This window comes from Saimiri boliviensis, chromosome 2 (genome assembly GCF_048565385.1).
Source record: "Saimiri boliviensis isolate mSaiBol1 chromosome 2, mSaiBol1.pri, whole genome shotgun sequence".
In the NCBI taxonomy this organism is placed as follows: domain Eukaryota; kingdom Metazoa; phylum Chordata; class Mammalia; order Primates; family Cebidae; genus Saimiri; species Saimiri boliviensis.
In genome coordinates, this window is record NC_133450.1 from 9,078,100 (window position 1) to 9,282,058 (window position 203,959).

General features: G+C 46.4%; 3 protein-coding genes, 1 non-coding gene and 2 pseudogenes across 12 annotated transcripts; 3 read left to right on the forward strand and 3 right to left on the reverse strand.

Moving 5' to 3' along the window:
- The first annotated feature begins 57,760 nt into the window (after window positions 1–57,760).
- Window positions 57,761–57,960, forward strand: LOC120364230 (small nucleolar RNA U3; annotated as a pseudogene).
- A 1,945-nt stretch (window positions 57,961–59,905) lies between these two features.
- On the reverse strand, window positions 59,906–63,157 carry RPLP1 (ribosomal protein lateral stalk subunit P1). Its single transcript, XM_039469254.2, has 4 exons — window positions 62,936–63,157; window positions 62,220–62,294; window positions 60,813–60,930; window positions 59,906–60,626 (listed from the first exon to the last, which is right to left on the reverse strand). Exons 1-4 carry the CDS (start codon window positions 63,005–63,007, stop codon window positions 60,547–60,549), a joined length of 345 nt encoding a protein of 114 aa, XP_039325188.1. The 5' UTR covers window positions 63,008–63,157; the 3' UTR covers window positions 59,906–60,546.
- A 3,550-nt stretch (window positions 63,158–66,707) lies between these two features.
- Window positions 66,708–97,160, reverse strand: KIF23 (kinesin family member 23). Of its 4 annotated transcripts, XM_074392736.1 has the most exons (24): window positions 97,077–97,160; window positions 95,507–95,576; window positions 93,977–94,105; window positions 92,992–93,097; window positions 92,630–92,766; window positions 92,319–92,428; window positions 91,410–91,580; window positions 89,422–89,463; window positions 88,569–88,681; window positions 88,294–88,415; window positions 85,923–86,025; window positions 79,506–79,585; window positions 79,300–79,419; window positions 78,811–78,934; window positions 78,360–78,518; window positions 77,001–77,158; window positions 75,356–75,529; window positions 74,946–75,125; window positions 74,360–74,671; window positions 70,488–70,718; window positions 69,140–69,222; window positions 68,869–68,950; window positions 68,295–68,365; window positions 66,708–67,340 (listed from the first exon to the last, which is right to left on the reverse strand). In XM_074392736.1, exons 1-24 carry the CDS (start codon window positions 97,085–97,087, stop codon window positions 67,325–67,327), a joined length of 2,904 nt encoding a protein of 967 aa, XP_074248837.1. In that variant the 5' UTR covers window positions 97,088–97,160; the 3' UTR covers window positions 66,708–67,324. The 4 variants fall into 4 exon arrangements, with proteins under 4 accessions (XP_074248837.1, XP_074248839.1, XP_074248838.1 ...); XM_074392738.1 differs by lacking the exon at window positions 75,356–75,529; XM_074392737.1 differs by lacking the exon at window positions 89,422–89,463 and having other exon boundaries at window positions 66,709–67,340.
- On the forward strand, window positions 79,732–80,610 carry LOC104651671 (oxaloacetate tautomerase FAHD1, mitochondrial-like; annotated as a pseudogene).
- Window positions 97,161–104,934: 7,774 nt separating the features above from the next.
- PAQR5 (progestin and adipoQ receptor family member 5) lies at window positions 104,935–186,329 on the reverse strand. Of its 6 annotated transcripts, none has more exons than XM_039469246.2 (9): window positions 186,180–186,329; window positions 149,356–149,451; window positions 141,300–141,466; window positions 130,615–130,742; window positions 126,342–126,547; window positions 123,314–123,440; window positions 115,427–115,523; window positions 112,823–112,964; window positions 104,935–109,025 (listed from the first exon to the last, which is right to left on the reverse strand). In XM_039469246.2, exons 3-9 carry the CDS (start codon window positions 141,348–141,350, stop codon window positions 108,784–108,786), a joined length of 993 nt encoding a protein of 330 aa, XP_039325180.1. In that variant the 5' UTR covers window positions 141,351–141,466; window positions 149,356–149,451; window positions 186,180–186,329; the 3' UTR covers window positions 104,935–108,783. The 6 variants fall into 6 exon arrangements, with proteins under 6 accessions (XP_039325180.1, XP_039325184.1, XP_039325182.1 ...); XM_039469250.2 differs by lacking the exon at window positions 186,180–186,329 and adding an exon at window positions 181,101–182,168; XM_039469248.2 differs by lacking the exon at window positions 186,180–186,329 and adding an exon at window positions 180,756–182,168.
- On the forward strand, window positions 157,821–157,959 carry LOC120364178 (small nucleolar RNA SNORA77). The gene has a single exon (XR_005579520.2). It is a non-coding gene; the product is annotated as a small nucleolar RNA SNORA77 (small nucleolar RNA).
- Window positions 186,330–203,959: the final 17,630 nt, after the last annotated feature.

Genomic DNA, 203,959 nt, shown 5'->3' on the forward strand with positions numbered 1-203,959 from the left:
ACCCAATTTTTAAAAAACAAATGATTCAAATAGACATTTATCCAAAAAAGATATATGAAAAGCCAAAAGCACTTGAAAAAATTCTCAGCCAGGCATAGTGCTTCACACCTATAATCCCAGCACTTTGGGAGGCCAAGGTGGGCAGATCACTTGAGTCCAGGAGTTCAAGACCAGCCTGGCCAACATGGTGAAACCACATCTCTACTAAAAATACAAAAATTAGCCAGATATGGTGGCACCCACCTGTAATTTCAGCTACTCGGGAGGCTGAGGCACGGGAATCACTTGTGATGCAGATGTTGCAGTGAGCTGAGGTCACACCACTGAACTCCAGCCTGGGTAATAGAGCAAGACTCTGTCTCAAAAAAAAAAAAAAAAAAAAAGTAATAATAATAGTAAATAAAAGGAAGAAAAAATTATCAACATCATTGGTTACTATAGAAATGCAAATCAAAACCATAATAAAATACCACTTAACACCCAGCAGACTAACTACTTTTTTTTTTTTTCTTTTTGACACAGAGTCTCACTCTGTCACTCAGGCTGGAATGCAGTGGTGCAATCATGACTTACTGCAGCCTGGACCTCTCACGCTCAAGTAATCCTCCCAACTCCACCTCCCTCCCCAGCAGCTGGGATTACAGGCACACGCCACCACACCTAGCTAATTTTTCTATTTTTTTGTGGAGACAGGGTTTTGCCATGTTGCCTAGGCTGGTCTGAAACTCCTGGGCTCAAGCAATCTGCCCATTTCAGCCTCCCAAAGTGTTGGAATTACAGGCGTGAGCCACCGCACCCAGCCAACAATTTTTTAAAATGGAAAAAAACAAGTGTTGGTGAAGGTGTGGAGAAATAGGAACCCTCATAACATTGCTTGTGGGAACGTAAAATGGTTCAGCAGCTGCGGAAAACAGTATGGTGGTTCCTCAAAGTGCTAAGCATAGAGTTGCCACGTGACTCTGCAATTCCTCTTCTAGGGTATATACCCAAGAGAAACAAAAACATATGTCCACATAGGAACTTGTACATGAATGTTCATACCAGCATAATTCATAATAGCCCAAAGGTAGAGACAATTCAAGGATCCATCAGTAGATGAGAGGATCAAATATTGATATATCCATACAATGAAACATTATTCATCCATAAGAAGGAATTAAGTACTGATACATGCTACAACATGGATTAACCCCCAAAACATTATGCTAGATGAAATACACCAGACACAAAAGATCTTTCTGTTTTTTTTTTAATTGAAATGGCGTCTTGCTCTGAGGTGCAGTGGTGTGATCCCAGCTCACTGCAACCTCCGCCTCTCAGGTTCAAGCAATCCTTGTGCCTTCAGCCTCTGGAGTAGCTGGGATTACAGGCGCCCACTACCACATTGGGCTAATTTTTTAAAATTTTTATTGGAGATGGGTTTTAGTGAAACCCCTGTTGGTCGGTCTGATCTTGAACTCCTGGCCTCAGGTGATCCACTTGCCTCAGCCTCCCAAAGTGCTGGGATTACAGGTATGAGCCACGGTGCCTGGCTGTTTTCTTTTATATGAAATATCGTGAATAGGCAAATCCGTAGAGACAAAAAACAGATTAGTGATTGCCAGGGGATGGGAGGAGGAAGAATAGGGGAGTGGTTACTTAATGGGTATGGAGTGTTCTGCTGGGGTGATAAAAAAAGTTTTGAAACCAGGGAGAGGTATTGGTTGCACAACATTGTAAATGCACTAAATGCCACTGAATTGTACATCTTAAAATGGTTCATTATATGTTATATAAGTTTCACTTCAATTTCCTAAAAAGGTAACAGAGATAGCTAGGCCAAGACAAGTTTCACTTTGATTTCCAAAAGAAACGAACAGAGCGAGCCAGGCCAGGAGAGCAACAGGGACCTAGAGAGGGACTGAGAGGGAAGAGGGGAGTGATCAGGAAAAGCTGTGGCCCATTACCAGAAATTTATTAGTGCTGTTCAGTCAGTGGGTTGCCAGCTACATTTAATATGGATCTATATACAAAGAAAATGCTTCGTTCTACATAATGAATATTTAATCATGGATGGGTTGGGCAATTTCACAGAAGTAATTAAAAGTAGTCTTTTGTTTATTGCTCAAAAATGATAGCGACCTGCTGACCAGAGCTGCAGACACAGTGACATATTGAAAATGTTACCTACTGACATACGTTATTAAAGAGGAATTAAGGGTCACTCTCTTCCCTTTCCTTAGAAGCTAATTGGTCCTAAGGCCTCTTGTCTGCTCACTCCAGGGCATGGCTCTGAGGGGAAGCCACCTGCCAGCTGAGGCTGGAGAGACAGGCCAGCACCCCTTGGTCTAGAAGAGCAGTCTCCAACCTTTAAGCACCAGGGACCGGTTCCGTGGAAGACAATTTTTCCACGGACGGGAGTTTGTGGGGGATGGTTTCAAAATGAAACTGGTCCACTTCAGATCATCAGGCATAAGGAGCACACAGCCTAGATCCCTCCCGTGTGCAGTTCACGATAGGGTTCACGCTCCCATGAGAATCTCATGCTGCTGCTGATCTGACGGGAGGGGGAGTACAGGTGGTAATGCTCACTGGCCTGCCACTCACTCCTGCTGTGCAGCCTGCTTCCTAACAGGCCACAGACCTGTGCCAGTCCGTGGCCCAGGGGTTGGGGACCCCCGGTCTATAACCTCCCCCAAATCCATAGTTGAAGCAGATGAACCGATTACTTAGAAGACCACCGAGGAAACACGCTATGATGTGTGTTCTCTGTAAAAAGTTCTCCCCGCTGTCCTACTACATCCACCCACTACAAAATCCTGTTAGCCCTGGGCCCCTGGTCTGGGTGCCATTTCCTCCTTTGTCACTGTGACTTCCCTGGGTCAGCTTGCCCACCGCCCCCCACCCCCCACCCCCATGTCTTGCACCTCCCCATTTTATTCTACAGTGACTCTTCCTGGATCTGTGGATCAAGGCACTCCTTCACTCATGCACCTCCCATGGCTCCCCATTGTCTGCAAGCTTCCTCATGCCAGCATTAAAGTCTCTCATCATCTGGCTCCAACTGATCATCCTGCATCAGGGTTCTTGGTTGCCAGCAACAGAAAGGGACAATGACTAACTCAAGCCAGAAACTAGGAGAACATTGAGAAGCTCATAGAATCGGTGGGAAGGCCAGGGAGGCTGACCAACAAAGGGCAGAGATAAAAGTCATGCATGTCCAGATACTGTCCAGCCAGAATACCACTGCTGCTGCCTCCACCACTGGCCACTCTCCACCATTCAGCAGCCCCACAGCCTCCATGAATAATATCTAAATGTCCCCACACTCTCACATTAGTCTCCTCACCCCACATCCCGGGTGGGCGTGGCCAACCAACAGAGCCCAGCCTTTTTCTGCAGCCTCACCACTGTGGTCCAGGGAGAGGGACAGCTGGCTCTCTTTGCTTCCACAGGAAGAGACAAAGCCTTTGATTCCCAGACACACTGTCTGCACCACAGCTACAGAATTATTTCCTCCACACCCTACACCCACTCGGGGCTCTCCCATCACTCCAACTCTGCTCTCTCTCTCTCCCCCAGGAATGCCTTGCCCTCACTGCTTGTAACCAGTTGGATCATCCTTCCAAGGACCCAGTCAAATACCATGTCTTCTAGGAGCCCTTCCCTGACTGCCTCCACCACTCCCAATCTAGATATGACACCATCTGTTCTTCTCTGGTGGCACTGAGAGCTCCCTACCACATATTGAAGCTTGTCATGTTCCTTCTATGAGACCATGAGTTCCTAGAAAGCAGGACCCATGGCTTCTCTTATTTCGAGAGCTGAGCACAGGGCTGGCACAGTGTGTGCAAAGAAGTCTGGATGCACATGGATGAGGGCTGTAGAAGGAAGATTCACCCTGTGCCATATGCCTGTGTCCACCTCCTGGTCACATCAGAAGCCAACCCAAAATAGCAATGAAATCGTGGAGTGTCTTCACCCTTGCCCAGGGTACCCAATTTCCTTGGCTCATGCTTGGTTTAACATTCTGCTGACACAGTCATGAAATTCATGATTTCATTGTGAAACATGCAAGAATGCTGCCTGTTTATTATGCAGTGGGCCCTACAAATTATGTAGCCAGCCCTGGGTGGACAGCTTCTGGTACACTCACTCACACCTCTAAGTGGGGTTTCAGCATCTTGCCACTCCCTTCAAGAAGAGAAGACGGGGAAAAGGCAGGGCTTCACCCACCTGGCTTCAGACTCCAGTACGCAAAGGAATTTGGGATGGTTTGACTTCTGGTCACCACAAAATCAGCACATGGGTAACCACCCAAGACTAAGGCTAGACCTGAATGCAAGGCTTTTCAAGACAGAGCCATGTAAATTGCCTCCACTCACTAGGATCAAATTCATGACCCCATCAGCATCTCTCCTGGCTCCCTTAACAGCCTGTTATAAGTCAATGAGTTTTGTCACCCAAGATTTGTGTTGAAATCATGACAACAACAATACATTAGCCTCTGTAGGAGGAATGTTATATCTGATAATCAATTCTTTATAGATACGTGTTTTTACTGAGATATAACTTATATACAATAAAATGCATAGATTTTACATGTACGATTTGATGAATTCTGACATATGTACACACTCATGTAACCACCACCCAGTGAAGACATGGAATGCTCTAATACCCCTGAAAGTTTCCTCCTGTGCCTTGAAAGTCACACCCTACCCCCCGCCCCCCGTTACTCTCAGCAACCACTGTCTGATTTCTATCACTATGGGTTAATTATGTCTCTTCTAATACTGCATAAAATGAAAGCATTCAATATATTTGTGTCTAACTTCTTTCATTCATCAAAACTTCTGTGAGATTCATACATGTTACATACATCAGTATATATCAGTTAATTCCTTTTTGTTTCTGAGTAGTATTCTAGTTAATTGATTTGTAAAATCAAACAAAAAGGAATATATCCACTGTATGGATGTATCACAATTTGTTAATGCATCTTCTGGTTGATGGCAGTTTGTGTTGTTCTCAGTTTTAGCTATCGTGAGTACGCCTGTACAAGTCTTTTTGTAAACATATGTTTCTTTTCTCTTGGGTAAATAATACCTAGATGTAAAATTGCTGAATCGTGGGTGTATTACTCAGGGTTCTCCAGGATTTTATACAGATGTACAAGAGGAGCTGGTTCATGCGGTTACGGAGGCTGAGACATTCCATGATATGCCTCTGCAAGCTGGAGAACCAGAAAAGCCAATGGTGTAACTCCCAGTCCAAGGCTGAATTCCTGAGAAGGGGGAGTGGGTGGGGAGGGGTGCCCACTGGTATAAGTCCCAGATTTCTTTTTTTTTTTTTTTTTTGAGGCAGAGTCTCACTCTGTCACCCAGACTGGAATACAGTGGCACAATCTCAGCTCACTGCAACCTCCGCCTCCTGAGTTCAAGCAGTTCTCCTGCCTCAGCTTCCTGAGTAACTGGGATTACAGGCGCACACCACCACACCCGGCTAATTTTTGTATTTTTAGCAGAGACGGGGTTTCACCATGTTGGTCAGGCTGGTCTTGAACTTCTGATCTTGTGATCTGCCCGCCTCAGCCTCCAAAAATGCTAGGTTTACAGGCATGAGCCACCATGCCCGACAAGTCCCAGATTTCAAAGGCTGAGAACTAAGAGGTTCAAGACCTCAGGGCAGGAAAAGATGGATGTCTCTACTCAAGGAGAAAAAGAGAATTCACTCTTCCTCCACCCTTTTGTTCCATCCAGGCCCTCAGCCAACTATATGGTGCCCACCCACATTGAGGAAGGTTATCTTCTTTACCTAGTCCACTGATTCAAATGCCAATCTCTTCCAGAAACACCCTCACAGAGGCACCCAGAAATAGTTTTATCAGCTATCTGGGCATCCCTAATCCCAGTCAAGTTGCCACAAAAAATTAACCATCACAATAAGGTTGGCATATATTTCTCAGAAAATGCTCAACTGTTTCTAAAAATGGCTGTACCATTTTACTCTCATGCCAGCACAGTATTCAGTTGCTCCACATCCTCTGCAACACTTGGTATTGTTGGGCACATTAATTTTAACTATTCCAGTGGGTGTTAATTTGCATTTCTCTGATTAGCAATGATGTTGCACACTTTTTCATATGCTTCATGGCCATTCATCTGTCTTTCTTTGTGAAGTATCTGTTAGGACTTTTGCCCATTTTTTAATAAGATTGTTTGCCTTATTATTGAGTTCTTGTTGTTTTTTATAGACTCTAAATAGTGGTTATTTGTCAGATATATGTAGATTAATATCCCCTCCCCATCTGTAGCTTGCATATTCATTTTCTCAGGAAGGTCATATGAAGAGCAGAATCTTTTATTTTGATGGAGTCCAACATGTCCATATTTTTATTTTATAGTTAGTGAATTTTTGTCCTGTCTAAGTAGTCTTTACCTATCCCAAAGTTGTGAAGATATTTTTTCCCATATTCCCTTCTAGAAGCATTCTAGTTTTAGCTTTTATATTCAGTTATATGATCCATCTTCATTTTGTGTATGGTGTGAGGTAGGGGGTCAAGATTTATTATTTTTTCCCCTATGGATGTCCAATTATTCCAACATCTTTTGCTGAAAAGGCTATCATTGGTTATTTTGGTACTTTTACAAATCAATGAACTACATAAGTATGAGTCTGTTTCTGGACCTTCTATTCTGTTTGATGGATTGGTTTGTTGATCTACACACCAGTGTTACGTTGTTTTGATTCCTGTAGCTTTACTTATTGATGACTTTTGAGTCCAGGACTCTCTCCCACCTTTTGCTCTTCTCTCCTTCTCATTAGCTCATCGTTCTCCAGAGCTGAGGGGTAGGGGATTTGGGCTCTAGCCTTAGCTCTGCCTCTAAGTTACTGCAGTTACCACTCTTGCTTTCTTGGTCTCCTTTCCCTATCCATAAAATGGAGAGAAGTTGAACAGGATCCCTTCCCCTTCAAAAGACATGATTTTTAGGTTGATTTCCACGTTCGTAAGAGGGAAAACAAAAGTAGAGGACAGCTCTCTAAAAAATACTTTCCTGACATTCTAGAGCCCAAAATCAAAGCCAAAAGCAAAACAGAAAAGCAGTAACTTGACACTAGTCTGAGAAAATAACCTTGTTTTTCTCACTTATTCTTTATCATGCTCACTTTTGAAGACAGACCACTTCACGTTAAGTCCAGCCCAGTCCATACACTGTCTAGGAGGCAGAGAGTGTCAGTTCTTTCTCACCATGCCTCCATCTGCCCTGTCATTTTGTCTCAGCTCTGACTCTCCTCAACGTCTCCCCACCCACTCCACAATGGCCTGGTGGTTAAGTTCCTGAGTCAGACTGCCTGTGTTTAAATCTCAGCTCTGCTGTTTGACAAAGGAATGGGTTTGGGCAAGGTGCTTTATGACTTTGTGCTTTGGTTTCTTCAGTTGCAATAAAGGAAATAAGAACAGTACCCACTTCATGGGCTGTTGTGAAACATCGGTTAGACAATGCATATAAAATATTTAGCATAATATTAACAATTATAGTAAGTGTTCAAAAATGTTAACCACTGTGGTGGTTTTTTTGACAATGCTCCTTTCAAAAGATAGAGCCTAATTCCTCTTCCCTTAAATGTGGAACAGACTGAGTGCCTCACTTCTAACAAATAGTGTGCCGAAAGTTATGGTGTGTGACCCCTGACACCAGTTCATAAGGGACATTGCCACAGGAGCCTATGGAGAGACCCACGTGGGAAGGAACTGAGGCCTCCTGCCAATGACTGATGCCAACTTACGAGCTGTGTGAACAATCCATCTTGGAAGAGGATGCCCCAGTCCGAGCTAAACCTTGTGAGACAGCAGCCCTGGCTGACATCCTCACTACAACCTCATGAGACACCCTGAGCCAGACCACACAGCTCAGCCACGCCTGAGCTCTGAATTCTCAAACCACAGAAACTGTATGAGATAATAAATGTTCATTGCTGTTTTAAACCACTACATTTGGGAGTAATTTTTTATGCAGACCCATATGAATAATTCAGCCACCATTAGTAGTAGTAGTAGTGGTAACTGAATCCTATTATCCTTCAATCCCCAGTTCGTGTTCTACTGCCTCCAGAAAGCCTTTGTCAAGGAAAGAGAAGATGGCAAGGACTACCAGTGGTCTCTCAATATCCAATTCTCCCTGTTTCTAAAGTAACCACACCCCAAGTTTTAGCTGGGCCACCTTGGTTAGAAGTCGTGTTTTCCAGCCTCCTCTGCTTATCTTCCTTTTTCATAGATACCCACACGGACACACATGGCCTTGTTCCATCACCCTACTGCTTCCTCTGAGAAACATCTGCAATGAGCCCAAGATATTCTGGATGTTAACAGAAAACTGATTTAAGAAACAGTCAGATGATGATTTGGATCTAAGTAGCTTGAGGGGGGAGGGCAAAAGGTGGGTGTGAGGACTAGGACCCTGGGATTAGACTAAGGCTCAAATCTCAGCTCTCAATTAAACGGTGGGGACAAGAGCTGACCCTGTCATGACTTCAATCCTTCATCTTTAAAAGGGAGAAAATGGGGTTGCTGTGAAGAGACAATGGGTTAGATGAGGCCCTGTGATAGAAGTAGTATGTGCAACTTCCAGAATGTGTCCTTAGCAGGAAAAGGTGTGACTCTCTCCTTTCTACCCACTGCAATGCAGAGGTGCTGGGGCTGCCATCTTGGATTATTACATAATCTTGGAAATGGAGGCTGTGAACACAGAACAAAAAACTAGAGGGAGCTGGGGTTCCTGACACCACAGAGCAGCAGTCCTGCACTATGTACCTGCCGTCTTTCACCGAAGAGAGAAATACATTTCTGCCCATTTTGCTTAAGCCGTGGATATTTTGGGTTTTCTTACAGCAAAGTCTGATCATAGCTGATACAGGGAAGGATGGGAAAGAAACTTAAGTTTATTAAGTTGTGTGTACCAAACGATGTCGCATTCATAATTTCATGTAAATTCACATTACAACCCCCAGAGGCAGACATGATTATACATGAAATAGAAATAGATGAGAAAACTGAGACTCAGAGACCAGGCGTGGTGGCTCAGGCCTGTAATCCCAGCACTTTGGGAGGCCGAGGTGGGTGGATTACTTGAGGTCAGGAGCCTGGCCAACATGGTGAAACCCCATCTGTACTAAAAATACAAAAATTAGTCAGGCATGGTGGTACACACCTGTAATCCCAGCTACTCAGGAGACTGAGGTGTGAGAATTTCTTGAACACAGGAGGTGGAGGTTACAGTGGGCCAAGATTGCACCACTGTACTCCAACCTGGGAAGACAGAGCAAGACCCTGTCTCAAATTAAAAACAAAACAAATCGCTCAGAGAGGTTGAGGTTGAGTGATTTATTCACGGTCTCACAGCTAGCAAGAAATAGAGTTGGAATTCAAAACTAAAATTGAATAGATCAAAATACAAGCTCATTCCACGAGCCCTTCACATGTACTCAAGACCCTGGGCTAAGCCTTTTTTCGGCTATCACAGCCAGGCTGCTCCCTCGCCGCCCAACCCCCTCCACCCCACTTAGCACTTAACCTCATTGTCAATTGTTCTGCACCTGGTTTCCTCAAAGACCCAGAATATCAGCTTCTTGAGGCCAGGACCCATTTCAGGAGACTTAGTTTCCCAGGCTGTCACCGCTAAGCATTTAATAAACACTTTTTGAATAATTGGTAGACTTGAAGAATTGTGCTAAAGACAAGAAAAGATGAGAAGAGGCTGGGCATGGTGGCTCACACCTGTAATCTCAGCACTTTGGGGGGTCGAGGCAGACAGATCACCTGAGATCAAGAGTTCAAGACTAGCCTGGCCAACATGGTGAAACTCTGTCTCTACTAAAAATACAAAAATCACCCAGGCATGGGGCGTGTGCCTGTAGTCCCGGCTACTCGGGAGGCTAAGGTGGGAGGATCACTTGAGCCCAGAAGGTGGAGGCTGCAGTGAACCAGCCTGGATGACAGAGTGAGACCCCATCTCAAAACGAAACAAAAATATATATATGAGAAGAAGGCTGATGCTTTCTTACATACATACATACATGTTACGGGGGCTGGGGCTGGCCTGTAGTATACCTGCCCCAGGCACCCTGACAAAGCTTTCATCTCTTACGGGGGCTGGGGCTGGCCTGTAATATACCTGCCCCAGGCACCCTGACAAAGCTTTCATCTCACTGGCCACATGCTTTCTCTTTTTAATATATATTTTATTACATCAAGAAACAAAAGAGAAACACACAATTTATGTTGGCCTTTTATCAGTCAACATAAATGAGTACAGATTCCTAACTTCATTTCAGAGGTCTCCATGGCAATCTGTACTCATCAATATTGCCTGCTGACCAATTAAATCTAACAAGATGGCTTGGAGCCAGAGTGGGTCAGGCAAAGGTGAAAAACTAGGAGTCTGAGGACGGAGTTCTTTCAAAGGCGGTGGAAAGGAGACGTACTCTGACTGGGTCTTCAAGTTGTAAGCATAAATAGAAAGACGGAAATGGTGTTCAGGCTTCAGATGGGGGCTGAAACTGACATGTCTCAGCCAGAGGCCAAGATCACCACAGCACTCAGGGGCATCTGTCTGGCATCCCAGGACAGCTTCTAGGTCACATGGGGCTTAGCAACAAGGGGTCGTGCAGGAAAAAGCAAGATCTACGACTAACACTGACCACCTCAAGTTCAGGCTCGGACCAGCAGCCTCCACACTCTCCCCATTCAGTTGAACTATAGTGGCTGGGATAGGATTTCTCTGTGACTCAGTTTCCTCATGTGTAAAATCACCATCAAACAAAAAAATCAGATATAATATTATTCAAAAAGCAGATATTTAGACCACGTAACTAACCTTAAGAAAATTGCTTCACATCTCCATGCCTTAGTTTCTTTCACTGTGAAATGGGGATAATAACACCCACTTGGTCTTTCAAGGACCAAAGAGATTACGGGCATAAAAGCAGCTTCAGGCTGGACTCAGCGGTTTATGACTGTAATCCCATCACCTTGGGAGGCCAAGGCAGGCGAATCACCTGAGGTCAGGAGTTCAAGACCAGCATGATCAACATGGTGAAACCCAGCTTTAAAAATACAAAAATTAGCTGGGTGTGGTGGCAGGCACCTGTAATCCCAGCTACTCGGGAGGCTGAAGCATGAGAATCACTTGAACGCAAGAGGCGGAGGTTGCAGTGAGCTGAGATCATGAAACTGCACTCCAGCCTGGGCGACAAGAGTGAAACTCCCGTCTCCAAAAAAATAATAATAAAAGCAGCTTTCTTCTCTGGGCTTGTGGCCTTGCCAGTTCTCACCATAAACTCTCATTTTCTGCAGAAAGTTTCAGGGCCCTGTGTCCTTTATCACCAAAGAGACCGAATAACATAGAACCATTAAGCACTGTACAAATCCAACAGCTTGTGTCTTGCCATTGAAAGCAGATCTTCCATTTAGTTATTAACATTTACCGCCACACAAGCTTCAAGGCTGGGAGGTCAGGCAGAGCATTTCAGGAGCTAGTAGAGGGCCAGGAGCATGCTTCGAGGAGCTTGCCACGTCACAGGAGCTCATGTCCTGGGTGTTCGGGAGGCCATCACTCCACAGCACCAGGTTCCAAGCACGCATTCAGCTGCCCTCCATGACCTGCCATCTGGACCCTGTGTTTCTTAGGAGATAATGACACCAACTGCACCAAGCATTCCTGGGAGACACCTGCTTTTACACAGTGAGGGGTGATGTTTCCTACATTCTCTCCATTTTCCTTCCGGTGATATTTAACAGCTCACTGGCCTTTAGGGCCCACCAGCACATTGGCAGTGTACACAGCACCCTGTGATAAACAAGGCATGTGGTCATCTGTGACCTCATCCAAACCTCACCAAACATTCTGGGCAAGGACAATGAAATGGACTGTTCAGATGTTGAAACTGAGGCCCAAGAAAGACAAGTGGCTTATCCAAAGCTGAGCAGCTAGAAACGAACGGAATTGTCTTCCTCTTTCACAGACACCCACACACACACACAGAGCCTTGTACCGTTACCCAGCTGTATCCTCTAAGAAACATCTACAATGAGCCCGAGATACTAACAGAAAGTTAATTTAAGAAACAGGCACCGGGCGTGGTGGCTCATGCCTGTAACCCCAACATGTTGGGAGGCTGAGGCGGAGGGATCACAAAGTCAGAAATTCAAGACCAGCCTGACCAACATGGTGAAACCCTATCTCTACTAAAAATACAAAAATTAGCTTGGTGTGGTGGTGCAAGCCTGTAATTCCAGCTACTTGTGAAGCTAAGGCAGAAGAATTGCTTGAACCGGGGAGGCGGAGGTTGCAGTGAGCGGAGATCAAGCCATTGCACTCCAGCCTGGGCAACAAGAGCGAAACTCAGTTTCAAAAAAAAAAAGGAAAGAAACAGGAGATTTGGATCTAAATGGAGTGGGGAAAGGGAGGGTGAGGACTAGGACCCTGGGTTTAGACTGGGGTTTGAATCTCAGCTCCTCAATCAAGCTGTGGGGACAACAGTTTAGCCTGTCATGACTTCAATCCTTCATCTATAAAAGGAAGATGCAGGGGTTGCTGTGAAGATTAATTGAAATGACTTGTTAATGGCATACAGCAAGTACCCAACAGATGTTATTTCTCTCCTCCACCCCCATTCCACACTGAAACAACTTGCCCCTGATCTGTGCCATCTCGTTAATTCCCAGGATCCAACTCAAGAGCACCTTCCTTCCCTGACATCCCAGTCCATCTTGATGCTTTTCTCTTTAGAATTTCTACAGCATTCCTGGTCTTCAACACACAATTTCAGGGCTGTTTATTTGTCAACCGTGTTTTGGACTAATAACTAAACTTGAGGGATGACACCTTTTCCTAGATATTTGCTCAATCAATGGCACAGAGCTGAGCACAGTGCTGATAAACACAGAGTCATTCTTCCCTCTTTCTTGCCCTTATTGCATTTTTGGGGTTTCCTGGAGTATGTCACTATTGATCTGATATTGAATCAAATCAAACCTAGAAGAGCTTAAAGGCAACCACAACTCTACTAAAAATACATTTTTTGTGTGTATGCACACTTTTTAGCTTGTTGCAGAGAGTGCCAGCTGTCCACCAAAATCCTTTTCCTTTCTTCTAGAGTAATAATATTGTAATTGGCACACAGCTTCCTAGCTGTGGACCACATTTCCCAGACACCTTTGTACTTGGGTGTGACCACATGACCACATTCTTGCCAATGGAATGTGAGAATTGCAAGTCCAACAACCTGTCTACATTACCCCAACGGGTACCCATTTATCATTAATCACTTCACAGGGACTGACGTGGGAGAATGGCTTGAGCCCTGGAGGTTGAGACTGCAGTGAGCTGTGATCATGCCCCTGCACTCCAGCCTGGGTAACAGAGTGAGACTGTCTAAAAAAGAAAAAAAAAAAATCCTTCACATAACCACTTTATAAATAAGAACTCACATATAAAACCCAAATGAGCCTATAAAATAGGAAGCTACATGATGTGAAGCAAGCCACTTTGCCTTTTTGGGGCTCAGTTTGTCCACGTGTAAGTGAGATTCTTCCAACTCTAACATGGAATGGGTCTAGGCTGGACTTCCATTCTCTTTATCTCTCTCCTCTCACCTGCTCCCCACCGGCTGCTAGGCAGGCTGGGAAACAGCAGCTTCCCTGGATTCCCTTTAGAGCTTCAGGCCAGGCTCAGTGACTCATGCCTGTAATTCCAGTACTTTGGGAGGCCAAGGCAGGCAGATCACCTGAGGTCAGAAGTTCAAGACCAGCATGGCCAACATGGTGAAAGTCTGCCTCTACTAAAAATACAAAAAATTAGCTGGGCATGGTGGCGGGTGCCTGTAATCCCAGCCACTCGAATGAGTCTAGGCTCGACTTCATTCTCTTCATCTCTCTCCTTTTACCTGCACCCCACTAGCTACTAGGCAGGCTGGGAAACAGCAGGCCCCTAGATTTCCTTCTAATACAGCCAAGTCCCAGTCCTTTCTGACTTACAAAGAGCTTCCTGCCTCCCTTCATCATGTTTGCAATACAATTCTGTTCTGTTAATTTCCTGGAAAAAAAAAAAAAGTTATTTGTTTTTTCTCTCTGCTGCAGACCTACCTGCTCCTAGAATAAAAAACCTATAGGCTCGTCCCAGGCAGCTTCCATCTCCATCAGCTGCCATGGTGGCTGAAGCCGCCACGCCTGGCCCACACAGCCCCGCTGACCCACCTTAACCTGAGGACAAGTCAGCATGGGAATCACAGAGGAGCTCCCCTTACAGGGGGTGGCTTCGTTGAGTGCAGGGCGCTTTCATCATAGCACCCAGCATGGAGGTGCAGCTACCACGCATGTGTCAGTATAGCCACATCCAGCATTAACATCTTAAAACGCTTCCACACCAGACAGTAAATAGCCACTGCCCCTAAGGGCCCCTCCAAATCCCGCCAGAGCCCCAATCACCTTTCCCAGTAGGGGGACCAGCAAGGGGCAGCAGCAGCTTTACCACATTCCCTTTACACCTAAGTCTGTGTTCATAACTATGTATTTTTTCTTTTGTTCTTTTCCTGTTTTTTTTGTTTGTTTGTTTGTTTGTTTGTTTGTTTGTTTTTTTACATTTGCCCATACCTTACCCTATGTGTCTCTGTCACCAGGTTGGAGTGCAATGGCGCCATCTTGGCTCACTGCTACCTCCACCTCCCAGGTTCAAGCGATTCTACTGCCCAACGTAGCCAGCTAATTTTTGTACTTTTAGTAGAGACAGGGTTTCGCCGTGTGGACCAGGCTGATCTCAAACTCCTGGCCTCAAGAGATCCGACTGCCTCAGCCCCACAAAGTGCTACAGGTGTGAGCCACCATGCCCATCCGCATTTATTCATTTATTGAATATTATTCAACTATTATTGCTCCTTTTCCATATTTGTCAACTATTTTTACCCACACTTTTCCACCTTTGGAAGGGACATGAGATTCGGCCACTGTGCTGATTCAGATCGCTGGCAGCTGTATTCATTTTCTTAAAGAAAGTCCCCAAGCTGCCTGTGTCTGAAGCCCCACAAACCCTGGATGGCCCCGTCCCTTGGTGGTTATCAGCCATGGGAATGTGGATAACAAGGGGGTTCATAGGTGGAACATCCACCCATGCTCTCACCATCCACTCGGTGGCAATCTGCTTAGTCTGGGTTGAATGGTGTCTCCCAAAAAGATATGTTGAACCACTAATCCCCAGTACCCCAGAATGTGATCTTATTTGGAAGTAGGGCCTTTGTACATGCCACTGGTTAAGTTGAGATAAGGTCATGCTGGAGCAGGTGGGCCCTTCATCCAATAGGACTGGTGTCCTTATAAAAGGAGACTCAAAAGAACAGACCCCTGGCAGAAGATGGACAGAGGCCGAGATGGAAGTGCCGTGGCCACAAGCCAAGGAGCAGCAAAGACGACCAGCAAACCCCAGACGCTAAGAGAATGAATGCAACCGATTCTTCCCTAGATCCTTCCAAGATAGCCCCTGCCCACACCTCCATCTGGGGCTTCCAGCCTTCAGAACTGTGAGAGAATACATAGCTATTGTATTAACCCATCACAGCTAGCGGTACTTAGTTGCAAACAGCCCCAGGAAATTAATGCACCGCTGTAGGAAGCTGCTACCTCGATGATATTTGCTGAGACCTCATCTCTCCAGCTCCCGGAGAAACAGTGCCAGCACAGACGACAAAGCAGGCAGAACAAAAGGAAGATGACAGGCAGAACTAGGGCAGTGGGTTTTGGGAAGCAACAGGGGTGCGACAAGCTGCTTAGGCCCCCAGCTCAGAGCGTCAGATGCAAACGGTCAGCCAGTGTGTTTGACTACATCAGGAGAGGCAGGCCCTAAAAATAGCCCATTGTGCTCCAGAGAGCTCAGTGGGGCACTGAGCTCTCACTCCAGACCAGGCTCCACTCTGAAGGGTTCTGGGTCAAGCATCCCTGCCCCCGAGAACAAGCTGCTCCCCACGGCAATGGGACCCGCCTTTGTCCTAGAGGTTGAGTCATCTAAGCAACGAGAGCACAGTGACCCGGGCACCTAAAACCCAGGTAGAATTCCACGCGTCTGCTCATTCGGAGCCTAGGAGCCCAGGGAGCCTTCGGATGGAGCAGCAGGGCCATCAAGCCAGCATAGACAGGGGCGCCATATGACTGACCTTTCTGCTCACAGCTCTCCCTGCTGCCAGGCTAACAGTAATTGAGGTCTGTGAACAAAGGAAGATGCCAGCTACATGAGACAGCAAAGGACTTTAGCAAGTAACACCCAGAGTGCAGGGGCAAGAAAGGGCTTCTCACCCCTCACCAGCAGGGCTGGCCCTCAGCCCAGCTGTCTTCATGGTGAAAATGAAAGAGATCAACTCAATTATCTCCGAGGCCTTTTCTGCCTCAATTTTCTCTAACTCCAGGGACCCCACACCCTGCCAGGGGCCTTGCACTCTCATGCTGCCTCCTGATTTCCCAGTCCTTCTTCATGCATGCACTCCAGACCTCTCATCCCTGACCTGGTCCTTAGAACTTGCTAGGCCCCTGCCTACCCCACCCGCTCGCTGTCCCAGGCTCTGCTCTACTGAGCGGCAGCCTGAAGTCTGGTAAACGAATCAGGTTGTAACCCTCTCTTTAGGCTTTGCAATTAAAAAGGAGGAAAGCCGCTTGAGCATGGGGGCCATGGCATTTACTCAGCACCAGCTACAGGTCTGACACATTGCAGGGGCTCGGGAAGTGCTCGTTGAATGAATGAACATCAGTCTCAGTCACTGCAACAGGATGTGCAAGGTGGGACGGAAGGATCAGAGGACTTCTTAGGATGCTTTGATACAAACTCTTAAACACAGGGTCTGCTCTGTCCCCAGACCTTGATGTGAGCGTTACACCTGTTAATTCCCAAGCCTCTCTCTCATATCCCAAGGGGTCCCATTGCCTCAAGAGCAGGATGCTGACCCAGGGCCCAAAATCAACCCCAAACAAGCGATGAGACTTGCGCGGCTGCATGCATTGCATATTTTCTCAACTGTCTGGGACTAAATATAAAACAGTAAAACAATGAAAGGGGGTGGAGAAGGGAAGAGAGGACGTATCAGGGGACTTACTGAAAGAAGGAGTCCGAGAGAGATCCAAGATGGCTGATCACTAGCAGCTCGGGATTGTAGCTCCCAGTGAAAACGCAAAGAACGAGAGGACGCCACACCTTCACATGAATTCTTGTTGCTCACGCACCAGGAGATTCCCAGCGGAGGAGCCCCATGGGTCGCCAGCGCGACTCTTGTGACCGGCGAGGCGGTTTTGCCGGCGCCTCGGAGCATCGGTTCTTGGTGCAGAGTCAGAAAAGCACCATCAATCTTAACGCCGCTGATTTAGTCGGCACAGTGGGTTGCTCAGATTTCCGCGCTGAGAATCAGTAAGTTGGACGTCCACTCAGAAACCCAATTACAAAGACGGTAATTATAAAGACCACAGATGGATAAATCTACAACGAAGGGAAGAAAACAGTCAAAAAAGGCTGAGAATATCCAAGATCAGAATGCCTCTACCTTAACAGGGGATCCCAGTTCCTCATCAGCAACGAAACAAGGCTTGATGGAGAACGTGTGTGTTCCAATTACAGAAGCAGGCTTCATAATGTGGATAATAAGAAACTTTGGTGAATTAAAAGAACTTGTTCTAACACAATCTAAAGAAACTAAGAACTTTGAAAAAAGGTTTGACGAATTGTCAACAAGAATACAAAATTTAGAGAGGAAAATAAGTGAATTGATGGAGCTGAAAAACACAATACGAGAACTACGTGAAGTATGCACAAGTTTTAACAGCCGAATTGATCAAGCAGAAGAATTGAGGAATATCTCAGAGGTCGAAGACCAACTCAATGAAATAAAACTAGAAGACAAGATTAGAGAAAAAAAGATAAAAAGGAACGAGCAAAGTCTCCAAGAAATATGGGACTATGTGAAAAGACCTAATCTACGCTTGATAGGTGTACCTGAATGTGAGCATGAATCCAAGCTGGAAAATACGCTTCAGGATATTATTCAAGAAAATTTCCCAATTTAGTAAGGCAGGATAATATTCAACTCCAGGTAATACAGAGAACACCACAGAGATATTCCTCAAGAAGAGCAACTCCAAGGCACATAATCGTCAGATTCACCAGGATTGAAATGAAGGAGAAAATACTAAGGGCAGCCAGAGAGAAAGGTCAGGTTACCCACAAAGGGAAGCCTATCAGACTTACAGCAGATCTCTCAGCAGAAACCCTACAAGCCAGAAGAGAGTGGGGACCAATATTCAACATCCTTAAAGAAAAGAACTTTCAACCAAGAATTTCACATCCAGCCAAACTAAGCTTCATAAGTGAAGGAAAAATAAAGTTTTTTGTGAACAAGCAAACACTCAGAGATTTCATCACCACCAGGCCTGCTTTACAAGAGCTTCTGAAAGAACCACTACACATAGAAAGGAACAAACAGTATCAGCCTTTCTAAAAAATACCAAAAAGTAAAGAACATCAATATAATGAATAATTTACATAAACTAATGGGCAAAATAGCCAGCTAATATTAAATGGCAGTATTAAACTCACATATATCATTATTAATTCTAAATTTAAATTGACTAAATTCCCCAATTCAAAGACAGGCAATTTGGACAAAAAACTAAATCCCATCGGTATGCTGCATCCAGACCCATCTCACATTCAAGGATACACAAAGACTCAAAACAAGGGATGGAGAAAGATTTACCAACCAGAGAGCAAAAATAAATAAATAAAAAGCAGAAGTTACAATTTTTGCCTCTGATAAAATAGTCGTTAAAGCAACAAAGATCAAAAGAAGCAAAGAAGGACATTATATAAGGATAAAAGAATCAACGCAACAACAAGAGTTAAAGATCCTAAATATATACGCACCCAATACAGGAATACCCAGACATACAAGACTTATAAAGAGACTTAGACTCCCACACAATAGTAGTGGGAGACTTCAACATTAACACTAGATAGATCAATGAGACAGAAAATCAACAACGATATCCAGGACTTGAACTCAGATCTGGAACAAGTAAACGTAATTAACATTTATAGAACTCTCCACTTTAAATACACAAAATATACACTCTTATCAGTACCACATCATATCAACTTAGAAGTTTAAACGAAACGTTGGTTGGCTCCTTGTTTGTTATTCTCTCCCCTCATATTCTTTTATGTCTCCATTATTAAGGACAATTATAGGCATACCCATATTTAGATTGCATTCTAGCCTGGGCAATAAAGCAATACCCCCATTCTCTCTCCCTCTTCCTCTTTCTCTTTCTTCCTCTTCTTTATTATTTTTTTCTTTCTAAAAAAAAAAAAAAAAAAAAAAGAACCCATACACTTTCACCTAGAATTTACCATTAACATTTCACTTCTGTCCCTCTATCCCTCCATCCCTTTATTAACCTTCTGATTCTTCTAATGCATTTCAAAGTATATTGCATATATCAGTATACTTTTCACTAAATACTTCAACATACATATTATTAACTGGAATTTAATAGCTTGTTTACAGCTCTTAAGTAAAATTTATGGAAAGTGAAATTCATAAACCGTAAGTGTGCAAATTTGCTATTTTTTTGACAAATGTACGTGCTTATAAAACTCAGACTCCTTTCAAGATACAGGACATTGCCTTCACTCCAGAAAGTTATGTCTTACTTGTTCCGATTTACATGTACCACCATTTTCCCCCCACCAAAAAAAAAAAAAAAAAAGAAAGAAGGAATCCAAGGAGAGCCGGCCAGCAGCTTATGTTTGGCAATAAGCAGGATAATCACAAAGGAAATTAAAAGTGAGTTTCCTTGAAGGAGGAGAAGGAGGGGAAAAAAAAACTATGATTGGTTCCCTCTGCTCCAATGTCCTGGCACCTGCCCTCCATCTGCACCCAGAGAAGAAGTCATCAGAGGTCAAGGGACTGATCCACCAAAACTCTTCCAGGCAGTCTGGCAATGCAAACACACACACACACACACACAAATGTGCATACACACATACACATGGCTCATCCTATGTGATTTAAAATACACAGCCCTTCCATATGTGTAGACCAGAGCTGGGACCCAACCTCCCATCCTTCAGTCGTACTGAAGCTTTCAGACACATGGAAGGAGAATTCACAGGCGAGGTGCGGTGTGCAGGGATCAATTGTGAAATGTGGAGCAAATAATTCGCTACTGACAATAAAATGTCGAAGTCTGGGAGTGGCTTGTTGAATTGTATAAATCCAAGTGGATTCAAGGTTATATCTGTAATGATGTCATCTTAATGTCCTGTGCTCCCACCTCTTTCTCACAGGAAAGGCAGGGGTGGGGTCAGCCGTCAGGGCACTGAGAACCACACCTTACCCACAGGAATAAGCAGCCCTCGTTGATGGCCTCAGACTCAGGTTTGCAGTACAAGCATGTCTGTTGTCTCTGGTCTAGAATGTTGACTCCAGAAGGCAGAAAAGATGTAGAGACACATCTCTGAGACGGGATCTGTCCCCAGCAACCAGCAACATTTATTCAAGCTGTACCTGGGGCCTCGTGTCGATGGGGTCAGATGATCCAAATGTGAGAGAGAGAAAATCAGAGTCAGAGGGAGACAGAGACAGAAAAAGAAACAGAGACACAGAGACACAGTCACAGAGAGAGGCTGCCTGGGTTCGCTTGGCTCCACGCCTGGTAAAGTCCTTGTGTGCTGTAACCCACCACTCTGCTTTTCCAGTGAACTCCCCTTTTTTGCTGAAGCCAGTTTGAGTAGAATCCTCTTACCTATAGGCAACAAGGCCTTGGTCAAGGCCCATTTCTCAGTTGGCCATCTGCAGGGGGAAAGGACAGGAGGGCTTAGGGACTTCCTAGTGAGGCCGTGAAAAGGTAGGGAGAGTGCAAGGGGCCAGCCACAGTGGCCCTCGGACTGTGCTCCTTGGAGCTGCAAGCATTCTCTGGAGAGGACTCTAGGGGCCAAACTGATTTCTATTCCAGCTAGAGTTTGGTTTGAACAAAGGTGCCCATGGCTTTACTTCTTTTAAAACCCACCAGGCAACAGCACAAGGCACCGGCAGGAAGTGGAGATGGGATGGTTTCTGGTTATTCACATTCTCTCATTTATTCTACTTGAAGAAACAGGGACATTCCAACTGCATATTATTTCAAGCTGAGTAAGGGGACCAGGACAAGACACTCAAACTAAAGGTCAATTAGAGGGCTGCTGTGTCACACAACTCCTGCGGGACCATTTGGTACCACAGTCTGTGTGGAAGGTGCCTGGAGCTGCACAGTGCTGGGGCGCAGCCCAGGGGGCTGATTCTGCCTTGTCTCCTCACCAGGATGCCTGCTGGGGGCCCTTCTGTAGCCCCCACTCCAGTGAGACTAGGCTCCTTTTCCCCCGGGGAATGGGGTAGGGGAGAAGCAAGTGCTGGCTCTTCTGTGTCCCACTCGAGGGAATATGCCATACTAGACCCTTGCCAATAACGGGAAGAAATTAAGAGACTTTGCATGTGGAATCCCAGGGGGCAGCAGAAGACAGCATCATTGACACTGGAAATCACACCTGTAATCCTAGCACTTTTGGAGGCCAAGGCCAGAGGGTCACTTGAGGCCAGGAGTTTGAGATCAGCCTAAGTACCATAGTGAGACCCAATCTCTACTAAAAATAAAAAAAAATTAGCCAGGCATGATGGTACATACCTGTAGTCCCAGATGCTTGAGAAGCTGAGGCAGAAGGATTGCTTAAGCCCAGGAGTTTGCCTGGGCAACAGAGCAAGACTCTGTATCGAAAAAAAAGAGAAGAGAGAAGAGAAGAGAAGAGAAGAGAAAAGAAGTAAAGTGACTATATTTTTGACATTTTTGAGAAAAATATTTCTTAAACAAAACATCAAAATACATATTTTTTTTGAGACAGAGTCTTGTTTTGTTGCCCAGGCTAGAGTGCAGTGGTGGGATCTTGGCTCACTGCAGCCTCTGCCTCCCAGGTTCAAGCAATTCTCCTGCCTCAGCCTCCTGAGTAACTGGGATTACAGGTGTGTGTGACCATGCCTGGCTAATTTTGTATTTTTAGTAGAGACGGGGTGTCACCATGTTGTCCAGGATGGTCTTGATCTCCTGACCTCGTGATCTGCCCACCTTGGCCTCCCAAAGTGCTGGGATGACAGGGGTGAGCCACTGCACCCTGCCCAAAATACTTAAAAATATTGAGAATTATGTTAAAGTTAAGAACTTTTCTTTATCAAAATGTATTTTGAAAAATAAAAAGTACAAGTCACTGACTGGAAAAAGCTATTTGTGATACATACAAATGCCAAAATATTAGTATGAGCAAAATAGAAAGAACTCACAAGTTGTTAGGAAAAGCACAAACAATGCAAAAAAAAAAAAAAATGGACAAAGACATGAAAAAGTAAGTCACGGAAGAAAAAAACATGCAAAGCCAATAAACATATAAAAAGATGTTTAACATCAGAGAACTGCAAGTTGAGGCCATTAAGAGATGCTCTTCTATGTGCATTTGGCCAAATTTCAAGCTGTCACAGCCGAGTGTTGGTGAGGATGTGGACTCATGGTATCTCTTTCACATTGCAGGTGGGAGTGTAAATTGGTACAACCCACTTCGTAAAACCGTTTGACTTTATCTCCTAAAGCTGAACATTTAGATATCTGAAACTCAATGAAGAACACAGGCTCAGCAGTCGATACTACCAAAATGATCACAGCAGCACAGTTCACAAGAGTGAAACCCTGGAAACACCAATTATGGTTCATCAGCAGGAGAATAAATAAACTGTGGTGTGTTCTCACCATGTACGGCAGTCAACACACATTGATTGGAGCTTCTGTTGGAGAAGATGAAAAGAGTTCTGAAATGGATGTTGGTGACGGTAGTGAAAGAATGTGAATGTACTTAATACCACAGAATTGTATACTTAAAAATGGCCAAAATGGCCGATTCTATGTTAGGCATGTTTTGCTACCAAAAAAAAAGTTAATTATAGTAAACTTGACAATATGGATGTATCTTTGATAATATTAAGAAAAAAGAAATTTCCAAAGATGACATACAGCATATCTTAATACAGTTTAAAAAACTAAAATTTAAAAAATGCTATTTGTGGCTGGACCCAGTGGCTCACACTTATAATCCCAGCACATTGGGAGGCGGGTGGATCGCCTGACGTCAGAAGTTCAAGACCAGCCTGACTAATATGGTGAAACCCCATCTCTACTAAAAATACAAAAATTAGCTGGGTGTGGTGGCAGATGCCTGTAATCCCAACTACTCCAGAGGCTGAGATAGGAGAATCTCTTGAACTTGGGAGGTGGAGGTTGCAGTGAGCTATGATCACACCCATCCACTCCAGCCTGGGTGACAGAGCAACTCTGTCTCAAAAACAAAAAATGAGAACACATGGACACAGGGAGGGGAGCATCAAACACTGGGGTCTGTTGGGGGGGAGATAGGGGAGGGACAGCAGGAGATAGGGAGGTTGGGGAGGAGTAACATGGGGAGAAATGCCAGATATATGTGACGAGGGGATGGAGGCAGCAAACCACGTTGCCGTCTATGTACCTATACAATAATCCTTGATGATCTGCACATGTACCCAGAACCTAAAGCAAAATTAAAAATATATATATCCCAAAAAAATGGTTTTTGAGAAAATATATCATAGAATTCAGGATGATAGTTAGTCAGATTGAGAGTCATCTTATAGCTTAACATGTGCTATTATGAAGGGACTGGCTTTTGTTAGGTGCCAGATTCACAGGCGTTTATTGCATTAAAAGAAGGAATATGAAAGGGAACAAGAATGGATAGAAGAAAGGAGGGAAGGAAGGAGAGAGGAGGGGGTCCATTTATAGGTCAAATGTGAGATTATGCCATGAAGTAAAGATTTTGACTACTGGTACTTCAGTCACCTAGGGCTCTTTTTAAAAATGCTAAACTGGGCAAAATTGTGTTTAGCAATACATACGCAAGTGAAACACATTTCTAAAAAGTGAAGGTATGATTAGCACAGCAGACAGGACAGTGGTTGCACTGAGGTGAGAAGGGAGATGCATTTGGGCCTTCCAACGTCCTGGCTCTCAATTTCTTAAACTCAGCCATGGATACATGCTTGTTCGTTTTATTATTATTTGTAATGCACACACATACTTTGCATGCACTCTTTTGGATGTATGATTTATTTCACAGAGAGTAAAAAAGAAGAAAGAAGACTTAATTAATTAGAATACAAAGAAGCAAAAGAAAAATTTTAGTGTCCTCTGAAAACACTAACGATCAAAGCCCTGGCAAGTTTGATCAAAAAAGAAATAGAAAAGGCACATATTCAGAATGGTAAAGACAATATAACTACAGATACAGTAGATATTTTTTTAACTCCCAAGAGAATACTACACACAACTGTATGCCAATAAACCTGAAAACAGACAAAATAAGTAATGCTCTAGAAAAATGTGTAACAGGATATTAAAATGGGACTTTCTCCATCTCAGCTTTAGCTGAGGCTCTGGAGACCAAGAGCAAGTTGCCAAATGTTTCCCATTCCTAAACAAGATGCCAAACCACCTTGCCTCTGCAGGACAAGCTAAGGTTTTGGAAACCAGTTATGCCAGCACTGACCATCCCCAGGTCCACCTGCTGAAAGGGCACACATTGGAGAGGCCTGGAAGAAGGAAAGATACTTTGGAAGATAGGCGTGGTAGATAGGTGCTCAAACCAAGTGAGAGGAGCTTGAAGAGGCCCACTTAGGGAGCTTGATGAGTCCTCAGAACTGGGGAGTCTTTATGGCATTCCTGAAAAATCTAAAGGCAAATCACAGTGATGGGACCTGCCTCACAGTTGAATGGAGAGGAAGAAGAAAGCGCTGTCTTACTGATGGTGGAAAACGACATATGAGCTTATCAAAGGGCAAAAGGGAAGAGGAAAAGGAGTCTGCCCTCTGAGGAATGGGAGCAAACAGAGAGGGTCTGGCAGAGAAGACCAGTTGGCTAGTTGGAGTCATGACATCACCATGCCAGAGGCATTGCAGTTGGAAGTTTTCAATGGGGTAGGCAGAGCTCAGAGAAATCCATGAAATGCCAAGCGGAGAAAGCTGGCATTAGACATGCATTGAGTTTAGAGAGCACCAGACCCTTTAGAAACTTTTCTGTCTTTTAAGCTGTTTCCTTTCCTTTACAAGTCCCCTCTCCCCCAGACAGAAGTCTGCAGATTGAACATCGTGATCTATTCATGGTTCTATTTATCTATCTATCATCTAGCTAGCTAGCTAGCTAGCTAGCTATATATTATCTACGTATCCGAAAAACACCTCAGAAAGGCAAGGAGAGTCTAACTTCAGAAAAATGACTAAAATAATTTACCAAATTAACAGATTTTTTAAAACTATACTTTAAAAACATTTTGATAAAATTTAAATCTACATTTTAATTCAAAGCTTCATGTTAAAAACAAAAGTCAAAGAAAAAAAGAAAAAAGAGAAAAACCTCTTACAGAATTTGGGAAAGTGGGACCTTTTTTAACCTGATAAAAGGATATCTTTGAAAAATATGCAGAAAAGATTGCACTCAATGGTAAAACATTAGACATATTTTCTTTAAAATGAGAAATAATGTTTTTAGAATTAAATCTAACAAAAAACTCTCAAGATGTTTATTGCAAGAAAAACATAAAACTATATTGTAGGATATTAAAGAAGATGTAAATAATAGAGTGGTATACCATGTCCACAGATGGAAAGACTCCATATCCTAAAAACAGCAATTTCTGCAGCCAAGTATGGTGGCTCATGCCTGTAATCCCAATTTTGGGAGGCCGAGGCAGGTGGATCACCTGAGGTCGAGAGTTCAAGACCAGCCTGACCAACATGGAGAAACCCTGTCTCTACTAAAAATACAAAATTAGCCAGGTGTGGTGGTGCATGCCTGTAGTCCCAGCTACTTGGGAGGCTTAGGCAGTAGAATCGCTTGAATCCAGGAGGCGGAGGTTGCGGTGAGCTAAGATCGCACCACTGCACTCCAGCCTTGGCAACAAGAGCAAAACTCCATCAAAAAAACAAACAAACAAACAAACAACAACAACAACAACAACAACAACAAACAGCAATTTCCCCAAAATTATGGCTACAAATTCAATGTCATTCCCTCTTAAATCCCAAAGGATATTTTTCACAGGACTTGGTAAAATGATCTTAAAATTAATGGAAGTAAAGAGGGCAAAGAACAGCCAGGGCAACGTTGAAATAAAAGAATCAAAATTGAAAGACTTATGTTGCCAGATAAAATAAATCATTATAAAGCTATTGCAATTAAAACACTGTGATGTTGCTCTAAGAATAGACAAATAAACCATGGAATAAAACATACAGCCCAGAAATAAACACATAAACTTAACATAGGTAATACATAACAGACATGGAATTACAAATCAGTATAATGAATTATTCTGTAAATGATGAATGAAGAAACAAATCATTCTATAAATAGTACTGGAAAAATTGGCTAACTGAGAAAAAGGTAAAATTAGGCCTTTTTATCACATTGCACACACACACACATACACATACACATACACACACACACACACAATTCAAGGAGCTTAAACATACAAATATGAAAAATCAAAGCTTTTAAATTTTTAGAGAAAAAGTAGGAGAAACACAGAAGAATATTTCAGCATAGAAAAAAATTAATAAAAATACATTAAATACAAACTATAAAGGAAATTTTTGAAATGTTAGAACATATTAAAATTTAAAACTTCTGCCTAACACTTTTATAAATGAAATAGAAAAGTTACTGATTGAAAAAAGATATTTTACCAGCAAAGGATTAGTATTTAGACTATATAAAAAACCTCAACAAATCAGTAAGAAAAAGACAAACAAACCAACAGAGATTGGTGCAAAACATATGAACAGGCAATTCACAGAAGAAAATAGTGACACGTATTAAAATAGGCTTAATCTCACCAATAGTCAGGGAAACAAATTGAAACAGCAGAAAGATCCCATTTCACACCAATCAGATTGGCAAAATCTTGCAAGTCTGATAACAGACTTGAAAGTAACAGGGAAAGGGAGTGCCTATACTTGATGGGAGACCATATTGGTACAACCACCTTAAGGAGGAATTTGAGAATATCCTGTAGATTTAAAGATGTGCAAACCTCTCAACTCAGAAAAACCAGTTATAGATAACCACCCTAAAGACAGTTTCTCACATGTGCACAGTACAAAGGTGTTCATCCAAATCCTGTTTCTAATAGTGAGCAAGTGGGAATAACCATCACGGGAGAATGAAAATCTAAAATGTGGTTTATTCATACGATGGAATATTATGCATCAGTTAAAATGAACCAGATGTATAATATTACTTCTCACACTTAATCCACTACACTTTACAAATTCTACCTCCTTGATGTCTATTTGCTCCTTTCCATTCCCTCTATGCCAAGGCTCTGTCATAATTTTTGCTTAGATGATGTAACAGATGCATAACTGGCCTCCTTGTTCCCCATCAGCCCCTAGAGGCCACCCAGCAGCCAAAGGCATCTTTCCAAGGCATGCATCTGACAATGTCACTTGCCTACTTAGAACTCTCCCATGACTCTCTGAGACCTACAAGACAGAGTCCAAATGTCTCTGCAGAGCTTACAAAAGCCTCATTTTTCACCCAACAACCCTTCCAATCTAGCCTCACAAGACTGTCTGTGGTTCACCAGACATGCCAGCTGTTCAGCCTCCAGTCCTCGATTGTGTGACTTGCTCTCTTGACCTGGAGTGAGCTTTTCTCTCCGCACCCCTGTCCCACCCAGATTTATTCGCCTATCAAAGTGCATCAGCCTGGCAAATGTCCACACTCATCTTTCAAGGCTCAACTCAAGAATCTCAGTGAAGACATTTGCACACACCCATACCCCACTCCCCTCTTCTCTATTCTTTTGTTTTCTCCTGTGATCCACCAGCCACATCTCGAGGCACAAGACCAGGTTTTCTCCTGTGTGGGAACCAAGGCAAATCACTTCCCACTCAGAGCCAAAGTCCACCTTTGTGCAAAAGCACAGACCATTCTTTCCAGCTCTTCATGTAGAATGGCACACACTGGAGAGTTCTGGACATGGGTAGGAGGCTGCTTCTCTCTCTCAGGTGCCACCGCCCCTTCCCAGCCTTGTCAAACTGCATCACTTTCTGTGGCTGCTTCTTGATTTCCATTCTCTGCATCCCTCAACAAGTTCATGCTCTGGAACCAGCTCTAAAGACTCACCAGTTGAGCCTAAAGATCCATTATGTGAGAGCATCAGGAAGAGTGAACGGTGCCCAGCTCTACCTACCAGCAGAAGCCACCTGTATGGATGCTCAAAGCCGAACTCCTGAATTCTCCACTTCCACACAGGCAGCCCAGAAGTCCAAAGAGGAGGAAGCAGAGAAGGTACCATTCAGAGGAAAGGGGAGAACCAGGAGCCAGGGAGGAAAGAACCATGTCAAGTGCTGCAGGATGTCTCATAATGTAAGGCCAGATCTTTCGGACAACAAACCTGAGTAGCAAGTGGTTTTAGGGCTTTCTTGTGTAACTCTTTATTTTTAATCTGTATGATAACAAGTCCTTTCTGTGAAAGGCTGATCCTATTAAGTGGAAATCTTTTTGCCTGGTGAGCACATTGACAGGTGTGGGTGTGTGCACTTGCAGGTTGGAGCAGTGCTGAACTGCTCTGAAAAATAGAAGGAAATGTATTTGGAGAGAAGGAGAGGGCATCCAAGAACAAAAAGAAGAGAGAAAGAAACCAGGAAGGTCGGGGAAGTTTAGGTGGTGCATAGGGCAAAGAGCTGAGTCAACATTTTAAAACAAGGAAGGCCGCTGCATGATTCTAAGTTAGGTATGTGGCGATGCTCACTGTGGCTTGCTCCCAGAGGGAAGTTTGTCATGCTCCCAGATCTTCATGAATGTGGGTCTCTTGGGGGTGGAGCAGCAATGGACTGATTCTACTTCTGGGCCGTGTAAAGTGAAGAGAGAGAGAGAGGGTTACTGGATTTGTACCTTGAGAACATAGGGTCCCTTGGGGATTCATAGAAATCTTTGCAAGAGTGAAGAGGGCTTTGGAATGGGGATTCAGACCATTCTGGTGTAGATCTTACGTGCTCCCAGTTGACATCTGGCTCATTCTTGTCAAGTGCAGATCATCTAATAAACTCAGAGAAAATTGTTGACCTTTCTAAAGTATATCAAAGCCCTCTAGCATATCATTTCCTGGAAGAATAAATGAGCAAGTGCAGGTACACAGATCTACACATCTTGCATGGTGTTTAACACTCCTTCCTTGCACTTGGCCACAGACCACTGCCACCCAGAGTGGGAAGAATCCACAGAGAAGGCCCAGGTGAAAATCCGCTTACAGACGAGGCAATGGAGACTCAGAAAGGGAAAACAACTTTCTCAAGACCACACAGCTAATGGGTACAGAGCTGAGGCTCAAAGCCACATTTTCTGCCCCCCCCTGGTTTCTGCTTTTTCCCCAGAGTACTGTAGTTGCTGTGAGTTAGGCTGAAGCCAATTTGGATTTGAGGGCATTTCATTAAATTGTGTCCTGGGAGTCAGAATAGGAGACAAGGAGGCCTTGTTTTCTAAGTGAATCTCCAAGGGTTACGAGTTCCAAGCAAACACATTCCTGAATCTTTGCCACCACATTTAAAACCAGACCAGAAAAGTTATAAATGGGCTTTTTCTCTTTACAGATAAGAGAACCACAGAATGTTAGATCTTCAAGAGACGGACTAGTGGGGTGTTTCCCTGGCCAGGTTCCCTCTAGCCAAAGTATCTGAATTCTCTAGCATGCACCTTTAAAGTTACTGTAGACAGACAACAGGCATGTCTGCATTAGCTTCTCCAACAAACACTGTAAATATTTTTAAATCTTTTCTAGTTCTTTTCTCAGAGAAAAACAATAGGCATTACACAAATTACCTTCAATGTTTTGCAAAATATCTAAGGTATTTAACTAATCAAGAATCCATTTCTTCAAGAATGGCAAAATGTAGATAACTATTGAGCCAGATTCTGGGTACATAGGGTTCCTGATCTTATTCTATTTTATATATGTTTTTATTTTTAAATTCCATAGTGAGAAGTTTAAGCCATGTGTACATTTTTAACTCTGCTTCTCAAATTACTGTGTCAGAAGTCAGGACTTCCAGTTAAACATCTTGCCTATGGATTTGTAAAAATGCCAAATTGCCATCAACAAGTTCTAGTCTGTAGACCTATGCTTGTGTCCAAGCCTTCATTTTAAAGATGTGAAAACTGAGATTCAGGATAGAGGGAGATGGCTGGGGGCACTGCACAACCACAAGTTGAGGTAGCAACTATGTCCCATTGACCTTCATCCCCATCACTTTACACTTGCACGCACACACATAGGCATGCGAAGCACTGAGAGAATATTGATGGATCCCATTTGTAGGGCTCACATCCTAGGCTCCCTGCCGCCCTGACAGAAGCATGTGCCCCACAGCACTGCATTCCCCACTCATCTGCACTTGCCCCATTCTTTCAAACTCCTTACTATTTGTCTGTCTTCCTGCTACTCTCTGAGCTCCCTGAAGGCAGGAATGAGGCTGTCCTCTCCCTCTGTCTTGGGCTAGGAAGGACCCTGCCCCACACGGAGTAAGAGTTCCATAAATCAATATCATGAATCAATATTATAATGTGTAAAAGTGAAGCCATGTAGCGTTCTGGGCTTGGAGTGGATGGTGGAGAGGAAGACAGGAGAGGAAGGAAATGGCTTAAAGAATGGAGCAAGAGCTTTGATCCTGACCCCAGCTGCACTGCTTCCTACCTGTGGGGCCTCATTCTCTCCAACAGCAAAGAGGCTGAAGAAAAGAGGATGAGTGTCCAGTGCCTGGCACATAGTAGGTGCTAAATAAAAGGCTAGACTACAACGATGATGCTGGGATGAAGATGATACCCGACGCAGAACCTGGGGCAAAGGTGAGTGTTCCAAGCAGAGGCAGCAAAGGGCTACCAGGCTGACTTTAGCCAAAAATCTAAAGTTTAGGACTTTTAATAAAAGTGGGGAGGAGGGAGAATTCGCAGGCATTTAGTTCTTTCACGTGCATGACGTTAATTAATCCTCACGTCAACCTGGGAGGTGGATGGTTTTGTGCCCACGTCTACAAGAGAAAACATTAACACAAACAGGTTAAGTTGCTCACCCAGGTTCTCAGCGGTGTTATAACTGCTGGAATTTCTGGCATCTGATGCAGGAAGGGATTCTGGGCTCCCAGGTACTGTCCCTACCGTCTCTAAATCAAATCAAGTCCTGGAAGCTGCTCAAAGCTCACCTCCTTTGGAGGCCAGGCCCTTGTGCCTTTGTTTAACAATGAACATGGTTTCATTCCAGGCTGACCTAGTTCAAGCTGACCTGAGTGGGGATGTTGTTTGGGAGGTGGGTGAAAGAGCACAGAGCCTTCTTTTTCCCTCTCTGCTGCCCATCAGAAAACATGATCCAATGACTCTTCTCCATGACTTGTAACCCCAACTTCCCCAGGGTTCAGCTTTGACTATGGGACTCTCTTAAACCTCTACCATCCCCTTAGGAACCATGGAGTCAGTAGCTTCAAGGGCCATGCCAGGGCAAGAGAAAGGGAGAACCGGGGTGCAAACTTAACAGTGGTATGACGCTTGGCTGAGTGACTTCCCTTCCCTGAGCCTCTGTTTTCTGCAAAATGTGGATAGAGATATTCACCTCACAGGTTACTGTGAAAGTCTAAGATGACCGTGGATAGAAAATGCCCAGCCCCTAGCATGCACTCACCAAACGCCAGTTTCCTTCGCTGTCATCCGCAGCCCCCACGCTTCCTTCACTGTGACCTTGGCCATTTCTGTGCACCACCGCCATGCACCATGAGCTTTGTATTTTTCTATAACTTGACTCACTTTAAAAACTCAATCTCACTTCCACAAACAGAAAACCAGGAGCACTCGAAAGGCATTTATTCATGTTTAATCGATACTTATCCAGCACTCACCATGCACCAGGTACTGTTCTAGGGGCCAGGGGTGTAGCAGTGAACCAGTGACTCCTCACTCTCATAGAGCATGCTCTCCAGACAGACAGCAAATAGAACATGACATCAGTAGCCGTGCACACCATGACTATGAAGACGCCAGGGAACAGACCTGTACTAGAGGGAAGGGGGAGCAGAAACTCGTGTAGTGAGGTCAGCAGAAGTGAATTTACTATAATAAAGCTAAGCTTCAGGGCCTTTGCTCACTTGGGTCCCTGCTTGTTCCCATGATAGAAGCTTCCTGACCAAATTTTGTATTCACAATGGTGTACTCTTTTTTCCTAAAGACCGCTCTCAAAAATCACATGAGCCTCAGGCCCCACAAAGCCTGGCTCTGCTCCCAGCGGTCAGGAAAGGCCTCTCTGAAAAGGTGACATTTGAGCATGGACCTGAATACTTAGAAACAAACCATTAAAATGATCAAAGAAAGATTCTTGGCCCTGAGACAGGGAGCCAAGAGATTCTGAGAAGGTCCCAAGCTATCTGCTTTGTAGAGTTAAAAGGCTACATTTAGACTTACGTCTCAGATCAGATCTCAAATAAAGCTGACCTGAAGGTTTTTCTACAACTCCCTGGAGTTTCCACCCATGCTAAGGCTTCAGCCAGGCCTGAGAAGCCGGGGTGCGAGAGAGCAGGAGAGCTCAGAGGATAAGAAGCACTGATAGGCCTGGGGTCATGGGGTATGGCTGCGGATAGGGACAGGAGAGGAAGGCGGGACAGACAGGATCGAGTGCTGATGAGGAGGTGGAGCAACTAGAATGCTCATGCACTGCAGGTGGAAATGCAAAGTGGTACAGCCACTTTGGAAACCAGTTCAGCAATTTCTTATAAAATGAAACACACATTCAACCTATGACTCAGTCATTGCTCTCCCTGATTTTACCCTAGAGAAATGGAAACATGTTCACACAAAAATCTGTACGTGGCAGTTTCTAGGAGCTCTCTTTGCAATAGCCAAAAACTGGAAGAAAAGCCAAAAATAGCTCAGGTGTCCAACAACAGGTGAATGGATCAGCCAACTGTGGCCTATCCGTGCAATGCATTACTCCTCAGCATGACAGAGGCACGAACAACTGATCTACCCAACAACATAGATGAACCTCACAGACATCACGCTGAGTGAAACAGGCAGCCGTAAAAGAATCTACCTGTATGATTCCATCATCCGACACTCCAGCTATCCCAACTGAAAGCAGGTGGAGGGCAGGTACAAAGGGACATGAAAGGCCTTTTTGAGATCGAAATGTTCTATCCTTTGATTGTGACATATTATGCCCAGGTTACAGATGCATACACTGAGGCCCAAGGCCACATAGCCAGTTACACAATGACCTATCCTGCCTGGGCAAAGTGGGCAAGCCCAGGTCCTCTGCTCTGGATGCCCAGTTCCTTCCCTTCTCTTCTCCACATATCCTCCTCCATGTAGAAGTGGCACGAGCTGGGAGACCTTTCACTGAAGCCCAAGGGCCCAGAGCCTAGCACTGGGCTGGCAAAGCCAAAGAGAGAGAGAGCTCTGAGAAGTTGTGAGCTTGCAACTGTGGGGCTGTGCCTGGGTGCCACTGTGAGAAAGCGCTTCTCCCCTGGGCAAGGCACACCCAGGGTGTGAGGGAGTGGATGGGGACATAGCCCTGGCTTTGCCCAGAAAGATCCTGTTTCCCCTGGCACTTTTTTCCAGCGTGGCCTGCCAGGAGAGATTAAGATCGCAACACTGTGCTGCTGGGGAAGGAGATCAGTGGATTCTGGGGTGCTTGTCTCCCTGAGAAAGGCAGTTTGTTTGAGATCTGACTCCAATCCCCAGATGAAGCTATGCCAGGTCCCACTGGACCTGGCATGAAGAGGGAGAAGACCCCTGAGGCAGGGAGGCCTCTGGCCAAATCTCACAGGATGGAGCTTCCAGAATCCTGAGGAAAGCATGAGGAGGCTCTGGGGTCACCATGGGAGCCGTAGCTCCAGCACCTCCTGCTGACGGTGAACCTCTGTTGCAGATGAGACCCTTGGGTTGACTGAGGACACAGGTGGCCTTAGTCCTGCAGAGCTGGTCCAGAATGGAAAGACCCTAGCCGATTTGCTCCAGAGTGTGATGGCCTGGACCCAGAGGGGTTGGGGGAGGTTCGTCTCTCAAAAGGGAGGGGAAGGAATAGCCCGTTGGTATGGAGGCTGGCAGAACTTTTTCAAAGTAAAATGTAAAACATGAAAGGTTTTTGATGTTATCGCTGTTCAGAGCACAATGAGACACCTCCTGGTGACCCAAGAATCTTCTGTCACTTTTCTACTACCTACAGTGATTTTAGAATGGGAAGATTAAGGAGAAAGTTCCAGGCCCAACCATTGGGTCAACTGCAGGGAAGAGATAAAGAAACAGCTGAAACTCACAGTGAAAGAAAAATCAGACCCCACTGAGGCTGCAGTCTGAAGCCAAAGTGGATGGGGACAGTTTGCAGGAATTTGCGTCTTAGAGGGTCTTCCGTTCCCTCGAGGCATGACATGAGGATTTCAGTCAAGCTCTTTCAGATTTCAGAAGGGGCTGGGGCCACTAGCTGCCATCTGAGATAGATGTTCACAGGGGATGGGGGCAGACGGAGGAGCGGACATGGTGCGTCTCCTCCTCTCAAAGAGCATCCAGTGTAGTTCAGCAGGTGAGCCAAGCTCCCTGCAGGCTTAGGAGACTAGAGGGGGCATGAGGAAGGAACAGAGAGAGTGACGGAAGGAGACGGAGGGAGAGGGACAGAACAAAGAGTGAGGAGAGGGGCCATGCAACACCGTTGCTCTGAGAACTGAAAGCAGGAGGAGGGCAGGTCAAAAGGGACACAGAGAACTTTCTGGAGAGATTGAAATGTTCTCGCCTTTGATTGTGATATATTATACCTCTCCCTTTGCACTGTGCACAGGGCAAGAGGCACATGTTCTGGAATTGGGACTCTCGCCAACTGCTGATCTGCCCCTAGTTTCACCTCTTCCAGCCACTTGTACCAGAGCCCTCTTGACAGCACTTCAGACCCCCTTGGCCTTCCTTCTTATCCCAGTCAGCCCTGAGGCTACCAGCTCCACGCCGCTTTACTTGTTTTGTGAAGGTGCAAGCTGTCCCAGTCTCACCTCCGAATCCTCCCTACTGTATTTCATTCAGCCCAGTCTTTCCTGCCTTAGAAGCCCTGAACCCACCTGGCGCCCACCCAAATGCACTGTAGCTACGTGGGCTGCCCGGATCAAAGCAGGAATGAATAAATGGCACCCCTTCTTCCCCAGGCAGGCAGTTCTGGGACTCATTTTCAGGAGGCTTCTTATAAGGCCTCACAACAGTGAGCAGAAGCAAGCCCATCAGGCCTCCTTGTACCAGTTGCCCCCTTCCCAGCTTCCTGGGAATGTACTCAAAGCACTTATCCCACAAAAGCCTCTGACTTGGGCCCTGCTTGGGGGAAACCAGGCGAGGACACCCTCATCAGGATGCATCTGCAGTGCCCTCCTGGAAGAAGCACCTTGGGACTGTGGGCTTGGCTTTCTTGGAAGCCAGGACTGCCCCGACCTCGTCATCCCCAGTATCAGGTGCACAGACAGGCTTTGCAGACCATTGGATCCCACCTCCCAGCCTCTCTGCTTGGCTCTCACATCCTGACTTGACTGTGCTGAAAGGTCCAGTCTGGTCCTCAGGCTGAGTTCCGTAAATAGCTAGAAGGTGTTGACCAAGAGTCCACTAACCTTCCACCAGCAGGGGCAACACGCTACATGAGTGACTTGATGTCTGGAGGTTGCTTTGCTCAAGGCAAAGTGACTGAGCCACCAAACCTGTCTGGTGGCCTGTATTTCCACAGGCTGCTCCAATTTGTCAGCCTGAGATCCTGGTGTAATGTGTAAAACTGCTGCCCATCTGGATGCTAGGAGCCTGGGCTCCCGGCTCAGCTCTACACGGGCACTGGACGGCCCTGGAGGAACCCTCGGCCTCGTTGCCTTTTCCCTGTGAACTGAAGAAGAATGAGACCTTCCCCAAAATCCTTCAAGCTGCAGCAGGACTAGAGAATCATACTCCTTCCTGTGCTCAGAGAAACAAAGTTCAGGTCTCCTCTCAGAACTCCGCCCCGGTTAGCATTCCCCCTGCATAACCTCTCCTCGGTAGAACATACGTATCTTCGACACAGTGCTTTGTGGCTGGCATTTACATGGGGAAAAAAATGTCTCCAAAATTCAATATAACTTATTAAAGAAATAATGTGCAGGATGAGAATCATGGTACATTCTAAATACAATTAGTAGACTGTCTGAAGGAAGGCATGTTCTGAAGAACATGAAAGTGGTGTTGGGGGGCCGTGGCTTGGACCTGTAATTCTAGCACTTTGGGAGGCCAAGGTGGGCAGATCGCTTTAGGCCAAAAGTTTGAGGCCAGCCTGGCCAACATGGCAAAATCCTGTCTCTACTAAAAATATAAAAATTAGCACAGTGGTTCACACATGAATCCCAGCATATTGGGAGGCCGAGGCGGGTGGATCATGAGGTCAGGGGATCGAGAATATCCTGGCTAACATGGTGAAACCCCATCTCTACTAAGAATACAAAAAATTAGCTGGGCATAGTGGCACACCCCTGTAGTCCCAGCTACTCAAGAGGCTGAGGCAGGAGAATTGCTTGAACCTGGGAGGCAAAAGTTGCAGTGAGCCAAGATCATGCCACTACACTCCAGCCTGGGCCACAGAGTGGCCATCTCAAAAAATAATAATAATAATAATAATAATTAAATTAAATTAAAAATACAAAAATTAGCTGGGCGTGGTGGTGCACACCTGTAATCACAGCTACTCAGAGGCTAAGGCATGAGAATCACTCGAACCTGGGAGGCAGAGGTTGCAGTGAGCTAAGATTGAGTCACTGCTCCCCAGCCTGGGCAACAGAAAGAGACTGTCTCAAGATTTAAGAGAGAAAGAAAGAAAGAACATGACAGTGACAGTGAAGTGGGTGGTGCCTCTTGGCTGTTGCTGGCACTAAGAGAGGCCAGATTTTTGTTTACAGAGGAACTGCTTGTTAATGTCCATATTAATTATGTGGTGACCAAGAAGAAAAGCTCTAAGCATCTTACAACCTAGTATGGCTGTTTGTTACATATATAAGCATTTTACTGTATTTTAGTTAGATTTTAGGAAATTGGTTAAGGGACTGGGTTAACCAGTAACAGTATACGTTTTTTTCCCTTAAAGAATAATGGACGTGGGACGCAGTGGCTCACGTCTGTAATTCTAGCACATTGGGAGGCCGAGGCAGGCGGATCACCTGAGGTTGGGAGTTCGAGACCAGCCTGACCAACACGGTGAAACCCCATCTCTACTAAAAATACAAAATTAGCTGGGCATGGTGGCATGCATGTGCCTGTAATCCCAGCTACTCAGGAGGCCGAGGCAGGAGAACCACTTGAACCCAGGGAGTTGGAGGTTACAGCGAGCCGAGATTGTGCCATTGCACTCCAGCCTGGGCAACAAAAGCAAAACTTTGCCTCAAAAAAAAAAAAAAAAAAAAAAGAATAATAGAAAGACGATAAACAAAAAGAGATGAGAGGAAAGGAAATATGTTCCCAGAAGCATTTTCACACAGAACATCTCATGTTGGGGGCGAGATTACTGACACTGAACAGATGTGCAGTCTTCCAAACGGACAGGTCAGCTATATTCTTTGAAAATTTGGTGTACATTAAAGCCTTGCAAATATGCTTGATGTTTCTTATGTAAAGCAAAGTTGAGTTGTTAGATTAGATAATCATCTGATCTCCCTCAGTGTCCTGAGAGACACTTGGAAGTTACGTGGGATGCAAGCCAGTCCCTCACTGTGAGATGGCCCATGCATTGCAGAGTGTCTCAGAGCCTTGGTTTCTCACAGGCCACCCAATCGTGCCAGCAGTGGCCTCTTAACATCATGACCACCAGAAATACCCTACATACACATTTTTAAAGGGCCTCCCAGGGCATTCCCATCTTCATGGAAAATGTGCCCTACAGAAGAGTCACCACATACACTAGAGTAGCTGCGGGTAGGGTATGAGAATGGCGCATTTGTTATGTATCAAAGGTTTCAAGAACTTCCCTATTATTTCCATTAGCTTTGTTAGGTGTGTGTGTGTGTGTGTGTGTGTGTGTGTGTGTGTGTGTGTGACAGGGGTGCAGTTTGAGACAGGGTCTCACTCTGTCACCTAGGCTGGAATGCAGCGGCATTACAGCTCACTGCAGCCCCAACTTTCCAGGCTCCAGCAATCCTCTCACCTCAGTCTCCTGAGCAGCTGGAATTATAGGCACACACCACCACACCCAGCTAATTTTTTTCATTTTTAGTAGAGACAAGGTCTTGCTATGTTGCCCAGCCTGGTCTTGAATTCCTGAACTCAAGCAATCCTCCCATCTCGGCCTTCCAAAGTGTTGAGGTTACAGGTGTCAGCCATCACACCCAGCTTCTGTGAGCTGAAAAAAAAATGCAATGACAGTCTAATATCATAAAAATTCACCCTTTAAAGTGTACAGCTCAGTGGTTTTTAGTACATGCACAAAGTTGTACAACCGTCACCACGATCTAATTATAGAACATCTTCATTGCCCTAAAAGAAACCCTATACCTGTTCGTTGTCACGGCCCATCCCCCTCTCCTTCAAATCCCAGCAACCTCTAATCTACTTCCGTTCTGTCTCTATGGATTTGTGTATTCGGGACATCACCTAAACAGAATCATACAATATGTAGCCTTTTGTGTCTAAGGTTTTTCACTTAGCGTCATGTTTCCAAGGATCATCTCTATTGCAGCCTGCATACGTGCATTATTCACTTATTCAAGTCATTGTATGAATATATACTAATTTATCAGTTCATCATTTGATGGACAGTATTTCCTCTTGTTAGCTATTATGAGTAATGCTGCTATGAATATTCACATAGGAGGTTTTGTGTGGATCTGTTTTTGATTCTCTTGAGTATATACCTAGGAGGGCTGGGTCATGTGGCAACTCTGTTGAACTCTGAGTAACTGCCAAACTATTTTTCCAAAGTGGCTACAGTCCCACCAGCTATGTATAAGGGCTCCAATTTCTCCACATCCTCATCAACACCTATGGTTATCTGTCTTTTAAATAATTGCCATCCTAGTGAGTATAAAGTGATATCTCATTGTGGTTTTGATTTGCATTTTCCTAATGACTAACGACACCAAGCTCTTTTCATGTGCTTGTTGGCTATGAGTATATATCCTTTGGAGAAATGTCTTTTCAAGTCCATTGCCCCCCACCAACTTTTTTTTTTTTTTTTTTTTTTTTTTGAAATGGAGTCTCACTCTGTCACCCAGGCTGGAGTACAGTGGAGTAATCTCAGTTCACTGCAACCTCTTCCCGAGTTCAAGTGATTCTCTTGCCTCAGTCTCCCAAGTAGCTATGATACAGGCACGTGCCACCAGGCCCAGCTAATTTTTGTATTTTTAGTAGAGACAGGGTTTCACCATGTTGCCATTGCCCATTTTTAAATTGGGTATTTGTCTTTTGTTGTTAAGTCATAAGAGTTATTTATATATTCTGGATATAAGTTTATTGTCAGATACATAACTTGCAAATATTCTCTGCTATTCTGTGGGAGAATCTTTCACTTTCTTGACAGTGTCTTTCAAAGTGCAGAAGTTTGTGATTTTGATGATGTCCAGTATCTTCATTCTTCTTTGTTCTGTGTGCCACAGGCTTTGGAAACAGTTGTCCTGGCAGCTGCACTTCCCCGAGCAAAGCCAGGGCATGAGGCTGCTGGGACTCGAATGGAAGCAATATCCTTCCAGTTTCAAAGTCTCTTGCTGGGACGCCATAGACACAGTCTAATTTCTCTGGATAAAGAACTCTATTCCTGCCCAAGTTCGAATCTCCTCAGAATAGGCAGCTCCAGCCCTACCAGTCATTTTTGCCTTAGGGAAAACTACTCTCTCAGACTCTTTTTTCCAGCAGACCATGCTGGGTGCTGTAGAGAGAGGATAGGGACCCTGAGCCTGGAGACAATAAAACCCAGGAGGGATGGAGGGGGAGGGGAAGGTTGGACAGTGTGGAAGGCCCATGCCACCTCTTTACTGAAAGAAGTTGTCCACAAGCTATCTCTTCCATGGGCCTGAGCCAGAAGCCTGTTTTTTAACCTCAAACCACACTTTCACGTTTAGCCAGCAAAGGGCCCTGTTAAAATGCACATATGGGGCTGGGTGCAGTGGCTCACACCTATAATCCCAGTACTTCGGGAGACCGAGGTGGGCGGATCATGAGGTCAGGAGTTTGAGACCAGCCTGGTCAATATGGTAAAACCCATCTCTACTAAAAACACAGAAATTAGCAGGGCATGGTGGTGCACCCCTGTAGTCCCAGCTACTCAGGGGCTTGAGGCAGGAGAATCGCTTGAACCCGGGATGCAGAGGTTTCAGTGAACCAAGATCACGTCATTGCCTGGGAGACAGAGTAAGATTCTGTCACCAAAAAAAAAAAAAATGGACCTGTTTCCTGGATGCGTACACCACCCATAGGATGCTAAGGCTAGACTGAGAGGGATCTCAACACTTAATTCCTGCAGCTCGTCTAGACCTAAGTGAAGAAATCGAGGCCCAGGTAACCCAGGCCTCAGCAATTTCACAGCAGAGCAGGAACTACACTGCCCTCCTCCTCCCCGCTGACCTCCAGCAAGCCTGTTGGCCCGAATGGGATTCTTAGGCATCTGGAGACAAGCAGGGCTGTCGGGACGTGTGCAGTTTGCTTTGCAGAAAGAGGCTCAGATAGGCCAGTGTCCCAGAAAGTGAGCCCCACTAAAGAAGCAAAGCACTGTCCACAGCACCGCGGGGGCTCTAGATGCTGAAGGGCAGGGGCCTCGCCTCTTTGGGACGACCCTGTAAATCACATGATCCTTAAAAGCAACACTGGCTGCCATTCACTGAGTTCTCACAGATGCCAGACACTATGCTAAGAAATTAACATTCATCATTGCATTGATCCACCTGAGAGCCCTAGGAAACAGGTGTTAATTTTTGTTCAGTGAGGCCACTGAGGCTCCAAGAGGTACTGCCCAGGGTCCCATAACTAGAAAGTGCTGAGCAAGTTGTCAACTACAAGTCCACAAACTCCAAAGCCACTGCTTGGAATGCCCATACTGACCTTGGTTTTGGGAAACCCCTCTAGCTCTCAACTCTTGGGTCCAAGTTCCCCGAGTGGGTAAGGGGGCTGGGGTGCTGCTGCCTGTCTATTTCAGGCTGAGCCTTGTTCCCAAGCACTCAAAGCCCGGGATCTATTTCCCGAGAAAGCCGCGTCTCTCCGCCGAGGTCGTAGCGCCTCCTGCTGCTTACTCCCACGCTCTTCTGCAAGATCATTGAATGCCGCAGGGCCGCCGGTTACCAAAGACTCTAGGGGGCCCTCAAATGAGACCTCTACTTTCCCACTAACACCTTTATCCTCTTGAAAGCCCTCCTGGGTTTTCAGGCAAAACAGAGAGGAAAATAAATGTTTATTTCTGGCCTTCTAGGTCTATGCCTAAGGGACCCGCCCCCCCCCCCCCAAAAAAACCCACATCTTTTTATCCTTCCTTTACAAAACAGGCAAAGAGGAACTCTGGACTTTGTATCAGATGCTAACTATCAGATACTTCATATCAGGAACAACTCTGGTTTCTCCTGGTCCTGCAGACTCAACTCGTGTAACTGAGTCTGTCATGTGCAAAACAGAGACAAAAGTGCTAACGTTTCTTCCGGGAGGAAAAAATAAGATCGTGTATGTCTAGGGCCCTGCATTTGGTAAGTACTTAATAATCAAGCTCTTCTCCTTCCTGAGCCTCAGTGTTCTCATCTGCTGATGTGTGTGTGTGTGTGTGTGTGTGTGTGTGTGTGTGTGTGTATGTGTGTGTGTGATGGAGTCTCATTCTGTCAGCCAAGCTGGAGTGCAGAGGCACAATCTCGGCTCACTGCAACCTCTGCCCCCCGAGTTCAAGTGATTCTCCTGCCTCAGCCTTCCAGATAGCTGGGATTACAGGCACATGCCACCACACCAGCTAATTTTTTTAAATTAATTAATTAATTTTTTTTTTTTGTATTTTTAGTAGAGACAGCGGTTTTACCATATTGGCCAGGCTAGTCTCAAACTCCTGACCTCAAGTGATCCACTCACCTCAGCCTCCCAAAATGGGAGGCCAGATTAAAAGCATGAGACACCATGCCTGGCCTGATTTTTTTTTTTTTTTTTTTAATTTTCTTTCTTTGAGACAGACTCTCACTCTGTCACCCAGGCTGGAGTGCAGTGGTGCAATCTCGACTCACTGCAATCTCCACCTCCCAGGTTCAAGCAATTCTCATGCTTCAGCCTCCCAAGCTGGGATTACAGGTATGTGCCACCATGCCCAGCTAATTTTTGTATTTTTAGTAGTGATGAGGGAGTTTCACTATATTGGCCAGGCTGGTCTCAAGTGATCTTCCGGCCTTGGCCTCCCAAAGTGCTGGGATGATTGGGCACTTGCCTAGTGCAGGTACCCGGCCTTCACCTGCATTACTTCACTCATATCACAGTAATATACAAGATAGAATGGGGAAACTGAGGGCTGGGTGCCCAGAGAAGTCAAGCAACCTGCTGAAAGCCACACAGCTGGCCAGATGTGGCACCAGGAGTCCAACCCAGGCAGCCTGGCTCCTGGTGCCAGGCTTGCAAACAACACAACCCTCACAGTGTCTTCCAGCAGCAAGATAGACAGAACAATGCCTTGTACAGTATGGAACATGCAGAGTCTCCACAGGGTTGGGGAGACATGAAGGATGAAGAAATCAGAAAAATTAGGAATTAATCATTGAAGAAACGAGGCTATAAGCAGAAGGCTCCTAGGACTTGGGTCCATCTCAGCAGACCTCCTGGAGGAGGTGAGAACTGAGCCAAATCTCACTATGTCAAAGGGTCCCAACAGTCAGAGTGACTGATGGAAATGGCTGCCCTCAGGAAAAGTGCCTATCAGGGAAGAGTGACATTTCTCAACCTCACAGGAGATAAGAGAAAGCAAGCCAGGATGAGATTGTCACAATAACGAACACATTGCTTGGGCAGGTGTCTGTACAGTCCAGGCACATTTCTAAGTGCTCCGTAAGAATTATCTCCTTTAATTCCCCAATATCCCTGAAGGGCAGCTACCATTAGCACGCCCCTTTAACGCATGGGGAAGCTAGGCTTTGGCGTGATTGATTTTCCCAGGTCTCCCAGCAACGACAGAAGGAGCCAGTATTCGAACCCAGACAGCCTGACTCAGGCCTCTGCTATATACTCAACCCACAGAGCTATACCTCCTGGGAGGAGAGCCCCTGGCAGGGGGCCTGTTTTATGTCATCTCTGTGTAGATGGCCCTCCTGGAGACTCTCCCTGGTGGCTTCGCCCTGAACTGAAGCAAAACAGAAAGAAGGAGAAAGCCTCTCTTTCCCCCTGTGTCCCCAGCATCCAGAAGGTGCCAAATGGAGGATGCTTGGAGATTGAAGGAATCGGTCCTGCAGGAAAAGACGGATTACCCGTGTATCTGCCGCCCCCTCCTGCCTCAAAGGAGAACTGCAAGGCTCACTGCTCTTACCCCTCCTGGAAAGGGGGTCCCAAGCCTTCTTGAGGAAGGACCAGATTACCACTAGTCTTTTGTTCCTGTTTATAATTTTTTATTATTAATTGCATACATCTGTGGGGTCCGATGTGATGTTTGATATATGTTACAAGGTGGAATGATAAAGTCAAGCTAATTTTAGCACATCCATCATGTTGCCTACCATTTTTTGTGGTAAGAACATTTGAAGTTTACACTCTTAGCAATTTTGAAATATACAATACACTGTTATTAAAGATGGTAACGATGCTGTGTAACAGACCTCCAAAAAGGTATTCCTTCTATCTAACTGAAACTTTTACCCTTTGACCAATGTCTCCCCGGCTCCCCAGCCAGACCATCCTCCCACCTAAGCCTCCTGAGTAGCACTCACCACCACACCCGGCTAATTTTTGCATTTTTTGTAGAGATAGGATTTTGCCATGTTGCTCAGGCTGGTCTCATACTGCTGGCTTCATGTGATCCCCTCATCTTGGCCTGCCAAAGTGCTGGGATCACAGGCTTGAGCCCCCACACCCTGCCAAACATTTCTCCATGGTTACTCTTACATTCTCAGCAAGTACTTACTGCGCCTGTCTCCATATAGACAAGCAACAATATTTTGGGAGCCAGTATGGTCCACTGTGAGAAGCACTGGTCCAAAGAGGACAAATGACGGGCCAGAGGTCACACGGCCAGCACGAGGAATCCATTTCCTGGTGTGCCACCTCGGCAGACAGCCAGGACTCCTCTGCCGTTCTGATACTTGGGTCCCACTGCTGACTCAGGCTGCAGCTCTAGATCTGCAGCTGGAGCTGAGGGGTAGCTCAGGCCAAGGACAGAGCCCCAGGGACAGTGGCTCAGAGTCAGCCCTCCTCATCTGTGAGGGACGGGCAGAGAGCAGAAAGGCGGATACTGTCTGAGTCAAGGAGTCAAGACAGTCTCTGGAAATGCAGGCTGGGAGGGAGGGACAGGGTCTGAACCTGACACGGGGCTGAGGACGGTGAGCACCCTGGGTAGCTTTTTGTTTTGTTTTGTTTATAGAAAGGGTCTTGGTCTGTCACCCAGGCTGGAGTGCAGTGGTGCAATCACAGCTCACTGCAGCCTCCACATCCTGGGCTCAAGCAATCCTCCGGCCTTGGTCTTCCAAAGGGCTGGGACTACAGGTGTGCCCCACCGCATCCAGCCAAGCACCCTGAGTTTGAGGGCAAAATTGTCTGGGGATGACTTCCCTCAATTTATATTCTTATCTGAGGGCTCAGGACAATTCTGGGGCTCTCATGAGGAGTTGGATTCCTCCTGATGTCACATCTTCTCAGGAGGCTGAATCACAACTTCCTTGGAAGACAGTCATTGAAAACAATCCTCCTGGCTGGGCACAGTAGCTCACACTGTAATCCCAGCACTTTGGGAGGCCGAGGCGAGTGGATCATCTGAGGTCAGGAGTTCAAGACCAGTCTGGCCAGCATGGTGAAACCCCATCTTTACTAAAAATACAAAAATTAGCTGGGCTTGGTGGTGGGCGCCTGTAGTCCCAGCTACTCGGGAGGCTGATCTCCTGAGGCAGGAGAATCGCTTGAACCCGGAAGGCGGAGATTGCAGTGAGCCGACATCAAGCCACTGCACTCCAGGCTGGGTCACAAAGTGACACTGAATCTCAAAAAAAAAAAAAAAAAAATCCTTCATACTTGAGCTTTCCTCTCCGTCTCCTGCCTAGGGCAGTGCTTCCTGCACTGCCTCCCACGGGCCTCCCAGCCTCCATCTCTCAGGCACTTTCCCACTTAGGAGCTGGAGGATATTTCTTCAACACAAACCCACTGTGTCCCTCCCTCCTTGAGGCTTGAGGATAAACAGCATTCTAGAGAGGGCAGGCCTGGTGGCTCACACCTGTAATCTTAGCATTTTGAGAGGCCGAGATGGGTGGATCACTTGAGGTCAGGAATTTGAGACCAGCCTGACCAACATGGTGAAACCCTGTCTCTATTAAAAATACAAATTAAATTAGCCAGGCATGGTGGAGGGCACCTGTAATCCCAGCTTCTCGGGAGGCTGAGGCAGAAGAATCACTTGAACCCGGGAGGCAGAGGTTGCTGTGAGTCGAGATTGCACCATTGCACTCTATCCTGGGTGACAGAGTGAGACTCTGTCTCAAAAAATATAATAACAAAATAAAATTGATTTAGCTTGTGTCCTTTTCCTTGTCTGAATGTGGCCCTGGGAAGTTTGTAGTCGCCTGGGTGGCTCATTCCTATTTCTATTGGGCAGGGCTGCTCCAAGCTTGGCCCTCACCCCGTCTTCTCTCCCTCTGACGCCCTCCTTACACTCAGTTCCATCCACAGCACATTCCTGCAGTTCCATGGATGTTTATCCAGCTACTCCACGATATTTAAGAGCAGGTTTCTCTGCAGCCAAAACATCTCCTCCAGGAAGCCTCCCTAACACCTTCCCACAGGAGCCCACCCATTTGCCCTGCCCCTGCCTCCTGACAGCTGCTGCTCCTTACGCAGACCTCCTAAACACAGTATAACCCTTGACGGGTCTTTATTCCACCAGATAGGAGACTTTTAAGAGTTAGGACTTGACCTAATTAATCTCTGCGTCTCTGACATCTAAAGCAGTGTTCGCCTAGTAGATAATTAGTGGATACATGCTGAATAATTCAATGAGTGAATGAGTTAGTAGATGAATGAGTCCAGTCCATAGAAGGCAAGGAGAAATAAAGCAAACTCCTGTACCCGTGAAGGAGCAGATTGTCAGGCAAATTATCAAGACTGGATTCTGGGAACAAAACCAAGCCCAACATGGGTACTGAGAGCTGGGTGGCAGGTGGCAGGCTAGGCCCACTCACCAGCTATGTCAGTAGCTCACTCCATTCCACCAACCTGGTGGCACACCCACTTCAAAACCAGGCTGCAGGGACCACCAGGGCACCTAAACCATATCTACCAAATCGAGGACCACCAGGGATACGCAGTGACGCAGCTGGATGATCCCCGAGGCCCCCCACCTGAGAAGTGTTACACCATCTCCTCCAGGAATTGCAAACTCAAACGGGCAGGCATCAGTGCAGACGCGGTAGGGTAGAGACTACAGGAGGTGAGGCTGTGAGGAGGTCCAGAGGGGGCACATGCCCAACCCCAAAGGACAGCAGTAGCAGTGGCTGACTGCATCATCAGACACATGCCATCCAGATCCTCCAATGTTTAACGAGAAACCAGAAATCCACAACTTGGGGAATGTTTCCAAATTTACTTTTTTCGAGACAGTCTTGCCCTGTCACCCGGACTGGAATGCCATGGCATAACCATGGCTCACCGTAGCCTCCACCTCCTGGGTTCAGGGGATCCTTCTGACCCAGCCTCCCAAGTAGCTGGGACTACATGTGTGTACTACCACACCCAGCTAACTTTATTTTTATTTATTTATTTATTTATTTATTTTGTCGAGATGGGGTCTCAAATTCCTGGGCTCAGGCACTCTTCCCACCTTGGCCTCCCCAAGTGCTGAGATTACAGGCATCAGCGCCTTACCTGCTTCCCCATTTTTAAAATTCTAGACATCATGCTATGCTCCTTGGTATTCACCCAAAGGGGTTGAAAAATAAAACCTTATATCCACACAAAACCTGCACACAGGTGTTTATGGCAGCTTTATTCATAATTGCCAAAACTTAGAGCAACCAAGATGTTCTTTAGCAAGTGAGCGGATAAACCAGAGTGGAGTATTATTCAGCGCTAAAAAGAAATGAGCTACCAAGCCATGAAAAGACATGGAGGAGCCTTAAATGCACATTACTAAGTGAGAGAAGCCAATCTGAAAAGGCTACAGACGGCATGATTCCAACCATACAACATTCTGGAAAAGGCGAAATGATGGAGACAGTGAAAAGATCCATGGTTGCCAGGGTTGCGGGGAGGGAGGGATGAACAGGTGGGGCACAGGGGATTTTTAGGGGAGTGAGACTGCTCTGTTTGATGCCTCAATGATGGACGCATGCCATTCTACACTTCCCAAATCCCCAGAATCCACAGCACCTGCAGCAAACGCTCATGTAAACTACCATGGACTCTGGGTGGTGATGATGTTCCAGTGCAGGTTCAGGGACTGTAACACATGGACCACTCCCTGCAGGTTTCCAGTTGTGGGGGAGGCTGTGTACATGTAGGGGTAGGCGGTATATGGGAAATCTCTGCACCTTCTGCTCAATTGTGCTGTAAACCTAAAACTGTTCTAAAAAATAAAGCTTATTTTAAAAAGAAATAAAGACATAAAAACCTCTTTACCTGCCAGTGGTATACCTGGGGTCAGGGAGAGGGGCAGAGGGGCCCATCCCCCAGGGTCAGGCAGTGAATCTGTAGATAATTTAACAACAGTGATAAAACTGAGTAGAAGCCAATCTGGGCCGGGTACAGTGGATCACTCCTGTAATCCTACCACTTTGGGAGGCCGAGGCGGGTGGATCATTTGTGGTCAGGAGTTCAAAACCAACCCGGCCAACATGGTGAAACCCCATTTCCACTAAAAATACAAAAATTAGCCAGGCATGGTGGTGGTGCACACCTGTAATCCCAGCTACTCCAGAGGCTGAGGCAGAAGAATCGTTTGAACCTGGGAGGCAGAGTTTGCGGTGAACCGAGATCACACCACCGTACTCCAGCTTGGGTGACAAAGCAAGACTCTGTCTCAAAAAAAAAAAAAAGAAGCCATGCACTGGCAATTCTAAGTGACGTCAGTGATAAAGCACCCTTCCCAGCCCCGCTCCAGTCCACCACTGATGCGAAGCAAGCAAAACATGTCCGGAACCCTCCAACTGGCAGCTCCTAAGCCAGCCTGAAACCCAGGGACTAAGGAACTCCAGAAATGCCTGGGTACAAGAATCACTGAAGTACCAGAGGCTTAATGTTATGATCCCCTAAAGCTGATTCAGAGATATCCAGGTAGGCCTGGGGTCCTGGAACGCGATCCTTTCCCGGAGCAAGGCAGGTGTGAAGTAAGGCCAGCTGGGAGTGATAGCTCGGGGAATCTCAGAGAGCCCTTCTCTCTCCTGTTGCAACACGGGCTTTCCTGAGGCTGGGGGCAAGGCTGAGCCTACAGGGGTGATCTAGAGATCTAACCTGGGGCCAAGAGGGCTGCAGGAGGGGGACCAGGCAGCCTGAGACTGTGACTCCCCACCCTGGGCAGTTCTGCTCTCCTGCGGCTGTGGGGCCCGCATGCTGTCACCAATCTGGGGATGAAGGCATGCATGCCAAAGGTGGAGCTGGGAAAGGAGAGGACTTGGCCAAGCCTACACATCAGGCCACCCTCGCAAAGCACATTCTTCACTGCTCTTTCAACACCACCTTTTGAAAGCTTCTCTCGCATGAGCTCTGCCACCCTCATCCCTGCTGAGTGGCCATGACACCACGCTCTCCGTGGAAGGATCCCAGGCCTCTCTTCACTCTTGCCCAGTCTCTGTCCCTTTTTGCTGGGTGTTTGATATGTTTCTGGGGTGAGGGCCATCCCGTGACTTTTATATTCCACCAAAGGCAGTGGGTACCAAACTGATGACCTTCATGCCACTGGCCTGGGAGTCAAGAAGCCACACTCTGTTAGCACTTAGCTATGTGCCCACAGCCACATCGCCTGCCCTCTGAGCTTGCTCTTCCACAAATGTGAAACCAGAGGGCTGGATGTTCTCTGAGGTCCCTTCTAAATCTAGCATGCTGAGCTCCTCTGGACAGCTCCACTACTCACCCTCAGGTAGGGGATGCCAGCCCAGTGTACAGCCCCGAGGAGACACCACACAGAGCAAAACGCAGAGGAAATGGCATTAGCTGTGTATCTCAGGCTGTCCCCAGTGCTGGAGAGACCAAAGAAGGTTTCTGGTCTGGCTGAGCAGACAGGACACTGTAGAGGGGAGAGGCGCCACGGGTCAGCTGGGGGAAGGCATTTGCTGGAACTGAGGGAGCACTAGAGGGAAGCAGGGAGAGTCCTCTCCCCGACAGCCTGCCCCACAGCCGCTCATCCTGCCCCTCTGCTCTGGGCCCCACCCCCACCTCTAAGTCAAGCCAACCCAACTTCTTGAAAACAGGCAGCCACGGAGCAAGACGCACACGCTTCTCACCCATTCCCAGCCAAGGGGGACGGGCTACAAGTTTGTTGACAGAGAGAAAAGTAATCAATTTTTCATTACCCAGTGAAGGCAACAGAATGTCTCAGGATGTCAACAGTTTCCAGGCAACGAAGACAAACCAAATACACAGGCCCCTCACCTGAAAGCTGTTTCCTTTATAAGCATCGGCTTGGACGAGAGGAGGGGAGAGGCGGAGGCAGGTGAAACCAATTGGCAGTGGCAGCGAATGAGTCAGACGCTGGGGCTCTGTGGCTGTTTGCAGTGACCCTATTAGCAGATCTCACCAGGCTGTGACTCAAGGCCGAGCCTGCACTGCGGGAGGATTCTGGCGCAAGATATCAGAGCAAGACTGGAGACAGCGGCTGGGGTGGCTTATTCATTCATTTATTCAGCAAACATTTTTGAGGACTCTTAGGCCCTGGACTCAGGCCTGAGGCCCTAGTCTAGCTGGGGAGATAAGCGTGGAGGCAGCGTCCCCTCACCTAAGGGTGAGAAGACTGACAACTAGAGAGAGGGAGCATGGAAGGAGGCCCAGCAAGTGGCCGGCACAGACACGGGCTCGTCCAGAATCAACACAGGGAGCTTTCCGGAGACGCTTAGCAAAAGCATTCAGATACTGAACCTAAAAACTAAAAGGAGTTCATTCGAATCTCTTACGGTGCCTGTATTATTGTTATTTTTAACTCTCAAGGTGATTCTAACCAAAACAGAAGGAATGGCCCTTTCCGGAGCTCCTTCCCCCCAGCACAGCGTCAGGCCTCGGCACTCCCAGGATGTCTCCTTGTGTTTGCGTTAACGTTTCTCAGTGAATGTCAATGGAGACTAGAGAATAAGTCAACACAGGTCCTCACAATAAATGCCAAGGCTTGTTAGCAGAGTAAACCGTGTGCTTAGCCTGTCTTAAAAGAATCTTTGCTGAGTAAACACAAGAAAGGCTTTACTTGAGAGTCAACAGAGCAAGGAGCTGAGGCACCCCGCCAGGCTGGAAGGTGACTCCACTGGCACCAGCCGCCGAGTCCGCTGGGGGCCCTGGGCAGGGAGTTGGGATTGGCCACGTGGGAGCCGGAGCATCCTCGAAAGCCCTTCATACCAACGTGAGGACACCAGGGACCAGAGAGGCCATGGGGCTTGTCGAAGGCCACACAGCTAGTTGAAAGAGAACTAAGTCTCTCCTACCCAGAAGCCTATGCTCTCCCAGGGAGCCCTTCCTCTTGGTGAGGAGGCAAAAACCCAGTCCACAGAAAGGAGGAATCGATCCCATTTGCTCTGAAGTATGAAGAAACTGATGTCTTAACCTTCCCAGGGCAGTTTTGATATTTAAAGAAGACTACAGGCCAATGAAGCCCTAATGGTGGCATGTCTGAAATGACTGCAGAGGGAAAATATTTTGGGTCCAAATAAGGCTTTTAGCTTCCGGTCTCTAAATAACTGTTCATGCTGATTCAATATTATCTTTGGTGACCGTGGATTAAAAAATAAGCCTTATGGTGAAACCCCATCTCTACTAAAACTACAAAAATGAGCCAGGAATGGTGGCACATGCCTGTAGACCCAGCTACTCAGGAGGCTGAGGCAGGAGAATCACTTGAACTCAGAAGGCAGAGGTTGCAGTGAGCCAAGATGGCACCACTGCACTCCAGCAACCTGGGCAAGAGATAGAGCCCGTCTCCCCACCCCCACAGAAAAAACAAGCTTTAATTGCTTCTGATCTTTTCACTACACCCCACAACTTCTTCAATGGCCTGATATGCATGAGGCTCTCATTTTCCCAAGTAAAGAAAAATTATAGGCTGGGCACAGTGGCTCACGCCTGTAATCCCAGCACTTTGGGAGGCCAAGCCAGGCGAATCACCTGAGGTCCAGAGTTCGAGACCAGCCTGACCAAGGTGGAGAAACCCCGTCTCTACTAAAATGCAAAATTAGCTGGCATGGTGGAGCATGCCTGTAATCCCAACTACTTGGGAGGCTGAGGCGGGAGAATTGCTTGAACCAGGGAAGCGGAAGTTGCAGTGAGCTGAGATCACACCATTGCACTCCAGCCTGGGAAACAAGAGTGAAACTCTGTCTCAAAAAGAAAGAAAGAAAGAAAAATAAAAAATGGCCTGAAATCTTGGACCTATAAGCTTGTTAGTCTCAAAACTCAAGTACAATCACTAACTTAATGTCATTTCATTTAACATGCCACCAGAAAAAAAAAAAAAACCTTCTAATATTCAATTTTTCATTTAATTTGTGAATTCTTTTCCTCTTTCTCAAAAGAATTTAAGAATATAGATCAAAGTACAAATATGCAGTAAAGTCAATAAAAGAACTGGCAAAATGTTTATTTAAAAAATCAGTACCAAGAAAAGAAGAAGGAGGGAAATACCTCATCCATTTGGGCTAATTGCATTCCCGAGACTGGGCATCTGGTCTGGTGCTGAATTTCTCAGCAGTTGAAGCAGAGAAGAGAGTGTGAAGACACAGAGCTCTTGGTATCATAAGGGAGGATGCCTACTAATCCCCCAGAGGACACACTCTTTCTCCTGCCCCTAAATTTTACAAGAATTTTTCGCATAGACCTTATTCAGGAGACCATAACAACACAACAGCCTCCACAGGCTTTCTGGCAAAAGCAGAAATGGTTTTCATGTGGCCTTTTCTTCCAACAACCTTTGAGGAAAACCAGAGGTGCATCAGATTGCACAGTGCTTCAGTGATGTCTTTGTTTTTAAACAAGAAATGAACTTGAGCATGTTAAGAGGTGAAGTCAAGCATGCTAAGTAAATTACAAGGGAGGGACGACCATATTGAAGTGCTCTTGGTTTCCTCTTGGCTGGGTCAAGGTTAGGAACACAAACATGCTTTCCTTACTAAGGTGTGGACTGACTGACTCATCCCTCGGCCAAGCAGCCAGACAACCCTGACTGTGGAACTCATCACACCCCAGCCGAGAAGCACTCTAGCGTGAAGGGGTCAATCCAAGTAGCCCTTCCCCAGGTTCGGCCACTATGGGACAGCACTGAGCCTGCCATCTGGAAAACAAATTCCTTTTGTAAGCAAAACCATCCAGCATATATGAAATTCTACCAGTCCAATAATTCCATTAATTCTGAAAATCCAGTATTTGGCCTTCCCCATAAATAGTTAAAGGGTGTAAAAATAAAACAGCCTAATTGTAGAAACTGTTTCTTTGATTCTTTCTTTCTTTTTTTTTTTTTTTGAGACAGTCTCTCTCTGTGGCCCAGGATAGAGTACAGTGGCATGATCTCAGCTCACTGCAACCTCCAGATCCAGGGTTCAAACAATTCTTGTGCTTCAGCCTCCTGAGTAGCTGGGATTACAGGTGCACGCCATCACGCCCCGCTAATTTTTGTATTTTTAGTAGAGACAGTTTTTCTCCATTTTGGCCAGGCTGGTCTCCAACTCCTGGCCTCCAGTGATCCACCTGCCTTGGCTTCCCAAAGGCATGAGCCACCATGCCCAGCCACTTTTTAACTTTTTGGCCACAAAATAATATGAGATAGCAAAGAAACGCTGAACATTTTTTGAAGAGGAACTATGCTAAGTGTTTTATATGTGCCATCTCATTTAGTTCTCTAACAACTCTATAAGGTAGCATTCTTAGATATGATCCCCACCATGCATATGATGGAACCCGAGGCACAGAAAGGTTAAACAACTCACCCAAAGTCACACAGCCCTATTTAGCGGCAGTGGAATTTGAGTCAACCCAGGTAGTCTGATATCAAAGCATTTAACCCTGTGTCCCAGGAGACTTACATGATCTCATCGCAGGAGGAAGCATCTAGTCCATTCCCTCTCAAAACACCATTGTCTTCTACATCCCAGCCTCAGCCTAATGCCTGGAAAAGTTCTTCCTTGTTTTTCTTATTTTGACCTAAAGCTGTCTCAAAATTGGTCAGAGTTCTTCCTTCCAGAACTACTTGGAAGTTGAGTCTCTCTTCCACATGAAACCCTCTCCGATTTTTAAAAAAATCAAAATTAGTGTTTTTAATTTATACAAGTAATACACGTTCACAGCCTGGCACGGTGGCCCATGCCTGTAATCCCAGTACTTTGGGAGGCTGAGGCGGGCGGATCATGAGGTCAGGAGATCGAGACCATCTGGGCCAACATGGTGAAACCCCTTCTCTACTAAAATACAAAAATTAGCTGGGTGTGGTGGCATGCACCTGTACTCCCAGCTACTTGGGAGGCTGAGGCAAGAGAATAGCTCCAGGAGGTGGAGGTTGCCAGCCTGGGAGACAGAGCGAGACTCTGTCTCAAAAAAAAAAAAATAATAATAATAATAATGCACGTTCATGGTTTTTAAAATCAAGCAATATAGAAAGGATAAACTGGAAAGTAAAAATATTTCTTCCATCCTGTCCAATCACTGTAATTATTTTGAATCCTCCCAGTTTTCTAATAAATATATGCACATAATTTTTTTTTTAACTCAAATAGGGTCATGTTATGGATACTGATGGCAGCTTGCCTTTTTCACTTAACGAGGTGTCCTGGATGTCTTTCCACAGCGGCGTTCCTATACATAGCTACATGAAAGCATCAGCATCTATTCAACCTGCCGTCTATCGTGCGCTTGTTTTCCCTAATACAAGCAATACTTCAGTGAAATCGTACATAGCATAGGTTCCTACAAATGAAATTTCTGGATAGAGGGTAAGTACACTTTTGAGAGAGAGGACCAAATTACCCTCAAAAAATTGTAGTAGTTCAAACTCGAACAGGCTGAAGAAAACATTTAGAAATTAAAAAAAAATTTTGGAAGTTGTAGTGATGGCACAGTGGCTCACCACCTGGAATCCCGCTACTTGGAGACTGAGGCAGGAAAGCTGCTTGAGCCCAGGAGATCAAGGCTGGGGTGAGCCTTGATCGCACCACTGCACTCTGGCCTGGGTGACAAAGCAAGTCTCAAAAGAAAAAAAAAAAAAAAAAGTAAATCTTAAAAATTCAAAATCCCCACATTAATTGTGGTTTTCAGCCTTTGACAAAATACTAGAAGGAAACGAGGGGCTGGGTGTGGTGGCTCTCGCCTGTAATCCCAACACTTTGGGAGGACAAGGCTGGAAGATCACTTTAGCCCAGGAGTTCAAGACCACCCTGGGCAACATAGTGGAACCCTCTGTCTACAAAAGACAAAAAACAAAAACAAAGTAGCCAGGCATGGTGGCATGTGTCTGTAATCCTGGCTACTAGGGAGGATCGCTTGAGCCCCAGAGTTCAAGGTTGCAGTGAGCAGAGATTCACACCACTGCATGCCATCCTGGGCGACAGTAAGATCCTATCTCCCGGAAAAAAAAAAAAAAGAGAGAGAGAGAGAGAGAATAAGAAAGAGAAAGGGGAGGAGGGGGAAGGGAGGAAAGGAGGAGGAGAAAGAGGAGAGGGAGGAGGAGGAAGACGAAAGAAGAAAAAGAAAAACGTTATAGGAATTTACATCCAAATCAACCAACAGCCTATTTTCCCAGGTTTGTCAATACGGCCTTATATCAAACTATTAACTTTTCCTTCCACGTTTGAAGACAGCTCTTCATTTATATATTCATTTACACAACACATTCTTTCAAACAATGTTGACTACCTATCTTTTACTCCTCAGGCGCTGACTGAGGAGCTGGGCTTGCTCTGAGCCGGGAGTTTCCAGCCCTGACTTATCCTCAGGCTCATCAGAAGAGCTTATGAAAATGTAACTCCTGTGTTTTCCCGGTGGTCGCCCCGGAGGTGCTGGTTCAGTGGACCTCGGAGGGGCCTGCAAGCCGTTTTCGTTGTTTCATTCATTTTTGTGTTATTTTTGTTTACCAGCTTCCCACGTTGATTTAGCGATTTGATAGGGAGCCAAAGTTAGATAGAACATATCTTCCCTCTCCTTTCTCTGAGTAAAATCGCCATCTGGAAATGAAGGCGCCGGGAACGGCCAGGACCCACTTCTGGGACATGAAGGAACAGGGACCTGATGCTCGAGAATGCCTAAGTCTGCTGCGGCTCCCCAGCCCTCCGAGCAACAGCTCGCGCTCAGGACTCCCGACTACACACGCGCCCCACTCCATCCCTGCTGGTTAATCAAAGTGTTGGCCTCTCCTGACATTGGCGGCTTTCATCCGCTAATCGGCTCGGGACTGAAGACATTCTTCGTGGGACGGAGGATCATGAGCACGCGCAAAGGCCAGCGGCCCCGAGCGCGCCTCCAGCGGCTAACAGGCCTCAGCAAAACTGAAAAGTTCGGCTTCCTTCGGCCACACTCCGCCTCCAGCCCCGCCTACCGGCCCGCCTTTTCCTCCCAGCGCCGCGTGGTCGGGCTAGCAGCTGGCTGCAAAAGCTCGACTGCGCCAGGCGCGGTGACTCATGTCTGTAATCCCAGCACTTTGAGAGGCTGGACAGGCGGATCACCTGAGGTCGGGAGTTCGAGACCACCCTGACCAAAATGGAGAAACCCCGTCTCTAGTAAAAATACAAAAGTAGCCGGGCGTGGCAGCGCATGCCTGCAATCCAAGCTACTTAGGAGGCTGAGGCAGAATAGCTTGAACCCGGCAGGTGGAGATTGCGGTGAACCGAGATCTGGCCATTGCACTCTTGTCGCCTGGGCGACAAGAACGAAACTCCATCTCAAAAAGAAGTTATCTCTAAAGGGCTACTCAACCAGATCTGCAATTACCTGGCTCACATTCCTCCCTAAGAATTTTACTGTATATGCTCATTGAAATTATGGGGCAGAAAGGATTTAAGGGCTTTGCTTGAATCTATAGAAATGCAGTAAACATTTTGCTGCATAACTTTGAATTCTTTTCATTTTGCTTTATCTTTTGAGACAGTGTTTTGCTTTTTGGCCAGGCTGGAGTGCAGTGAAGAGATCACAGCTCACGGCAGCCTCAAGCTCCTGAATTCAGGCGATCTTCCCTCAGCGAAACTGGAATCCTACAGCCTCCCAAGTAGCTGGAACTATAGGTGTGTACCACCAAACCAGGTTTTTTGTTTGTTTGTTTTTGGTAGAGATAGGTGTCCCACTTTGTTGCCCAGGCTAGTCTAGAACTCCTGGGCTCAAGTGATCTGCCTGCCTCAGTTCCCAAAGTGCTACGATTACAGGTTTGAGTCCCTGCACCTGACCGCAATTCTTTCATTTTAATTAGTGTTTATGTCTTCCCAAAGGTGGTTTTAAAATTTCACGTGGTTCTCTCATCATTTTCAGTTGAGAAGAAAAAAACAATACGATTGGCAAGAGGTTTGAGCTGTGGATATTTTTACCTATCTCATCGTGCAACACATTCAGTGACAATACAGGTTTTTGAAGTTTTTAGATGGTTTGTCCATGAGTATGTCTGTTCCTACAGTTCTCCTGAACATGAGAGCCCTTCGTGCCTAATCTTGGCTTCTTGCTGATACAAGATTTTTTTAAGGGGTGATGGACCTAGGTATGCTTCCAGTGGCCACAGGTGATGTGAACACATCTGAGAGCAGTGGAATGTAAGCAAACAGGTATGCTTGATGAACAATAAGAATAAACTGAGAAACCAAACCTGCCTGATTAATAGGAATGGGGGGCAGAGGGGTTTGAGGAGCACAAGGCTTGGACTGCAAGACCAGGAGATTTGGGGAGCCAGGGATGCCAGCCGTGTTCCTCATATGCAGAAGGGAAGTAACAAGTATTGAATGTTCACTTACCTTTCATTCCCGTGTGAAGCAGATATTCCCATTTTGCAAAAAAAAAAAAAAAAAAAAAAAAAAAGTGGGCAGAGAGGCACTCAGGAGAACTAGAAAGCAGATGGAACTAAGAGGACTTCATTCAGTATCAGATGAATAAAGTTAGCATTTATATATTATGTGGGTCTCCTAATTTGATTTTCAAATTGTTCTTCAGAAAGATTTTTTTGCTACATATTTTTTAAAAAGCTAGGCCATCCCAGGCACGGTGGCTCATGCCTATAGGCCCTGCCACTCAGAAGGCTGAGGCGGGAGGATGGTTTAGCCCAGGAAAGGCTGCAGTGAGCTCCTGGCTGGACCGAATATAATTTCAGTAATCAATTTCTCTAGTTCCTTAGTGGAGAAGTTTCTGTCAATGTGTACAGCACCAGAAACCAAGAGGAGGTGGCAGCGGAGTGTTCTCTGCTGACCATGAGGTTGGCTCTTGGTGTTGCTTTGCCATTGATGATGGTTCTTCTCTTCCTCCATGGGAGAGGGAGAGAATACAGTCTGAGTGGGGTAAGAAAGCTAGCCATGCACTTATAGACTGTTCACACTGGAGTCTTAAGAGTGACTATTTTAGTTATGATTGTATTGTTAGAGTTTGAGATTTACAACATCCCTAGTTTAACAGTTATGTTCTGCTTTTCTAGATGCTGTCCTTTTCCCTTGTTAGTATTCTCTTTAACCCATTCTTCAGCTAAAGTCAAGTTTGAGTATTCCCTCCTTTGACACTTGTTCACTGAGCACAAAGAATTCCTATAGTTACCGCTCCAGAGACCTACTGTCATTACAGATGAGGAAGCTGATGCAGGTGGAAGGACTAGGAGCATGTGTCATGCAGGGAATCAGAGTGGGGTTTTCATCTGGTCCACCCACCAACTAGTTTGTAACCTCAGAGCTTCCACTTCCCCGTCCCCGACATGGGGTCATAGTCTCATGGGACTGTTGTGAAGAATGACATGCCACACAGATGAGCGCAGTGCTACTGTTGCTGTTAATGGATGAAGGTAGAGCAGGCATCTAACATGCGGATATAGGCCATCAACTTATTTGTTTTGTGACACCATCCTCACTAGTTCACAAATGCCCTTTAGTATAGGCTGAGCATCCCTTAACTGAAATGCTTGAGACCATTTGTGTTTCAGTTCTTTTTACAGACTTTGGAATACTTGTATATAGTTAAGTTTTTTATATATACTTTATGATCTTAATTTTAGACAAGGGCCCGCTGTCACCCAGTCTCAAGTGTAATGGTACAAACACAGCTCACTGAAGCCACAACTCCATGCCACCACACTGCACTAATTAAAGAAAAATTTTTTTTCGAGACAGTGTCACTCTGTCACCCAGGCTGGAGTGCAATGGTATAATCTCAGCTCACTGCAATCTCGGCCTCACGGGTTCAAGTGATTCTCCTACCTCAGCCTCCCAAGTAGCTGGGATTACAGGAGCATGCTACCACACCTGGGTAATTTTTCGCATTTTTAGTAGAGGCGGGGTTTCACTGTGTTAGCCAGGATGGTCTCAATCTCCTGACCTTGTGATCCATCCACCTTGGCCTCCCAAAGTGTTGGGATGACAGGCATGAGCCACTGTATCCAGCTAAAAAATTGTAGAGGGTGTGTTAAGACAGGCTGGCCTCAAACTGTTGGGCTTAAGTCATCCATCTGCCTCAGCCTCCCAAAGTGCAGGATCACAGGCATGAACCATCAGGACTGGCTTACGGTTTTAATATACAGGTTGGGCATTCCTAACCCAAAAAAATCAAAATGTTCCAATGAGCATTTCCTTTGAGTATCATGTTAGTGTTTTAGACTTTGGGTTAAGGGATGCTCAAGCTGTGTATTAAAAACACAAAACTGGCCACGTCTGGTGACTCACACTTGCAAATCTCAGCACTTTGGGAGGTCAAGGTGGGCAGACTGCTTGAGCCCAGGAGGTTGAGATTTTTCTACAAAAAATTAGCCAGGCATGGTGGCATGACCATAGTCCCAGCTCCTTGGAAGTGGCTGAAGTGAGAAGATCAATTTGAGCCTGGGAGCTTGAAAGCTGCTGTAAGCCATGACTGCACCACTACACTCCAGCCTGGGCCACAGCAAGACCCCATCTCAAAAAAATTAAAACACAGATCTGTAATGACACCTGCATCCTCCTACCCATGGTTAACCACCTTACTCAAGGTTTTTGAGCTTATGAAAATCTCAAAGTGTTGCTTTGAACATTCCCAGGCATGTATCCTAATGCCCACATGTAGTTTCTCTTGAGCAATGCCTCAAAGCAGAACTGCCATTCTCCCCCCCAAAGTTGCTGGAATAACTTACACAAATGATCTTTTCACATTAGCCTGAGGACGGTCATGGTTGGAAGTCATGCTTTTCATCACCGAAAGTCATCTATTAAATGCTGATGGAGGTAAGGATAAGACTCATTCATATGCAAAGTGCCAGTCACACGTAATGACTACTCTGAACACACAATACTCACGGTTTATTATATAAATCCAAACCTGAAAAGTCACAATTTCCATTCAGGCTACTGTCAAAAAAAGCTTAGTTTTGGGGACACGGGTTTGAATCTTGTTTTATCCACTTTGTGTAACCGTTTACTTTGTGTAATAGTTTCTTTTCTGCACTCCTTCAGTGTTACTGTAAAACTCCCAATCATTTGATGAGACATTACACAGCTAGATCTTGTTGCCTGACAACCTTGGGATGTAGCAGTCAACATTCTGCATAGGTCCAAGTTCTCAGGCAGGATTGTACAGGGTAATTACCCAGGAGGCTTTCTAAAGCTAAGGTCTGTATTCCCCTCCTCCCACAGCGTAGGGGACACACCTTACAATCATCAAGTTTATACAGGTAACCTGGACAAAGCATCTGCTCTGATCCTTCCTCCTGCCACCCCAGTGCAGTTTTCAACACTGTACCACAAGGTGCCATCTTGTTAGGTGACAGGGAAAAATCCAGCATGTGTCATGTCAGAACAGGTTGAAAGCCAACATTACAAAACCGTGACCATTTTTGCCGAGCACATTCCCAAACTATGGGCAAGACCAACAGCAGTTAAAGTTCAGCTTTTTATTGAACACATTTTAAAAGAGGTTTAGTCAAAAAGACCAAAGCCCATATCATCATCAGACTCCTCGGATTCTTCTTTCTTTGCTTCCACTTTCTTCTCCTCAGCTAGAAAAAAAGTAAATCAGGTTTCAGGACTTCCATACATCATGTTATTTGTGGCAAATTAATGCCAATTTTGCCTATAACACTAGGTATTTTTTTTAATTTTCATTTTATCTTACATGACTACTGCAGTCATACTTATTTTTATCTCTACATTCTGACCTCAATACTAAAAACTCCGATTCCTACCTGGAGCAGCAGCAGTGGAGGGGGCAGGACCTCCTGCTGGTGCAGCACCAGCTGCTGGAGCAGGCCCACCAGCCCCGACATTGCAGATGAGGCTCCCAATGCTGACGTTGGCCAGGGCCTGCAATACATGTGCACGCAGAGTTAAATGCCCAGTTCTGTCCTTGTAACACAGCGCTCATGCAGCCAAAAAAGAAAAGTATCCCCGCTTCCAGGTTACAGTGACCAACGCCTAACACTATATACAGTGGGTTCTACATCCATGGACTCAACAGTGGATAGAAAATACTTAGGGAGGAAAAGGCATGTGTACAAAACACGCAGACTTCTGAAGTGTACAGGAGGATGTGCACAGGTCACACGCAGACACATTTATGTAAGAGATGGAACATCCTGGAATTTTGCTATCAGTGGAATGTCCTGGAACCAAGGCCCCAGACACTGGCTTTTCTTTACTAATAGCAAGACTTAGACAGGGCAACACACTGCTGTTCAACTTTGAATCTGATAATTACATTCCTGTATGTTAAGAACCTCCTGAGGTGGCCAGTTTCCCTCCTTTTACAAATAACATGTTGGTAAAAAATCCAAACTTCCTGAAACGCTCAAATAAATATTCTGTCCACAGTTCCATGTCTCCTCTTAACGGTGAATTCAAATTTTCAGTCTACTAAACAAATTTAGGACTTTTCAAAAGAGGCTTGTTCAAGTTACCATAGGTACAGTGTTTTCAATCTTTCAAAACTCTTTACAGAGGACACAATCCGGGAGTTAGATGCTATTAGCTTCACTTGCCAGAGATTAAGGAACTTGTACAATGGAAAACAGCCAATGCAAGCTCCGTGGCCGGAAACCTTGCCTTCATCAGTCTTTTATATCCCAATACAAAAGTACTTACTGTGTCAATGAAGTCCTGTAAACCCAAATGTCCCTTAAATATAGGTTATACTGAAAGGATGAGGATTTGCTTGCAAATTAACATGGGTAGTGCTTATCTCCCCGGTGACCCTTTCTGGGAAGAAATGACCTGATTAAGATTTTTTAAACCATGGTTTCAAATTAAAAGGGAAGCCAGAATCTGAGATAAGGAAAAATAAGACTTGACAAACTTAAATCTTTTCATTTTTTTTAAGATGGGGTTTCACCATGATGGCCAGGCTGGTCTTGAACTCCTGACCTCAGGTGCTCCACCCACCTTGGCCTCTCAAAGTGCTAGGATTACAGGCGTGAGCCACCGTGCCCGGCCTACTTAAATCTTATTAGCTCCTAGAGATATAAATGCAACGAAGTACACTTAGGAGATCCAGCGGCACGTGTGGCCTTATGGCACTGCTGGAGGTCATCTGGCACGTACACCTGCCCTAGTCAATCAGCCAGCCTTACCAAATCGCTTTGCCACCATCATCTTACCTTTGCAAACAAGCCAGGCCAAAAAGGTTCAACATTTACACCGGCTGCTTTAATGAGGGCATTGATCTTATCCTCCTACAACAAATAAAACGTCAATCCGTCAAAACGTAGCGTATGTAACATCTCCAAAATGCTGTAAAGGCAAGTCACTCAAAGCAAGTGTACAGAACATGTTTAACCAGCTCAGATATCCTCTCACAAGCAAGAGATGTGTGCCAGGCGGCCCTCAATGAGGCGAGCCCATCGCTGCTGTTTCACGGGCTGGGAATGGCCTGAGTCACACGGGCTATTTTAAGTGACAAGACCCGGGAGGTGGAGCCGAGCTCCTGCGCTTTCCTCCAAGCCACACCGTCTCGCCCCGCAGGCCTACTAGGACCGAGGAATTCAAGGCAATTGCACCTAAAGAGGTCCGAGCAAGTGTCCCTGCGTGAGACGGGAGCGCAGGTGCGCAGGCGCCGCGGGAAAGCTTTTCCCCAGGAAGGATCTTGGAGTCGGAGCGCCCAGCCGCCAGCACGCTCCCCGCCCGCCGGGCCCGCACGTGGTCCAGGGGGTCCAGGCCCCGCCCCGCGCCAAAGGCCCCCGCCCCGCGCCGCCGGAGTTCGCGGCCTGGCCCCGGCCAGAAGCGCTGGGCCGAACGGCCTGGAGCCGGGACCGCAAGCAGAGCCGGGAGCCGCCGCCCACGGGCACCCCGGCCGCCGGCCCGCGCCCGCACTCACCGTGACGGTCACCTCATCGTCGTGCAGAATGAGGGCCGAGTAGATGCAGGCGAGCTCGGAGACGGAGGCCATGGTGCGGGTGAGTGCGGGGCTAGCGCTGCCGGACGCGGTGCTAGTCGCCGGATGAAGTGAGGGCCTCACCCCAACGCGGCCTTAGCTTCCTCGGAAGGACCGAGCACCTTGGCGGCAGCTGAGGAAAGGGGTCGGCGCTTCCGCGCAGTCTCTTTATGTGACCACGCGGACCAATCGGCGCCCGCAGCGGGCGGAAGAGGCGGGCCCAGGACCCACTGAAGGCGCCTGCGCGCCGCGCCGGATTCGTTCTTCCTGTCGAGGAAGTTTCTTAGCGCCTGCGAGTACGGTGTATGTTTATTAGAGTAAATTATAGGACTTGAGAACGTTGAAAACACTTTTAGGATAGGGTTGCCTAGCATTCGGACTTCGTCTCCGTTGGCTCCATGGGCTGCGCGACTTGGCAGGAGCTCTTCTGTGGCCCTGATGACACTATTCGTAATCTGACCCTTGAGGGTCAGGGCTGCGTCCCATCTTGGAGGCCCCTGCCTAGTGCAGGGTCTCGGGTAAGATAGGAGGAAGGGAGAAACTAACAGCGTTATGAGATCAGTAGCCGTGGGACGCTTACTATGTCCCAGGCACTGAGCCACATTCTACAAGGGTTCACGTAATCCTCACATAGAAGCAGTTGGATGTCATCTCCATCTTGCAGACGGCAAAACTAAGCCTTAGAGCTGGTGACTAGCCCGATTGGGTACTTAGCGCGCGGTGGAGCGTGGAGTTGGATTCCGGACGCCTAAGTTCACTGCCTCGTGCTTGGGGGATGGGAATTGGTATATGGGTACGTGGGTAAATTGTCTACAACCTGTTGTTATCTGAACCTAGTTTAAATTCGTACCTTCAAAACTGGTCATCTTTGCATTCCTCGTGGAATTTGCTTAGTTTACTGAAAAGTTAGTTAAATGTATTTTGTTTTCGGGAACCTTCTTTATTTAGCCCATGCTATTATTTCATAATCATCTCTGAAGAAACTTTTCAACTGGAATCCACCAATCTGGAGTCCCACTTGGGTCGATCTTAACTACAAACGTAAATATTTTAATATCCCGATTTTTTTTTTTTTTAAAAAGCTTGTATAAAGCTATCAAACTTTTAAAAAATAAAACTATTCCGTTTTCATCCAAATCTAAGAAGCCATTATAGTGGCCGGGCGCGGTGCCGCACACCTGTAACCCGAGCACTTTGGGAGGCCGAGGCGGGCGGATCATCTGAGGTCAAGAGTTCTAGACCAGTCTGACCAACATGGAGAAACCCCGTCTCTACAAAAAATACAAAATTAGCCAGGCATGGTAGCGCATGCCTATAATCCCAGCTATTCAGGAGGCTGAGGCAAGAGAATCACTTGAACCTAGGAGGCAGAGGTTGCAGTGAGCTGAGATCGTGCCACTGCACTCCAGCCTAGGTAACAAGAGCAAAAACTCCGTTTCAAAAACAACAACAAAGAAGAACAGAAAGAAAGAAAGAAAAAGGAAGCCATTATAGTGGAATTTTGGTCAAGAAAATTTAAAGCTATTAAAAAATCCAAACATTTCCAAAGCTATAATGAATCAGTCCAAAATACTGTTCCTCCAGCAATGTACTTAAAAACCTGATCTGATTGGCAAGTGGCACTTTGTGGTCATTGAGGAAATCATCTTTTTCTTCGCTTATACATTATAGATAATACTTTTACAGGGTATCAATCAGTAAGCACTAACCACAGCTATTCAAGAGAACTAGTTAAGCAAAACATCAATACTCACGCATTTCTTTTGGTGTTGTCGAAGGACTTAGTGGATTCATTACTTCAGACAGGTTCCACTGTCCCATATTCTATCATAGTAAAAATTTCCTATTAATATTTTGAAAAGACTATGCAATAAGCCATTTAATTTTTTTTTAAGTGGGCTGGGGCAGGGCATGGTGGTTCATGCCTGTAATCCAAGCACTTTTGGGAGGCCACGGTAAGAGGATCGCTTGAGCCCGGGAGTTCAAGACCAGCCTGGCAGCACAGAGAGATCAGTCTTGATTATCTTGTTTTTTTGAGATAGGGTCTCACTTGGTTGCCCAGGCAGGAGCACAGTGGCACCATCACAGCTCACTGCAACCTCTGCCTCCCAGGCTCAGGCAATCCTCCCACCTCAGCCTCCCCAGTAGGTGGGACTATACATGCATGCCACCACACCTGGCTAATTTTTATTTTTTGTAGGGATGGGATTTCGCTGTTACCCAGACTGGTCTCAAACTCCTGAGCTCAAGCCATCCTGTTTCAGCCTCTGAAAATGCTGCAATTACAGGTATTAGCCACCGTGCCCAGGCTATTATTTTAAATAATCACTTAAAAAGCAGGCTGGGTTCAGCAGCTCATGCATGTAATCCTAGCACTTTGAGACCAAGTCAGGAGGATTGCTTGAGCCCAAAAGTTTGAGACCAGACAAGGCCACAGAGTGAGGCCCCATCTCTGCAAAAAATAAAGTTAGCCAGATGTGCAGGCATTTGCCTGTAATTGCAGCTACTCATGAGGCTGAGGTGACAGGATTGCTTGAGCCTGAGAGTGAACTGTGATCATGCCATTGCATTCCAGTCGAGGTGACAGAATGAGATCCCATCTCAAAAAAGAAAAAAAAAAAAAAAAGCTAGTCTGGGCAACATAGCAAGACTGTCTCAACCCCCACCTCCAAAATTTTTTTTTAAATTAGCTGGGCATGGTGGTGAACACCTGTAGTCCCAACTACTTGGGAGACTGAGGCAGGAGGATCACTTGAGTCCAGGAGTTCAGGGTCACAGTGAGCCATGCTCACACCACTGCATTCCAGCCTGGGCAACAGAGCAAGACCCTGTTTCTAAAAAAGAGTTTAAAAAAGGAAATCAAGAAATGGAAAGAATAAATTCTATATCTACTGCAGTAGGAATTTAACCTTTAGAGTGTGCTAAAGCATTCTAAAAACACACATATAGGCTGGGCATGGTGGCTCATGCCTGCAATCCCAGCACTTTGGGAGGCTGAGGCGAGAGGCTCACCTGAGGTCACGAGTTTGAGACCAGCCTGACCAACATGGAGAAACCTCTACTAAAAATATGTAACTAGCCAGGTGTGGTGGCGGCACATGCCTATAATCTCAGCTACTCGAGAGGCTGAGGCAGGAGAATCACTTGAACCAGAAAGGCGGTGGTTGCCATGTGCAGAAATTGCACCATTGCACTCCAGCTTGGGCAACAAGAGTGAAACTCCATCTCAAAAAAACAAGAAACAAAACAAAAACACCCATGTATGACAGTCTATTACTATGCGGTGAGTGACCAGTTCATTTTGTCTTTGGAATCGGCTTTAGGCAAGGACTAATACCACACTTTTATTACTAATAAAGATTAAATTATCATTGTAGTTAAAAAAAAAAAAAAAGCTCAGCCTCTAAAGAAATCCAAATTAAATCCAAGTAAAATGTGTGTTCACCCATGCAATATGATATTTCACCATGATTTCAACAGTATTTTTTCTAATTTATGTTGTCCCCAAACCATGTTTTTTGTTTAAATGTCTAGAAGTCATACTTAATATGTAGATAATTATGGCTGTCACACACAAAAAGGCATTGTCCATTTAACATCATATTATTTTGTATTTTCCAGTGCTTTCTTTTAATGAATCCCACAAACAATGAGTGCTAGGTAAATGCAGGGCACTGTGCCAGGTGCTGGGACGATGTGTTAAATGAACGGCCATCACACAACTATGTATTTCTTAGTGCTTTTAATTTTAATTCTTTTGGAATATCTAAATGTCAAAAAGTGAATATATACATACAGAATTCAAAATTTCCTAAATGGTTATTGGCCAGTCATTGACATCTTTATTTTGAAAGTCTGAATAGTCAAATAGTTCTAAAGTGCATTCCTGCAACTAATAAATAGCAGCATTTGTTTATAAAACCTTAAGAAATTCAGACCAGGGCTGGCAAAGTCACAATAAAAAATAAGGCGTGATCTAGATATATACTTCCTTAATCATCTAAGACAAACACTTGTGTGAATGTTTATTAAGTATACATGAAATATAAAAAGCATTATAAAAAAATTCATACAGCAATGAAAAAAGGAGTCTTCCTCTGCTATTAATATTAAATATGGCAAAAAATATACTATACAAGGTTTATTGAATACTAGCTGTCTTTGGAACCACAGGGAAAGCTTTGATCTAGGTCAGTGTATGATACAGCTGAGGTCTGGGATGTTCAACAAAACTGAAGTTCTACAAGATGACTTGGAAGACTACTTCTGACGTGGCTTTGGAGGAATCATCCACACAAATGAAAATGTTCTTTCACTACTGGGACTGTCGGTTCATGGCTTCTTGCGCCTAAAACATAACAACAAGCACTTAAGAGTTGAACTTTGCAATTTGTTAACACATTCATAGCAAATTAATCTTTAGGAGGGCTTTGAGAACTGCTGTTTTATCATGAGAAAATTCAAGCTCCTCTGAGAAGGCAAACAACTTTTATAAAATATGCTTATCTTAGTATTAAATTTAGGAAACAGGATTTCCCATCATTATCCTGTTGCAACAATTTTCCAGATTGCTCACTAAGGAATGTAAATATTTAAAATGGTGTGTGTGTGTGTGTGTGTGTGTGTGTATAAAGAAGGGGTTTTATTAAACTATGGAAAAAGACTGGGTCAGACTTCTCTGAGTATGAGTTCAATAGAAGAGGAAAAGGTTTGATTGATTGGTGTGTGTGTTTGATTGGTGTGTGTGTGTGTGTGTGTGTGTGTGTGTAAAGAAGGGGTTTTATTAAACTATGGAAAAAAACTGGGTCAGACTCATGAGTATGAGTTCAATAGAAGAGGAAAAGGTTTGATTCCTTCCCTACCATAGATTCTTCCATTCGGGGTTATTTATTTTAGTGAACACCTACTGCTATACCAAGACGAAGAAGTAAGTGAATAAAGAATGATTTACACAAAGCTATCTAGTCCCCAACTAAAGCCTTTAGCCTTCCCTCCTTAGAGGTGCTCTCAGTTCAGCCTTAGAAAGCTTTATGAGCGTTGGCAGAATATTAACAAAAGCCATCAGTTTGCCACCACCGCCTGCCTTGTAGCTCTGATTGCTCTCATCCAGCCTTCTGAGGCTCTCAGCATTGCAGCTGCCTACTTCAGTCTGCCCATAGGGGCCCAGATAGTCCAAGGGGAAAACAAAAACCATGTATTTTTTTCTGAAGAACAAGTGGATGGTTGGTAGAAGAAGAGATAATGTAAAGACTGGAGAAGGAAAAAAGCACACAGCAAGACCCCAGTTACAGTCAGTGCTCACTTGGGTTGTGCGTGATGCTGATATCCAGGTCCCAGCTGGGATCCTGCTCTCATCTCCACAGCCACGGAACACTGAGAGGAAAATGACAAGACGATAAAGATCAGCTCCTCTCAATAGTCTATAAAATACAGTTGTTTAGCAGGCTCTACCTAGGTGAAATGCAATATTGTATTCTAGTTCAGCAGACACTTACATTAAAACACCAGTCACTTATAGTTTCTTTCTAGCACAGGCCACAAATATCATGAGCCAGAAGGGTCTTTAGAGCTAGTCATCTAAACTTACCTCATTTTAGATAAGTTCGTGAAGAGAGTTGGTGGCTAAGGCCATAGCTTAGGCCTTCTGACCCCTACCTTTTCAAAGTTCGTTCCAAGAGCTTCACAGGAATAACAGTTGCAAGGGGATTCCTGGTGAAGTGGATTCTTGTTATTCTAAAAATAGGCCTACATGGTAGACTGGCAATGTGAGATTATACCTCAGCATTTTCAAAGAGCATAACAATCTAGAGCTGTGGGGTTTAAAACATGACAAGCCCAATTTTGTTAAGCAGACAAATATTTAATTTTTCCCCTACCCTTGTTTCTACATCGGTCCATTCAGACTCTGCACCATCTGGTTGGGCAGGTGCTACTGTGGAAGATCTTCGTTTCCGACTACTGAAAAAGGGGAAACATGATGCAACAATTATTTTTGCATCTAAGAAGAGGGAAAATATTAGAAGTAGGGAAATACTATCTACATCCCTTTGGAGAATTAATGATAAATTTCACAGGTGATTCTGTTCCTCAAAAATGAGCAGCTAAGAAAATGACCAACTTTTACAGAGATTTTTGATAGTTACTTACCCATTTGGTGATTCTTGCTTTAAAGTCTCAATATCAGTAAACTGAACAGATTGTCCACCACCCCTTGTTTTATAAACATCACCCTAAAGCCAAAAGAAAAGGTCACTGTTACACATTGATACATCCAAAATGAAAAACACATACATATTTCAAATTGTTCTCACGATTCTATAGAATTCCCATCCACAAAATCACATGGTACTTGCTGAGTCTGTTCTATCAAAATAATTTAGAAATTTGAGTGCATATCTCTCACAAACAAAAGAAGTACAATACAATGTAATCAGTAACATTTGTAATTGCAGAAAAAAAATATTCCTTTGGCTCTACCTGCAATTTAAAAACTAAACTTGCACTAAGGAGCAAGAAATTTGCTGGAAATTTCTACATGTTCTAAGGCATTGTATTTTCTTCTCTCAGTGCCCCTTGTTGCCCATATTCAAATGACAGTATAGTCTTATTTGTAGCTAGTTATAATGAGAACAAAAACTCTAAATTGAACTTGAAATTAAAAGCTTTTTTGGGGGTCTTATCTTTTACTTTCCTGATTATTCACTGACTCTATGATCAAAGGAGTATTCTATAGGCAGGCAAGAAGCTTATTTTTGGGAGATGGTTTTAGGTAGATCAATACTGAGTAATTTTGATAGGTCAAATTTTAACACAGTTTTGTTTTTGTTTTTTTTTTTTTTTAATCTTTAACTGACAGAGAGCAATGGGAGTTCTTTGCTTAGATTTACTTTTAGGCCGGGTGCGGTGGCTCAAGCCTGTAATCTCAGCACTTTGGGAGGCCGAGGCGGGTGGATCACGAGGTCGAGAGATCGAGACCATCCTGGTCAACATGGTGAAACCCCGTCTCTACTAAAAATACAAAAAATTAGCTGGGCATGGTGGCACATGCCTGTAATCCCAGCTACTCAGGAGGCTGAGGCAGGAGAATTGCCTGAACCCAGGAGGCGGAGGTTGCGGTGAGCCAAGATCGCGCCATTGCACTCCAGCCTGGGTAACAAGAGCGAAACTCCGTCTCAAAAAAAAAAAAAAAAAAAAAAAGATTTACTTTTAAAGTAGTGGTTAGAACTAAATATATAATCATTAAAAAATTAAAGTGCATCATGGATCTAGAATTCTAAAAAACTGAAGAATCTACCCCTATTGAAAGCATAAGTAATTGCAGTTTGGTGGACTTAAAACCTAAGCAGTTACTAACTTTCTGCTAACAAAAAGGTTATATCAAATACCCATTGATGTTGCAGTTGACACTGCCTGTGTGTCACCAAAGGAGTAGGAGGACTAATGGACTTTTGTTGAGTTTTTAAATATATTTTTTCTGTGTAAATACGTTTTTTACCTTAATTAGTTTAGTTTCAATCTCCCCATCGGAGGCTAGTTCCTGGTGGGTCAGCATGTACTTCTCACACTTAGCTAGTGCCTTTTCATTTGCAACAGATACTGTGATGGCATGAGGGACATGTGGCTGCATGACTGTTTCAGTTTGCACATTAGAGGCGGGCTTATGATCTACCCATCTGTCTCCTGCAGAGCGTGATCGTCTGTGTCGGAGACGAATTGGTGGAGCATTCTGATCAGGTTGAAAGAGGAATTGAGAAACAAGCATAACCCAGAATTAATTTAAGGGTATTAGAAGTGCAGCAGGTTTGGCTACATTAATTGATGAGTATCAAACCTTTCAAAAGCTAAATATGTTATTCAGGTAATTTAAACATTATCTTTGCATTTAAACACAAAACCAACAATGTCTTTAACACGATCTTGTATGTCATATATTAGACCTAGCAATTCACCTTTCAACAAAGGATAAAAGAAAAAATTATAGTAATGCTGCAAGTCTTTCCTGCTTGGGAGTGGTTCAGGACAAATAATTCATTTCATATTCCTGATCAAAACCCAGTATTTATCCCTGCTACTGAGAGGTAAGCCATTATGTCCACAACTCTGTTAAAATCTTCAATAAGATCAATAAAAGCCCTACATGTTTTCTAGGCTTTTAAACAAAACAGAAAACAATCCAAAGAACATAAGGCATAGTAAGAACTGTATGAATAAAATGATTAAAAGAAATGTAAAATACTTCTGAGTGCTTTCAGTTAAGAGCTTAAAATCTCCTAATAGAACTTCAGGAAAAGCTCAAATACAATAATGGTTATAATATACCAACTAATTTTCCCCCCATAACATTTCATACAGGTTCAAGAAACAAACAAATACAGTGTCAAATCAGTCTCTCTATCAAACAATAAAAAACTAGTTGCTGGGCCAGGCATGGTGGCACATGCCTGTAATCTCAGCACTTTGGATGGCTGAGGTAGAGGGATCACTTGAACTCAGAAGTTCAAGGCCAGCCTAGAAAACATGTGAAACCCAGTCTCTATAAAAAAAATATTAGCTGGGCTTGGTGACACGTGCCTGTAGTCCCATCTACTCATGAGGCTGAGGTGAGAGGATCGCTTGAGCCCAGGAGGTGGAGACTGTGGTGAGCCAAGATCACACCACACTGCCTGAACAACAGACCCTGTCTCAAAAACAAACAAGTTGCTTCTAGTCAAATCACATGTAAATCTGGGAAAGTTAAATTAAGCACGTTCAGCCTAAGAAAATAATATTTCATATATATGCAATAGTTATAGTTTAAAGCAAATGAATTATCTTTAGTATTTTACGAACATCTCCAGTTTGTAAAACTAATAGCAGGGCTAGTTGCAGTGGCTCACACTTAAAATTCCAGCATTTGGGAGGCTGAGGTGGGAGGAGGATCACTTGATGCCAAGAGTTCAAGACCAGCTTAGGTAACACAGCAAGACTATCTCTACAAAAAATTTGAAAATTAGCCAGGTGTGATAGCACACACCGGTGGTCCAGCTACTCAGGAGGCTGAGGTAGAAAGATCGCTTGAGCCTGGAAGGTCAAGGCTGCAGTGAGCCTAGATGATGCCACTGCATTCCAGCCTGGGCAATAGATCAAGATCCCATCTCAAAAAAAAAAAAAAAAAAAAATTCAAAAAACAAAAGTAAAGCAAATGGGAAATTCTTCCAACACTGGTCAAGTATGAAGACTTCAATTTCAAAATGCCCACCTGAGTAACTGCATCATTTTCCCTATATAGTTGTTAGAAACAAATACAGCACTGGTGACAGCTCTAAGACATGGGCAATACAGTTTACCACTAAAGACGCTGAGCCTCAAGACAAACAGAAAACATTCCATTCCTAAAATGATTTAATGTTGAACACAAGAAAGTCTGCTCATTATCATCTACCATTCAGCAAAAGCAAGGGTTTTCTTCAAACATTTAACAATAAACATACAATGAAACAAGCTTCAGAAAGATGATAATCCATATAATCTACCAGCATTTATGAGATATTTAATTTTTTTCCTCAAAGTATAAATTCAGTCCACTTGACATAATTTTTGACCAACAAACTTGGACACACAGATACTAACCTTATAGTAACTTCTCTGCTGCACTTCTAAAGAGATTTTGATTTCATGTAAGAAGAATCTCTAGTAAATCCCCTTCAATATCTCATAGCCAAATTAGATACCACATTAATGTTGGCAAGGCATAAGCGGGCCTTGAATAGTTTCCAGCCTATAAACTTTCATCAAATGGCTGACTAAAGTTGATCAGAATGACCATTTACCATAGTTTGCTGTCTAAAAATGTTTAAGAAAAAGTCTGCAAAGTAAAGAACTTAAGAGACTTGAGAATCATCTGTTTCCTCGGTAAATAACTTGGGATTCCTCACCGTTACTTAATAATCAGGAATTCAGGCCACCTAAATGAACATTTATCTATACCTTGACTTATACATGAAAATCTAAAGTAAATGTTTACCGTAAGATTTATTTAGAAGAAAAATTCTGGAAGAGTTTGTTAAGATTTTACTAAATATAAAATTCACAAATACTAACTTGGTCCATTAATCAGATTCAAATGAAACTTTACCTTAATCTTTAAGAAGAAAAATGTGAAAGTGAATTTATTTAAATGCCCTTGCGTGAGGCACACCACTTATAAACTGAGATAAATACCTCAAGATTAAAAGCAATTTATTGGGCATGGAAATCAGTAATTTTAAAATAACTGGCCTGGACCCTTCAAGGAAAATAGTCAATGTCATAAAAGTCAAAAAAGTAGGGGAATAGGGTGAGACTATTTTATATTAAAAGAGATAAAAGAAATAATCATGATATGCAATACGTACACTCACTTTCATAGTATCAAGGATTGAAAAAAGAAAAGCTGCCTGGGTGCAGTGGCTTGCTTGTAATCTCAGCACCCTGGGAGGCCAAGGCAGGAGGATTACCGGAACTCAAGTGTTCACTAACAGCCTGGGCAACATGATGAGACCTTGTCTCTATTAAAAATAAAAAATTAGGCTGGTGGCATGCCTGTAGTCTCAGCTACTCAGGAGGCTGAGGTAAGAGGATCACTTCAGCTCAGGAAGACTGAGGCTGCAGTGAAGACTGAGGCTGCAGTGTACTCCATCCTGGATGACAGAGTAAGACCCTGTCTCAAAAAAAAAAAAAACCAATAAGTCAATTTTGGGACAACTGGATATAGAGGATATTTATTTAATTAATGTTTATTTTCTTGAATGTGATAAAGATTGTGGCCAGGTAGTACAATGTCCTTATTCTTAAAGATTAAGTGTCTCTAAGTATATGATTTACTTTTACAAAGCTTATTTATCTAAGTTAATAATTGGTAAACTTAGGCAGGGAGGGAAAGACATTACCATAGTCTTTCAACTTAGCTTTGGGTCTGAAATTTTTCAAAATAAAAATTTGAGAAAACAATTATTAAAACAAGGGCTCAAAAGGAAGTACAAAAATCTAACTTGAGGAAGGGAAACCAAAAGAAAAATATGGAAAGTAAGCTCTAAAACACATTCACCAATTTTGTGCAAAGCTTACTAGCCTATGCAGCTGAAAAGCGCAGACTTCTCTGGGATGCACCCAACTGACGTGTATTCACCGAACACACTTCTGTTGGCAGATGTGTTTAGGCTTTTTCAGATGACGAGCCAGGCCTCAACTTCAGTGAGTCAGTGTTTCAAATTAACTGAGAAATTAGACCTTCTTTATATGATAGCCCAACCATTTTTCCAATGAACTTTCAGAACCAAGTTACAAAAAACAAGATAAAATCTATTGCTACAATGCATTAAATTAATACTGGCATTAAATTAAACTAACCCTGCAGCAATGATCCTCTTCTATTTCTAGCTCATTTCTGAATGTAGGAACCACCTCCCTGCCTTCAGTCCAGTACATCCCTCGCCTTCTGTCTGACACGATACAAGTTTTGCTTTGTCCTGGCTCCTGCTGCCTACGCCTTGCAATAGATGTGTCTCTGAGAGGTGTGTTGTACGTAGGAATTTTCTGTTCCCATTCCGAGATACAGGAAGCTACAGAAATGCTGCTGCAAGAGTTAGAGCGCCTATGTAGCTGTGGCTGGCTCATGAGTTGCTGGCCGTTGGAAATCTGAGCAATATAGTTACCAGAAAGCTAGAAAAATTGGAGAGAAATTAATAAGCAAGACTGAAAAACTAAGAGAAACATTTCATTACTTTTCCATAATTTTAGCATATAAAGACAATATTACAGATTATTTGTACTTGTTTTTTGTGCTAAACTAGTGTTTATTCTAAATTTTAAAACAGTCTTTAAGAGAAATTTCAGAAACATAGTTATAAAATATAAAAATCCTCATAGAAATAGTCATCTAATCTGAATAACATTTCTCTAGTACAAAGTTACTACACAACTACAAATAACTTACAGGGACAGGCGATGGAGAAACAGATCTTGGAGTAACTTTTTCTCGATCTCGCTCCCGAGAGGGTCTCTCTGGCTTCTCAATTTTAGGTTCAGTAACAATAGCCTTCAGTTGTTTCAGCTTTTCATCTTTGACCCAGAGTTTATTCTGCATCTCAAGCTGTTTGGCTGCCACTCTACGCTCCTACAGATCATCAATGGCAATATATATTATAATTCAATCACAGCAAAAGAGTACATCAGATTACCCAATCACTTTATTTCCTAAAAATGACAGTTCTCTAATTCTTCCTAAGAGTTAACGACTAGCACCAAAACCCTACCACAAATATAGTAATTCAAAATATTGAACCTAACTACAACGTAAAATAAATCATCCAACTCTGAGACAACCACTACACAAATGACACTCACACATTCTTTCTCCCACTTCATTGTCGTTTCTGTCACCATGCCTTGCAACCTGGCCTCTAATCTGCGTTTGTCAGAAAACTGTCGCTGAAGTTTCTGGTTCTGAGTTTCAAGTTCCTGTTGCAAATTGCGTTTATCTTCTTCATAGATAGTAGTTGTTTTCTCTAAAATCTCAATCTAGGAAGGTAGATCATTATGTTCAATATTGGATATGTAAATATTTCTTAATTTGCTTATGCAAGCATATTTGTGGAAAGAAAAATCATGGAGAAAGCACTTTTTTCTCTAACATTTCATCTGAATTACCACCCCCATTCTCAGAAATGAGAACACATTAAACAAGTTCCTCACCCAAAGACAGTTATAACTAGCCTTACGTGAAAATTACTTTCTCCTGAAATTAAGGCCTAAAATTTTTTTACGCTATTTTCAGAATTTAAAAAAACCTATGTTGGTTAAGACTAACTTCTCTTTAGAATGCATGGGTACCCTATCAAACCTCTAAATGATCCTCTGTAAATGAGAGAGCAAACATATTACACAGCGCTGCAATGCTTCCCAACAAAACAGTATTACCTCCTACCCTATAGCAAGAGACTGATCGTGAGTTTATACTTTTACAATCTGATTTGTAAACCAAATACAGATCCAATTAAGCTTTACTGAGTAACTGTTATGTCCAAGGTATTATGCTGGCACTTTCATATCATTTCATTTAATCATTTATCTCATAGGGAAAAAAAAGCATACTAAGGAAATACTTCTAATAAATTGAAAAACAAGCTACAACCAAAGCTAAGCTCTAGAAAGCTCCCTTGTTTAGGTCAGAGAACATCCTTTTCAACTGTTAAAACTCTCATAAAATTGACATGATTCTTTTCTTCATTTCACTCCCATTTCCTGTTTAGCATGGGATGAGGATTAGTAAATAACCAAGTGAAAACTTTTTTTATTTTTATTTTTTGGAGACAGGCTCTTGCTCTGTCACCTAGGCTGGAGTGCAGTAGTGTAATCTCAGCTCACTGCAGCCTCAACCTCCCAGGCTCAAGCCATTCTCCCATCTCAGCCTTCCGAGAAGCTGGGACTACAGGCATGCACCACCGTGCCTGGCTAATTTTTTTTTGTAGATGTGGGGTTTCACAATGTTGTCCAGTCTGGTCTGGAACTCCTGGGATCAAGTGATCTGCCTGCCTTGGCCTCCCAATGTGCTGAAACTATAGGCATGAACTACCTCACTCAGCCTGAGAATTCTCTCCTTTTTTTGAGATGGAGTCTTGCTCTTGTCACCCAGGCTGGAGTGCAGTGGCGCAATCTTGGCTCACTGCAAACTCTGCCTCTTGGGTTCAAGCAATTCTCCTCCCTCAGCCTCCCAAGTAGCTGGGATTACAGGTACCCTCCACCACCCGCACAAGTTTTTGTATTTTAGTAGAGAGGAGGTTTCACCATGTTGGCCAGGCTGGTCTCAAACTCCTGACCTGAGGTGATCTGCCGGCCTCAGTCTCCCAAAGTGCTGGGATTACCACCGTGAGCCACCGAGCCTGGCCCAGAACTCGTAATAAGCAGCATTTACAGGCCATTGGAGCACAACAGATCCCTCAGAGACCAGTGTTAAAACACCAGCACATACATCTATCATGTCAAAACAAACCTTATATTCTAAAGTTTTGTTTTTCTTTTCCAGTCGTTCTATTTCCAATTTCTGTCCTGAGATCATCTTTTCCTTTTCACTTAGTTTCCCCTGAATGTAGTTTTCTTTATTCAAGACAGCATTGTCAAATTCTTGTAACAAAGCTTTAAAAGTATTAGCTGAAACAAAAACATACAAGCCAAGTTTTACTCCAGTTCTAAAACAAACAATGAAGTCAACTTTTATTAGCAGACACTAAATAAAATGTAGTTACTCAGCAAATCTCTGTGAAAATCAGTCTATCATAAGAAAACAAGTTTAGAGAGAAATCAGGAGCTTAATTCTCAAATTGACGAGATATTCACAGAAGCTTTCTATTAAATGCTAAAAAATACTCAAGTCTTTCATTGTGCACTATAGCATTCTCTTCCCAATCCTTACAGGTACTCTGCTTCACAGTAACAAATGCAAAAATAGAAATAACACTACATTTGGGGGTTAGTTAAACCTGAGTTGAAATCCCTTGTACATCACTCACTAGTTATGACTTAGGCAAGTTAATTAGTATTTTTGAGCAAATTTCATTTTAGTATGGAAATTTAAATACCATTTTATCTCACAACTTTTTGGTAAAGATTAAAACGAATAATGATAATAAAAATAGTAGATACAATCATTCACTGAGATATATTCACCATGTATCAGAGTTTACTGTTCTACAGGATTTTCATACATTATCTCATTTATCTTCACAACATATCCTGAGGTAGAAAAAATTACAATCCCCATTATGTAGACAGGGGAAACTAAAAAATATTTTTTTATGTTTCCATCACTGTTGGTAAAAAAATAACAACAACAAAAAAAAAACACACGCTCACTTTTTTCTTTTTGACTTTCTTAGAATACAAAAAAAAGCTGTGGAAAAACTCCTTGTCATTCTAATCAATGCCTTGAGTGCTTAAAAGTTATAAAGACACGATTTTCTTTAACTTCCTTAAAGATGCAATCTACCATAAAACTCAGATTCATTAAAAAGACTTTCAATGTTAGAAGTTAAAGTTATTGCAAATTGGCAGGGCATGGTGGCTCATGGCTGTAATCCCAGCACTTTGGGAGGCTGAGGCAGGCGGATCACTGGAGGTCGGGAGTTTGAGACCAGTCTGGCCAACATGGCGAAACCCCATCTCCACTGACAGTACAAAAATAAGTTGGGCGTGGTGGCGTGTGCCTGTAATCCCAGCTACTCAGAAGCATGGGACAGGAGAATTGCTTGAACCCGGAGGCAGAGGTTGCAGGGGACCAAGATCGCACCACTTCACTCCAGCTTGGAGGAGCGTGAAACTGTCTCAAAATTACTGCAAATAGTATTGCCCTTACATTGTTTGTTAAACTCATCAATCATCATTTGTCGTAGGTGATGTCGTTTCTCTAAGGCTTCAATCAGCCTTGGAAGTGTCTGCTCATCGTTGATATCCAAAATTTCGCATGATGGCAAAGGCGGAAAACTCTGCAAAACCACGTCAGCAACCAATGGTTCTGTATTGAGTTACAGAAAATTATAAAGAGTTACAAAGGAGAGAAAGAACTTATTTAAACAAGTTTAACACTCAATACAGCCCCAGTCCAACTAACCATGCAATTTCTTGAGCTGACATAAGTTTACTTCCCTAAAAATGAGAGAATCATAGTATGCAAACTAAGCTCATTTAAATTTTGTTATTATGCACTTGGTTCTTGAGAAGGTATGTAAACATTTCCTGTATGAAATAATTAAAAAAAAGAAAGAGACAGACCAATAGTGGACAAATGATACAACACCAAATCATACCATCTCCAATTGGACCTCGAGGCTGGTTCCTATATCGCCTCCCAGGCGTTAAACCACATATGACCTTGTCTATAGGTCTTGCTACTTCAACTTCTTGAGTCACTTCTGCAAATCTCATGACTTGCTAAAACACAAAATAAATGGAGTTTAAAAACAAGATACTCAAGTCTCAGAAATTACTACATGAGCAAAGACTGCTTATTTTCATTTATTTGAGACAGAGTCTCACTGTCACCAGGCTGGAGTGCCGTGGCATGACATGACTCACTGCAACTTTGACCTCCCAGGCAGGCTCAATTGGTCATCCCACTTCAGCCTCCCAATGTGTTGGGATTACAAGCATGAGCCATCACACCAAGCCTAGTTTCCTTCTACAGTCGAGGGTTCTCTATCAATTTATAAAATATTCAAAATGTCATTCTTCTCATGCAAATAACCGTTTTCCCTACAAAAACTCAGGACGTCATAGGACAAATAAATTAAAATTACCAAGCTTTCTTCATAATCTTCAGCCTTTGGATTCACACACACAATCATACGCACTTTTCCTTCCCCATCGAAGTAGTTCTTGAACAGATGGGTTAACTTTGAATCTCGATATGGAACCATCTACAAAGACGTTCAAATCCAAATGTATTACACAAAAACGCACACAAATGAAACTATACAAAAGATCACAGAAGGCTGTTGTTTACCTTGTTAGTCCCATACATTTGGTTCTCTCTCAGGACGTCCATACATGTTCTTAGCGTCATTAGTGACTGATTAATATTACCTGACAGAAAAAAAATATATAGAAGCTATTTGAGAACAACAATATAGTAGCTAAATTGTGTTCTGTTTGCCTATAAAATCTCAACTTCATACAAACATTAGATAGAAATGACAACAGTTTTTGTGGCTCAATATAAAGAGCTGTCTATGCATGGTCCAGACTCTCTTTCAATAGCAGTATTTCTGGGAAGGTTAAACAGCCATCCTTCCGGGATTCGATCAACAGGATTTTCCACAAAATGCAACATTACAATTAATGACCATAAGGTTTCTTTCAAATCTTAAATTCTGTGAAGGAATATCTTAGACACAGATGTTGAATATCCTCATATTAAAATACATTCTCTAGGCAATTGGTGGGAATCATGGCAACCCCAGACCACTATCCTGCCTCTGGGAGTGGGGGAAGAACATCGTCTGCCTGGGGAGTAACTATAAAGACCATGCCAGGGAGATACCAGCACAGTGTTGAGTGCGCCCGTGCAGTTTCTGATGCTGTCCACAGCCTACCCACCCGAGAACTCGCACATCCTCATGCCCGTGTACAGCCACAAGGCTCACCGCAAGCTGGAGCTGGGCGGTGATGGGCAAGCATGGCCACACAGTCCCCAAGGCTGCAGCCATGGACTATGTGGATGGATATGCCCTGTGCCAGGACATGACCGCCCAGGACGTGCAGGATGAGTGTAGGAAGAAGGGTCTGCCCTGGACTCTGGCCAAGAGTTTTATGGCCTCCAGGAGAGTCAGCGGATTTGTGTCCAAGGAGAAGATCTCTGACCCGCACAACCTGAGGCTGTGGCTCAAGGTCAATGGCGAACTCAAGACAGGAGGGTGAGATCCTCTATGATTTTTCCCACCCTCTATATCATCAGCTATATTTCTAAGATCCTGACATTGGAAGAAGGAGATATTATTTTGACCGGGACGCCAAAGGGAGTTGGACTGGTTAAAGAAAACGAGGAGATCCAGGCTGGCATGCCTGGCGTGGTCGGTATGAGATTTAAGATAAAAAGGCCAGAATATTGAGTAATTTCTTAACAAATTTCAGGGAGAAGGGAACAAGACAAAAGCAAATAATGGCTATTAAATGTCACAATCCTTTAATAAGAAACCAATTATTCAAAAAATGATTAGATTGATATGACTCAACTCATAGAAGATGGATTCTTTAAAAAAACATGAACTAGAATGGACAGGCCAGAAATGTAAAAAGCCAAGGTAAAGTATTTCTGGTGCTTTGGAAAAGATTTTATCAAACCAAATGTTCAAAAGAGTTTCCTTTCGTAAAACTGGATTGGAGAAGACTTTTCAGTGGGTTATCTCTAAGATGATCAGTAGTTCAAGACTTAAAACCTGCAGAGAAAACTGAAAGTTCTGCTCCAGATCAGTGTTTCCCCGATTTCCTTGGACTTGGTCATCGTCAGGAAGCATTTGTCAAAATAAAAATTTCCAAATTACTGGCCCATCCCAGAGCCACTCAATTTGATGGGATTAATCTCCAGTGAAGCTGTGTTTACAGAGCACTCCAAATGATTCTTTATCAAGGAAATGTGGAAAAACACTCCTATACATAATCAGTTAATTAAAAATGTTACTGAATCAGTGAACAGTTAATGAAGATTTCACCTGTTTACTTAAGCGTGGCTATCCTGACCCAGCGATTCTGAGTTCAGGAGATCACTTTGAAATTATTTTTTCCAAATATGCTGCCTTTTACGTGGCTAAAAATTAAAATAAAATAAAAATAAATACATAAAATATATTCTCTAAGGCAGCAGGTTCCCAGCCTTTTTGGCACCAGGGACCAGTTTCATGGAAGACAAGTTTTACACAGATCGGCTGGGGATTGAGGGGTGTGGTTTGGGGATAAAATTGTTCCAGCTCAGATAATCAGGTATTAGATTCTCATAAGAAGAGTCTAAACTTTCCCCTACATCTAGAGGAGTTCTCCTGCTGTTTCTAACAGTCGTCTTAGGAATCAGCTAACTCTGTCCCCCTCAACGTCTCGGCAAGGATTTCTTAGGTGGCTTTACTTGTTACTTCTGACCACTCTTATTTGGATTTCTGAGCCAAGGCAAGCCGTAACAGTCTATAAGCTTCCAAGAATGCAACTCTCATCTGATTAGACCCCATAAGAATGAGTTCATTTTGGAACCTTGATTGAGGCCAGCTAACTCGATTATGCTTTCATCCTTGGCCTCCCAAGGATAGAGCATCTTGGATACACCTCCCAAAATACAGCACTCATCTGTACCTCTGTAATATTCCATGATTCATAATTTATGTTCCTTGACCCAAACTCCTAATGTTCTTTCTTCTTCCACTGTGCTCTCAGGAACTTATGTTCTTATTAACAGATTTCCCTGCGTCTTCAAATCTCTCTCAAAATAATCCACTGATGGCTTTCACTAGTGGTCAGGGGTTCTTAAACTGAGATCTATGTTGTCCAGGGGAACATTATGGGGAGTCTGCGTACTTTTAGATAGAAAATAAATTACATGTTTATTTTTACCAAACTCTAACTGGAATTCACTAGTTCCTTCAATTGTGAATGCAGGCCAAAAACCACAGCATTAGTAGTACCTATAACTGGTATCAATACGAAACACAGTTATTTTTATAGGACATTACAGTTTGCTGCTCATCAAGATATTTATGTTCATCATTATACTGCAATTACTTAATTAGGCCTACTGCTGTGTCTTTAAGGTATTAATAAAGCAGCACCTAAATTACTGTATGACAAACTTAGGAATACTTTTAAAACACATTTCAATGTAATTGGTTTCCTCTGTGATCCTCTCTGTTATACCTTTAGAAATACTATACCAGGAAGGATCCATAGGCTTCACCCTACATCCACGGCACACACGCTGCAACCTAACCATTTATCTCCTCCCTGCAGCCCTGTAGCCTTTTGGAATTTAAAAAAAGAAAAAAAAAGCTACTTGTTTTCTAAAGCCTGACATTCTACAAGGTTGGTAAACAGAGGGAGAAGCCAGCAACATTTTCCTAGCTCCTCCCTATTGCCTTTAAATGTTCTTCCTACATCCCAGCCCCTGGTTTATTTCAGTATCCATGAGAACAACAATCATTCTCATACGCAGTAGTCACAGGGCCCCAAATCCCAACACCAGTAAATCTTCATCTCTGTTCCATTACAGCTAATAGCCCAAACCCTATCCCTCAGAAGTGTACTACCTCTATAAACCTGGAGCCTCTGCCATATGCCAACCACAATCTCCCTTTCTTCTCTCACTCCCTAAATCTTGTCCCACCTGCACCTTACCCATATTAACACTAACTGTCCTTTCCAGCTTTTCCCCAAAGCATCCGAAACTGAAAGTTTTTACTTTCTTTCCAAACTAGCTCCTGTCCCACCAAAGTTAATCCTTCATCCTGTGATCTAGATTCAGATTTTCCTGCCTCTTCTGGTACCTTGCTCCACTCCACCAATAATCATCACTTTCATATTTATTAACTCCTAGCAGGTAAGCAGTGCTGGGGAGACAATGACAGACAGCATGGACACAGTCCACTCTCATGAAACTCAAGTAATTCAGACAAATTCCAAGAGTCCTTCGGCTCAGGGTACAGGCAGCCCTAAAGGCCCCATTTCTCACCACTGGACATAAACATCATCTCTTCAGCATATGAATAAATTCAAGTCTTACTATCTTCTAACGTACATACATAATGTGTGTGCACATTTTTTCATTGATTCATAATCCCTCAAATCCCTTTTGGCTATCACCCTTCTCTGTCCTTCCCAAGCTCTTTCAATTAATAATCAAGGGCTTGTTAGTTCCTCAAGCTTCTGCTCTCAGCTTGTTTCTCTCTATTCGCTATGAATTATCTCATCTCACCCAAATGCTTCAATCATTTCTCTATTGGCAAAACCTAACCCTAAAAACCTCAAGTCAAATCTCTCTCCTTCCAAATCCATGTACCTTTATACCCAATTACAAGGCACTTTCACGTGAATAAACTGAACATTTCCAACACAACGTATTAACTACCCACACCTGCTCCTCAATCAAACGTCTCCTTATTCTCCACATACAGATGAACCTACTTGCTAACTACCTCTCAGTGTTGTCTGACCTTTGCCTCCAGGTCTCACAACTGCTCACCTGAACTGCTGCAAAAGGCTTCTAACTGCTCTTTCACATATTTAGGCTTGCCTCTGGTAAATTATTTCTCTACACTGGCAAAATGATCTTTCTAAAAGACTAATCCTTCTTTAAGGGAAGGCTATATGATACAGTAGAAAGACAGAAGCTGTGAGAGTTCAACTAACCTGGCTCCAGCCATGAGAAAATTAACCTTCGCAAACCTAATTCCTCATCCGAAAAATGGGTATAATACAATCCGACCTATCCAGTGTGTAGATACTATAACACACACTAGACACTTAATAGTTGGTAGCTAACATTATTCCTTCAAGATAAAATTCAAACTTCTTGCCGGGTGCGGTGGCTCAAGCCTGTAATCCCAGCACTTTGGGAGGCCGAGGCGGGTGGATCACGAGGTCAAGAGATCAAGACCATCCTGGTCAACATGGTGAAACCCAGTCTCTACTTAAAAAAAATACAAAACATTAGCTGGGCATGGTGGCATGTGCCTGTAATCCCAGCTACCCAGGAGGTTGAGGCAGGAGAATTGCGTGAACCCAGGAGGCGGAGGTTGCGGTGAGCCGAGATCGTGCCATTGCACTCCAGCCTGGGTAACAAGAGTGAAACTCCGTCCCCAAAAAAAAAAAAAAAAAAAAAAATTCAAACTTCTTGATATGACAGACAAGGGTCTTCATGAACTTGCCTTACTCTTCTGCCTCAGTTCTCACAGTTCACCAACCTACACCCTCAACTTCAGCTACTTTGATTGTAACATATTATCTCAGGACTTCGTCATTTATAAACAGCTGCCTCCTCTAACAGGAATGTTGCCTTTAATCCTATCCTTCATACAACTCACTCCTACTCAATTTGTCACCTTCCCACTCCCAAATGGCTTCAGGCAGCCTACCCGGCACTCCCATCACATTCTACTCAAACAATCTAGTGATCTACTGATCTCCACTTGGATAGGCTCTCTCCAGCAGGACTGTGTCTTTGTATCTGTGTTTAATTCCTGGCACGTAGCAGGCACTCAATACATGGCTAGTAACAGAAAACACAACATGCAAGGTGACAGAAAACCCAATTACGCTGATTTGATCACACCATATACATCTATCAAAATATCACATATACCCAAAAAGTATGTACAACTGTGATATATTCATTTTTAAAAAACTTCAAAAAGGCAAGGGGACATAACATGCACAGATGTTTAAAAACACATCTATAGACTGGCTATATAGAGAGAGACGCCTTCAATTGGCTTGGCTTGTGTTCAGAATTTTCCATCTCTACAAGCCAATTTTTACCAACAAATATTGAAATAACATTTCAAGGACCCAATAACTGACCTACAATACTAAAAATAACAAGGACCCAATACTGACCTACAATACTAAAAATGTACTTTTTTTTTAAAGACAGGTTCTGTTGCACAGCCTGGAGTGTAGCAGTGCGATCGGGCTCACTGCAGACAACCTACAGGGCTCAAGCAATTTCCCACCTCGGCATCCAAGTAGCTTGGACTATAGACACACCACACCCACCTAATTTTTTGTAGAGATGGGGTTTCACCATGTTGCCCAGGCTGGACTTGAACTCCTGCGTTCCAGTGATGCACATGCCTTGGCCTCCCACAGTGCCAGAATTACAGGTGTGAGCCACCACACCCAGCCTAATTGAATATAACTTTCCTCATTCTTAAAGAAATCAATGTACTCTAACAGACTGATATCAAACCAGCATAACTACAAACAGCCTCTAAATTATCTAATGGAGGACGATCATGCTTAAACCATCCATTGAGGCCTGTTACAGTGGCTCATTCCTGTAATCTCAAGCCTTTGGGGAGGTCAAGGTGAGAGGATTACTAGAGCTCAGGAATCTGAGACCAGCCTGGGCAACATAAGGAGACCCCATCTCTATAAAAAAAACTTTTAAAAATTAGACAGGCATGGTGGTGCACACCTGTAGTCCCAGCTACTCAGGAGGCTGAAATAGGAGGGTCAGTTGAGCCCAGGAGTTTGGGGCTGCAAGGAGCCATGATCACACCACTGAATTCTCACCTGGGTAACAGAGTAAGCCCATCTCAATATAATAAAAATTAAAAAACAAAACAAAACAAAAAAACAAAGAACCACCCATTGATAAGTAGATAATAAACTGGCATGGCAAGTTTCTGAAAGTTGCAGCTATAAATAAATACTATGCTTTACGCACCAGCTTCACGTAATCTGTTCCCTTCTGCTCTGGTCCGGTTAGTTCTTTCACTTCCAGCAAGATCTACCAAGGACAACTGACTTACAGTGATTTGTTCTTTTTCCTGAAAAGATCACAAAGCCACTAACTTAAAATGGGTGATAACTGGTTTACAATGTTCTTTAAATAGATTCCTATCAACAAGTCTTAATAAACATTTGCATAATACAAAATGCACAGGACAGGCAAAGGATACATATTTTAAGGGAGAGTTTGCTAAAAGAGTATGATAAATATACTCATGACATTAATGATTACTTGTTCAATTGGCTGGTCTTCCTTCTGCATCAGACTGTAGGCTCCCTGAGAGGAGAGGAGGGACTGTCTTTTACTACCTTATCACCAGCATGCTGCACAGTGCCTACCACTCAGTAGGAACTCAGCAGATATTTGCTGAATAAGAGTCTAGAATGGAACCACCCGAAATTCTTCTACAATCAGGTATTTAATAATCTTATAATAACCTAATATCATAATGCTATAATTTTTTATTTTTTGAGAAGGAGTGCAGTGGCACCATCTCCACTCACTGCAACCTCCTCCTCCTGGGTTCAAGCGATTCTCTTGCCTCAGCCTTCCAAGTAACTGGGACTACAGACGTGCGCCACCACGCCCAGCTCATTTTTTTTTTTTTTTTGTATTTTTAGTAGAGATGGGGTTTCACCATATGGGCCAGGCTGGTTTCAAACTCCTGACTTCAGGTGATCCGCCCACCTTGGGCTCCCAAAGTGCTGGGGTTATGGACGTGAGCCACCGCGCCCAGCAGATAATTCTTATAAAAAGAAGTGAAAGTCAAGAGGTACCGAACTGATGCTGTAATATTAGATACGAGTCAATGGAAATCAGGTGTATATGAAAGGCTGACTTATAACCATTTCCTAGCTAACAATTATTGAGTGCTGACTATAAGCTAAGCACTGGACTAAGAACTTTACACACAGTACCTCCTTTAATTCTCATAACCTTGTAAGTAAGTTTTATATAGCTAGTTAGTAAATAAATAGAAATCTGCATTCAAATCGGGGTGGTCTTCAATATCTTTCCTGTCACTGAATAAAAAATTACACTTTAATGGATTCAAGTTATTAGATGATGTAAACTCAGACTCAAATGCTGTTACTAATTGACACGAGCCTTGTAGTGTGGCAGACCTGGCAGTAAATAGTGATCTGCATATAGGAGACCCTACTGGCCTATCAGCCAAGAGATGAACAACTTAGAACACTGGCCACTTCCTGAATTACACTTACCCTAAAAAATGAATTACTGACGTCTTAAAACCATTAACTGAATTTCCACTTACAGAATGAGTCAGAGAGAAAACAATCACAGTCTTATTTTATCACTTCTACTAAAGAGATTTTTAAAGATTTGCAAACATTTTTCACAGCAAAATTCAGGCTCTAAGATTTAATATCCATTTCCCAAAACTATAATAAAGCGGGAAAAAAAGTTTTCAATGTCATGACCTACACAGTCATCCCTTGGTATCCTCAAGGGATTAGCTGTAGGATCTCCTACGGATACAAAATTTCAGAGATACCGAATTCCATGGATGCTCAAGGCCCTTATATAAAATGGTGTCATATTTGCATATAACCTATGCACATCTTCCCATATACTTTTTAAGATTTTATTTTTTTAATTTAAATTTTTTAGCCTCATTTTATTTTTTGCAAAGACAGAGTCTTGTTTTGTTGCCCAGACTGATCTCAAACTTCTGGCCTCAAGTGATCCTCCTGCCTTGGCCTCCCAAAGTGCTGGGATTATAGACATAAACCACACACCCAGCCCTCCCGTATACTTTAAATCATATTTAGAATACGTATAATATCTAATACAATGCAAACACTAACAAGTTGTTATACTGTATTGTTTAAGGAATAATGACCAACAAAAGTCTGTACATGGTCAGTACAAATGCAGGATTTATTTTCGAATACTTTCGATCCGCCCCTGGTTCAATCTATAGATGTAGAACCCACACATACAGAGAACCAACTGTATATTTATTCTAGAGCAATTTTCATTGCAATAAAACCTCCCTAAATTAACTTTTTTTTTTTTTTTTTCCGAGACACGGTCTCACTCTGTCGCCCAGGCTGGAGTGCAGTGGTGCAACCTCAGGTCACCACACCTCCACATCCAAGGTTCAAGTGATCCTCCTGCCTCAGCCACACAAGTAGCTGGGATTACAGGAGTGCATCACCATGCCCGGCTGATTTTTTAAATTTTACTAGAGACAGGGCTCGCCATGTTGGCTGGATTACTCTAATTCCAAAAACTAAGGATAGAGTTAGAACCAGAAAAACTCCACATTCTACAACATTACCTGTAAGACATTGTCTCCATCTGCATCCAAGGGAGCCTGAACTAATTTAATGTTGAACACGCTATGGGAACGGCTGGATTCACGATTCAAATGGGTATTAGCAATACGTCTCTTTTTCTGGCCTGTGACAACAGGGAAATCATTGATCAAACCCAAACTTGGTCATTTCATTACACATGCTTTCTAGTAAGTCAAAAAATATTGCTATCAAATTTAGTAGCAACTCTATTTGATATTTATCATTCTATATATTTCTAGTTCTAGATGATTCTAACCTCTCCAGAAAACTTCAAAAGCCTCGTCAGTAGATTTCACTTCTACTTCCGTACATCCTGCAACATACATGTTATGGTTCTTATCTTCACGAAGCAATTTAGATTGTGGAGGTCTACGGGAAAGAAAAAAAAATTAGTTTCCTAAATTATGAGATGCCAATCTCTTCATTTAAGAGTAGGACTAAAATGCCAGGTGACATGACATGCTATTCTTCTAATGAAAATTATATATATTTTATAATAAACATATAATGTATAATACTCCAGAGAAATATTAAACTTAGATAAGATTGTAAAGCTAAATAGTCAAGATTAATTACATAACAATAAAAACCAATTATGTTTTAAAAGCTTTGCTCTAATTTGCTCTAAGAAAGCACATGAAGCAGTACTTACTAAACAATTAGAGACCAAAGTAATATTACAGCGACATCACATGCACAAGTTAAGCACCAAAATCTAGTATTTTCCTAATTTTAAAAGACTAGCAGATAGAACCGGTTCTAACCTCCTCAGCAACAGCGGAAAACAAATTCAGAAAGAGTTTGGTATATACCAGGAGTGGCAATCCTTTCAAAGTGGCTTATGAAGTTTTAGTGTGCATGGCAAGATGAAGGTTGGGTAAGAGAGCTACCTGTTTGGTCTTAGTCTTGTGAATGGTGAGGGTAGAGACATTTACCAGCCACCATCACTAAGAGTCAATAGCAGATTTTTCAGGAAGCAAGGAGGGCTAAGACAGCAGCCAGCCCCGTGACAATGGAAAATAACCTACATGCAAACATGCCACAGAATGCCAACCATAGTATAACTGCACCCTTCTCCCTAAGAAAAGAGCCAACACCATCACACATACACAAAATCTGTGTTCCTCATGGGTGTGCTGCAACTGTTCCACCTACCAAAGGAATAAGGGAGACGTTACTGTTTCTACAGCAGCCATCTCACACCAACATGTTCAGTCCAGCCCATGTGACAGTCACAGTGGGTCATATCTTAAAAACCTTCCATTTGCAATAGTTTTTCATTGTATTAAAAACTACTGAAAGTTAACTAGGTTCAAAAAGCAGGCCTAACACCAACCTAACAAATTAAATCTGAATTCGGTGCCAAACAAGCACCCTTGTATGTTCATTCAAGGAGTTACCCAGAAAGGTTACAAAGCATACAAGGCACTTTTGTCAATCTTCTTTTGTATAACTAAACGAAGTCAAGATAGGATCCTTTGAAAACAGTCTCATTTAGAACAAACCAAACAAAAACTTGGCACACGGGTATACATGAAAATGGGTATAGCCAAGATTAGAGTCAAGACAATTGACACTTTAAAACAAATGGGAAAGTAATTAGTTTGATATAAAAAGTAATTGTCAGACCAGGCATGGTGGCTCACACTTGTAATCCCAACACTTTGAGAGGCCAAGGTGGGAGGACCGCTTGAGGCCAGGAGTTCGAGACCACCCTAAGCAACACAGTGAGACCCCTATCTCTACAAGAAATTAGAAAATTAGCCAGGCATGGTGGCTGGTGCTTGTAGTTCCAGCTCCTTAGGAAGCTAAGGCGGGAGCATCACCTGAACCCAGGAGGTTGGCTGCAGTGAGTTGACATGGCAGAGCAAGACCCTGCCTCAAAAAAAGGAAAAAGTAACTGTCTCACAAGGTCTTAACTCTTCCATGTATTACTTCACAACCTAATCCAAGTATTTTTACTATTACCAACACTTCAAGGGTAAATAAAGATATGTCACTCCAGAAATAAGTCCCTTTGTAAAGTTCTCACTTGAGGAAAAGTTAAACAGATCAAGAGTCTTCCCTGGCATAAATTCCTAGGATTACTATTTTTACATTTAGCTTACTTAGCCATATTGTAATTGTTTTCCCAGTCAATGCGATGAAAATTCAAGGACTCTGGTGAAGATAACCATATCAAAATATGACTCACTAAAAACCACAGAAACACTTCTATCAAGTATGGCCTCAACCAGAGTCCATAAATTTTTCATGTAATTAAAAGTGGATATACTGGTACATATTCTCAGTCTAACAATTTTCTAAGTCCAGCTGTTTCTCCAGTAATGTTCCATTAGATATACACACAAAATTAAATATAAGACACAGGTCTTTATATTATTTATGTCCAGAGAGGCCCTAATAAAGATAGCATTAAAGATAAGACTTTAGCTTAAAAACAAAATCATCAACTCAGGAACAAGATACTAACATTAAACGTAAGATTCAAGGGTCAACTCTGGCACAAATACAGATTTATCATTTTTGCCAAGTGGTAACCAGTCTTACATCTCAGAAAAGCAAGACCCAAGGAAATCTAGGAAGCAGTATTTCAGCTCTGGTGGAATTATAGTGCACATCTCACTCCATATTAATGAATGATGGAAGGTATATAAGTATTACTTGCACAGATAACAGCTTTAGGTTCCAGTCTGTAGAAATCATCAAGGGTGGTGTTAGGAGGCTACAAAACTCCCTATACTGTCTCAAGCTCTTGAAAAGGTAGTCCCAGAACACATCAATAGGGACACTTCCTTATGTAATTAAGATTCTTCTCAAAACACGGCCCAGGACCCAGAGTTTTCAAAAGTAATCTCCAAGATGAATATTTGGGTCCCTCTTCTCCTTAGATGCTTTAACCCACCAGTTCCCTAATATAGCTACATATCTAGTTAATAATAAACACTCAAACACCAAACCATGTGATATACAAATTATAGCAGTTCATTCTGAAAACAAATGCATTATTCTCATTCATAGTTGAAGAAACTAAAGCTTCTTGAGGTAAAGTAACTTCCCCAATGTTAACAGCTAAGGGGCTCTCTTCACTACTTACTTGGGTTTTATGGGATCAAATGGCACCTCTTCCAACAGATCATATATGTAATTATTATATATTTCAATATAAGAGACAAATACACCATAGACACTATCTTCATCAACCTCTTCTGCTTTGCAGAATTCTTTCACAGTTATCATATCTGCAAACTCTGGATCTACTTGTCGTCTTAAAAACAAAACAACAACAACAAAAAAAACAAAGTTCAATTGTATACACTGTTAAGTCCATTTTAAAACAAAGGATCCCAGTTGGGCACAGTGGTTCACACCTGTAATCCTAGCACTTTGGGAGGATAAGGCGGGCAGATCACCTGAGGTCAGGAGTTCAAGACCAGCCTGTCCAACATGGCGAAACCTTCTCTACCCAAAATACAAAAATTAGCTGGGTGAATGCCTGTATTCCCAGCTACTCGTGGGACTGAGGCAGAAGGATCGCTTGAACCTGGGAGGCGAAGTTTGCGGTGAGCCGAGATCATGCCACTGCACTCCAACCTAGGCAACACAGTGAGACTCCATCTCAAAAAAAAATTTTTTTTTAAACGATCTCAAGGGGAAACTAACAGATACAATAAATATCTGGAATTAAAAGTAGACATGCACAAAGCAACTTTATTCATACTCACAGTTTGCCAACAGTATCCCCATGTTCTCCCAAACACACAACAAAGGCTTTTACACCCTCTCTCCACCCAGAGTGGCACCTTCTCGAAACAGTGATTGAAACAAAATGTGCTCAAAACCAAAGAGAAAACATCTGAGCAAAGAACTTAAGAATATTCCTTAACTTTAATCTAACAAATGTCAACTTCTCTACTTAATGTTTACCATTCCCCATGGCTGGGCGAACCACAGGACAGAATCCTGTGCCCCTAGGCCAGTGCTGCATGCAAATATAATGACTCACTTGCTAGAAGGGGTCTTTGGATTGAGCATAGCTTCTCTCTTCTGACGCTCTAATAAGGCATCAACCTCACACTGTATTTCCATACTATTCCTATCATTCGATTTAAAAACCTGAAGTAGGGGCAAAAAAAAAAAAAAAAGAAAATCATACCACATTTTTAGAATTTGTCTTAAAATAGTAAGAAACATACTTAAAAACTAAGGAACAGTTAAGGTTTCCAAAGGAATCCAGTGTTTTTTCTTTAATATTACTGTATCCATAGGCATCTTAGTCCAGTAAGGTAAGTCACAACACAAAAGAATCATACTTACATATCGTTTAGCTTGAAACGACCCTATACTGTTAAAGATCATGTCTAAACAACGAGGAAGCAGCCCTCCTTCCCCTGGAGAACCAGTCATTGTGTGAGTTTTTCCACTTCCTGTCACGCCATATGTGAAAAGAAGACCTACGGTGTAGCAAGTCACGATGAGTTACATCTTGGAAGTCCTCCGCTTGTAATATTTCTTCACTATATTAGCAAACACTAAAAATGAGCCAGCTCAAACAAGGCAAGTTTACCACCACACTAACAAATTAAATATGGGTTCAACACCAAACATAAAAATATCAAAAAAGTTTTATCAGAAGAGGAGAAGGAAAATCCAGCAAAACTCCAAGAGTTACATCATACCATTTTTGCCATGAATAAGGTCATCGACCAAGGGATGAGCCACAACATCAAAGAGTTCCTTCTGGGTGCTGTGAGTGCCAAACACTTGTTTAAATGAATACTGAGTCTGTGGAGAGAGAACAATGTACTAAATGGAATTCCACTATTATCTAGGCAAAAAATACATCTTCTTAAACTTAAAGGTGTTTCTTTATGACATTTAAGATCTAAGCACGCAAAGAAAAAACATAAATGGTCTTTACAGTCGGAATCTTTCGTTTTTTAGTTATTCACTAAAAAGTCATGACATACCTAAATTATACCAGTTATAAACTGGTAAATGTTTTCAGTCACAACTACTAAAGAAAATACGCAAAAGTCTCTTTTTCTTTTTTGAGATGGCGTTTCGCTCGTTGCCCAGGTTGGATTGCAATGGCATGATCTTGGCTCACTGCAACCTTTGTCTCCTGGGTTCAAGCAATTCTCCTGCCTCAGCCTCCAGAGTAGCTGGAGTTACAGGCATACGCCACCACGTCCAGCTAATTTTTGTATTTTTAGTAGAGATAAGGTTTCATCATGTTAGTCATTCATTCACAGTCCTCATGAATGACTCCTTCCCTTCAAGGTAAAGAAAACGAAAGGCCCAAAGGAGAAACTTCTCTGAGCATATGGAGGTAATTAGTATTGAAGCCATCTTCAGTGCAGTGGTTTTGTTTCCCTTTTTTTTTTTTTTTTTTTTGAGACAGAGTCTCACCTCTGTCACCCAGGCTGGAGTGCAGCGGCGGGATCTCAGCTCACTGCAACCTCTGCCTTCTGGGTTCAAGCGATTCTCCTTGCCTCCGCCTCCCAAATAGCTGGTGTTACAGGCACCCGCCACCACACCGGGTAATTTTTCTATTTTTAATAGTGATGGGGCTCACAAATGAATTTTGTTACATTTAAAAATGTAAAAGTCATTCAGGAAACAATACATTGAGTAAAAACAATTGGTGCAAATCAGAATTACCTCCTTGTAGTCTCCATTTCGGTTGAGTCTATAGCCCTCAGGAGTATGAAGTTGAACAGTTGCATTATTGATCACTTCTATGCAACACTCTTGATCAGGAAAGCTCAGTGGGCGCACCCTACAGTATACCTAAACAAACAGGAAGGTGCTTAAAGAACAAAGTTTGACTTTTTGCCTGATTTTTCACTTAAGCTTCTCATTCATTCATTCAACAAACATTTGGTCTCTCCATTTAAGAGCTCTGTATTGCCAAGGGCTATGAAAATTAAAATCTGCTACGTGAGACTGATAGATACAAACACACATTAGACGAGAAGACTTTAAATACACATAAAATTAAAATAAATTTTGATAACAAAAATCAAATTGCAGTGTGTATTCACTATGATATTATACACAAATAAGTTATACTACTACTAAGATCTCTAAGAGTCAACAATACGTCACAAAATGAGACTTTTAAATCTGTTAGAATTCTTTGGAAATGGATGTCAATTTAAAAACTTATCAGCTTAACCCAACATTTAATATACAAAGACTTATTTATTTATTTATTTATTTAGAGACAGAGTTTCATTCTCGTCGCCCAGGCTAGAGTGCAATGGCTCACTGCAACCTCTACCACCTGGGTTCAAGCGATTCTCCTGCCTCAGCCTCCCAAGTAGCTGGGATTGCAGGCACCCGCCACCACACCCAGCTAATTTTTGTATTTTTAGTAGAGATGGGGTTTTGCCATGTTGGCCAGGCTGCTCTCGAACTCCTGACCTCAGGTGATTCACCCGCCTCAGCCTCTCAGAGTGCTGGGATTATAGGCATGAGCCACGGCGCCTGGTCTACAAAGACATTTTTAAAAGCAGGAGAGGAGGCTTGAGGAAAACTTGTTCAGCTGTCTGCAAAGCACCTGGTGCCCTTAACTTCAGAGCCAGGGATCCACTCCAGTGGCAGCAAGGGGTAGATTTTAAATACCTCAGAGGAAAGGAACTCTTTTTGTTTGCCATTTGTTGTTTTGTTTTAAAATTTTTATTCTTTTTGCCTGCTTAATTTTTTTCTTCATAATTTAACATTTGCTTTTAAAAGCAAGTTCCCAAGCCTGAAACTGGTGAAGTACTTGCCGTTATGAATAGATACTAGACTGAATTAAATTTGGGCCCAAGAAGTTTGGAGCTCTCCTCATGCCATCAATTGCTGTATGGCATGAACTGGGTTCATATGAACTCAGTCCATATTCTTCGGGATGAATACGAACCCAGTTGGAGACTTTTAATTATCTAACTCTTCAAATGATAATTACAGAAGGTTTGCAGTTGGCAACTAAGGACTTCATTGTACTGAACTAATTAACTTTATAGAGAAAATTTCACAGCTAGAACTAGTTTTACACAATTCAGTACATCCACTTAACTAAATGTTCTTTGATTATAGAAGCCACATCTCCTCTTCCTTCCCTTCCAAGCCTACACATAAGACAAGAAAGGACTGAAGAAATAAGTTTCTTAAATACACACAGATAGATCCACAGTGAGACCTTACCCCAACTGGGTCTTTAAGGTTCGTTTGGGACCCTTTCTTCACAATAGGTTTCCGGGGTGTCTTAGCTCTCCTGGTCATAGATTAAAAAACAATAATAATAACTTTTTTTTTCAGTTCAACACTAATATACAATCTTTCTAGGTTATCTGTAAATTATCCCTTAGCAGTTCCAAAACACTGTATCCCAAATAACATGAATAATATTCATAGTAGCAGTGTAGCATGTGTAATCTAAAAGTAATTAAAATTTGCTTTAGAATACATCTTTGGTATCAAATGTACCTACTTATTCTCTGATTAGTTTCTATACTTAAAATAGCTTGCATATTTTCTTGAGCAACGATTTAACAGAGGCACTACAAATTTGAAAAATCCACAAGTAACTGTTTACACTTTACAGACTGACAAGCCGATTAACTTCAACACACTATAAAAATGCACATGGAGGAATCCATTCTTTCGTCAAGACTTAAGCCTGTACTTAAAAGAACAACCAGTCACTGAATGCTCAAAAAGATTACTCTGTCTCCAAACAAAATCCGGTTCCAAACTGCCAATTTCTTGCTTTCTTAAACAGGGACAATCAGAGATACTTCGATTGATTTCACCATTTCTCTAACATCTCTTCTTTTTCCCTTCACATTTATCTATAGGCTAGATATACATTTAACACATTAAGTGAGATTACTGGCTTCGACTGCAGTTTTAAAATATTTTTTTCAACATATTCCCAGATGAAACACAAGTAAATTCGTGTTATTCAGTGCAAATACACTGTGGTGGATCTAACTTCAACTCTCTCTCTCTCTCTCTCTATATATATATATATATTTCTTATATATAAAATTTTTTTCTAAAGATTTTGACTTCGGCCTCTTAATACACAAGTTGCCTTTTGCAAACGACTCCCTAAATGGCAATAAAGCCAATCTTCTCCTTAACACAACAAATACTGCTTCACCCATGAATGATGCTGCGCCGAAAGTACCAACTTAGGAATGTGAGCGGGGGTTGCCCGCGGCCACAAAACACAACAGAAGTACTGGCCTGTGAAAGGGGCTGGGCTCGGCCTCAAGGCCAGGTTGCTGGGCTAAGAGATCGCGGCGATCACCGGTGCCAGGGCTCTCCAGAAACGGAGCCCACCTAACCAATGCCCACCACAACGCGAGACCGTCCCCGATCCCCACTAAGTCAATCCGCAGCGACTGCGCTCTGGAGGCGGCCGCAGCCAGCGAGGGAGAAGGGGAACTTGAGAAAGGGAAGGCTGTCCCGGAGCCCCGAGGACAGCCCCGCTACCGGGAACCGGGTGCGGCATAAAGCACCCCCGGCTTCCGGCCGACCCGGGGCGGGGCGGCGGGGGGCGATGCGGCAGGGGTCTCCGCGCCCAGGTTCCTGCGGAGCTGCCGCACGTGGAGGCTCCCGTTTTGGGGTCGCGGCCGCGGCAGCACCGGACTAGATGCTGACCGCGCAGCCGGCGTCCGGCCGCGGCCTGAGCAGAGACGCCGACCCTCCGCCCCGTGGTCCCGGACCGCGTCCGCCCTCCCTCCCTACTCGGCGGCCTCGTACTCACGCTGGCTTCATGGCAGCAGGCTCCAAGCCGCCCAAACACGCGCGCGGGACGGGGAGCCGGAGAAGCCGGAGGGACACTGGGACAGCCCGCGGGAACCGGGACTCCGCGGCCAAGGCGCGAAGCTCTGCGGCGCCGGCGGAGAAGCGGGGAGCTCAGGTGAGCTCGCGCCAGGCGCATTTCAAACGGGCCAATCAGCGACAGCCCTCGAGGAGAGGCCGGAACTCCGCGGAAGGGACGATCTGCCGGAAGTGACTGTGCTGCCGGAAGTGACGCTTGTCTCCTAGGCGACCGACGCTGAAAGGACCAGCGGAGGCGTGCGTCAGGGCTGGAGGGAGATCTCAGGTATGCATTTAAACTCTTCCGTCTTGCTATGAGAAAACTGAGGGTTTCTTTTTCTCCATCACAAGAAGTTCAATGGAAGGGCCATTCCAGGTTTGATTCAGAGGTCAGAATGTCGTTCTGGTGAAAAATGGTGTATTCCTGTGCTGTGCTCTGCTCCGGGTCTCATTAGGCTCCCTCCCTTCGGCTTCCAAGCCACCACATTATCTTGGCTGCTTTTCTCTTTCTGTTCACCTTTCCTGGGTTTCCCTCTCTGGTCCCTCCATCTCTTTCCTATATGTACATTATTTTACCAAATCTTTTTATTTTTTCTTTTGAGGTGGAGTTGCTCTGTCACCCAGGCTGGAATGCAGTGTCAGCTCAATGCAACCTCCGCCGCCCGGGTTCAAGAGATTCTCCTGCCTCAGTCTCCCGAGTAGCTGGGATTACAGGCGCGCATCACTACGCCTGGCTAACTTTTGTATTTTTAGCAGAGATGAGGTTTCACCACATTGGCCAGGGTGGTCTCAAACTCCTGACTTCAGGTGATCCGCCCTCCTCCTTGGCCTCCCAAAGTACTGGGATTACAGGCGTGAACCACCACGCCTGGCCTGTTTTATAAAATCTTGATTGTGTTTGATCCTGGCCTTTCAGAGATGAATAAAATTTGGTCCTTACCCTTGAGGAGCAACCTGTAGAACCTACTCTTGCCTTGGATGAACTGATTCTATATCACTTCAGTCTTTGACCCTAAGCCAAGGACTATCAAATACGCATCTACATCTGGGCTCTCAGGGAGCTCTAGCCCCTTCTCAACTTCTTGCAGGACCACAGCACTGGTAGTGAGAGTCCCAATTTAATATCCTTGACCCATATTGTTGGTGCTCAGGAAACAACTTCAAAATAGGCTTTTGGCACACTGCGTGCTTTGAACTAAAGAAGACTGGAGGGCCTCAGAGAAGCCTTAGAAGCAAAGTCTCTCTCTGACTTTCTCCTGCCCTCTTGTCTCTTACCCCTCTGTGTCTCCTAAAGCAAATAATAGAAACCAGAATTTCTCTTCCCAAGGGCGGATCATGTCTCTTCCCCAAGGCGTATCATGGAAACTAGAACCCCTTTTCTCCAAAGCAAGCCAGAAACATTATTCTAGAAAAACCTAGAAATATTAATCTAGCCTTCCCTCACCTTTTTGTGTAAGAGCTGGCCATAAAGAAATTATCTGATGTACCTTGTCATGAGACCCTTGTTCCTAAAGGGTCTTGCCCTACACTCGGGAGGAAGGAGTGCTACACAGAGAGGACAGGACTTGCTGGGTTCCTCCTTCAATCTGTTACCATGAGATCATACTCCTTTTGTCCAGTCACATTTCTCCACAGCTGTCCATTCTTCATCTAATCTAAGCATAAAAATTAACAGCTTTCCCTGGGTCTTCGGGTCTTCATTTCCAAAGGCACTTATGTCGCATAAAACTATGATTCAGGCGGGGAGCCGTGGCTGACGCCTGTAATCCCAGCACTTTGGGAGATCGAGTTGTGGGGGATCACAAAGTAAGGAGTTCTAGACCAGCCTGACCAACATGGTGAAACCCTGTCTCTACTAAAAATACAAAATTAGCCAGGCGTGGTGGCGCATGCCTGTAATCCCAGCTGCTCAGGAGGCCAAGGCAGGAGAACCTGGAAGGCAGAGGTTGCAATGAGTTCCAGCCTGAGCAATAGAGCAAGACTTGTTTCAAAACAAAAACAAACAAACAAAAAACCCCTGTGATTCAATCAGTTGGTTATCCATTTATCTTGTTAATCTGTCTTTTGTTATGGTGTCAGCTGTGACCTTAAGCTGGGTAAAGAAAGGTATCACACCTTTTCTACTCTAAGTTAGGATGGTTCCAATTTTTGCTATTACAGATATGGCTGTAGTGAATAAGCTTGGAAATTTATACAGTGCAGGTAAATATGTAGGATACATTTCTAGAAACAGAATTGCTGAGTCAAAGAGTATACACGTGTAATACTACAAATTGTTCTCCATAAAAGCTGTCCCAATGTACACTCCCACCAGCCTGTATGAGAGTACCTGTTTAGCCACAATTCTCAAAGTTTTATCAAACTTTTCAATAGATATCAATCTGTGAGAAAAATCATGTAAAATTTTCATGTATCTTCTGATAGATGAGGTGTATATTCATGTGTTTAAGAACCCTTTTGATTCCTTTTCTATGAACTGTGTTCATATTCTTTGCTTCTTTGTTCTATTGGTTGTTAGTTTTTCTTAATGATTTTTGCAAGTTTTTATATTGAAAAGAATTGGTCCTCATTCCAAAATATGAGTTTAAATATTTTTATTGTTCATATTTTGGTTATTTTATTTGTATATGTTTTGTGACCGCTTAGAAAAAAAGTTCAGGTAGACATTTATCTGTCTTCTTTTATGGCTTCTATTTTGTGTCATACTAGAAAAATACATCCATTCTGAGTTTTTTTTTTCTAATTTCCCATATTTTTTTCCTACTGCTTTTACTGCTTTGTTATTTATTTATTTATTTTTGAAGTCTGAATCATGGGACTTTGTTGTTAAGCTAGAGTTTGGAATTTTGTTTTGTTTTGTTTTTTGAGACGAAGTATCGCTCTGTCACCCAGGCTGGAGTGCAGTGGCGTGATCTCAGCTCACTGCAACCTCCGCCTCCAGGGTTCAAGCAATTCTCCTGCCTCAGCTTCCCGAGTAGCTGGGACTACAGGCATGCACCACCACATCCGGCTACGTTTTCGTGTTTTTAGTAGAGTTGGGGTTTCACCATGCTGGCCAGGCTGGTCTCGAAATCCTGACGGCAAGTGATCTACCTGCCTCAGCCTCCCAAAGTGCTAGGATTACAGGTGTGAGCCACCGTGCCCAACCTAGAGTTTTAAATTGTTATCATTTAGGAATTGGGCTTGGTTGCTGACTAATCTCTTAGTTGCTCTTCAGTTTAGCTTCTACCTCAGACTCTCCATTAGAACTTGTCACCAAGGGGAGGGAGGAGAGAAAAAATAAAAGATAAAACTTGTCACCAAGATTACCATTTCCTTGATGCTAAATCTAACTGACCTTTGTCTTACTTGACCTCTCAACAACAGTAAAAGATGTTGCCCATTCCTTTCTTCCCTTGCCTTTATTTTTTCTTCTGGCTGTCTAGCCTTTCCTTCTCAGTCTCCTTTGTGAGTTCTGTTTTTCTCCCTTAAATATTGTGGCCCAGGGTTTAGAGCTGGTCACTAGGTGTGTCTTCTCCCTAGGTACTCTCAAGCACTCACATGACTTCACATCATTCATGTTTTCTCTTCTGAGCTCCACAGCCATATATCCAACTGTCTTCTGGAGTCTCCACTTCCATATCCCACAAGCATCTCACACCTAACACATTCTAATCTCTTCTCCCAAACTTGCTCCCTCTCAGTGGACGGCATCACCCAATTCAGAGTCAAGGCACCATTTTTGGCTTTTCTCTCTTCTTCTGTCCCAGCGTTCAATCACTAAATCTTAACAATTCTACCTAATAAGTAGCCAAACCTCCAAACCTCTCTACTTCTCTTCATCTCCTTGGCCACCACCACCTCTGGTCTGATGAAGACAGCAGTGTCCTTACAGACCTCCCTGCTGCCACGTTACAATCCAGTTTCCAATCCAGTTTCCAATTTGCTCACCTCTAAATCACGGATCTGACTATGTCACTCCCCTGTATGAAACTCTGCAGTGGTTCCCCATTGTTGGAGACCCGCCACAGGGCTCTGAGGCATTTCGTCTGTGGGCTCATCACCCATCACTGCCCCTATCCCCTCCAGTCATGTTGAACGGCAGTGCCCTGAACACACCGGGCTCACACGCCATGCTCTAGGTTGTCACACTCTCCTCCCTCCTTTCCTCTGACGGTGCCTCGCCTTCAGTTCTCAGCAGATCTGGCAACTACCCTGCTGTGGATACTGGACCCCACCTCCCACTGCACACTGCCCTTTCCCACTCACTGCACCTGTTGACTTGTTTCAGCACTAACATTCCAGTTGGCTAACATTCACTGTTCATTCCTGTCTCCTCTACTGGCTTCTCCCCACAGCCTCACTAGATGGCATTGTTGCATGCCCAGTGCCCAGCAGTGTAGGTGCCCCGTACAGGGTTTGAAGGGATGAATGAATCCATCCCTTCAAAGGGCACTGCAGTTGAGGACTCAGTTCCATCGCGCCACCTCTAGCTTCTCTTCAGGCCAATTTCTTCTTCCTCCCTCACTTCTGTACTAAAACTCTCTGGCTTTTTAATTTTCTTAAAACTACCAAATCATTACATCATTTTTCTATTCAAAAATGGCAAAGGGCTCCCTATAGCCAGGAAAAGATTTGCATTTTACCATAGAATTAGAGATCCCGATCAGGAGTGAGGGTAGGAGGGTGGGGAGAAGGGAACCGAGGGACTTTTTTCTTTCTAAAGTCAGGCATTTTAGGTATGATCTACATGCAGTAAAACCGACCCTTTTTAGTTGTATTATTCTGTGTATTTGACAGATACATACTATGCTGTAACCACAATCCAATGTTTATTTCCATCCCACTGGAAAATTCTCTGTGCTGCCCCTGCTCCCAGGCCTTGGCAGCCACTTTTCTGATTTTCTTCCCTATACTTTTGCCTTTTCCAGAATGTCTTTTCTTTCACTCAGCAAAACGCTTTGACATTCATCCACGTGTTGTATGCACCAGTGATCTGTTCCCTTTTCATTGCTGAGTATATTCCACTGTATGACCGCCGGACAAGTTATTCATTCACCAGTCGGACGTTTAGCTGGTTTCTACTGTCTAGAGATTATGAAACTGATATGATTATTTGTGTACAAGCCTTTACGTAGGTGTGTTTTTATTTCTCTTGGATGGGATTATGGGTCTTATGTTAACTTTATTAGAAACTGTTAAATTGAACCAAAAGATTCTTATGCAAATCATTGAGGAGGGGCTAACACTACACAAATTTGAAACCATTTATTAATCAAAACACCCAGAGAAGCAAGGCCAGCTGTGGGAACCCAGTAAACACCAATGACCAGAAACTGATGACGCCCAGAGTGTTTGAGGGGAGGCAGTCAAATGGAGACAGCACTGCTTTGGGAGCTTGGACACGCCCCACACAGTTTCCTCCCAGGCCGTGCTGGCCACTCAGTGGCCTCAGAACATTGTCTCAGGTTCCCAGCCCACGAATCTCTCTTCCCAGTCCATTGGTAACATGACTGGTTAGATATTAATGTTTACATACACAAAACACACATTAATAAAATCAATGTGGGTGTTGGGGGGGACGGTAAAATTTACACAAAAAGAAACAAATGAGGCCGGGCGCGGTGGTTCACACCTGTAATCCCAGCACTTTGGGAGGCCGAGGTGGGCGGATCATGAGGTCGAAAGATCGAGACCATCCTGGCCAACATGTGAAACCCCGTCTCTACTAAAATATAAAAATTAGCTGAACGTGGTGGCCCACATCTGTAGTCCCAGCTACTCGGGAGGCTGAGGCAGGAGAATTGCTTGAACTGGGGAGGCGAAGGTTGCAGTGAGTGGAGATCATGCCACTGCACTCCAGCCAGGTGCCTGATAACAGAGCAAGACTCTCTCAAAAAAAAAAAAAAAGAAAGAAAGAAACAAACAAACAAAATATCTGAACTATATTTCAAATAAGTAACCTACACAGAAAGGGGGAAATAATCCAGGTAACTGTGACTGTTTAGAATCAAGCTTGCCTTCAGGCTCAAGACAAAAAGAACTTGAAACATGTTGAATTCTAATTAGTAGGCACAGACATGAGTTGGTAATTCTGGAACAACATTCTGTACGTTCTAGGATTGAGCAAATAAAATGTTTTGTGGGCTGGATGAGGTGGCTCATGCCTGTAATCCCAGCACGATGGGAGGCTGAGGCAGGTCTATCACTTGAGGTCAGGAATTTGAGACCAGCTTGGCCAACATGATGATACGTCGCCTCTACTAAAAAATATAAAAATTGCCGGGCGCAGTGGCTCAAGCCTGTAATCCCAGCACTTTGGGAGGCCGAGGCGGGTGGATCACAAGGTCGAGAGATCGAGACCATCCTGGTCAACATGGTGAAACCCCGTCTCTACTAAAAGTGCAAAAAATTAGCTGGGCATGGTGGCACGTGCCTGTAATCCCAGCTATTCAGGAGGCTGAGGCAGGAGAATTGCCTGAACCCAGGAGGCGGAGGTTGCGGTGAGCCGAGATCGCGCCATTGCACTCCAGCCTGGGTAACAAGGGCGAAACTCCGTCTCAAAAAAAAATAAATAAATAAAAAATAAAAAAATAAAAATAAAAAAATAAAATAAAAATTAGCCAGGCATTATGGCAGGTGCCTGTAATCCCAGCTACTTGGGAGGCTGAGGCAGGAGAATCGCTTGAATCTGGGAGGCAGAAGTCGCAGTGAGCCAACATCATGCCACTGTACTCCACCCTGGGTGACAGAGTGAGATTTCATCTCAAAAAATAATAATTAAAAAAATAATAATTAAAAAAAATATTGTGGCTAATGGGAATCAGGTTTCTCACTGTTCAAAAAGGGAGTAAAGGAGAAAAGGTGAAAAGTACCTGGGAATTCTTTGCACTATTTTGCAACATTTTTCTAAGTCTGAAATTATATTTAAAAATGATTGGACTATATCAGTGCTTCTTAAACTCCCTTATGTTAAAAATCACCTACAGCTTTAGCTAAAAATTCGAAACTACGGGACCCCCTCCCCCACTGTGGGTAGTCTGTGTCGGTACGTTTGGGCCTGAGAATCTGCATTATACATCATTGAACACATTTTAAAGGGGCTGAATTCAGTGCTCTTTGAGGGCCTTTCCTTCTGTGTTCTGGAGGAGGCAAAAGTTCAGCCTGTTTTAGAAATCTGTGGCTGAGCATGAAGAGAATGGGCATGACAACTGTTTGTCTGAAATGCATCTTTTACAAGTTGACACATTCCATACAAGAACCAAGGAGACATAGGAAAGCTCTAGAGGCAATTTCTCCGGGGGTGGGGGGCGGAAATCAGGAAAATCTCAGAATTCTTCAAAAGTCAAGTCATCCAGGTATCTTCCAGAGTTAACATCCTTCCAGTAGAACAAGTACCTGCCGGCCTTGGGACCGCTCTACTTAGCTTGACCTGCAGTGCCTTCCCCTGACAAGCCGACAAGGCTGGTTCCTTTTTGCCCGTTAAGTCTTCCTCAAATGTCAGCTTGTCAGAGCGGCCATCAATTCACATGCCCTGTGAGGCTTAGTTTCTTTACAGCACTTAATATCTGGATTCCTCTATATATCTTGCCTGCCTGCCCAACCAGCACACTAGCTCCATGAGGGAGGGACATTGTAGGTTTTGTTCACTTGTGTATCCCCAGTTCCTAGGCTAGTGGCCATTCTATACATATGAAGCACTAACTATTCATTGAATGATTTACTGATACGCACGTGTATGGGGATCGGTTTCTCTTGATGAATGAACACGTTTGCAGTGTGGTAGATAACACATCACCAAATCAAGTGGCAAACAGGATGACTTTATGATAATAAATACATTTTATTTATTTTTTTTCTCTCACACAGTTCAAGAAAGCCAGACATTAGCATAAGTTAAAGAACATCGGAGTTTGGAAATAGGTCTTTGCCTTAACGGATTATTGACTAGAAAATCAGAGGCCGGCATTCAAATAACATGTTTTGAAGTGTTGTTGTACAGTGTTAATAGGTGTTTCAAAAGGGTATCATGGACTGGGCACAGTATGGCTCATGCCTGTAATCCCACCACTTTGGGAGGCTGAGGCAGACAAATCACTGAGTCCAGGAGTTTGAAACCAAACTGGGCAACATGGCAAAACCCCATCTCTATAAGAAATACAAAAAATTAGCCAGGCTTGGCAGCATGCACCTGCAGTCCCAGCTACTCAGGAAGCTGAGATGGGAAGATCACTGAAGCCTGGCAGGCTGAGGTTGCAGTGAGCTGAGATTGCAACACTAACACGTCAGCCTGGGCAACAGAATAGGACACTGTCTCAAAAAAATTTTTTTTAATTAAAAAAAATTTTAAAGGGTACCATAAGGTACAAAATAGGTCAAACGAGGGTTTCTTGAACATATCTGACAATGCCATTCTACTCCACCCCACCTTCCTCAGAACCTCTTAGGTGAGCAAGGTTCCACTGGTGGGGGGTGGGAGGGAGAAAAAAACAGAAAGACTTCAGCAGATCAAATATTTAAATCACTTTATACTCGGAAAGCCTCCAAATTTCCCACAACATCCTACCAACAATTACAAATTCATTTCTTTTTTTTCAATTTGAGGCAGGGTCTCGCTCTGTCGCTCAGTCTAGAGTGCAATGGCACAATCATAGCTCACTGCAGCATCCAAGTCCTGGGTTCAAAAGTCCTCCCACATCACCCTCCACAGTAGCTGGGACCACAGGTGTGTACCACCATAGCCAGCTAGTTTTTAGATTTTTTTTATAAAGGCAGTATCTGGCCCTATTGCCTGGGCTGGCCTTGCACCCCTGGGTTCAAGCAGTCCTCCCACTTCAGCCTCCCAAAGTGCTGGGATTACAAGCATGAGCCACTGCACCCAGCCACAGATTCATTCATTCTCTCTTTCTTTCTTTTAAGACTAGAGTCAAGTGTAGTAGTGAGAAGGAGGAAAGAGCAGAACAAGGAGCTTGATCTATGACTGACTGTGAACAGTCAATTCAGCTAACTTACTGCCTTCAGACCAGCCACAAATTCATTTCTTAAGAAAAAAGATGAGAATTATTTTCTAAAAACTGAGCAATGGAAAAGGAAACCCTTCAAAGAGTGAAGGGAGGTAAAGTTGACTGAATGGCTTCATTCATACACATTCAAGTTTTATCACAGTCGTAAGATCTGGTAAATTTTAGAGTGGTGCTTCTCAAGCAAGGGGATGGAGAGGTACATCCCATTAGGAATGTGTCACCCTCCTGACCATAGTCTTTTTTGAGACAATGCCATGGTGAGCAATTGTTAGCAATGGAAATGTCACATCTCTTAAGTGCAGTGAGACACTTTTTAAAAATTGAGACCAGCTCCAGTGAGGCCTTCAGCTGACTCCCTGCCAACATTTTAGGCTTTCTGAGATGGCTTGGATGGAACTATACTCACATTAGACATCTAATGCCTATTACTTAATACTTAATGATCATTAGTATATTTGAACCCATTCTCATTTTGCCCTGGAAGCTTCCAAATCAATGTGCTGCAAATTGTTGTAAAATTCTGATTTATAACACTGTCCCCAAAAGTATACAGGACTAATGTTTACCAAACTTACAAAAATATTACGAAACCCTTGATCTTATTTTGTTGATTTAACATTTCATTTTCATCATTAAGCATGCAAAAAAGCAACATAAGCAAAGATTAAATAACCCAAACATCCTTCAAATTGATCACTCGTTATTTCAATTCTTACTGAGCTAAACATTATTTTGTTATCTATAAAGGAGAGAATTTAAAACACTGCATTTTTTTGGCTTTCATAGAAACGGGAATTTAAACTTTGAGCTGTTTTTGCCATAAAATTGAAGTTGCAGTAAGATGAACTGGAAGCCCACAGACCCTGCTGTTGTGGAATTCCACTAAAAATGGCAGGTTGTTGCCCAAAAAAAAAAAAAAACAAAACAAAAAAAACAAATTTTGTCTTGCAGCTTGCAATTAATGTGCCAAAAATCTACCAGCCCATATAATTTTATCACTCTGTCTTCCCCAGAGGAAGTAAACAAATAATAAAACTAATGAAATCCTATTTCTTGATCACTCTCATCCTATATAAATCATTACTTGTCCTTAGAGGATTAGACAGTGGGCTACTTACAAGGCCGTTCAAATGTCTGGGCTAGTTAATGGTAGAGGCAGTAGTCTAAGACATGGGGTATTCCTGAGTCAGCAAAGAGGATCCCGCAATTTGAGGAAGGCCCCCTAAGTCATTACCAAGTGCAGAACAGGGTTTGATGAGCCTCTGTCAAAAGTTGTCTTGCATCAGCATTTCTGTGTTCCCTGGAAACACCATGAAATACTGAACTTTAATCAGTAATGCAAAAAATGAGAAAATGCTCAGTGTTTTAGAACTATTCAGAGTAGAAAACTCTGGAATATAAAATGGGGCTTACGCCTTTGTTGGTGAGTTGCTAAAACTTAAGAGCGGGCAAAACAAGGCTAAGAGGTCCAGTATCTTCTGGAACGTGTAGCATTAGCAGTTCTTCAAGTTTCGCCTCTGGCCCTCCTGCATTAGGACCATCTGGGAGCCTTGCTCCAGTGCCACTCTCCTCTACAAAACCTACGTTTAACCTTGTGAAGCAGAACACGCTGGTTTTCCCCAGGAGTCCACATTTGTCACAAGATTATTCGATGTTTCTGGTTCCCAGTAAAGCTTGAGAACACTAAATGTGACCACCCCACTGGCAAGGTCATTAACATCCTATGCACATGGATACTAAATTTTACAGCATATTTGAAATGCTAAAGCAATATCAAATGTATGACATCCCCAAATAGAGCAATTTCCATTGATTGAAAAGGTGGCAGATGAGCACAACTAATTGGGATTAACTCAGCCAACTCTTACAGTTTAACACATTTTACCTGCACTAACACATTTTACTTTGCAGATCACACTGGTAACCAGAAAACAGAGCATAACAGAACACATGACATCCCACTGTGGACTTTTAAGGAAAAAAAAAAGTGACAAATTCCAAATCCATAATGACATGAGAACTAGCACCTTGAAGGCAGAATGGACTTGTGGGAAGAGAGGACTCTCCTTCTGTTCTCCCTTCACTAGGTGGAGAAGGAAAGAAGACCCCTCCCCAAACAGGTCTCTTCATTCTGGAATGTTTTCCCAGTCCCCAAGGCTCTCAGTGACCAACTTCCTTTCACAGATCCTCCCAATGACTGACCTAGCTCAATCTCCCAAAGTAGTTGGTTGACAGGCCACTACGAGAGCTCTTTAGAGAAGCTTTGCTACATGAAATTTATCAAATGAAGAACGATTCATTTTTAAAGAATAATACAAAGCTCTAGGGTAATATGCTTAATCCAATTGTTTAAATAGAATTAAAAACCCCATTTTCAGTAAAAAATTAATGAAATGTCAGTAGTTTGCTTTAACAAGGACTTGCTTGAACCGTGTTCTCCTTTTAAAATCACACACACAGAATCAATATACATTTAGAGAATGTTCTCTAGCTGAATGCCTTTTTGAAATGAATTCATTCAAAAGACACAAAAGACACCAACCATTATGAATATTTTAGGCCGTTATGAGCTGTAACCACCTCCGGCTTATGGTGGTTAAGGTGTTGCAGCTTAATGTTGACCTCCGGCATGAAAAGCGATGGTCTGAATCATGTTTCTTTTTTATGTAATTCTGGCTCAGGAGTCCGATACAGAGCAGCTGAGAAATAAATTACGTTGCTGAGGCTGAAGATGATGCACAGAAGTATGGCTCCAGCTATCTGAGAGAAAGAGAAGGGCTTGGAGGTGGCCAGGAGCCATTCCTTCCTCAGAGTCTTGTCCAGAAGTATGGCTTCCATCTGCAGGTGCGTGGCCAGGATCACACACACATGAAACAGCTGGTGACTGTGACCTATGGCAAACACAAAAGGCCGTCAATAACAGCAATTAAAAGGAATGAGTACTGATACATGCCATGGCATGTATGCAAAAATGATGCTAAGTGAAAGAAACCAGATAGGAGCCCACATATTATATGATTCCTTTTATATGAAATGTCCAGAATATGCAAATCTGTAAAGACAGAGGGTAGACTGATGGCTGCCTCAAGTAGGGGTGAGAATAGGGATTAACAGTGCATGGGTCTGATGGAGGGGACGAAAATGTTCTAAAACTGATGTATGGTGACTTTACTGAAAATATCATTAAATTGTATACTTGACATCAGGGAATTATTGAATATGTGAAATATACCTTAATAAACCTATTTTACACTTGATCTTAGCCAAAAGGCTGAGAAGTGATAATAAGTTTATTTTTATTTTTATTTTTTTTAAGACGGAGTTTCACCGTGTTGGTCAGGCTGGTCTTGAACTCCCAACCTCAGGTGATCTGCCTGCCTTGGCCTCCAAAGTGCTTGAATTACAGGCATGAGCTACCATACCCGGCCAATAAGTTTATTTTTAAGAAGCAACATGAGAAAAATAGAAGGGCCACCAGAGAAACCAAATCCAAATTCTTTTTTAAAACAACTTATCTATTGGTCTCATTTTTCAGATGAAAAAATTAGGCACCACTTTCTGCCAAAGGTCATCTCTTGAGAGCCAGCACTGGTCAGCTCAGAGTCCCACTTTAATGCTGAAGGAGAAGCTGGCTGAATTTTCTGTTGGCCACTAACCACGTGGAGCTCTCTTTACTGCTGGCGAATCACAGACATGACCAGGACCCTTCCTCCCTGGTGCCATGCTGGACCCAGCTTACATGGTGCTCATCACACAGGGTGGGAGCCAAGCAGAGGGTAGCAGGAATGGACAGGGACATGCTGGGTGGTCGGCGGTTGGTGAGAAAATAGGTCCAATGCCTAGGGTCAGGGGCAGTTTGGAGGACAACCCTCAGACCCCAGGAGTAAGGAGGAGACTACATGTGTTACGGGCTGAATGATGTCCCTGAAAAATAGATGTGCTGAAGTCTTAATGCCCAGAATGAGACCATATTTGCAGATAGGATCTTTAGAAAAACAAGTAAAAATGAGGTCTCTAAGATGGGCCTAATGCACTATGACTGGTGTCCTTACAAGAAAAGGAGGTTAGGACACAGACATGCATGTACACAGAGAAAAAGACCACATGAAGAGAGATGGAAAGAACAGCCATCAACAAGCCAAAGAGAGAGAGGCCTCCGTTGAAATCGCCCCTGCCAACACTTCAATCTCAGATTTCCAGCCTCCAGAATTGTGAGAAAATAAATTTCAGGGGTTTAGACCCAGTCTGTGATACTTTGTTATGGCAGCCCTAGCAAACTAATGCAACATAAGAGTTAAATAAGGATTCTCCTTTGGTTTTAAAAAATAATAAAAAGCCTGGGCATGGTGGCTCACACCTGTAATCCCAGCACTTTGGGAGGCCAAGGAAGGAGGATTGCTTGAACCCAGGAGTTTGAGACCAGCCTGGCAACACAGGGAGATCCCATCTCTAGAAAAATAGAAACTTCGGTGTTGCACCCCCAGGACCTATCTCAGAAGAAATATTCAATAAATGTGTCCTAGGCCTGAAGCAGCCTGGCCACCTCCACTATTGAGCAGGAGCAGAGTCAGAATAAGAATGTAGAAGGGTCGAGGATTCTCAAGTGGGTAAGTTTCCTGCAGCAGGGAGCTGTGAGGCCCCCAGTATCTGTCTCCTAGGAAGAAGGTGTGCCTGGAGCTGCCACACCTGCCTTACTCAGGCTATACTAGTGGGCTGTGGATGATTTCCGAATCTGTATGTGATGCAGCAAAATGGTTTCTTCTCCAGCGGAGAGCTGTGCTCTCAGAACACAGGGCAAAGCCAGTAACTAGGCACCTTCTCCAGCTGAGGCTCAAGCCTGTCTCCACTGGGGCATGAGATAAAAGACAGAAAGAACCATCAGCATTGGATGTATCTGAAATGTGGCTGCAGCAGGAAGAGTGATTTCAACAATCCTGCCTAACAGGAATAGGGAGGAGCTTCCTGTGGGCCAAACCATGCCAGGCCAGCACTTCCCGGGAAATCTGGGACTCATGGCCAGTGAGGGATTCCCACCTCCAGCAAACCCTGTTAGATAAGGACAAATAATGTCCCAAATCTTAATGATCTGTCATGAACTATTGTCTAGGAAATGTCCCCAACAGGGTTGTTTTTCAGCTCTGTACCCTAGGCCCAAGAGGATACTTAAGAGATGAAGAAATAAAATGTTAAGAAACCTGAGTGGTAGCATGAGAAGGCCCAGGGCTCTTTTTCCTGCATCCCCCAAGACTCACTACCCAGCCACCTCTACTTCATCAAGGGGGGCTGGGGAGGTGGACATGGCAGTCAGGGTGCTGGTGACTCCTATTCCCTGGCCTCCCCTTTTCCTCTTTGGAAATCTGCCCTCTAAGCATTTTGCTAGTTAACACCGTTTCTGACACAACATAAGAAGGAAAGGGGCGAAAACTCTAATCAGATCAAATAGACCACATCTGGCCACATCTCTGAATGGAAGGAGATGGAAAATCAGGGACAAAAGCAAGCTTCCTGCCCCCATGGGGACAATGACTGGCCCTTTGATTCCCATGTACTCACCTAAGGAACTCTCACCCCAAAGCCTTGTTAGCCTCACCAGGAGTGATGCAAGGGTGCCTCCTCCTAGCCAGTCCCAGAGCCAGGGCGGAGGAGGCACATTCTGCATGCCCCCGCCACCTTCCCTGGACAGAAAGGGGGGAAGAGCTCCGCCGGCAGGTGGAAACCCCCGTGACCCTGACACCTTCTCTCAACCCTACCTCATCTCAAACTTCAGTGAGCTCAGGTTCATCTGGAGGATGACTCGGCTTCTGTGTGAGTACCGGGCTCCACTCTTGGGAGTTTCCGGTTCAGGAGGTCTGGGGTGAGGCCTGAGAATCTGCATGTTCTCAGATAATGCTGATGCTGCTTGGCAGATGACCACACCTTGAGAAACCACTGCTCTACCACGACTCCTGGCCCCCTCCCACGCACCATGCTCAAGACAAAGACAAACGCTGTCGCTTTTCCCCTTTTCTGCACAGCCCCCTGTTGTCTGGTACCCTCAGAGCCATCTTCATCCTGTCTTTCCTCTTCCTCTCCACAGCTACCCACAATGTTCTTTTTATTTTTTCTTCAGATAAGACCTCTCTCACTCAGACTAGAGTGTAGTGCATGATCATGGCTCACTGCAGCCTCGACCTCCCAGGCTCAAGCCAGCCTCCTGCCTCGGCCTCCCGAGTAGCTGGGACCACAGACACATGCCACCACACTGGGCTAACTTTTCTTTTTTTTTTTTTTTTTTTTAGAAACAGGGTTTCACTGTGTTGCTCAGGATTGTCTGCAGCACACGCTCAAGTAATCTGCCCACCTTGGCCTCCCAAAGTGCTGGGATTACATGCGTGAGCCACCAAGCCCAGCCCCATTAACATTATGAAATGTTCATTTAATCATGGGATTCCGTGTTCTAGATGACAATAGGACACACTGGCTCCATACTCCCATCAGAATGCTTTAGGCCCCTGGGTCCACCTGCCCTCCATCCTGCCCATGCTACCTAACAGTGTTACCTGCTGTGGACATCCTGGCCTCTGTCAACTTGCAATGTCACTCACCTTGGCCCCTCTCCCTGCCCGTCCCTGCCTTTGCAGCTACATGCACTGGAGTCAGGGACGGGACCCTTCCCAGCCAGGAGGGCAATGAACAGAGTAGCACTCACCAATGTAGTCAAAGCGTCCCGGGGCTAGGCGCTCTGGCAGGTGTGCGGAGTACAAGAAAGACGCCAGGAGGGTCATGATTATGTGCTTCTGGTGGTACAAGGTGGCTTCATTCTGTGCACTCTCCCCTGAGAACAGGAATAGCTGCAGGTGTTTGAAGAAACATCAGGTCTTGAGAGGACAGGCCTGAGGCAGGCCCTCTTCTTTCTTAGCACCTGGAGCTGGGACTCTGGGGGCTCTGACACCCACACATGTCAGCACACACACACAAACTCCAGAGGCCAAGGCCCTCGCCGCCTCAGGTCTGTGGCCTGGGAGAGGAAACTCCTGCCCTGAGTGTGGTCAGTTGAGACTCAAGACTATTGTATTTCAATCCCCCAAATGTTCGTAAGAGTTTTGCGTTATTTACTTACTGAAGGGGGAAAAAAAGGAAAGAAGGAAGGAATGGGAAAAAAAAGAAAGGTAAAAATCCTGTTAGATAATTGCTACTCTTTCTGGGGATAAAAATGTAAGTACAGTCGACCCTTAACATACAGGCTAGGGGCACTGACCCCTTGCAGTCAAAAGTCCATGTACAACTTTTGATTCCTCCAAACTTAGCTAGTAATAGCCTCCTATTGACTGGAAGCCTTGCCTGTAACAAGTTGTCAACTAACACATACTTTGTATGTATTATATACTGTATTCTTACTATAAAGTAAGCTGAAGTGTTACTGAGAAAATTTCAAGGAGCAGGAAGAAGAAAAGGGGTTGGTCTTGCTGTCTCATGAGTGGCAGAGGGGGAGGAAAATCCATGCTAAGTTCAAACCTGTGTTGTTTAAGGGTCAACTATATAGTAAGAAGTGGTCGAATCACACGAGAACTCGCTTTTTATCAGCACATCCACTGAACTGGTGCTCCTAACTAAGGCTTTAAGGCCTAGAAATCCTTGAAAGGCCTTCTGAATCATCCAAAAGTATAAATGATGGCCACTTTACTGTTTCAGAGCTACATGTGTCGTTTTTGTATTACTGTTATAAACAGCCATAGTAGCTAGCACTTACCGAGGGCAGCAGGCCAGGCCTCTTTCATGCATCATTTCATCTGAGCCACAACTACCGTAAGGCAGACTCTTCCTTTCCCCATTTTGTAGATGAGGACAGTGGGCCAGAAAGTGACTTGCACCTCACTTACTGAGAAGCGAAGTCGGCGTCTGAATCCAGGCAGGCTGATGCCAGCATCAACATCACCACTCAGAACTGGACCTCCCCTTCCCTCTGCTCTCCTCTGACTTGGCCACATGCCAGAAGCACATCACGTTTGTCACAACACAGGACCAGCACTGCCTGATTTGGAGGTGCATGGGACAGAACTGCTGTGCCTGCTTTCGGTTTCCCGTGTGTGGTCTGCGCCCTCGAGGAAGGAGTGAGGGGAACGGGTGGCACCCCCATCTTTGGGGCTCCCTCAGATCCACAGAGGCAGAGCACAGAGAATGTGCTCAATGCCCCAGCTTCTGGGTGGAGCTCTGCCCCTCCCCTCGCCCCTCAGCCCTGCCATCTGGGCTTCAATCTTCAAACTCACAGGACACTACCTCTAGGAGGGAGCTTCAGTCACTGGGTACTGGGCAGGCACTGCAGGGCCTATCAGATCCATTGTTTTGATTAATCATCATCACCCGATACAAAGGAGGGGCTGGTACTCTCAGGCACAGATGAGGAAACTAAACTGAGGCTCAGAGAGTTGTGTGCCCTGCCCGAGGTCACACAGCCAGTGAGCAGTGGGACCAGAATTTGAACTCAAACTTACATGGTTTGAAAGTGCATGGACTTTCCCCTTCTTGTCGTGCTTCTTGTCCCTCCTACCCCGTTTTCCTTTGTGCTTTCCATCTCATTTCCATCACTCCTTTAAGACCCTATTCATACCTTTTCCTTCAATACTAACCACATACTATGATGATAGAATCATGCATTCCCAAACTCCTGCTACCCGTCAGCACCCGTGTCACCCTCCCCATGGCCCATGAGGTGTTACCAGACGCAATTTACAGATGAGGGAAATCAAGGTGTAGAGAATTGGCCCAAGGTCTGACAGCAGATACTGGAGATCTGCCTGCAGAGCTCCCCCTCCTGCTTACCTCAAAGCCCCAGGCTGCCTGCTCACCCCCAAAGCCCCAGGCTGCCTGCTCACCCCCAAAGCCCCAGGCTGCCTACTCACCCCCAAAACCCCAGGCTGCCTGCTCACCCCCAAAGCCCCAGGCTGCCTGCTCACCCCCAAAGCCCCAGGCTGCCTGCTCACCCCCAAAGCCCCAGGCTGCCTGCTCACCCCCAAAGCCCCAGGCTGCCTGCTCACCCCCAAAGCCCCAGGCTGCCTGCTCACCCCCAAAGCCCCAGGCTGCCTGCTCTGCCTGGCTCTCTGACGTTCCCAAGCCCCAGTCATATTGTCTGTCAGGGCCTCTGTGTTTATGCCGTCTCCTAACCACTCCTCAAGTGCCACCAAGGCAGCAGCTGGGTCTCAACTCCTGTTTTGTTCTATGGTTCACATTGCAGTGTTTTGACCCCAGAAGCTCAGGAAGCAGCTGACTTCCTGGCATTGCCAACAGGCAGAGAGGATTTGCAGCCAGTCCTTACCCTGTAGAAGATGGGGAGGGAGTCCCAGGTGTAGGGATAAGCAAAGGCGAGGACACGAATCACCTTACAGAGTCTGGGCTTCTGGATTTCAAGAAACCTAAATCAGGGAAGGAAAGTGGGGAGGAAATGGCATGAAAAGCATCTCCGTAAATTACACATGCACATGCATGCACACCGAGTGCCTGGTTATCAACAGAGGACAAGCATTTTTGTACAAGCTCCTGTGGCCAGCAGCTTCTCCACCAGCCTCGTCCATTCCTCCCACCCCAATGAAAGTGACAAAACTTCAGATGCAAAAAGATCTCCAGAGAGACTCCCCCCGACCTCCTGACGGTGGGAAGCAGTGGTGTCTAGACTAAGCCAGAAAGGAGGTGCTGGGCAGAAACCCTTCGAGGGCCAAGTTATGCAACTGCCAAAAGAGCCTTTTAAAACCCTAGTTACTATGGGGACAGAGAACAGGCAGGGGGAAAGTGGAGCCCACTGGCACAGACTCATGGGGAGCACACTGCAAAGGCGGAGATGTACCCATCTAGTTGGAGGCCGGGTATTGTCATGAAGGAGACCTGGGTTCAAGTAGGAATTTGATCCTTGGAGAGCTTTCTGAAATATTTATACCACACACAGGGATACTTGGCTTGGGAAAACTGAATAAACATGAAGTCTTTCCTTCTCTCCTTCATTGCCACCCTTACCCAACCTACAATCTAAAGACAGCTAACAGCAACAATAAAACAAGGGACACTGATTGTTGAGAAGACAGGCAGGTCCCCCTGGACAGCACATGAAAGGGCCTCAGCTGACTTGGGCCCAGCCTGGGGCAGCAGCTCAGGGTATAGGGAGCTGGGCAGCACTGAAGGCAGGCTGCACCCTGGGAGGACATGGGGAGGCAGGCAAGGAGGGTCTCTGCACAAAACCACAGGCCAGAACTAAGGCTTTGGTAAGGAAGTGCTCACGGGTGCTGGTTGGGCAGCCAAGGCCAGGTAGTAGGGACAGGTATAGTCCCCGCATCAATGCTGAGATGTACTGTGGAGGGCTCTGTCCTCCCTCGGGGCCCACAGGACTGCAGGGTAAGGAACCCAGTACACTGGATGCAGAGCCATGCACCGAGGCTCTTGGGGTGGCTGTTTTGATGCAGTCTGCAAAGGCAATGCATGCATTGGGGCCCTTTCAGCCTTTGCTGACAGTTCTGCCCCTCATCACACTCTCTGCAGTGATGGGGTCTGTGTCCTGCTGTGGCTCCCACCTCTGCTTCCAAGAATCTCGGTCCCAGTCCACAAGCCTGTTCTTTCTCCTTCAAATGCCATCTGCGTTCCCTCTGAGCCCAGACCCATGTCCCCTGTCCAGGCTGCCCATGCCTTTTATGAGCCAGTAAAGCCACCTGACCATAAGCCCCACTGCTGCCTTTACCCTCAGCATGGAGTACACAGGGACTCCCACATCTGGCAGCTGTGGAACCCTCCTCAGGCAGGTGCCAGGTCTGGTCAGGCCTGGATCCCCAGGACCCAGCACAGAAGCAGGTCTGAGGATGCGGACATTCTCCAGGCTAGTGTGCTCTGCTCAGTCCTCAGGGCAACTGAACACAAATGGCCACCCAGGGATTCCTGATTCCTGGGAAAGGGATACCTCTGTGTACCTCAAGAAGTCCCACAGCCTCCCAAGACAAGCCCCAACTTCACTCCAGCCCACTTTCCCGTTCCTTCTTTCCTGACCCTGCCAGTAAGTCACACACACACATGGCACATACCAGGTGAGAAGCTCAAGGAGAATGGACTCGGATGCATCATCCCCCCTCCCAAAAAGAACCACAGCCAAACTCCAGGACAGGTGAGGCAGCACAGCACTGTGGAGGGCTTGATCGGGACACACTGGGTTCAAATCCTGACTCTGCCCTTCACAACCATGTGACCTCGGCAGGTCACTAACTTTTGTGTACCTCCAGATCCTCTGGTGTAACAGAGACAATGACTGTGCCTCGTCACAGCCTTGTAAGGATTTGATGAAACAGTGCCCACCAGGTGTTTAAACTGTGCACTGCACAGTCACACAGACTAATGGCAGCTCTAAACTTGCATCATGGGGTGCCATTCTCTCTCCTTCACCACCTTCTATCTATGTTGGTCCAGAAAATAGGAACAGGAGGGAACAAACAAGTTCTGGGTGATCTGCCAGAAATCAGATGAGCCAATGAGAAGCAGAGCTAGGATTTAAGCCCTGGACTTTCTGGCTCCCAGATGTCATCCCCTCTGCCTCCTGCAGTAGGCTGGACAGCCTCAGACCCTGCCCAGCCTTCACCCTTCCCAGCCTGCTCTGCCCAGGAGCAGAGGCACACAGTACCGCCACCTGCCTCACCCGCCTGCCTTCTCAGTCCTCCAGCAGACCCTGACCCGCTGAGGCAGGCCGCCCCCTCCCTCCCTGTGCCCTGCCACCGCCTGTCGTCTCTCTGGGTTGACAGGCTCGCTCTTAAGGGCTCCTGTGGCCACTTACACTCGAAGAACTCTGGCTCTGGCTGGCGAGGACCATCCCCCAAAGTATGGATTTTCTGTGACTTGAGACAACATTTCGCTCGGCCTGATAAAGTGTTTCCCCGGGGACAAACGGACCAGCCTCTCCAGCTGCAAAGCCGAGTCTAGAGGGAAAGAAAAGAAGGAAAAAAAGCAGAACAGAAGAGAGAGCAACAGAGAGAAAAAGGCAGAAGGGCCAGTAGCCTGGGAGAGGGGCCGCCAGCTACCGGGGTGCAGTTCCGCGTCAGGCCACGCGATGTCGCCAGAGCCAGAGCAGAGCCACAGCCATGGAAGCCTCGGAGGCGTTCCACGTGCAGCCAGCCGTCTAGTGGGAAGAGCCCAGCGTGCTCAGGCTTAACTGCAGCCCCACACTAGAGGGTTGAGAGGCTGCTGTAAGGAAATCGGGGCTCTGCCCAGAACGACGCTGGCAGCATACACTGGGTTGCGGGAGAACCCTTCGTTAGGAGAGGGTCCATTCATCACAGCCTGTTCTAAACCCTAACAACAAAGCTGGAAGAATTAGCAACTGAAATTCCGGAACTCGGGCTTGAAACTAGTGGGCATTTGGAAAAATCGTTCTACTGCAGAGATGCACATACGAATGCATGTGGGGCGGTGCTTATGGTTGTTTTGTTTTGTTTTGAGATGGGAGTCTTACTCTGTAGCCCAGGCTGGAGTGCAGTGGTGCAATCTCAGCTCACTGCAACCTCTGCCTCCCGGGTTCAAGTGATGCTCCTGCCTCAGCTTCCTGAGTAGCTGGGACTACAGATGTGCACCACCACACCTGGCTAATTTTTTATTTTTAGTAGAGACGGGGTTTCACCATGTTGGCCAGGCTGGTCTTGAATTCCTAACCTCAGGTGATCCGCCCACTTCAGCCTCCCAAAGTGCTGGGATTTCAGGCGTGAGCCACCGCGCCCAGCCTGTTATGGCTGTTATTGTGTAGGAATTGTCTTATGTTGGAGAACTGCAGGAATGTGAACATTTCCCCATGCTCGCACCTGGCCATAGCAGCACTTTATCCTCTGGCCAAGCCTCTGAGACCTGCTGAGCCTTCTACCTCCAGCGCTGACCCCAAACCCCTTCCAGGTCAGCTCCACCTCTTTGAGCTGCCTCAGCAACTGCCAAGCTGTCCTGCCAGCAGAGCTCGTGGGTGAAAATTAATCTCTCACCCTCACAGCTCTGACCAAGGGGTTTCTCACTCAGCAGCTTTTTGAAAAAAAAAAAAAAAAAAAAATGGCAATCAATGGTTGGATGCATTGGATGGAGATGGTCAGTGATTCGTGATACACAGCACTCACCGTGTAACTGACATTCCTGAAGGGACTGGCAGCCCTTTCCTATGCAGGTACGAGCAGGCCAGGGCCCCGGCCACCCACACCTTGTTCCTAGAGCCATGAAGAGGGCATGCATTCTCTCATTTCTCCTCTCAAGTGCTACAGAATGAGAAGGCAGTTTTCTGGAACATATTCATTTGAACCAAAGTTCATGATAGTAAGAACCAAAAACCACTCAGGGCATGGCAAAGCTCTCTATGTTAAGACTGGCCTTAATGGTCGGCCTTGTAATGGAACGAATGCCATTTCAATACTGGTTTTGGGGCAAGCATAGGATAACTATCAGGCTGATAATGAGGTTCCTGGTCTCCCCCTGTGCTTCGGGAAGGGGAAGGTGGTTCTCTCCCGCTCCTGCCCAACTGCGGCTGGAAGGAGCAGGAGGGAGAGGCAGGGTGGAGCCTGGGGGAGGAAGGCAACTGGGACAGGAAACCTAGAGAAGACACTAAGGCATTGGCATCGCAGGATGCCCAAACCAGGGAGGACCCAGGGGCCATCGTCTCAGATGCCCTCGTTGACGCAGACCCTGAGGCCCAGAGGGGACAGTGACTGCCCTGGGGCCCCGCAGCAGGTCTGGAGGAGCAGGGCTGAAATCCAGGCCTCCAGATGCCCACACCCTCCTCTCTACCCGCTTCTGCTGAAGTGAGTCAGGGCCAGCGTCACTCCTGCACACGAGTCAGCTTTCTCCCGAGACACCCAAGGCAGAGGCAGGGAATGAACATGGGGAGGACAGGGCCTGTAGGAGCGGCAAAACCACGGGTGAGGGGACGTGGAGCGAGGGTGAGCTACAACGGGCACTGGAGGGGCCACAGCTGGAATGCCCCCTCTCCCTTTGGCTGCAAGAGTGTGGCATGTGCCCACTTCCTTTTGATTCCAACATAGCCCCCCACCTCCCTCTCCCCTCAGCTCCCACTTCAGTTGCTATTAACACACTGGAAACCCCTCAGGGCATGGAAGCCAAGTGCATAGGATTTTTATTTTTTCCCTAGGAGATTCTCATCCTTCATGAGCAAAGGGCCGGTCCTCAAAGGACTCCCAGGCCCCCCGCCCACCCTCCAAGCCCGTCTCTAGCTGCTCTCCTCCATCCACCTTGCAGACTCTGGCAGCTCTGATGCACCTTGCTGCTTCCCGACGCTGGCCCACCCTCTCTGCAGTCCTCACCCTTGTCCAGGCTGGTCACTCTGTCCTCCTCTCCAGTAAAAGTGTCCAGCCTCCTTCAATATCCAGTCGTAATGCCACTTCTCAGAACTCTGTGTATCCCAGCAGCTGGCATTTTGCCTTATCATTATTTGTTTACATTACACTCCTTGCTACACTCTAAAGTATGATGGCCTCATGCTGGGCCTTTGGGGGCATCTGCAGCCTGTCTTTCCTATGGCACTGGGTGCTCTCTGAAGGCAAGGGCATCCTCCTGGCACCCCCAGCTCCTAACATAGTACCTGGAGTATGGCAGGCATTTAAGGAATGTTGGATGGGTGTGTAGATGGGTGGATGGATGGAATAGCCACAGATGTGTTCCATAAATAAATAATCCATTTCATTGGCAAAGGGAGAAGCCCCCAAACTCAAGCACCCAGGAGATGCCTGGCAAAGCTGGCCTGCCAGACAAGTTCCTCCAAAGACACCAGGCATGCCACATCCAAAAGACCTCATCTGTTATATCTGAACCATCAGAGAAGATGCCTGGCTAGAAGAAAACAAGCTAGGATGGGCACAGTGGTTCACACCAGTAATCCTAGCACTTTGGGAGGCTGAGGTGGGTGGATCACCTGAGTTCAGGAGTTCGAGACTAGCCTGGCCAACATGTCGAAACTCTGTCTCTATTAAAAATACAATTTTTTTTCTTCTCTGTCGCCCAGGCTGGAGTGCAGTGTCACAGTCTCGGCCCACTGCAACCTCTGCCTCCCGGGTTCAAGAGATTCTCTTGCCTCAGCCTCTCGAGTCCTCCTCTCCAGTTAGTGTTCAACCTCCTTCCAAGCTGGGATCACAGTCACCCGCCACCACACCCAGCTAACTTTCATATTTTTAGTAGAGATGGGGTTTCACCATGTTGACCAGGCTGGTCTCGAACTCCTGACCTCAGGTAATCCACCCGCCTGGGGTTCCCAAAGTGCTGGGATTACAGGCGTGAGCCATGGCACCTGGCCTCACTCGAGACTTTTCTTTACACTTGTGAAGCCTTCTCTTCCTCTTCTGCTCCCTCAACCTATGGTGCTGTCCCCGTCTAATCCTAACAACTTTCAAACACCAGAGCCACACAGCCCTGGGAGAGTCAGGCAGACAGGGGCAGTGACTGGTCCAAGGACCAGGTTCAAGAGTGTCCAGGTTCCTGGACCGTGGCCCGTCCATAAGCCCATGCACCCGGGCACTGTGCCTTCGGGGCTGGCTTCATCTCTGTTGGGCTTCTTTCTGCAGCGTTATTTTGTGTGTGTGTGTTATGCCTCCTGTCATCCACGGCAGGGACTCCTAGAAAGGAGACTCACTCCCGTGGAAGGTAACGCCCCGCTTCCAACCCGTTCCAGCGCAGGTAAATAGAAGGTAAGTTGGAGCAAGTATTCCCCATGCTGCTTCAGAATCTATCCTTCCATTTAAAAATACAAAACAAAAACAAAAACAAAAAAAACTGGTTTGTCCAGTTTGCGAAAACTGCCTGCTCTCCCTCGGCCCCATACATCCCAAGTGTCACCCCGAAGAAGTTGGAGGCAAAATCATTCTGGAGAAGTTACCAGATGGGGCACATCTCACCTCCCTGTTTTTTCCTGGGGAGAGGGGGGTAAGTGGAGGCAGGGAGACTCCACTGGCTCGCTGGAGTTGCCGCTGCGGGGGACAAGGAACTCAGATGTGCCTGCCATCCTACCTTACCTGACCAGCACCAAAGCCCTCCAGCCCAGAAGTACCAGCCTTGGCACTATTCAGCCACGGCTGCCACCCCAGCACAACCATGCAGGAGATTTCCTTTACGGAAAAGGAACTTCCGTGCAGTTTGCTTTTACAGAGAGCTGAATAAATGGGTGTAGTTATCCTCATAACCACATTCCCTGCAGTCATGCCCCAGTGAGTTTTCTTGAAAGAAAGAAAGAAAAAAAAAAAAAAAAAAAACAGTGGATATTGGAGCTGGGCCTGACTCACATCGATGAGGGACGCATAGGGCATTTGAAAAATACTCATCACCTACCACATATGCCCAGAGGCAGGCACACCCAGTCACCATTAGCAACCACACATTAATGGGGCATCTCCTCTGTGCCAGGTTTGTGCTAAGAGTCCTGGGTACCTTACCTATAATCCTTCCATTTGTCTTAGGGTTGTTTGCCTTATTTTATAAATGAGCAAACTGAAGTTCAAGGATAAGCAACTTGTCCAGCAATAGAACCAGCTACATAATTTGTAGAGCCTGGTACCAAATCAAAGAGCAGGGACCCCCTTGTTCAAAAATCATTACAAATTGTTAAGAATGCAGCAGACGAGCCCAGGAAACTGAGGTTGCAGTGAGCTGAGATCGCACCAGCCTGGGCCACAGAGTGAGACCCTGTATCAACAAGAACAACGAAACCGGCCAGGTGCGGTGGCTGACGCCTGTGATCCCAGCACTTTGGGAGGCAAAGGCGGGTGGATCACCTGAGGTCAGGAGTTCAAGACCAGCCTGGCCAACATGTTGAGACCCTGTCTCTACAAAAAATACAAAAATTAGCCAGGCGTGTGGCAGGTGCCTGTAATCCCAGCTAGATGGGAGGCTGAGGCAGGAGAATTGCTTGAACTCAGGAGCTGGGGGTTGCAGTGAGCCAAGATCATGCCATTGCATTCCAGCCTGGGTGACAGAGTGAGACTCCGTCTCTAAAAAAACAACAACAAAAAAAGGCAGCAGAGTATTAAACCAAGTATGAGACTCTCTGAGCATGGAGGGCTGGCGCTTACATGCCCAGGAAGCTGATTTTGCCACAATGGGAGGCACCCTTTCCACGAGCCCACCTCTTTCCGGTTCCCTCAGAGTTCCAGGAGCTGCATGCAAGGCCCTCCCTCCCCTCCCATCTGAGGTCAGAGCCACCCAGTACCTGGAGTAGCAGGAGAGGCCTGTGCTGAGGGTGGTGTTCAGCACAGCCAGAGCCACGTAGTAGTCATGGAAGGTGGTGCATACCAGCGCGTCCGGGAACGTGTACGCAGAGTAGGCAATGGCCGAGCCTGTGGAAGGAAAGCCAAGCTTGGGAGAGGGGCCAGGCCTTGGCACCGCGTGGGCCCCTTGCAAAGACCGTCCCCAGCATCTGGCTTGGCCCTCGTCATTCCCACAGCCCTGATTCTGTGCCCTCGCTTGTGCCATTCTGCCTGCCAGGATGTCCTCCTCACCCTTCTCTGCTTCACCCAAATCCCATCCTGAGAATGTACTGTGAGCCCAGCTTTGCTCTAAGGGCTTTACCTATAAGACCTCACGTAAGACTTTAACCACCCTCCTTCATAACTCCGCACTTATCCTCATAGTACAGATAGGAAGCTGAGGGACAGAGAGGTGTAATCACTCGCCCAGGGTCCTGCAGCTAGGGAGTTTGCAGAGACGGGCTTGAAACGCAGGCAGTTTAGTGATGGTCCCCCGCCCTTAGCCACATGCTGTGGTTCACGATGACAGACCCAGCGGGCTGAGCTCTACTCAGAGTGTGCACTTCTCACCTGCTCAGGGACACAGGTGCTGCTGGTAGAAAGATCGGTGCTGGAGGGAGGGCCCTTGCTGAGATGACGATGTCATATCACAGCCAGGGGGCAGGCCAGCTGAGAGGCTGAGTGTTGTGCTGTGTAACGGTTTTGGTGTTTGTGAGAGAAGGGTTGCCTAAGGACCTTCTAGAGACCCGTTTGCTGAATGAAGCATGTATTTGGAAGAGCAGAGGCGATCACTGTTCTTTTCAGAGGGGCCATGCAGCAATTACTCCAGAAATGCCCACAGTTATCAAAACAAGCCTGGGGCGGGTGACCGAGGGCCAAAAAGCCGCCCCTCGAAGGAGCCTGGAATGCTTCCAATGAGAAGTCGCCCTGTCGGTGGAGGGTGAGGTGGTAGAAAGTGTCGTTGAAGCCTTCAGGGACCAGGTGAGGTGGAGGGGGCTGTGATAACCGGGCAGGTGAGAGGCCTGAGTCAAGACAAGGGTGCAGTGCTGCTTACAGCAGGTAGGAGAGAAGTCACCTGGCCTTGATAACCAATTGGCCAGAGGGTGGATGGGGGCAGGGAGTGAGAGGAAGGGGACCCCGAGGATTAGTCAGACTTCTGACTCGGGAGAATGAGTAGGGGCGCAGCCATCAGTCAGGTTGGACATGCAGAGGGGTAGCAGGTGTGGGGGCAGGGGCGGGAGGAGTTACGGTTCTGGTCTCCCGGCTCCAGGTGGTATGGACCTCAGGTAGGAGGTTTACACGGGAGATGGGGTTTCTCCAGAGGTGGGGAGAGATGTGTTAGGCACAGAGATCCCCAGGGGGCTGGATTGCATGAGAGGAGAGGTCAGAGAACCGCTTCTGAGCCTCTCCACCCATGTATGCCGGAAAGCAGAGGAGGGGAGCCAGCCCAGCGGAGGGTGGGAGGACCCCCCGGAGGGAGGGAGGGACGTGGCAGGAGACAGAGAAAGAGGGGCAATCACAGCAATCCCGGCGGTCAGGAGGCCGGGACCCTGGACAGGGCACACACCTTCCCTGCTCTCTTCTGCAAACCCATCAAAGCCTGAGGGTGACCCTGGCTCATGGGCGAAGGGGCAAGGTCTGGTGAATGCTGGGGACTGGACAGCAGAGCACTGAGGAGTTGGCAATGAAGTGGGAAAGTGTGTGTGCATGTGTGTGAGAGTGTATGTGAGTGAGCCTGTGTGTCTGTGAGTGTATGTGTGTAAGTATGTATGTGGTGTGTGTGATGTGTGTGTGGTGTGTGATGTGTGTATGTGCGCATGTGAGTGTATTGTCTGTGGTGTGAGTGTATGTATTATATGTGTCAGTGTGTGGTGTGTGTGCATGTGAGTGGTGTGTATGTGGTGTATGTGTATGTGAGTGTATTGTATGTGGTGTGTGTATGTGTGTGTCAGTGTGTGAGTACATGTGGTGTGTGATGTGTGTGAAGTGTCTGAGTGTGTGTGCGCATGTGAGTGTATTGTGTGTGTGGTGTGTGTGTGTATATGTATGTGTAGTGCACTGTATGTATGTGTCACTGCATGTGTGTTTGTGTGAGTGTGAGTATGTGTATATGAAGAAAGAGGATGGAGGTAGGCTTCTCATGGACAACGTCTTGGGCAAGGAAGACAATAATTGGTTTTCTCACCTAGAGTGGGATCTGGAGGAAGAATCTAGAACTCGCATCCTTGGGAATGGATGCATGCCCACAAAGGGAGGAGAGAAGAGGTGGCCAGAGGAGGGAGCATCATAGTTAAAGAAAAAGTCAGTATAATCAGGAGAAGGGAAAAAAAAAAAGAGAGAGAGAGAGAGGTAAGGAAGTTGAGGCTGTCAGCACACAGTTTCTCTGGCTTAGGCCGCTGCTCTATTCCCACGCACTCTGAGCACCTCTCTGATTGCTCTAAGCCTCTGGACATGCGAGGCTCATGACCTCACCCTCCTCCTCTGCCTCGCATGACAGATACCAGCATTGATGTACTGGAGTCAGCTCATTCTGAACTGAGAGAGCTGGGAGCAAAACACAGCCATCATTAAAAATTAAATTACATGAACTTGCATTAAATAAATCAAATTAACAAAAGTACTGAGCACTCAATGACTACATCTACTGTATCTGCACGGTGGAATTTCTGTAATGGTGTGCTGCACGTGTCTCTTCCCACCCCTGTGTTCTGTGACGTCGCGTTGGTAGGTTGAAGCTGGCCATGGTGGGAAGATTTATACCACAGAAATTGGCAAACACGGCAGATCGGGGCTGTTATCCCCAAGGAGCCAGTGGCTAAATATTTAGCAGCATAGTTTCTTATAAAACACCCATCGGGAACCTGGACAGGAGAACTGGCATTCCCTGGGCTCTTCTGCAAACTCATCGAATCCTTCTGGTGACTCTAGCTCACAGAAGGGACAAACACCTCGGTTGCAGGGGAGAGAAAGCAAGAGCAGGGCCTCACCTACCCAGGCCGAAGAGGTTGACGGCACCATAGTCCAGGAAGTAGCATATGTGCCGGGCATTCTTGGACATAGAGCTGAAGGTGTGTGCACAGCTGGACACAAGTGGATACACGCAGCTGGTGCACATGTACACAAGCATGGGCCAGGAGTAGCTGTCATTCTTGACGTCTGTCACGTACAGTGCAGTCACAAACCTCCACGCAAAGAACCTGGAACACAGAGGGCCCACTCATCCTCTGTGATGGGAGTTCCTTTTAGTTCCTCACCTATCTTCTGTCTCCATTCCCCCTCCCCACCATGACCAATTTCCTTGTCTTCTCACTTTGGGGAAATACCACGTGCCAGGGAGGTAGCGGAGAGGTCCTTATTTAATTGGGAGGCTGGACGTTGGGAATGGGCAGGTGAAGTAAGAAGAGAGCCCTTATGTATATCTAGTCCAATCCCCTAATGAGTCTCCAGCCTCAGCTTGCATGCTTCCAGGGATGGGGGGCTCATTACCTCCCAAGGCAGCTCTGAGGGCTGGAAAGTTCTCCTTCACTGGCTCAAATCTGTTCCCCTGGAACCCATCTCCATTTGATTGGCCTTAGTTCTCTCCACCAGGATTATAGAAAACAAGCCTATCAAATATTTTAAGGTAGTCTTTCTAACTCCCTCCCACCTCCTTGAATTTCACATTAAATAAATCCAGTTCCTTTAGCCACTCCTCACAGGATGTAAATTTGGCATTACCACCATCCCTGTGGTTTGTCTTTGCTCGATGTAGTTTGTCTATGTCCCCCTTGTAGAAAGGCTCCTCAAGTAGAAGCAATGCCCCAGGTGGGGCCTTAGAGAGCGATTTTCTCCCTCCTCCTCCATGCTGTTCCTCCATTAAGAGTACAGTCGGCCCGGCGCGGTGGCTCAAGCCTGTAATCCCAGCACTTTGGGAGGCCGAGACGGGTGGATCACGAGGTCAAGAGATCGAGACCATCCTGGTCAACATGGTGAAACCCCGTCTCTACTAAAAATACAAAAAATTAGCTGGGCATGGTGGCACGTGCCTGTAATCCCAGCTACTCAGGAGGCTGAGGCAGGAGAATTGCCTGAGCCCAGGAGGCGGAGGTTGCGGTGAGCCGAGATTGCGCCATTGCACTCCAGCCTGGGCAACAAGAGCGAAACTCGGTCTCAAAAAAAAAAAGAGTACAGTCACTTTTCTGAGTAGCTAGTCCCATAGCTGTCACTTTTCTGAGTAGCTAGGCCCATAGCTGATGCTCAACAGAGCCTAGATCTCCATGCGGAGACACTTCACAATTCTTCATCGGATCTGCCTGACCTAAAATCCACGCGTGAGGTCCCGCAGGCAGAGCACCCCACTTCCACAAACCACTCCTAAATTGTTGGCTCCCTTTCCCACTAACTCCTCCAAGGGAGGAGACTCTACAGAGCTTTTTCATATACAGAAACTGAAGGAGTATTGCTAAATCCTTCCAGCTACGCTTGTGGTCTTTTTATTTTTGTCCTAGCAGAAGTAAAGCTTAAGCTATTTGCTGTTTCTCAAAACGTAGCCTTTAGTCATTTCAGTTTTTCAGTGGTTCCATTTCCTTAGGGCTTCTTGATCCAAACCTTCCCAAGTCCTTCCTGCTACTCTCTGTTGCTCAGTCAGGATCATCTCTGAGAGCCTGGTGCAGAGATGTGCCAGGCAGTGCTGGGGGTAAGGGGAACGTGGCTCGGCCAGCTTGGCTCAGCTGTAAAACAGCAAAAAAATCACCTTACAGGAATCCATGTATGAAAAGCAAGACCCACAAGCAGGGATGGACAGGCTGGCACTCTTTGAAGCAGCTCACATCTCAAAACAGCCTAAATCAACCGTGATTCATCCAGAAAATGGAATGGAACATCCAGGCAGATGTTCCAAAATCCAGGAGACATGTAGATTGCAGCTGCTGACAGAGTGAGATCTCCAAGGGAGGGAAATAAGGGGAGAGCAGCAGGGAAAGAGGTAGATGCTGGGGACACTCAGAGCACAGATCCTCCTGGTTCCCCGGAAAAGCTCCAGGAGGTCACACAGGAGGCAGGTCCCCCGGCCACTCCAGGGAGGAGAACCAGGGGCCAGTGGCAGAGCCTGACTCTATTCCCTTCTGCAGGATTCTAATTTATAAGCATGTGTACTTTAAAAAATGACAAACGGCCGCTGGAGCAGGGCTGTGCTGCACCCCCTGCCCAGTCTGCAAGCCCAGGGCTGCCATGCTCCTTTATAGATCACTTTGGGGGAATACCACGTGCTGGGGATGTGGGGGGTTCTTTTTTAATTAGGCAGTATGCTGGGAATGGGCAAGTGAAGTAAGAAGAGAGCCCTTATATATATCTAGTCCAATCCTTTAGTGATTCTTCAGCCTTTATGTATGTCTAGTCCAAATCCCCTAGTGATTCTCAGCTTGCATGTTTCCAGGGATGGGGGCTCATTACCTCCCAAGGCAGCTCTAAGGGCTGGAAAGTTCTCCTTCACTGGCTTAAACCCGTCCCCCTGGAATCTATCTCCATTTGATTGTCCTTAGTTCTCTCCACTAGGATCACAGAAAACAAGCCTATCAAATATTTTTCTTTTCTTTTTTTTTTTTCTTTTTTTTTTTTTTTTTTTTGAGGCAGAGTCTTACTCTGTTGCCCAGGCTGGAATGCAGTGGCTCAATCTCAGCTGGTCACAAACTCCGCTTCCCAGGTTCAAGCGATTCTCCTGCCTCAGCCTCCAGAGTAGTTGGGACTACAGACATGTGCCACCATGCCTTGCTAATTTTTGTATTTTTAATAGAGACGGGGTTTCACTATGTTGGTCAGGCTGATCTCGAACTCCTGATTTTGTGATCCGCCCACCTCAGGCTCCCAAAGAGCTGGGATTACAGGTGTGAGCCACCGCACCTGGCCAGCCTATCAAATATTTTAAGGCAGTCTTTCTAACCCCCTCCCACCTCCTTGAACTTCACACCAGACTGAGCTTTCTCCCCTCTCCACTGGGCTGGCTGCTGGAACCAAACAGCCTGCCCCTACATTCTGGCCCTGGGTCTGTCTTCTGACTTCTACTCAGGCTGACTGTCCCTGTGGGGGAGGCATGGGCCCATCTCCACTCGCTGCACACTCCAAATATCTTCTCAACATGACTGGAGGGAGTCCGGAGACCAGCCTGTGCCACAGCTCCCCTGCATGACATAAGGAAGCCACCCCTTCTCTCTGCTGTGTCTGTATCAACCAATGGTGGTCCGAGTGGGACAGTGGCTTGAATGGCCTCCTAGTTCTTCCACTTCGGATCCACTGTGATTTGGTGCTTTGACCCTGTCTCCATCCTCCACGCATTAAGCAAAGGGTGCAATGTGTGACACTGGCTTTCAGCCCCCACCTTTGCCAGCAAGGCTCCCCTTCGCTTCCCTGGCAACTCCCATTTCTATGTACAGGCTTCCCAGAGCTTTGCTCTTAGCTGGCTCCATCTACAGGCTGCCTGACCAAGTTTCTCCTGATTACCGTGGTTCCCAGAAGGGCTAGGAACCTGCACCAGCTCTGTGCCAGGTGCCCCTACCAATGTTTTCTTCCCAAACCCTCATGGCAACACCTGGGGAGGTGTGGACCATCACAACTGAAATGTGAAGCTTAGAGAGGTTGACTTGCTCAAACTAGTGACATTTTAACCAGGGCTCCCGGAAGACTGGGAAAGTTTCCAGGACTGAAGGAGGTGAAGGTAAATGCTATTAAATCCGGCACCAGAGCAGGGAAGGACTGAGGTGCTTTCGAGATTTCCCCTCAAATCCTACCACAATCCATTCCTTAAATTAGGTCATCGCAGTGACACACCCAATGTTTCTTCCCTCTGTCACACACTCCCTTCACCCTCGTGTACCGTGGGGGCATCCCCAAATCCCAGCACCGAATCTCAGCCCTCACAACACTAGCTGTGTTTTAAGACGCCCTGGTCGGCCAGGCACGGTGGCTCACACCTGTAATCCCGGCACTTTTGGAGGCAGAGGCAGGTGGATCACCTGAGATCGGGAGTTTGAGACCAGCCGGACACAGAGAAACCCCGTCTCTACTAAAAATGCAAAATTAGCTGGTATGGTGGCGCATGCCTGTAATCCCAACTACTCAGGAGGCTGAGGCAGGAAAATCATTTGCGGTGAGCTGAGATCGCGCCACTGTACTCCAGCCTGGGCAACAAGAGCAAACTCCATTAAAAGAAAAAAACACACACACAAAAAAAACCTCCCTGGTCTCCAGGACTCTTGGAGGAGAGAGGCCGGTCGAAGGGGTAGGAAGGTACCAGAAAGGCAGCAAGTGAGTCCAAATGTTGAGAGTCTCATTGGTCATTTGGAAGAGACTGAGGATGCAGGCCGTGGCAGAACTCTGTGGATGGCGGTAGCCAAACAGGATGCCTTGTTCATGGAACACCTGCGGAGGCAAGGAAAAGAACACTGAGATCAGACCAGAGGGGGCACGAAGGTCTCCGGAGAAACATCTTCTTACAGGCTGTGCACCGCGTGCCTGCAACGCTTGATCACAAGCCCTTGACCCGCTAAGCTGTTCCCCTCACTCTCTCCTTCCCTTACAGTGGCTTCTAAAAATCCCAAGCCCTCCAAGAAGCCTCCAGCCAGCTGGAGGAGAGAATTCAAGGGCCAGGCTCCCTTTGGGAATCCAGCCTGCCTTTGCATCCCCTGCCAAACTTACCCTTGGCATGAATCTTGCCTAATAATCCGTTTTTGCACCCTCTGCCTGGGGCCTAGAGCCCGGTTTCTGGACGCCTTTTTGGTGAGCTGACATAGATGCTGTCTGTCTGAGCTGGCAACCCTGCAGGTCGGGGCTGGGGGGAAGAACTCTGCAGAAGATGCCCCCGGTGCCAGCGTATATTCAGCAAGGTGCTTCATAAAGGGCTTTTGATGATGAGGACCATGATGCTGATGCCTGGGCTGCAGGAAGAGGAGGCGGCTGCCCACAGCAGGGCCGCTCAAGCCGCCCCACCCCCATGCAGCCCACTTGGTGAGTCCCCCCTGAAAAACACCCCCACTGAGAAATCTGGACTGCTCAGGTGAAACACGGGCTATCGACCCGCCTGGAGTATTGTATTCCATCCACTAACAGTGGTAAGTGAGAAGACAATGAGGCCAGAGGGACAGCAGCCCAGGATACAATCATAAGTGAAGAAAAGTGGAATTTAAACTGTATTCCTGCCACGATGACAAGAGCTTAGGAATTTTAAGTTTACACCATGGTGCAGAGGTTGGGAGAAACATAGAAAAGTGAAGGGTTTAATTCGTTGAGGTAGCAAGATTACAGGAGACATTTTGTCCCGTTGGGTGTTGATTCAGACCAAGGGTTCTCAAGTCTGACACTATTGACACTTTGGGCCAGGTAATTGTTCGTTGTGGGGTCAACCTGGGCATCCTTTCCCAGCATCCATGGCCTCTATCTGCTAGACACCACTGGCTCACACTGTCGGCAGCTTACCCACCCAAGTTGTGACAACCAGAAACATCTCCAGATATTGCCAGATGTCCCCTGGGGACGAAAGTCATCTCCAGGTAAGGACCACTGATTTAGATAAATGACGCCATAACCTTTGAAAGGTAAATTATAAGGCCAGGCGCAGTGGCTCACACCTGCAATCCCAGCACTTTGGGAGGCCAAGGCAGGCCTATCATGGGGTTAGGGGTTCAAGACCAGCCTGAAAAACGTGGTGAAACCCTGTCTCTACTAAAAATACAAAATTAGCCCGGTGTGGTGGCATGAGCCTGTAATCTCAGCTACTCAGGAGGCTGAGATAGGAGAATTGCTTGAACCCAAGAGGCGGAGGTTGCAGTGAGCCAAGATGGCACCATTACACTCCAGCCTGAGCAAAAAAGAGCAAAACTCTGTTAAAAAAAAGAAAGAAAGGTAAATTATAAATGAGTAGGATAATTGAAGCAAATACTAATAATGATAATATTAGTAATCACAGCATAAATCAAGTCACAATAAATCGTAAAGTCTCTTCTTTGAATTTCTAAGGCTGTGAGAGGAAGTTAGAGGAACTTCAATCTAGCCACCCATCTCTCATTTGGGGGTGCCAATTTTTTAGTTTAAGAGAGGTTTGCTGTTTAAAAAAATGAAATATATAATACCAGAGTTTGTGCTATCTCTCTCTCTCTCTTTTTTTTTTTTTTTTTTGAAACAGGATCTTGATCTGAAGCCCAGGCTGGAGTGCAGCAGTGCAATCATGGCTTACTCAAACTCCTGGGCTCAAATGATCCTCCCACCTTAGTCACCTGAGTAGCTGAAACTACAGGAGTGCCACCATAGTCAGCTATTTTTTTTTTTTTTTTTTTTTTGAGACAGAATCTCTCTCTTTCGCCCAGGCTGGAGTGCAGTGGCGTGATCTCTGCTCACTGAAACCTCTGCCTTCCAGGTACAAGCGATTCTTCTGCCTCAGCCTCTCGAGTAGCTGGGATTACAGGTACACACCACCACACCCCGGCTAATTTTTTGTGTTACTAGTAGAGACAGGGTTTTACCCAGTTGCCCAGACTGGTCTCTAACTCCTGACCTAACGTGATCTTCAAAGGGCTGGGATTACAGGCGTGAGCCGAGCCAGGCCTAATCTTTAAAATTTTTTTTAGAGACAGGGTCTCGCTATGTTGCCCAGACTCATCTTGAACTCCTGGGCTCAAGTGATTCTCCCATCTTGGCCTCCTAAAGTGCTGGGATTAAAGGTGTGAGCCACTGTGCCCAGCCTTGTGCTATTTTGGGGGGTTCCAAGTCAAGCAGTCACATGGAGCAATGCAGAAGGTGAGGGGCTGCCAGAGTAATGAATCAAATCTGGACCCCTGGGGTGCCACGTGGCCTTGAGAAGAGTGAAGCATTTAAGTGAAGCCAAGGCCCTGGGCCACACCTCTCAGGGCCTCCGTGTAAAATGAGAGGGCTTGGCTAGCTGAATGATCGGGACATTCCCTTCCAGCAGTAGCTCCAAGTTTTAGAGAGCCCTTAGTTCAGTTCTGGGTTAAACTGGTCATCTAGGACGAGGGCACATAATGAAGTTGGTTCATGGTCCAATGAAGAAATACTGTGAATTAGGTTTGGGTCTTAGGTAATTAAAGCGATTTGTTCCAGTTTTTGGTTCACCATTCAATTCTGCTGATGTCCCCGGTTTATGGTGGACGGATTCCTATAATGGGCAGCAGGAATCTTGACTTGCAGATTTCCACCCCACCAAGGCTGATGACAAGGAGCAAACAGGCCAGTGGCCTTCAGCCTTTGATCTTTGTAGATGAGGATGGCGCGTGTTTGGCGGGATTCGGAAGGCCCTCTAGCAGAAATAACAGCTCCCACACTGGGTCCATCCTTCTACCTTTCAAGCTTCTTTCTCTGTTCCTTTTAAGTTGTTGTTTCATAATTATTAATTAAAGCACTGGCCACTGCTTACAACGTAGACTCCATCAATCATTATTCACTCTTTCATATGAATTAGGCTAGCAGATCCTATAAATCAAGAGACTTTTGTGACAAGGGGCCAGTGAGAGCAGAAACATTTCAGAGCACTGGGCATGTGGGGCAGTCGCCTGCAGGGAGGAGGCCAGGCAGGGCTGCAGGAGAGCACAGACCCCGTGACAGCCACAGCGGCAGTGGCGGAGTACCAGCTGGAGGAAAAGACCACTGAGGTTGTGACTATTTCCCTTGTCTCTGCGGGTCCCGGCATTCTGGCAGGCAAAACTGGGGGGGATGGATGTTGTCAAAAGCTGGTGAGGAACACAAGGGAAATCCATACACTGGACAACTTGACTTCATTTAGGAATCTGGCCCCGGACTTAGGGAGAATATTTTGCCACCAAAGCCAGGGCTGGGTCCAGATTAAAAGAACCTGCCTCCATCTGACCTGCTCTGCTGACCCCAGACAGAAATGGGAAAGCCAGTATTGGCCGTGCAAGAGGGGCAGGATTTAAAGCGGCCTTTCCAAAAAAAAAAAAAAAAAAAAAGGCAAATGGATAAAGAATAATAAAAGGAGTCCCTCTGTCCCAAGACAGTGATGTTGCAGCTTAAAATAAGAAGACTGGCGTGTCCCTGCCCTCCCCAGCCTGAACCTCTGTCTACTGAACCCCATTACTAGTTCTTAGTTGCACTCTGGCTCTGAGCTCCTGTGAGCACAGGAAAGGATGAACATTCTCTCCGTCTTCCCACTCTAGCCTTAGCAAAGTGCTTTGCAAAGAGCAGGACTTCATAGAACGCATGGTACATCGAAACGATAAACTAAATATTTGAAAACAATTTTGTATTCCAAACCCAGTTTGACCCCAAAGGAAAACTGCAATCATTTCCTCAACAATTTGTAGCTTGGCCTCATTTCTAAGCAGGTTCCTGCTTATTTGCACAGCAGAACTGATCTGTAGGACCCCACCTTGCATCCCTAGTTGCAGGCTGGGCAATTCAGACTGAAATGAAATCAAATCATATGCAGCCTGTTATTTAGAAGTGAGAACCTCCAGGAACTCGGACTGTAAGGGCACATCAGCAAGCTTTCCCTTTCAGTTCCTGCCTCAGGCTCAGCATCCCGGAAAGCCTGCTTGCATGACCAAGACTTGCATGCACCTGCTAACCGATGCCTGTAATTTCACCGTGACAGTTTCAAGCCTTCGGTTTTTCTAGCTATTAAACGGCAAACCATCTGGGGAAAATAACTGGGCATTTTTGGCCAGCTGTAAATAAGAGCAGATTTTGATAGCAGGGAAGGAGAAGAGGCAGAGTGGGACCAGGGGGCCTCAGGCATTATTAGCCTGAATTCTGCATTTCCTGCTCACTGAATCCTCACCGCCAGCTTGTGAGGAAGAACCTTTCACTGTCCCCATTTCACAGAAATGGAAACTGAGGCCAGGAGAGGTTAGGGCAGTTATTCAAGTTCTTAAAAGTAACAGAAGCAAAGCTGAAACCTAAATTCAGACAACAGATTCCATCCCCTGTCCTCTGTGCACTGCCCCTGGGGAGGGCTCTGTCAGGAGATAAAAACCCTTATCCCCTGGCCTGGACTGTGATTTTGGACTGTGACATACTTCTCTGAGCCTTAGCTTCTTCTTTGTTACAGTGCCGTTATGAACTAAATCTGGGAGGGAACTGTGTCCTCCGCAAAATTCATCTGTTCAGTTAAAGTCCTAACCCCCAGTACCTCAGATGCAACTGCATTCAGAGACAAAGTCTTTCAAGAGGCCATCAGGGTGGGCCCTAATCCAGTCTGCCTGGTGTCCCTGACAAGAAGGGGAAATTTTCAATTCACAGAGAGACACCAGGGATAAGCACCCACAGAGTGGTGACCCCGTGCAGGGGCAGCAAGAGTGGGCCATCTGTGAGCCAAGGAGAGAGGCTTCGGAGGAAACCACCCATCCACACCTTGATCTGGAACACCTTTCAGTCTCCAGAACTGCAAGAAAATAACTTTCTGTTGTTTAGATCACTTCTTGTTATGGCAGCCCTAGCAAACTAATACAAGCGGTGAGGTTATGCAAGCCAGTGCCTCCCGAACTTTCTTCTGCAGGTATCTGCAGGCCACCTGGGCATCTTACTGCAGCGTGGTGGCTGAGGCGAGAGTCTGCAGTTCTAATCAGCTCCCAGGGCCTGCTGATGCTGCAACTGCCTCTGGTTTCAAAGCCAGACTCCCACCCCAGCATCATGCTGTCACCTCCCTGCCCAGAACCCAGTTCCTACAGAAGAGGAAGTTCCCTCTATGTCAGAGGGACAAGGTGACAGGGAAAACCAGGACAGGGAATGATTAGAGGCCAGTGGGGAGTCTGGTGAGGTGTTTGCTGGCAGAGGGCAGTGGAAGAATGGGAGGGAAAAAGGGAAGGCCATGCACTGCTGCGGCAATTATTATTATTATTATTTTTATTTTGAGACAGAGTCTCACTCTGTTACCCAGGCTGGAGTGCAGTGGTGCGATCTCAGCTCACTGCAGCCTCCACCTCCTGGATTCAAGTGATTCTCGTGCCTCAGCCTCCCAAGTAGCTGGGACCACAGGCACGTGCCACCACACCCAGCTACATTTTTGTATTTTTAGTAGAGACGGGGTTTCATCCATGTTGGTCAGGCTGGTGTCAAACCCCTGACCTCAGGTGATCCACCTGCTTCAGCCTCTCAAAGTGCTGGGATTACATGCATGAGCCACCATGCCCAGCCTTGTAACCTGTGGCAATTGTAACCTGTCCTTTGCTGAGTACCTGCAGTGCACCAGGCCTTAGGCTGAACAATATGCCACGTCTCCTGCGGGACCATGCTAGGTTCCCACAGGAGAGAAATACTTAGGCTCTCAATTAAAAGAGCATAAAACAACACTGGCACACCACACACATGCAATTACTAGAACTTTAAATAGGCTTAATCAATAGCCAAGCATTGTTGGTACAAGGCAATTACAGGAAAATGCCAATTTACAACACTGGGTGTGATTTTTAAAAAAAAAAACCAATGTGTCCAATGTTCAGTCAAGCATAAGAATGCTTTTTGTACATGCAGCACAATATTTGCAGAAGACAATGGTAAGTCTCTACTGGCCAAACATGCAAGATGGATAAAAAGTAATGAAATAAACGATCGATGTCAGGGATGGAGGAACCAAAGGATATTAATAATTTAATGGACAATGGACAATAAAGTGAAAAAAAATGATACACAAAATGCTTTTTAAAAGTAAATAGTGCTGGGCACAGTGGGTCACACCTGAAATCTCAGCACTTTGGGAGGCTGAGGTGGGCAGATCACTTGAGGTCAGGAGTTCGAGACCGGCCTGGCCAACATGGTGAAACCCCGTCTCTACTAAAACTACAAAAACTAGTCAGACATGGTGGCAGGCGCCTGAGGTACCAGCTACTCTGGAGGCTGAAGTAGGAGAATCGCTTGAACTGGGAGGCAGAGGTTGTAGTGAGCTGAGATTGTGCCATTACACTCCAGCCTGGTCAACAAAGTGAGACTCCGTCTCAAAAAAAAAGGAAGTAAATAAGACTCAAGTCAGTGAGTATGAGGGAAGAAAAGTCCCATTGAATGACTAGCATTATAGACAGTATTGATCTACAGAAGAAGAAATTAAGAAAGTTGATATAACAGAGTAATTCCGTCAGATTTACATTTGTTCTAAAAATGCAGTCTTTAAGAAGTAGAAAACCTATCTTCAGTTTTAGGCATTGATTTCAAAAGCTGCCATGGGCAAGCTTGTGATAACAGTGTAACATGTTTGGTAAGTCTGCAGAAGGCAGAATAATGGCTCCCCAAAGATGCTCACATCCTAATTGCCAGAACCAGTGAATATGTTAGGTTACCAAGCGTCCCCAAACTATGGTCCCGCGGGCCACATGCGGCCCCCTGAGGCCATTTATCCGGCCCCCAGCCGCACTTCAGGAAGGGGCACCTCTTTCACTGGTGGTCAGTGAGAAGAGCACAGTATGTGGTGGCCCTCCAATGGTCTGAGGGACAGTGAACTGGCCCCCTGTGTAAAAAGTTTGGGGACGCCTGCTCTAATGTACCCAGGTCTAGTTTTGAACACAAGGAAGACTAAATATTGTGAGGCATGCACACAAGTTCTGCCTTCTGAAGCAAGAGAGAAACTGCCCTTTTCCATGAACAATCTATCAGCCAGGAACGCACCAAGGATTACAACTCTGATGATGCAGGGAGGTGGACACACCATCCCCTATTGATGGCTGAGGCCCAGACAGGGTAGTGAAGTGGCCCAGGCCACACAGCTGGCTGCTACACAAAAGGAGAGGCAGCTGAACAGAGCAGCCTGCAGAGGTCCAACCAACAGCTGAAGGAGCAGCCACCTGTCACTCCATAAAGAAGGAAGCTAGAAAGGGGAGCACAGGGTGGGCAGAGGAAAGCCTTCTTTAAACAGAAATCACGACAAGTGAAGGTTGCATCTGCTGAGGAGAATAAAGAGAAAGGGTCTGTGGATGGGACGTGGTGGAAGAGGTGGGGAGGGGTCAGGTTGGTGAAGATGGTGAATACCAGTCCAGGGAGCCAGGGTTTGAGTCTGTGGACAGGGCTTCTGAAGTCTCCTGCCAGCGTGCTCTACCCCTCAAGTGCTCTAGAGAGCCTAGGAGAGAATGGGAATAATGACAACCAGCATTATTGACTGTTCACCACGTGCCAGGCACTACACTTGGGTTATCTGATTTAATTCTCACAACCCCAACAGGCAGTCATTATTGTCATTCCCATTTTACAGATTTTTGCTGAAGTAGAGAGATTAGCTTGCTGGAGGCCCCTCCAAAAACCAGGTACTGGAACCCCTAGAGCCCACCAAAGGTAAGTTTTAACAATTGTACGAAGTCTCCTATTTTAAATACTCACGTAAAGTGTGTATTTCTTCTTTAATACACATGCATCTGTTTTATTTTTATTTTTATTTTTTGAGATGGAGTTTCACTCCTGTTACCCAGGCTGGAGTGCAATGGCATGATCTCAGCTCACCACAACCTCCGTCTCCTGGGTTCAAGCGATTCTCCTGCCTCAGTCTCCTGAGTAGCTGGCATTACAGGCATATACCACCATGTCCAGCTAACTTTTTACCTTTAGTAGAGACAGGGTTTCTCTCTGTTGGTGAGGCTGGTCTTGAACTTCCAACCTCAGGTGATCCACCCACCTCGGCCTCCCAAAGTGCTAGGATGACAGGTGTGAGCCACCGCACCTGACCACATCTCTTTTAATACTATTGAATGTCTTTCTTTGCCCCAAATCCTCAGGTGAAACTACCCTCCAGGTAGAGGCACTGTATTTTCTCTATGGCTTCATAAACCCTGGGCATGATGCCCAAAAACCCAATAGTGGATGCTGGAGCCCAAGGAAGATTTTGAAGCAAATAGTGGTTGCAAGGGGTGGTGTTGGCTTTCTGCCTCTAGCTAGTGCCATTTCACTAAAAGATATTATCATCCCCATAATGTACAAAAAACTGGACAGAGAGGACCTGTTCATCTTTCTCCCTTAGCCTCTGTTAGGGTTGTCCAGCCCTGACATTCAGGATCTCCATGCATTCAGATTCCCAGCAGGTTACCCAAAGGACCTACCAATACCACTCTGGCCCCTTCACTTCCTTCCTGGGGACATACTCTGAGCCCAACCCTGACCAAAATGTCCACAAAGATGTCTAAGCAGACTCCCATAACCCCTACCCACAGGAGGCTCCCCACCCCCCACCCATCACCACCTGTCCCGTCACCTCCCATCTCCGGGCCTTTGCTCACACTGCTCCTTCCGCCTGGAATGTTCTCCCCATCTCCACAATCCTGTCCACCCCTCAAAATCTGTCTTACAGATCACCCACTTCATGGAAACCTTCCCTGATCCCTTCCTCCCTGATATAATTTGGCTCTGCATCCCCACCCAAATCTCATCTTGAATTGTCATTCCCACAATCCCCACATGGTGGGAGGTTATTGGATCGTGGGGTTTGTGTCCCCCAAACTGTGAGTTCTCACAAGATCTGATGGTTCTTTAAGTGTCTGGCTGTTCCTCCTTTACATCACCCTCTCTCTCCGTCTCGCCTGCTGCTATGTAAGACATGCCACTTCCCTCATGATTGTAAGTTAACCTGAGGTCTCCCCAGCCATGAGAACCGTGAGTCAATTAAACCTCTTTTCTTTATAAACTACCCAGTCTCAGGCAGTTCTTTACAGCAGTGTGAGAATGGACTAACACACTCCCCCATGATGGAAGTGAACAGTCCCTTCTCTGAAACAGTCACACTGTCTTAAGATAGACCCCAACCTACTTTAGGAAAATTTCTTGTGCACATTTAAACATCTTCCTGACCAACACATGAGCCATGCAAGGACAGGATTTGTATGTAATTATTCTCTGAATCCCTTGCACATGGTAGGCAGTCAATGCAAATTTCATGAGGAGATAAATTCAAGAATCACACTGTATACCCACTAATCACAGCTGCTAATGCTCTGTGGATAGAACCAACTAGCAAAGTGCCCCAGGAAGAGAAGGTGATGACCCTGTGAGAGCAGAGGCAGGCGCTCTGCCCAGTGTCATTGGAGCTGGCCACACGTGTAGCTTGCGTATCAGTTGCCACATTCCTCAGCTCACCCCACCAAACAGCTGTGCCTCACTTACGGTTTTCCCCCCACCATCTTCCTGGAATCACTGGGCTTCACAGGCTTTGGGTTTGCCAGTTTCCCCCTCAACCTTCCATTGGTGATGTTGAGTTTATTTAGGAATTATTTTTCTGGGGCAAGTCATAAGTGCTTGGCCACCAGCCAAGTAGAAAGGGGCTCTCCTGCACTCTGTCATGTCTTCCCAATGAAACCCCCCACTGTGAAATAACACCCACTCTTCTTAGTCAAAAAGGAAGGAAATTTGACATCAACAAAGGGGTGCAACGTAATGCTGTTTCCTTTGCAAGGGAAGGAGGAAGTGCACCGGTTCTTGGAAGCACACAGCCAGACTCACCTGTGGCTTACTAAAGCAGGCAATAAGTCTCATGTATTTCAGGATACCTGCCTATGAGCTCCCAGGCCCATGAGTCCACTAAATGGCAGTGCTAAGGCCCATTCAACAACCTTCCCCATCTCCCCAGTGCAGAACTGGCCTGGGCTTCCTGCAAGTAACAGGGACAGGCAGAGCCCAGCCCTGGGTGCCTTTGCCCACAGCCTGCTTTCAAGCACCCATAGGAGACTCCTAAAAAAAAATAAACCTCCTACCCAGCCAATTGCTGCTGGCTTCATCTCTTCAGCTTGAATTTCAGTAATGACTTTGCTTCTGGATAAAACACAGATGTCGCAAGGAAGGGTTACAACTTAAACGATTTTGGGGCCACTTCCATTTCAAGGTGGGTGGGGGCAGTAGGAGGCTGTAATATCCCCCAAGGAAGTGTGGGAGGGGATCCTTGAAGAGAATGGGTCTGTACAGATCAGACTAGGTGAAGACAGCAGTCCCCCGTTGCAGAGCCCTGGTCACACCCTGGAAATGAACCATCTTAATAAATGGAGCACATACCTGGGGTATCTGGTCTATGCTAAACAGCCTGGGGAGCTTCAGGCTTAGCATCTTGGAGCTGGATTGGACAGGCCAGTGGGTGACAGCACCTCCCTGTTACCAGGCCTCACTCAAAGAGCTGTCATGGCCTGGGGGTGTCTCTGCCTAGTTGGTGCTGTGCTGCTTCCCTGAAAGAGGACAGCATGAAGAAATCAGTCAGTTTCAGCCTAACTCCAGCTGGAGCGGGACAGTCAGCTTGTTTAACTATTGAACATATGCTCGCTACATATACATGATGGCACAAGATCAAGCTTCCTTAAAAACAGCAAAACGATCAGACTGCAGAGTCATCCACTCCAAGAGTGCTGGACGGAGGTAATTAAATAATAATATGGGTGATTATCATGGCCTGAATGTTTGTGTCTCCCCAAAATTCATATGTCAAAACCTAATCTCTAATGTGGTGATAAGGAGCAGGGCTTTTGGGAAGTGACTAGGTCACAGAGACTCTGCCCTTATAAGTGGGATTGGGGCTCATATAAAAGAGGTCTGACGGAGCTTGTTCATTCCTTTCTCCATGTGAGGACACACAGAGGGAGACATCTCTGAGGAATGGGCCCTCACCAGACCGGGAATCTGCTGGCACCATGACCTTGGACCTCCCAGCCTCCAGAGCTATTACCAATACATTTCTGTCGTTTATAAATTCCCCAGTCTCAGGTATTTTGTGACAGCATGCCAGATGAACTAAGACAGTTATCATAAAATTGCAGAGCTAAGGCCAGATTTGGTGGCTCATGCCTGTAATTGCAGAAATTTGGGAGACTGAAGTGGGAGGATCAGTTGAGCTCCAGAGTTCAAGACCAGCCTGGGCAATATAGTGAGACCTTGTTTCTACAAAAAAAATTTAAAAATTGGCTGGACATGGTGTTGTAGTCCCAGCTACTCAAGGGTGGACTGAAGTGGGATCACTTGAGCTCAGGAAGTCAAGGCTGCACTTCAGCCTGGGCAACACGGCAAGACTCTGTCTCAAAAAAAAAAAAAAAAAAAAATGCAGAGCTGGAAAGGGCCTCAGAGGTCACCCAGTCTTGTCATGTTACACATGAAGGTGGGAAGGGTGGAGTAACTTTCCCAAGGCTGCACCACGGTGGGAGAGCTGGGCTGCTCACCCTCCACTCTACCAGAGGCTGCCCCTGGACAGAGAGTGGGATCTTAAGTCTGTATCCAGCCAGTGGGCAGAAGAGGACCAGGAGCTGGCCCAGATCATAGAAAGAGAAGCAACTCTTCCAGAAAGCTGACTGGTGCTTGGTTGCCTTGAGACATACAAAAGAACCAAGCCAAGCAAATAAATCCAAGGTACTCACTGGCATACTCTTTCCCTTCCCTTCCTCCCTTCCTCCCTCCCTCCCTCCTTCCTTCCCTCCCTCCCTCCCTCTCTCCCTTCCTTCCTCCCTCCCTCCCTTCTTCCCTTCCTTCCTTCCTTACTTTCTTCTTTCTTTCTTTCTTTCTTTCTTGTGGTATGATCTCGGCTCACTGCAACTTCCACCTCTCAGGTTCAAGAGATTCTCCCACCTCAGGCTCCCAAGTCGCTAGGGCTCTAGGTGCATACCATCATGACCAGCTAATTTTTGTAGTTTTTGGCAGAAATGAGGTTTCACCATGTTGGCCAGGCTGGTCTCTAAGTCCTGAGCTCAAGTGATCCACCCGCCTCCACCTTATGCAGGGATTACGGGCGTGAGCCACAGCACCCAGCCTCCACTCATAGTTCATAGAAATAAGTGTATTCAAAATCAACGAGAGGATCTTCACAACTACAGCCACTCTCGAGTCGCCTCAGTTTGCTTAAAAAATACTCTCACCACCAACACAGTTGTTTGAAGGCTGTACGTTTTAAAGTGGTGTTTAATGCTAATTGCTGAAAAGTGTGTCCCGAGTCACAGGTACTCCTTTGCTGTTATTATGCTGTCTGAAATTTGCTTTCAAATACACATAGATAGCACGATACGGAAATGTTAGTTTTAATACAGACCTCTGGTGGAGGGGGGGGTGGTTAGTTAGCATTTGAAAGACAAATCGTAAACTCACACACACATTCTGGAGAGTACAGCTTTGGGTCAGTTGGGGTTATTTTTAATCAACATCAGAGGGTTTGCTAATTAGCGGAGTGAATGCTGTTTCTTTGGAGGAATGAGTGGAATTAGAGATATATGAATTAGTGAGAAGGTAACCTCTCTCTTGTGTGACAGCTATGGTATACCCCAAAGAGGCTGCTCCTCTGAATGAACCCAGATGAGCCCTTTAGGAAAGAGTCAATGGTTTGAATACAACTAGAAGTTCAGCTGAAGCATGCCACAAGACAGCTTTTCACATCAGCCACATGTTAACTTTCAAGCAAGTTATGCCTAAGAGTTCCTAAAAGAATAGCTTGCTGTAGCCGGGCTGGTGGCTCATACTTGTAATCTCAGCACTTTGGGAGCCCAAGGCAGGTGGATCGCTCGAGTCAAAGAGTTCAAGACCAGTCTGGGCAACATGGGCAACATGGTGAAACCCTGTCTCTACCAAATATACAAAAATAAGCCAAGCATGGTGGCATGTGCCTGTGGTCCCAGCTACTCAGGAGGAAGAGTAGCTTGCTGGGGTGTGCTAGGTCATTGTATTGTTTCTCTGCCTACTTGTGGGTGCCTGTAATCCAAGCTACTTGGGAGGCTGAGACTGGAGAATCACTTGAACCTGGGAGGTTGCAGTAAGCCGAGATTGTGCCACTGCACTCCAACCTGGTGACAGAACGAGATTCCATCTCAAAAAAATAAAAATAAATAAAATTTTTATAAACAGATATTCACGGTGGAACTCAGCCTGAAGCTTTCATTGTGCTGTGCCACCTGGTGCTGAGATCGTGGGCACCCTTCTCGTTCTCAGGTAACTGCGGATACTAAACGAGCCTAGGACTGTATTTCAATCAACTTCAGACACTGCCTATCAGTTGGAAGTCATGCTGCTATTTTTGTGTACCACTAACACACACACACACACACACACACACACACATACACACACACACAAATGCTGCTAATTTTATCATGAAGCACCATGATGGGAAATGAATCCTGATTTCAGAGCTGTTAAAATGTCACAAAAAAAGTGTATGTTGTAATTAGTTGATGAAATACAGTCATTGTGAATGAGCAATTGGCTTAGGTCCATCGGCAATGATTACTCTCTTTGTACTCACTACTCTGCTCTTTTCCTTTTTCTTTTCTTTCTTTCTTTTTTTTTTTTTTTTTTTTTTTTGTAGAGATAGGTTTTCTTTTGAACTTCCGACCTCAGGTGATCCACCCACCTCAGCCTCCCAAAGTGCTGAGATTACAGGTGTGAGCCACCGTACCCAGCGAACTCACTTTTTACAGGGATCTTTAAAGGCTCTTTTACCACAAAACCAAGACTTGCACCTGGAAGACTGTATTCCTGTAAATAAACCTCAATCTGTTTTACATTTTTTTGCCTCTATTTCTTTCCCTCTCTCTGGATTGTGCCAGGTGCTTTCTGAAAGGATCCCAAATAAGCATTCGCTGGGAAAGGCCAGAGTTACGCCGTGTTCCCCAGGCGGCCTATGATCCTAATAAAGGAACACAGCGACCCTCAGTATGAAAAACTCTGGATAGAGCCACCTGTAATGCCACTTCCTTGGTCCCCAAAAATATATTGGAAAACAAAATACTTAATGCATAGTTGGGCAACTCATAGCAAAGGCAAAGAATTCTGTTTGGTAGGAAGTTTCTCCTTGCTTGCTTTACAATGGAAACATGAGACCCAGAAGCTCCTGAGAAGTCATCCAGTTTAGATCATCACTGTATGTCTGGATTCTGTTGAAGGCATTTCAGACAAGTGGTCATACATTTGACCCAAAGAAGCAAGGGTAACAGAGGGGTTTCAGGTTTTGTGAGAAGGCAGTGAGGAGATGTCGGGAGAAGGAAGCCAGCATCACCATTCTGCTCACCCTCAGAGTGGTCTGAACACCTCCTGTGTATGGCAGGAGGAGCTGGCTTCTTTAGCCAGTGCTGTGAGGTGCGGGGTCGAAGCATGGCTGGAGAAGAACAGAGTGAGAGGTGAAGGGGAGGTCCTGCCTTCAGGCAGACACTGGGTGGCTGAGCCATGCTTCTGATCCTCTCCCTCCCATGGGACTCCTGCCTAACCTCCTTTATGTGGACAGAAAACAGCACAGAGCCCAAGAGGTGACCCAGGCAGAGTCTTGATCCCATCACTGTACCAGAAGGCCCTGGCAGTCCTCACCACCACTAAGGACTGAATTGCACCCTGGGGGAGGATGGAGGGAGACAGAGCCCAGGAGCAGGGTTCCCAGCTGCTTGCAGACTTCTATCCTACCTTAAAACATGTGATCAAAATGAAAAACCTGTATACATCAAAGCATACTATCAAGAGAGTGAAAACACAGCCCATGGCATGGGAGATTTGCAAATCAGATGTCTATAAGATACTAATATCCAGAATGTATAAAGAATGTCCAGAACTTGGCCAGGCACGGTGGCTCACACCTATGATCCCAGCACTTTGGGAGGAAGAGGCAGGCCGATCACAAGGTCACGAGATTGAGACCAGCCTGGCCAACATGGTGAAACCCCATCTCTACTAAAAATACCCTATCTCTACTAAAAATACAAAATTAGCCAGGTGTGGTGGTGCGTGCCTGTAATCCCAGCTGCTCAGGAGGCTGAGGCAGGAGAATCGCTTGAACCCAGGAGGCAGAAGTTGCAGTTAGTCAAGATCGCACTACTGTACTCCAGCCTGGGCAACAAGAATGAAACTCCATGTCAAAAAAAAAAAAAAGAATTCCCAGAACTTGACAAAAAATTCCAAACAAGCCAATTCAAAAATCGGTGAATGGTTTGAACAGATACGTCTTCCAAAATATACAAACAGCCAATACAAAAGAAAAAAACAAAATCACCAATAGGCACATGAAAAGATTCTCAGCACCGCTAGTCATTAGGGAAGCGCAATTCTAAACCATAATGGGACAGCGCTTCCTAGCCATTAGGATGGCTACTATCAAAAAACAAAACAAACAAAAACACAGAAGGTAAGTACTGGCAGGGGTGTGGAGAAACGGAAACTCATGCATTTCTGGTGGGACTGTAAAACGGTGCAACAGCTATGGAAAATAGCACGCCAGTTTCTCAAAAAGTTAAACAGAACTACCATACAATCCAGCAATTTCACTTCTAGGCACATACGCAAAAGAAGTGAAAGGGGCTGAAACCAATTTTTTTTCTTGACAGGGTCTCACTTTGTCACCCAGGCTAGCGTGCTTCACCGCAGCCTTGACCTCCTGGGATTAAGTGATCCTCCCACCTCAGCCTCCCAAGTAGCTGGGGCCATAGATGGACACCACCACACTGTCTAATTTTTGTATTTTTTGTAGAGATGGGGTCTCCCTATATCGTCCAGCCTGGTCTCGAACTCCTGGGCTCAAGTGATCCTCCTACCTTGGCCTCCTAAAGTACTGGGATTACAGGCATGAGCCACCATGCACAGCCTGAAGCAGGTATTTCTAAACCAATTTTCCTTTTTTTTTTTTTTTTGAGATGGGAGTTTCGCTCTTGTTACCCAGGCTGGAGTGCAATGGTGCAATCTCGGCTCACCGCAACCTCCGCCTCCTGGGTTCAGGCAATTCTCCTGCCTCAGCCTCCTGAGTAGCTGGGATTACAGGCACGCGCCACCATGCCCAGCTAATTTTTTGTATTTTTAGTAGAGACGGGGTTTCACCATGTTGACCAGGATGGTCTCAATCTCTTGACCTCATGATCCACCCGCCTCGGCCTCCAAAGTGCTGGGATTACAGGCGTGAGCCACCGCACCCGGCCTCTAAATCAATTTTCATAGCAGCATCATTCATAACAACCAAAAGGTGGAAGCCCAGATACTCAGGTGAATCAGCAGGTGAATGGATAAACAAAATGTGGTATATCCATACAACGAAATATCACTCGGTCTGAAGAAACAATGAAAGGCCCCATGTGGTGGTTCATGCCTGTAATCTCAGCTACTCTGGAGGCTGAGGTGGGAGGACTGCTTGAGCCCCGGAGTTCAAGGCCACTGTGAGCTGTGATCACGTCATTGCACTCCAGCCTGAGCAACAGAGCAAGATCCTGTTTCAAAAAATAAAAAGGAATAGAATTCCAACACATGTTTCAACATGGTTGAGGCTTGAAAAAATTAAATGAAACAAGCCAGACAACACAAAGCGAGAAATATATGATCCATTAAGATGAGGTGCCTAGAACAGGTAAATTTATAGAGACATGTATGTAAAGACAGCCTGGCGGGGGGCCAGCAGGATGGGCAGGGGATGGGGAATTAGTGTTTAAGGGATATGTGGTTTCTATTTGGGAAGATGAGAAAGTTGTGGAGATAGGAGTTTCTCGTAGCCGCTCAATGCCAATGAATTATACATTTTTAAGTGCTTAGAATGACCAATTTTATGTTTTGTATATTTTACAACAATAAAAAAGTATCATAAAAAAGCATGTGCTTTTTGTAGTCTGCTTCATGATTTATAGTTGTTTTAATACAAAAATTTATTTTCTCCAAATCTTCCAGAAAAAAATACATATTATATACATCTTGTTGCTGCAAACCGCACCCCCTCGGCTATTTTGAGAAGCACGGACTAGCTCAACCCACCCTTTTTCCTTTTTTTTTTTTTTTTTTAGATGGAGTCTTGATCTCTTGCCAGACTGGAGTGCAGTGGTGCTATCTTGGCTCACTGCAACCTCCATCTTGTGGGTTCAAGGGATTCTTCTATCTTTATGCACCACCACGCCCGGCTAATTTTTGTATTTTTAGTAGAAACGGGGTTTCACCATGTTGGCCAGGGTGGTCTCGATCTCCTGACCTCATGATCTACCTGCCTTGGACTCCCAAAGTTCTGGAATTACAGGTGTGAGCCACCGTGCCTGGCCTCTTCTTCTCCTGAGAACCTCAGATAGGAAATGGCTTGTCTGAGGTCACACAGTGAGGACCTGGCAAAGTCAAAATTAAATAAGGACTCTAGGGAACATGTACATGGGCATAGACTCGAGTCAGAAGGACCAAGAAGCTCATCCAGCCTTGCCAATGCCTGAATTCACCACGGAGAGAAAAGGACCAATTCACAGGACAGGGAGCTGGAGGGCAGCTGAGGTCACCCATCAGCGGCGTGATACACGCCCAAACTTCAGCCTCCCTGCAGCGTGTGTCAAATACCCACCTCAGCAAGATTATAAACAACTCCCAAGTAGCTTGCCATTCATTAAAACCATGATTATGTCTGCTCACACAGTGCTTTCCAGACTGCAGGTCACAACCTCCGTGGATCGTGAAATCTATTCAGTGAGTCACGACTAACATTTAAAGATAGAATCATATAGAAAAGAATAGACAGAAAATACCACTGCATTGCAGAGTAAAGGTAAGTACTGTTTTGTGATATTTGTTCTATGTGCTACAGCTATCGGTTGCTATGTCATATATGACTGTATGCCAGCTACTGAGTTACAGCATTGAGCAATTTCCATTGCTGTCCCCAGAAGGAACCTAGAGAAGCCAATCTCCAGCTCGCACAGGATTTTAACTGCTTGAGAAAAAATATTTAGGACTAACTATGACATGAACCTCCAAATTCCTGTCCTCTGGATGGCAGAAATCAAGAGAACATATCCTCACATAGTCACAAGGTGAAGCTCTTAAGGACACAAAACAAGACAGAAATTTCATCTGGTATTGGTTTCAGGGACCCGCAGCAAAGTTTGTAACTGACCAGCCTGGCAGGCTGGCTTGAGAAGTGGGCTTATAGGGGTCCTAAAGCCACATGCTATCCTGTGATGCCCCTCTCTTCATCATAGAACACAGAGAGACATCCTTAGCACTAAGTACGGCAGATCTGCTACAGCCTAAGATTGGTCTCACAAATCCTTTTTTCTACTAATCAAACCCTTGCAGAGGAGATCAATAGTTTACCATTTTACACAGACAGAGAAATAGAGAGAGACCAGAAACTTGTCTGGTAAGAGTTTCTTACCCTTTTTGCTGGCATTCCAGGTTTCTGGGTTCCCTTTCTCTTCAACTTCCAGAAGAATGAAGCGGCTTACGATGGCCTGGCTCACTTGGGCTATAGCTGTGGGGTTCAAGCCATATCACAAGAGAAAATCACCCTTTACTGTTTTATGGAACCATAGGCAAGATTCTTAATTTGCAAACTGCTGCCCAACAGGTTGCATTAATATTTTCCATCCCAGCAAAATGCATATAACAAAACAGATATTAGTCACCTCATTCAGCACCCAATATCAGCCTGGAAAAGCTCAAACTTTTCCCCATTCGTCCCTGTTTTTGATCCACTCCAGGTGGGGAGGGAAGAGCTCCGAATGGTAATTCACAATGGGGTCTCTGGACAAGGTGAAGAGCAGATAGTCACCCTGAGACACAGGCCTGTTGAGCTTTCTTTTTTTTTTTTTTTTTTTTTTGAGACGGAGTTTCGCTCTTGTTACCCAGGCTGGAGTGCAATGGCGCGATCTCGGCTCACCACAACCTCCACCTCCTGGGTTCAGGCAATTCTCCTGCCTCAGCCTCCTGAGTAGCTGGGATTACAGGCACGCGCCACCATGCCCAGCTAGTTTTTTGTATTTTTAGTAGAGACGGGGTTTCACCATGTTGACCAGGATGGTCTCGATCTCTCGACCTCGTGATCCACCCGCCTCAGCCTCCCAAAGTGCTGGGATTACAGGCTTGAGCCACTGCGCCCGGCCGAGCTTTCTTTAGGGAATATTGAATATGACTAGACAAATAAGAGGGTTCTCTGAGTTAGACCTGCTGGACTTCCATCAGCAAGCCCTCCTGAGAGCCCACCCACATATACAAACACACACAAAGGGGAGACAGACAGAAGGCCTTCCAAGTCAGATCCCTAACCGAGAACTCCAAGAGCAGCCCTTCCAAAGTATCCTCCTATTCTCCATCTGAGAAACCTCTACAGAATCTTCCTGATTGAGGATAAGTCTTGCAAACCTGGACTCTTCCTACCAGTTAGAAAGAGCCAACCAAGACCCCACCAGGAGCTGAACAGACACCCCACAATGGGGCTGCAGACACAGACATTCCGCAGTGGGACTACAGACACCACACCATAGGGCTACAGAACCAGTCGGGAGAAGGGAGGAGGTGTTGACGGCGCTTAGGACACTCACCAGTCCAGACATCCCGCAATGGGGCTACACAGACACCCTGTGATAGAGCTACAGTTACGTCTCCCCAGGACAATTTCTCCATTGCAAGTAAATCCATGCACATTGGGTTGGCAGCACCCCGCCAGTAGAGGGAGTGCCAGAGTCAGTCCCCAGTCCAAGAGAGCTGGGCAGCCACCGGGACTGGTTTCTGGATCCATCATTGGAAGGGAGACACTGAAACAAAGGCAATCCTGGATGAGCCCCCACATTTGTAAACGCCCAAGAAGTTCACCTTGCCTGCTGCCTAAACAGAGACGATTCATCAAGACGGGAGTTGCAGTAGAGAAAGAGAAAGAGTAATTCTCTCAGAGCCTGCCGTGTGGGAGACTAGAGTTTTGTTGTTACTGACATAAGTGTCCCCAAGCATTTGGGGAGCAGAGTTGTTGGCTCTTTTTTTGTTTTTTTTTTTTGAGACAGAGTCTTGCTCTTGTTGTCCAGGCTGGAGTGCAGTGGCGCCATCTCGGCTCACTGCAACCTCCGCCTCCCGAGTTCAAGCAATTCTCCTGCCTTAGCCTCCAAAGTAGGTGGGATTACAGGCGCATGCCACCACATCTGGCTAATTTTTGTAGTTTTAGTAGAGTTGGGGTTTTACTATGTTGGCCAGGTTGGTCTCGAGCTCCTGACCTCAGATGATCTGCCCACCTCAGCCTCCCAAAGTGCTGGGATTACAGACATGAGCCACTGTGCCCGGCTGGGGAGCAGAGTTTTTAACGGACAACTTGGTGGGTTGTGGGGGTAACCAGTGAGCCAGGAGCGCTGGTCAGGGATGAAATCATTGGGAGTAGAAGCTGTCTTCTTATACTGAATCAGTTCCTCGGGTGGGGACCACAAGATCAGATGAGCCAGTCTATTGATGTGGGTGATGCCAGCTGATCCATCAAGTTCAGGGGCTGCAAAATATCTCAAGCCCGGATCTTAGGAGGAGTTTAGGGAGGGTCAGAATCTTGTGGCCTCCAGCTGCATGACTCCTAAACCATCATTTCTAATCCCATGGCTAATGTTAGTTTAGTCCCCAGGCGAGAAGGAGGTCTGCTTTGCGAAAAGGCTCTTACCACTTTTGTAAACTATAAACTACAAACCAAGTTTCTCCCAAAGTTCAGCCTACACCCAGGAATGAACAAAGACAGCTTGGAGGTTAGAAGCAAGATGGAGTCCATTAAGTTAGATCTCTTTCACTGTCTCAGTCATAATTTTGCAAAGGTGGTTTCACTAACATTCCCTGATGTATTACAAGTACCCAGGACCGCCTGAGCTTGGAGAATGTTCTATGAAAATGGGGAGAGGCACACAGAGCTTGGGATTTTGGATCACTGAGGTCAGGTCTCCCCTCTTCCATCTCCTAGGTTTGAATTTGACTGGGCTTTTTCCAAACGACTTCCATTTTTGTCATCTGTGAAATAAGAATATTAATACCTCCCTGGCCACGGTTATGGGGGAGCTAAAATGAAACAATAATAGATGCGAGCAAACTTTATTAACTACAAAACACTGAATCAATGCCATTGGTATTTACCATTATGGCTACTGCTGTGGCTACTATTACTGTAAAGAACACATTCAGAAGAGTGAGCTGTCCGCTGCAAAAACTCTTAAGATGATTTAAAAAACAAAAATTGAGGCTGTTCACGGTGGCTCATGTCTGTAATCCTAGCAACCTTGGGAGGCCGAGACAGGCAGATTGCCTGAGCTCAGTTCAAGACCAGCCTGGGCAACATGGTGAAACCCTGTCTCTACTAAAATACAAAAAATTAGCCGTGCATGGTGGCGTCTACCTGTAGTCCCAGCCACTTGGGTGGCTGAGGCACAAGAATTGCTTGAACCTGGGAGGCAGAGGTTGCAATGAGCTGAGATTGCACCACTGGACTCCAGCTTGGGTGAGAGAGTGAGACTCAGTCTCAAAGAAAAAAAAAACTTAGATAAAATACACATATATAATTTACCATCTAGTTTAGTGATTGGAAATACATTTATATTCTTTTTTCTCCCCTTCATCTCCCACCTCCTTTCCGGCCTCTGGTAACCACCAACCTACTCTCTATCTTCAAGGATGGGGGTTTTTAACCTGGGGTCCGTGGAAATTCATGAATGGGCCTTAGGGAGTTCATCAAATTATAGGTTAAATTATGTGTGGGTGGGTGCATATATATGTATGTGTGAGTGTGCGTGTGTGTGTGTCAGTGGGGACAGGGGCCATGGCTTTCAACAAAGCTTCAGTGGCATCTGTGAGCCAGGAAAGGTTCAGAACCACCAGCCCCCGACTGTGCCTGGTGGTCAAGGGCAAAGCCACATTCCCAGGGTAATCCAGCATCCAGACCAAATCCCCAATCCAGGGCAGAAGTCATTGGCGTGGCTCCAAGTGGTGGGATAGATTCATGCTACCAGTCAGTGAACGAAGGGAGTGTCACTTCACAGAAACCTGTTTCTGCCTGGCCGCCCCACCCTGGAAACTGGAAACTGGTCTGGTGGCTGGGAGAAGCATCCCTCAGCAGGCGTGCTCTAGGGAGAAGCGGCTCTGCCCGCTGAACTGGCCTTGCCCTCTGACGTGGGTCAAGTCCACACCCAAAGCAACCAGCCCACAATGGAGGCAATGTGCCTGATTCTCATCTGTAGACCCAGGGGTAGGGGTGACAGAGGCAAAGGCAATGGGAGCCCTAAGGAAGGGTGGCCAGCCATGTCTGGTGGTTACCAGCCATGTCACTGTGGGCCACTCAGGGTAAGCACAGGCTGGGATAATGCCCATACCCACCCTCATCCCCTACAACTCCCTGGGAGTCTCTCCAGGCTGGCTAGGCTGCAGGCCTGTCCCCAAGCCTTGAATCCCCTCTAGCTGGCCACTTGCCTGGCAGCCTTTCAGACACAGCCCATAGTTGGCCTCCTCCAGGAGGGACGCCGGCTCCAGCAACTCCTCTCCTGCTGCTCTCCTCCTCCCTGCACCCTCTAGCTGTAAGGAAGTGGCTGAGAGAAGACTTCAGAGTCACCCTGATCTGGGTTTCAGACCCAGCTTTTCTACTCACTGACCGGTGCTTTTGAACATGTTGCTTAACTTTCTCAGTCTTGGTCTTAGCTTTCTCAGCCTCTCTGTCCTTAGCTTGTAAACTGCATGAAGATTTAAATGAAATAATGTACATAAGGTTCTTTGCGTGGAGTGTGGTTGACAGCGAATAGCTCAATCAAAGGTCATTATTATTATTAGCTTGATTTATATCATTCTCCGATTCTTTTAGGTGTGGTCATTTTGGTAGCCACAATTTAGATTCCTGAAAGACAGGACCTGGATCTATTTTCATTATAGAAGAAGAGACTTCACTGGGCTTGTGGCTCACACCTGTAATCCCAGCACTTTGAGAAGCCGAGGTGGGCAGATCACCTGATGTCAGGAGTTCGAGACCAGCCTAGCCAACATAGCAAAACCTGTCTCTACTAAAAATACAAAAATTAGCCCAGGCGAAGTGACTCACTCCTGTAATCCCAGCACTTTGGGAGGCCAAGGCCAGCGGATCATCTGAGATCGGGAATTTGAGACCGGCCTGGCCACCATGGTAAAACACCGTTCTACTAAATATACAACAAATTGGCCAGGTGTGATAGCAAGAGCCTGTAATCCCAGCTACTTGGAAGGCTGAGGCAGAAGAATCACTTGACCCCAGGAGGTGGAGGCTGCAGTGAGCTGAGACTGCACCACTGCACTCCAGCCTGGGCAACAGAGTGAGGCTTCATCTAAAAAAAAAATAAAAGACAATCAATGGGAAGTGTTGGCTGTTTTACTCAAAGACTGGCTATTCATTCATCTGTCCGTCCACTCCCCAACTCATCCACACGGTGCATGAGCTCTGTGCCAGGCACTCTGCTGATAGCTAAGGACCCAGGGGAATGACCACAGCCTGAGCCTTGGGGGAGCTCCCTGCAGAACAGGGGAGACACGCAAACTGCTGAGCCCACGTGCTAGGGGCTGTGTGGATGGTGGAGACAAGGGGCAGTGGAAACAGCCGGGCAGGAGCACCTTCACATGTGGGGGAAGCAGGCTTAGGGTCATTTACAGAGGAGATGGCGGGTGAATGGAGCATAAGAGAGCAGGAAGAATCTGTCAGCATGGGAAGGGAGAGGGCATGGCACGCTGGCAGAGGGGACAGCTTACTTGAGAAAAGGCACAGAGGCATGACTGTGTGGGGCATGTCACGGGAACAGCTAGTCACCCCTTTGGGTCCCTTTAGCAGACTGGAAGGTATGTGTCCTCTTCTGGCTATGGCGAGGGCAGAGCTGGGTGAGCTGTGGGTGGGAGAGAGAGCCCAGGCTGCCTTGGGGGACTGGGAGGACCGCCCCACTAAGGAGGAGGGGTTTTGCATTTGTTTTCCTTCTCAAACTCACTTTCCTGAAGGAGGCCGCTGCTGGGGACGCTGCTGGGGACACGCAGGGGCGGGGGAAGGTGGAGTACGTGGCCCCACCCCATCCCTTTCACTTCCTTCTCCCTGTCCTGCCCTACCGGCTGCTACCCAGTCTACACTCACAGCTTGCCAGCCACACCCTGGGCTTTCTCTCGGCTCTGCTTGGGGAGCAAGCCCGGGCCCCACACGGGGCACCGCCTCTTACAGGCCATTCATCAAGAAGGCGGGGCGGGGGGGGGGTGCCGGCAGGACTGTCTCCATCCAGGAAGGCTGCAAGAGGCAGAGAGTGCCCTGGCTTCTGAGGTTTGCTGGCTGCAGACCTGCTCTGGGGCTTTGGGTACACTCCCCTCCCCTCTCTGGGCCTCATTGTTTCTACCGGGAGAAGGAGGGCCCTGGACCACATGAGTCTGAGACCCCGGCTTAGGCATTCTATGGGGCAGGTCCCAAGGATTCGAGCATCCTCCCCCTCAAAGCTGTTTGTCCTCACCTCTCCTCTCTAAAACTGTTGTCGCTGGAACACCTCCTCTCTCCTCCCTGCAGTCACTGCCACTGGAGATGTGCCCAAGTCTCCATCCCTTGACACATGCTTTCTCTCTCTCTGTTGTCAGCAGGACCTGACACATCTTCCTGGAAGCCTCAGAGCCAACACACCTGCAGGCATTTGCTCGATAGGCCTGCAGGTGCATCTCAAAAGCACCCTAGGCATTGGGGAGACTGAGACTTCTAATTTAAACCTCCAAGTGCCTCCAGGAGCTTGGAGTTTGGTAGAAAGATGACGCAGATGAAAAACTGACCATGTGTAGGGACAGGAAGTTCTCAGGAGTGGAGAGAGGGGAGAAGAGCTGAATACTGTGGGGCAGATACAGTAAGAAGGAGGGGCACACTAGGATGAAAGGGTGTAGAAAGCAGAGACTTCGAATGACTGAAATGTTTAAACAATAATCTGCATGGATTGAGCACAGTGGCTCACACCTGTAAGTACTTCGGGAGGCTAAGATCGGAAAGATCTTTTGGCTTAAGGCGGAAAGATCACTTGAGTCCAGGAGTTCAAGACCAGCCTGGGCAACATAGTGAGACCTCCCCCGCACCATCTCTACAAAAAAAAAAAAAAAAAAAAAAAAAAAAAATTAAGAAATTAGCCAAGCGGGGTTGTGCATGCCTGTAGTCCCAGCTACGAGGGAGGCAGAGGCAGGAGAACCACATGACCTGAGGTCGAGGTTGCAGTGAGCCATTTTAATGCCACTGCACACAAGCCCAGGCAACAGAGTGACACCTTGTCTAAATTAAAAAATAATAATAACAAAAAATAAAAAACCATCATGATACTGTGATGGTGGAAACATGACATTAAGCATTTGTCAAAGCCCACAGAAGGCACAACACAAGGTGTGAGCCCTAATGTAAACGAGGGACAACAGTTAATAACATTGTGCCCATGTCGGTTCATCAGTTTTAACAAACATACTACACTAATGCAAATGTGAATAACAGGGGGTGGGGAGGGAGGGAACGGAAACCGTACCTTCTGCGCAATTTTTCTATAAACCTCTATCTGCTGTAAAATATAAAATCTATTAAGAAAACAAAAGGCTAGGTGCGGTGACTCATGCCTATAATCCCAGCACTTTTCAAGGCCAAGGCAGGTGGATCAGCTGAGGTCAGGAGTTCAAGACCAGCCTGGCCAAAAAGGCAAAACCCCATCTGTACTAAAAATACAAAACTTAGCCAGGCGTGGTGGCAGGCACCTGTAATCCCAGCTACTTGAGCGGCTGAGACAGGGAGAATAGCTTGAGCTCGGGAGGTGGAGGTTGCAGTGACTCAACAGAACAAGATTCTGTCTCAAAAAAAAAAAAAAAAAAGAAAAGAAAAAGAATTGGATGTTATTAAACAAACCAAGAGCTGTCAACATAAAAACCTGCGCTCCCAGTTTCTTTTGATGAATCTGAAGATCTACAACCCTGGGCCGAATTTGCACATGGAGAGAACAGGCTGCAGCTCAGGAGACGCAGCTCCTTCGCATGGGTACGCACCCTTAGGTTTGCTGAGGCTTCACTGCTCCTGCCAGGCTTGGCTGGGAGCTTTGGGGAGTTTGGAGACCTGGAGATAAAAGTCAGGTGTCTGATCACGAAGAAACAGACAGGCAAATTTGGCTGGGGTCTTCGGAGTACTATTTCCCAGGTGCTGGAAAATGATGATTTCAAATGGGAAATGATGAACGTGAAGAAAACCAGGGCAGTTTTCAGACAAATTGAGTTTGATTTGCACGTATTTGCAGTTTAAAAGGATATGTGATTGCATCTTGGAGGAGATGTTGAAGCTGCAGATAAATTTCAAAGGGAGAGAAAAGTGACTTTGAAAGACCGGGGAATACTTGAGGCCCCACAAAGGAGAAGAACACAGACAGGTGAGCGCAAGGGAAAAAGCCAGGTTCACAGGATGATGTGGTAGGGGTGATGATAAGCAATTCACCCAGCATCTTAGTTTCCCGGCAAATGGCTGTGAGTAGAAACTGTGGTGGGAGGAGACGTAGATGAGGGTTAAGGAGACCAGGGGGCGGGGCAGGTGTCTGGGGAGTGGTCAGGAACCAGCCAGGTGAAAGACAGGAGAACTTGGTGGGCTGCTTGGGTTAACGTAGTCCCTGAGTTCACCCTGCCCTTGGGCTGGTAGCAGAAATGAAGAGTGGGCAGGAATATGCTTGATCATTCATTCATTCAGCACACATTTCCTGAATACCTACTCTATGTCCAAAGCTATGGTAGGAAAGATATGAGGACGAAGAAGCAGACACAACAGTTCTGTCCCCTAAGAGATCACATTCTAGTGTAGATCCGCGCTAACAATTGCCACATGGCACACCTCGTGGTAAAACAGTGGTTCCTGCAGACTCACTACGCGCCTGGCTGCAGCCCCCGGGTGGGCGCTTGTTCCCTCTGCCAGAGAAACAAACATTCCTTATAGTCCTATGGTGCTGTGGCCACCTGACCTATTAGGGCAATGCAGCTGACTGGGGATAAAGAGCACTTACAGAAATAATGGTTATGCCTCTAGGGGAACACTGAGGAGGGCCTTATGCTAGGAAGTCAGGGGGAGACATCTTAAAGAAACGAAGCTTTGGACGGGGCACGGTGGCTCACACCTATAATCCCAGCACTTCGGGAGGCTGAGGTGGGTGAATCACCTGAGGTCAGGAGTTTAAGACCAGCCTGGCCAACATGGTGAAACCCCATCTCTACCAAAAATACAAAAATTAGCCAGGTATGGTGGCAGCCGACTATAATCCCAGCTACTTAGGAGGCTGAGGCAGGAGAATCACTTGAAACAGGGAGGAGGAGGTTGCAGCGAGCCGAGATTGCCCCGCTGCACTCCAGCCTGTGCGACAGAGCAAGACTCCATTAAAAAAAAAGAAAAGAAAAGAAATGAAGCTTGGGATAAGTCTAAAGAGTCAACAGGAGTGTAGCAGCCATGTGGGGGGGAGCGGAGGGTACAGCAGGACAAGGGCATGGAGGTAGGAAGAGGGTGTGCAATGTCTGCAGTTCAGCACAGAAGTGGTGCAGGGGATGCAGTAGCAGGTGGCCAGAGGGGAGCCCATGAAAGAATGAGGAATGGTGTGAGCCGCATAGAGGCTAACCCCAATTGTGGTGGTAAGGAGAATGCTGAGGAATGAATGCAGACTAATTTCAAATCCTGGCTCCATCATCTACTGTGTGCCCTTGGACAGATTCCTTAATCTCTGATTTTCTCATCACTTAAATGAGAATCATAAAAGTTTCATCGGCTCTGGTGAGGATGAAAAACCATGGTATCTATCAGATGATAAGGACTCAATAAAGGGCTATTATCACCATTGCATTTTAGGCGGTCTCAGGTTTGCATTAATGCTCTTTCCTGTGCCTTCTGCCCTTGGCTTGTAAGACTGCTTGAAAACAGACTGTTTCCCCTCCAGCTCTGACCCACCTCCCTGGCTGGAGCCGTGGCAAATTGGGTGCTCCCTGTGTGAGGATGGCAGGGGGTTGCCATGGTGACCTCCCAGCTTGGCTTAGGACTTGAGTATACTGAGCCTTTTTTTCTTTCTTTTCTTTTCTTTTTTTTAAGCCCTAGCTATCCCAGCTATTCTAAATATTTACTGTGAGGCGATTATTACATATCTGAAAAAGCTGAATAATATTCCCTAGCACATTGCAGAGAAAAATAGAAAACAATCCAAATATCTGGCAACAAAGAACTGGCTGGGTAACTTACGGCACATCCATGCAAAACTGCACCGTGGGGCTGTTAAAGATGTACAGATCTGTGGTAACTGACAGGAAACGGCATCATGACAAGTTGTTAAATGAAAAACAGCAGGTTACAGAACAGCCTAAATCTCGTAATACCATCTCTATTAAATGATGCTACATTTAACTGCTTTGTATTTATGAACAGAATAAGGTTTAGAAGGCCGTTTGCTGTGGCTCTCTCTAGATGGTAGTGGTGGCTCAGCAAATCTAGGGATTTGCTTTTCTCTTTCTACTTTTCTGTAACAACAGAGTTTGCCCACAATGAACATGGGTATTCTTTTTTCTTTTTCTTTCTTTCTTTTTCTTTTAACCCAATGCTATTAGAAGAAAATAAATGACTGAGTCCTCTAACTCCTCGCCAATCTTAAAGGGATTGTGTCAGCCAGCCCTTGGGTTACGAATGCTGGCATTTGCTGGTACACCCACCCGAGAAGGTCACAGGTGAGCCTTACTCTGTGTGTCCTCATCCTGCCTGCTGGCCCAGGAGCACCACTGGTCTAGTGGCACCCCATCCAGGGCAGCTGGGGACCGAGTCCTAAAGCCTAACAGCTCATGCATTTGGAAAAGCCACCCAATTTCCCTGGCCAAAGGAGTAAAGAGGAGGCTCCCTTTCTCACCCCTATGGGTGAAGGTGGAGGCTGGTGGGAACACTCCCGCTGGGAGCACAGCAGAGGCCATCCGTTAGGAAACCTGTATCAAGCACTCACTGTTTGCCGGCCTCTGTGTTATCCCTGGAGACTCATGGAGATCCAGGCAGACTCTTGGCCTAGTGAACAGAGGGCTCCAGGAAGGACTTGTCTAAATCCTCCTCATTGTTCCTGCAAGGTTCTGTTCTCCTGCCCCATGGTCCACACTTTATGTTCAAACAAGAAAATAGTGCAGTCCCCAGCAGTAGGTCCTGGAAAGCCCCATTCCTTAGCACAGCCTCAAGCCCTCTGCAGTCTCCAGCCCCACTTCTCACCAGCCTTGCCACATGCCCACCCACTTCTCCTCCCCATCCTTAGTGCACCAGGAACCCACCCCCACGTGCTCATTGTGCTTGCTGTTTGCACTGGATAAGACATCTCTTCCTCCATCTTCTCTTCCTGATAACATTCCTCTCCTCCTCCTCCTTCTCCTCCTCCTCCTCCTCCTCCCCTTCTCTCCTCCTTCTCCTTTTCCTTCTCCTTCCTCCTCTTCTTCTCTTCTTCTCTCCTTCTCCTCCTCCTCTTATTCTTCTGATAGTCTCACTCTGTCAGCAAGCCTGGAGTGCAGCGGTGCAAACACAGTTCACTGCAGCCTCCGTCTCCTAGGCTGAAATGATCCTTTCACCACAGCCTTCCCCTCCTGAGTAGCTGGGACCACAGGCACACACCACCAGGCCTGGCTAGTTTTTATTTTATTTTATTTTTTTTTTGAGACTGAGTCTCACTCTGTTGCCCAGGCTGAAGTGCAGTGGTGTGATCTCGGCTCACTGCAACCTCCACCTCTCGGGTTCAAGTGCTTCTCCTGCTTCAGCCTCCCAAGTAGCTGGGATTACAGGTGCCTGCTACTGTGCCCCACTCATTTTTGTGTTTTTAGTAGAGACAGAGTTTCACCATGTTAGCCATGGCTGGCCAGGCTTGTCTCAAACTCCTGACCTCACGTGATCCGCCCACCTTGGCCTCCTGAAGTCCTGGGATTACAGATGTGAGTCACTGCACTGGCCCTGGCTAGTTTTAATTTTTATTTTTTTATTTTTTTATTTTTATTTTTTAGAAATGGGGTCTCACTATGTTACCCAGGCTAGTCTTGAACTCCTGGGCTCAGGTGACCCTCCCACCTTGGCCTCCCAAAGTGCTGGGATGACAGGCATGAGCCACCAGTCTTCTTGACAAAATTCTACCTTTTCGTGTGGCTAAACACAAATGTCACTTGCTCTATAATGCTTTCTAGGGCAAAATTAGCTTCCACTCTTGTGGTCTCCACTGCAAGGGTATCTATCATTGTATCTGTAAACTTCAGTTAGATGCCAGTATCCTGGTTTCCATCAGGTCAAGACAGAGTGAGTCTGTCTTGGTCATGGCTGTGCCCATGTGCCCAGTCCAGGAACACTGCTCAGTGTTCAGTGTTCCGGTTCAGGGAATGAAGGTTTGCTGAGCCACTGAGTGACTTCTGCTGTCCTCTGCACTCTGAACCCTAGAGGCAGGGTCTGGCCCGGTTGACTGGCATCTTCCACCCAGTGGTTTCCATGCTGTGTTCATAAAAACTGCACTTTGGTGCCAAAACTATATATCTGTTTGGTGCAAAGATTTTTTTTTTTTTTTTTTTTTGAGACAGAGTTTCACTCTTGTCACCCAGGCTGGAGTGCAATGGCACAATCTCTAGTCACTGCAACCTCCACCTCCTGAATTCAAGTGATTCTCCGGTCTCAGCTTCCCGAGTAGCTGGGATTACAGGCGCCCACCACCACACCCAGCTAATTTTTGTATTTTTAGTAGAGACAGGATTTCACCATGTTGGCCAGGCTGGTCTTGAACTCCTGACCTCAGGTGATCCACCTGCCTCGGCCCCCCAAAGTGCTGGGATTACAGGCACGAGCCACCACGCCCAGCCAAAAGATATTTATTTTAAAAGTTTAAACATCTGAAATCTCAAAAAAACTAATTTTAAAACAAAATGTTGGAGAAACTGGGAAAATGTGAACATTTGCTCTTTTATGATAATGAAGAACTATCAATTCTTAAGGTACTGTAATAGCACTGTGGTTATGTGTTTAATAAGGCCATTTTCCTTTAGAGACATATGCTGAAGTAATTGCAGATAAAATGATATGATATCTTAGACTGGCTGCAACAGAATCTGGTGGGGATCCAGGGGAATGGGTAAGAGTGTAGATGAAAATCATTAGCCATGAGTTGGTAATTGCTGGAGCCAGGCATGGAAGTTAATCATACTAATCTCTCCATCTCTGCATATGCTTTGAAAAGGAGACAATAACAATGTCAGAAAAAATCCTGAAGTATGAAATATGTCTTTTGAGTCCTACTCAGACGTTGCATGCCTACAGACAAAGCAAAACTCTGTTGCAAGAGTAATTATCACTCTATTCACAGACTTTCGTAACGTGGGATATCAACAAGACAGTCTGAAACTGATACAGGAAGTCTGCATCCGAATCTCCATCTGAACAAGATAAAACCAAAGAACTTAAAGGCAAATCGGAAATGCTTTAGAAACAAAAACTGTGGCTCCTTAGAAATAAAAGACGGCAGTTTCTGAAAAAAAGCCAGAAGGCCTTGTCAGCGGAAAATATTCAAAGATATCACACAAATATATCTTCTCACTAGTCCCCAACTAGGGTAGAGTCAGGAAAAGTTTTTTCTAGAAAATTTTACAGGGAAAAAAACCGTGCTTGTGACATAATGATATTGCCAACATCCTTTGATCTTACATTTCTGCTTTAAAAGGATCACATAGTATCCCTCCTTGAACTTTCCATGACTAAATTTTTAGTTTTTGAGGTGGATAGGTTTTAATGTTTTGGATATTTCATTTTTGCTTATTTTATCTGCTACTTTGGATCAAAATGAGAATGCGTATTTTTCTAAGTCAACCTTTAATGCTATTCTAAAACATTTTTATATTTAAAGTTATTAAATATTTGGGTTTCCTGTTTTACATTTTTTAAATACCTATTTGTAAAATACTGATTTCAGCATTATATGATATGCATATTATTGGCCCTGGTGATCTTACCCCAGCATGGAATAACTATTTCCACACATTGTCAGAGCTGTGAGGGGTTGCTGGGCGCCTCTCTGGAGGGACATCAGAACCACCCAGAAAGTTAAAAAATACTAATGCCCAGGCCCAACCACAGCTCATTTAAATCTGGCTCACCAAGGGTCAGGGGAGGGGAAGTGGGACCCATGTCAGTGACCGTAAAGCTCAGAGTTAGAGACCACTGAGATTCTGGTCCCAGGTAAGAAAAGCAGAGCCCACCTGGAGCCAGTCTGCTGCTGAGGCCTGTGGAGCTAGCACCAGGGCGCCAAACACCAGCCTGGGCTCTTTCTGGCTCTATGCTACCCAGCTAATGGGCCTCCAGGATGAGTACAGCAGTCAGGGTCCTTCCCCAAGGCTGGGAAAGGGTGAAGCCCCGGCCAGGCTGATGGAAGGTGACTCCAGGCCCTGACTGTTGGGTTCCCCTCACCCCAACACGGAATCCTCTGGCTGCTGGGGAAGGTGAGATCCTATCTCCACCCTGCTCTCCAGCTTCTAATCTGATCAGGAACTTGGAGTCTGAGATAAGGCTGCCAGCCTGTGAAAGCCAGCCCAGACAGAAGAGGGAGGGAAGGAGGGTGACCCAGAGAGGGTTTGGGGTGAGGGGGAGTGCCTTCACATGTCCAGGAGCAGCGGGCTGGGAACTGGAGGAGGCCACAAAGCCCCTGAGAGCAGAACCAAGACCCCCAGACAAGGACTTATAGGAGACAGGCTTCAGCTCAATCCACAGAGACAAGGCACTGCTCCCACCCCCACGAGGATGAAGGCTCCATGGGCACTGAGTCCCCGCTCCAAAAATGTCCAGGTTGACTCTAACGTTCTAACCCTGGAAAGTGGTGAGGAACCATTAAAGCTAGGGTGAAGACAGGAGCCTAAAAACCTCTCTGGCAGGAAGTCCCAAGCCCAGCTGTGTATCCAAATAACCTAGGGGCTTGTCAGAACCCAGAGCCGCCAAGGTGGGCCTATCTCAAGCCTTCCAAATCAGAGTCCCTTGGGGTGCTGCCTGGGGCATCCCCCTGTTATCAAGCTCCAGTGGTGAGTCCATGTTTGGCCCAGGGAGGGAACAGCTGCCCTGAGCCGTGCTCGTTCGGGTCACACGGCCTAGAGTCCATGTGGGAGACAAGACCCTCACAACCAAAAGCAAGCAGTACAAGGGGCTGGGGACCCTCAGAGCAGCCTTCCTTATCCATGGCTTCACGTCCTGCAGTCAGCCACCTGCAGTCAACAGTAGTCCAAAAATAGGTATGTATAGTGCAATAGGATATTTTGAGAGAGTGAGAGACCACACTCATATAAGATTTTTTTTTTTTTTTTTTTGAGATGGAGTCTGGCTCTGTCGCCCAGGCTGGAGTGCGGTAGCACGATCTCAGCTCACTGAAACCTCCACCTCCTGGATTCAAGTGACTCTTCTGTCTCAGCCTCCCAAGTAGGTGGGATCACAGGTGCCTGCCACCACACCTGGATAATGTTTGTGTTTTTAGTAGAGATGGGGTTTCACCATATTGGTCAGGCTGGTCTTGAACTCCTGACCTCAGGTGATTCACCCACCTCAGCGGCCCAAAGTGCTGGGATTACAGGTGTGAGCCACCGCATCTGGCATCATATAACTTTTTTTTTTGAGATAGAGTTTTGCTCTTGTTGCTCAGGCTGGAGTTTAATGGCGCAATCTCAGCTCACCACAACCTCCATCTCCCAGATTCAAGCGATTCTCCTGCCTCAGCCTCCCAAGTAGCTGGGATTGTGGACGCCCACTACCACATCCGGCTAATTTTTTTTATTTTTAGTAGAGACGAGGTTTCACCACATTGGCCAGGCTGGTCACAAACTCCCGACCTCAGGTGATCCACCCGCCTTGGCCTCCCAAATAACTTTTATTATAATATATTGTAATAATTGTTCTGTTTTATTATTACTGTTAATCTCTTACTAATTTATAACTTACTCTTTACCGTTGGTATGTATATATAGGAAAAACATCCTATATACCAAGTTTGGTACTATCCGTGGTTTCAGGCATCCACTGGGTCTTGAACCATCTCCCTTGCAGATAGGAGCATCACTGTGCTAGCGGGACAAGGTGAAAAGCAGGTGCCCCAAGGGGAAGGAGGCAGAATGGATGATGGAGGTGAGTTTAAATTCAATCCACATCTCCTCAGGGAGCACGTGCTCAGTGCTGGGGTCCCAGCTGGGCAGAGTGTCAGACATTTTGGCTGCCCTCAAAGAGAACCCCATCTTTCTGAGGAGACAGACATACTCAGTGCGACCACAAGCAGGCAACAGGAGACAGGGAGAGAGACATCTCCAAGGGACCACCTGCCTCTTGGACACATCCACCTGGGTGTTAAACAGGTGTCTCAAATATGATACGGCTGCAGTTTGGGTCATTGTCTGACACCGAATCCTGGCTTCTGCTTCCTACAAGCTGCCCCCTCTGCTTCGAGAAGCACATTCCTTGCCCGCCTAGACAATCCCACCTCACCCTGTCTCAGCCCGAGCCTCACTTCATTAGCCTCCAGGGCTCCTTCTCTCCTCTCAGCCCCTGCCGCAGCTCGGGCTGCCCAGGTGCTCCCAGAGCACACTGATGCCCCTCTGGCTGGCAGGGCTCCTGCCTTGCTCTCTGCTGAGTCCTCGGAACTAACCAGAGCCTGACGCAGGGAATAGTACTCAGAAAAGATCTGCCTGGTGGCTGGGAGACGTTTAGAGGAGAAACCCTGAGCAAGGATGCCGGGTGCAGCCGGGGCAGACTCCTGGAGGAGGCGGTGCTTGAGGCGGATCCCAAAGAGGCTGCAGACTTGTTTTAGCAGAGGAGGGAACGGTGTCCCCAGGGACAGCAGAAGTGCAAGGCGGGGAGGCAGGTGGGCAGACGGTGAGCAGGGAGGCCTGGTGGTGCTGAGCTTGGAGAGGCAAGAGGTGGGAGCACAGCATGGGGAGAAGGGACAAGGAGGGTGGGCACGCGGGGAAGGCCAAGACATAGCACCCTGGATGCGTTCCAACGCCAGGCCAGCGAGGGACCGTCCAGGGAGCCGCTGCACCTCCCCAGATGATTGCATTCATGGGAAGCTTTCCCAGCAATCATTAACTCTGAGTCTCACCTGCTGGGACTGGGGGGCGTTATTAACCTGCAAAGCTGTAGGTGAGCCATTTTACGTAATCATTACCCAAAGAACACGCCTCACAGGTGAGGAGAAAATGGCCAGGGCAGCCAAGAAGCCAGGGAGGTGTGAGCTGGCAGAAGAAAGAAGGCTGCATGGATGTGGATGGGGGTGGAGCAGCATGGGCTGGAGGGCACTGGGGGTCAGAGAAGGACTCAGGGCCCAGATGGAAAAGGGCATGACTTGCAAGTGGCCCCACAGCCAATGGAGAGCTTAGATGAGGGTGGGGGAGCCCAGGCAGATGTACAACCACTCTCCCTAATGTGTGTGTCATTTGGGCTTTGAGTCCTGAAGACTCTCTGGGCCTCACTTTCCTCCTTTGTGAAATGGAGATGATGAGCTTTGATTTGAAAAACACCACTACTGAGCACTCAATCTATTCTAAATCCCGTATGGGCTGGGCGTGGTGGCTCACGCATGTAATCCCAGCACTTTGGGAGGTTGAAGCAGGTGGATCTCAACACGGCAAAACCCCGTCTCTACTAAAAATACAAAAATTAGCCAAGCCTGGTGACACGCACCTATAGTCCCAGCTACTCGGGAGACTGAGGCAGGAGAATTGCTTGAATTCAGGAGGTGAAGGTTGCAGTGAGCCGAGATCCCACCACTGCACTCCAGCCTGGGAGACAAAGCAAGACTCCATCTCAAAAAAAAAAATTAAAACCCCCTTAGGGCATTTTATACCCCATTTAATTTTCACAGCATCTCTTCAGATGAGCACTTTTATAATCCTCAGAGCAACTCCCTCTCTGGGGTGTTTCAAGTATTAGTAAGTGTCCCATGTGTAAGTCCTGGATCCACAGCACGGTCTCAAAAAGAGCAACTGTCGGCTGGGCATGGAATGGAGAATGACTGGAACCCAGGAGGTGGAGGTTGCAGTTAGCCAAGATCATGCCATTGAACTCCAACCTGGCAATAAAGGGAGACTCTGTCTGAAAATAAATAAATAACTACAAACCTGTGAAGAATGAGAGTAACAGTTCATCTAAATCAGCCTGCAAGCACATGCAACCAGAGCTCAGAAGGTGTAAATAGTAAGCCCTCCACCTTCCCGGGGCCTTCACTGCCGAGGACCACTGCTGAGACTCCAGGCTGTCTTTGAGTGCCTGACCCAAGGTCTGCTCAGAGCCCAAGGCGAAGGAAGTGGCATGGAATTGGCAAGTGTGTGAGAGCGTGGGGGCGGAGAGGAAGATTCTTACCACAGTTGTCCCTAAACCCAGGTAGTCCCCGTCCCTAGAGCTCCAACTGCCATTGCTTGTTGTGGGAAAGGATTCACATTGCCCAGGGAGAAAAAGCAGGGCCTCTACATGAAAAGTGAGAAGAAAAGAAATGGTTTCTGTGGTTTAGACACCTCTCCCAAACATGCGTCCCTCGGCATGGGTAAGTGTGAGTCAAGGTGAAGCACACTTGGAGATAGCTCCTTGTATTTCTTGGCACAGGAATACCACACAGGGCTGGCTGGGGAAGAAGGTGGAAAAGTGGTCGCCTCTGCACTGAGTCAGGGGCCAGCTCCTACGCCCTGAGACTGGAGATTTCACCATTCGAGACCTATTTCCTTGAGTCTACAAGGATGCTTGTGTGGGAAGTAGAAAAGTTCCTTTTTAAAGTTTCCATTCTTAAAGAATGAGTGTGCTTGTATGGACTGGAAAGCAGATCCAAGATGGCCAAATAGGAACAGCTCTGGAACGCAGCTCCCAGCAAGAACAACACAGAGGGTGAGTGGTCACTACATTTCCAAACGAGTTATTGCTACCCACAGACCAGGAGATTCCTGGGATGAAAAGTGCCACGAGTTTTCAGCACGGCTGTTTCAGCTGGCACAGCGGGTCTCCACACAAAAACTCACACAAATCTGGGCAGCCGTTTCATATGGAACCAAAAGAGAGCCCGCATGGCCAAGACAATTCTAAGCAAACAGAAAAAAGCTGGAGGCATCACACTATCTGACTTCAAACTATACTACAAGTCTACAGTAATCAAAATAGCATGGTACTGGTACCAAAACAGAGATATAGACCAATGGAACGGAATAGAGGCCTCAGAGGCAATGCCACACATCTACAGCCGTCTTATCTTTGACAAACCTGACAAAAACAAGCAATGGGGAAAGGATTCCCTGTTTAATAAATGGTGTTGGGAAAACTGGCTCGCCATGTGCAGAAAGCAGAAACTGGACCCCTTCCTAACACCTTACACTAAAATTAACTCCAGATGGATTAAAGATTTAAACATAAGACCTAACACCATAAAAACCCTAGAAGAAAACCGAAACAAAACCATTCAGGACATAGGCGTAGGCATGGACTTCATGACTAAAACACCAAAAGCATTGGCAACAAAAGCCAAAATAGACAAATGGGACCTAATTAAACTCCAGAGCTTCTGTACAGCCAAAGAAACAATCGTTAGAGTGAAATGGCAACTGACAGAATGGGAAGAAATTTTTGCAATCTACCCATCTGACAAAGGGCTGATATCCAGAATCTACAAAGAATTAAAACAGATTTACAAGAAGAAAACAAACCCATTCAAAAGTGGGCAAAGGATATGAACAGATACTTTTCAAAAGACATATATGAGGTCAACAAACATATGAAAAAATGCTCATCATCACTGGTCATCAGAGAAATGCAAATCAAAACTACATTGAGATACCATCTCACACCAGTTAGAAGGGTGATCATTAAAAAATCTGGAGACAACAGATGCTGGAGAGGATGTGGAGAAACAGGAACGCTTTTACACTGTTGGTGGGAGCGTAAATTAGTTCAACCATTGTGGAAGACAGTGTGGTGATTCCTCAAGGAACTAGAAATAGAAATTCCATTTGACCCAGCAATCCCATTACTGGGTATATATCCAAAGGATTATAAATCATTCTGTTATAAAGACGCATGCACAAGTATGTTCATTGTGGCACTGTTTACAATAGCAAAGACCTGGAACCAACCCAAATGCCCATTAATGATAGACTGGACAAAGAAAATGTGGCACATATACACCATAGAATACTATGCAGCCATAAAAAATGTTGAGTTTGTGTCCTTTGTAGGGACATGGATGAATCTGGAAACCATCATTTTTAGCAAACTGACACAAGAACAGAAAATCAAACACCACATGTTCTCACTCATAGGTGGTTGTTGAACAATGAGAACACATGGACACAGGGAGGGGAACATCACACACTGGGATCAGTTGAGGGGGCTAAGGGAGGGACAGCAGGGGGTAGGGAGGTTGGGGAGGGATACCATGGGGAGAAATGCCAGATATAGTTGACGGGGGGATGGAGGCAGCAAACCACACTGCCATGTATGTACCTATGCAACAATCCTGCATGTTCTGCACATGTACCCCAGAACCTAAAGTGCAATAAAATACATATTTTTTTTAAAAAAAGAATAAGTGTGCTAATAACTCCTTGTTAAGCACGATCCTATGTAGCTATTAGACATGTCATGCTTACAAGCACATTGTACACTCTATGTCCTTGTCCTTTAACCAAGATATCTTTGCTGGACATGCTCACAGGCATGTCCCAGCTCTCCATTGCTTTTACCTGTTTAGAAAAGTTTTAAGTTGTTAGCCAATCTGGTTTTGGTTTAGATTGTGAGGTCTGGCTTCAGCCAATGGAGATCAGACACAGCAGTAAGGATGACCCCAAATGCGTAGGGGATAAATGTGTGTGTTTTCCTTTGTTCATTGTACTCTCCTGGCAAGATGGCTAGCGAGGGTCCCCTTCCTGCAGCCCAGGAGGTAGAAATTGTGTTGCTGAAAGATCCTTTGTCTCAGTGCTAATTTTTCCTTGCGGCACTGAGCATCTATTTCTAATACTTGAAAACATGAAGACATGCTAATGCCTTGGGGAGAGGGATGTGTTTCGGGGATTCGCTGGAATTATTAGAGCAAACTTTTCTTTTCTCTTGTTATTTACACAAAGACCCAGATCTTCCTCCCTGAAGAAAGTGAATTCATTTCCTCAATAATTGTCAACAATTGATGCTGCAGGGGACACATCAGAGCAGGAGGGGAGGAAGGGCAGGGAGCGCCATCACAGTCGTGTTAAGGTCCATCATAAACAGTCTGTGGGGAAGACGCCTCTGGGCAAGGAGTCCTAAGACCTGGTTCAAGTCTGACCTGAACTGTGCCCTGGGAAGCCCAAGGATTCTGCACAAGCTGCACACCCTTCCGTTTCCTCATCCCAGGCCGAGAAAATGGAGATGACAATTCCTTCTGTGCTCCTCCAGTGGCCCCTAAGATCACATTTGGTAGAGTGCGCAGCACCAATAGGCGCCCAGACAGCGATGCTGAAGGCACAGCCTGGCACAGCCCAGGTGCAGCTCAGGCACAGCCCAGGCACGTGAAACCCTTCGGCTCCCCCAGAGCAGGAGTCGTCTAACCCCCCTGAGACCCCGCGCAGCCTCTGTTCAGGCCTGCAGGACACTGGAACAAAGCCGTCTTTCATAGCACCAGACCCATCTTATCAGGAGAGCTGTTTTTCCTTTGAAAGTCAAATCTGAGGCCGTGGGACAATGCGGGGTGTTCCCAGCACAGCAGGCCTGGTGGAGGCCCAGCCAGAGGCAGTGCCCCTTCTCTTCCCCAGCAGGCGGCCCGCCCAGCCTCCAAGAGCAGGGCTGGAATTCACCTCCTCAGCCTCCTCTGTCCTTTTCAGGCCCTTAAGGTAATCCTGAGAGTGAGAGGCAAAGGCTTTATCATCCGTGGGAGGGGATGGTCCAGATACCTAAAGGCAAAAATGCTGCATCCAGAAGAGAAGCCAGGTAGGAATCCAAGGCCCAGAGACGTCGGGGGTCTGCTCAGCACCACACAGCGAGCTGACCACAGGGTAAGTCCAGAGGCCATGGTCTTGTTAAACTATACCCAGAAGTAACGTGCCAGCAGCTGGGCATCTGGGACTGCCTCTTCACAAAGGTGAAGATTAAACCAAACCAGACCAGGAGGGAGAGGAGGGCGGAGGGCGACTGGGCCAGTCACTTTCCCTTCCTGTTCGGTTAAGCTTCTGCTGAAACCAAAGGTTTCGTCCTCCACTTAAAATTTGTAAAAAAAAAAAAAAAAAAAAAAAAAAAAAAAAAAAGATTAGTCAGCTTCTAGAGGGGATGTGTACCAAAAACTTCCAAGAAATGAACTATTGACATCCCGTATTTCAGAAATAGAAGTACTCCCCACCCACTCCCTATCACCCCCTTTCAGCAAGCCAGGTTCCAGGCAGGAGGCATTAGTGAGCCTGACCTGGGAGAAAGGTTGTTCCCTGCCATGGAGGTGCTTGGGGAGGCGGCTACGAAGGAACTTCAGTCCCTCACAAAATGCAAGGTCCTGCCCGGCGCGGTGGCTCACACCGGTCATCCTAGCCCTTTGGGAGGCTAAGGCAGGTAGATCATGAGGTCAGAAGCTCGAGACCAGCCTGGCCAACATGGTGAAACCCCATCTCTACCAAAACATACAAAATTAGCCAGGCATGGTGGCGCATGCCTGTAATCCCGGCTACTCAGGAGGCTGAAGCAGGAGAACTGCTTGAACTTGGGAGGCGGAGGTTGTGGTGAGCTGAGATTGCGCCACTGCACTCCAGCCTGGGCAATAAGAGCAAAAAAAATAAATAAAAGAAAGGAAGGCAAGGTCCCTGGGTCCACCTGCTCCCCACACGCTGCCCATCCAGCTTGCAGCCCCCCAGGACTCCCCAGCTGGCAGAGAGGGGGACGAAATTCACAGACCTCCACCCTCACTGTTGGCAGGAACTCCATTGCCTCCTGTCCCTTTCCTTCTTAGGTGGTTCACCTGCTCACCTATCACCCCCGCACCCAGCCCAGGGTGACCCGTCACCATCCACCAGCTACCTTGACGGGCTGCGGCTCAACCTTCCCTCAGGGACACCTGGCTCTGCAGGGGCTGGAAATGGGGTCTCCTCGGTGGGCTTCCTTTTCTCCTCGTTCCCCTTTCCTACCTTTTCCAGATGTACTGTCTGCTCAAGCTCTTCCGCTTTCAAGAAATCTTCTCTGCCAACCACAGCCCATCTGGGTTCCCTTTATTTATTTATTTATTTGGTGGTGGTTGTTGCTGTTTTTGAGACAGAGTCTCACTCTGCTGCCCAGGCTGGAGGGCAGTGGTGCAATCACAGCTCACTGCAGCCTCAACTCCCTGGGCTCCAGTGATCCACCCACCTCAGCCCCCTGAGTAGCTGGAACTATAGGCACACACCACCATTCCCAGCTAATTAAAAAAAAAAAAAAATTTTTTTTTAAATGGGGGTCTCACCGTGTTGCCCAGGCTGGTCTCAAACGCCTGGGCTCAAGGGATCCTGCCTCCTTGGCCCCTCAAAGTGTTAGGATTACAGGCGTGAGATACTATGCCTGGCTGGGTTCTCTTATTCTCTGCATTGACAACAGGAAGTACAGGGAGTCATGACAGTGTCTTGTGTGTGTGTGTGTGTGTGTGTGTGTGTGTGTGTGTGTGAGACACAGAGTCTCACTCTGTCACCCAGGCTGGAGTGCAGTGGCATGATCTTGGTTTACGGCAACTTCCATCTCCCAGATTCAAGCAATTCTCTTGCCTCAGCCTCCTGAGTAGCTGGGATTACAGGCGTCACCACGCCTGGCTAATTTTTGTGTTTTTGGTAGAGATAGGGTTTCACCATGTTGGACAGGCTGGTCTCGATCTCCTGACCATGTGATCCACCCTCCTCAGCTTCCCAAAGTGCTAGGATTACAAGCATGAGCCACCACATCCGGTCTCATGACAGCATCTTTACTGGGGAGGTAAAACACGCACAACAAAGGTTTAAGATCCGTGGCGCCTGGCCCAGTTCAGGGTTCATGAGAACTAGGCAAGCACTTGCTGAATGTGAGATGACTTCCCCACAAATTCCACACTCAAAAGGATAAATAACTGTTTAAGCAACAATAAAAGAGAAATCACGAGATAGCATGAGCCATCGCCAAATAGGTGCATGCATTTGTGAGCTTCCCGTGGATTTATTGATTTATAGCACATAGGACCGTGACCCAGGCCAGCATTAATAGAACAGGCAAATCCCCATCCCTCAAAAAGAGTCTGTGTGATTTGAGGCAGCGTGGAACAGGGCCTCAAGCTCCAGCACAGCAACACCACCACCCATCATCCAACCATTATGGCTCCAGTCTTTGTGCTTTAAAGACCTTTTGATCTGGCCAGGCTCATATCTATAATCCCAGCACTTTGGGAGACTGAGAAGGGAGAATCACAAGGTCAGGAGTTTGAGACCAGCCTGGCCACTGTGGTGAAACCCCATCTTTACTAAAAATACAAACATTAGCCAGTTGCGGTGGTACTCACCTGTAGTCCCAGCTACTCGGGGGACTGAGGCAGAAGAATCACTTGAACCCAGGAGTCGGAGGTTGCAGTGAGCCAAGATCACGCCTCTGAACTCCAGCCTGGGTGACAGAGTGAGACTCTGTCTCAAAAAAAAACCAAAAAAACAAAAAAAAAACCTTTTTGGTCTTCAAGTTTTCTTTCAAGTCAAAAATGCCCCTGGAAAGTCAGAAGCAATTGTCAGGTATGGACAGCTGATCCTGGGGGAGGGAGGCACTGGGCAAGAGAAGCAGGTTTTCATGGGGAGGAAGCAGGCATCCAGAGGGCTGAGGCTCACTTCAGCTAGGAGGGAAGTTCCCTTGCTGCTGTAACAAACAGAAGAGAGAGAAGAGAGTGCCAGGGTTGAGGGGCAAAGTCAGATGGTTGAGCTCAGCCAGGAATGGGGTTTTGTTAATGTGGTAACCAAAAGGTAGCACAGTAGGGGGTTTGTCAGGTTGGACTCAGTGCAGGGTTGGAGCGCACATCTAGGGCCTTCATCATAAGCAGCTTCAAGCCCCACCCTGAGCCCCCAGAGGGAGTTACTACAAAATCAAATCATTCTTGGAAAGAAAAATCCTGTTTGCAGAAAGCATCTGCAGGCTGCAGCCTACCTCTTGGACTCTATCGCCCCTGCCTCCTCTATCCACCATCAGACTAACCTCCTCATGGTAGATTTTCCTCCAGCCTCCTTCAGGTCTGATTGCTGTCCTCCCTGACCTCCAAACACATACACACTCCTCTGCGCCCCCCAGTCTGCTCTTGCCATTTCCACTACAAGGCATCTCCTCATCTCCATTCTTCGGGACCCATATCCCCAGCCCACCTCCTCCAAGAAGTCTTCCTGGAGAGCTTGCTCATTTAACCCCTCATGCTGTGGTAGCTCTGGAGCCTCACTGGACCTGCAGTTTACTGACCCTTACATTCTATTCCTGTTTGAGGGTCTTTTGTGGTCTCAATTGTACCTTCGGGATTGTCATTGATGGAAGCAACTGAGTAATAAAAGAGAGAGGCAATGCTGCTGAAGGAAGAATGTATCACCTACATTTCCCAAGAGGATGGGGCACAGCAAAGCTGGGGTGTGGCCACAGGGGAATCAGCAGGCTTCAGTCAGTGAGCAGGAGGCCTCGGTCAGATCATTTACTGGGTTTCCACGGGAAAAGCACAGCAGGGCAGGTTGAGCAGGTTAGGAATAGCTAGTTTAAATAACCCTTATGAGCACTGGGGCCTAGAGGCTGTTCCAAGTTGTTTGGTACCTGGAACCAGACGACTAAGGGCAGGGAACGATTGGCAGGGTGCATCAGACTTAGATAAGGAAGTGATTCAGGGCATGGATTTTACATTGCAGGGGGCACGGAGACTACTTGGGCTGATTGTTTGGCCCTGGGACTAGCAAACGCCACACAGGCAAACACAAAATCTAAGCAAACGACGTCAGAACACCCATCCACTCACTTCCTGTCTCACTCGGGTTCCAGGGTTCATCGCTCCAGTCACGCCCTTGCTAAATCGGCGAGCCCTCTCACCCCTCTAACTTTTGATATCTCGTGAAAACACAGCCCCTTCCGTAGATGAACTCATGATCTCCTTCACTCTTTCAATGAGTAGCCACCCAGTTCCTGGCACACAGCTCGCTCTTCCTTCCCTTCCACCTGTCATGACAGTGACGTAGCTCCCTTCCTGCCTAAAGACAAGCCCTGGTCCATTCTGGAACTCACCTCAATGCTTCCTCAGGGACCTCCATGTCTGAGATCCCCTTTCTCTAATGAATCTCTTCCATCGACATTCATAATTCTTAAAAAAAAAACAGCAGTAACAGAAAAAAAAAAAAAGAAAAAAGAAAAAAAACATTGACCAAATGGGGAAGGAAAAACACATAAAGTATATTCCAGACAAGACTAGTTTCCCCAGTACATCAAGACTTCCTCTGATTCCTCTAATAAGAAAAAGATCAACAACTTCGAAGAAAATGGATAAAACACACGAAGAGACAGTTCACAGAAAAGGCAATTCAAATGACTTTTATATCTGTGATCATGTATTCTACCTTATTCAAAAATGCAGTTTAAAACTTTATCAAGAATCTTTTTTTGTCTTCCAGATCGGCAGATACCGGTGTGTCTGGTAGCACTCTCTCTTGGAGGCTGTGGAAATGAGCATCTTATCTGCTGCTGGTAGGCGGGTACGTTCTTACGGACTCCCTGGAAAGCACATTGCTCGTATCTTTTCAAATACAAACACACATAACCCTGACCCACCAATTCCACATCTAGGACTTTATCCTACCTATAGTCACCTATATTTCCAAAATGACTGAGGACCAAGGGGCTTCTGTGGGAGATCATTTGTGGTGGCAAAAGGCTTAAAACCCTCTCCGTGTCCAAAAAAAAAAACAGATTAAATAAGTTCTGTGACATCCATATACAGTCATAAAGCATTTAGTTTCCTCCCAGGTTCAGGCAATTCTTCCACCTCAGCCTCCCAAGTAGCTGGGATTACAGGTGCCTACCATGATGCCTGGCTAATTTTTGTATTTTTGTAGAGAGCGGGTTTCACCACGTTGGCCAGGCTGGTCTCGAACTCCTGACCTCAGGTGATCTGCTGCCTCAGCCTTGCAAAGTGCTGGGATTACAGGTGCGCACCACCTCACCTGGCCAAGAAGCAGCTTTCTATGTACTGATACGAGAAAGCCTTACAGTAGATAGCTAAGTGGAAAATTAAGACTCAGGGGCAGAGTGCATGCATGCACCACCATCTGGGGAAAAGAATCTGTATGTCTTTCCTAACACGTGCGTGGGACTGCTAATGTTGCCTCCAAGGAGGGAGGGAACCAGGAGATCAGGGGAGATGGGTGGTGAAAACTCTTCCTAGTGAGATCCTTAACCCACTTCTCTTTCTGGCTTTTTCACTCTCTCCTCACCTCTGCCAACACATTTTTGGAAAAACTGTCTGCCAGCTGCCTCTCTTCCCACCTGCTGCCCATTCCTCAACCATCTCAGTCTGGTTTCTCCCCGTAGCACTTCTGAAAGCCCAGCCACTTCTCATTCCTCACCTCACTGGCTCGTGCTCTGCAGTGGGCCATGCCTTGCGGCTGGAGCCCTCTTCCACGGGCCTCCACAGCCCCGTTCTCCCTGGGGTTCTCCACTCTCTCTCGGAACGTGCTCTCCATCTCTAAATGTTGGCGCTCCTGCTGCTCCCTGCCAGGCCCTGCTCTCCACGCTCCCCTTCTCAGTCCTCAGGCTCACCTGGGCCTGTCCCATCCACGCAGGGCTTCTCTTATCACCTGTACGCATATAGCTTCCAACTGTGTATCTCCAACCAGATCTCTCTTCCGAGCTCAGGACTCCACCTGCTGTCTCCCAGGTATCTCCAACCCAACACGCTCCAAATGTAATTCACCAGCTTCTAGTCGATTTCATTCTCTGCACCTGGAGGATTTCCTTAGCACTCTCAAATCCAAAGCGTTTCAGTCATCAGAACCTAGAGTGTTCCCTCTTGAAAATCCCTAGGATCTGACCCTTCTCTCACTGCTCGCCTAATCCAAGCCTTCCCCACTCATTCAGTGAGGAAGTGACACCAGGTTCCTCACTGCTGCCTCCAGGCTCTCTCCCGCCTCAGGGCCTCTGCACCTGCTGGAACTTGTGCCTTGATTACTCTCCACTCTCCACTCCTGCTGCACCCTGATTAATTCCTATCTATCTTCTGGAACTCAGATTAACATAACTATCTCAAAGAAACCTTTTTTGATGCCTAGACCAATGGATTTCACCCGGTGTGGTTTTGCCCCCCAGTAGACATCTGGCAATGTTTGGAGACATGTTTGGTTGTCACAAACAGGGAGTGGGTGTTGTGGCTACTGGCATCTGTTGCATCACAGCCAGGGATGCTGGTAAACATCCTCCAGCGTACAGGACAGTCCCACATGACAGAGAATTATCTGGCCCAAATGTCAGCAGGGCGAAGGTGACAAATCCTGCCCTAGCCTGTCATGTCCCCACGCCACATTTCCATAACACACTCCATTTCTCCTGCACACCTGCTATCACCATGCAGTCTTTAGCTGTGCAAAGGTATTGGCCAGGTTCCACGCTCTGAGCTTGATGGGTTGAATACATAAATTAACGTCACTGAGTCATGTTGACTTCTGGATCTCCACCCACAGTGTCCAACCCAAGCATACATCCTCGAGCTTGTCTGAGAGAATGTGTGGACTGATATGACATGCCCGGGGCAGGGATTGAGCCACACCGAGCAGAGGCCACCCCATGCCCTGGCCTCCAGCTCTGCAGGGCCCTTCAGGTCACCTGATGGCAGTCCTTGCCTTGGCCCTTGACCGGCTTCTCACCCCGTCCTCGGCACCCCGCTCTGCACTGCCTTTGCACACTCGTCAATTCTTCGCCTCTCAGTTCATCTCCCTGTGGTTCTGTGGGCCCTTAAAAGCCCCCAGGCCTAAATCCGTGTCCTCCTCACCTTGTCAAACCAGCTGCTCCGCCAGTGAGCTTACCCAGGTGGCTGCGCCTCCATCAACCCAGCCAACAACCCAGAATTCTGGGCACCCTTGTGCAGCAAAGCACCCCTCAGACCTGCTCCCTCCACCTCCCCACCGAAAGCTGCAGGGTCCCCCCAGCTTTTTCCTACTTGGTCTTCTTGCCTCAAGCCTCTTTCTCTCTCAGTCGACCTGGGACATTCCTCCCAACTGTCCTCCTACGATGACCATCGGCCTGTCTCACTTTCTGATGAAAACTCCCCGGACGTTTCTCACTGTCCACAGGGCAGAGCCCAAGTTCTCCAGCCTCGGGTGGGGGCGGATGAAGGGTGCAAGACCTTCCATATTCTCCCCAGCCCCTCCCACCCTCCATGTCCTCATCTCCCGCCCCAGGTACCAACACCTTGGTGCCCGTTTCCTCAGGCAGCTTGGGCTTTTCCCTTCCCTCCTCTTCCCTCCCCTTCCCTCTGAGGTGCCCAGAGATCCCACGCTCATCCTTAAAACCTAGTTCAAACACCTCTTTCTCAGTACTTCAGCAGTTCTCAAAAACTTAAACGTAGAATCACCATATGATCCAGATACTCCACTTCTGGGCATGCATCCAAAGGACGTGAGTGCAGGGATGCAAACAGATATTTGCATGTTCATAGCAACATTATTCACAGCAGACAAGAGGCAAAGGAACCGAAGTGTCGGTAACAAATGATAAACAAAATGTGGTATATGCTGGGAGGCGGAGGGTGCAACCAGCCAAGATTGCACCATTGCACTCCAGCCTGAGTGACACAGCGAGACTCTCTCTCTCAAAAAGAAAAAAGAAAAAGCTGTGTACATATAATGGAATATTATGCAGCCTTAAAAAGGAAGGAAATTCTGTCACATGCCACAACATGGATGAACCTTGAAGACACTGTACTAAGTGAAATTAGCCGGTCACAAGAAAGCGAGTGCAGCAGGACTCCACGTGCAGGAGGTATCTAGAGTTCATACAAAGACAGAAAGAAGAATGGTGGTTACCAGCGTCAGGGGGAGGAAACAGGAAATTAGCGTTTATTGGGTTCAGAGTTTCAATTGGGAGATGACAAAAAGGTGTGCAGATGGTGGGGGTGACAGCTGCATACCAACGGGAACACACTTAATGACGGTGGATTTCGAGCTTTAAAGATGATTAAATGGTAAATCTTATGTTTTGTATGTTTTACCACAATAACAAAAAGGCAGTAACAAAATAACAAAACAAAAAATCCACATCTTCCTCTCAGGAAGCTCCCTGACCGTTCCCGCCACCTCCCCAAACACGTGCGTCGCCCCTGCCGCCCACCCCCACTCCCCACGACAGCTGGGGGAAGCTGCCCACACCCTGCTCCCTGCATTCCATGCACATTCCCAGTGGCCTGCAGGGATGGCCTCACGTCTGTCTGCCCTCCCAGATGGAGGGGTTCTGCAGGCAGGCACTCTGTCTCCTTCCCCTCTCCTGCCCCACATCCAGCCCACGTCCGGAGCAGAGTTTCTTCAATGAAGGAATGAATCCCCCAAAGCAATAATTCTGGGTAAGTACTATCCCAAACCTCACAGCCTGTTATCTCCAGAACAGTAATTTACCTCTACTATTCATCAATAAACCCCTCCCCCTGCCAAAGATCTTCCGTCCTTCCATTAAGCAACAAGGTCAGAAGGGGGAATTGTGCGGATGAAGTTAATAAACAGCTAACTTGGGAGGAATAAACAAAATAAAAACCCAGGGTAGGCCGGCACAGACATGACCTTGCATCTAATGACAGCACACTCCACCCTCTCTCCCTCCTCTGCTTGGTGGGTGGGCTGATTCACTTCCTGGGTCCCCTCCCAGGGCAGCCTGAGAGGGGAAAGTTGGGGAGTTGAGTCCTGGGGCATGGATAGATGATTTGTCGCCACGCTGCCCTGCACTGGAAGGCCACTAACCTTAGTGTGTGGGCCCAGACCACAGACCTCTCTCCCCGTCACTCCGAGCCCCGGCCCCCAGCCCAATTTATATAACCCAAGGTCTGGAAAGCAAAGGGAACTGGCCTTGGCTGTCAGCATGAGGTCCAGGGGGCCCCTCCACATGTAAGTCCCTGCATGGCCCACTTGTTGACTCTTCATTCACACAGTCCACATTCATGGAACAGGCTGGGAAGAGAAACGGTCGCCCCTGTCCTGAGGATGACCATTCGGAGGGTCTTCAGAGATCATTTAACCTAGGGGTCTCAACCAGAGATGGGGTGTCCCCGAGAGGACATTTGGCAATGTCTGGAGACAGTTTTGTTTGCCAGGAAGGGAAGGGGACATGCTGCTATGGTGTCTGGTGGGTAGAAGCCAGGACTGCTACTCACCTCCCACATTGCACAGCACCCTCTCTTCCAATGCCCCCCACAAACAAAGAATTATCCAGTCCCAAAAGGCAATAGTGCTGAGGTTAAGACACCATGATGAATTCAAGCGGTACAGAAGAGGAAACTGAGGTACATGGAGAGAGACAGGATCAAAGTCACACTATGCATTAGATAGTGTCAGAGTTAGAATCCAGGGCTGTCTACCAACCACACTAGCCTTCAGCTCCCAAGAGTGCAGTGACCAACTTCAAGACCAGTGGAAAGCTAGTGGAGTGGCTGAATGGGACTCTGGGGTCCAGAAGCCATCATCACTGGGCTCTGTGTCTCTGGCAGGCTCCAAATGAATCCCACCAAAGTGAGCCGATCATCTTGGCCACAGGGCTCCCAAATAATCAGAAGAAGACTGTCTTAAGGGGCTACGGTGTGTCCAGGCAGAATGACCCTCCCTGTCTGAGGCTTGGGCAAAACTTACCCCTTAAGTCCATAGCATGCTGGGCATGGTCCTGGCTGAGGTCAAGATCAGGAGACGGGGTGACTGTGTAAGGCAAAACCCAGATTGGAGGACAGGATGTGGGTAAGAATTAAACCCTGGATCACCGCTTTGTGGGCACTGGTCTTTTTTGCTAGATGCCAAAAATGACTGTATCTCTCGCACCTGCTGGATCCTCACAGCCATCCTGCTTAATTTCAAACTGACGTCCAGGGTCACCCTTACCCTTTTCGCCAAGGAGCCCACACCATGTCTCCAACCGTGAGCCAGAAACCAGGGCACCAGAGCTGACGGTGCAATCCCATTATTTATGAACAACTGACTCACATCATGTTGCAACAGGCGTGCTTTTCCATCCACTGTGGCTGAAGAAGTCAGCAAACTCGTAGTAACCGTGGTAATAAAAAGAAGGCCAGGGCAGCGGTGCGTGAAGCTCTGTCTTAGGTCAGCGCTTCAGCCTCTTCAGGAGCAAGGAGCCCACACACAGTGGTTGGGGACAAGGACGGTGGGGTAGGGGAGGGCTACGATGGTCGCAGTCACAGAAGGCCCCATTACAGATCCGTTTCTTCTGGCCAAGCGTTATCACTGCCCCCTCACCTGCCTGCCCCGCTTCCTTCTTAACAGTTTCCAACAAGCTGGAAAACTCCTACATATCCTGCAGTGCCTGAGTTCTGGAGTCCCTCCCCCAACTCCAAGGTTCCCGTGCATTCCAACCCTGAATTCGGCAAACCGCAATGACGATGGAAAAAGATGTTTGGGGTCAATAGCAGGGCTTGGGGGAAGAAGCCGAAGCTCCCCATGGGTGAAACGTAGAGGTCTGTACAAGATCTGCTCCTCCGCGGGGTGGTGCGGGCGGGGGCGGCATGCTGAGCACCGAGGCCTCCAGCTTCTCTCACCAGATTCCTAAATGAGGCCTCAGAGCTCCAAGGCTTCCCTGGGCCTCTGGCTGCACTTCTCACACTGGTTGTTTATCCCTAGCCCAAGTCCATGGGAACTCCACCCCTTCTCCCAGGGCTGCCTGGAGCCTGGCTTTGGACTTCCTTAGCTCTGCGGTGCACTGAGGAGTTTATTTATTTATTGGATGTGCTTTTTTTTTTTTTTTTTTTTATTAATTGCACTGGGGAATTTTTTTTTTTTTTTTTTTTTTTTTTTTTTTTTTTTTTTTTTTTTTTTTTTTTGAGACGGAGTTTCGCTCTTGTTACCCAGGCTGGAGTGCAATGGCACGATCTTGGCTCACCACAACCTCCCCCTCCCGGGTTCAGGCAATTCTCCTGCCTCAGCCTCCTGAGTAGCTGGGATTACAGGCACGTGCCACCATGCCCAGCTAATTTTTTTTTTTGTATTTTTAGTAGAGACGGGGTTTCGCCATGTTGACCAGGATGGTCTCGATCTCTCGACCTCGTGATCCACCCGCCTCGGCCTCCCAAAGTGCTGGGATTACAAGCTTGAGCCACCGCGCCCGGCCTGCACTGGGGAATTTTTAAAGGCTACCCGCAGAGGGCACTATTTTCACCAAGGGAGAACTCACTGGCAGAGAACTGGCTGCCTTGGGAGAGCGGCCCTGGAAGGTTTCCTTTGAGGACGGAGGTCTGATAGGGATGATTCCTCCCTGGAACTCTCCAATCACCACACATGGCAGCTGTCCATTCAGTCTGGGAGGTGCCCCTCTGGGTAACTCTGGAGGCAGCTGTCCTGAAGGTTGTCGCCAAGAGCCTCTTAAGCACCCCTAGCAACCAAGGTAATTCAAAGTGGAGGACAGAGACCCAACTTTAAATTCACTTGAGTCTAATTAGGAAAAGCTCCAGCTCTGCCTCCAAGAGTCACTGCTCACCTCTGGGTCTCAGTCTCCCCATCTGTAAACAGAACGGGCGCGTTGGATGTGTTCATCTACTCAGCACATGTTAACTGAGTACCTACTACATTCTGATCCCTGGGGATAGACCAGGGAACGAGAGAGATGGAAAGCCTTGCCCTCACAGAGCTGATATTCTAACACGGAAGACAGATGGCAAACAAGATTAAAGAGGGAAATCTATAGGCTGTCAGAAGGGGATATGAGCTATGGGAAATGAAGCGGAGAAGAAGTGGGAGGACACAGCTGCTAAGTCTTAGTCCAGCTTAGAGGCTCTGGGTTTAAACCTCTTGCTCTGCTGGATCCTTGGTAGGAGCCAAGAATGGTGGCAGGAGAATGGGCAGGGCCATGTGTGAGTACAGGGACAGCTCTTGGGGATGGCGGGGGTGGTAGGTTTGTGCACGGGCTTGAGCCCCAGTCAGTCTCTCAGCGGCTTCCCCCAGGGAACAGAACTGACCAATCTTGGCATGCTGGCCTGTCCTCAGGTCAAAGACAGACACCTGGGTCTGCTGAGGAGCCCAGGGGTCACACAGGGTTCCTGGGGCAGGGCCTCAAAAGTCCTGACTGAGGGGAGGATTTCTTCAAAGCAGGGTGGGCGGCATCCTCAGGGCACTGCCGGGGACTCTTCTACATCCTTCACTCTGCCCTGGCCTTCGATGAACAAGACACTGGCCACCTCTACCTACAGGGGCTCTCAGAACCTTCCTTCCCTCCAACTGACCCTCCCCTGCGTGGCAGGGTGTCCCCTTCCCTCACATGAGGAGGGAGGGAGAGGGATTTGAAATTCCCCATTTCTGGCTGGGCACGGTGGGTCACACCTGTTATCCCAGTGCTTTGGGAGGTAGAGGCAGGCAGATCGCTTGAATTCAGGAGCTCGAGGCCAGCCTGGACGGCAAACAAGGTGAGACCTCACCTCTACAAAAAATACAAAAATTAGCCAGGCACGATGGTGCGTGCTATAGTCCTAGCTACTAAGGAGGCTGAGGTGAGGAGGGTAGCTTGAGCCCGGGAGGTGGAGGTTGCAGTGAGCAGAGATCGTGCTACTGCACTCCAGCCTGGGTGACAGAGCAAGACCCTGTCTCAAAGTGTGTATGTGTGTGTGTGTGTGTGTGTGTGTGTGCGCGCGCATGTGTGTGTATACACATATGTCTATATGCAAGGATGATGGGCTAAAAAAACAAAAACCTCCCCTGATTTCTTATGAATTCACAATTTCTCTTCCTGTAGGGATTATTTTCGAAAATATGTCTTGCAAACCTGTGTGCTCAGGATGAGTGAGGGATGCCAAGATGCTGCGAAAGAACTTACAGCCAACTGGAGAGACCAGGCGAACACACACAAGAAAATAACAGTCCGCTCTTACAGTTTGTTTCGCAGCCTGCAGAGCCCTTTGGAATCACTTTCTATCTCCTACAACCATGCAGGGTCTGTTGTTCTCGTTTTGCAGATGAGGAAATTGAGGCCCAGAAAAGCAGCTTCTCTTCCCCCAATTCATAGCTGCCCCATGGAGTGGTAAAGAGAGAGAGAAGGCAATGAAGATTAAAATTTCCAAGTAATTCCAATTCTTACCTCTGAAGGGATGGGTAAGAATTCTATGTCAAGAGACAAAGTTGCTCTGCCTCCAGTCTAGGGTGAGGCTAAGCTGGGCATGGAACCCACCAGCCCCTGCCTCTCCTTGGCAGGACGAAATGTGGGTTGAGGATAAATCCAAAGTCCCCTGTCTCTCTGGAAAAGCACATGGGGGCTGGGCACCGTGGCTCATTCCTGTAACCCCAGTACTTTGGGAGGCCAACGCAGGTGGATCACCTGAGGTCAGGAGTTTGAGACCCACCTGGCAAACATGGTGAAACCCTGTCTCTACTAAAAACACAAAAACTAGCCGAGCGTGGTGTTGGGCGCCCATAATCCCAGCTACTCGGGAGGCTGAGGCAGGAGAATTGCTTGAACCTAGGAGGCGGAGGTTGCAGTGTGCTGAGCTGAGATTGCACCCCTGCACTCCATCCTGGGTGACAGAGCAAGACTCAGTCTCAAAAAAAAAAAAAAAAAAAAAAAAAAAAAAAGAAAGAAAGAAAAGAAAAAAAGAAGAAAAGAAAGAAAAGCACATAGGATTAAGGATGTGCTCTTGGTGTAAGGAGAAAAAGTTACTCCACGTGGGTAAGGGTGCCAAGGAATCTCAGTGGTGGAGCTCAACACCTTTCTGATCCAGCTTTTCAGAGTGCCCTTTCTGCTTGCCAAGGGCACAGATAAGGCAGCTGGAAAAGAAGCTTTGCTGTTGCAGGCGAATTCACTCCATTCTGGCAGAGCACCTTCCCTGTGCCAGGTACTATGGCTACGGCAGGAAACAAAGCAGGTCCCTGCCCTCCTTCAGTTCTGAGAGCTTAACAAGGCACTGGCTGGCTCTTGGAGGCCTTTCCTGACTGGAGTTTGTGTCTGCCTGGAGATGCCCCGTCCCGTGAACCCCTTTCACAGAAAGAACCTAGTGGGGTGGGGAGTATGGGGGAAGAAACAAACCCCTGCTGAGTCGAGGGCACTGCAAGAATGCAGAAGCAACCCTTCGGCTCTGGAAGGCTGTGGCGGCGCGTCCTCCACTCAGTGTGGAGAAAAGTCCATCAGTTTCTCCAGCAAAGGGCTGTGCCTCGACCGGGCCTCCTGTGTTCTCATCTGCCATGTGCTAATATCTACTTGCCAAATGACATCAGGGATGTGTCCCTGCTGGCTGCCAGCCCTTCTCAGGTCCCCTGACCTCTCCCCATCTCTTCTGGCTCTGCGTGGGAAGGGGCAGTTGTCACCCCCCCCCCCCCGACCCTCACTAAGCTGAGCCCTCCTCCCACCCTAAGCGGGAGGAAGCCGGTTCTGCTCATGGATGAGAGTTACCGGGCTCCTGAGCTCTGGCTCTGCTGGGCTGGGGTCCACCCCCTCTCCTGGGCTCCTCCCACTGGGACTGGAAGTGCTGGGGGAGCCCAAGAGATGCTCAGCTGGGGGCTGTGGCCAGCGGGGAGGTCAGTGACAGAGCATGGGGACCTCCTTGGAGCTGGGCACCCAGTTCGGTAGGGCTGGGACCGACCCCCACGGGTAGAGGGCCGCCCCTCACCCACACTGTCCCGCTCAGCCCCGGCTCACATCTGGCTCAGGAGGCGGGAAGCCCAGATGTAAAGAAGTCGCCAACTGTGCAGCCCCAATCCAAGGCTTATTAAAGTGGGGGTGGCGGGGGCGGGGCGGTGGAGGAAAGGTGAGCGGTGAGCGGCGCAAACGCCCTGGAGAGTGAGAGAAAAGGTGCGACCAGGCCAGACACCTCCCCCTCCCCGCACCCCGATGGCCGCAGAGAGCCTTGTGCAAGGCGGCGGCCGCCCCACCTTCACACCGGCCCCGCGTGCGACGAAAGTGGCCGCGCCGCCCGCCGCCGGGTCAGGGCCGCCCCGGCTCAAACTTTCCGAGACCCGCCCTGGGAGCGGCCACCCGGGTTCCACCCGCGCAGGGCCGGCCGCGGCAGGCGGGTGCGCGTGGACCCGGAGGTGGGGAGGCCGGGCGCGGCGGGGGGTCCCGCCAGGGGTTACCTGGGTTCCGAGGGTCTCGGCGTCCCGGGGACAGGGCGCGGGGACGGCACAGGCGGGCCGGAGACCGGATGCTCCTCCCGGGCCGCCGCGACCCCGGACTCCCGAGTGCTGCACCTGGCCCTGCGGGTCGCCGCGCCTACCCACGCTGGTCCCCGCCCGTCCCCTCCCGCGCGGGGCGGGGCGGCCCCAGGGGAGGAGCCAAGGGCTGTGGGCACCACTCCCTGAGCCAGGCCTGCGCCTCATCACGTGCCACCGACCCCGTGTCTGTGACCTCCAAAGGCTGGCCACCCCACTACCCCCCACTCCACAGTCTGAGGTGCCACCAAAGCCATAAGCCAGGGAGTCAGGGGACGTGCTAGGCCTCTCCCACCCCATTCTCCTAGGGCACATGTACCCCAGCCCACCTCCACCCCAGGGGCCGAGGGCCGGCAGGGAGGCTGCAGAGCCTCCTTGAGGCAAGGAGAGCCACAGAGCTTGTCCCTCGAAAACTGCATGGGGTGCAGTGCAGGGGAGGAGAGAAAAACAACTGGGTGCCCGCAGCCCCACCGCGGGGTCCCCGTCCCTGCTGGGAGAGGTTTCTGGCCGCTCTGAACCCTTGAAGTGACTTCCGCTCCTCTCGGAGTGCTGCCGGAGGTGTGTGTGTGGGGATGTCCTCTGTGTGGGGATGTCCTCTGCCAGCCCTCACCCTTTCCCCAGGTCTCCTGTCGCAGATTACAGGCTCCTAGACTGCAAGGTGCTGGGCCCTGACCTCTGCCACTCAGTGGACACAGTGATAAGAGATGAGGGGACACAGAGGGCAAAGAAACATTTGACTTCGGGAACCAGCCTCTGTGGCTTCTTTCAGGTGTTGAAGGAACAGGTTGCAGGTACCTCATGCCCCTACTCAGATCCTGCCAGAGAAAGGTTGGAACATCCACCCCTGTGGACCAAACTCCCCACCAGGCTCCATCCTCCCACCCTTCAGCCCCAGGCTCTCTGAGCTCCTGCTCCTCCCTGCCTTGCCTTGTTCGCTGTTGAGACAAGGTCTCACTCTTGTTGCCCAGGCTGGAGTGCACTGGTGCATTCTCAGGTCACTGCAACCTCTGCCTCCTGGGTTTAATCAATTCTCCTGCCTTAGCTTCCGGAGTAGCTGGGATTACAGGCACGCGCCACCACACCCAGCTAATTTTGTATTTTCAGTAGAGATGGAGGTTTCTCCATGTTGGTCAGGCTGGTCTTGAACTCCCAACCTTAGGTGATCCTCCCACCTCAGCTTCCCAGTGCTGAGTTACAGGCATGAGCTACTACATCTGGCCTCAGATCTAAGTTCTTAAAGGGAAAGAGCCTGAGGACTACCCAGAGACAGGTATGTATATTCTGCAGACCAGAGCTTGACAAGAATGGGCACAAGGAGAGTGGAGCTCAGTCCCGGCTCTTTGCTGAATTCAGAGTAGCCTTAAACAAGCCCCTCACCATCGACAAAATGGAGATTAACAATCCCTGACTTGCCTTTCCAAGGCTAGTTGGGGGACTCAGTGAGATATTAGACATGAAGCTCTTTGAAGGGGAAAGCACAGGGCTGTGTGCTCTCCGACACCACCTTTTGATGCCTGGGCCAGTGATGGGTTCGGGGGCAGAATAGGGTGTGAAGCATTCTCTGGGAGGCAAAACCTGGCACTAACCTGGTTGCCCACCCTGCCGATGCTGCAGCATGCACAGCACAGACGGGCACCCCACCAGCAGCAGCCAAGGTAAGCAGAGACGCCAGGTGCTCACCCAGACGCCTGCCTGCCACAGGCACCTTGAGGAAATTAAAGAGGGAAGATAAAGAGGCTCCCAACCTACACAGAGGTGGTCAGTGGCTTACTGATGAACTGATCTGCACGTCTTGGCCAAAAATGCTTAAATATGTCTGCGAAGACCATTTTTCCAAATAAGGTCACGGTCACGGGTAGAGGAGGTAAGGAAGTGGACATACATTTTGAGGACACTGTTCAATCCACACTGGTGTCTTTCCCCCCCTGGCAGCACAAGGGGGTCCAGCAAGGTCAGTCTCCTCCTTTTCTTCTTTCCTCAACTTCTCGCTGCATCGGGGAGGGTCTCCTGGAGCATCTTCTCCTCTCTGGTCACGCTATGGAGGAGAAAGGAGGCTAAAGCCATATAGGGTCCTTGCTGGGGCATAACGTTGGGGACTTACCTCCCTCTAACTCCCTTTCCTACCACTTCACAGTCTGGCCATGGCTTTTCTCTCTTCCTTCTTTCCTTCCTTCCTTCCTTCCTTTCTTTCTCTTTCCAGAGTCTTGCTCTGTCACCCAGGCTGGAGAACAATGGTGAGATCTATGCCTACTGCAACCTCTGCTTGCCAGGTTCAAGCGGTTCTCCTTCCTCAGCCTCCTGAGTAGCCGGGACTACAGGTGCATGCCACCACACCTGGCTAATTTTTACATTTTTAGTAGAGATGGGGTCTCATTATGTTGGTCAGGCTGGTCTCAAACTTCTGACCTCAAGTGATCCATCCTCGGCCTCCCAAAGTGCTGGGATTACAGGCATGAGCCACCACGTCCCACCCAGCCGTGGCCTTTCAAAACCACCCTTGATGCCCCTTCCTCTAATATCTTCCCATCATGGGATCCCTATGGAAAGATGCCCCTTCCATTGAAGAGGCTCAGAGAAAATGCCTATTCTCCCTGCTCACCCCACCTGTGCCTCAGCCCTTCTTCTGATGCCCGGGTCCTGACAGCCCCTTTGCCAGAGTGCCACAAAGCTTTGAATTCCATGCAGAAAGCATGGACTTTCAGGCAGAACCCCTTGAGGCAGGGGACACTGTGACTGGCATGAATCCCCAGGCGTGACCCCATCCTGAGAGCAGGATTGAGGGAGGTGAAGCATGGAAAGCTGGCCCTTGGAGAGTGTGTGTCGGGGGGAGATGCTGAGACAGGAGGAGGGTGACCCACCTGGGCCAGAGTCACAAGGGCCTGTCGCATCCGGTACTTGAAGGAAGCCCCAGGCGTGCCCTGTGCCAGGCAGGCTCCTGAAGGCGAGTGGCCATCAAGGACCAGAACACTCAGCAGGGCCTTCAGGGCCATCTGACCTGGGGAGAAAAGCTGATTGCAGAGAAGCAGGGATGCAGTGGGAGGACCAGCAGGCTTGCGGCATCCAGGTTGCCTCCGTCTTGGTGCCAGCTTCCCAAGCCCAGGCAATATCTTTACAGCAGCTGAGGGCCTGCGGTGCCTCTTGGGCAGCCCCCTGCTTGCAAAGGGGGAGCTGGGGCAGGGGCTGGGCTTGAAGCTACAATAGCCTAGAAGCAGGCTGTTTTATTTAGGGGAGGGTTTTATTGGGGTGGCTTGGAGGAGGGCAATTATAGAGACTCCTGGGAAGGTGGTTAGCCCACCCTCCCCCACAAGCACCCTGGTCACCCACAGTAATCTACGTTTTATCCTATTAGCTTCAGAGGGTCTCTGTCCTGCATCCAAAAGTGTCCTAATAAGAAAACAGAACATCTGGTCCATTGGTTCTCAATCCTGGCAACAAGTTAGCACGCGACACAATTTCATTCGAATCTCTGGAGGTGAAGCCGGGGTCGGTTTTAAGGCTTCCCGGGGATTCTGTTCTGCAGCCAGGGTGGAGACGCCCAGGTAGTTCAGCTACTTCACCTACTTGATTCTTGGGGCACCTTGAGAGGCGCGACCATGGCAGCCTCCTCACCATCTCATTCCTCCAGTGCTCTGGGTCGGGCCCAGCACACAGCAAAGACATATAAATACATATGCGTGGATGCATAGAGCCTTCTCCTGCCGCACCAGCAAATAGTGACGGTGGTGGATGCTTCCCAGCAGCAACTACAATTGCACTTACTGTCTGAATCACGGGCCATCAATTACAAGGTGCTTGCTGCTTCCCCGGTTTTCCTTGTTGCCCACGCCCCATCCCCCAGTGAATGGATGTAGCAGATGCTGAGCCTGTCAACTCTCAGGGAGGAACTGGAAGAAGAGAGCGCCTTCTGAGCAGCTTCTGGGTTCTGCTCTCTGCCTGGAGACACTGCCTCTCCTTCAAGGCTAAAGGCCTTTAAGGATGGCTCCAGACAAAATTTCCACTGCCCCAGCAAGCAGGCGCAGAGACACCTCTGACCCCAGCTCCCTCTCAGCCCTAAGGGACCAGCTGTCAGCAAGCCCCAAGCAGAACCTCTCCTAGGCTCTCTCTTTCAAGAGCCACAGAAATAATCATCACTTTCATCCAGTAATCCCTCACCTAGGAAGGTAGCCATCATGGAAATAATCCTCAAAAATGAAAAAGTTCTTTGAACAAACTTTCAGCATTATATCTATTAGCCAGAAACTTGAAGCCACCTAAATGTCCAGCTCTAGAGCGCTGGGGAGCAATGGCACACCCATGTTAAAAGCTAATTGTGAAGCCTGTGGCAACATGGAGAAACGCTGATGATATGGTGTTGGGCACAGATTGCACTGGACTGGAGCCCAGCTATGAGAAAATTGTGCGTGTATGAATGGGAGATGGAGGAATTGTAAAAACAAAAAGAAAACCAAATGCCCATTTACTAGGTTTGGGGGGATTGTGAGTAATTTCTTTTTCTTTTTTTGGAGGTGTTATAATCTTGTTTGTGCAATACATATTTATATGAATAAGTAATAATGATAATAATTTGTTGTGTGTCCAAGGAAGGTTCTTGACGCACCGATTCCAGCAGAGGTGTCAATGAGCACGGGTCCTCACGTGGGCTGTCTTTCTGGAGTATTTGTATTTGAAAGAAGCCTACCTTGCAGCCAGGGTGACAGCTATTTTATTACAGGCAGGGAAAGGCCCTGAGCTCACCACCTGTAGCCGACCCCTCCCCACACAGCCACCCACAGGACCACCAGCCTTTCTAGCTCAGTGCAGGCTCCGTTGTGCAATGCAGGAAGGGGACAGACGGTTATGGAGCGCTTACAGGCAAGTCAGACTCCGAGCCTCACATTCTCTGGAGTATTTAATAGGAAGTATTTTACTCCATATTAAGAATATCTGGGCCAGTGTGGTGGCTCACACCTGTAGTCCCAGTACTTTAGGAGGCCAAGGTGCTTGGATCGCCTGAGGTCAGGAGTTCGAGACCAGCCTTGCAACATGGTGAAACCTACCTCTACTAAGAATACAAAAATTAGCTGGGTATGGTGGCATGTCCCTGTAGTCCCAGCTACTTGGCAGGCTGAGGTAGGAGAATCGCTTGAACCGGGGAGGTTGAGTGAGCTGAGATTGGGCCACTGCACTCCAGCCTGGGCAACAGAGCGAGACTCCATCTCAAAAAAAAAAAAATATGTATATATATACATATATATATATATATATGTAGTGTCAGATGGGGATACTTTGAAAGAGTAAGAAGGGAACGGAGGGGCACAGTGTATACAAGGCAGGGCTGAGATCTGAAGCTAGGTGGTCTCAGCCAAGGGCAAGGGCCTTCTCCCCTCTGTCTCTGGGTCTTCTCTCTGAGATGCGGGAGAGGAGAGCTGACCGGCTTTCTTGAGCCTCCTCTGCAGCTGGCCGGCGGGGCATGGACTCTTCTAGGGCTGAGACAGGGTGCTGACCCCAGGGAGGAGGGGGCTGGCGCTGGGCCTGGGGCTTTCTTAAAGTCTGGGTGTGGACGTTTTGAAGTTGTGTTCTCAGGAAAGGCTGGAGGAAGCCTCGCTGTGTTCTCTGTTCTCTGTTCCCACCCAGCTCAAAAGAGGTAGGAAGTTCTCCCTGGCTGCTCTGCGGGGGCCTGGGCTGGCCTGGCTGGCTGTGGGGCAGCTCAGGGCAAGCTGAAGGACCCTCTGACATACCCAGTCTGCTCAGGGTGTGGAAGTCAGATTTACACGAAACACTCCATGGGAGGGGGAGGCTTCACTTTGACAAGAGGATTTAAAGCGATAATCATAGCCAATGTTTACCAAGCTCTTACTACAAGCTAGGTGCCAAGAGCTTTGTAGGATCAGTGTCTCATGTGGTACTTGCCAAACTCCATGTCTATCTCCATCCCATTTTATAGATTGGGAAGTTGAGGCTGTGACGTCAACTGTGATCTACAAGATCACACAGCTGGATCTCAAATCAGGACTTGTCCAAAGTTTCTCGGTTGCTGTGACGTACCACTTCTCTTAGCAACCAGAGAGTACATTTAGATTTTCAAAAATTAAGTCTAGATACAGTTCTTCTACAATATATGCTCTGAGTTCACCACCACATATATCCTATAGCTAATGTTCAAAACAGGGCTCCCATTCACGTCAACCAGCCAGTCTGGAAGCTCTTATAGGATCGTGCCCTTGAGGCAAAAATGGTGGACATTCAGATAATGTTAGGAGCACGCATTTTGTCCACTGTTCTTTTGAGAAATATAGAGTACTTCTAGTCCATTTCATACGTTAAACCAGAAGGGACCACAGAAATCTATTAGCTATTCTAGAAACAGTAAGACCCTAAAGGGGCAAGGGACTTGCTTGTCACTTCATGAATTAAAGGCTGACTTTGCATTCATGGCCACCTGCCCGGCTGGGGGTTCCTTCCTCCTTAAGCATTTTTGTGCAGCTATTTTGGAGACAGTTTCTGACACTTGCATTAGAGAGTCACTCTGGGTCCAGCTTGTCCCACACCTACCCTACACAGTTTATTTTGGTTCTGTTGTAAAAATCCAAGTGTCAAAGCTTCCATCGAACACCCGCATCCAATGAGCCACGTGGATTATCCCAGGCTCCGACAAGAGCGGCAGCCACAGGGACTCTACTAAGAGCAGTGTTTGTACGCTTCCTGGCTATTAAGTAGCTTTCTGAACCGTAGCTGGGGTTGAGAACACTTCTGAAATCCCTGCTAAATATTTTAGCATGGGGAGGGAGTTGCAAAAGAGAGGGAGAAGATAATCGAGGGCTGTGTAAATATTTAATTTAGCCCCAAGCTGGTAGCCTTAATTACAGAACATTAATGTCTTTATCATAATATTCCCAGGTCTAACTAAAGATAAACAATCCTTTCTCAGGCTCACTGTCAAAACCTCCCGTCAGAAGTCTCTGGTCAGAGCCTCTTTCTATTGGTCCCAGGTCTGTTCCCTGCATCCTAACAGGCCGAATACCTCGCCACCAGGGGCAAAGTAGGAAGAGGGACAGATTACAGATCCCTGCTTATAGATGGGGAAACTGGCATTTAAAGGATCAAGGAAGCTGGTAAGTTCCAGAGCCCAGTCCTCATCCACATCCTGTGCATTTTCTGTCCCTGTCTGGGATCTGCAGGGAGGCCCCCCGGCGACTCCTCCCTTCTCTGAGTTCATCTGTACTGAATGACTAAAGAGAGTCAGCAAATCACACAGAGAGAAGGAACTGCGTGAAACCTAGAGGGTAATTCGCGCCCAGGCCTGTCCAGGCTGGGGACCAGTGGGTCTCAGGGCGGGGGACTGATCTCCTGACAAGCCAAAGTCAGCACCCAGTCCACCCCGCCAGCCCAGGTCCAAATGCCATCTCCCCATTTAGCCTACTTCCCGCAGCAGCATCTCCACCCTCATTCACTCCTCCAGGGCCAGGCACTTGGTGTCCTCTCTCTAACTCTCAGGACAACCAGGCGAGGCTGCTGTTACCATCCCATATGCAGGAGGCACTAACCAAGGAGACTCACGGTGGCTGAGTAGCTTGTTCCAGTTCACACGCGTGGCCAGCGGCTGAGTCAGGACTTCAAACAAACGCCCTTGTCCTCTTGGCGGCCCCAGACACCATGCCTACCAGCTAGGACCCCAGAAGACCCCTCACTGCCGACCTCCACCCACTGCCTGGTGAGTGCTGCCTGAAGAGCTCCGTCCTGAGGGCCAAGCCTCAACCCTGAGCCTCACCTTAAATGGTAGAACTCATGCGTTAGTGAGCACTGTGGGGCTTCATCACCTTTGAGCTGGAACATCTGATCCAGGTCAGATGCTCACAGGTGGGCCAGGGCTCAGGAGGAGGGAAACAGAGGCTTCATCTGGCTTCTGATTTCTTTCTTCATTCATTCACTCATCCACCCTTTCTCCAGATCCTTGCTGAGCGTCTGCTCCGTACAGGCCTCGTGCCAAGTGTCTCCCAAAGATGTTCACATCCTGATCCCCACATCCTGGGAGTATGTTGCCCTGCATGGGAAAAAGGATGGTGCAGATGTGATTAAGAATCTTGAGCTGGGGAGATCATCATGGGTTATCAGGGTAGGCCCAAGGTAATCACAGGGTCCTCTTAAGGAGGCAGGAGGATCAGAGTCAGTGAAAGAAGTGTGACGACGGAAGTGGAGGTCAGAGCTATATGGTCATGAGCCAAGGGATGCTAGCAGCCTCTGGAAGTTGGAGAAGGAAAGGAAACGGACCATCTCCCAGCGCCTACAAGAGGAACACGGCCTTGCCAGCACCTTGACTTTAGCCCAGTGGAATTGATGTCAGATTTCTGATCTCCGGAACTATAAGATAATAAACGTGTGTTGCTTTAAGCCCACTACTTGTGTGGTGATTTGCGATCGCTACAAATGGAAACTAACCAATACCAAGATAAATGAGACATGGTCCCTAGCCCTGAGTAGTCCTTTGTGGGACAGTAGAAGAATCCCCTGGAGGGCTCTCCATCAGTTGGAGGACACAGGTATGTTGGGCCCCACCCACAGAGCTTCTGATTCAGTAGGTCTGGGTTGGAGCTGAGAGGCTGCGCTTCTCACAAGCTCCTAGGAGAGCCGCTGTTAGGGAATCACACACTGGGAACCGCTGGTGTAGGGCAGTGGGCCTTAAACGTTAATGTGCCTTCACCTGTCCTGGGGAGTCTTGCTAAGATGCAGGTTCTGAAGTTAATGTGCTCATTGCTTTGTTGATGTGTCTATTGCCTGACTCCTCTTTAGAATGCACGGTCCCTGAAAGCAGACCCTCTGCTGTGATTGTCCCTGCTGAGTCCCCGGCCCCTGGAGCTGAGCCTGGCTGTAGATACCTAATAAACATCTGTGGCATGGATGGGCCTGGAGCCCGTGAGAACGGTTTAGGCCAGACGCAGTGATGTGGGTGTCTTGGGTGCCCTTGCTGACACCACGGAAGTAAATGAAATCCCACAGGGACAGCATGAGGGTCAGGAAGGAAAAAGGGAAGGAAGGAATCCCCAGGGACCTCCAGCCCTAGGCAAGACAGTCAGCAGGAGTGTCAGTGAAGGAGACAGCTAGGGGAGGAAGGCGTTCCAGTCCGAAGGAAAGGCAGTAGCACCAAGGGCTGAGAGCCAGAGGAGGCCTCTGAGAAATGCTGATGGGAGGGGAAACTGAGGTACGTGACTCCCACTGCTGGGGTGGTCCCCACAGTGGCATCCCCTACAAAAAGGGCTGAATGAGGCACAGAAGGGACTCAGATATGCATCTATTCTTCTCTCTCATCTTAATCAGATAATTTAAGAAAATTATTTGTGCGTGTTGGAAAATATTTAGAAGTCTAAGAAATAGAAAGAAGAAAAATAAAATTTCTGTAATTGCCACACCCGGAAATGAGGCCTGTTGATATTGTAATGTGTTACAGTGTTTGTTAAACACGTGTATGCCATACACGCACGATTTTTCTTCAAGTTTGGGGTAATACGGTGTATATCTTTAAATTCTCTTTCTTTTACTTAATACATTGTTCCATAACTATTTTTCATGTTATTTCAAGGTGCAAAACATAATTCTTAAAGGATGGATAATAACCTTTTGCACAAATACACCCTAATTTATTTAATCATTTATTTTTGAATATTTAGATCATTTTGTTGTGGTTTTAATTTATATTACCTTTAATGATGTTCCGCATCTTTGCGCAAGTGTGCTCTGTGTGTGTGTGTGTGTGTGTGTGTGTGTGTGTGTGTGTTGTTGTTGTTTCCATTCTCATTTCTTCTTTGGTGAAGCATCCATTCAAACTTTTGCCTATTTTTAATTAGCAAAATGTATTTATTTTCTTACTGTTGAGTCTTTTTATGGCCTTTGTCAAATATACGATTTGTAAATATTTTCTCCCAATCTGTGGGGTTTGTGTTTTCATTTTCACTGTTTTTTTTTTCCTTTTGCAGAGCAAACATTTTTAATATTGATGAAATCTCATTCACCTTTTTTTTCTTTTATAGATTATTGCTTTGGTATCTGAGAACTCTTTGGCTAACCCCAAGGTCACATATATTTTCTCCTATATTTTCTAGAGGTTTCATAGGTTTTTGTTTTACATTTCTGACTATAATCCATTTTAAGTTCATTTTTGTGTAAGGTGTGGTATGTGACATCCTTTCTTTTTTGTTTTGAATATAGATACGTGAGTAGAAAAAAGCCACACATTGAAAGTGCTTTTCCTTTGCTCTCACACCACAGCAATCAACACAGAAGACTTCTGTGCCCAAAAATGTGGGGATTTCTCTCGCCAGCAAATGAGCTATCAGTTCTGCCACGGAAACCAGCTGGGAGTCCTCTGGTTCAGTTCTGACACTTTCTACCTAAAGACAGCCTGGGATCCCAGAGGTTGAGGGCTCAGTCCTACAAGATTGGCCCCCCTCCCCCCCCGCTCCCCTCCCTCCACTTCCACTGCCAATCACAAGCCCCTGGTGGTTTTATCTGTGCTTCTGACCAAGCAGCTGTAAATCAGGGTCCCCGTGACCCTCCCCTTGGGTTTGATTAATTTACTATAGCAGCTTCACAGAACTCAGGGAAACTCAGCTTACATTTGCTGGTTTATTATAAAGAACACAGATGAAGAGACACACAGGGTGAGGTATGGGGAAGGGGAACAGAATTTCCATGCCTTCCTTAGATGCCACATTCTCTGTAACCTCCGTGGATTTAGCTATTGAGAAGCTCCTGTACCCCGTCCTCCTAAGCCTTTTCCGGAGACTTCATTGGATAGACATATGGGAAGTAGAAAAGTTCCTTTCTTGTTAAAGAATAAGTGTGTTCATAACTTCGTTAAGCCCTATCCTGCCTTCCCCGCAAGGCGGGACGCAGCCTGACACTTCCAGGCGCTGGTCTCCGGGAGGAGCAGGCTGCCGGGACGGCCCCCACTGTCCTGCAGGTGGCGCCCGCGAGCCGGACCAGACACGGCCGCAGACTCGGTCCAGCTCTCAGCAGGGACTGCCGGCGGCCAGCTCTGGTTCCCATCCTGAGCCCCCCAGGGCCAGACAGCAGGTAGTGTCTGCAGGACCCCAGGCTTCCAGGCTTCAGAAGCAGCTGCTGTGGCAACAGTAAGAAGACAGAGAAAACCCTGGTTTGGGGTCTGCCCTCCTGTCCAAAGAATCAGGGGTCCTGCTCTGTGGACACTTTCCAGGGGTTCCCGGGGACGTAGCGTGTAAGTCAGGAAAACTTGGCTGGAATCCTTGTTCTGCCCCCGCACGAGCTGAAGACTCTCCGACAAGCCCTTAGTTTATCTATTTTCCCATCCTAATAAAAGGGAATAATCCTTCTGCTTCATAGGGCTGTTAGAGCATGCAAAAAGCACTGAACAAATGTTAGCAGTTGTTTTCAGCCACCATGATGTGTCCCGGAATTAGGAGAGGTTATCCCATTCCTTACATTGCCAACTACGTGGACACCGAATGCTCAAATCACAACGGGTTTTATTTTTATAAAATATTTAATAAGATTTAATTATAATTTCAAAAAGTCAAATTGAGAATTCCAGGTTCACTTAAGTAATTTTATTTGAAGTTTAGATAGTCATTACTTATAATTTGTATTTCACCTTTTGCCTTTGGTATTTTTTAAGTATTTTAGATAATTTAAATACCGTTAATAATTTTATTTTTCACATACGTTTTCAAAAAAGTTAATATTTAGAATTGATTTAATTTACATTTCTATGATGCAAATATATTCAAATATTTTACTCGGTATAGTTCATTTTATTTTTAATCCCTTGGGTCTTTGAGGTTATGGTAGGGCAATTGCGAAAGTGGACCTCAAAAATAAAAGAGCAAAGAGAAACAGAAAATCTTGCAAGAGGCGGTCTGCTTAAAATTTTAAAAACAAAAGTGAGTGGATTTCACCTGTAACTCCAAAACACACATACGATTACTACGAACAAAAAAATGGCTGACTAAACAGCCAATCATGGATGGATTTCAATAAACATAAATGAATAAGGATGGGGACATTGATAGAATGTGCTTAAAAGAATAAAGGTATGTGCCGTATATTCAGCCAAGCAAGTTTTACTTCAGGGGGAGGAGGCACTAATGGCATAATATATACAGAAAATAAAATAATGAAGCCTAAGTATAGTAGACATGATTTTCAATTTTGATGCTAAAATAGCCAAATGTGTAAAATAATTTTTTTTTTTAAAAAATGAGACAAATATTTATCTTGGATGTAGAATTAATAATGAGATTGTTAATTTGGTGAGTAAAAAATTGTATATAAAATTTTTCTTTCTTTTTTTTTTTTTTTTTTTTTTTGAGACAGGGTCTTACTCTGTTGCCCACGCTGGAATGCAGCGGTACGATCATGGCTCACTGCAGCCTTGATCTCTTGGGCTCAAACCATCCTCCCACCCTCAGTGTCCTGAGTAGCTGGGACTACAGACAGGCACCTTGATGACTGGCTAAGTTTTTAATTTTTTTATGGAGATGAGGTCTCACTGTGCTGCCCAGGCTGTTCTTGAACCTCTGAGCTCAAGCAATTCTCCTGCCTCAGCATCCCAAAGTGCTGGGATTACAGGCATGAGCCACCATGCCCAACCTGTACATAAAGTTTTTTTAAGTAAATATTACTTAGATCAATCAGACTGTATCAGGGGCATTTCATTAGTTTTGCACCTTTTATAAAAAGTAAAGCTTTTGATTTAAGTGGCAAACTGAATAAATAGCTTTCTTTTTCTTTCTTTCTTTTTATTGGAGAAGGAATCTTGCTCTGTTGCCAGGCTGGAGTGCGGTAGCACAATTTCAGCTCATTACAATCTCTGCCTCCCAGTCCAAGTGATTCTCCTGCCTCAGCCTTCCAAATAGCTGGGATTACAAGTGTCTGCCACCATGCCCAGCTGATTTTTCCATTTTTAGTAGAGGATGGGCTTTCACCCATGTTGGTCAAGATGGTCTTGATCTCCTGACCTTGTGATCCACCTGCCTTGGCTTCCCAAAGTGCTAGGATTACAGGCGTGAGCCACCTCACTGGCATAAACAGCTTTCAATTATAGGCACTGATTATTTTTGGTGGTGGGTCGGAGGAGCGATGAAGTCTTGCTCTGTCACCCAGGCTGGAGTGCAGTGGCATGATCTCAGCTCACTGCAACCTCCACCTCCTGGGTTCAAGTGATTCTCCTGCCTCAGCCTCTCGAGTAGCTGGCATTAGAGGCATACGCCACCATGCCTGGCTAATTTTTTGTATTTTTAGTAGAGACAGGTTTCACCATGTTGGCCAGGCTGGTTTTGAACTCCTGACCTCAAATGATCCACTCACCTGAGCCTCCCAAAGTGCTGTTTTCTGGCCATTATGGATCAAGGGAGAGACTCAATTGAAGAGAGAGTTGAACAAGTGAGCAAAATACTGGTAATTTTGGTTTTCTTGATAATATCCCAGCATTGAAAAGTGTGGAAGAAGAAAAGAACTTAAGAAATGCTACATGGATTCTTCTTTTTAAATTTTTTTTCCTCACATTAGATCGCCATATGTGAATTCTTAATGCTAATTAAGGCAAGTAAATTAGCATACTGCTTCGTTAAGAAAGTCTTGCTTTGCAAAAACAGGGAGCAAATTGATCAACGCGTTTAGGAGCAATTTTTTTTTTTAGACAGGGTCTCACTCTGTGAGATGCCGAAAACTATAAAGTGATAGAAATTTGTTTGAAAAAATTAGAATACTGTTTCTATAATGTTGCATAATGTTTTCTATGATAATAAGTTATATATGGAAGTTATATATCATGGAATATTTTATCATATTGTATATTTTATATTTATTTTATGAATATAAATTATTCCATGATATATGATAACGTCTAATTATCACATAAGTTATCATATATTCTGAACAATACATGGGTTACCCATTACACTGTTTGAACATGATACGTAAAATTTATGGTTCATTCCGAATCAAAGTACTTACTGCTTCAAGGAATACAGTGAATTGATAATTCCAGTTGCTGTTGTCTCAGAAAATTGAATTTAATAAAAAAACTGTCTAAGAACAACGACTCAAGAAAGAGCGGCTCATCTGGCACTTCTGCCAATACAGCACAATTTTTGTGAAAATTTTTATTATGACAATAGAATTAGTAATTTTGTTGAAATAAAGGGAAACATTTTATGAAATAAATGAATAATGTGTAACTGACATGGGTTTTTATTTTATTATTTACTCAAGCATCATTAGCCCATCAGCAGAACTCTGAGAAATACAAAGCAATGACTGCCCGGTCATCATTGATACTGCTAATTTTTGGTCATATAAAAACTAGTTTTCAGTCGCATGAGAAACAACTATTTTTTTCAGACATACCATTGTGAAGGTATACTTGTCAGAGTAGAAAAAGAAAATATTTTTCTTTTAATGGCTTGTGAGCCTGGTTAATACTTTTTTTTCTTTTTTTTTTAGATGGAGTCTCACTCTCTCCCCAGGCTAGAGTGCAGTGGCGTGATCTCGGCTCACTGCAACCTCCACCTCTTGGGTTCAAGCGATTCTCCTGCCTCGGCCTCCAGAGTAGCTGGGATTACAGGTGCTGGCCACCATGCCCAACTAATTTTTGTATTTTTAGTAGAGACGGGGTTTTGCCATATTGGCCAGGCTGGTCTCGAACTCCTGACTTTGTGATTCGCCTGCCTCAGCCTCCCAAAGTGCTGGAATTACAGGCATGAGCCACTGCACCTGGCTTTTTCTGTAGCCCAGGCTAGAGCACAGTGGCGCAGTCTCGGCTCATTGCAGCCTCAACCTCCCAGGCTCAAGCCATCCTCCTATCTCAGCCTCCCAAGTAGCTGAAACTATAGGCATGCCATCACACTCAGCAAATTTTTACATTTTTGGAGAGACAGAGTCTAGTATGTTGCCCAGGCTGGTATTGAACTTTTGGGCTCAAGTGATCCTCTCACCTCAGCCTCTTAAAGTGCTGGGATTACAAGTGTGAGCTACTGTACTCAGCCCCTGATTAATAACTTTAAAATAATATTTAGACACATGGTGGGTGGCCTCCATTTGTTTTCTTGTTCCAGGACTCAGAGGCATGGGGAGCCAGCCCAAAGACCTCTGCCAACAGCGAAGTGATGTGCTGACCTTCACACCTTTTCTTTCGAGAGGCTTCGAGGCATGATGGGACAATCACTGCTTTTGAAACAGGATGACCCACTTAGCTTTATTTTCTTTCATCATCGGAAGTCAAAGTGATCCTGCCTGCTTCCCGGGGCTGCTTAGAAATCCCGTGAAAGAGTGCAGAGGCAGCCCAGCACAGTGGCTCTCGACTGTAATCCCACCACTTTGGGAGGCCGAGGTGGGTGGATCACTTGAGGTAAGGAATTCGAGACCAGCCTAACCAACATGGTGAAACCCTGTCTCTGCTGAAAATACAAAAATTAGCCAGGTGTGGCGGTGCATGCCTGTAATCTCAGCCACTCCAGAGGCTGAGACAGGAGAATCACTTGAACCAGTGAGCTAGGATTGCACCACCGCACTCCAGCCTGAGCAACAGAGTGAGACTCCATCTCAAAAAAAAAAAAAAAAAAAAAAAAAAAAAAAAAAAAAAAAGAGTGCACAGGCAAGGGCTCCTCCCATGAAGTGGACAGATGGAGACCATTCTTCTTGTTCCCCAAAACTGGGTCTCCTGTGCCTTACCTGCTTTCTAAGGCACTCCTGCTGGATTTTAGTGGCAACGCTAGGTAGTCTTTTTCATTCTGCAGGATTCCTCCTTACCTGCAGTTGACCCAAGGGCAGCCAAGTGACCTGCAACAGGACACTGTAGACAAAATGAGCTGGAACAGAGAACAGTTTCTTGATTCTACCACTTGCTTCTCTTCCCCTCCCCAGGACATCTGACCTCCAGCGTGCATTCAACCTAACGGTGCTGCTAAACGCACCGCCTTTCTGCTCCGCCTCTCTGCTCTCTTGCCTCACCCTCTCTGTGTCATAAATACAGTCGAAATTTTCTCATGGTTTAAGCCAAGAAACAGTTACAAACTCTAAAGTCTTTATCCAATGCATAGAAAAACTATGATATAAATTAGATAGGTTGTTACCCGGTAGAACTCACGAGAGAATCAAATGTTTTTGACAAAATTTGACCCTAGAAAACGGACGTGGTAGAAACGGAAGTCCACAAAAGAAAATCGGCTACGGCAGCAGCGATCATTGGTGAAATTTGACACTGGCAAGAAATCAAATCTATGAACCAAATTTCTGATATAAAATGTAAGTGAAAAAGAATTGGTCCCAATGAAAATACTTTCAGTCCACTGGAAACGAAAAAGTGGAAAAATTGGAAATAGTTTAACTGAGGCTTTTGGAAAATTGATCAAGGAATTAAATTGATTTAATGGAGTCCATTCTGGAAAATCCTTTCCCAAGGAAAATTCATCAAAGTCAGAGAACTTCTGAGTTACATATTTGTGTTAAAAATATCTCCATAGGCTGGGTGTGGTGATTCACACGTATAATCCCAGCACTTTTGGAGGCCAAGGCAGGCAGATCACTTGAGGTCAGGAGTTTAAGACCAGCCTGGCTAACATGATGAAACCCCATCTCTATTAAAAATACAAAAATTAGCCTGGTGTGGTGGTGGGCACCTGTCCTCTCAGCTACTTAGGAAGCAGAAGAATCGCTTGAACCTGGGAGATGGAGGTTGCAGTGAGCCGAGATTGCGCCATTGCACTCCAGCCTGGGTGAAAGAGTGAGACTCCATCTCAACAACAACAACAACAACAACAACAACAACAACAACAACAACAACAAAGTCGCCATAGATATTTGGTGGTATGAATGAAGAAAAAAAGGAAGAAAAATGTCTCCAGTGGATCCTCCATGGGATTTTCATGAAGAACCCAGGAGCTCTGGTCTGTGGTGCAAGCTTCACCTGGGAAGAGTAGAGAGGCCTGGAAGTGGTGATGGGTGGTACCTCTGGGCCCCTCTCCATAAAAATATAGAAACAATTAGATTATATGACTGCATTGGTATAAAGATGAATATAATTCGGGCTGTATTCCTTATTTTAGATTCATTGTTATGTTTTGTATTCTTCTGATTTTAAAAGAAATTAAAACTAAACATTTTTTAAGGGCCCCTGAGAAGTATTGTAGGCCCTAGGCACTGTGGCTAGCAGATAAATTGGCCCTGGTGGGGTCCCAGGTCAAGGGGAAGCAGCAAAGTCTGGGTGAACCTGGGGTGGGTGGGGGGGAGAGAAGAGGTGGGGCTGTCTCTGCATCTCCTTAGTGGACAGCGCCCATGGGACCGTCCCAGCCCAGCTTTCCCATGGATGGACACTGCTTTTCTCAGGCTGGGGTGTCCATTCAGGCGTCTCTTGGCAGTGGATCTTTCACCTCCTAAGGAGCCCGGAGTTCATTTCTGATTTTTTCAATGAAGAGCTCAGCTGAAACAAACACCCAGTCCTAATGCCCCCTCCTGAAACTGGTGAAACCCCTCCCAGAGCAAACTCATTTCACAGTTGCCCAGCCTTGGTTTTGCATCATCCACTGCAGAGGAGGGCCAGCTGGGCATATGTTCTCCTCTCTGATCTAGCCGTGAGTTATCTGGGGCTGATATCAGGTCTTTCCCTTTTGACCTAGCCTGCTGCCATTAAACACCATCAACATGCCAGTGTTCAGTGCCTACTGCATGCCAGACCCTGTGTCCCAGGCCCTGGAAGCACT

What these genes read in the sequence shown, in the direction of transcription:
- RPLP1 (XM_039469254.2), bottom strand. Translation starts at nt 63,007, where the DNA reads ATGGCCTCCGTCTCCGAGCTCGCCTGCATCTACTCGGCCCTCATTCTG. An exon ending in ACGATGAGGTGACCGTCACG is followed by an intron (nt 62,295 to 62,935) that starts GTGAGTGCGGGC and finishes TATTTGTTGTAG; the next exon opens with GAGGATAAGATCAATGCCCT. An exon ending in GGCCTGGCTTGTTTGCAAAG is followed by an intron (nt 60,931 to 62,219) that starts GTAAGATGATGG and finishes CATGTATTGCAG; the next exon opens with GCCCTGGCCAACGTCAGCAT.
- PAQR5 (XM_039469246.2), bottom strand. Translation starts at nt 141,350, where the DNA reads ATGCTAAGCCTGAAGCTCCCCAGGCTGTTTAGCATAGACCAGATACCC. An exon ending in GCATAGACCAGATACCCCAG is followed by an intron (nt 130,743 to 141,299) that starts GTATGTGCTCCA and finishes TTGCCTCCGCAG; the next exon opens with GTGTTCCATGAACAAGGCAT. An exon ending in GGGACGCTTTGACTACATTG is followed by an intron (nt 109,026 to 112,822) that starts GTGAGTGCTACT and finishes TGTTTGCCATAG; the next exon opens with GTCACAGTCACCAGCTGTTT.
- KIF23 (XM_074392736.1), bottom strand. An exon ending in CCTTATTCATGGCAAAAATG is followed by an intron (nt 92,767 to 92,991) that starts GTATGATGTAAC and finishes GCTACACCGTAG; the next exon opens with GTCTTCTTTTCACATATGGC. An exon ending in ATGGAGACAATGTCTTACAG is followed by an intron (nt 86,026 to 88,293) that starts GTAATGTTGTAG and finishes TGATCTTTTCAG; the next exon opens with GAAAAAGAACAAATCACTGT.